The sequence below is a fragment of the Mobula birostris genome, chromosome 17 (genome assembly GCF_030028105.1).
Source record: "Mobula birostris isolate sMobBir1 chromosome 17, sMobBir1.hap1, whole genome shotgun sequence".
NCBI lineage: Eukaryota > Metazoa > Chordata > Chondrichthyes > Myliobatiformes > Myliobatidae > Mobula > Mobula birostris.
Genome location: NC_092386.1, coordinates 40992358 through 41280715, shown reverse-complemented (window position 1 = coordinate 41280715; position 288358 = coordinate 40992358). Strand labels below are relative to the sequence as shown.

Below are 288358 nucleotides of genomic sequence, written 5' to 3'. Positions count from 1 at the left end.
GCAGTACTAGCAGTACGTTTGAGAAATCAAACAACATCAAGTGTTCATCAACATTAAGCAACAGTTTCCCACACTTGAAAAAGCTTCTATTAACAAATTAAAGATGACAATCCTTTGAACTTAACATTCTGTCTGATTTTTTTTCTGTGACTTTCACAGTAATACATTACTTCTGTGGGATTGTTATTAGCCACAAGGTGAATAAGAACAAGTTTTGAAGTGTCCTCTATATATCCTACCAAACTGAATCTCACATACATTACCAAATTCTGAAACCCACAAGTATTGTAATACATAGATGAGACTGCTTAACCATTCAGTCACTATGCAGACTTTGTGTGCAATCGACTATAATAGATACAGTTCAGATCAGTCTATTCTTTAGTTGGATCCACATTTTCAAGATCACTGACTTCAAAGCAAAGTTTTACAAAGAGAACTGGCTGAAGATTTTTATGCTATGAAAATGAATAACTGAGGCATATCAATCGGATCTTGATGAAATGGAAGCATCATCTCTGTTTTAAATACAGATATTTGTGCTCAGAGACTATTCAAAAGATAATTATTTGTTAAATATCATTGATGGGAACAGGGAGCAAATATTCAGCAAAAACATTGCATGACACTCTACAATCTGCCAAATCAAAAATCTAAATAAAACTCTCACTCTGGCCATTCTCTCTCCTCACACTCCCATTTCAGTGATTCCAAACCAGGGCATAAAAGGAAATAGAAGTTCAGGGGGAGTTCAATATTCTTGGGAGGAGGGGAGGGGTGCAGTAAGCAGCACCCTAACTTGAGACGCGAGACCTGACTAACCATGTCGACTCGCTGCCATCATCAACATCCAATAAGCATTCCCAGTTTGAGTTAATTTAAAAAATTTTAATTAGGCACGTGAATGATGGAGAAATACATACAGCGTGATATCTATCTGTCCAAAGACAGTGAAGCCTTGAATTCTAATACTGCTAAAAATCAGAAACTATGGAAAGTGAATCAATACAATGTTACTTATCTGGGGTATGGTGCTATTCCACTTCTGTCAGATCTGCAACAATCTCATGTGTCTTATTTGTAATATTGTACCGTCTAATGAAGCCATGAAACTATCAAAATTGTAGGAACACTGCAAAAGACACCCTGAAAAGGCTACTTATGGTAGATTACAGAGATGAAAGAAGCATTTGAAAAGAAACGCATACTCCAGTCATTTGCCAAGAAAACTAAAAATGACCTTGATAGTTGTCTCATTGTTTCTTCTTCTTACAACATTTCCAAAATGGTGCAGAAAATCTCATACAATTGGTGAAAGATTAATAATGCCTGCTATATGAGAAGTGCTCACCACTGTTCTAAAAATGTATACCAGTATTTTAAAATCAATTCCTCTGAGTAAAAACTCTGTACCTCATCATATTGACAAAATGAGAGAAAACATTGAGTATCAACTATGCACAGAGCTTCAAAAAACAGAATTTGGGATACAATTGAATGAGTCAACTGTGTGAGACAATGGGGCATTGTTAATGGCACATGTACAGCTTATTAGAAATGGAAAAGTTATGAAGAGATTCTCTTTTGCAAAAAGTTAAAAACAAATATCAATAGAGAATCAATCTATGACTAGCTAAAAATGTATATTGAGGATAATAAGGATTTCAATAAGGAACATGATTTCTTGTATAACAGGTGGAACACCACCTATGACAGGTTGCCACATTAGTTTAGTGGCATATTTGGAAAAAGAACTTCTCTTCATTACATTTCCATCCTACTTTGTTGAAAGAGGCTTGAGTGCAGTGAACCACATACTCACAAAAAACAGAAACCACTTGGACATTGTTAAACGTGGGGACTTAAGGCTTTTGCTGTCACAACTTGAATCAGATATTACAACTCTTGCTAAAAACCATCAAGTTCAAGGGTCACATTGATATTGAAGCTGCTGTACAGTGCACAGGTACTGTGTACGCTAGGTTTAAAGACAAATATAAATTTAAAGTGGAATAATTTTTCTCATCTTAGCATATGGTAGACATGTTTTTACACTATGGGGGTGCCGGAAAGTATATTGTACCTAAGAGAGACGTTGGCAAGTATGAAGGTGCTTTAGGGGGGAATTGGGCTAAAGAAGGTTGGGAAACACTGGTGTAGATGATACAAAAACTTGCTAACGTACTCAAACTCAACTGCCAGGCTCAAGGACAGCTTCTAATTGATTGTTATCAGACTTTTTCACAGGAAGAATGAACTCTGGATCTCACAGCCCGATTTGCTCCAGATTTCCAGCATCTACAGAATCTCTTGTGTTTATGATCTCACAACTTACTTTAGCTGTTCCGTTTATTGTCATTTAGAAATGCAAGCATTAAAAAATGATACAACATTCCTCCAGAGTAATATCACAAGAAAACAAGAAAACCAAGACTAAAACTGACAAAACCACATAATTATAACATATAGTTACAACAATGCAAGCAATACCATAATTTGAGAAAGAGCGGCCCATGGGCATGGTAAAAAAAATCTCAAAGTCCCAATAGACTCATCATCCCACGCAGGTGGCTGAAGGGAGGAACCTTCCCCGCCATGAACCTCCAATCGCCGCCGACTCGCCGATGCAGCACCATTGGAAGCACCTGACCACAGCGGACTCTGAGTCTGTCCGAAAACTTAGAGCCTCTGACCGGCCTCACCGACACAGCCTCTCTGAGCACCATCCTCTGCCGAGCGCTTCGACCCCGCCACGGCTGCCGAGCAACAAGCAAAGCCGAGGATGGCCCTTGTATGGCCCTTGCATCTTATTTGTCTGCTTGCACTGCACTTTTTTCTGTAACTGTAACACCATATTCTGCATTCTGCATTTCCTTTCCGATGTGCTTACATACAATCTGATTGGATAAGTGCATACAAAATATTTCCACTGTATACGTGACAAAAACAAACTAACTAAAACAAAAACAGAAAATCCTGGAAATACTCAGTAGGTCAGGCTGCATCTGTGGGACAAGAAAAAGAGACCTACTGTTGGAGCTGAAAAGAAAACTAAAGCTTTGTTGGATCCTGATGCTTTTGTGAATCAAAGGCTCTTCAGAGCGAGACATAAAACTGGTTACCTACACTCATTTTACTAAATGTTACAAGAACAAAGAAGATGAAGGGAGAAGAAACATGTGGATGGGGAACAAAGAAAGAGCAGGGGAAGGGAGCAAACAAAGGTGGGCTGGTCTTCTTTACCAGACCACTGATAATATTAAATTCCATTCATCACATTAACCAATGAGATGGCCAGATTCAAGTAATGTGACACCCGCCTCTGAAACCATAGAGTTCCCAGAAAAATACAGAGGCAGCAACAACCGCTTAAAACTCCCTGAACAATCACATGTATATAGGTGATTAAATAAAAATGCAAGTAAGCATAACAAAGTTAAGCCACAATAAAAATGACGATTCTACTGCTCAATGCAATAGGTTTTTATGTTAGTTCTTGACTTACCCTCACCAAAAGCCAGCCCAGTGGGTAAAAGACATTGATTTCAGTGAAAGTAGCACTTCAGCCCTCATGCTGCTTCATTATTTCAGTCAGCATTAATATCATTTCCAGTGAAAACTATAGTGTTGGTTTGGTTGGCTGTACCCATTAGATGGACAATACCATCCAATAAAGCCATAGAGCTCCAGGAGCTTGCACCTGCGAAAAGGAAGGAGAGATGTGGCTGGAGAAGGTGCCAACAGTTGTGAAGGGACCTGGCTCAGATACAATGAAGAATGGCTAAAGGTTTTGGGGTGTACTACCAGAACCCTTGGTGGGGGAGGACCAAGCATGGGAAATGCCACATCTCTGCCATGATCCAGGAGACCTGCTCAGAACACAGAGGGAGCAGGTAGCCCTGAAGACCAACGTTTAATGACAACTTGTGAGGACATTACCTATTCAGTACTTCATCACAACTGGTCTCAGCAAACGTGTCGTAAGCCACCATATTCCACCAAATGCACTATCAGAAACAAACCATGTTCAATACCTCATCACTTGGTTACTAGTACTCACATTCAGTTCACACAGGATGTCATTAGCAATTGCCCAGCCTTAATTGTTTTTGTCAACCACCTTTTTAAGCCCTTTCAGACGAGATAGTAAAGGGTGACCATGGGCAGCGATTTCCAGGATTTTGACGATGTCTGATGGAGAAGTAGAACACAGGTTTGCATGGCCAGTCGTCAGAGTCTTCAGCCATGCCATCAGTGAAAAGCTGTCATCAAACATTGAGATCTCTATGGTTCATTGTGAAAACTCAAATGCCATTGACATAATGTATTAGCATATAATAAAAATATGCATGGATATCGAAGACTCTGCTGTCCTTGGCAGTATTGCAGATAGATCTTGAAGGAGTACAATCTGATGAAATGATGCTGGAAATCTTGAGTAACACATCTGGAGAAACTCAATACGTCAAGGAACATCTCTGGAGGGGAATAAACAGTTAAAATTTCTGGCCGAGAACTTGCATCAGCACTGGAAAGGACAGAGGCAGAAGCCAGAACAAGAATGTGTGGGGGAAGAGGTGGGGGGGGGGGGAGAGTACAAGCTGGGAGGTAGTAGGTGAGACGAGATGAGGGGGGAGCGGGTGGGAGGTGAGGATGAAGTAAGAAGCTGGATGACGGGTGGAAGAGGTGAAGGGCTGAAGAAGAAGGAAGCAGATAGGGAAGGACAGAGAACCATGGAAGAAAGGGAAGGCAGAGGGGAACCACAAGGAAGTGATGCACAGATGAGAAGAGAAGCAAAGAGATGGTAAACAGAATGGTGAATGGAAAGAGAGGGAGCGATGATGGGGGAGTGATTACCAGAAATAATCCAGCATCTCATTCACCATAAAGTCCACTATCTCCATTAGAATCCTACCCACCTTTCCCACACATTCTCTGATTTCCATAAGGATCATTCTCTATATAAGTCCCTTGTACATTTGTCCCACCACATTGATCTTCCTCCTAGCATGTATCCCTACAAGTAAGACAAATGCTACACCTACCCCTACAGCTCCTCCTTCAGCACTATTTAGGGCCTCATAAAACCCCTCCAGGTGAGGCAACACTTCACCTGCAAATCTGTTGATGTCACCTTTTGTATCCAATGCTCCCAGTGCAGCCTTCTTTTCATCGATGTGACTCGACACAGATTGGGCGACCGCTTTGTCAACAAGCTTTGCTTTGTAAGCTGCAAAAGACAGGATTTCCCTGTGGCCATCAAGTTCAATTTGACTTCCCATTTCCATTTCGACATGTATGTCCATAGACTTCTCTACTGACATGATGAAGCCAAACACAAGTTGGAGGAGCAACACTTTTTATTCTGTCTGGGTCACTTCCAACCTGATATCACGGACATCAATTTCTACTTTGTACATTAATTTCTGTCTCCTTCCTCCTTCTCTTGTTTTCCATCCCCCATTATGATTACCCTCTCATCCTTTCTCCTCCTCACATGCCCATCACTTCCCTCTGGTTTCCCCTCCTCTTCTCCTTTCACTTCCCTCTGGTTTTCCCTCCTCCTCCCCTTTCCCCCATGGTCCACTCTCCTCTTTTGTTTGATACTTTTTAAGCTCTTTACCTCTTCCAGATCCAATCAGCTTAATTCACTCCCCCCCACCCTCCTGCCTTCCCCTCACCTAGTCTCACCTATCACCTGCCAGCATGTATTCCTTCCCCTCGTCCCACCTTTTTATTCCGGCCTCTGCCTCCTTCTGTTCCAGTCCTGATGAAGGGTCTCAGCCTGACACAGTGACTGTATATTCCCCTCCATAGATGCTGCCTGACTTGCTGAATTCCTCCAGCATTTTGTGTACATTGCTGTTTACCAAGTGTGAGACAATATTGCCTTGAAACATGGGAAGTTTATAATCTTAGCCAAGCCATGAACTCCTGCCACGAGTACAACAGTGGATAGCAAACGGTGCGATGCTGCTGTGAGTTGTCTTTGGCTTTACCCTGAATGAGACAGATTAATCATTTCTAATTGCCTGTGAATAGGCTGTAACAAGCCATATTTCTAAACTGCTGCTACCTCCACAGTAAAAACTCTTCTATACTGCTATTAGACAAGAAAATGGAAGATTTTGATCAGTGAATGGTAAAGAAATTTCACGACTTATGCCAATGATATTAAACATAATTTTTCTGATTCTGGTTCTGAAAATTGGTGATATATTTCTGAAGTCATGGTAGTATTTGACTTACAGGAGAAGTGATGGAACTAATAGATTTACTATTGTTGTCCTAAGCAGTAGAGATCACACGTTGGGAAAATGCTTTGAGAGTAACCCGATTTGTTCTATGAATGTCACACACAGCAGCCAGAAGATATTAACAGTTAATACGTGAAATGGATTGTCAAAGAAGCGGCTGTTTTGACCTGGATGGCTTTGAGTGTTGTGGAGCTGTACTATTCCAAGCAAGTAAAGAACCAAAACTACACAAGGATAAGTGTTTCTTATCCAGCGAGTGATCAGAGCCTGTAATACACAGGCAAGGATAGGAATGGAGGGAGGTTTGATTGTAATATTCAGATAAGTATCCTTTTGGAAAGAATTTGCAGGGCACTAGAAAGCCTGCACAGAAGTAGGACTAACTAGATTGTTTTCGCATAGTATTGGCACAGATGCAACTGGCATCCCACTTATTGTAAACATTCTGTGACACCACAGAATCTGTGATGGTGCTAATCCATCATAATGATGGTCCCCACAAACGTGGATGCATGACGTGGACAATTTTGGAGCTCCAAGGTCACTTGAGAATTAAAAATCTTGACTTCCGGAGATACGTTTACTGAAACTATATCCTGGACCATTTTGCTGAATGATTATCATTGCATTCTTACCAAGGAAGAGTTGCCAAAAACCAAGAATATCAGGGTTGTATGAGAAGAGATTGGTGCTGGCTGCCCAGCCTTAATCTGTCATCAAGTCAGTGGCTGGATGTAATGTTGTAATTGCTGATTATGATCTTGTTACTATAGGAAGTAAATAAGAAACTGAATCCCATGGCATAACACAGGCTCTTTCGTCTCTTCAAAATTCAGTGTCTGGATCTGAGCCAATCACCTGAAAGTATGAGTCATTGTGTCATCAGCACTCATCAACTGGAGGAGCTGAAACATTATTCACACCGTGGAAGAGTACTCAGTCCACATTAGGACTACATCTCAACCCTTCATTCTTACATGGTTACATGGTTATGATTGACTGTATCGATAATTTATACTGAAAAGTATGTCAAACTCTGCTATAAAAATAATGACATTAAATACACCAATAGATTTTCATACCTGTTCCCATTTTGTCAATTGCTCCACTTCCCTGGATTTCATGTGTTTTATTATGTTGGAATGCTAAGTACAGAAAAGCTATGAATGAGAAATTCAACATTGCTAGAAAGCTGGCACAGAGCTCATAATTAGCCCATGTCATCGCACCTTTCGGCATTGCATGAGAAATATGTGCTTAGTCTTGTTAAGTGCTTACGGTACCCACACTGCGAGTCTTCCTTTATTTCAGGAGAAATTAGCAGCTTTTAGCTATTGAGTAGGATGAGTGGGCCATGTCAAAGTGACAAAAGCATCTTTCCAGAGGGTGATGGCAAGTAGGACACCTATGACAGGTGGCTCAGGTGAGGATGCAATGGAACTGCTTGGCAGAAGGATGTTAGTGAACATGCAAAGGGAGATCCTCAGGCATTGACCCTCCTGCCTGAAAGCCTGAATGCCATGTGAAGGAACATGAAGGAGTCCAGCTCCAAGCTTGCAACCCAGTCTTTCCATAAAAACAGAAGATTTACCGTATGAGCAGATTTAGGCAATTTGGCCCGTTGAGTTTGTTCCACCATTCAATCCTGGTTGATTTTTTCCAACCCTATTCTCCCATCTTTTCCCCATGGCCCTTAATCCCTTACCAGCGAAGAGCCGATGCACTCAGTGACCTGGCCTTTCACTATCCTCTGTGGCAATGAACTCCTCAGATTCACCACCATCTGGCTCAAGGAACTCGTCCTCATCTCAGTTTGAAAGGGTGTCCCTTTCTCTTGAGAGAGTGCATTCAGATCCCGGACCCCCCTACAAATGGAAACATCCTCTCCACATCCACACTATCCAGTGTGAAATACGTGGCCAACTCATTTTTAAAAATGGCAGATCCCACCATCCTGCAGCATCAGATACTTTCTGATCCCTCTGTTTCTGCAGCAGGTACAACGCTCGTACAATAACAGTGCACCGGCACACTCAGACTGTTGCCATCATGGCTTAGATACCAGAAACCAAAGAGGTTTGTGTGTATCACATTACTCCAAGCAATCTCTCCTCCAGCACATCACCCCTGGACAATAATGACTAAAAGATTAATTTTATTTGTCATGTGTAAATTGAAACATCAAAACATATAGTGAAATCTGTTGTTGGCATCAATGACCAACACAGTCCGGGATTGTGCTGGGGGCAGCCCACAAGTGTCGCCACGCTTTCAGTGCCAACATAGTATGCCCACAACTTACCAACCCTAACCCTTGTGTCTTCTGAAACTGTGGGAGGAAACCCACGCAGTCATTGGGAGAACGTACAAACTCCTTATCAACAGTGGCAGGAATCGAACCCTGATCTTCCGATTGCTTCGCTGCCACGCCTCCTTATAATAACAGTCAAATAGCAGTTTGCTTAAGTCCTTCTGCTCTTTTAGGATAAGTTTCTGGTGCCCTTGCTTGTCGTACTCAAACAGCCAGCCCTGATGCTGCCGCCCATGTTGACTGAATGCATCGTGAAGTAGATCCTGCAAAACTCAGAAGTGGTGTAGAAAGGAAATGAAGGAAACACTGATGGAATCAGAAGATCAGCACAGTGGCAAAACTGGTAAATCTGCTGCTCCCGGTGCCAGAGAGAGAAATTCAGTCCTCACCTCTGGTGCTGTCTGTGTGCAGTTTGCAACTTCTCCCTGTCATAGTTGGTGCTCTGCTTTCCTCCCATTTCTCAACGATGTAGAGGTTGTTAACTTAATTGACCTCTGTAAATATCCGCCGTACGTAAGTGAAAGGTCATGGGGGGGGCGGTTAGCTAATGAGTATATGGGAAGAATAAAAAATAGGATTAATATGGGATTAGTGTAAATGAGTGGTTGACAGTCAGCACAGCCTCAGTGTGTTGAAGTGCCTGAGTCTGTGCTGTGCCTCTTTGTGACTCAACGAGGCTTTTGTGGACAACAAAACACACAAGTTTGTAGTAAGTGGGATACTTAAATGCTGCAATTCATTGTGAAATTAGTGACTCTGAGTTTTGAAATCTGTAGCTGTAGCTGGGGTTTTTGGGTAGCAGATCAAAAAACTGATTCCCTTTGTGATTCCGGTTTGATTTATGAAAGTCTGTTATATTCTGTTGGCTGGAGGAGTGCTGTGTGAACTGAGGATAGTCTGTCTCAAACCAACCATTGATAGACCGAGGGCCACAGTACAATGCCAGCTTGTATCAGTATTAATTAAGCAATCATTCTCAGAAAGGCACTGTGACAGATGGCGAAGTAAATGTTACACTGGTTTGGCATAGTTGGCTTCATTAGCATTGTTAGAAGTCTTCCTACAAGCATTATGATAAGGTCCCTTGTGCAAGCTGGTCAAAAATGTGATGGAACCAGACAAGAATATAACATAGTACAGCACAGGAGCAAACCCTTTAGCTGATGATGCCTACATCAAACATAATGTCAAGTTAATCTAAATACCTTCTGCTTGTACATGATACAAATCTCTCCGTTTTCCGCATGTTCATGAGTCCATCCAAAAGCCTCTTAAATGCCACTATCATATCTTCTTCTGTCACTACTCCTGACAACCTGTTCTAGGCACCTACCATACTCTGTGTAAAAAAAACTTTCTTTGCACATCTTTAAACTTCCCCACTCTCACCTTAAATACGGGTCCCCTAGTGTCTGATATTTCCACCCTGAGTATAAAATTCTGGCTGCCTACTTTTTCTGTGCCTCTCGTAATGTTATAAACTTCTCTCAAGAGTTCCCTCAGCCTCTGGCCCTCCAGAGAAAGCAACCCAAATTAGCTCAACTAGGATTGGAGGCTTACAAGCATGTTGCTAGGCAATGAAGGAAGACAGGAAAAGTTAAGTTTGTTTTCTCTGGAACAGATGAGGATAAGTGAATATTTGTCTGAAGTATATAATGTCATGAGGGATCTAGATAAAGTAAGTAAGAAGGACTCATTCTCCTTAGCAGGGAGGTTAAGACAAGTGGAACTAAGTAATTGTAGGGAGATGATGAAAGGATTCTTCACCCTAAAATATCAAAATAGAAAACTTTATCACATTTAAAAAGTTGTTGAAAGAGCACATGGAGAAGAGCGAACTGTAGGGTTACAGATCTGATACTTGAAGACGGGATCTGATCGAGTTGTCTTCTCTCAAGTGGCTCACATCTGATAAACCAATATCCTTCCTCTGTACAATGAACCTTCTATGATTTCACAATGCTTTTATTCAGTAACTTCATTCAAGATTCAAGATTGCTTAATGTCATTTCCTGTACACAGGTGTAAGGAGAACGAAATAATTGTTACTCCAGATTTGATGCATTGCACAAAAAAAACAAGAGATAAAGAACACAATAGTAATACTAAAAACACACAAAATAAATATAAATATTTAAGATAGCTTATATACATAGATTGATTGTATGTCCATAAAGTAATGTTAGGTGACTGATAGGAAATGATAAAGTAGTGGTGGAGTTAATGGGTGGAGGATTTGATCAGTCCTACTGCTTGAGTCTGGTGGTTATTTTGTGGGATACTACGTAGCCTCCTCCCTGATGGGAGTGGGGCAAAAAGTCCATGTATGGAGTGCGTGGGATCCTTCGTAATGTTACCAAACCTTTTCTGGTACTGTCCTTGATGGTGGGTAGGCTGGTGCTAGTGATATGGTGGGCAGTTTGGACCACCAGTATGTAATTTGACAGCATTTAGTTTCAGCTGCAGTGCCAAAGGTGGAAATGGCTTCCGGTGGTGCAAATACAGTGAGCACTGAGGTCATTTTGACGCTATTCCCGATGTGCAGTAATTGACCCCATTTATAATTATCTCCTCAATGCTCTTTACAAACAATGTGCTCAAAATAGCTATTGTCAGTTGCGGATAATTTCTGCATTTGCTTTTATTTTTAAACAATTAAATCTGATCTTATTTTACAATAAAAATAGTAATTCTGTAGATTGGGGTTCCATGAAGTGTTATCATTCATAAGGAGAACCAGTCTGGGTGCCAGCTGATACCAGGGTAATTCGGGAAATGAAGGTGCCATGGCCAGAGATGGGAACATGCTGCTCATTTGATGCTATGTGTCTGTGATACTGTTGCACCTATGCACACATGTACTTGTGCATTTGACAATAAACTTGACTTTGACTTTGACTTTTATCCTTGAAGAATGAATGGAAAGGCCAAGAAAAGTCCTAAAATCCCCTGCTTTCCTAGCCTCATGAAAGAAAGCAAGTATACAGCTGGAGAGCCTGTTACTTTATTCTTAGATAATTTTAAACTAAAGTGATTTTTGAGGCTATTATCATTATACATACTGTTAGCAAAACAAAATAGCATTGAGATTCCTAAAGGAAAAACCTTGTGACAAAAGTTACATCAGTTTCTTTGCAAAGTTTTCCATGGTGATCATGACAGAAATTCCTTTGTTTCTATTGCAGTACATTACAGATGGTTAACCAAACTGTACTGCAGATCTCTCAGTAGTTGTACACTTTAGAAACATGATAAGCTATTATAAAAATGTATTGCATGTAGGATTTAGACTAATGATAATTATTTCAACTAGACATTGTGGTCTATTGGTTTGTGATTAGCTATCACCATTCTTCATTATGTCAGTCATAAACAATGAATTCCAGAAGTATAACTTTGACAGAAGGTACTTAAAGTACTGGTGAGTAGGAAGACGACGCCAGAGGTTTTTGCATTCCTCCGTGGTTTCTTCCATTCCTCTGTGAAATTGTGTAAATCTTCTGTCTCATGTGACTTTCTTCCTTTTCAAGGTGGCTGGGGTCCGGTCAGAGTCCATGATCTATAGCTGCACTCAAACTACGTTCTTCACAGATAACACACATCAAAGTTGCTGGTGAACACAGCAGGCCAGGCAGCATCTCTAGGAAGAGGTACAGTCGATGTTTCGGGCCGAGACTCTTCATCCTGACGAAGGGTTTCGGCCCGAAACTTCGACTGTACCTCTTCCTAGAGATGCTGCCTGGTCTGCTGCGTTCACCAGCAACTTTGATGTGTGTTGCTTGAATTTCCAGCAACTGCAGAGTTCCTCGTGTTTGCGTTCTTCACAGATAGTGGGTTCTCGCTCTTCAGAACTCATTGAGCAGCCTACGCTTCGGTATCTCCAGGAGTAGCTTGGAAGACCTTCGCTTTCAGGGTGTGGCTCAGTGGTTGACCCAGTTCCTCGCCGGTGTTGCCAACTGAAGTCTCGCAGGAGATTGAAACAGTGAAACAGCAGGGGCAGCTGTCGGAGGCCTCTGCAATTCAGCGATCTCTCTCTTTCAACAGTGAGTGAGAGTCTGTTGGCTCCGATTCGGGGCAACTCGAATAAGCAATACTGCGGACCATAACACTGGAAGAGCAAGCTGTTGGCCTGTCCTCTCGCTGTGAAAGGAGCGATATCTCACTCTGTCTCGTTAGTGAGAGCGAGGGTCGGTAGAGATGCTGAAGTGTTGGGATGGACAGCAGTTATTGATGGATTCTATTGTTGCATGGTGGATGGTGGGTGGCTGGATGTTTTTGCTGAAGCAAGGGGGAGAAGGTTAATGGTTTGGCTGCTGCTTGTGCATGGGAGGGGGAAGGGCGTGCTCAGGGGTTCTCATGCTTTTCATTCATTCTTTGGAGGTTTTTCTGCAAGGAGTAAGGATTTCAGTTTGTATACTGTATACATTCTCTGATATTAAATTGACCTATTGAACAATTGAACCAAGCAATGACTAGTATTGGAAGGTTGGTGATGGACAATATTTTTCCTGATGCATTTAAGCAACTGGTTTTCCAGGCTACCTTAATATCTATATATGCTCGGTTTTGTGCAGAGACCAGCTGAGCAATTTTCACCCTGGCTGCAGCATTTGTGACTGAATACTTGTGGCAAACCTCTAGTACAGTTAATTGAATTGAATTGACTATTACTTACATTCTTTCTATACATGAGGAGTAAAAATCTTTACGTTATGTCTGTCTAAATGTGCAATGTGAAACTTATAGTATTTTATAATAAATAGTATGTACAACAGGACAGTTAATTTAACATAGAAATACAATTGTTTCAGCATGAATTAATCAGTCTGATGGTCGGGTGGACGAAGCTGTCCCGGAGCCTGTTGGTCCTGGCTTTAATGCTGTGGTACCGTTTCCCGGATGGTAGCAGCTGGAACAGTTTGTGGTTGGGGTGACTCGGGTCCCCAATGATCCTTCAGGGCCTTTTTACACATCTGTCTTTGTAAATGTCCTGAATAGTGAGAAGTTCACATCTACAGATGCGCTGGGCTGTCCGCACCACTCTCTGCAGAATCCTGCGACTGAGGGAGGTACAGTTCCTGTACCAGGCAGTGATGCAGCCAGCCAGGATGCTCTCAATTGTGCCCCTGTAGAAAGTTCTTAGGATTTGGGGGCCCATACCAAGCTTCTTCTACCATCTGAGATGAAAGAGGCACTGTTGTGACTTTTTCAACACACAGCCGGTACGTACACACCACGTGAGACTCTCGGTGATGTGTATGCTGAGGAACTTAAAGCTGTTCACCCCTTCATCCCCAGATCCATTGATGTCAATAGGGGTTAGCAGGTCTCTATTCCTCCTGTAGTTCACAACCAGCTCCTTTGTTTTTGTGACATTGAGGGAGAGGTTGTTTTCTTGACACCACTGTGTCAAGGTGATGACATCTTCTCTGCTAAAGATCTGTCAGTGTTTTATCTTCCTTGATCTAGTACTACCTGTGATTTGGTTTGGCATATTGATCCTGGTGAAGCTACTGAGGCTTCAGGAATATTAGGCCAAATGCTTGACTACTTTATGAAATTAATACTTCAGAGTACACACGTTTGATTGTGCTAGCTTGTGGAGGTAAACAGAATAGTCGCAGAAACATTTTATAAGAATATTGTAGTAGGCCCACTGAGTTTGCTCTACCATTTACAAATATCATGACTGATCAAAGAAAAGGATTATAAAGTTAAAAAGGATCTGCAATTCAGGAGATTAGAGGAGAAAAATCTATAATTACTTGATGATCCTAATAAATTACAAAGATACTTCATGTTACTTGATCTTGTTAATTTTTTCCATTGCTCCTCACCTTCATTAGTAGATGACATTGGACTAAAATCTATACAAAATCATGAGAGTCTGTGAAAGGCGGGTAGATTGATGGCTTTGGTTTTGTCTGTAATTCCTTAGATTTTCTCTTTATTACAACATCTCAAATAAAAAGTAAGTAGACAGTTATAAAGTAAAATGTTTCTTTCCTTCCAAAATCATGTTTTATGAGGTATAAGTGAAACATAATACACATAGATGGAAGGGGCTGAGCATGCACTGCTAATATTTAGTCCTCCTCTTGAGCATAAAATCCCCATTCAACAGCTTGCAAAATGAGCCTTGTTTCCTCTCTGCACACACTTTTTTAATCATTGTAATACTCTGCAATCTGAACTCTTTCTCCTTTGAGAAAACGTATTTGAAACCCGCAGATTTTGTTTACCTAGTTTTTTTAACTGCTTTTGTCACAGAAATTTGGTCTCATTCGCCAAAGTAAAGTTTTGTAGTGATTTTTGTAATACACTTTAAATGTACAGACCATTAAACAATAAGAGCTTAACAACTATTATTGATAAATATTATGTTTATCTTCTAATACAATGGTTCCTAACCTGGATTAATCAAAATCTTCTGTAGACTAGAAAACAAATCAGTTACCCTGATAACTAAAAAAAAGCAGATGAATGTTATGCTGTGAAGTGCCTATGTGATCACTATACTTAATAGTACAGACCCTTTGCTTAATCGTATTTGTCCATGGAATAAACCAGGTTAGGAACTCCTGTCTAATGACACAATTGAAAAATTTGTACACATAAAAATAATAGTAATATGCTGGTCAAAATCAGCATCATCTAGAGGGGAGCAATTCTATGCTCCCTTTGTATCCATGAGGAAACTTACCTCAAATTCCTTAACTGGAATTGTATCCCAGAAATTCTTTTCCAATTTAAAGATCCCCATTTGATAGTATGCAACAGGCAAATTTCATCTTCAGTGAGATTTCTAGCCTCACTGGTTTAAAAATTGAGAGCTCTTGTGTATTCAGAGAACAGTTGGTTTATACTAAGTACATTTCTGCAAAACCGTGCTGCTTAAAGGGCTGCATACTTCATTGCTGCTGACATCTGCAGTTTCTGTGACCTCAAGTGGAAACTCTAACCCATAGGAGCAGACATTGGTATGTTTCATGTTTCCCTAAGGGGCTGACAGTCAGAGTTTTCACTCATATCGTCACAGAGACATGCAGTGGAATCTCCTGCTTGGCTGTAGCCTTTTACAAGCACTTTTCTTTAACAACCTCTCCTGTTACCTCTCAAGTCTCGGGAGCATTCTACCGGCCCTTGTCTATCATTGCAGCATCTTTTCATTCAGTAGCAACATTCCTCTGTAACTGGAAGAGTGTTGCTTGTGTTGTTTGTCCATTTCAAAACTAACTGTAAAGTTCACATTGGCTGTGCTACACACTGAAAATTGTGAGAATTTGGTAAGGAACATCACACTGTAACCAACAATATCGGTATCTGTGCAGTATTAGACAGGAAAACATGGCAACACTCTTCTGTGTACCACTTAAATAAGGTCTCTACCGATGAAGATCGAGAAGGTCACAAATTTGACTGGGCATCAGTGAAAGTGATGGCACAAGCAAACATGCAGCATGCAAGAGAATTCTTAAAAGCGTGGTTTTCCGCAAACCATTCTGTAAACAAAGACATAGACCTCGATCCTATTTATGAGCTGACCTCAACGCATGAAGTTCGCCACACAGCCAATCAGCGATGAGATTTCCTCCACACATCTCAATTAAGTTTCCGAAACGGCATCCAATCAGCTGATTGAAAGGTATATAAGGGCCAAGCATTCGGAGGACACACCACAATCAACAGTGCATGGACGATGTCTCCCTGCATGGTGACGAAATGTTGCAAGTAAATTGCCAAGATCGAAGAACAACTCAACCAAACCATCAACCAGCTTCTGAATTGTTCTCATAAAGTCCTCATCTTTTAGAGGCAACCAAACAGTACTAGGAAGCTGTTGTTCTAATATTGAGAAAACAGTGTAGATCAAATTCTAAGCTCATTTTAAATTGCTATTTTCCCACTATAATCTCCACAGTTCCACTTAGTATGAAATTTTAAACAGTAATTGGGCATAGTGCATAGTGATTTGTTTATGTAGAATTCATTTTCAGGATTTGCAACTGATGAAGAATTAGTAGTTCTGATTGTAAACAGTTGATTGAAAACAGAGCAGGACTGGTTTGAATGACTTGAAATCAGTGAAGTATAAAAACATGAAGGGTGTAAGTAAGACATCTGGATTGCCATCTTCAGTAATGTATATCTGGAATTATGATAAAAAGCAAGAATGCTAGAAAAAAGTGAAGCAGTTTATATGGGAAGAGAAACAGCTCAATCAACTGTCATTGCAATTTTGTTGCTGTATTGTGTGGTGCCACTTAATAATTTTCTGACATAAAATAATATTCTGCTCTCACCTAAGAAGCAGAGAGTAATCTTATACAAAATGTGGATATTATTTAGATGTGGACTTTGCAACCTACTTGATAACATGATATTGATCTCTATGAACTTTTGACACTGAAATGCAGATTAGCCAAGAGAATTGAATCCAAAATGACCAGCAGGGTGATTCTCATGATAGAAAGGGGTAGAATTGTGGCCAGGTAGCAAGGAAACAGGAAGCTGGCAGTTCATTGATTCCTGGTTCAGAAAAGTAGACCTTGATGCAGCTAGATTGTAGTAGATTATTACTGGTTGTACTTTTCTAATGCTTTTCTAATAATAGCAAAGCTGCCACATAGAGCTACAATTAATACATGACCGGAAGACACAATTACTTTGCTAAGCTCCATATTTTTTAATTTAGTATATTTTATTAATAAACTTGTTTCTTTATTCCTGCAGCTACATGAGCCAAGGATATACATGAATAAATCTGAAGTTATGCATTTCACAAAATCATCCCTTTGAAACTCCAGTCTATGAATAATCAACTCACCGCTCATGTGAATTAACCCCATCTTCATTATTAACATGCACATAATGCATCACCACATCTTTTGGGTTTATGAATATTACATTCAGGCCACAAATTTAGTGCATTGCATACCTTAATTAATTATCCTGTAATCTAGTAATAATATTTGCATTTACATATAACTCTGGGTCTCCAGCCCCTGGGTGATGCCCTTTCTTTTAAAAAGGATACATTTTGCAGTTGTTTGAAATTGTAGCACAATCAAATTTGCTAATGCATAAGCAGTGGATGTGGTGTATCATCAACCAAATGCCAGGAAGTAGAAAATCTGCCCTCTGTTTCATCATGCACACACAATATCTTCCCATTCCAAATCAATAAATTAAAACTTACTTGCCTCTTCTCCCTGTTGGTAGCCCTGTGGTTCATCCCTAATGATACATGAAGCAATAATCGTGTCACAGGTGAAATATGCAATGAAGTAAGAGTTTGTGTGTGAATGCCTGCAGAATACAGAGGAAGGATTATTGATGAAAATAATGTTAACATAATGAAGTCCAAAAGTGCTCTGCACTTCAGAGGCACAGCCATGTGACTTTTTATATTTGAATTTATTCAGTAAGTGAGTAAAATATGGCAGGATTGATGGTTTACAATAAATTGACACCATTCAATTAATATTAGTTAGTGTTACAAGGGAATTCCTGTTTATTCTGCATCTTTCAGCAATTAAAATGTGTTTTCACACAGAATAATTTTCACTTTTTATGTGATAAGGAAATGTGTTGCTTCATTGCAAACTGTAATTCACGCTTTGCTTTCAGGGAAATGAGGACTGAATCTTAAATACAAATATGATACTGTTCCAGATGTGATTTTTCAATCGTTTTGACAGTATTCATATTCAGTGATGCAGATTATTGCATGTGCTTTGGCAAGAAATACATCCTTACATTATTAATTCAGTTCATGTGGCTTAATTGGACAAGACTAGAGTGAATTTGACAAACATCACAGCAGCAGAAAAGGCAATCATTCTTTCGAGATGGAACTTTGTTTGATGTCTTACTGTGTAGTTCATTTACTCTCCTTAGGAGTCATGTGACCTGAATATTAATGAGCCAGTGATTGGCTTTTCGTCTTGTGGTCACATGACCTGAATATTAATCAGCTGGCACTTTCTTTCACTGATGTTATGCAACCCCATGTTTGACTGTCAAGGTAATATAGGCAGATAAGTGGGTGCTTGATGAGCACTTGACAGAACTTCACAGAAAATTAAAGCCTTAAAATAGCATGAGAAAGTCTTGTCAAATCAAGCATGATTATCACCAAACGCTTAAGGAATTCATCATCTGCATAAAATTAATATACTTCAGAGCAGACGTGGCTGGCAGTCAGTGGGGACTCATCAAATTTTTATTTATATGTGTTCACCAAATCACATTAATTCTGAGAGTTAAAATTCACTGAGGATGAAGGTTATTTTCTGTTCAATCTAATTTATCTGTGACAATAATCATTACTAATAATGTGTCAAATTGAATCGTAGCCAGTTTTGCATGCTTGCTGATTTGGAGAGGAGTGCTAAGCCAGCCCAGAGCAATTAACCATTGGCATATCTGCACAAAGCTGAGAGCAGCAAAGCTGCACAGTTGAAAATTCAAGTGTGCTAGACATATTTAAAGAATTTTTTGATTATATCCACTTGGGTATTGCAGATGGTTTACTGACTGATGTATTTCTACAATAGAACAAAAAAAACATAATTGCCCACATTCACCTGAGGTTAATGAATGTATTGGTCCTGATATTACCTCAAAGAGCTAACAATGTATTCCACCAGTGCTCTGCATCTATTGCACAGTTATTTTCTCTTGTTAAGGTGTTAAGCTTTAATCTTCATTGTAATAACGTTTTCAAGAATAAGAGAAAAAAGGCCACCATCAGAAAGTATATTGTCATTGTGGCACAAAGACAGCCCATTTCTTTCATTGATTCCATATGCATTGTCTGTAGAGTAATCCAGTTCGTTCTTTTCACCTGCACAATCCCCATAGCCTTGCAAAGCTTATTACCCTCAAGTACCTGCTGAGTTCCTCCAGCACTTTGTGTGTGTTACCTTCACCCATCTTCCTCTGGAGAATATTGATCATCTTTAGTTTCACCACCCTCTTAGACAGCAAATTCTAGGTCATTACATCTCGCCACATAACAACCCACCTTCTCACATATTCCCTTTGGTTCTTATCCAAAAACATTAATTCCAGATGTCTGCATCCTTGTATCATTAACTAATGGGAAGAGCTAATGTAAAAAAATCTTCTTTGTCTACCTTATCTTATCTGGAAGAAGATGGCACCATCGAACAACACGGCCAAGGGCAACACCCTCAAGCTGATTCATGAAACTGCTTCTTTCACTTCTTTTTCTTTCAGATGTGGTTCTGCTACTGTTGGAGCCTGTGATCCACATTTTGGTGGTGTGTTATCAGGCCAATTGAGCGATCCAGTGCTTTGCTTTGCTTTCTCCGAGGGTGTTTGGTGAGGCATGCGGCCTCCAGGCCAAGAAGCCTGGAGGTGGGCCATGAGCCCAAGATCGACTCCATTTCTCACTCATCTTGCCGAATAAAGCATTGAGGAAGATTGTAATCATCAAGGCAATAACAGAAGGCGAGCAAGTGTTCAGCGGCATCTTCTCCGCCTGAGGAAGGTCATGTGACGGTCTCTCTATCTCTCTCTCACTCGCTGCTCCCAGAGGAAGGTCCCTGCGTTTGAATGATCTCTCACTCCCTCAATGCTGTTGCAGCATGGTGTCAGAGACCTGGGTTTAGACAATGTTTAATAAACTTGGTTTGCAGATTGGGCTCTGTAGTTCATATTATCATGTGTTTCTGGTTTCTGGTTGCTCTTCTTTTTGTTATTTTGATCGGAGTTGCCTACAGATAACAAACGACACAGCGCTAGATTAAATTAGACTAATCTGAACTGAATATGCCTGGACTCTTTTGATTTTGTGTTTTATATTCTGTGCTTTTCACTCCTTTTTTTGCTGTTTGTGCGATCTGTTTTTTTTTCACGTTGGTGGGGTGTCTAATGTTTTTCTTTGAATGGGTAACAGGCTCTTCCAACTCAACAACCCTATGCTGCCCAATTACACCCATGTGACTAATTAACCAACCAAACCATACAACTTTGGAATGTGAGAGGAAACCAGGTGTCCTAGAGGAAACCCATGCAGAACGTGCAAAATCCTTAGAGCCAACAGTGGAATTGTACCAGGTTGCTGGCATTGTAATAGCATTACCCTAACCAGTACCATGCCACTCAAAATACCTTATATAGAGCTTCATAAAGAAATACTATATATTCCCTGCTTTTGAACCTAGTACTTCTATTAATGAAGCCTGGGATCCCATGTGATTGTTTACCAGGTGTTCTGTCATGTCATTTTTAAAAAGCAATGCACATGGACCCTATGTCCTTCCACTTCTGCACTCTCCTACAACCATGATATTAAGTTGATGTAATCTTTTCCCATTCCTTCTGACTAATTGCATCACCTCACGCATCTCTGTATGAAATTCCATCTGTCTCATTTTTGTTTGACAGTCTGTCTATTATAAGCATGAGAACATTTGCAGATGCTGGAAATCCAAAGCAACACTGGTGAAGAGTCTTGCCCCGAAACATCAACTTTTTACTCTTTTCCATAGATGTTGCCTGGCCTGCTGAATTTCTCCAGCATTCTGTGTGTGTTGCAGTCCATCTATTAATCCATTGTTTTGTGAGAGCAGTACAGTGCTAGACTATAAGTTGTAATAAGAAATGTATGGTTTATAAAAGTAATTAAGTAAGTAGTGCAAGAGGAGAGTAAGATAGTGAGGTAGTGTTCATGGCTTCATTATCTGTTCAGAAATCTGATGGCAGAAGGTAAGAAGCTGTTCCTGAAACATTGAGTGTTGTTCTTCAGGCTCCTGTAATTCCTTTATATTGGTAGTAATGAGAAGAGGGTATATCCTGAGTGACAGGGTCCTTAATGATGGATGCCACCTTTTTGAAGCATTGCCTTATGAAGGTGTCCTTGATGCTGGGGAGACTAGTGCCCCTGATGAAGCTGACTGAGTTTATGACCCTCTGCAGCTTTTTGCGATCTTTTGCGGTTATCCCTCCATACCAGGTGATGCAACTAGTTATAATGTTTTCCATGGTACATCTGTAGAAATATACTCAAGTTGTTGGTGACATACCAAATACCTCAAACTCCTAATGAAATAAAGCCACTGTGTACCCTCTTCATAATTGCATCAGTATGTTGGGCTGAGGATAGGTCTTCAGAGATTTTGACAACCAGGAACTTGGAATTGCTCACCTGGTTGCTTGCTCTTCTTGATTAAACATGTCTCACTAAATACCTATTAATTATCTTTTCTCGTTATTCTTTCTAAGTCCTTGCCCACTGCCAATGTTAAACTTACTGGCCTATAATTATCCTTATACCCTTTCTTCAACAAGGACTTCATATTTGCTACCCTCCAACCTTTTGACACTTCACCCACATATCCAGGAAAGACTGCAAGATTAGGGCAAGCCTTTCTCTAATCCCAACTCTACTTCCCTCAGAAAATTAGATAGACTGTACAAACTTCCAGTCTAGACAATTTATCCAGCTGGACTTTAAGACTATTTTCCAGTACATCCTGCCTGTCATGTTACACCTCATTCAGTACCTCTACCATCTCCACTTCAAAGCCCCAGTGTATTTTTGCCATGTTCATTTTTTCTGAGACACTTTGGTTTAAAATCCTTAGAAATCTAATCTTTGGCATAAAGCTTTCAGAAGAACAATGAGCTGGAAGCATTTTTGATTGTCATCTCTTTAGATCTGATAGCAATGCACGATCTTCTCCATCACATGCTTTTTTGGGAAACCAGAAAATCTTCATCCGCGTTGCCCTCCTCTCCATCCTCCCCTCACCTTAACAGATCAGCTACTTAAATGGCTGATACTAGACAATCCCATTCAGGTGGAATTTGATAAGGGGTGTAAATTAGAATATAGGGGAATAAGCTTAGCTACTACAGGGGGAAAGTTGTGAAGAAAAAAAATAGATTTTGTTGGCATTCCTTTACAAATGGCATTGCTTAAAGACAGTTGATTGACAGGTTTTTGAGGTTTAATTTCCTGTGCCATCTCTCTATTCTTGCAAGGAAATGAAAGAATGTAAATGTGGACTTCAGCCTTGCAAACGCCTACAGCAGAAAAAGTAGAGGGTATTAGGGATGTGACAAGATAGCAAACTGAGCAACAGCTTATATTCTGTCTGGTTAGCCTTCAACCTGATAGCATGAATATCGATTTCTCCTTCCAATTAAAAAAAATCCCTCCCCCTCCCCTCTTCCTCTATTCTCCACTCTGGCTACAGATCACTAAGATCTACAGATCAGCAAGGTCCTACTGAAAACAATCACCCTCAGTAAAGGAAGGAGGACATGAAACAGCAGAATCAATAGCCCCTGCTCAGTGCTAACACTGCACTAATGCTTCTCCAGAATATTAAGTAAGTAAGGGTAATTTTACTACTTAAAACAACCTCTTCTCACGTACCTATCACTTCCCCTGGGTGCTTTCACCCTCCCCTTTCTCCAATGATCCACTCCCCTCTCCTATCAGATTCTTTCATCTCCAGTCCTTTACCTTTCCCACCTACATGGCTTCACCTATCACCTTCTAGCTAGCCTCCCTCCCCTCCCCACTCCTTTTTATTCTGACGCTTTTTCCCTTCCCTTGCAGTCCTAAAGAAGAGTTTCAGCCCAAAGCATCAACTGTATTTTATTTTCATAGATGCTGCCTGACTGCTGAGTTCCACCAGCATTTTGTGTGTGTTACTTTGGTTTTCCAGACTTTCTCGTGTTTATGAAACTGAGATCCTGTTGTTTTAGGTAGTGAAATTACTCTTACTTACTTAATGTTTTGGAGAAGCACTAGTGCAGAGTTAGCACTGACCAACGGCTACTGATTCTGCTGTTTCATGTCCTCCTTTCTTTACTGAGGGTGATTGTTTTCAGTAAGACCTTGTTGATCTGTAGATCTTAATGATTATAAGCCTGCAGCTGGGCTGATACCTTCAGTAATGCATGACTCAAGGGTTACCAACCCAAATTAATTTGTAAGCTTGTTCTTCTCAGATGTAAATTAAAAATCATAATAATGACAAACAACATTCCATATAGAAAATGGAGCCGAACTCAAGAAGTGGCAGAGTCTTGTGTCAATACTGAACTATATCAACCCTGAAAAACGCTAACAAGATCGTTATGCAGGCAAAGAACATCAGCCTTCAGCGTGAGATCTGCCCCAGGGAATTCTTGCGACGCCACTTATTGCCATGATATGGTGTTGGCATTTATTTGAGATGTGTGTAGGTAAGAAATAATTTGGAATGTGGTAGAAGAGTTAAACTCACTCATCTTATTAATCCACTCTAATAAGGTTTCTGGAGGACCTTAGAGAGGTTTGCTTTTTGGAAGTTAAATTAATGTCCAAATTCCATCTGGTGGTATTAATGCAACAGACTTCAGGAATGTATTTCACCTTGTTTATTAACACAAACCCTTCCCAGCAAGTAAGTCAATGGGGCATCCTGAGCCTGATTTTGTTAGCTCTGGCCTTAACTGTGATAAGCTGGTGGGCACCCTGTCACTGTGGGACTTCAGCGGGATGGTGCATTATATCCATAAGAAATCTCTGAGTTCTCTATTAAATCTAAAATCTTAGCTGCTGCAGAGTTTTGGATCTTGATCCCATATGCTGATTGTTAAATCTTTTGAAACCAGTTCTGAGGATGTGCGTTCAAGCATTGAATGCCAAATTTCTCAACAGTCTGTCACACATTTGCTGCATGTTCCGCCTACCTTTCAGCTCGATGACTGTTTCAGTATAAGAAATGTTAAGAGATTTCCTTACTTTATTTTTGCCAGTATGCTTCAAACATTAAATCATAAGCCAAGGAGAAAGCCTTACGTTATATGTTCAAGACTGTACTCTTGATGGAAAGAAGCAAGCTGAAAACATAAGTGAGTTTCAATACTTACAGTTTAACTAATCCAATGATTTTTGCTCCGTATAGAAGAGCAGTTAAAATGCACAGATATAACCAATACCATGCCCACCTGAGATCCATATTCTAACCCTTTGCTTAAAAGTCGATCTCTGTTGCTCTCTCAGTTAAAGAGCTCAGATATATCTTATCTCTGTCCTGGTGGCTGGTATTGTCTTTCTTCCTTATAGCACCTCACGCTGAGCCAATCACATCTTCTCTTCCTCATATGGCACTATCTCTTTGTGGCTTCATGTCCGTGTTGTCCCCCTGTTCTTGTTCATTCAAGTTGTTTCTTTTCCATCCACATCAAACTGCCTTTAACTAAGATTTGCTGAATAAGATATTGGCCAGACACTAGTGTTCGTGTAACTGTCTACTATATCACATGAAAACTTAAGTGGATATGTGCTTCAGTCTGGGTTTGAATGTTTCACAACCTGGAGCAGCCATGCTCTCATTCTCAAGTCTTAAACAGTACCCACATTCAGTCAAGGCCTGTGGATAAGGGAGAGAAAAAATTAGCAAGGTAACTAGAGAGAAATATAGCAAAAAAGGCATCAGAAACAAAACAAAAGTGATCTTGAGTGTTAAAACGTTAATATGTAATTCCTGATTTAAGTTGCATCAGGTATTAGTTGCACATAAATTATTATTTTAAAAGTAATCAGTGTTACTGCATTAAATTAAAACAACTCATTTCAAGATGTGCATATAGTTTGATTGAAGATAATGTTTTCTCTGATTATCTCTGACTGTGAAGCAAATCTTTATTGAGATTGGCTGATACAATAGATTAGACCCTGGACTCTGACCATTGACCGGAGTGAATACAATGTAGTTTAAAAGGACAAAAGTCTCAGAGATTTAGCAAAGTTTAGACAGTTTGTAAGAAATCTGCTGCAAACTGAAGAAGGAATGATGATGAGATAATTGGTGAACTATCAGATTTACATTGTACAAAGTGCTCTTGGCAAAGATGGAGGGAATTTAATTTTGCAACTATCATTACAATTACAATAAGACATTTACTTGCATTTCTATGACAACACCTGCATCTAGTGTAGGCTGTCCATGATGCTAAAGTGATCAGAATGCAGCAACATTTGCTGCCACGTCGACCAAGTACTTGATGCGGGGTTTGAAGTCTTCATCTTCAAACATACTTTTCCACAACTGACCAAGGGCTGAACTAGTTTTCTTTTTGGTTGTGATGTGAGAAAGATTGGAATGGGGGGAGAGAAACAGGGAAGGGGTGGTGATGATAGTCTTGGTCCTGGAGTTGCAGATTCCTTCAAGTTGTCTCCCAGGATATTTTCCACTGCAGAGAAGGGATTAACCAATATATGCCGGTCACCTGACCGTTTCTCTTCCATTACCAAAAGTTATAAGTTTGGGCAATCATTTTGCCAAATCAGAAAGAAGATTGAGTGAGCCTTTGAGTGAAAATTTACTTCAGTCTTTACCTGCCATACTTCTTTTGGCATAGCAACATCTTAATAAGAAATAAAAGATGCTGGAAGAAAAATTATGAGAAAATGAATTTTGCCTTTTAATAATTCTTTATCACTCAAATATAACAAAATCATTTACTTCAAGGAAAATGTATTAAAATATGTTAATAAAGCTGTTTAAAATTAAAATTAATCTCAAAACCAAGAATCTCTTTAAAATGTGTTAGCCGTCTACTTGTGTAAGATAATGAATTGCCTCACGGATGCTGGAGGGTAAAATCCAATCCGAGTTACATTAAGATGAATAATAGAATACAATTTGATTGGAAAATCTTCTGCTTGCTCCTCAGCCCCTGAAGGTATTGACTGTTGCTGGGATCATTTTCATCAGCACAGCTAATTATAAAAGATTGAAGGGTTAATTGTAACTAGAAGGGAGGGTGCAGAGTTAGAGGTAGGTGAGTGAGGCTATGGGTCTGCATTCATAACAGAAAAGAAATCCCGAAGATGACATCAGCATAACCATCATTTTATTTCCCAAGACTAGCTTAATCTTATCCCCCTGGAGATTCTCCCTCTTGAAGCTGTCAGGATAAATGCAAGGACCAGTGGGCAGGGATAAGGGGTGGTGTGGGAATTTAAGGATAAGATCCAAGGGAATGATCCAAGGCATGAAATTAGTGTTGGTGTAAGGTTATGTCAGGCGATATTAGGCTGAAGAGGCTGAATGACTTCATACTGATATGTAAGCTTAAGCTGGGCGAGAGTGACAATGTGATTATTAAAGGAGTGTAGAGAAAGGAAGGGGCAGGGATCTTATTTATGTATGTATGTATGCATGTATTTATTTTTTTTGTTTCTTTCTCTCTCTATTTATTTTTAGAGGTACAGTGCAGTAACTGGCTCTTCTGGCCCAACGAGGCCACACAGCCCAATTACACCCATGTGACCAATTAACCGACTAACCTGCACATGTTTGGAATGTGGGAGAAGACCAGAGCACCCAAAGGAAACCCACATGGTCATGGGAAGAATATACACTCTCCTTACAGACCATGATGGGAATTCAACCTGGGTCACTGGTGCTCTAAAGCATTATGCTAACCAGCATGTTACTGTGGCCACCCTTCAGATGGAGTGATTTTGGATGGGAGCAGTTAGGAGACTGCACTGAAACTGGATGGTGGATGGGGAGGTTGGATGCACAAACGATTAACTGGGGCCAAGCAATCTTGGAGGAGAGAGTGGGGACTTTGGGCAAGATTTCCTCCAGTATCTTCTATGTTACTTCATTTCCTACAATCTACAGTCTCTCCTACAAAAAACTGTAGATTGTGGGAAATGGAGCAAATGGACGGTCAACATTTTGGGTCAAGGCCCTGCAACAGACTCAGTTCCTGAGGGCCTCCGGTATCATGTGGCATGTACACTCCTGCTACTTGGCTTACAAAACCTTACCTTAAATTCCTCTGAGCTGTCAGCATATCTAACTGCTCTTAGGAAGACAAACCTCTGGTTGCCTTTGGAAATTCAACAGCTGAAGGGATCTCAATAATAATTTTAGAAAACTGATAATTATGAAGATAATTAAAAATTAATTCGGTTTGCAAAGTTGCTTGGTCATGAAAAGCCATTATTTACACCACCAAAAGAGAAACATCGAATCTGTTGGAATACCGAAGTCAGGAGAATGGGTGGATAAGATTTAACAGTGCATGTAGGTGACTTGGTTGGCAGCAACTCCTTTACGTTGAAGTAGTGGACACACATCACAACAGGTACATCTTCTTTGTCTTCTAGAAGAAAGGATGGGAAATAGAAGCCAAAGTGAAAGCTTTGGTTAGAGGTGCATCTGCCAGATCTTGTATGAAGCCAAATAGTATGGACAGCAAGAGTGTTGAAGGAAAAAGCATGCTTGATATATCAAAAAATGCACTGAACCTTAGCAACAGAAGATATAAGTCCACAAGATCATAAGTCACAGAAGTAAAATTAGGCTATTTTGCCCATCAAGTCTGCTCTGCCATATCATCATGGCATGACTGATCCATTTCTCTCTCAACCCCATTCTCCTGCCTTCTCCCTGTAACTTTTCATGCTCTGTCTAATCAAGAACCTAACAATCTCCGCCTTAAATTCACTCAGTGACCTGGCTTCTACAGCTGTCTGTGGCGACGAATTCCACAGATTTGTTACTCTCTGCCTAAAGAAATTCCTCCTTATCTCTGTTCTAAATGGGTGCCCCTCTATTTTGAGGCTGTGCTCTATGATCCTATTCTCATTCTCCCATCCCCACCAAAGGAAATATCCTCTTTACATTCACTCTGACTAGGTCTTCCAATATTCAATAGGTTTCAAAGAGATCTTCCTTCATTCTTCAAAATTCCAGCAAGTACAGAGCTAGAGTCTTCAATCACTATTCATATGATAACCCTTTCATTCCCAGAATCATTCTCATGAACCTCCTCTGAATCCCCTCCAATGTCAGCACATCCTTTCTTAAAAAAGGGGCCTAAAACTGCTCACAATACTCTAAGTGAGGCCTCACCAGTGCCCTCCACAGCCTCAGCATTACATCCTTACTTTTATATTCTAGTCCACTTGAAATGAATGCTGAAATTACATTTGCCTTCCTCACCATCGATATGTAAAAATATATGGGTCATCTGTTAATAGATGCAAATTTTCAGAAACAACCAATGAAAGTCAAGTTAAATATCTTTTGCTTAATCCACAGCTCTATTAACTTTTGACTGACAATGTTCCTTGCGAGACTGAGATAGATTTCCTGAATCTTTTGCTGTATTGAACTATTTGCCTGAATCATTTTAAATTATAGATCATTGTCATTGCTTGCCGCAACACATCTCAATGTAAAACAATATTATTTCTATTATTTTTGTGTGTTTCAAATGAAGTTTGTATAACGTCTACAATTTCCAAAACTACAGAAGAGGTGTAAATGAACTAGGTCCCTTTAATCCATTAGATCTCATGCAGCTCTATCATTCCCCATTCTGGATCCTTAACTCTGCCACCGTTTTCCACTGCTTATCACTCTTTACCTAAACATTTCCTGACAATCCTTCTAAAATTGCTCTTCACCAGCTTGAGACTGTGACCTCATATTCTTTCATCCCGTTGTTTCCAGAATACTTCAAGGATGTGTGCTTCGTCCATTGCTCTACTCTCGCTACACTTAGGACTGTCAGGCACAACTCAAATGTCATCTATAAATTTGCTGATGGCACAAGTGTTGTTGGCAGAATATCAGATCTCTTGAGAAGACATACAGGAGTGAAACAGAGTGGATGGCTGAGAGGTGTTGTGGCAGCAATCTTGCGCTCTTCATCAGTAAGAGCAAGGAATTGATTGTGGAGATCAGGAGAATACACACACATCCTCACTGAGGGGTCAGCAGTAGAAAGGGTGAGCAGTTTCAGATTCCTGGGTGTCAACATATGTGAATATTTATCCTTGGTCCAACGTGTTGATGCAACTATAAAGAAGTCATGACAGTGGCTATAATTCATTATGAGCCTGAGGAGATTGGTATGCCACTGAATATTCTAGTACATTTCTACAGATGTACCAGGTAGAGCCTTTGCACTGCTCTCAAACGCATCACCTAGTATGGAGGCACCAATGCACAGGATCTGAAAAAGCTGCAGACGGTTGTAAACTCGGTTAGATCCATCATGGGCGCTAGCCTCCCCCACCATCCATGTCATCTTCAAAAGGTGCTGTCTCAATAAGATGGCATCTATCTTTAAGAACTGTCATCATCCAGAACATGTATTGTACTGTACTGCTACCTCAACGCAACAAACGTCATGGCATATGTCAGGGGTAAATAAACTGTAGGCACAAGGGAGATGCATGCATACTAAGGAACAGTGAGAAATGGGAATTTTCAGCTTTGAAAGTATGTGCAGTAGAACTCCCTGTATCCAGCATCCTTGGAACTTCTGAAATCCCAATATTTTGGCACCTAGATCACTGGAACCCTTTTCTGAAGTTATCTTTAAACTGCTGGAAGTCCACTTCTCACATTCCCTTTCAAGACGCCTGGACTCACGCCACCAGGTTCAAGAACATTTATTACCTCTCAACCATCAGACTCTTGAACCAAAGAGGATAACTTCACTCAACATCACGTGCCCAGTCACTGTTCCCACAACCTGTGAGCTCACTTTCAAGGACTCTTCCTCTCATGTTCTCAATAGTTATCGCTTATTTATTTATTATTATTAGTAGTAGTATTTCTGAGATATGGGCAAAGCCAAGGACACTCATTTGTCAGTTGCTGGGCACTTCAGGACTAATCTAGTGGTATTTAGTATTGTGGCTTTCTGAAAATTTACATAAATATTGCTGTGTGGCCCTAATTGATTGATGCTATTATGTAGTGCCTTTGGGATGACACCAGTTGTAGATATTACTACTGGGACAATATATACCTTGTTCATGCTCCAAAGTCTTTCAATTTCCTCTTTTAATTCAACATATTTCTGGAGTTTTTCACTTACTGATTTCTATATGTTATGTGGGTTTGGAATGACTATATATATTAAGTAAGTTATTCTTGCTTGTTTATCCTGTATTATTATATCCGGATGGTTATTATGGATTGTCCTATCTATAATAATTTATCGGTCATAATATAACTTGTGGTATTCTGACTCTAAAACTGGATCAGGCTTATATTTATGGTAAGCTGTGATTTCATTTGTGAGTTTGTATTTTAAAGCAAGCTTTTGAAGAATGTTTTGCTGCTTGTTTGTGCCTGTGTTATAATTAGATTATGTTAAATTGTTATAGGATCCTGTAATGTGTTGGATTGTTTTTGGTTTCTCTTGGCATTTTCTAGATATATCAACTACAACTTGTTGGTCTTTTGTTACGTATTTTTGATAATTTTTTGTGTTAACCACCTGATCCTGTATTGCCACAAGGAATCCTTCTGTTTCTGGGATGAGGTCTCCAACTCTGAGCCAGGTATTCGATGCTTCCTTGTCAACGTCTAGTCTGCTCAGATCATGGGGATGTCTTCCATGGAGAGTCATGGTCAACTTTTTCTTAAGTAGTGATAATGACTTCATTTTTCTGGGTTGTAGTCTCAGTTTAGTGGTGTATACTTCTTATCAGAACTGTATATGTTTACGTGGAGTGCGGATTTCTGCTTTTGTGATGGAAGTATATCCTTAGAGTTTTATCTGTCTGTTGTATAGATACTTAGTGTCTGTTATTCCTCTTCCCCCTTCTGTTCTAGGTAACATTTAATTTGTCATTTCAGTTCTTATCTTCCTCTACAAATTTTCCAGATCACTTTTTTGAGCAAGATATAATGCAAGAAGAATACATTAATATGGGTGTAGCCCCACTGGCCAGCCTTAGGATCGCTCGGCTCATTGTCGTCTAGGGAAACAACCCTCGGCCCCGCCAAACTGGATAATTAGTTTGTGTGGATGCTGTGTGATGTACCCCACCCCGCCCAAATAACAGACAATACACCAGATACAATTGACTGATTTACAGTTTATAGATATTACTGGAGCTATATAATTAATAGAGAATGAAATATAAAAGGAAAATAAAAGGCGCCACACTTATCAAAGTTCAATCTCTTTGTGCACAAACAGTTGGAGCTCAGGACCCTTCTCCTTCACCCTGCGACCCCTCGGACCACCTCGACCGGCCGCCTGGGACCAACAATGGTGATCGACCAGACGCTCCACACGAGTCCGTCTCCGTCTCCTCTCCTCGCCGAATGCCCCCCTCGGGGTCAGACCCCGTTAGCGGACTCACAGCACCTGGTCCATCCTCTGTCACTCTCTCCTGCCTTCTGCCGCAAAACCCCGCACATACAATATCTTACAGACACACCAAAAGCATAACAACTATCCCAATTGGTTCATTCGTCCTCTTATCAATAGATAATCCAAAACAAACTACTAGCGGGAGGACTTTCTCAGCAGTTAACATAACAAAGAAGCCCTTTCAATTATAACATAACAAAGAAGCCATTTTAATTAGACTACGCAGTGACATAAAAAAAAGAAACCCCCTTACATGGGTATTGGGAAAATGTTTATTGCCTTTATTATATTTTTACTGTTGATCTCTGTTTGGCAGATTTTCTTAAGCCTTGAAGTAAATTTTATCAAAGGTTTTTCCTTTATCACACTATGATCTATTTTCTTTCCTTGTTGATATCCCAGATACTTATATGTTTCATCTTCATCCATTGGTTGTATTGTATCCTGCTGCTCTGTTTTGTATTCTATTAGCTCTATTGCATCTTTCTTTATGCTTAATGTTCTGCATTTAACCAGTCGAAAGTTCATGTTTATCTCTTTCAAAAATAGTTCTACTATTTGAATTAATTGCTTTGGCTTAACTGATGAAGGAGCTTATAATTTCAAATCATCCATGTACAGAAGGTGCATTAAGGCAAGCTCATTTCATTGTTTCTGATTTAATACCCAACTTTTGTCTAATTCAGTAAATTAGAGAGCGGGTTTAATGCTATTATTATTATTATTATCATTGATATTGTTTTTCTTTCTTTTTGTATTTGCTTAGTTTGTTGTCTTTTGCACACTATCTGTCCACCCTGTTGGGTGCGGTCTTTCATTGATTCTATAATGGTTATTGGATTATTGAGTATGCCTGCAAGAAAATAAATTTCCCAGCTGTATATGGTGACAGCTATGATAATAAATTTACTTTGAGGTTTGAACTCACTGGGGACCCATTTCTCGTGTTCCCTTTAAATTTGCCAAATTCACTGAGGAAGGGGTTATGCTGCTGTGTAATCTCTTAAAAAACAGTGAATTCAACATGTTTAGTGGAGTAATGTCCAACAGTCTGCAATCTGATTTAGAATTTTCTTTCTCTAGCCTACCGTTAGACATTAACCTTGCGATACAGTGAAAGTTCGACAATCCATTATTCAATTACAGGCCATCCCTGGATAACAAACAGGTTCCATTTTTACTGATACTCATTAATCAATTTTGTTTCTAAGTCGAAAAATACACAAAGGTTTCTCAACATGGTAACCATAATTCCATCAAAAACAATTAAGAATAATAAAAAAGAACAATTACTGAAAGTGGAGAGACTGAGAGAAAACCAGTTTTGTAAGAAAAACATATATAGGTATGTTAGGCTTTTGAAATTTAATAATATTATAGGAACTCATTTATATAAAGGGATATCCATAAATTAGGTGATATTAACCCAGAGATAAGCTGCATTTTGAAACCCAAATATTTAGGCATCTACATCAATGGAAGCCTGCTCTGCTATTCTCTTTAAACTCATTGGGACTCCATTTCTCGCTTTTCCTTTCAACTCACTGGGGTCCCATTTCTTGTGTTAAATTTGCCAGATTCACTGGAAATTGTATTATGCTACTCTTAAAAAAATAGTGAATTCAAAGTGTGTAGGAATATTAATGGGGTAACATCCAATAGTCTGGAAAATCTACCAGTGATTTCTCACTGTTCCTCAATTTGCATCCTACCATCTAAAACAATTGAGGTGAGTTAATAACTTCCTAATTGTTATTCAGGCAACAAACAATACTTTATTTACATTTGAAGAGAACCAAAGAACGGAAATAGACTTGTGACCATTATATAAATCGGGTGCTTCATTTTGGAATTGAAAGGTTGGTGCACCAGGAAGAGAAGAACAATGAAACAAATTAATCCAGTGTTGCAGTTCTGAACTGACATCTTTACAATTCGCACATCTGATTGGCATGCCTTCCAAATATAACAGAGGCTCTGTGATGAGTATAATTAGTAAGTTTCACTGAAACTGAAACTGCCCTTGTAGGTGAAAAATCTATGCCAGGGTCCTAGGTGTTTTATCAAAGATATTTTTCTTGGTCGCTGTGCATACGTTTTTTTTTTCCTGAGGCTTAGCTGGAGACAAGGATGAATGGCAGTTTTTTTTTAAAAAAGCATATTGGGGTTATATTCTGGGAAAGGTCAAGAATTGCCAGCAGCTGAAATCTCACTAAACCTAACCTAATCATATGCATTAAATTTGCATAAACAAGAGCTGTATTAGCAATTGAAGAATGCCTGGATGCATTGATATGTGAGAAAAGGTAGCATTCAGTCCACCTTGGAGTGAAACAAGAATTTGCAATGTACATAGTACATGATGCAATGTATATGGTATATGATGCAAAGTGTCAAGGTAGATTTTCCAGATTGATTTCACTGTAAATGTTGCAAAACTACATAATGCAATTCTTGCTACTCAACAGCTGGATTTTACACTCCTTTTTGGAGTTAGTTATAACTCTGTTGCACTATTTCTATACTTGCTGAGCATTATATTGGTTATGCTTTAAAACTACACTTCCTTATATATTTATATTGCTCATTGATGCACTTTCTGTCAGGGCTTTTGATTTAGAACTAGGGATGCAGAAGGGTTCCAGTGTTTGAAGGCAAATTTAGCCTATCCTATACTCAATTAAAAGATAAGGCTAAGCAGTAGATAATTGTCTTTACCTTGTCCTTTTTGTTACAGAGTAGGGAGCTCAGTGACTTCATTGTCATCACTGTACCATGCCGGCAGCTTTTTATTTTGTTGCGTTTGCTTCGTGCAATATTTCCCCCATTTATTCAGTCTCCCTGGGAAGGTTACTGTAATCAGGTCTCATTTCAATACTTCATTCTCACCCAAAAGGTATAAATACTGTTGCGGAATATCATGCAGTACCAGCCCACAAACCAAAATGTGTGATGTCCACCATCTGCACTTACTTTTGCATCCTTCAAAAATCCTCTAAAAAGCCAAAAGATTGTTTTAAGTATTGTAAAGATAACTGGATTGGTGGAAATCTTTTCCATTGAGCAATGCAAAGCTTTGCAGTTTTGTGCATCAAATTGGCTAGGAGAACTCTAGGAGTGCATTCTCTTTATATGTAATTTTACCACACAAAGTTGTAGTGTAATCCTGTTTAGATGCTGCTGATTCTTTAATTAAAGGAAAACTAGAAATAACCAGCTCCCTGTCCAGATCTCTTATTTAGCAATGATGTTTAGGGTTAAGTGCAAGGTGTTGAATTTGCTCTTAAGACTTGATTTGCAAATGATAGAATTTCGCATACAGATTTTGTTTAGAGTTGTCCCCATTTTACACTGTGCTCACCAGTCATGGGCCCTGTTGCATTTTCTTACACCCGCCTGATCAAAACCAGATTTGAAGCCTGCTACTGTCTGTGTAGAAAACTTTATTCATGAAATGAACTATGTTTTTGGTCAGATTATAGGATTAGAAGCAATGGATTTTGACATTTAAAATGAAATAGAAAAAAAGCTGTAGGTAAAATGCTATTATCTTGAAATAGCAGCTTTAACCCAATGTAAGCAATCGGGTAGTTTATCTGAGTGCCTTCCCCATTTAGTTCAATGAAATAATTTTTAAAAGAAAATGGAAAGAGAAACAAAATTGTTGAAGCATTACATACAAAGAAGTATATGTTGGCTGCGGGATCAACAGGAAGGAAAACAGGGAAAGAGAAAGAAGCTATAAATGCAACCCGCAATAATAGAGATGTTCTCATGCATTTTCATTTTGTGATCATATTATTTCAAAATAAAACAGACCAAGTGAAATGCACTGTGTTATGTTTTCCCATTTCTCCCAACTGCAGCCCCTCCCCCCTCGCCAAATACACATTTTAAAATTCCTTGCCCTTTATACATGTTTCATGTATTATAATTTGTACTTATTGCTGCTTTACAGGGTTGTGGCCATATAATACCTCTGTGAATTTCCCTACAGAGAAATAAGTTATAAGATCTTAGGGAAGAAGTTTGGATATAGTATGAGGCAGGGAAGAACATGCCATGCCACATATAACCTGTTATGATATGCACCCAACCATGCCAGCTTCTGGAATTCTGGCACTCTAACTCTCTGGAGTATGGCTAGCTGGCACATCCCCTTTAAGGACTCAGGACCATCCCGCTAATTGGCTGCCACGTTTTGGCACCAGGATTTCAGTATTTAATGAGCACCTGGACAGAGGTTCAGTGGTCAATTGTAAAGGTAACCAGGGATATGCTGTGTTGGCTTGTTTGGTGCTCAGTTCGCGTACCAGTTTCGTACCATGCCTCAATCCTTGCCTCGGATACTCCAGCATTTGGGTCCTAACCATCCTTGTCAAGGTCTCTCGTCACAGGACCAGAGCGAGAACTTCCAACTCCTTGCCCAGTTCTGTGCAGTTTCTATGTTGAGAAAATTGGCAATCACTGATCAACATTTCTCATTTGCCTTTATGGCTTCCACTCAGCACCTCACCCATTTATGTCAATTTCAAGTGATCTTGCCAAGCAAGAAATAAAACTCAGACAGCTGGATGCCAATTTACATTAAGCCTAATTACCCATGCAGGTTGTATACTTTGTGTTATATCTACTGTTGTCATCTTTCACCAATCAGTGCAATTAAAATTAATCCTTCTCCTTTTCCTAAAATTAAGAGTTTAGTTAGACAATTACAGACTGAAATCTGTGCCATTTCATTATTCAATAGAGCATATTTCATTGTTGGGTTACATTGTTATTCTTTAGATGGAGGAACAATTTCAAACCTAGAGCTGCATCAAATATCATTACAACACAGGATTATAGACAATTGGTTCTCGAGATTGTTGCTGAATTATCACTGGAATCACAACATGAAACCTATGAACGATTTTGTCCCTAATATTTGGTTCCATTTAAAGATAGTTAAACCCTTCACGGTAATCTTTTATGTCCACTGCAGTTCATGAAAAAAGGTACGTTTTTTTTTAAATTGCATTTTCGGATGTGTGAAATAATTTGAATCAGAATCAGGTTTAATATCACTGTCAAGTGCCGTGGAATTTGTTGTGTGGCTACATTACAATACATAATAATAAAACCTGCAAATTAGAATGAGAAGAGGGCATGTCCTGGGTAAAAGTGGTCCTGAATGATGGATGCCACCTTTTTAAGGCATCACCTTTTGAAGGTGTCCTGGATACTAGGGAGGCTAGTGCCCATGATGGAGCTGGCTAAGTTTGCAACTTCCTGCAGCTTTCCTAACAAAGCAACACACACAAAATGCTGGAGGAACTCAGCAGGCCAGGCAGCATCTATGGAAAAGAATGAACAGCAGTTTTTTCCAATCCTATGCAGTGCCCACCGCCCCCCCCCCGCCAACGTGATGCAACCAGTTTGAAGACTCTCCACAGTACATCTGTAGAAACTTGCAAGTGTCTCTGGTGACATACCAATTCTCCTCCAACTCCTAATGAATTATAACTGCCTTCTTTCTAATTGCATCAATACATTGGACTCTGGATAGATCCTCAGAAATGTTGAAAGCCAGGAGCTTGAAATTGCACAGCCTTTGCTAATCTGATCCCTCAATGAGGATTAGTGTGCATTCCCTCAAATTTCCTTTCCAGGAGTCAGCAAGCAATGCCTTGGCCTTTCTGATGTTGAGTGCAAGATTGTTGCTGCAATGCCACTCAACCTGTTGATCTACCTCACTCCTGTACACCTCCTCCTCATCATCAGAAATTCTGCCAACAATAGTTGTGTTGTTGGCAAATTTATAAGTGATCTTTGAGCTTTACCTAGCCACATAATTGTTTGAGAAGGAGAAATGAGCGCATTTTCATTGTTTTGTATGCCCTATAAGCTTTACGTTGAGAAATAATTCAAGGAAATCTCCTTGAAGAAATGCAACATCCTAATTGGCCTTGTGAAATACCCAGTGCACTGTTCTCTAAGGGACGAGTATTTGAAAAGAAGATCTTGTTCATGGGGAGCATGGAGAGCTGCAGTGTAAATGGTGTAAGATGTGCTCAGGCTCTTAAACCACACACCTGCCCTACCAGTAGGAGAGTTTGCAGTTCTTACAATATCCCAATAAATCAAAAAATCAGAGCAGAATAATCCTCAACTTCACCTCATAAGGGATTGTCTTAGAAGATGAAATTAAGAATTATATTATAGTGAGCAAAGTACTTGAAAATTACAGGTGGCAATTTTAGCATACAAAGAGTTAAAATATTTACCAGAAAGAGAAGGAACTTGTTAAGCAATTTTTGAAGTATGTTTCCTTGTTTAGATAGTTCCAACTAAACTAGCAACAGCTTGCCAATAACTACTAATTCAGAACAGTGTCTGCAATGGTATAAATGTGGGTAAAGTTCGGGTCACTGCAGGTTTGCAATTGATCCTTTCATGGAATAGCTGAATTTCTTATCTCAATTCTGTTACATTTGTGGGCAATTTGATTTTTCCTCTGTATTGCTTTAATTTGTTTACATAGTTGAAGTTCAAAGTCCAAAGTTCAAAATAAATGTATTATCGAAGTACATTTATGTCACTATATACAACCATCGGATTCACTTACTGGTGGGCCTATTCAATAAATCTGATAACCATAATAGAGTTAGTGAGAGACTGCACCCCACCAGAGTGGACAGCCAGTGTGCAAAAGACAACAACTGTGCAAATGCAGTAAGTTAAAAATAATAACAATAAACAAATAAGCAATAAATATCAAGAACATGAGTCATTGAAAATGTGTCCAGAGGATGTGGGAACATTTCAGTGATGCAGCAAGTGAAGTTAAGTGAAGTTATCCTCTTTGATCAAAGAGCCTGATGGATGAGGGGTAATAACTATTCCTGAACCTGGTGGTGTGAGTCCTGAGGCTCCTGTACTTTCTTTCTGATGGCAGCAGCAAGAAGCGAGCATGACCTGGCTAAGGTCATCCCTATGATGGATTCTGCTTTCCTGCAGCAACTCTTCTCTCAATGGTGGGGAGGGCCTTACCTGTGATGGACTAGTTCATATTCACTACTTTTTGTAGGATCTTCTGTTAAAGGCCATTGGCGTATCCATGCCAGGTCGTGAAGCAGCCAGTCAATATACTCTCCACCACACATCTGTAGAAGTTTGGCAAAGTTTTGGATGTCATGCCGAATCTTCGCAGACTCCTAAGGAAGTAGAGACAGTGTCATGTTTTCTTCATAATTGCACTTACATTCAGGGCCCATGACAGCTCCTCCAAAATGATAACACCAAGGAATTTAAAGTTGCTGTCCCTCTCCACCTCTGATCCTCCAATGAGGACTTCTAGTTTCCTCCTCCTGAAGTCTATAATTAGCTGCTTGGTCTGGCAGACCTTGAGTAAGAGGTTGGTGTTACAGCACCACTCAGCCAGATTTTCAATGTCCCTCCTATATGCTGATTCGTTACCACCCTAGATTAAGCCTACAACAATGTGGTCATCGGCAAACTTGAATATGACATTGAAGCTCTGCTTCGCTACACTAAGAACAACGTGAGTAGAGCAGGGGGCTAGGCACACGGCCTTGTGGTGCACCGATGCTGTTGGAGACTGTGGAGGAGATGTCATTGCCAATCCCAACTGATTGAGGTCTACAAGTGAAGAAATCGAGGATCCAATTGCACAAGGAGGTATGGAGGACAGGGACTTGCAACTTATGGACTAATTTTGAAGGGATGGTGGTATTTGGATTCCGAACTGTAGTCTATCAGGTTCTCCTCTGGTTTTCTCTTTATTTAGATTCCATGATCATACTTCGTTGGAAATTGGATCTAAGGTTCAAGATCTGGAAAAAAACATACAAAATGATAATAATAAATAAATAAGCAATAAATATTGAGAATATGAGATGAAGAGGCTTCGTAAGTGAGTCCATAGGTTGTGGGAACAGTTCAGTGTTGTGGTGAGTGAAGCAAGCAGAACTGCTGCCATGCCTTCTTTGTAATGATACTTGCATACTGGACGCAGGGCAGATTCTCTGAAATGATAATGGTGAGGAATTTAAAGTTATTTCTTAATATTTTTAATATTGCAATGGTTACAATAGTTCCAAAGCAGTATAACAAGCAGGGGTATCGTAAATGTGGTGTAAATCCATTTCCGACACCTCCCTCCCCTTTCTTGATCCTTCTGTCTCTGTCTCTGGAGACAGCTTATCCACTGATGTCTACTATAAGCCTACAGCCTCTCACAGCTACCTGGACTATTCCTCTTCCCACCTTGTCTCTTGCAAAAATGCCATCCCTTTCTCGCAATTCCTCCGTCTCTGCCGCATCTGCTCTCAGGATGAGGCTTTTCATTCCAGGACATAGGAGATGTCCTCCTTTTTTAAAGAAAGAGGCTTCCCTTCCTCCACCATCAATTCTGCTCTCAAACGCATCTCTCCCATTTCACACACATCTGCTCTCACCCCATTCTCCTGCCACCCCACTAGGAATAGGGTTCCCCTTGTCCTAAACTACCACCCCACCAGCCTCCAGGTCCAACATGTAATTCTCTGTAACTTTGGCCACCTCCAACGGGATCCCACCACTAAGCACATCTTTCCCTCCTCCCTCCCTGCTTTCTGCAGGGATCGCTCCCTACGCGACTCCGTTGTCCATTCGTCCCCCCCATCCCTCCCCACCGATCTCCCTCCTGGCACTTATCCTTGTAAGCGGGACAGGTGCTACACATGCCCTTACACTTCCTCCCTCACCACCATTCAGGGCCCCAGACAGTCCTTCCAAGTGAGGCGATACTTCACCTGTGAGTCGGCTGGGGTGATATACTGTGTCTGGTGCTCCCGATGCGGCCTTCTATATATTGGCGAGAGCCGACGCAGACTGGGAGACCGTTTTGATGAACATCTACGCTCTGTCCGCCAGAGAAAGCAGGATCTCCCAGTGGCCACACATTTTAATTCCACATCCCATTCCCATTCTGACATGTCTATCCACGGCTTCCTCTACTGTAAAGATGAAGCCACACTCAGGTTGGAGAAATAACACCTTATATTCCATCTGGGTAGCCTCCAACCTGATGGCATGAATACTGACTTCTCTAACTTCCGTTAATGCCCCTCCTCCCCTTCACACCCCATCCCTTATTTATTTATTTTATACATTTTTTTATTTTTTCCCCCTTCTTTCTCTCTCTCTCTTTTTTCTCCCTCTGTCCTTCTCACTATAACTCCTTGCCTGCTCTCCACCCTCTGGGCTCCCCCTACTTCCCCCTTCTCTTTCTTCCCAGGCTTCCCATCCCATGATCCTCTCCCTTCTCCAGCTCTTGGCTCCATCGCTCCCCTCCTGTCTTCTCCTATCACTTCAGATCTCCCCCTCCTCCTCCCACTTTCAAATCTCTTACTATCTCTTCTTTCAGTTAGTCCTGACGAAGGGTCCTGGCCTGAAATGTCGACTGTACCACTTCCTATAGATGCTGCCTGGCCTGCTGCGTTCACCAGCATTTTTATGCGTGTTGCTTGAATTTCCAGCATCTGCAGATTTCCTCGTGTCTGTGTAAATATGTTTGCACCTTTTTATTATCTTTTCTTCCATCAACAACTTTGAACTAGACTAGTCCAAATCTTCAGATTAGAATTTGCTTCTTCTTTCTCCAGACTGTAATTTGATCTGGACATCAATGCTTGATGTGATTAGCATTCATAACAAAATGCAGTTTCTGGCCATCAGACTATCTACTGATATCCTTTAGAAACCTTCTGACCCTCACAGTTATCTTCGCACCCTGTCACTTGTCAAAATGCTGTTCCCTTCTCTCAGTTCCTCCGTCTCCATTGCATCCATTCTGAAGTTGAGGTTTTCCATCCAGAACATCTGAGATGTCCTCCTTCTTCAAAGAACAGTGTTTCCCTTCCTCTGCCATCGATGCTGCCTTCACCAGCATCTCCTCCACTTCCTGGAGATCAGCCATCACCTCATTTCCCCACTGCCCTTGTTCTTACATACAACCCCACGAGCCTCTGCACCAGCACATCATTCTTCATAACTTCTGCCATCTTCAATGGCATCCTCCAACTAAACACTTCAACTACAAGTCCATTGGTGTTGCATATTGTATCCATTGCTCCCACTGTGGCCTCCTCTACATCGATGAGACCCGTCATAGATTGGGGGATCACCTTGACAAGCACCTTCACTCCATCAGCCACAGAAGGCAGTCTTTCCTAGTAGCCACCCAGGTTAATTCAATTTCCCATTCCCATTCCGACATGTCAGCCCATGGACTCCTCTACTTCCGTAGTGAGGCACTTTCAGGTAGGAGCAGCAACACCTCATATTTCATCTGGATAGCCTCCAACCTGAGACCATGAACATCGATTTTTTTCTAACTTCCAGCAGCTTCTCTCCTCTTCCCCTCCTCTCTTTTTTGGCTCCCCTCAACCTTGTTTTTCTTCTCCCCTGACTAATACCTCCCCCTGGTGCCCTTCCTCCTTCTCTTTCTCCCATGGTTCCCTCCCTTCTCCTACCAGATTCCTTCTTCTTCAGCCCTTTACCTCTTCCACCTATCACTCCTCAGCTTCTCACATAATGCTTCCCCTGCCCTCACCTGGTTTTACCTATCACATGCCAGCTTGTATTCCTTCGCCTCCCCCCACCTTCTTATTCTGGCTTCTTCCCCACTTCCTTTCCAGACCTGATGAAGGGTTTCAACCCAAAATATTGACTATTTATTCCTCTTCATGGATGTTGAGTTCCCCCAAAATTCTGTGTTTGTTGCCTAGTTTGTATAGATAATTGATGGCAGGCAACGACACAGTTGATTGAAGGACCAAGTTCTGTGCTGTATGACTCTATTTATGTTGGGCCAGATTGGAATAGTATAGGAGTGTGCAGCTAAATAGGTCGAGGTGACCGTGACATGGAGACTCAGCTGTCTTCAGCCTTCATGACTCAGTATTGAATTCTTTAATTTCAGAATAACTTCATTTTTGGTTAGGACAAGAACTGGCTAGTTCTGCTGCAAGATTATCCAGCAGAGTACAGGATCAAGCCCTTCAGCCTACAATGCTGTGCCAGACCTAATAAATTAGTGATCAAATGGCCAACTAAACTAATCCCTTATGCCTACAAAATGTCCATATCCTTCTATTTTTCTCACATTCATGTGCCTGTCTAAACGTCTCTTAAAAGTTCCTAATATACTTGCCGCTCCCACCACCCCAGCCCCAGGCACCCCCCATTTTCTGTATGAAGATCTCCTTTGAAATTACCCCCTCTCACCTTAAATGCATGCTGTCTGGTATTAAACATTTCAACCCTGGGAGAAAGATACCGTCTGTCTACTCTCTCTATGCCTCTTATAATCTTACAAACCTCTTCCCTCAGCTTCCACCACTCCAGAGAAAACAACCCCAAGTTTGTCCAAACTCTCATCATAGTACAATGCTGTATAATTCAGGGACATCCTGGTAAACCTTTTCTGCGCTCTTTCCAAAGCCTTGACATCCTTCCTATAATGGGGTGACCAGAACTGCGTGCAGTATCCAGATGTGGTCTAATTAGAACTTTATAAAGCTGCGACAAAACATCCTGACTTTTGAACTCAATGCCTCGACTAATAAAGACAAGCGAGCTATATGCCTTCTTAACCATTTTATTAACCTGCGTCGCTAATTTCAGGGAACTATAAACTCGGACCCCAAGATCCCTTTGCTCATCAACACAGTTAAGAGTCTTGCTTTACTTCATATTTGCAACACTTTCCATTTGGCTGGGTTAAACTCTGTCTGCCATTTCTCTGCCCATATCTGCAAATGGTCTACATCCCGCTGTATTCTTTGCCAGTTGTCTATGCTATCCACAACACCACCAATCTTTGTATCATCTACAAACTTACTGACACACCTATCTACATTTTCATCCAGGTTACTTATGCACATCCCAAACAGCGCAAGTACTAGCACAGATCCCTGCAGAACACCACTAATCACAGACTTCCAGCTAGAGTAAGTCCCTTAGACTACAAGCCTCTGTCTTCTCTGGGCAAGTTGGCCAGTTCTGAATCTAAATAGCCAATTCACCTTTGATCCCATGCATCTTAATCTTTATATTTCTGCAATATTAATTTCCTTTCTCTCTATATCCATTGCCCAATCTGCGAGGTATTTCCAGCATATACCTTTTTATTTCTCTTTACAGCAACAACTGTGACCTATGATTCACAGTCTTAATGCATCATTTTGTTTATGCTCCATCTTTGTAAATGCCCTCATTAATCTATCAATCAGATGGCCCCATACAAAGTGCAATCATCTTGGCAACGATGGCCTCACCTTGTCAGAGATATTCTCTTTAAAATGGACACTATTTTTCACACAGATGTTGTATAAATTGCTGAGTGTTCCAGCATTTCTGAATTTACTTAAAACTGTTGCTTATTAATATATTACACCAATGGAACCTCTCACTCATGGTCAGCAAAATTAAAGAGTTGATTATTGACTACTGGGGAGGAAACCAAAGGTTCATGAGCCAGTCACCATCAGGAGATGAGAGGTGGAGAGAGTCAGCAACTTTAAATTTCTCAACGTTATCATTTTAGAGAATCTTTCCTGGGTCCAGCACCAAGAAGTGCCATTACAAAGAAGGCATGATAACACATGTACCCTCTTAGAAGTTTGCAAAGATTTGACATGTCATCTGAAGCTGTGAAGCTGCTGCACTTTGTGTCTGCGAACTTGGTAGCAATTTGCCCCACTAGTATGACGAACTGAATACCAAGGCTTTGGGCCTGCTCCAGGCTGCTCTGGGGACTTGGGTCTAAGGACTCAAAATGCTGTTGCTGTTGCTTGCTTCTGTTTGCATGATTTTTTTTTCTCTTTCTCTGTGGGCACTGGGGGTTGGTCCTTTTTTAAATTGTTCTTGTAGGTTCTTTGCTTTGCGACTGCCTGTAAGCAAACAAATTTCAAGGTTGTATAATTTATACATTCTTTGATAATAAATGCACTTTGAATTTTTGAATCTTTGAACTTTGACAGACTTCTATAGATGCCTGGTGGAGTGTATCCTGACTGCTTGCATTATGGTACTTGATGCCTTGGAATGAAAAGACCTGCAAAAAAGTAATGGATACAGCCCAGACCATCACAGGAAAGGCATTCCCCACCATTGAGCACATCTACACAGATCACTGTTGCAGGAAAGCAGCATCCATCATTAAGGACCTCCTACCATCCAGGCCATGGTCTCTTCTAACTACTGCTATCAGGAAGGAGGTACAGGAGCTTCAGGACCCACACCACCTGGTTCAGGAAGAGTTATTACCCCTCAACCATCAGGTTCTTGAACCAAAGGGGATAACTTCACTCACCTTCTCCTGCCCCATCACAGAACTGTTCCCAGAGCCTATTGACTCACTTTCAATTACTCGTCATTTCATGTTCTCAATATTTATTGCTTATTTATTTATTATTATTATTTTCTTTGGTTTATTTCCTTATTGTATTTGCAGTTTATTCTCTTTCGCACCTTGGTTGTTTGTCCTGTGCAGTTTTTCATTGATTCTATTCTGTTTGTATTTACTGTGAATACCAGCAAGAAAATGAATCTCAGAATAGTATGAATGAATGAATTTTATTTCGGTCAGTACAAACATAACAAAAGGCATCATTTTCAACGATGATTTCATAGGCCAAAATTACAACAAAATAACATAGATATTCTTTAAAACAGACCGAAAGGGTGTAGGCTGAAGCTACAGCTTATTACGCCTACCCCTCTTACTTAAACAACAACATATTTGGCATCAATCATCACATCAAAACAAAAAATTTCATAATCTTTTAACACAAAATCCAATTCCAAGTATCATTTATTTACATTACTCCCACTCATTTTAAGTCATGTATTTTATATTTGTTCATTAAATTATTTTTAAGTAATTATTCAAGCTTTTAAAGTGTGGTGCATGTTTTTAAATTCTCACTACAACTGTTCCACAGATTCACCCCTCTGACTGAAATACAACGATTTTTTACATTTGTTCTTATCCTTTGTTTTTGAAATATACATGTTCCTCTCAAATCATGTTGACTTTCTCTCATTTTAAACAACCTTTAGATACTTTGTGGTAGCTGTCCTTTTTTTTTACTTTATACATAATTTGTATTATTTTAAGATCCACAAAATCTCTGAATTTTAAAGTGTTTAGTTGAATAAATAGTGGGGATTAGTTGGCTCATATTGTCTTATTTACAATTCGTATGACTTTCTATTGGAATAGAAAAATTGAGTTTGTATTTGTTTTGTATGTATTTCCCCACACCTCTACACAGTAAGTCATGTATAGGACTATAAGTGAACAGTATAACATATACAAAGATTCCTGATTTAAGAAATCTTGCACTTTGTACTGTATTGCAATAAATTTTGACATTTTTACTTTGACATAATTTATATGTGGTTTCCAACTTAATTTATTATCCATTACCACTCCTAAAAATTTTGTTTCAAATACCTTATCAATTTCAACAACATTTATTCTAAGTTTACTATATGGGTTTGGTATATGGTTTCCAAATATTATGAATTTAGTTTTACTTAGATTCAGTGATAATTTGTTAGTATCAAACCATTTCTTTATAATTTTTAGTTCTTTCTCCACTATATCCAAAAGTTGTTTCAGATGTTTCCCACTACAAATAATATTGTATCATCAGCAAATAATATACATTTTAACGTCTGAGAGACCATACATATATCGTTTATATACGAAATGAACAGCAATGGACCAAGCACTGAACCTTGTCGAACCCCACAAGTTACCCTCAAAAGTTTTGAATTCGAGTTGTTTATATGTACATACTGATACCTGTCTTCCAAGTAACTACTTAACCAGTCATGTGCCACCCTTCTAAAACCATATCTTTCTAATTTTGTTAATAATAATTTATGGTCAATGGTGTCAAATGCTTTTTTTAGATCAAGGAATATTCCCACTGTGTATTCATTTTTTTCTATAGCATTTGATAGTTCTTCTACAAAATCTATTAATGCTATTGTAGTGATTCTGTTTTTTTCTGAAACCATATTGCTGTTCACAGAGTACATTGTGTTTTGTTATGAAATCATTTAACCTTCTTACAAATATCTTTTCTAATATTTTGGAAAACTGTGAGAGCAAAGAAACTCATCTATAATTTGAAAATACGTGTTTATCTCCAGCTTTGTATATTGGAATGACCTTGGTTATTTTCATTTTATTGGGAAATTTTCCAGCAACCAAACATTGATTACAAATATGGGTCAATGGTTTCACAACACAGTCAATGATGTTTTTAATTAAATACATATCATATCCTTTACAACCTTTTGATTTCTTGCTCTTTGATTTATATAGTATATCAATTATTTCTTTTTCCTCAATTGCTCTAATAAACATAGTGTGTGCGTTATATTGATAATTTTACTATTTACTCCATCTTTATTGCTGGGCTCAATAATTGATTTAGCTAATTTAGTTTCCACATTAACAAAGAAATTACTAAACCTATCTTCAAACAAATTATTTGAATTAAAGTAATATGGATAAATTGTTTTTCTTTTATCCTTTTTAATAATTTCATTTAAAACCTCCAAGTATTTTTAATATTACTTCTATTATTCTCCAATAATTTACTACAATACCTTCTTTTACTAGATCTCATAATACATGTTAAATTATTTTATATATCTTGTACTTAATTTCAGCTTCCATTGTTCTATGTTTTAAGAATTTCTTATATAATGCATTTTTCTTTTTACAAGCATTTTGTATTTCCTTTGTTAACCAAGGCTTATCAATATACTTCTCTTTGTCAACTTTTTTAACTAGTGGGCAATGTTTATCAAACAAATTAGTTATTACAGAAACAAATGCTTCATAGGCTTTATCTACACCATCTACATAGACTGTATTCCAATCTTGTTTAATTAACTCCTCCTTAAGAGATTTAATGATACTTTCTGTTATATGTTGAATTAACCTACTAGTTTTAATTTCATTATTAATCGTGATGCAGCTCTCAAAAGCTACAAAAACAGGCAGGTGATCGCTAACATCACTTATGAGTAAACCTCCTGTTATTTTCACATCAGTAACATTTGTAAGGATGTAATAATAGCACATTTGGAAAGCGGTGAAATCATCGGACAAAGTCAGCGTGGATTTGTGAAAGGAAAATCATGTCTGACGAATCTCATAGAATTTTTTGAGGATGTAACTAGTAGAGTGGATAGGGGAGAACCAGTGGATGTGGTATATTTGGATTTTCTAAAGGCTTTTGACAAGGTCGCACACAGGAGATTAGTGTGCAAACTTAAAGCACACGGTATTGGGGGTAAGATATTGATGTGGATAGAGAATTGGTTAGCAGACAGGAAGCAAAGAGTGGGAATAAACGGGACCTTTTCAGAATGGCAGGCAGTGACTAGTGGGGTACCACAAGGTTCAGTGCTGGGACCCCAGTTGTTTACAATATATATTAATGACTTGGATGAGGGAATTAAATGCAGCATCTCCAAGTTTGCGGATGACACGAAGCTGGCGGCAGTGTTAGCTGTGAGGAGGATGCTAAGAGGATGCAGGGTGACTTGGATAGGTCGGGTGAGTGGGCAAATTCATGGCAGATGCAATTTAATGTGGATAAATGTGAAGTTATCCACTTTGGTGGCAAAAATAGGAAAACAGAGATTATTATCTGAATGGTGGCCGATTAGGAAAAGGGGAGGTGCAACGAGACCTGGGTGTCATTATACACCAGTCATTGAAAGTGGACATGCAGGTACAGCAGGCGGTGAAAAAGGCGAATGGTATGCTGGCATTTATAGCGAGAGGATTCGAGTACAAGAGCAGGGAGGTACTACTGCAGTTGTACAAGGCGTTGGTGAGACCACACCTGGAGTATTGTGTGCAGTTTTGGTCCCCTAATCTGAGGAAAGACATCCTTGCCATAGAGGGAGTACAAAGAAGATTCACCAGATTGATTCCTGGGATGGCAGGACTTTCATATGAAGAAAGACTGGATGAACTGGGCTTGTACTCGTTGGAATTTAGAAGATTGAGGGGGGATCTGATTGAAACGTATAAAATCCTAAAGGAATTGGACAGGCTAGATGCAGGAAGATAGTTCCCGATGTTGGGGAAGTCCAGAACGAGGGGTCACAGTTTGAGGATAAAGGGGAAGCCTTTTAGGACCGAGATTAGGAAAAACTTCTTCACACAGAGAGTGGTGAATCTGTGGAATTCTCTGCCACAGGAAACAATTGAGGCCAGTTCATTGGCTATATTTAAGAGGGAGTTAGATATGGCCCTTGTGGCTACGGGGATCAGGGGGTATGGAGGGAGGGCTGGTGCAGGGTTTTGAGTTGGATGATCAGCCATGATCATAATAAATGGCGGTGCAGGCTCGAAGGGCCAAATGGCCTACTCCTGCACCTATTTTCAATGTTTCTATGTTTCTATGTTATCGATGAGTGTAGCACTATTTTCAGTTATCCTGCTTGGTTGTGTGATTGAAGGATATAAACTCATGCAAAACATTGTATTGATAAAATCTGTTATTTGTGTATGTCCATGAGGATTTAACAAGTCAATATTAAAATCTCCACAGACAAAAACCACCTTCTTATGGTTACTGTTATCACAACCCAGTCAATTTATCTTTAAATGTATCTATGTTGGATCCTGGGGTTCTACATATACAGCTTATAAATATATCTTTTGATCTCCCAACTTTAATTTCTGCAGTCACACATTCCATAATATTGTCTAAAAAAGAAAAAGACATATTTTCAACAATTTCACTTTTGTAAGATGACTTGATATATAGTGCAACCCCCCTCCCCTTTTATTAAGCCTATTTATGAAAAATAAATCATATCCTTCAATCTCAACCATTGCAATTTACTCTTCATTTAGCCAAGTCTCAGAAACAGCTATTACAGTAAAGTTCTTATGATATAAATTCAAACAATCCTGGATTTTTAAAAGATTCATACAGTGGCTTCTACTATTAAAATGTATTATTGATATATATGTGGTGATATATATATGTACTTTGATAATAAATTTATTGGACTTTGAACTTAGAACATCTTTGTAACTTCAGTAAATTGTGATATTTTCAGAAAATAGAAAATACTCCTGGGAAAGGCTCATTTTCCATTCACTTGTATTTTTTAAGATGGTGCCGGTAACTGGCGACTCTGCGTGTGCTCTCCTGAGCAATCTGTCCTCTACACTATCCTATACCTGAGAAACCCTTCTAAACCTTCAATCGGCTACATCTAGCAAGATCAACAACAGCCTGGCAAAGCTACTGACCCAGCAGGAGACCACTGCGCCAGAACTGCTTCTTAAGCTCCGGACTACACCTGGACCCCACCAGCGAGACCTGGTCCGAGGCCCACCACGTTCCTGGAGACCCACAGCCCGCTACCGTGCCAGAGAGCTTGGAGACACGGCCCATTCCAAGAGAATCTCCGGAGCAGACGACCAAACAGAAGTGACGTCGGAGACCTCCAGGTGCCCCAGACACTTCCCCAGAGCGACCACCGTAAAACTCTGTTGGTGGACATCCACAGCTGCCGGAAGTCAGGCCTCCACTGCCCTGGGAAATCGAGCCCGAGGCTCGGCTGGATTGGAGGCCTCCACAACCGTGACTCAGTTTACGGACGTTTCAGCCAGGAGCCCGGACATCCGGGACTAAGTGTTGGCTTCGGGACCCGACCCAATCGACAGCCCGGGCCCCCGGCAGCTGGAAGTGGCAGCGGAGCCTCGCCCATCACTCGGCCGGACCCCGAGCGCCCAACGACGCGACCCGCCGATCGATCCCTGCGGGACGCGTCCACCAACCTCAAAGAGCTGACAACAACACACTGCATCGATGGAAACCTGGAAATATGCACGAGTTACCGAGGAAGCGTGGGAAAAGAGCTGGGCTGCTGGTCAGATTGAAGCTGAGGGGCTTCAGGGTCCCTATGCCCACCATCCTACTAGCTAATGTGCAAGTCATCGAGAACAAGGTGCATGACCTTAAAGGGAGACTCACCTACTGCAGGGAGATGCAGAACTGCTGTGTATTCTGTTTCACTGAGACCTGGCTCTCCCCTGCCACCTCCGACTGTACCATCCGACCGGAGGGATTTTCCATCCATCAGATGGACCGCACAACGTCTTTGGGCAAGACGAGGGGAGGTGGTGTCTGTCTACTGATCAACACTGCGTGGTGCTCGGACACAGTGGCACTGACAAGCTCCTGCAGCCCGGACCTGGAACACCTGTCGGTGAAGTGTCGTCCCTATTATCTGCCACGGGAATTCACCTCAGTCATACCGACAGCAGTCTACATTCCCCCCCAGGCGGACGTGGAGTGTACTCTGAACATACTGTATGCAAACATCAGTGAACTTGAGACCAGGTATCTGGAGGCTTTGCTCATTACAGCCGGGGACTTTAACCAGGCCAACCTCAGAAAGGCGCTGCCAAAGTTATACCAATATGTTCCTGCCCCACTAGAGGACCAAATATACTTGACCACTGCTACACAGCAGTCAAGGATGCCTACCGTTCCGTCCCATGACCTCACTTCGGAAAATCGGACCATCAGGCCATATTCCTCCTCCTTGCTTACAAACAGAAACTAAAGCGGGAGGTCACAGTGTCAAAAGTAGTGTCACGTTGGACGGAGGAAACAGATGAGGTCCTCCGTGACTGCTTTGAATCGGTGGACTGGTTAGTATTCAAGGACTCGGCAGCTAACCTCGATGAGTATGGCTCAGCTGTCACGGACTGTATTTGGAAATACAGGGAGGGCGTGTGGCTCACAAGATGATCCGGGTATTCCTTAACCGGAAACCTTGGATGAATTATGAGGTCAAGTCCCTTTTGTAGGCTAGGGCCTTAAGTCCGGGGATACCAGTCGCTACACGGAATCCAGGCGTGAACTCTGGAAAGCCATTAAGGGCACCAAGAGGCAATATCGAGCTAAGTTGGAAGCCCAGGCTAACCAGAGGGATGCCAGTAGACTATGGCAGGGTCTAAATGAGATCACTGGGCGCAAAGAAAAGGCTGGGAATATTAATAACTGTAGCGCTTCTCTTCCTGATGAATTTAACGTATTCTACGCAAGATTCGAACAGAAGAGGAGCACCCCGCTCCCTTCAGATGAACTGGACCTGGTGGCATCGAGATTCATCGTCACCAAGGAGGACGTTAGAAGGGCCTTCCTGAAGATAAATCCAAGGAAGGCGACGGGCCCAGATGGCGTCCCAGGACGGGTTCTCCGGGCCTGTGCAAGCAAGCTAGCTGGAGCGTTTGCTGACATCTTCAACTGCTCCTTGCTTCAGTCTAAGATTCTCTCGTGTCTTAAGAAGCCAACGATTATCCCAGTGCCGAAGAAGAGCAAGGTGGCATGCCTGAATGACTATCAACCTGTGGCTTTGACATCAATTGCTATGAAGTGCTTCGAGAGATTGGTTATGGTACACATCAACCACAGCCTACCGGTCAACCTTGACGCTTTGCAATTCGCCTACCGGAGCAACAGGTCAATGGCAGATGCCATCTCTCTGGCCCTACATTCCTCCTTAGAACACCTGGAGAATAAAGACGCATACATAAGGCTCCTTTTCATTGACTACAGTTCTGCCTTTAATACCATCATTCCAAATAAACTGATTCCTAAGCTCCGAAACCTGGGCCTCAGATCTGCAGCTGGATCTTCAACTTCTCACAGACAGGACCCAGGCTGTAAAAATAGGGGATAAGCTCTCCTCTACAATCACTCTGAGCACTGGTGCCCCACAAGGCTCTGTACTCAGCCCCCTGCTGTACTCCCTGTACACCCACAATTGTGTAGCCAAGTTTCCATCGAACTCAATATATAAGTTTGCTGATGACACAACAGTTTTAGGCTGTATCTCGGGTAATGATGAGTTTGAGTACAGAGAGGAAATTAAGAACCTGGTGGCATGGTGTGAAGACAATAACCTATCCCTCAACGTCAGCAAGACGAAGGAAATGGTTGTTGACTTCAGAAGGAGTAGCGGACTGCACGACCCAATTTACATCGGTGGTGCGCAAGTGGAACAGGTCAAAAGCTTTAAGTTCCTCAGGGTCAATATCACAAATGAGCTGACTTGGTCCAACCAAGCAGAGTCCACTGCCAAGAAGGCCCACCAGTGCCTTTACTTCCTGAGAAAACCAAAGAAATTTGGCCTGTCCCCTAAAACCCTCACTAATTTTTATAGATACACTGTAGAAAGCATTCTTCTCAGCTGCATCACAACCTGGTATGGAAGTTGTCCTGTCCAAGACCGGAAGAAGCTGCAGAAGATTGTGAACACGATGCAGCACATCACACAAACCAATCTTCCGTCCTTGGACTCACTTTACACCACACAGTGTCGGAGCAGTGCTGCCAGGATAATCAAGGACATGACCCACCCAGCCAACACACTACTCGCCCCTCTTCCCTCCGGGAGAAGGCTCAGGAGCTTGAAGACTCGTACGGCCAGGTTTGGGAACAGCTCCTTTCCATCTGTGATAAGACTGCTGAACGGATCCTGACCCGGATCTGGGCCGTACCCTCCAAATATCCGGACCTGCACCTCGGTTTTTCTGCACTACCTTACTTTCCATTTTTCCTGTTTTCTATTTATGATTTATAATTTAAATTTTTAATATTTACTATCGATTTGTAATCCAGGGAGCAGAAAGCGCAGAATCAAATATCGCTATGATGATTGTATGTTCTAGTATCAATCGTTTGGCGACAATGAAGTATAAAGTATAAAGTTTATTTATTAATTATTGTTATTTTTGTACTGGCATTTTGTCTTCTTATGCACTAGTTGTTTGATAGCCTGTGTTCTTCATTGATTCTTTTGTGGTTTTGTCCTCCTGTTAATGCCTGCAAGAAAATGAATCTCAAAGTTGTTTATTTATTTAGAAATGCAGTGCAGAATAGGCCCATCGGCTGCTCGAGCAGCACCACCCAGCAACCCCTAATCACAGGGCAATTTACAGTGACCAATTAACCTACTCACTTTGGACTGTGGGAGGAAATGGGAGCACCTGAGGAAGACCCATGTATTCCATGGGATGACGTATAGACTTCTTACATGTGATATCTGAATTGAACTCCACATTCTGATGCCCTGAGCTGTACTAGTATTATACTAACTGCTACAATACCATGATGCTCATTATATGGTGACATATTCCATACGTACTTTGATAATAAATTTAATTTCAACTTTGAAGTATTTGAACTTTGAGTTGAAGGTGTACTTAGAAGCTAAAGGCATGATAGGTTTGAATGTGATGCTTCAAAATGTCTAATTAGTTCACTGACTAAACTTACACATTAAGAAAGGGCTGTGAGGGCTGTCACAGGATTTGAAATAATTTCCCACAACAACTTCACGTTTTTGTAACCACGCAAGGGAAAATGGGAGGCATGTACAAAGACTGGCCAGATGTTATACCAAACAGAAAAATTTATAAGCAGATACACACTTTGGCAAAGTTTCTTTATTTTACGGACTAATGCTTTGAAAGCAATTTTCTCAAGCTTTTAAAAATTATTTATATTGATGATTTTTTTACATTAGCACAATAAAAAAAACTAAATGTAAAACAAATGCTTTGCTTGACGGGTAGCAATGAAAATACAGCACTTAAAAGGTTACTTACTGGTGTATTAATAGGCTTTGCCATGCTTAATGTACTTGATTCACCTACATTGCTCATCTGATTGTGGTCTCATATTTTCTGTTTTAATCTCCTGTGATCCTGGTACTGCTCTCTCCTCAGGAGTCTCTTTTTACTGATTAAATGAATCTGCTCAAAGCCCCAGTTCCCAGGCTCTTTGATCTAATCTGATCTGATTTGATCTGATCAGTTCAGCGGGACATTGGGGAATTAAGAATAAGCAGCTTTAGCACAAGTGTTTAATAACTCAACACAATCTCCTTAGAGCAGAGCTGCTCATGTTCTCATGCAGTCAACAGTTTGTGGTGTAACAGATTGGACATCCCTCTGAACGCAAGGAATTTCAAGAACTGTGAAACTAATCACTGCGAGTTCCTTAATAAATCACACTGAGTGAATTTTATTATCTAACGATTGGAAGGAAAACATCTTTCATCCACCAAGACAAAAAGACCTTGTAAAATTATAATCTAAAATTTATTAACTAACTTATGAATCCCCTTGTCTCCTTAACTTACTGTGAGCATGAAATAAATTAAGTAGGACTGGTCTTAATGAACCCACCGGACATACACAGATCCTGTTTGAAAATCTGTTGAAAACAAGGTCTGGGTTAGGCAACCGTTGTTGGCTTCGGTTCAACACGATGCGAAGGAAATGACAGTAAGCGGAAGTGCTGCAGAACGTATTACAAACTAACATAGAGTTAATTAGAATCAAAATCAGAATCAGGTTTAACATCACTGGCATACATCATGAAATTTGTTGTTTTGCAGCAGCAGTACATTGCAATTCATAATAAAAAACCATAAATTGCATTGTATATATATAAAATTATATCAAATAACTAGTGCAAAAAGAGAGCAAAAAAGGGGGAAAATTTGTGAGGTAGTTTACATGGGTTCATTGTCCATTCATAAATCTGACAGCAAAGGGGAAGAAGCTATTCTGAAGCATTGAGTTTGTGCCTTTAGGCTCCTGTGCCTCCCCCTTCATGGTAACAATGAAAAGAGGGTATGTCCTGTGTAACGGGGGCCCTTAATGGCAGATGCAGCCTTTTCAAGGCATTGCCTTTTGAAGATGTCCTCGATGCTGGGGAAGCTAGTTCCCATGATGGAAAAGTGCAACTTCCTGCAGTTTTTTTTCCAATCTTGTGCAGTGGCTCTTCCATGCCAGAGAGTGATACAGCCAGTGAGGATGTCCTCACGGTACATCTGTAGAAATTTGCGAGGGCCTTTGATAACATACCAAATCCCCTCAAACTCCTAATGAAACATAGCTGCTGTCATGTCTTCCATGTAATTGCATCAATATGTTAGGCCCAGAAGAGATCTTCAGAGATGTTGACACCCAGAAACTTGAAACTGTTCACCACTGCTGATCACTCAACGTGTGTTCCCTTGACTTCTCCTTCCTGAAGTCCACAATCAATTTCTTGGTCGTACTGATGTTGAATACAAGGTTGTTGTTGCAACACCACTCAGCCAGCTGATCTATCTTACTCCTGTACGTCTGCTCATCACAATCTGAAATTCTGCCAGCAATAGTTATGTCATCAGCAAATTTAGAGTATTTAGAGACTTTTTAGAGTGTGTCACCATTTATACTCTTCATCTATCTGTTCTTTTACAAAGGAACATTTACAAGTAGAATTGCATAGCTTCATATTTTCTTCAAATGCTTCTGTCGGTCTTTATTGTGGCTAAATACATTGTATCTGTGCTGAAAATAAACTGCAGTTCTTGTAATTCAATGTCTTCACTCCAAATAAAAGTTGGTTAAAACACTCTTACAAAAACCGGTCTTTAAAGTATTCTCTTTGCCAAATTATCATTGCCACTTATTTATGTGCTTTTCCATGCATGCATGAAATTGGTAAAATTGTTTTGAGAGGTTTGTTTTATATAAGCAAGGCAATAACTGTAAAAGCACTCTGTGTGACACATTTATTGCTACCGGAGTTTTCTTTAATTGGTGCTGAAAAACAGATTAAAATCTCATTAAGTTATGATGAGTGATATGTTTTATAAAATTATTTTTAAACATAAGAGCATTTGTTGAGCATGAGAAATAATGATGATTTATTTTGCTCATTAATCTTCAGACAGATAGGTATCTGACTTCAGGCTCTGAAATATCGCCAATCACTGAGATGCCTGAAGTTTCTCAGTCTTACTTCAATCAAAGTATTACATATGGTGCAATAAGGGAATGCTTTCTAAAATTAGATGAACTTCTGGAGCATCATTATTCTACAAGTAGCCTGCAGTGTGGTACATTGTGCTTCATATTTATTACCCATATTGAACCACCTTGTTTCTCATCAAGGCTTTTCAGCCATTCCTTGTGGGCTTTTCCGTCCACTGAAGATAGACATGATGCTGTCATCAATCAAGAAACTGTTCACCCTGACGTATTTCAAATCATAGTTGGGGGATTTCAATCAGGCTTGTTTGAAGAAATCCCTGCCCAAACACCATCAGCATATAACCTGTAGCACCAAGGGTCCCAACACACTTGACCACTGCTATACTATGATAAGGAATGCCTACTGTTTCATACCCTGACCACATTTTGGGAAATCTGATCACTTGGCTGTCCTCCTACTTGCACACAGGCAAAGGCTGAAGAGTAAGTTTCCAGAGATTAGGACAACAAAGAGATATTTGCAGGAGGCAGAAGAGCGGCTACAGGATTGCTTCGAGTTGGTGGACTGGGCCATGTTCAAGGACTCATCTGTGGATCTGAATAAATACACGTTCATTGTCATGGACTTAATAAAAACAGTCTTAGACCAATTGTTCCCACAAAATCACTTACAGTCTTTCCCCACCATAAGCCTGGGGTGGACCATGAGATCCTCAATCTGCAGAAGGCCAGATCGGAGGCATTCAAGTCTGGTGACCAAGAAAGTTACAAGAGGCCTAGGTACGATCTCCAGAAGAACAATCTCATGGGCAAAGTGGCAACTCCAGACTAAACTTGAATCAATGAAGGATGTCTGCCAGCTGTGGCAGGACTTGAATGCTATCACCTCCTACAAAGTGAAATCAAGCAAATAAGTGACAACAGGGCTTCACTTGCATTTGAGCTCAATGCCTTCTGTGCTTGCTTTGACCATCAAAGCATGGAAGAAACATCACAAACTACTGATGATCCTGTGATTTCAGTCTCTGAGGCCAACATGAGAGCAACCTTCCAGGAGGGTGAACCCACATAAAGCATCCAGCCCAGATTGGGTACATGACCGAGTACTAAAGACCTGTGTTGTTCAACTGGCTGGAGTGTTCACTGAGATCTCTAACCTCTCGCTTCAGCAGTATGAGGTAGCCATCTAATTCAAGCAGGTTTCAATTACACAGGTGCTTAAAAGGAATGTGTAACCTGCCTCAATGACTATTGTCTAGTAGCACTTACATCCACTGTGATGAAGTGTTTTGAGAGGTAGGTGATGAAACATATCAACTCCTGCCTGAGAAGCAATTTGGATCCGCTCCAATTTGCCTACCAGCACAACATGCCTTTAGCAGATGCTATTTAATTCGCTCTTCACTCAACTTCAGAACATCTGCTCAGCAAAGATGCATACATCAGGATGCACTTTATCAACTACAGCTCAGCATTCAATGCTTTCATCCCCTCAAAACTAATCAATAAGCTTCAAGACCTTGGTTTCAATATGACCATATGCAATTGGATCCCTGATTTCCTCATTTACAGACTCCAGTCAGTTCAGATTGGCAACAACATCTCCCCCACAACTTCCATCAGTACAGGTGCACTACAAGGCTATGTGCTTAGTCCTCTGCTCTACTTACTTTACACTTATGACTGTGTGATGAAGCACAGTTCCAATGCCATGTTCAAGTTTGTTGACAACACCACTGTCATTGGCCAAATCAAAAGTGGCGACAAATCAGCATAAGAGGGAGATTGAAAATCTGATTGAATGGTGCCACAACAACGTCTTACTCAACCTGTCCTCCGCCCAGTATGTAAGTGCAATTATGAAGAAAGCACAGCTGTGCCTCCACTGTTATTTTAGAAATGTGTAAAGATTTGGCATGATATCTAACACTTTTGACAAACCTCTACAGATGTGTGGTGGAGATTAACTGGCTGCATTACAGCCTGGTATGGAAACACCAATTCACTTGAATGGAAAATCCTGCAAAGAATAATGGATATGGTCTAGTCCAACACAGGTAAAGCCCTACCCACAATTCAGGAAATATACACAGATTGTTGTTGCAAGAAAGCAGCATCCATCATCAGGGACCCTCCACCTCCCACCCCTCACCACCCACATCATGCTTTCTTCTTACTGCTGCCATCAGTAAGAAAGCACAGACAGGAACCTCAGGACTCACACCACTAGCCTGAAGAATAATTATTATCCCTCAACTATCAGGCTCGAACGTCACCCAGCTTCAGTTGCCCCATCACTGAATTGTTCCCACAACCTATTGACTCACTTTCAAGGACTTTTCGTCTCATGTTCTTGATATTTATTGCTTTTTTTTATTAATATTATTATTATTTCTTTTTTTGTTGTCTTTTACACTGGTTATCTGCTCTGTTGGGTGTAGTCTTTCACTAACTCTATTATGGCTATTGGATTTATTGAGTATGCTGGCAAGAAAATGAATTTCAGAGTTGTATATTGTGATATATATATAGTTTGATAATAAATTTGCTTTGAACTTTGACTGGGAGCCAGGAGTGACAGTGGTGTTTAATTGTGAATATTATATGATAGTAAACATTTTATGCTGTATTCCAGTCACTTGGTATATCTGGCTACATAAAGAGATTTCAGGACCAGCTGAATAACAATTCTCAATTTTTTTCAAATTTATGTGCCATCTATATTTCCTTCACTTTTTTCTCTGCAATATTATTACATGTTGGGTGTGTATGCCAGGATCTTAGGTTAACGATCCAGAACTTTTTGCCCACTGAATTGAATTCCTCTGTTTTCACTTTCACATTTCATTTCTTCCCGTGTGCCTTTCACCCTTACTTCCTCATTTATCTGAGGACATTCCCTGTTATGTTGCTACTTTGGTTGAATGGCCTACAGCTGTTGCTTTTTCCTGCATGGGGTCCCATATAAACACGAGCCCTCCCAGAGAGAAACACGAACAACTGCACACTGAGGATGTCACCTCGACTGGGGATGAAATGTCTGCAAGCTAATTGCCAAGCTCGGAGAACACCACATTTCAAATTCCTCAACCCGAGCTACCAATATTCACCACCATCCTATTCACTTCCTGCTTTACAAGTCTATATGCACTCAGAGGCCACCTTCTTCGGTATCTTTTAGGCCACCGGGCGTATCTTTGCAGTCTTCTGCAGCTGTAGCCCACCCACTTCAACGTTCAATGTGTTCTGCGTTCAGGGATACTTTTCTGCACAGCAATATTGCCATGTGTGGTTACTTGAATTACCATTGCCTTCCTATAACCATATAACCATATAACAATTACAGTACGGAAACAGGCCATCTCGGCCCTTCTAGTCTGTGCTGAACGCTTACTCTCACCTAGTCCCATCTACCTGCACTCAGCCCATAACCCTCCATTCCTTTCCTGTCCATATACCTATCCAATTTTTTTTTTAAATGACAAAATCGAACCTGCCTCTACTACTTCTACTGGAAGCTCGTTCCACACAGCTACCACTCTCTGAGTAAAGAAGTTCCCCCTAGTGTTACCCCTGAACTTTTGCCCCTTAACTCTCAACTCATGTCCTCTTGTTTGAATCGCCCCTATTCTCAATGGAAAAAGCCTATCCACGTCAACTCTATCTATCTATCCCCCTCATAATTTTAAGTACCTCTATCAAGTCCCCCCTCAAAATTCTATGCTCCAAAGAATAAAGAACCAACTTGTTCAACCTTTCTCTGTTACTTAGGTGCTAAAACCCAGGTAACATTCTAGTAAATCTCCTCTGTACTCTCTCTATTTGATTTCATCTTTTCTATAATTTCCAGTCAAACTTGTTCCAGTCTGGCCATTCTCCTCTGACCTCTTTCATTCTCAAGGCATTTTCACCCACAGAACTGTCATTCACTGGACTTCTTTGTTTTTGCACCGTAACTCTAGGGATTGTTGTGTGTGAGAATCCCATGAAATCAGTAGTTTCTGAAACACTCAAACCACCCCATCTGGCGACAACAATCATTGCATGGCCAAGGTCACCTAGGTCACATTTCTTCCCCATTCTGATGGTTGGTCTGCAACAACTGATCCTCTTGACCATGTCTGCATCCTTTTATGCAATGAGCTGCTGCCACATGAATGGCTGATTAGATATTTGCATTAGCAAGCAGGTGTACTGAATAAAATAACAGCTATGTGTAGAACCATAGCTGAGGAAGTCTCTAGTCTTAATTTCAGCTTTAGATCCTTCTCAGTCTTCATGTACCAAGATCAGTGACTGTGGATCGTGTCTCCGTATCGCCAGTTTGTGTTCCCGTAAATGAGTTGGGAGTTTACGTCCTGTCTGACTGACGTAGTTCTTGCTGCAGTCTCTATGGGTGATGCTGTACACCACATTGCTTTTGTCATTTGTCTTTACTTGCTGGTACTTTGGTTCTTGAGATAAGCTTCCTTAAAGTTGTCGTTGGCTTGTGAGTGATTATGATGCCGCGAGGTTTGAGCAGTCAAGCTGTCACTTCTGAGATATTCTTAATGTAGGGCAAGATTGCGCATTTCGATGCACATTGAGTAAGTTCTGCTCAGCTTTCCCTCCTCAGTAAGCATCTCCTGATTAAATTTTGTGGGTAATCATTGTTCTGTTGACTAAGTGCTTTTCTTCTCCGGCCTGAAGTTTGGTGGTTTTGCAGTGTGTTTGTGCTCTTAAGCAAGGTGCAAATGCAGTTCTTCTTGTGACAGGCTGGGTGGTTGCTGTGCTAGTTCAATACTTGATTGATGTGTGTACCCTAATGTACCATCTGACACCGCAGAGGTTCCAACACAGGCAAACACAAAGTAGGCACAAGAATTTTTAGAAGCAAGGTTCTCTTCTGATAATTCTGTAAACAAACATATCAAAATTGACGCAATCTACAAACCCCTAAGAGCCAAAGAAATGTAAGCCAATAGGATTCAAAGGTCACCTGAAGGGGTGGCCAATCAGGACTGAGGCAAGCAAATAGCGGTCTATATAAACGCAAGTACTCCCAGAGAGGAACAGCAACACTAAGGTTGTCACCTCGGCTGGTGATGAAATGTCTGCAAGCTAATTGCCAATCTCAGTGAACGCTGCAACATCAAACAAGAAGTGAAGGAATGGGCCCAAAAGAAGTAAAGGAATATGGAAGATAGTTGGTGGGGAAGCTATATCCAGCTCTATAATAATGAGGACAGAGGACATTGTCTGAAATCATATGCCATTGATTTGCTGAGCAGCTTCTTTTTGCATTAGGATTGAAGTGACCTGAGCAATATTCAATCTCCAGGAGATTGTTTTATAGAGATGAAGAAAGCATTTGAAATGAAGGCTGTTCCTGTAAATTAATGGAGAAACCAGTCCAATTATATTGTTTTTTGTGAATCATTACTGGATTATGTTAGATGTTTAATTTTGGTTCTCCTTGTGATTGACGAAACTCTGCTGGTAAGCAACATTTACATGACTGCATAAAAAAGGACATTTACTGAAATATAATTTTGTATGGACAACTGCGGTAGCACTGACATCATTTGGTACCTGTGCCCCTGAACATAGCCAGGATTAGGCTCACTGTATTTCAAATGTTTTTACTGTGGTTGGAAAGGGAAACTATTAGAGGGTTGTGTTTTTGTCCCACCAATTAGATTATCTAATGGGACTTCTCAACATTCAGTGATGAAGAAAGATGAAGATGGGTAATCAGTGCCCTTCCAGTGGGCATTAACTTCCTCTATATGTCCTTGATAAGTTCACCTCAGTTCTTATCTCTGATTGGGCAGCATCTTGATTATCTAGGCTGTAAATAGCAACTGCAGTGCTGAAATAAACCTACACATCATGGCTGTCAATGGGTTACTCAGCCTTCAGTTCTTTCCATCACCATCTGTGGCATTTGAGAATATGGGCCTTCCAATAAACATCTGGAAGGCAGAGGCCCTTTATCAACCTGAGTCACGGTCCAGCATTACCTTCTAACAGTAAGGTCTGTAGTAGATCCCTAGAACATAGAGTCAAAGAGCACTACAGCAGAGAAACAGGCCCTTTGGCCCATCTAGCACATTCCAAAGCAATATTTTGCCTAGTCAACCCACACCTAGGCCATAGCCCTCCGTACCATTTACTTCTCCAAATTTCTGTTAAGTGTTGAAATCGACAAGCATCCATCATTTCCGCCGGCAGCTCGTTCCACACTCACCACTCTCTGTGTGAAGGAGATCCCATTCATGTTCCCCTAAAATATTTCACCTTTTACACTTAATATATGACCTCGAGCTCCAGTCTCAGATTCCAGTCTCAGTGGAAAAAGCCTGCCTGCATTTACCCTACCCCTCATAATTTTGCATATCTCTATCAACTCTCCCCTCACTCTCCTACGCTCCAGGAAATAACGTCCTAAACTGTGGTCTACATCGCATTTCTGGAAATACATTGGGAGCCAACTCTCTGCAAATGTAGATATTTATGATGCGTTTCATCATATTGAGAAGGAACTCCTGACAATTCAGTTGCATGATGAAACATTTGAATAGATTATATGATTGAATGTTATCATAACAAATTACAGGATTTGATAGTACACTTCTGGACAATTGTTCCAGATTCTCCATGCATATGGTGCACATACACACAGAACCCATCCTATGCACAGCAGTTTTGAATGCCACAGAATGTATGAATTGATGGCATTTGTTTGAAATACTTCACTACCTATGAGGCCCATGAATAGTGAAGACTCACACAATGAAGCAACCTTCTCGAAAGGTTTGGAATCAGCTTTGGCATTGACTAAAGGCATCCCAGCTTCCCTCTCACTAGCTGCCAGGAAATCTGAGATATACATCAGCTTCAACTTTGTGCATTCCTTACTTTCAGTAACATAAACACACAAAAACACACACACACACACACACACACACACACACACACACACACACACACACACACACACACACACACACACACACACACCCCTCAATCCCTCATCCCAGTGGTTGTCTTCAAGGCTCCAGCTAATTCCTGATCCTCTCCCTCATCTATCCACAATCCTCCCCAATCAACTCATGAACCTTTCCATCTTATACCCTGATCCTTTCCCTAAATGACTCCAGCCTGAATCTCTCACTGGCATCTCTGCCAATGACCAATCTTTCACTGGCTGATTCTGCTCAACCTAACTCCTGTCCGATTCTTCCTACCCCTCCTGATCTTATCTCTCATCCCCAATCCTCTCTAATACCCCATCATCACCTCAATATAGACCCCACTCTCCACAACCCACAGCATAATGGACTTCCTTTGCCAGCTCCACACTAAAGAACAGAACTAAAGTGTACAAGGCCTGTTCTGCTTTTACAATTCATTGGGCCTTAATTACAACAGCATTGTTGCTAAAGTTTGCTCTCAAGCAAGACTGCCCTGAGCAGAGCACCCATTTAAAGAGCCTTTTGGGGACCTTTCTGCCCTAATCCTGACTTTCAAAAAATATAACCAATTCATTCAATGCATAAATCTGCAGATGCTGGAAATCCAAGCAACACACACACAAAATGCTGGAGGAACTCAGCCGGCCAGGCAGCATCTATGGAAAAGAGTATAGTTGAGGTTTCAGGCTGAGACCCTTCACCAGGACTGGGGGGAAAAAAGGTGAGGAGCAGATTTAAAAGGCTGGAAGGAGGAGAGGAAGAAAGTCGAGGTGATGTGTGAAACTGGGATGGGGAAGGGGTGAAGTAAAGAGCTGGGAAGTTGATTGGTAAAAGAGATACAGTGTTGAAGAAGGGGGATTCTGATAGCAGAGATCAGTAGGCCATAGAAGAAGGAATAGAGAGAAGGGGGAGGAGGTGATGGGCAAGTAAGAAGATAAGGTGAGAGAGGGAAATGGGAATGGGGATTGATGAAGGAGGATGGGGGCATTACTGGAAGTTTAAAAAATTGATGTTCATGCCTTCAGGCTAGAGGCCCCCCAGACGGAATATAAGGTGTTGCTCCTCCAACCTGAATGTGGCTCATCACGACAGTAGAGGAGGCCATTGACTGACATGTCAAAATGGGAATGGGAAGTGGAATTAAAATGGGTGGCCAAAGCATAGGTGTTCGACGAAGTGGTCTCCAATTCTGCGTCGGGTCTCACCACTATACAGGAGGCCACACTGGGAGCACCAGATACAGTAGATAACCCCAACAGATTTACAGGTGAAGTGTTGCCTCACCTGGAAGGACTGTTTAGGGCCCTAAATGGTAGTGAGGGAGGAGGTGTAGGGGCAGATGTAGCACTTGTCCTTTCTTCTGTGTGCAAGGATAAGTGCCAGGAGGGAGATCAATGGGGAGGAACGAATGGACAAGGGAATTGCATAGGTTTCCATCCCTGCAGAAAGCACAAAGTTGTGGGGGGAGGGGAGATGTGCTAGGTGGTGGGACCCTGTTGGAGATGGCAGAAGTTATGAAGAATTAGGTGCTGGATGTGGAAACTGGTGGACAAGAGGACCCCTATCCCTGATAGCGTGGCGGGAGGATGAGGTGAGGGCAGATGTGCACGAAATGGAAGAGATGCAGGTGAGGGCAACGTTGACAGTGGAGGAAGGGAAGCCCCTTTCTTTGAAGAAAGAGGACATCCTCTTAATCCTGGAATGAAAAGCCTCATCCTGAGAGCAGATGCGGTGAAAATGGACAAATTGAGAGAAGAGGATGACATTTTTACAAGTAACAGTGTGGGAAGAGGTATAGTCCAGGTAGCTGTGAGAATCCGTGGGCTTATGATAGAAATTCAATGCATCTTGTGTGGGAGTGACAGAATTTCACAAGAATTCTAATTTCAGATGCACAAGGTATTTTTGTGGACACAGTGTGCGTATTTTTCTTAAGCTCTTTCAAATGTAACTAGGATATAATTAATTTGACCTACTTACTGAGAGTCGGCACAATAATATTTAAAAGGATTGGCTGAAGCAACTGTTAATAGAAAGCTGTGTTTAACTTAATCCTCTTGAGTAAGCTCATCTGCTCCAGATTTATCAATGCTTGATTGTCAGTCGAAGATTTTACTGGTCCCTGATACACTGAGGTAACATGCAACATTCTCTCAGGCCACTCTACGTACTAGCTAGACCATCTTAAAATGGATATGGGCTGCACATCCATTAATAGTTCAATTGATGGTCTTCTGGAATCTGTACATGGATAGTATGGAGCAGATTTCAGGGTGCTGGCAGTAATGTAGAAACACCTGTGCATGATCAAGTCCCTATTTCCCCAGCTGTTCAAAGCTCCATTTTCTATTCTAATTTTCCAATAAGGGATATCTCTGGTTCTGATGCTTAAAGTGGAATTTTACGGAAGTGTTCCCTTACTTGTGTTCCTCAGGCTTCTACAATCTGGCAAAATTCTTTGACATCTTTGTCATCATAATGAAAAAGAGGTCCATCATTAAATATTCTCAAAACCTAGGACACGCCCTCTTCTCATTGCTACCATCAGAATTGAGGTACAGGAGCCAGAAGACACAAAATCAGTACTTTAGAAACAGATTCTTCCCCTCTGCTATCAGATTTCTGAATGGACGATGAATTCATGAACACTACCTCATTTTATTTTTGCTTTCTTTTTGCACTACTTACTTAATTTTTAAAATATATGTAATGCTTATTATTTATAGTATATTTTACTTATTTCACTGTACTTCTGCCACAAAACACCAAATTTCACAACATATGTCAGTGTTAATAAACGTGATTCTGATTTTGATTCAAAAATATACGTTCTGACATGTTCTAGCAGGCAGTTACTCTCCTTAGAATAGATGACTAAATTAAAATGAGAGAGCAATGCCATAGGAATGAATGAGAATGGAAGTATGAAGGAAGGGGCAAACAACTTAAGCTAAAATATATATGCAGTCAAAATCAGAAATGGAACAAGTATTAACAAGAAAAATTCAATCTGAAAAGCACAACATTGATAAATAAGATAAATGAGTTGATGGGTACATATAGAAAAAATAAGGTTGATTTAATACTGTAACTATTACAGGAACATGGCTGCAGGGCAACTAGGACTTAGAAATCAATATTCCAGATTATTTGCTGTTCCAAAAGAATAGAAAATAAAGGAAAAGGAGATGGGCTATCACTGTTAATCAAAGAGGTGTAGTAGTGAGTAATGCTTTGGATTGTGGTGTGGATTGGCAGTAGTGATAGGGGACTCTGTAGTTAGGGGGTCAGATAAGCGATTCTGTGGATGCAGGACGGAAGCACAGATGGCTAGTTTGTCTCCCAGGTGCCAAAGTCTGGATGCTTCTGATCACATCCACGATATCTTGAAGTGGGAAGGAGAACAGCCAGGGGTCGTGGTACATATTGGTACCAGCAACATAGGTAGGAAAAGGGAGGAGGTCCTGAAAACAGACTACAGGGAATTAGGAAAGAAGTTGAGAAGCAGGACCTCAAAGGTAGTAATCTTGGGATTACTGCCTGTGCCACGTGACAGTGAGTATAGGAATAGAATGAGGTGGAGGATATATGCATGGCTGAGGGATTGAAGTAGGGGGCAGGGATTCAGATTTCTGGATCACTGGGACCTCTTCTGGAGCAGGTCTGACCTGTACAAAAAGGATGGGTTGCACTTCAGTCTGAGGGGGACCAATATCCTGGCGGGAAGGTTTGCTAAGGCTATTGGGGAGAGTTTAAACTAGAATTGCTGGGGGTGGGAAGCAAACTGAAGTGACAGAGGAAAGGGAGGTTGTCTCACAAATAGAGAAAACTTGGAGACAGTGCGAAAGGGAGGGTAGGCAGGTGATAGAGAAGGGACACGTTCAGTCCAATGGTTTGAGATATGTCTATTTTAATGTGAGGAGTATCATGAATAAAGTAGATGAGCTTAGAGCGTGGATCAGCACTTGGAGCTATGATGTTGTGGCCATTACAGGGACTTGGATGGTGCAGGGGCAGGAATGGCTACTTCAAGTGTCAGGCTCTAGATATTTCAGAAAGGATAGGGAGGGAGGCAAAAGAGGTGGGGGCATGGCACTGTTGATCAGAGATAGTGTCATGGCTGCAGAAAAGGAGGAAGTCATGGAGGGGTTGTCTCCGGAGTCTCTGTGGGTGGAAGTTAGGAATAGGAAGGGGTCAATAACCCTATTGGGTGTTTTTTATAGACCACCCAATAGTAACAGGGACATTGAGGAGCAGATAGGGAGACAGATTCTGGAAAGGAGTAATAATAACAGGGTTGTTGTGGTGGGAGATTTTAATTTCTCAAATATTGATTGGCATCTCCCTAGAGTGAGGAGTTTAGATGGGGTAGAGTTTGCTAGGTGTGTTCAGGAAGGTTTCTTGACACAATATGTAGATAGGCCTACAAGAGGAGAGGCTGTACTTGATCTGGTATTGGGAAATGAACCTGGTCAGGTGTCAGGTCTCTCAGTGGGAGAGCATTTTGGAGATAGTGATCACAATCCTATCTCCTTTACCATAGCATTGGAGAGGGATCGGAACAGACAAGCTAGGGAAATGTTTAATTGGAGTAAGGGGAAATACGAGGCTATCAGGCAGGAACTTGGAAGCATAAATTGGAAACAGATGTTTTCAGGGAAACGTACAGGAGAAATGTGGCAAACGTTCAGGGGATATTTGTGTGGAGTTCTGAGTAGGTATGTTACAATGAGACATGGAATAGATGGTAGGGTACAAGATCTGTGGTGTACAAAGGCTGATGTAAATCTAGTCAAGAAGAAAAGAAGAGCTTATGAAAAGCTCAAAAAACTAGGTAATGATATGAATCTAGAAGATTATAAGGCTAGCAGGAAGGAGCTTAAGAATGAAATTAGGAGAGCCAGAAGGGGCCATGAGAAGGCCTTGGCGGACAGGATTAAGGAAAACCCCAAGGCATTCTATAAGTATGTAATGAGGAAGAGGATAAGACCTGAGAGAATAGGACCAATCAAGTGTGACAATGGAAAAGTGTGCATAGAACCAGAGGAATTAGTGGAGGTGCTTAATGAATACTCTGCATCAGTATTCACTATGGAAAAGGACCTTGCCAATTGTAGGGATGACTTGCAGCAGACTGAAAAGCTTGAGCATGTAGGTATTAAGAAAGGGGGTGTGCTGGAGCTTTTGGAAAGCATCAAGTTGGATAAGTCACTAGGACAGGACGGGATGTACCCCAGGTCACTGTGGGAAGCGAGGGAGGATATTGCTGAGCCTCTGGCAATGATCTTTGCATCATCAATGAGGATGGGAGAGGTTCCAGAGGACTGGAGGGTTGTCGATGTTGTTCCCTTATTCAAGAAAGGGAGTAGAGATAGCCCAGGAAATTATAGGCCTGAGAGTCTTACTTCAGTGGTTGGGAAGTTGATGGAGAAGATCTTGAGAGGCAGGATTTATGAACATTTGGAGAGGCATAATAGTCAGCATAGCTTTGTCAAAGGCAGGTTGTGCCTGACGAGCCTGATTGAATTTTTTGAGGATGTGACTAAACACATTGATGAAGGGAGAGCCGTAGATGTAGTGTATATGGATTTTAGCAAGGCATTTGATAAGGTACCCCGTGCAAGGCTTATTGAGAAAGTACAAGGCATGGGAGCCAAGGGGACATTGCTTTGTGGATCCAGAACTGGCTTGCCCACAGAAGGCAAAGAGTGGTTGTAGATGGGTCATATTCTGCATGGAGGCCGGTGACCAGTGGTGTGCCTCAGGGATCTGTTCTGGGACCCCTACTCTTTGTGATTTTTATAAATGACCCGGATGAGGAAGTGGACGGATGGGTTAGTAAATTTGCTGATGACACAAAGGTGTTGTGGATAGTGTGGAGGGCTGTCAGAGGTTACAATGGGACATTGATCGGATGCAAAACTTGGCTGAAAAGTTGCAGATGGAGTTCAACCCAGATAAGTGTGAGGTGGTTCATTTTGGTAGGTCAAATATGATAGCAGAATATAGCATTAATGGTAAGACTCTTGATAGTGTGGAGGATCAGAGGGATCTTGGGGTCCGAGTCCATAGGACACCGAAAACTGCTGCGCAGGTTGACTCTGTGGTTAAGAAGGCATACGGTGCATTGGCCTTCATCAATCTTGGGATTGAACTTAAGAGCCGAGTGGTAATGTTGCAGCTATATGGGACCCTGGTCAGACCCCACTTGGTGTACTGTGCTCAGGTCTGGTCACCTCACTACAGGAAGGATGTGGAAGCCATAGAAAGGCTGCAGAGGAGATTTCCAAGGATGTTGCCTGGATTTAGGGAGCATGCCTTATGAGAATAGGTTGAGTGAACTTGTCCTTTTTTCCTTAGAGCGAAGGAGGATGAGAGGTGACCTGATGGAGGTGTACAAGATAATGAGAGGCATTGATCGTGTGGATAGTCAGAGGCTTTTCCCCAGGGCTGAAATCACAATCACGAGAGGGCATAGGTTTAAGGTACTTGGAAGTAGGTACAGAGGAGATGTCAAGGGTAAGTTTTTTATGCAGAGAGTGGTGAGTGTGTGGAATAGGCTACCGGCAGTGGTGGTGGAGGCAGAAATGACAGGGACTTTTAGGAGACTCCTGGATGGCTACGTGGAACCTAAAAAAATAGATGGCTATGGGTAAAGCCTAGGAAGTTCTAAATTAGGGACATGTTCTGCACAGCTTTGTGGGCTGAAGGTCCTGTATTGTGCTGTATGTTTTCTATGTTTCTATGAATTTTTTTAGGTGGGAATAGGAAACATCGAAGGGAAGAAGGCATGGGTTGGAATGACATAAAGCCCCCAAAGTGATGTCTTAATCTTGGTGTGATCATAAATGGAGAAATATTAAAGGAATCTATAAAGGTCACTGCAATTATCAGGTAACAATCTGCACATTGATTAGATCAATCAAATTTGAAGGGAAACCATGGAAAAGGAATGAAGGAATGCGTCAGGGATTGTTTCTTAATTCAAAGTGCAGTAGAACCTTTCTAGGAACAGCTTATTTTGGGTTTAGTCATAAGTAATGAGATCAGATTAATAAGCGACCTTATCACAACATGGTAGAAATCCAGATATAGTGTGAGGATGAATACTTTAGATCCAACCCAATCTGTTCAAGTTAAATAAGTGAAGAAATGTGAAGGAAATGTTGTCCACAGTGGATTAGTGTACTGTGTAAAAAGGCTGAAGGACATGTTGGTGGATGAGCAGTGCCTAACTTTTATGTAGCAATTCTGTAACATTCAACAGAAATTTATCTCCAGTTAAAGGACCCAGTGAGAATCAGAATAAAAATTAAAATCAGGTTTATTCTCACTGACTTAGATGGTGTGAACTTTATTGTCTTGCAGCAGCAGTACAGTGCAAAGAGATAAAATTGCTATAAATTACAAAAATAAAGTAATTGCCAAGGAGTGGCAGATGGATTTTTAATTCAGATAAGAGTGAGGTGACGAATTTTGAAAAGTCAAAGCAATATAGGACTTATACAATGAATGGTAAGGCACCAAAGAGTGCTGGGGAAGAGAGGGACTACATACAAGACCATAGTTCATTGAAAACAGTGTCACAGGTAGACAGGGTGGTGAAAAAAGACACTTACCATGCTAAGGAGGAGAAGATGGCGGCGCGACGGCAGCCCGTGTGGCCTCTCTGGTGATGAATATCTGTTATGTGTCAAGTAGGGGACCGTGCACAATTCTGATTTGACGGAGACAGACGTGAGAGTACGGATGAACATCTGGAAAACTTCTGAAATGCCCGCTTCGCTGCCACTGCTCCTGTGTGGTAACCGGAATCTCCGGAGCAGAAGCCCCCGAAATCCTCGGCTTTGCTTGATTCAGCGGCCGGGGCAAGGTCGAAGGGGCTTGGCAGAGGATGGCGCTCGGGAGGCTGTATCGGAGGGGCTGGTCGGAGGCTCGAAGTTTTCGGACAGATGGACTCAGTGTCGGCTGTGGTCGGCTGCTTCCAAGGCATTGGCAAGTTGATGATGCCTGGAGGTTTATGGCAGGGAGTTTCTCCCTTTTGCCGTTGCTATCGGGGACTCGGGAGTCGATCGACTCGGGGACTTTGAGACTTTTTTTACCGTGCCCATGGTTTGTTCTTCATCAAATTATGGTATTGCTTTGCACTGCTGTAACTATATGTTATAATTATGTGGTTCTGTCAGTGTTAGTCTTTGGTTTGTCCTGTTTTCTGTGATATCACTCCAGAGAAACATTGTATCACTTCTTAATGCATGTATGCATTTCTAAATGACAATAAAAGAGGACTGAGTGTTCTCATAACCTAATCTTCATCAGTCAGGACACTGAGTATAGGAGTTGGGACATTATGTTGTAGTTTTATAAGTCGTTGGTGAGGCTGCACTTGGAGTACTATGTACGGGTTTGGGCACCCTGGTGTAGGAAGGACATGGTTAAAATGGGAAAAATGCAGGTAAGATTTACCGCATGTTGTCAGGACTAGAGAGGATGAGTTACAGAAAGAGGTTGGCCAGGCTAAGTCTTTATTCCCTGGAATGTAGACAAATGAAGAGTGATGTTATCAAAGTGTTTAAAATTATGAGAAGCATAGATGAGTAACAGTCTTTTTCCCAAGGTAGGCAAGTCCATACTTGGGGAGCAAAGGCTCAGGTGATAGAGAGAAGAGATTAAAGGGACCTGAGAAGCAACTTTTTCATACAGCAGGTAGTGAGTATATGGAATGAGCTATCAGAGGAAAGTGCTCCTGTAGGTATAGAAGTACCATTTACGGAGCGTTGGATAGGTACAGGAATGGGGGAGTGGGGAGGTGGGAAGAGGCTTAGAGGGAGTTGAGCCCAACACAGAAAACTGTGAGCTGTTTGGGTACTGTGGTTGGCATACACTGGTTGACTCAAAGGGTTTGTAGCCATATCTCTGACTCTGTAAATAAACTGTGCGTAAAATAACAAAGTTGGCGCATGGCCAAGTGGTTAAGGCATTCGTCTAGTGATCTGAAGGTCGCTAGTTCGAGCCTTGGCTGAGGCAGCGTGTTGTGTCCTTGAGCAAGGCACTTAACCACACATTGCTCTGCAACGACACCGATGCCAAGCTGTATGGGTCCTAATGCCCTTCCTTTGGACAACATCGATGGCGTAGAGAGGGCAGACTTGTAGCATGGGCAACTGCTGGTCTTCCATACAACCTTGCCCAGGCCTGCGCCCTGGAAACCTTCCAAGGTGCAAATCCATGGTGTCACGAGACTAACGGATGCCTATAGTTCCCTATAAAATAACAAAGTAGCGTTAATGGGTTAATAGATAGTTCTGAAATGTGATGGCAGAGGGAAATTTATCTCCATTCACAGGACTCAGTGAGAATCAAAATAAAAATTAAAATTAGGTTTATTCTCACTGAATTGGATAATATGAAATTTATTGTTTTGCAGCACTAATACAATGCAAAGAGATAAAATTGCTATAAATTACAAAAATAAAGTAATTGCAAAGGAGTGACAAATGGATTTTAATTCAGATTAGTGTGAGGTAATGCATTTTGAAAAGTCAAAGCAGTTTGGGACTTGTACAATGAATGGTAAGGCACTAAAGAGAGCTGGGGAACAGAGGGACTACATACAAGACCATAGTCCATTGAAAATAGTGTCACAGGTAGGGTGATGAAAAAGGAACTTGGCATGCCGATCTTCATGCTGACTAGAGAGAAAGCTTTGTGAATCATTGACTGTAGGTACTCAGATTCTTCTACCTCCTCCTTGGTGATAGAAATGAGAAGAGGGCATGTTCCAGATAGTGAGGGCCCCTTAGTGATGGATGCTGCCTCCCTGATGCACCGCCTCTTGAAAATATCCTGGATGGTGGGGAACATTGTGCCCATGATGGAGATGAGATGAGTCTACAAGGCTCTGTAGCCTTTTGTGATGCTACAAATTAGAATCTTCATACAGTCTGTGATGAAACCAGTCAGAATGCTCTTCCCTATACTTCTCCAGAAATTTATCAGCATTTTGCTGACATACCAAATCTCCTCAAATTCATAATAAAGCAGAGCCAGCGGCCTGCCTTCTTTGTGATGCATTAATGTGTACAACCAAGGATAAATTCTCTGAGATGTTGAAGTCCAGGAGCCTGATGCTGTCGAAGTTCTGCTTGCTGACCCTTCAGTGAAGACAAGTTATGTTCTTCTGACTTCCCCTTATTGAGTCCACAATCAATTCAATGGTTAACAAAGGCGGTCAAGAAAAGTATTAAATCATAAACTAAAGCTGATATAATGGTAGAGAAAGAGAAAAGAACAGAATTTTTCACAAACCGTCAGTGGCACACTCAAAAAACAAGAGTGGGAGAAAATTGTTTATCAGGCTAACTTGTAAGTGACATCAAAACTAGTAACAGGAGTTTCAATGGATATACAAAAAGGAAGAGGACAGCTAGTACAAGTGTACAACTTATAACAAGCATTATCATGAAAAACTAATGGGATGGGGTTCCGGTGACGTCATCGTCCAGAATGGCAGCTTAAATCAATAGCTCCTCTGGAAAAACGCATATTTTGCCCTGTTAATCCATCAAATATAAGATCTATCAAACATACCTGAATTGATAAGGGGGGCAAGAATAGGGAGAAAGAATGGAGATTAAAAAAAGCGTCACTGCGAAGCCTATGGAAGAGAGGTTCAACAAGCAGCCCTCCTGCATGTGCGCGTGGTGGCGAAGCTGACACTGGGCCTTGTTCAGGCAAAGTGGCAAACATGATAAGGATTTTGGAAGAGATAAGGGAAGTCCAAAAAGATATAAAACAGCAACTAAATGATATAAAGTCAGAACTTGCCAACGTCAATCAGAAAATAGCAATGGCAGAGATACGAATTGAGAAGGTGGAAGATTGCGTGCAAAACGTGGAACAGATACTAAGTAAGATAATAAAAATACTAAATCAACAGGAAAGTAAATTGCTTGACCAGGAAGGAAGATCTCGACGGAAAAATATCAGGATTTATAATGTTCCCGAAGGAGCGGAGGGTTTGTCGATGATGAAAATGTAGGAAAGTTGCTGCGGGGCACGCTGGAGATTCCCACGACTATGGAGATTAAAATTGAGAGGGCGCTTATCCCGAGGCTTCCAGAAGACAGAGAAAGTAAGCCGCGCTCAATAGTACTTAGATTCCTTCGATTCAAGATCAAGGCGGAGATTCTATGAAGGGCCTGGAGTAAGAAGAGGGTGTTTTGGAAAAGGGAAGTTAATATACTTCGATCAAGGTTACCCCCCCCCCCACCCCCCACCCCAGCAGTCCTACAGAAACGGAAGGAATATTCCAAAGCGAAGCAAGAAAAGATTAAATTCCAAACTCAGTACCCTGCTAAACTGAGGGTGTTTTACGAAGGAGGGATACAGCTATATCAGACGGTGGAAGAGGCGACTACAGATATGAGGAACAGAGGGCTGCCTGATAGAGTGGTCAGACCGAGGGGAAAGCATGGCTGAGCAATTATTCCGATCTGCTTGGGAAATAGAAAGAGAACTGAGAAAGCAGGGGATGGGAGGAGAACGAGAGAATGATGTTAGGAAGAGACTGTGAGTTCTCCAAAGACAGCTCTCACCTCCTCCAAAAGAGCCATAAGGTTTGGCTAACTTCAAAAGTGCTGATAAACTAAACGGAAGCAAAAATAGATGGTGATATACCTATCTCGAGAAATACGTATTATAATGTGGATTTTATATTACTCAATTTTTTTTGATTCATTCACTCCTTTTTCCCCACCTAAATGAGAATATATGCATGGGAGGAATACACAGGGAAATCATTTCTGTGTAATGGACATAGATTTGAGGGTGGGGGCCCTCAATCCACAGGTAGGAGGGACTATCCCCCACAGCTAGACATTTCTTCTAGCTCAACCCAGGGTCATCTAGAGACATCAGCCTTGGAATCACACCTTTGTTGCCTTTTCTTATTATTCGTATTTCTTTGCTCTTATTTGTTCAGGGAGTAGATCGATTAAGTTATATTCAGCAAATTTTAATGATATACTAACAGATAAATGCACATGGCTAAGGACAAAGTAAAATTCATTTCTTTTAATGTCAATGGGCTGTTGAATCCAGTCAACCGCAGTAAAATTCTATCAAAAATGAAAAAAGAACAAGCCCATGTTGTATATTTACAGGAAACTCACTTTAAGTGATAATGAGCATGGAAAATTAAAGAGAATGGGCTTCACTAATTTGTTTTTCTCCTCCTATAAATCAGGACATAGAAGAGGAGTTGCTATTCTCATCTCAAGCAAGCTAAACTTTGAAAAAGTATTCAAAATGGGAGATACGGAGGGCAGATATATTCTGGGAAGGGGGAATATAGACGGAAATCCAGTTACTTTATTGAATATATATGCACCCCCAGGAAGTGATATTAGTTTCTTCCAGAAAATTACTAATATTATGGTAACAGAAACAGAAGGTCTCTTGATATGTGGCGGAGACTTAAATTTTTTATTACAACCAAAGTTAGACTCTTCCAATAGAAACTCTTAAGAAACAAAGTCCTTACATAAGAAAGTTAACGCTCTTTTTGAGGATGTTGGTCTAATTGATATATGGAGGGACCTTTTCCCCGACGGAAGGGATTACACATTATTCTGCCCCCCCCCCATTCAGTATATACAAGAATAGCCTATTTCATAACATCTGGAAAAGATAAAGACAAAATAATCATCTGTGGAATTGGGACAATAGGTGTAAGTGACCATGCACCTATATATTTATCTGTTGATTTTGACCTACAACCAAAGAATACAATTTGGAAACTAAATTTTAAAATTTCCCCATTTTAAGCAATAAATTAAAAAAGAAATTGGTCTTTACTTAGAATTCAATGATAATGGATACGTTTCACCTCCCATTCTATGGGATACTCTGAAGGCCGTCTTAAGAGGGAAAATTATAGCGATATCTTCATATAAGAAAAAAAAAGGAATAAAACATTAGTGGATTTACAGAATAAGCTGAAGGAACTTGAAAAAACACAAATTGAGTTTGGCACAGGATACACTAGAGGAAATTAAAAAAATTAGGAAGGACATTAATAGTTTGGCTACACAAGAAATTAGAAACAAAATCATGTTTCTGAAACAGGCACCATGAAAGTGGATCTAAAGCAATGAAAATACTGGTGTGGAAACTGAAAAAAAAGATAGCAGAAAATACAATTCATAGAATTAGGGATCCAAGAACAAAAGTGATAAAAAATAAGCTAAGTGAAATTCAAGAAGCTTTTGAAATGTTTTACAAAACTCTATATTCTAAAGTTCTTGGGGGAAGCATAATCCAAACTGACATCTTCCTGAATTCTTTAGAGTTACTCACTTTAAGCAAAGAACAAAATAGAACAAAATGACTGCTGACATAACTGAAACTGAACTAAAAACTACAATCAGTAGGCTTAAATTAAGCAAGTCACCCGGATCAGAAGGATATACGCCAGAGTGGTATAAAGAATTTAGAAGTGAGTTAATTTCTGTTTTACTCCCACACTGAACTAGGCTCTAAGAAAGGTGCAAATGCCACCCAGCTGGAAGGAGGCGATAATCTCAGCTATACCGAAAGAAGGCAAGGATAAAATGGAATGTGGGTCATTTAGACCAATATCTGTTAATGTGGATTATAGAATATTTACCTCCATCGTGGCCAAATGATTAGAAGAGTTTCTACCCACACTGATACATAATGATCAGACAGGTTTTACACAACAATGCCAAACACAAGACAATATATGAAGGACACTTCACATTATGGATCATATTAAAAAAATGAAATTGAAGCAATAGTGATAAGCGTGAGGCCTGAAAAGGCATTTGATTCAGTTAATTGGAATTTTCCTTACAGAGTTTTACATAGATTTGGTCAACATGACACAATTATTAAAACTATACAGGCACTATACGACAATCCTACTGCTAGGATTAAAATCAATGGATATTTAACTAATAGTTTTACCCTAGAAAGGGGCACGAGACAGGGTTGTGCATGGTCACCGCTACTCCTCGCATTATATCTGGAACCATTAGTTCAATACATCAGACAAAATGAAGGTATCAGGGGAATTACTATTAAAGGGACAGCATAAATTGGCCTGTTAAGTGGATGCCATTTTGATCTATCTCGGGCAACCAACATACTCTTTACCTAAATTGATGCAATCCTATGGCCAATTATCAGGATACAAGATCAAAAGAGATCTGTTGGGCATGGCAAACAGAGTCTGTCAAATATTCAGGCATCATTATGCCAAAAGATTTGGCAAAATTATCAGAATGCAATTATCAGCCTATATATAAAAAAATTAAGGAAGTTATAACAAGATGGAACCTAATTCCTTTTCTTGGTCTCAGTTCAAGGAATGAATCTATTAAAATGAATATAAAATATATATACTGCACAGACTACTATATTTCTTTCAGACCCTACCAATAGAGATTAACCAAAATCAATTCAATGAATGGAACAAGATGCTATCAAGATATATATGGCAAGGTAAAAGGTCCAGGATTCATCTCAAAACTTTGCAATTAACCAAGGAAAAGGGGGATGGGGCCTACCTTCACTTAGAGGTTATTACTTTGCAGCACAGTTGAGATCTGTAATATGCTGGTGCAACCCATCATATGATGCTTAATGGAAAAACATTGAAGAGAGGATACTTTCCATCCCCATACAGGCAATTTTGGCTGATAACAACCTACAAAGTTACATAAATACTTTTGATAACCTGTGGGTGAAATGGACTCTTAAAATATGGAAAACTATTATAAAAGAATATAAACTAGAGAGAGACATTGCAATTCTTAAATGATGTGCATATGATATGGATTTTATGCCGAATAAACTGGATTTAAGATCGTAAACAACAGGAATTCTGCAGATGCTGGAAATTCAAGCAACACACATCAAAGTTGCTGGTGAACGCAGCAGGTCAGGCAGCATCTCGAGGAAGAGGTACAGTCCGCATTTCAGGCTGAGACCCTTCATCAGGACTAACTGAAGGAAGAGTTAGTAAGAGATTTGAAAGTGGGAGGGGGAGGGGGAGATCCAAAATGATAGGAGGAGGGGGAGGGATGGAGCCAAGAGCTGGACAGGTGATTGGCAAAAGAGATATGAGAGGATCATGGGACAGGAGGCCCAGGGAGAAAGACAAGGCGGGGGAGGGTGAACCCAGAGGATGGGCAAGGGGTATAGTCAGAGGGACAGAGGGAGAAAAAGGAGAGTGAGAGAAAGAATGTGTGTATAAAAATAAATAACAGATGGGGTACGAGGGGGAGGTGGGGCATTAGCGGAAGTTAGAGAAGTCGATGATCATGCCATCAGGTTGGAGGCTACCCAGACGGAATATAAGGTGTTGTTCCTCCAACCTGAGTGTGGCTTCACCTTTACAGTAGAAGAGGCCGTGGATAGACATGTCAGAATGGGAATGGGATATGGAATTAAAATGTGTGGCCACTGGGAGATCCTGCTTTCTCTGGCAGACAGAGCGTAGGTGTTCAGCAAAACGATTTCCCAGTCTGCGTCGGGTCTCGTCAATATATAGAAGGCCACATCAGGAGCACCAGACGCAGTATATCACCCCAGCCGACTCACAGGTGAAGTGTCGCCTCACCTGGAAGGACTGTCTGGGGCCCTGAATGGTGGTAAGGGAGGAAGTGTAAGGGGATATGTAGCACTTGTTCCGCTTACAAGGATAAGTGCCAGGAGGGAGATCAGTGGGGAGGGATGGGGGGGACGAATGGACAAGGGAATCGCGTAGGGAGCGATCCCTGCGGAAAGCCGGTGGGGGGGGTGGGGAGGAGATGTGCTTATTGGTGGGATCCCGTTGGAGGTGGCCGAAGTTACGGAGAATAATATGTTGGACCCGGAGGCTGGTGGGGTGGTAGGTGAGGACTAGGGGAACCCTATTCCTAGTGGGGTGGCGGGAGGATGGAGTGAGAGCAGATGTGCGTGAAATGGGGGAGATGCGTTTGAGAGCAGAGTTGATGGTGGAGAAAGGGAAGCCCCTTTCTTTAAAAAAGGAGGACATCTCCCTCGTCCTGGAATGAAAAGCCTCATCCTTAGAGCAGATGCAGCGGAGACAGAGGAATTGCGAGAGGGGGATGGCATTTTTGCAAGAGACAGGGTGAGAAGATGAATAGTCCAGATAGCTGTGAGAGTCAGTAGGCTTATATTAGACATCAGTGGATTTAAGATTTAAGGCTGGAAAGCTAAAGGAATAACAGCTATTTGCAATATAATGAAAGAAGGAACACTGTTCTGTTTTGAAATGCTCAAAGAGGATCACCTATTAGAAAAACAAGACTCTTACCGGTATTTACAGATGCGACAATAATGTTAATAGGACGGTTAAAAATGTAACCAAGGCAAGTGCATGTCTGATAGAGCTATTTCGAAAAGCATATAATTCAGACAACGGTAGTAGAATCATTTCAAGTGTGTATAAGGGTTTGTCAAATCTTTAAACATATTCGACTTCATACATTAAAACAAAATGGGAGAAGGAAAGAGGGATAATAATATCTGAGGAAGACTGGACAATAATATGGAGGTATCAATGGAAGTGTACCAGTTCACAGAAATGGAGGGAGTTCGGGTAGAAAACTTGAAAAGATATTTTATTACACCCTCTCAGAAATCCCATTATGTTAGTAACCTCCCTGTTTCCTGGAGAAATTGTGGAAATCAAAATGCAAACCATTATCATATTTTCTGGGAATGCCTTGTTATCAAAGACTATTGAAGAGGGATACATAATGCCCTACAAGACATCTTTAAATGTGAAATACCCTTAGAGAGTAAGACCATATATTTTGGGTATCTACCTCAAGAATGGTTGAAAAGACATAAATATTTAATGAATATGCTGCTGGTTGCTGGCAAAAAGACCCTTACCAGGAAAAGGTTATCACAGGAGAGCACAACTTTAAATGTATGGATGGAAATTAGATTAGATTATGAGGACACGCAATCCTCTTTTATCGTCATTTAGCAATGCGTGTATTAAGAAATGATACAATACAATTACAATGGACATTTACAAAATGGAGAAGATAACAGCATCTATTATTCATAAGTTGGAACAATTTGATTCATACTGGGAAAAAATGGTTTAACTACATAACACCTCATAGGCCTGATTTTATTCTCACAAGTCAATGAATATGTTGTAAAAAAAAAATCACCCCCTACTCTGTACATAGCTCCCTCCTTTCAATTGTTCATTCTTTCCTCTCCTTTCTATAAGTGTATACCTCAGATAAATATGTGGAGATTTGTGACAAATATGATTATATGATATATATGTACAGTATCTGAAATACATCTTATGAAAATGTTTGTTTGATGATGAACTTCAATAAAAAATAAATTACAAAAAAAAAGAAAAACTAATGGGACTAAAACCAGACACGTCAATGGGATCCAAAGGATGACATCCAAGCATTTTAAAGGAAGTGGGTGAAGAGGGAGTTAAGTTATTTTTTGAAGTTTTTCACACTCTGAGAATTCTAAGAGACTGCCAGCAGATTGGAAAATTGAAAATGGGACTCACTTGTTCAAGAGAGTAGGAAATAAAATGCAGGAGTCGTAGGCCAGTTAATTTAACATCTGATAATTCAGTAATAATTTAGAAACAATTAATGCAAACCAACCTGGTCAACATGATTTCGGGAAATTAGGTACAACAAATTTTCTGTAGATGTAGAAAGCATATTCAATAGAGTGGAACGTGTGAATAGTTGGATTTTCAGAAAGTTTTTTTAAGGTGCAGCATAAAAGACTACTTTACAAAGCTCAAAATTCAAAGTAAAATTTATTATCAGAGTACATACATGTCTCCATGTACAACCTTGAGATTATTTTTCTGTGGGCATACTCAGCAAATCTATAGAATAGTAACTGTAATCAAACAATTCCTAACAGGTCAGGAATTGGAGGAAGATTATTAACATGGTATTCTCATCAAAGAGAATAAAATATCATTTAGATGTGCTCCAAGGTTGGCTTGGAGGAGAACCAAGATGCAAGGTATGCAAGTATGTGAATAACAGGAAAATAACTAGGAACCATACTGGGAGGAGGATATTTGGACTTTGAAAAACAAGATATATAAAAGTTGAATGAGTGAGCCAAATCATGGTCACTTAAATGTAATGTAAGAACGTGTGAGATCATTCATTTAGGTAGAAGGAATAAAAGGGAAACTATTCTCTGAATTGAAAGGCTGCTAAGAAGTAGAAAATGGAAGGATCTCTGTGTTCTAATGCATGAACCATACAAAGAATGAATCTCCACACTAAGCTTAATGATAAATAATAAAATGGACAAACAAATGAGGTGCACCTGACAGTCGGAATCTCTCTGAATTCTGCTTTTAAATGTTTGGGCAAAATTCATCAGATGACACAATTTCCCCCTGCAAGTACAAGAGGTTGAGGTTGAGATAAAAATATTTTATCTATTTCAACTCATAATAGTATGTTTTGGACTGTGTAATAATCTATTGGGTGGACTGCAGTATAACCACTCATGAACTTATCAATAGGTCAGGGTAATGTAAGGGGTGGAAACATACTCATAATTCACAACCAGTGACATTGAGTTGGAGTTCACTTTCAGTTCTGGTCTGACGTGAGGATGTAATGAAGTGAAGTTTTTTTTTACCGCACGTTATGCTCTGCGTTGTGGTTTCCCTTAAACTTAAAACACCTCTGCCAATTCCAGAGTTATTCAGCATGTCAGCCAATGCATTCGCTTTGAAACTGCTGGAGCTTTGGGAGCAAAATGCCATCACTTAGTTTGTACAAGCCGAGGTCCAATTTGCACTGTGAGAAGTCTCTGCAGATGACACCAGACATTACTACATAGTAACATCACTCAGTAGTCCCACAGCAGTGAGAGTGGCTACTCTGAGTGAACACCCACCTGAACGTGAAAAATATCGCATGATGAAAACTCACCTATTACAGACTTTTGGACTATTGGAGTCTGAGCATGCCAAGCAGTTTCTCTCCTTGCCTGGTCTTGGTGATGCTAGGCCCTCAGAATTAATGGATCACATGTTGCTTCTCCTAGGAGATCACCATCCTTGAACTATTTATGCAACAAATGCCTGAGTAAATTTGCACAGCCCTTGCTTATACACTCATGAAGGACTATAGGGAGCTTGCTAAAATGGCTGATACTCTACCAGGCAGAGGTGCATCATTTCGCCTCCTTCCCCTGCCTCAATTAACTTGGTCAGCAGGGCCTCCAATAAATGCACACCTGTGGCTGCAAAACAGACCCTACTGGATCTGTGTTTTTACCATATTCACTTTGGTATGAATGTTCAGAAGTGCTGACTACCTTGCAGCTTCGACAGTGCCAGCACACCAGGACATCAGAAGTGTGTAAATACTGCGATGGCTGCTTGCCAAAATGGAAAGACCTGGCATTATACATAGGTCAAATAGCCCCTGGGCTTCACCCCTCCACATGGTCTCTGAGCCCGATAGTGGTTGCTGCCCATGTGGGGATTACTGACGCCTTAATGAGGTCACCACCCCCAATCATTACCCGGTCCCACACATCCAAAACTTTTCAGCACATCTAGCTGTAAAGTTAATTTTTCTAGAGTTGACTTAGTTAGGGGCTACCATCAAGTGCCTGTGTGCTCGGAGGACATTCCCAGAACAGCTGTGACATCCCTGTTTGGCTTCTTTGAGCTTCTGTGGATGCCATTTGGGCTGAAAAATGCAGCACAGACTTTCCAATGTCTGATAGACTCTGTATTAAAAGTCTTCGATTTTCTTTTTCTTTTCCTGGATGACATATTTGTTGCCAGGGCATTCAAATCCGAATACGTACAACATCTCTGCACACTTTTCAAGCACTTAAGCCAATGCAGGTTGATTATTAACCCCGCTAAATGCCAGTTTGGGTTTCTTGGCCTCCACATCTCCACAGACGTTGCGCTACATCTCCCATCAAAAATGCCCGCTATTATGGATTTCCTCTGCAGGAGTTTTCAGGTATGGTGAATTGCTCTCACTGTAAGCTGCTGAACTTATGCTCCCCTTGTATAGTGCCTTTAAAAGCAATGCTCCAGTCCCATGCTTGACTGGTCAGCAGACATGACTAGAACATTTGATGACATATTTGATGGCTCTTTTCAACATGACCCTAATGGCACACCCTCTCCCCAATGCACCCAAAGCCATCACTACTGACGCTACAGACTATGCTGTGTGCGCTGTGCACGAACAATTGGTCAGAGGTGTGTGGTAGCCCGTTCACCATCTTCAGCCGGCATCTCCGTACCCCTGAAAGGAAATGAAGCATGTTTGTCTGACAGCTTCTCGGACCCCTATCTGACTGCCCGCCATTTCCAGTTTCTACTAGAGGTTCATTTCACAACACTTGTTGACCACAAACTCCTCGTGCAACACAGGGCAGCAATGGCATCTGGCCTCCATGACCTGACATACAACACACCAAAGAGAAAAATACCGCCATGGTTGATTGTCCCTCACGGTCAGCCATTGAGGCTATATACATTGGGGTTGACTACAGGATAGCAGTCATGGGCCTGTGGTTGGCTGATGTCAAGTTCAGGGATGCGGGAGTTTCTCTCCTGTGCAATGTCTCAACCAGTTGCCTTCCCCCCATCGTGCCCGCAAACTGGAGGCAGACTATTTTTAACTATTCACTGCCTCTTGCTTCCGGTCCGCAAGGCCTCACAGAAACTGGTTGCACCAAAAGTGTGCAGCAGACCCTTAGAAAGGATGTTTGTGATTGGAGTGCAACCCGTGTTGAGTGCCAGTGGGAGAAAATTAGCTGTCATTTTGGGCAACATTGCCACCTTTTGAGATTATGTTAATGTGCACTTGGTAGGTCCTCTTCCCCACCCCCTCCCACGGTTTCACGCACCTCCTTACCATGGTGGACCATACCCCCAGGTGGCCAGAGTTCATCCCTCTAGCATCAACGATGACCTCAGATGTGGCTTGGGCATTCATCAGCATTTGGATTGCTCAGTTTGGCACACCATCTGCTATTTCCTCTGACCGCGGTCTCCATTCCACATCAGACCTCTGGGCTGCAATGGCCCAGAAGCTTGGCATTAGGATGCATCACATTGCGGTGTATCACCCACAGTCCAATGGTCCGTGTGAATGGTTTCATCGTTCCTTAAAAGCTGCTCTGAGGAGTTCCCTGTTGAATGAGTGTTGGTATGATCGTCTCCCATGGGTCCTTCTGGGGTTCAGAATGGCTCCAAAGAAGGATCTGTAGTTGTCTGTAGCTGAGTTGGTATACTGGTAGCCATTATTTGTGCCAGGTGATTTTAGTCCTGATGCCACAGTCGCCTGGTCAGTTTCCCTAAAGCATTCTACCCTCCTCAGTAAATTCATTTCCTACCTCCCATCATGGGTTCCTGTTGACCTACAGTCCACCTCATTTGTTTTCGTCCACCATGATGCACACCAGCATCCCCTTAGGCCCCCTTACAATGGCCTGTTCTGCATTTTGGAATGGAGAGAAAAGACTTTTATCATTTATAGGAGGGGTAAACCTGAATGTATTTCAGTAGATCACCTTAAACTGGTCCATCAGGAGATGGAGGTTTCTGCTACTATGCCCCTGGCATTATGACGTGACCATGAGCATGTCAACACACTGCTGGACAAGCCAGAGGCACCTGCTGTTCCTCCACCCATAGAACATGGACCCTGAGCCAGGCAGCTCGTCTGAGCTCCAGACAGGCTCACAATGCCAGTTTGGTGAATCCTGGGGTTGGGGGGCAGGGGGCATGTGCAGGGTAATGTAGGGGTGGAAACGTATACATGATTCACAACCGCGAACATTGGGCTAGCATTCACTTTAAGAGGCTGGTCTGACATGATGATGTAATCAGACCATGAGACGTAGGAACAGAATTAGGCCATTCAGCCAATCGAGTCTGCTCCACCATTCCATCATGGCTAATCCCGGATCCCGCTCAACCACATATACCTGCCTCCTCACCATATCCTTTGATGCCCTGACTGATCAGGAAACTATCAACTTCCACCTTAACTATACCCACGGACTTGACCTCCACTAGTCTGTGGTAATGACGTGATTTTTTTTTACCATGTTTTTTTGTTCTGTATTTGGTTGTCAATAAAGGAGTTGCCACAGTTTCCCTTAAACTTAAGATACCTTTGCTATTTTATTTATGAAAACCTACACTAGCATAGTGAAGAATATAATAGCAATTGCAAATTTAGTGCTTCTAGAAACAACCTATAGTCTTAAGATTAGCATTAAGAAAATTTATATGGATTTTTTTCAAATGGTGCCCCAATTACCAAAGGACACAGGAAATAACTTGTGTATGACCGTCCAGCATGCAGTTCACAAAATGCACTTTCTATTGTTTACTAGAACTAGGTTGGCTGAGTGTAGTGAATGGAATGTAATTTGTTCAAAGAATGATGGGACGGATGGCCACATAATTAGATGGATTAATTGTCGACATCAGAGATTACAACAAGGAAAATAAACAAGAAACGCAATAGATAATAACCTTCAGCTTTGGGCAAAGAAAAATTACTGGACACTAGGACAAACAGTTGATGGTCCTGGAGCCACATTGCTACAGGATGGAGAGAGAGACAGCATGTTGATATGAAAAATGTACCTTTGACTTTCCTAGAGATCTGCTTAAGGAGTGGGAAAATAGGAGGACAAATCAGTATTGGGTTTAATATTACTGACATACCTGTATGTGTGTGTGTATATTGTTACATACCCTGTAACCGGGTTGCCAAACCAGCAGAAATGGAACGCTCGTTGGAGTCTGGATTACTAGGAGCTAATAAAGTTTTATTATAGACATAGGTAATACAGTACTCTAACCGTAAGGATATCAATGTAACAGGTTAGCAATGATAATACACACATATACACAGAAATAGGGTAATAGGAATCAACCAAGCTCTATCACAGTCTAAGGGTAAAATGATCAGTCTTAAATGAAGCAGAGTTCAGTTCAGTTTAGTGCAGTTCACAGTAATCGCTGTTGTTGTACCGTTGGAGAGAGAGAGAGAGAGAGATGCAATTTGGTTCAGGCAGACCTTCGATGTCTTCGCAGTTGGTTTTGGGCAGACCTTTTTATGTCTTCTAATCCCCACTGTGGTCACCAACTGTGACCCCTCCGTTCCAGGTACAATTGTTCTTCCGCGGAGAACCCAGCACTCTGGCAAGGGCGGACACACACCCCAGGTTCCCACCGATCATACCTTTACACCCTGTGAGCCTCTGGTCGGTTCCCGCGAACCGGACCTCCAAACTCCCACCACTTGTGGGGGTACACTGCTCTTTCCAGGATCTCGTGGTCTCGTGGTGTGTTGCGTGCCTTAGCAAACCTGATCTTTTTATCCCCCAGCTGGGGTATCACCTGTCCATCAAACTTCAAACAGTTCAGGTTCAAAGCAACCGGTCTGTCAATATTCTGAATTGTGCTTCTTTTCCGTTAATCCTTCTCTTCTCTCTTATTAGCATTTTGAATGTTTCTCCATTGTCTTTCTTATATCTCTCATTAGCATCAATTGTCCGATAGTTTTGCTTGGCGTCACAATATATATAATAGTTAAATTAAATAAGTAGTGCAAAAAATAAGAAATAAAGTAAAAGTAGTGAGGTACTGGTCATGGGTTCAATGTCCATTCAGAAATCTGATAGAGGGGAAGAAGTTGTTCCTGAATCACTGAGCATTTGCCTTCTGGCTTCTGTACCTCCTTCTTGACGGTAGCCATGAGAAGAGGGCAGGGGCATGTCCTGTGTGGTGCAGGTACTTAATGATAGACATTGCCTTTCTGAGGCACTGCTCCTTGAAGATGACCTGGATCCTATGGAGGCCAGTGCCCACAGTGGGGCTGGCTAATTTTACAACTCTCTGTAGCTTAATTTGATCCTGTGCACCAGAACCCAAGGGAAGCTCTTGGAATTATGGAAGAATAGTTCAAAATACTAGAGCAACATTAGTATAACTGATCTTCTTTTCCCACTGCAATTAATTTTCCCATGAAAATGATTCACATCAAAAATAACCCATTTGAGAACAGATTATCCAGTGAAACCCTCGAGTTCAACATCTGCAGTGCTTATGCACTTTGGTATCAGTCTGTTATCTAAGGAGCAATGTAAGATTGTAGCCAGGATCCACACTAACATTCCTTGGCAAAATCAGAAATACCTCAGTCTGACTTTCCCTGCCTTGTGCATAGTCTATACTATGTGATACCTGCCTATTTACTCCGCAATCATTGGAGGATAGGGAAACCTAGACAGTAGTATGTTTATCTGTTATCATTAATTCTACATCTGGTATATGTGACCTACTACTATGTTAGCAGATTATTACTCATTGATCTCCACTGCCATCCTCTATCCTAGGAATAGCAGTTAAAGACTGCACTTACTGCACTTACTGCACTTACTGTTCCGTAGTATCCGAGACACCTTCAAGGAGCGGTGCCTCAGAAAGGCGGCATCCATTTTTAAGGATTCCCCCAGCACCCAGGGCATGCCCTTTTCTCTCTGTTACCATCAGGTAGGAGGTACAGAAGCCTGAAGGCACACACTCAACAATTCAGGAACAGCTTCTTCCTCTCTGTCATACAATTACTAAATGGACATTGAACTCATGAACACTACCTCACTTTTGTTAAAGCAATACACATAAAAATTGCTGGTGAACGCAGCAGGCCAGGCAGCATCTATAGCAAGAGGTACAGTCAACGTTTCAGGCCGAGGCCCTTTGTCAGGACTAACTGAAAGAAGAGCTAGTAAGAGATTTGAAAGTGGAAGGGGGAGGGGGAGGGAGAGATCCAAAATGATAGGAGAAGACAGGAGGGGGAGGGATGGAGCCAAGAGCTGGACAGGTGATTGGCAAAAGGGATATGAGAGGATCATGGGACAGGAAGCCAAGGGAGAAAGAAAAGGGGGAGGGGGGAAGCTCAGAGGACGGGCAAGGAGTACAGTGGGAGGGACAGAGGGAGAAAAAGGAGAGAGAGAAAAAGAATACATATACATATATATATAAAATAATAATAATAAATAAATAAATAATGGATGGGGTACGAGGGGCATTAACGGAAGTTAGAAAAGTCAATATTCATGCCATCAGGTTGGAGGCTACCCAGACGGAATATAAGGTGTTGTTCCTCCAACCTGTGTGTAGCTTCATCTTGACAGTAGAGGAGGCCGTGGATAGACATATCAGAATGGGAATGGGACGTGGAATTAAAATGTGTTGCCACTGGGAAATCATGTTTTCTCTGGCGGACAGAGCATAGGTGTTCAGCGAAATGGTCTCCCAGTCTGCGTTGGGTCTCGCCAATATATAGAAGATATCGGGAGCACCGGACTCAGTATATCACCCCAGCCGACTCACAGGTGTCTCCCTCCGTCCCTCTCACTATATGGTAGCATCCGACAGAAAATTTGTGGACAAGAACTGAAAAAGCGTGTGTGAGCAAGGAGGCCTACAAACCTGACTCAGTTACACCAGTTCTGTCTGGAGGAGTGGAACAAAATTCCAGCAATTTACTGTGAGAAGCTTGTGGAAGGATTACCCAAAACGTTTGACCCAAGTTAAACAATTTAAAGGCAATGCTACCAAATACTAACAAAGTGTATGTAAACTTCTGACCCACTGGGAAAGTGATGAAAGAAATAAAAGCTGAAATAAATCATTCTCTCTACTATTATTCTGGCATTTCACATTCTTAAAATAAAGTAGTGATCCTAACTGACCTAAGACAGGGAATGTTTTCCAGGATAAAATGTCAGGAATTGTGAAAAACTGAGTTTAAATGTATTTGGCTAAGGTGTATGTAAACTTCTGACTTCAACTGTATATATAACTTACTGTAATTGATATACTTTTTATTTATTTTTTGATATTATCATATATTGCATTGTACTGCTGTTGCCAAGTTAATATATTTCATGTTACATGCCGGTGATAATAAATCTGATTCCGAATTTGATTCTACTTTACTCTTTGTTGCTAGCATTATCAAATAATCTTGATGACCTAACAGCACAATCATATCTCACTGATGATGATAACTTAATAATGCATATGCATGATTTGCATACTTATAGTTGTGCATATGACAATAAACTGAACTTTGACTTTGATTTTGACAAGGCTGCTCACAAATTTGTTAAAGGTGTGCCATTCAGTATGAGATATGTGGTAATAGGTTTGGTTGAGGACTTTAAGTTTTGAAACTGACTTGTTAGTCTCCTCTCCCATACTCCCTTAGGGAAAAATTTGATGTGTATGCCATCTAATCAGAATCAGGTTTAATATGTTGTGAAATTTATAAACTCAGATGCAGCGGTACAAAGCAATACATACGTGTCCCTTTTCCCAAGCAGAGTTTCTAACTGAGGGCTACAAACCCAAAGGTTAACTCAGCTTCTCTTTCTGTTGAAACTGTAGAGTGCTTCTGGCAATCACTCTTACATTCCTAATTCATATAGAAAGATTGCAACAGGCAAGAAGGCTTTTCAAACTGATTAAGACCTCATTGAAGGTTATTATAATCAATAATGAAGTTGTGCAACATTCCTTTGCTACAGTGGCACATGAAAAGTTAATTACTTTTATTCTTGATTAACTTGAATAGGGAGATTCCAAAGATTCAACCTATCATTAATAATATGGTTGAGGTTCCCCCTCAAAAAAATGGATGTGACAGTTATTAATTGCAGTTATGTGATTACAAGGCAGGAATGGGAGGGTGAGGTTTGAAAGAGTATCAATGATATTGGGTTCAATTTATCAGTCAATGTAGCTTAAGATGGCCCACGCAACCTATGGCTAAGGTGATTTATTAAAGACCTATAAAGAGATAAGCAGGTAGTGTCACTAGAATAACAACTACTATGCTGGTGACTACTTTCCTACAACTTGAATCTGCCTGGCACACCAGAGAATTCATATATGTTTTCTTTTATTTATTGATTGGTAATTAATTGATTGATATAGACAGGAGGAAGAGCTCAAACCTGCATTTTACAGAAATAGCCTGAAGCACGTGTTTGAATTTCAATTTGCTCATGAACAGGACCTGACTATTATCTATTCCAAACACAGATAAACATTTACAGAAGATTCCTGACTGATTATGAAGTGCAGGGATAAAGGCTGAATATTTTCCATCAACGCTGTATCATTTTTCCATCCCAACAAGAATAAAATGTTGCCGTGATAATGTACGCTTGGTTGACCTTGATCTTCTGTTACGGATCCATGAGGTGAGATTGAGGCAAACATAGGATGGAGCTAGTTTTCTGTGAGAAGAATGTACCACAATGACTCTTGCTTAATGGAGTCCAGGGTTTAAATGATGTTGAAAGGGGTATGTCAGAAAGGGCATGATGCTTGCTGCTGCAACTATTGAAGTTATTATGTGGGAAATATCATACCCTTTTGACATTACAGAATTCACCCTATGATTTGGGGAGCAGCCCTTTAGCCACTGGGAGGTTGCTTGGCATTGACTTTTCCAGGGGAAGACAGTAGGGAAACCCCCTCTTTCTGTACTACAGTAGGATTTGTCTCTGATTTTGTAAGTGTTATGATAATGATATCACTGATGTCTCCTTTTATGCTCCCTTCTTCCAAAATATGGGAGATGAAGCTTGTGGATTTATTACTGAAGTTAATCGTACACTTGAATGATATATTGGCCATTTAAGGTTTTTCCAGGAACAAGGAGAAATTTATTATCCTTTGATCTCAGGACAGAGTTATTCTTACACACAAAATTCCATTCATCTGGAACTTTTTTAGGAATTTGCAGAAAATATGCCAAACATGGTCAAGTCAGAGAAGCATTGACATAAGAAAGTATGACACCACCAGGTTCAGAACAGTTACAACGCTTCGATCACTCTGTGCTTGAACAAACCAGGAAAGCCTAATTACTATGGTTTAGCAATACTATGACCACTTTGATCACTTTGCACTACAATGAACTTTAGGCTTCTTTTGTTTTAGTTATATTCTTCCTTGTAAAGTTACCTATAATTTATGTTGAATTGATACTTTTCTTGTGAATGCAGCTTATCTGATACTAGGTGTCTGCGAACTTGCTTCATATAAGTTTTTCATTGCACCTGTGAATATACATATTTGCACAAATGACAATAATCTCAACCTCTGACTTAATTTCAGTCTATTCCCTGTGGCTGTAGAGTTTCTGATAATGGGCCTGAGATGTTAACTCTGTTTCTCTTTTTAGGGATGCCTACAATCCTGCTGAGAGTTGTTCTATTACAGATTTTCAGTATATACGTACATTTTCTTTATTTTAAAAACTCAGGCTTTCTTTGTTTACGGTCTCGGTACTAATCAATAAGCTGCTCCGATAGTAATGAAGACATTTGTGAAGTTGGTAATTGTGTCCTTTTTGTATACATTTCTCTGACATTAAATGTACATATTGAACCTTCTGAACCATCTTCACTGGTTGCACAGTCTGCAATGTCACCTGTGCTCTTTCCTCGCTTGCTGTGTCCTGTCCCTAGAGCACCCCACAATATGACTGCCTCCACTTTGCTGACAATGACTAATTCCAGAATGGATCAAGCTGCCTCTTTGGAATGGTAATGGCATTAATTTTGAACTGATCCGGATGTCATGTCCTCAGATCTTATTCTAATTTGTGGCTCTTCCAACATGCTCCAAAAGATAGGTGCAAACTTAATTTTAGATAAAGAGTTGTTGATACAATTACTGACTCAAACAGTGAAATGAGTCCTGATGAAGGGTCTTGGCCCGAAATGTCAACTGCTTAATTCCTCATCATAGACGCTGCCTGTCCTGCTGAGTTTCTCCAGCACTTTCTGTTTGTTGCTCAAGATTTCCAGCAGCTGCAGAATCTCTAGTGTTTATAGTGAAATAGTTGATTCACAGTGTTGGGGGATGTATTCCAAACACTGAGAGTACAGAAATGCTAATTCAATATGGTTTAATTAAGGCCGGTGGGCCAGCTGGCAACAGCACTGGACTTTGAGTTGGATGGTCCTGAGTTCAAATTTGACTGGGTCCCAACCTGAGCAGCAGCAGTCGCTATGCAGGAGAACGGCCTGGCTGGCAATCTACTTCTGTATCTTGCAGAAAAACCCCACGGACAACTACACTATCCATAGGGTTGCCATGAGTCTTCGATGACTCAATGGCACTCAACAACAACAACAAAAAGTAAAACTAAATAAAACCCTAATTTATAATATTATTCTTACAAATTTATAATATTTATCTTGCAAATTTATAATAAAACAGGAAAGACACAATTCACAGCAAGTTGTTCAAAACCCGATAAGTGAAATAAGGTATGTGTTCTATTTGTCAGTTTTTATTAGTACTGCCATGATCTACACAAACCTTTACTGGGTAAACTCAAGAAAACAAGAAAATAGGAGAAACTGTACAGCTCTCCACAGTCCTTAGTGTAATGTATTTAATATTTCAGTAACATTTGAGTAATATTGTAAATACGTTGTTTGATTAAGCATTCTTTATTTGTTTACATAATTCATTATGTGTTATATGTAAGAATAATGTAAATAGCATACATCATTATGCCTCAAAGTTGCTGGTGAACACAGCAGGCCAGGCAGCATCTGTAGGAAGAGGTACAGTCAACGTTTCAGGCCGAGACCCTTCGTCAGGACTAACTGAAAGAAGAGTGAGTAAGAGATTTGAAAGTTGGAGGGGGAGGGGGAGATCCAAAATGATAGGAGAAGACAGGAGGGGGAGGGATGGAGCCAAGAGCTGGACAGGTGATAGGCAAAAGGGGATACGAGAGGATCATGGGACAGGAGGTCCGGGAAGAAAGACGGGGGGGGGGGGACCCAGAGGATGGGCAAGAGGTATATTCAGAGGGACAGAGGGAGAAAAAGGAGAGTGAGAGAAAGAATGTGTGCATAAAAATAAGTAACAGATGGGGTACGAGGGGGAGGTGGGGCCTTAGCGGAAGTTAGAGAAGTCGATGTTCATGCCATCAGGTTGGAGGCTATCCAGACAGAATATAAGGTGTTGTTCCTCCAACCTGAGTGTGGCTTCATCTTTACAGTAGAGGAGGCTGTGGATAGACATGTCAGAATGGGAATGGAATGTGGAATTAAAATGTGTGGCCACTGGGAGATCCTGCTTTTTCTGGCGGACAGAGCGTAGATGTTCAGCAAAGCGGTCTCCCAGTCTGCGTCGGGTCTCGCCAATATATAAAAGGCCACATTGGGAGTACCGGACGCGGTATATCACCCCAGTCGACTCACAGGTGAAGTGTTGCCTCACCTGGAAGGACTGTTTGGGGCCCTTAATGGTGGTAAGGGAGGAAGTGTAAGGGCATGTGTAGCACTTGTTCCGCTTACACGGATAAGTGCCAGGAGGGAGATCAGTGGGGAGGGATGGGGGGGACGAATGGACAAGGGAGTTGCATAGGGAGCGATCCCTGCGGAATGCAGGGGGGGGGGAGGGAAAGATGTGCTTAGTGGTGGGATTCCGTTGGAGGTGGCCGAAGTTACGGAGAATAATATGTTGGACCCGGAGGCTGGTGGGGTGGTAGGTGAGGACCAGGGGAACCCTATTCCTAGTGGGGTGGCGGGAGGATGGAGTGAGAGCAGATGTACGTGAAATGGGGGAGATGCGTTTAAGAGCAGAGTTGATAGTGGAGGAAGGGAAGCCCCTTTCTTTAAAAAAGGAGGACATCTCCCTCGTCCTAGAATGAAAAGCCTCATCCTGAGAGCAGATGCGGCGGAGACGGAGGAATTGCGAGAAGGGGATAGCGTTTTTGCAAGAGACAGGGTGAGAAGAGGAATAGTCCAGATAGCTGTGAGAGTCAGTAGGCTTATAGTAGACATCAGTGGATAAGCTGTCTCCAGAGACAGAGACAGAAAGATCTAGAAAGGGGAGGGAGGTGTCGGAAATGGACCAGGTAAACTTGAGGGTAGGGTGAAAGTTGGAGGCAAAGTTAATAAAGTCAACGAGTTCTGCATGCGTGCAGGAAGCAGCGCCAATGCAGTCGTCGATGTAGCGAAGGTAAAGTGGGGGACAGATACCAGAATAGGCACGGAACATAGATTGTTCCACAAAGCCAACAAAAAGGCAGGCATAGCTAGGACCCATACGGGTGCCCATAGCTACACCTTTAGTTTGGAGGAAGTGGGAGGAGCCAAAGGAGAAATTATTAAGAGTAAGGACTAATTCCGCGGACGGAGCAGAGTGGTGGTAGAGGGGAACTGGTTAGGTCTGGAATCCAAAAAGAAGCGAGAGCTTTGAGACCTTCCTGATGGGGGATGGAAGTATATAAGGACTGGACATCCATGGTGAAAATAAAGCGGTGGGGACCAGGGAACACATTTTAATTCCACATCCCATTCCCATTCTGACATGTCTATCCACGGCCTCCTCTACTGTAAAGATGAAGCCACACTGAAGTTGGAGGAACAACACCTTATATTCCGTCTGGGTAGCCTCCAACCTGATGGCATGAACATCGATTTCTCTAACTTCCGCTAAGGCCCCACCTCCCCCTTGTACCCCATCTGTTACTTATTTTTATGCACACATTCTTTCTCTCACTCTCCATTTTCTCCCTCTGTCCCTCTGAATATACCTCTTGCCCACCCTCTGGGTCCCCCCCCACCTTGTCTTTCTTCCCGGACCTCCTGTCCCATGATCCTCTCGTATCCCCTTTTGCCTATCACCTGTCCAGCTCTTGGCTGTATCCCTGCCCCTCCTGTCTTCTCCTATCATTTTGGATCTCCCCCTCCCCCTCCAACTTTCAAATCCCTTACTCACTCTTCCTTCAGTTAGTCCTGACGACGGGTCTTGGCCTGAAACGTCGACTGCACCTCTTCCTACAGATGCTGCCTGGCCTGCTGCGTTCACCAGCAACTTTGATGTGTGTTGCTTGAATTTCCAGCATCTGCAGAATTCCTGTTGTTTACATCATTATGCCACCATGTCATATGTGAGTTCCTCATGAAAAAAAACCGAAGTAGGCAAGTAACCCAGCTCCTGTGTTTTTCTTTCGATTATTTTCTGGGGTTACAAAACATATCACTTAGAAATTAAAGTGAGAATTTACTCAACAAATTTATCCTATTTAATTCAGAATGAGTAATCTGACATTCTATTTGCTAACTGTAAATATGTAGACTGTTAACTGCCTGCCAATTTTATTTACATTCCTTGCAGATTTTCCTTAGAAATTCTTCCCTCCGCCTTCTTTAGATAGTGCTGTTTGCTTGCTTGGGTACGGTTTGTCCAAGGCCCCAGTAATCACCTTGAACCTTGACAGTACCAACAAAGTATCCATGCCTCAAAGACATTACATGCAAGTTAATTGCCTTGTAACATAAATCTAAATGCAAATTTGACATTGATAAACAGTGACTAGGAAATATATCCTGGCTAGGTTTTGTTGCTCAATGCATGAATATTATGGTTTATTGTAGCAGGTCTGCCAGCAGAGACCCTGAACTAAACCTGAACCTTTTGTGATCTACTCAACCTAACTGGAAAAATCACTGATTTTTTCGGGGGGAAATTTTAAATTCTCTCTTTTGATGATATTTTGCTCTTGAGTCTTACCATCTCAGATGCAGATAGAGACAGTACAGAAAAGATACTTCATAGAACCAATCCTTCTGGTGCTAAAAGAGCATTTATATCAGATTAGCTTAGATGTATTCTACTTATCTACAGTGATCTGCCTGCTCCTACAAGTGCATGTACCTCAGCAACACATACAAAATGCTGGAGGAGCTCAGCAGGTGAGGCAGCAGCTATGGACAAGAGTAGAGAGTCAATGAGTTGGGCCGAGACCCTTCTTCAGGACTTAGAAAGAGGAGGGAGATGCCTGAATAAAAAGGTTGGGCGGGGGGAAAGAGGCTAGCTGGAAGGTGATAGGTGAAGCTGGGGGGTGGGGGGTTGGGAAGAGGGTGGAGAGAATGGTTAAGAGGTGGAGAAGGAGGAATCTGATAGGAGAGGAGGATGGACAATAGGAGAAAGGGAAGGAGGAAGGGACCCAGGGGGAAGTAATAGGCAGTTGAGAAGAAGTGAGTGAGGAATAGAGGAATGGGGTGTGGGGGAACCGCTCACTGGAAGGAGAAATCAATATTCATACCACCAGGCTAGAGGTTAGCCAGACAGAACATAAGTGTTGCTCCTCCTCCGTGAGGGTGGCCTCATCTTGGCACGTCATGGATCAACATGACAGAATGGGAATGGGTATCAGAATTAAGATGTTTGGCCACTGGGAAGTCCTGCTTGAGGTGTATAGTGTGGAGGTGCTTGATGAAGCGGTCCCCCAAATTACAACAGGTCTCACCATTGTAGAGGAGGCCGCATAGGAAGCACTGGACGCAATACGCAACCCAAGCAGATTTGTAGGTGAAGTGTTGGCTCACCGGGAAGAACTGTTTGGGGCCCTGAGTGGAGGTGAAGGTGGAGGTGAATGGGCAGGTGTAGTACATAGTCCACGTTCCGGGATAAGTGCCTGGAGGGAGATTAGTGGGAAGGGACGAATGGACAAGGGAATCACGGAGGGAATGATCCTTATGGAAATGGAGAGGGAGAGGGAGGTAAAGATGGTTGATGGTGGGCCCCTTTTGAGATAGTGGATAACATGCAGAGGATAATGTGCCGGATGCAGAAGGATGGGGTGGTAGATAAGGACAAGAGGGACTCTATCACTATTATGGTGAATGTATGAGAAATGGAGATGAGGCAGCTGAGAGCAATAGTAGTCTGAGGGAAACCCCATTCTTTAAAGAAGGAGGACATCTCTGATATCCTGGAATGGAGAGCCACATCCTGGGAACAGATGCAGCAGAGGCAAAGAGACTGAGAAAAGGGAATAGCGTTTTTAGAGGAGATAAAGTGGGAAGAGGTATAGTTGAGATAGCCATGGGAATCAGTAGGTGCTTTATGAAAGATATTGGTTGACAGTTTTTCTCCAAAGATGGAGACAGAGAGATCAAGAATGGGGATGCAGGTGACAGAGGTGGCCAAAATAAACCTAAGGGCAGGGTGGAAGCTAGAGGCAAAATTGAAAAAATTTGACAAACATGTACATAAGACACCCCATTATCAAGTACTTTCAGTATAGTTAATTATTTCAATGCACCTTTAATATTGTTCTTCAATCCAGCAACAACCTTCGCATTATGCACACCATCCTACTCCCACAGTGCACACATTACATACACCATCCTACTCCCACAGTGCACACGTTATACACACCATCCTACTCCCACAGTGCACACATTACAGACACCATCATACTCCCACAGTGCACACATTACACACACCATCCTACTCCCAGAATGCACAGGTTATACACACCATCCTACTCCCACAGTGCACACGTTATACACACCATCTTACTCCCACAGTGCACACATTACACACTCCATCCTACTCCCACAGTGCGCACGTTATGCACACCATCCTACTACCACGGTACACACATTATGAACACCATCCTACTCCCACAGTGCACACATTACACACACCATCCTACTCCCACAGTGCACACATTACACACTCAATCCTACTCCCACAGTGCACAGGTTATGCACTCCATCCTATTCCCATAGTGCACACATTACGCACACCATCCTACTCCCATAGTGCACACGTTATGAACACCATCCTACTCCCACAGTGCACACGTTATGCGCACCATCCTACTCCCACAGTGCACAGGTTATGCACTCCATCCTACTCCCACAGTGCACACATTACACACACCATCCTACTCCCACAGTGCACACATTACACACATCATCCTACTCCCACAGTGTACACATTACACACACCACCCTACTCCCACAGTGCGCAGGTTATGCACACCAACCTACTCCCACAGTGCACACATTATGAACACCATCCTACTCCCACAGTGCACACATTACACACACAATCCTACTCCGACAGTGTACACATTATGAACACCATCCTACACCCACAGTGCACAGATTACACACACCATCCTACTCCCACAGTGCACACGTTATGCGCACCATCCTACTCCCACAGTGCACACATTACACACACCATCCTACTCCCACAGTGCGCACATTACACACACCATCCTACTCCCACAGTGCACACGTTATGCACACCATCCTACTCCCACAGTGCACACAGTACACACACCATCCTACTCCCACAGTGCACACATTACACACACCATCCTACTCCCACAGTGTACACATTACACACACCATCCTACTCCCACAGTGCGCAGGTTATGCACACCATCCTACTCCCACAGTGCACACATTATGCACACCATCCTACTCCAACAGTGCGCACGTTACACACACCATCCTACTCCCACAGTGCGCACGTTATGCACACCATCCTAATCCCACAGTGCGCACGATATGCACACCATCCTACTCCCACAGTGCACAGGTTAGGCACTCCATCCTACTCCCATAGTGCACACATTACGCACACCATCCTACTCCCACAGTGCACACATTACACACGCCATCCTACTCCCACAGTGCACACATTACACACACTATCGTACAACCACAGTGTACACATTATGAACACCATCCTACTCCCACAGTGCACACATTACACACACCATCCTACTCCCACAGTGCACACATTACACACACCATCCTACTCCCACAGTGTACACATTATGAACACCGTTCTACTCCCACAGTCCACACATTACACACACCATCCTACTCCCACAGTGTACACATTATGAACACCACCCTACTTCCACAGTGCACACATTACACACACCATCATACTCCCACAGTGCACACATTACACAGACCATCCTACTCCCACAGTGCACACATTACACACACCATCTTACTCCCACAGTGCACACATTACACACACCATCCTACTCCCACAGTGCACACGTTATGCACACCATCCTACTCCCACAGTGCACACAGTACACACACCATCCTACTCCCACAGTGCGCACGTTATGCACACCATCCTACTCCCACAGTGCACACGTTATGCACACCATCCTACTCCCACAGTGCACACATTACACACACCATCCTACTCCCACAGTGCGCAAGTTATGCACACCATCCTACTTCCACAGTGCGCAGGTTATGAACACCATCCTACTCCCACAGTGCACACATTACACACACCATCCTACTCCCAAAGTGTACACATTATGAACACCATCCTACTCCCACAGTGCACACATTACACACACCATCCTACTCCCACAGTGCACACATTACACACACCATCCTACTCCCACAGTGTACACATTATGAACACCATCCTACTCCCACAGTGTACACGTTATGCACACCATCCTACTCCCACAGTGCACACAGTACAGACACCATCCTACTCCCACAGAGCGCACGTTATGCACACCAGCCTTCTCCCACAGTCCACAGGTTATGCACTCGATCCGACTCCCATAGTGCACACATTACGCACACCATTCTACTCCCACAGTGCACACAATACACACACCATTCTACTCCCACAGTGCACACATTACGCACACCATCCTACTCCGACTGTGCACACATTACACACACCATCCTACTCCCACAGTGTACACATTACACACACCATTCTACTCCCACAATGCACACATTACACACACCATCCTACTCCCACAGTGTACACATTATGAACACCACCCTACTTCCACAGTGCACACATTACACACACCATCATACTCCCACAGTGCACACATTCCACAGACCATCCTACTCCCACAGTGCACACATTACACACACCATCTTACTCCCACAGTGCACACATTACACACACCATCCTACTCCCACAGTGCACACGTTATGCACACCATCCTACTCCCACAGTGCACACAATACACACACCATCCTACTCCCACAGTGCGCACGTTATGCACACCATCCTACTCCCACAGTGCACAGTTTATGCACTCCATCCTACTCCCACAGTCCACACATTACACACACCATCCTACTCCCACAGTGTACACATTATGAACACCATCCTACTCCCACAGTGCACACATTACACACACCATCCTACTCCCACAGTGCGCAAGTTATGCACACCATCCTACTCCCACAGAGCACACGTTAGGCACACCATCCTACTCCCACAGTGCACACATTACACATACCATCGTTCTCCCACAGTGCACACATTACACACACCATCATACTCCCACAGTGCACACATTACACACACCATCCTACTCCCACAGTGCACAGATTACACACACCATCCTACTCCCACAGTGTGCACATTACACACACCAAAATACTCCCACAGTGCACACATTACACACACCATCCTACTCCCACAATGCACACATTACACACACCATCCTACTCCCACAGTGCACACAGTACACACACCATCCTACTCCCACAGTGCGCACGCTATCCACACCATCCTACTCCCACAGTGCACAGGTTATGCACTCCATCCAACTCCCATAGTGCATACATTACGCACACCATCCTACTCCCACAGTGCACACATTACACACACCATCCTTCTCCCACAGTGCACACATTACACACACCATCATACTGCCACAGTGCGCATGTTATGCACACCATCCTACTCCCACAGTGCAGACATTACACACACCATCCTACTCCCACAGTGTGCAAGTTATGCACACCATCGTTCTCCCACAGTGCACACATTACACACACCATCATACTCCCACAGTGCACACATTACACACACCATCCTACTCCCACAGTGCACAGATTACACACACCATCCTACTCCCACAGTGTGCACATTACACACACCAAAATACTCCCACAGTGCACACATTACACACACCATCCTACTCCCACAATGCACACATTACACACACCATCCTACTCCCACAGTGCACACAGTACACACACCATCCTACTCCCACAGTGCGCACGCTATCCACACCATCCTACTCCCACAGTGCACAGGTTATGCACTCCATCCAACTCCCATAGTGCATACATTACGCACACCATCCTACTCCCACAGTGCACACATTACACACACCATCCTTCTCCCACAGTGCACACATTACACACACCATCATACTGCCACAGTGCGCATGTTATGCACACCATCCTACTCCCACAGTGCAGACATTACACACACCATCCTACTCCCACAGTGTGCAAGTTATGCACACCATCCTACTTCCACAGTGCACACATTACACACACCATCATACCCCCACAGTGTACACATTATGAACACCATCCTACTCCCACAGTGCACAGATTACACACACCATCCTACTCCCACAGTGTACACATTACACACACCATCATACTCCCACAGTGCACCCATTACACACAGCATCCTACTCCCAGAATGCACAGGTTATACACACCATCCTACTCCCACAGTGCACACGTTATACACACCATCTTACTCCCACAGTGCACACATTACACACTCCATCCTACTCCCACAGTGCACACATTACACACTCAATCCTACTCCCACAGTGCACAGGTTATGCACTCCATCCTATTCCCATAGTGCACACATTACGCACACCATCCTACTCCCATAGTGCACACGTTATGAACACCATCCTACTCCCACAGTGCACACGTTATGCGCACCATCCTACTCCCACAGTGCACACATTACACACACCATCCTACTCCCACAGTGCACACGTTATGCACACCATCCTACTACCACAGTACACACATTATGAACACCATCCTACTCCCACAGTGCACACATTACACACACCATCCTACTCCCACAGTGCACACATTACACACTCAATCCTACTCCCACAGTGCACAGGTTATGCACTCCATCCTATTCCCATAGTGCACACATTACGCACACCATCCTACTCCCATAGTGCACACGTTATGAACACCATCCTACTCCCACAGTGCACACGTTATGCGCACCATCCTACTCCCACAGTGCACACATTACACACACCATCCTACTCCCACAGTGCACACGTTATGCATACCATCCTACTCCCACAATGCACACAGTACACACACCATCCTACTCCCACAGTGCACAGATTACACACACCATCCTGCTCCCACAGTGCACACGTTATGCACACCATCTTACTCCCACAGTGCACACAGTACACACACCATCCTACTCCCACAGTGCACACGTTATGCACACCATCCTACTCCCACAGTGCACACATTACACACACCATCCTACTCCCACAGTGTATACATTACACACACCATCCTACTCCCACAGTGCACACGTTATGCACACCATCCTACTCCCACAGTGCACACATTACACACACCATTCTACTGCCACAGTGCGCACGCTATGCACACCATCCTACTCCCACAGTGCACAGGTTATGCACTCCATCCTACTCCCACAGTGCACACATTACACACACCATCCTACTCCCACAGTGTACACATTACACACACCATCCTACTCCCACAATGCACAGGTTATGCACTCCATCCTACTCCCACAGTGCACACATTACACACGCCATCCTACTCCCACAGTGCACACATTACACACACTATCGTACAACCACAGTGTACACATTATGAACACCATCCTACTCCCACAGTGCACACATTACACACACCATCCTACTCCCACAGTGTACACATTATGAACACCGTTCTACTCCCACAGTCCACACATTACACACACCATCCTACTCCCACAGTGTACACATTATGAACACCACCCTACTTCCACAGTGCACACATTACACACACCATCATACTCCCACAGTGCACACATTACACAGATCATCCTACTCCCACAGTGCACACATTACACACACCATCTTACTCCCACAGTGCACACATTACACACACCATCCTACTCCCACAGTGCACACGTTATGCACACCATCCTACTCCCACAGTGCACACAGTACACACACCATCCTATTCCCACAGTGCGCACGTTATGCACACCATCCTACTCCCACAGTGCACAGTTTATGCACTCCATCCTACTCCCACAGTCCACACATTACACACACCATCCTACTCCCACAGTGTACACATTATGAACACCATCCTACTCCCACAGTGCACACATTACACACACCATCCTACTCCCACAGTGCGCAAGTTATGCACACCATCCTACTCCCACAGAGCACACGTTATGCACAACATCCTACTCCCACAGTGCACACATTACACATACCATCGTTCTCCCACAGTGCACACATTACACACACCATCATACTCCCACAGTGCACACATTACACACACCATCCTACTCCCACAGTGCACACATTACACACACCATCCTACATCCACAGTGCACACATTACACACACCATCATACCCCCACAGTGTACACATTATGAACACCATCCTACTCCCACAGTGCACAGATTACACACACCATCCTACTCCCACAGTGTACACATTACACACACCATCATACTCCCACAGTGCATCCATTACACACAGCATCCTACTCCCAGAATGCACACATTACACACACCATCCTACACCCACAGTGCACAGGTTAGACACACCATCCTACTCCCACAGTGCACACGTTATGCACACCATCATACTCCCACAGTGCACACAGTACAGACACCATCCTACTCCCACAGTGCACACGTTATGCACACCAGCCTTCTCCCACAGTCCACAGGTTATGCACTCGATCCGACTCCCATAGTGCACACATTACGCACACCATCCTACTCCCACAGTGCGCAAGTTATGCACACCATCCTACTTCCACAGTGCACACATTACACACACCATCATACCCCCACAGTGTACACATTATGAACACCATCCTACTCCCACAGTGCACAGATTACACACACCATCCTACTCCCACAGTGTACACATTACACACACCATCATACTCCCACAGTGCACCCATTACACACAGCATCCTACTCCCAGAATGCACACATTACACACACCATCCTACACCCCCAGTGCACAGGTTAGACACACCATCCTACTCCCACAGTGCAGACATTACACACACCATCCTACTCCCAAAGTGTACACATTATGAACACCATCCTACTCCCACAGTGCACACATTACACACACCATCCTACTCCCACAGTGTACACATTATGAACACCATCCTACTCCCACAGTGCACACGTTATGCACACCATCCTACTCCCACAGTGCACACAGTACACACACCATCCTACTCCCACAGTGCGCACATTATGCACACCAGCCTTCTCCCACAGTCCACAGGTTATGCACTCGATCCGACTCCCATAGTGCACACATTACGCACACCATTCTACTCCCACAGTGCACACAATACACACACCATCCTACTCCCACAGTGCGCACATTATGCACACCATTCTACTCCCACAGTGCACACATTACACACACCATCCTACTCCCACAGTGTACACATTATGAACACCATCCTACTCCGACTGTGCACACATTACACACACCATCCTACTCCCACAGTGCACACATTACACACACCATCCTACTCCCACAGTGCACACGTCATGCATACCATCCTACTCCCACAGTGCACACTTTACATACACCTTCCTACTCCCACAGTGCTCACTTTATGCACACCATCCTACTGTCACAGTGCACACGTCATGCATACCATCCTACTCCCACAGTGCACACTTTACACACACCATCCTACTCCCACAGTGCACACATTACACACACCATCCTACTCCCACAGTGCACACATTACACACACCAAACTACTCCCACAGTACGCATGCTATGCACACCATCCTACTCCCACAGTGCACACATTACACACACCATCCTACTCCCAAAGTGGACACATTATGAACACCATCCTACTCCCACAGTGTACACATTACACACACCATCCTACTCCCACAGTGCACACATTACACACACCATTCTACTCCCACAGTGCACACAATACACACACCATCCTACTCCCACAGTGCGCACATTATGCACACCATTCTACTCCCACAGTGCACACATTACGCACACCATCCTACTCCCACAGTGTACACATTATGAACACCATCCTACTCCGACTGTGCACACATTACACACACCATCCTACTCCCACAGTGTACACATTACACACACCATTCTACTCCCACAATGCACACATTACACACACCATCCTACTCCCACAGTGCACACATTACACACACCATCCTACTCCCACAGTGCACACGTCATGCATACCATCCTACTCCCACAGTGCACACTTTACATACACCTTCCTACTCCCACAGTGCTCACTTTATGCACACCATCCTACTGTCACAGTGCACACGTCATGCATACCACCCTACTCCCACAGTGCACACTTTACATACACCATCCTACTCCAACAGTGCGCACTTTATGCACACCATCCTACTCCCACAGTGCACACATTACACACACCATCCTACTCCCACAGTGCACACATTACACACACCAAACTACTCCCACAGTACGCATGCTATGCACACCATCCTACTCCCACAGTGCACACATTACACACACCATCCTACTCCCAAAGTGGACACATTATGAACACCGTCCTACTCCCACAGTGTACACATTACACACACCATCCTACTCCCACAGTGTACACATTATGAACACCATCCGACTCCCACAGTGCACACGTTATACACACCATCCTACTCCCACAGTGCACACATTACACACACCATCCTACTCCCACAGTGCACACAATACACACACCATCCTACTCCCACAGTGCACACATTACACACACCAAACTACTCCCACAGTACGCATGCTATGCACACCATCCTACTCCCACAGTGCACACATTACACACACCATCCTACTCCCAAAGTGGACACATTATGAACACCATCCTACTCCCACAGTGTACACATTACACACACCATCCTACTCCCACAGTGCACACATTACACACACCATTCTACTCCCACAGTGCACACAATACACACACCATCCTACTCCCACAGTGCGCACATTATGCACACCATTCTACTCCCACAGTGCACACATTACGCACACCATCCTACTCCCACAGTGTACACATTATGAACACCATCCTACTCCGACTGTGCACACATTACACACACCATCCTACTCCCACAGTGTACACATTACACACACCATTCTACTCCCACAATGCACACATTACACACACCATCCTACTCCCACAGTGCACACATTACACACACCATCCTACTCCCACAGTGCACACGTCATGCATACCATCCTACTCCCACAGTGCACACTTTACATACACCTTCCTACTCCCACAGTGCTCACTTTATGCACACCATCCTACTGTCACAGTGCACACGTCATGCATACCATCCTACTCCCACAGTGCACACTTTACATACACCATCCTACTCCAACAGTGCGCACTTTATGCACACCATCCTACTCCCACAGTGCACACATTACACACACCATCCTACTCCCACAGTGCACACATTACACACACCAAACTACTCCCACAGTACGCATGCTATGCACACCATCCTACTCCCACAGTGCACACATTACACACACCATCCTACTCCCAAAGTGGACACATTATGAACACCATCCTACTCCCACAGTGTACACATTACACACACCATCCTACTCCCACAGTGTACACATTATGAACACCATCCGACTCCCACAGTGCACACGTTATACACACCATCCTACTCCCACAGTGCACACATTACACACACCATCCTACTCCCACAGTGCACACAATACACACACCATCCTACTCCCACAGTGCACACATTACACACACCAAACTACTCCCACAGTACGCATGCTATGCACACCATCCTACTCCCACAGTGCACACATTACACACACCATCCTACTCCCAAAGTGGACACATTATGAACACCATCCTACTCCTAGTGTACACATTACACACACCATCCTACTCCCACAGTGTACACATTATGAACACCATCCGACTCCCACAGTGCACACGTTATACACACCATCCTACTCCCACAGTGCACACATTACACACACCATCCTACTCCCACAGTGCACACATTACACACACCATCCTACTCCCACAGTGTACACATTACACACACCATCCTACTCCCACAGTGCACACATTACACACACCATCATACTCCCACAGTGCACACATTACACACACCATCCTAGTCCCACAGTGCACACATTACACACACCATCCTACTCCCACAGTGCACAGGTTATGTACTCTATCCTACTCCCATAGTGCACACATTACACACACCATCCTAGTCCCACAGTGCACACATTACACACACCATCATACTCCCACAGTGCACACGTTACACACACCATCCTAGTCCCATAGTGCACACACTATGCACACCATCATACTCTCACAGTGTACACATTATGAACACCATCCTGCTCCCACAGTGCACACATTACACACACCATCCTACTCCCACAGTGCACACATTACACACACCATCATGCTCCCACAGTGTACACATTAATTCTATATTTCAATTGTCCGAGCTACACCCATCTCAATCTAGCACTGCTATGCCAGACAGTTCCATGTAATGAGAAAGGCAAGTCTCTCTATTTATCTCCAACCTACATCCTGGATATTTGCCCATCCTTTCCAATATTTTGACATTGCATACTTATCTAATATAATTATTTTACCATTATGCTATATTTTCTATGCATAATTGGAGGGAGTTGAGCCGAAATTAATCTCTCACATAAATATTTTACTTAGTCATTGAAATTTACTAAAACTGATGCAATTTTTATATGAGATGAACTCCATTAATTCATGAATGGTAACATGCTGATCTGCCAATTTGCCAATTAAATCTTGTATTCACAAGATTAAGTCAATTAATTGTTGAATTTCCTTTCAGTGGTCTCTTGAACTTTTGTAGCAATTTTCTTATTACTGTTGAGTCTAGGGCATAGTTGTAATGATCAATGGGCTTTGGTAGCGACCTGAATGGAACACAGACAGAAAACAAATGGCCTGGCTATTTCATTAGATATCGATGTTGGAGTTCACATTAACATGCATTGACTGCAGTCCAGTGAACACTGTTGGAAAAACAAAGCTACGTTCTATGAGAAAGATTCCCAAACAATAGATGAACTGAGCGCTAAGCCTGGTAGTGCCATGGTGGCACACACTCCAACTGGTAGTGCCATGAAGTGGCACACATTCATCTGGTAGTGCCATGAAGTGGCACACACTGTCTGGTAGTGCCATGAAGCGACACACATTCATCTGGTAGTGCCATGAAGTGGCACACTCAGTCTGGTAGTGCCATGGAGTGACACACACTCAGTCTGGTAGTGCCATGAAGTGGCACACTCAGTCTGGCAGTGCCATGGAGTGACACACACTCAGTCTGGTAGTGCCATGGAGCGACACACATTCAGTCTGGCAGTGCTATGGTGGCACACACTGTGACTGGTAGTGCCATGAAGTGGCACACACGGTCTGGTAGTGCCATGGGGTGACACACACTCAGTCTGGTCGTGCCATGAAGTAACACACACTCAGTCTGGTAGCGCCATGAAGTGGCACACACTCAGTCTGGTAGTGCCATGGGGTGACACACACTCAGTCTGGTAGTGCGATTGAGTGACACACACTCAGTCTGGTAGTGCGATTGAGTGACACACACTCAGTCTGGTAGTGCCATGAGGTGACACACACTCAGTCTGGTAGTGCCATGGAGTGACACACACTCAGTCTGGTAGTGCGATTGAGTGACACACACTCAGTCTGGTAGTGCCATGAGGTGACACACACTCAGTCTGGTCGTGCCATGAAGTAACACACACTCAGTCTGGTAGCGCCATGAAGTGGCACACACTCAGTCTGGTAGTGCCATGGGGTGACACACACTCAGTCTGGTAGTGCGATTGAGTGACACACACTCAGTCTGGTAGTGCGATTGAGTGACACACACTCAGTCTGGTAGTGCCATGAGGTGACACACACTCAGTCTGGTAGTGCCATGGAGTGACACACACTCAGTCTGGTAGTGCGATTGAGTGACACACACTCAGTCTGGTAGTGCCATGAGGTGACACACACTCAGTCTGGCCGTGCCATGAAGTAACACACACTCAGTCTGGTAGTGCCATGAAGTGGCACACACTCAGTCTGGTAGTGCGATTGAGTGACACACACTCAGTCTGGTAGTGCCATGGGGTGACACACACTCAGTCTGGTAGTGCCATGGAGTGACACACACTCAGTCTGGTAGTGCGATTGAGTGACACACACTCAGTCTGGTTGTGCCATGGAGTGACACACACTCAATCTGGTAGTGCGATTGAGTGACACACACTCAGTCTGGTAGTGCCATGAAGTGACACACACTCAGTCTGGTCGTGCGATTGAGTGACACACACTCAGTCTGGTCGTGCCATGAAGTGACACACACTCAGTCTGGTCGTGCGATTGAGTGACACACACTCAGTCTGGTAGTGCCATGAAGTGACACACACTCAGTCTGGTCGTGCGATTGAGTGACACACACTCAGTCTGGTAGTGCCATGAAGTGCTCCACAATCTCTGAGGCCTTGCACAGAAAGGACTGATGGGAAGATGAATCCTGCTAAATACAGCAGCATTCATCTTCCTGGATAAAATCCTACTAGCCTCTGCCAGAAATCTTAAACTGGGGAGGAAGTTCATTTTTCAGCAAGACAATGACCTGCAGCACGCTGCCAGAGCAAACATGTAAGTGGCTTCAAATAAAGAGAATTGATGTCCCTGAGTGGCCCAGTCAGAGTCCTGACCTTAATCCAATTGAACATCTCTGGCAAGACCTGAAGATTACTGTCCACCACCACTCCCCAACTAACCTGGCATGGCTTGAACAATATTGCAAGAAGGAATGGGCAGATTTTGTTCCATCACATTGTGCAAAGCTAATAGATACTTAATAGCTGTAAGAGCTGTCGAAAGTGGTTGCACTAAATACTGAGCAAAGATGGATGAATACTTTTGAACTGCTGAAATTTTAGTTTTCATGCTTACAATTTTCCCTGTTTTGTGGCTCTACTGTGAAAAGAAAGAGCATATGATTCACAAACAAAAATCCTCAGTTAAATTGAGCTAAATCCATGGGGGTAACAATTATTTATGTGAACAACGGGTTGGGAGCTGAATACTTTTTCAAAGCACTGTATGATCTACATTACTCTCAAGTGTAATACTTTGATGTATGAATCCTTGTATCACACTGTTTTAATATGAAATCAAAGTTATCAGATGCAAAAAGCAGCTTGTTCCCAAATATCATCCTTTACTGATCTTCCAGTCACTAATTTGTTTGGAAGTTTTCTGTTTAAGAGTAGATGGATACAATTTCAAGCATTTTAAAAGCTTTGCATTATTTTAGACATTATAAATGAAAAAATACACTAGAGAAATAACCTGAGTTCTTTTTATATGTATGAGATAATCTTAACCCCATTGTATATAGAAACAAATCAGCTGCGAATTATGCAACCATAACTTGTTTCCATTCTTCAAAGAGTTAATAATAATGTAAACCTTCCACTTAAATGAGTAAGTAAAGGCATTCATGACAGAAAAACCCTTAGGAAAAATAGTTGTGGTTTGAAATCAGTAAGCATCCACAGAAAAATGAATTTGCTAATAACATTCAAAAGTGTTATGCAATACGTGTCAATTGGAAAATTGCTGATAATTTAAATTGGATTCCTTAAAGAATGGTAATTTTTAGATTATGGTGCAATGATTTTGTTTCCCTGGATAATAAAACTGTTAATTTCACAAATAGATCAAGAAACAAAAAAAAGTTCACATAAAAATGTAATTTCTTGTGTTGGAAAAAATACCTATTTTCCTTTGTTTCTTTTGACTTTCCAATAAAACCACAGAAACAATGGCTTCTGAAATATTTATCTCCCACCAGAATAGGTCTACAATAGACACAATCTCACTGGCTCTCCACTTGGCCTTGGGCCACCTAAACAACAGCAATACCTATGTTAGGCTGTTGTTTATTGATTTCAGGTCAGCATTTAACATCATCGTCCCCTTATTACTAATAACCAAACTTCAAAACCTGGGCTTCTGTACTTCCTTTTGGTCGGCTGGTGGTGCAGTGAGATCAGTGCCGGGCTCGAAAACGAAGGTTCCCGAGTTCGATCCAGTGACCGACCACTCCCGTACGCTCTCTCCATCTGCGCCGGGCTGATGTCGAGCTCGCAACTCGGCCTCCTAAAATAATACTGCAAAATGTCTGTGTGAGGAGTGGCGCCCCACACAGCCTTTCGAGCTGTGCCTTGTAAGGCATGAAAATTCCCGACGCTGGCCTCTCAGGTCTGAGAAAACATCATCATCATCATCACCATATTTTGTCCTGAGTCCTTGACTTCCTCATTGGAAGACCACAATCATTTCATGTCAGAAATAACATCTCCTTGTTGCTCACCATCAATACCGGTGCCTTTGCAGAATGTACGCTTAGCTTACTGCTCTAGTCTCTCTAGACCCATGACAATATGGCCAGGCACACCTCAAATGTCATCTATAAATTCATTGATGATGTCACTGTTGTTGGCAGAGTCAAAGATTCAAAAGATTCAAGCACATTTATTATCAAAGAATGTATAAATGATACACCTTGAGATTTGTCTGCTTATAGGCAGCCACAAAGCAAGAAACTCAAATGACCCAATTAAAAAAACCAAAAACCACTGCGCAGAGGAAGAGAGAGAAAAAAACTTACATCGTGCAAACAATAAAAGCAAGCCAACAGCGTCCCAAACCAGGCCGAGTCCCAGGTCCGTCCCCAGAGCAGCCAGAGTAGACTGAAGCCAAGCCTTGGTCCCCAGTTTTCACACCAGCTGGACCGAAATGCACAGCAGCTCCATCAGGTCACCACCGCAGAGGAAGGAATAAACAAGAGCGAGCAAAATCAAACCAACTCTTGCCTTTGTATCTGACCCTTGGGTTTGAAGTCTATCTGGGACAAAGTTTAACTTGTCCAAGCACGTGAGTAGTGCCGTGTTCTAGGAACTGGATCCCGGCACCCCAATATGCCTGGGCCGCCCCACCCAAACTCATTCTCGATCTCACCAAATCGGCTCGGCGCTTGGAGGGATCCAACCTCACTCCCAGGTTAGGTGAATGGGCATCGTAACTCTTCCGCATCGACACTTCTCCATTTCTGGCAGCGATACGAACTCTGTCTGTGAACCCAGCGGCTCGAACACGTAGCACCTCACAGTGCCCCAGCACGGTCCGTCCCCAGAGCCCGCCCTGCCTCCGCCTGCGTCCTCACTGTCTGCGGAGATAGTTCACCACAATTTGTTTCATGAGAGCTGCTTTAAGTAATGTTTTCATTTGAATCTCTTGCCTTATGATTTACCAGTAAGCTGTTGAACATCTTCGTTAGCACCATCTTAAATAAAGATAGTGACAATGAGGCATACAGGAGTGAGACAGTTGAGTTACAACAACCTTGTACTCAATGTCAGCAAGACCAAGAATTTGATTATGACCTTCAAGAAGGGGAAGTCAGGATCAGACACATCAACCCTCATCTGAAAGGTCAGCAGTGAAGGGTGAGCAACATCAAGCTCCCAGGAATCAGCATCTCAAAGGAACGATCTTGGCCCCAATATTTTAATGCAATTACAAAGAAGGCATTGCGGTTGCTATACTTTGGTAGGGGTTTGAGGAAATTTCTACAGATGTACAGTGGAAAGCATTTAGACTAGTTTTGCATCATCTCCTGGTATGGATAGAATCAAAGGAGGTCACAGAAGTTTGTAGACTCAGCCAGCTATATCATGGGTGCAAGCCTCCCCACCATCGAAGACATCTTCAAAAGGTGGTGTCTTAAGAAGGCACCATCTGTCTCCAAGGATCCTCACCATCTGGGACGTACCCTCTTCTCATTCCTACCATCAGGGAGGAGGCTCAGGAGCCTGAAGATACACACTCAATGTTTTAGGAACAGCTTCTTCCCCTCTGTCATCAGATTTCAGAGCAGTCTATGAACTCATGAACAATGCCTTCTGCATTATTTATTTCCTATTGTAACTTATAGTAATTTCTTTTATCTTTTGTACTGTACTATTGTCAGAAAACAACACATTACACAGCATATGTCAGTGTTAATAAGCCCGATTCTGATTCTGAATTCCAATTTTGTTGTTTGGAGTAAAGAAAAAAGACATGCACGTCTCAGAGAAATCCAAACAGTTAGTGATGCACTCAGTGGGTACATTTGTGCCAAGTACTCAGTGAAGAATCAGTCTACCTACACCATGCTTTATGGCACAGGAGGAAAATAACAAAGAAAGAAGATTTTCCATGGATTGTGTAAATAAACTACATTGTTTTGATGAGATATTGTTGAACATAAACTGTTACAGAGAATAAATTTCTTTCTAACTGTTAAACGTGCAAATCATTTATCTAAGAGCAGTCAGTAAAATAGACATATTGCTCCTGAGCACATCCATTTTACTATTTTATTTACTGTATTGCTAAATTTATTATGGACTTAATTTACTCTGCACACCTCTCTCTTTCTTCATGCACTGATGTTCACGTTTTCTTTAAGCATCCTTGTTTATTAAAAGCTTAACTGGTGTGAAATCTCAAAACTCGAACTATCACGAAGGTAATGCCTAATTTGATTTTAAAGAGCGTCCCTGCTCCGCTGTTTATCAAGTCTATAGTTTAAGTAAATTATTGTTCAAAGCAAATTAATTTCTAATTATAGACCAAGCTCACATATCTGTTCATCATAAAATATTTATTTCAAAATCTTTACTTTATAGCTATTTTCCAACTTATAATGAGTCACAGTCATGAACTCTTGCTTCACAATGAGATTCAATTGTACCATACAAAATGTATCTATTCAGATCCTCACACCTGTGACAGCTAAAAAAAGGTGCAGAGATTGCCAGACTTTCTGGCAGCTTCTTTCTAAACACTAAGAAGACCTGCATTAGTAATGAGCAGATTTCACCTTGAATGTCTTCTCTGATTACAGAGTAAACATGTAAATTTACTCTGCCTTGCATGCAATGTCACTGAAGGGTTGAAACAGAAGCTTGCTTCATTATACAATTGAAATGTTTATGTTGGATGTTTGATCGATAAATAACATAGTTACAGGGTCATGTAAATACCTGATTCCATCCAGCTAATGCCTCAATTGCATGCTTATCAGATTTAAATTATTTTCTATGGTAATGTAAATTAAAATTCAAGATAAGCTTTATGATAAATGCCTGAAACTATTACTGTCAAGTCCGAAGTGGCTGTGTGATTTAATTCAAATGTACCACCACCTACCCCAGTGGATTATACAAACTAGAAGACACCCCATTCCAGCGTCCACACTTTGCCTTACGTGAAATCAATAAGAAACTGAAGACCGTGGTCTCAGCCCAGTCTCTCACGTGTTACAAAAGTTCAGTAATATAATGAAGCAACAGTCTTGGTTATCTTTTCTTTAATTAACCTTTGCTCCCTGTTTCTTGAAGAATTAATTACAATGCATATAAATTACTGGTGGATTAATAAACTACTTTTAGATGATAAGTAGCTCTTTATTGGGCTCAGATTCTCCTCAGCAAAATTTGTTGATTTTAACCTTGTGATCCACCCTTTCTAAGTGATAAATCAGCACTTTTCCAAGCACTCCCACAAGAAAGCAGCATCCACTATCAAGGGCCCCCACTTATCCAAGGGTCTCGGCCTGAAACGTCGCCTGTACCTCTTTCTAAAGATGCTGCCTGGCCTGCTGCGTTCCACCAGCATTTTGTGCTTGTTGCTTGAATTTCCAGCATCTGCAGATTTCCTCGTGTTTGCGTTCTTTTCTCACTGCTGCCATCATGAAGGAGGCATAGGAGACTTAGGTCAAACACCCTCAGGTTCAGAAACATCAGACTCCTGAACCAGTGTGGATAATTCACTCACCTCAACACTGAACTGATTCTGCAACCTATAGACTCAATTTCAAGGACTCTACAACTCATTTTCCCAATACTATTTATTTAATTGTTATTATTTGTTTTGTTTTGCATCTGCACAGTTTGTCTTCTTTGCACATTTGTTGTTTGTCCATCTTTGTGTATAGTTTTTCATTGATTCTATTGTGTTTCTTTGAATCTACTCTGAATGCCCACAAGAAAATGAATCTCTAAGCAGCGTGTGATGACATATATGCACTTTGGTAATAATTTTACTTTGAAGATGCATTAATGGAAGCCAAGGCACGGGATTTATTCTAGTTATTTCCCCTCTGTGCCTGAACCGGCGGGATACAGTGAAATGCACCATTTACATCAATGACCAATGTAGTCTGAGGGTGTGCTGGGAACAGCCCGGCAGCTGGGTGCAGAATAGAGGGAGAAGAAGTCTCTTCCCTCAGCTTGTGCTGGTTGGAACCCCTGCAGCTGACTGTTCTCCCGCTGCAAAATGCAGAATAACAGAGGCAGTCTGGATGCAAGTGAACTCAAAGCTGGACCCTGCTGCTAACACGAGGAATTCTGCAGATGCTGGAAATTCAAGCAACACGCATCAAAGTTGCTGGTGAACGCAGCAGGCCAGGCAGCATCTCTAGGAAGAGGTACAGTCGACGTTTCGGGCCGAGACCCTTTGTCAGGCCTCTTCCTAGTGATGCTGCCTGGCCTACTGCATTCACCAGCAACTTTGATGTGTGTTCCCTGCTGCTAATGCTTCAATTCAGAGCAAATGATCAATGGATCAAAATCAGAATCTGATATAATATCACTGGTGCAAATAGTGACATTTGGTGTTTTGCAACAACAGTACATTGTAATATATAATAAAAAAGCTATGAATTACAAAAAGAAAATAAAATGTTTTTTAAAAAGTTAGATAAGTAGTGAAAACAGAGAGCAAAAAATAAAATATATAGTGAGGTAGTGTACATGGTACATCTGTTGAAATTTGTGAGGGTCTTCAGTGACATACCAAGTTTCCTCAAACCCCTAATGAAATACAGTCGCTGTCTTCTTGTAATTGCATCAATATTTTGGGCCCAGGAAAGATCTTCAGAGATGTTGACACCCAGGAACTTGAAAGAGCTCACCCTTTCCATTCCTGATCTCTTGATGAGGCATGGTGTGTGTTCCATCAGCTTCCATTTCCTGAAGTCCTCCGTCTAATCCTTATGCTTACTGGTGTTGAGAGCAAAGTTATTGTTGCCACACCACTCAGCCAGCTGATCTACCTCACTCTTGTACATCTCCCCATCACCATCTGAAATTCTGCCAACAATAGAAATGTCATCAGCAGATTCTGGAGAATACAACTAGACCTGAATTATGTGGCATTTGAACCAATAAAAGGAACAACCATTTATTCCTACCTATCTTCATGATAGCACTGGTCAAAGTGATTTCTGTATAGAGCTTGTCAAAAAAAAGTTACATTTATCTTGAACATACGTTTTCTTAATATTGTTTGGTTTTACTATTACATTGAATGGTATAAAGGTAATATGGATCAATAGTAATAACTAGGCACCCTTGGTAAACAACTGGTCATCACTGGTAACAGATTGTACAGCTCATAGCCCTACACATTTCCCATACTTTTATTACTATTATATCCAAAAATCAATAGAACTTTATTGAAGACTATAGAGGCCATGCCAAGAGAATGTTAAGTATAACAAAGCAGGAAGTAGAAACCTACCTGAAGCTACAATATGAAACTATACATGTACATGCAAATAGAAAGAGAAAGAGAAAATAGATAAAACTAGAAGTTGCACAACCATTTAATCAGAGCAAAGATCCGTGTTCCTCAGCACAATTAGACAATGAAGATGGTTCTCGAAGAAGAAATAGAAGCTCAGCAGGTAAAGTCATGAAATAAACCTGAAATATTATCAGTAACAGGACATATTGATGATTACCTGGTGACTCCCAAGAGCCCAGCAGTTGAGATGCAATGATCTAATTAACTGAATTCACCCTGTAATAAATGATTATGTTCATTGGATACAGCAAATACTTTGGGCTTGATAGTGCATTACTGCAGACCTATTTACTAGAGATGATTGGTCTCCAATGTAAAGCTTTTCTGATGAAATCATGATAATTCTGTTATTCCACCAAAGACTTGCAAATTTCTACAGATGTACTGAGGAGAGCATTCTGACTGATTACATCACAGCCTGGCACAGAGCCTCCAATGCACAAGATTGAAAGGAGCTGCTGAGGGTTGAAGATTCTACCAGTTCCATCATGGGCTGCCTCCACTTTTTATGTAAGTATTTTGTTTGGAAAACATCTAAACTTTGCAAAAAATATTAATGTCTTATGGAAATGCTATTATCCAGATGAGTTTTTAAATGAGACAAATTCTTTGTCAAGATGTAGTTAAAAAAACACTACGCTGTGTATAGGTTGCGGAGGATTAAGGAGAGTTAGCACTATAACAGATGATGCTTGGAATGTGCCATATTGAAATTTGCTCATTTATTTGCCATAAATAATTGAACAAAGCAATAATCATTGTGCACTTCTTTATGCACAGGCATATATAAATAGTTCATAACTTAAAGAGTAATTGACCAGTCTGCAATGCACCTATTTATGTTATAGGTTGCATGTGACATTATATAACACCCCAATGTTAGTAAGCCATCAGTTTTATATTGATCAGATAGACAATAGACAATAGGTGCAGGAGTAGGCCATTCAGCCCTTCAAGCCAGCACTGCCATTCACTGTGATCATGGCTGATCATCCACTATCAGTATCCAGTTCCTGCCTTACCCCCATAACCTTTGATTCTGCTATCTTTAAGAGCTCTATCCATCTCTTTTTTGAAAGCATACAGAGACTTGGCCTCCACAGCCTTCTGGGGCAGAGCATTCCATATACCCACCACTCTCTGGGTAAAAAAGTTTTTCCTCAAGATAAAATCAGCTAACTTGTTGTATACAGGCCTACAAATAGCAGCTGGGATGTGGATTACAAATTACAGCAGGAGATGGAAAAGGCATGTCAGAAGGGCAATGTCACGATATTCGTTGGGGATTTTAACATGAAAGTGGATTGGGAAAACCAGGCCAGTTCTAGAACTCAAGAGAGAGAATTTGTAGAATATCTAAGGGATGGCTTTTTAGAACAGCTTGTTGTTGAGCCCACTAGGGGATCAGCTATGCTGAATTGAGTGTTGTGCAATGATCTGGAGGTGATAAGAGAGCTTAAGGTCAAGGAACCCTTAGGGAACAGCTGATCACCATATGAAGGAGTTCACTTTGAAATCTGAGAAGCAGAAACTAAATTCCAGTGTGTCAGTATTTCAGTGGAATAAAATAAATTACAATGGCATGAGAGGGGATCTGGCCAAGGTTGACTGGAAAGGGACACTAGCAGAAGGACAGCAGAGCAGCAATGGCTGGAGTTTCTGTGAAAAATGAGGGAAGTGCAAGACAGATATATTCAAGATAAGAAGAAATTTTCGAACAGAAGGAGGACGTTACCGTGGCTGACAAGTGAAGTCAGGGCCAAAGTAAAAGCAAAAGAGAGGGCATACAAGGAAGCCAAAGCTAGTGGGAAGAAAGAGGATTGGGAAGCTTTTAAAAACTTGCAGAAGAAAACTAAGGAGGTCATTAGGAAAGAAAAGATGAATTATGAAAGGAAGCTGGTGACTAATATCAAAGAAGATACTAAAAGCTTTTTTCAGTATATAAAGGGTAAAAAAGAGTTGAGGGTAGATACAGGACCAATAGAAAATGATGCTGGAGATATTGTAGTGGGAGACGCAGAGATGGCAGAGGAACCGAATGCAAATTTTGCATCAGTCTTCACAGTGGAAGACATCTTCAGTATACCAGACATTCAAGAGTGTCAGGGAAGTGTAGTATGTGCAGTGAAAATTACGACTGAGAAGGTGCTCAGGAAGCTTAATGGTCTGAGGGTGAATAAATCTCCTGGACCTGAAGGAATGCACCCTCAAGTTCTGAAGGAAGTAGCTGGAGAGATTGTGGAGGCATTAACAATGATCTTTCAAGAATCGATAGGTTCTGGCGTTGTACCGGATGACTGGAAAATTGCAAATGTTACTCCGTTATTTAAGAAGGGTGGGAGGCAGCAGAAAGGAAATTATAGACCTGTTAGCCTGACGTCAGTGGTTGGGAAATTGTTGGAATAGATTGTTAGGGATGAGATTATGGAATACCTGGAGGCACATGACAAGATAGGTTAAAGCTAGCATGGCTTCCTGAAAGGAAAATCCTGCCTGACTAACCTACTGCAATTTTTTGAGGAAATTACAAGCAGGGTAGGCAAAGGAGATGCAGTAGATGTGGTGTATTTGGATTTTCAGAAGGTCTTTGACAAGGTGGTGCACATGAGGCAGCTTAGCAAGATAAGAGCCCATGGAATTACAGGGAAGTTACTAGCATGGGTGGAGCGTTGGCTCATTGGCTGATTGGCAGAAAACAGAGAGTGGGAATAAAGCAACACACATCAAAGTTGATGGTGAACACAGTAGGCCAGGCAGCATCTCTAGGAAGAGGTACAGTGACGTTTCAGGCTGAGACCCTTCGTCAGGAATAAAGGGATCCTATTCCAGCTGGCTGCCGGTTACGAGTGGAGTTCCACAGGGGCTGGTGTTGGGACCGTTGCTTTTTACGATGTATGTCAATGATTTTTAGACTATGGGATTAGTGGATTTGTGGCTAAATTTGCTGATGATACAAAGATAGGTGGAAGAGTGGGTAGTGTTGAGGGAACAGGAAGCCTGCAGAGAGACTTAGATAGTTTAGGGGAATGGGCAAAGAAGTGGCAAATGAAATACAATGTTGGAAAGTGTATGGTCATGCACTTTGGTGGAAGAAATAAATGGGCAGACTATTATTTAGATGAGGAGAGAATTCAAAATGCAGAGATGCAAAGTGACTTGGGTGTTCTTGTGCAGGATACCCTAAAGGTTAACTTCCAGGATCGGTGATGGTGAAGGTGAATGTAATGTCACCATTCATTTCTAGAGGTATAGAATATAAGAGCAGGGATGTGATGTTGAGGCTCTATAAGGCATTCGCGAGACCATATTTGGAGTATTGTGTGCAGTTTTGGGCTCCTTAGTTTAGAAAGGATATACTGACATTGAAGAGGGTTCAGAGAAGATTGACGAGAATGATTCCAGGAATGAAAGGGTTACCGTATGAGGAACATCTGGCAGCTCTTGGACTGTATTCCCTGGAGTTCAGGAGAATGAGGGGGGATCTTATAGAAACATTCTGAATATTAAAAGGCCTGAACAGATTAGATATGGCAAAGTTATTTCCCATGGTAGGGGAGTCAAGGACAGGAGGGCACAACTTCAGGATTGAAGGACGTCCATTTAGAACAGAGATGCAGAGAAATTACTTTAGTCAGAAGGTGGTAAATCTGTGGAATTTGTAGCCATGAGCAGCCGTGGAGGCCAAGTCATTGGGTGTATTTAAAGCAGAGATAGATAGGTTCTTGATTAGCCAGGGGTATGGGGGGAAGGCAGGGGAGTGGGAATGACTGGAAGAATTGGATCAGCCCATGATTGAATGGTGGAGCAGACTCGATGAGTCGAATGGCCTACTTCTGCTCCGATATCTTATGATCTTATGGTCTAACTTATTTTATAATAAAATCTTGTCCACATAACCTGAACAAATGATGATTCATTTTATACAGGTTGGATCAAATTTACAAAGTATAATGGAGCTTCAGATTGATTCAATATATTTTCAAAATCTATGATTTTTTTGAATTTAAACTTTTTAAAACAATGTCAGTAAAATTTATTAGTTGATCACATTGCAGCATCATCTTAGCATTATATTTTCATTAAATAGTCATCCCTACTAGTTACACTGAACAGTGGAAAACTGATGCTGACCTCAGTTGTTATCTGCAGAGCTTTAACATTCTCATGGTAAATACTTGAGTTTGCTCCATGTGCTCAGACTTTCCCCCACATCCCAAAAACATGCTAGTGGATCAATTGGCTGCTGTAAATTAGCCTTAGAGTGAGTTAATAGGAAAAAGAACCAAGGGAATGTTGATTGGTACTGGCACTGAGGTGTAAAGAACTATGCAGAATTTAACACAATTGTCTCTCGCAGTTTGCATGGATCCAACAGACTTCCTTCTGTGTCATTATATGAGTAAGATAAGAATAATTAACAGTAATGAGGACAACTTGCTTCCATTCTAGTGTTGTGGGTTCTGAAGTAGAAAATAAGGTAAAGTTGGAATGCAAGCTAAACTTTGAAGAACTCTAAAATGTCGAACAGAGCAGAAGATGTTTCTGATGTTGCAAATGGAGCTTCAGACTTCATTCGTGCTCAGATTGCACAGCAGACAAGGGAAGCAGATTGGTTACAACTAAATCTACCCACACTGATTGCTTCTCATTTGTATCAGACAGTTTCAAGTCATTGGGTATATTTGGATTTGCTCAAAAATCTTGAAAAAATGAAATAAAATCCACCGGTTCAAGCGAATCTCCGGCCCATGCCTTCCTAAACTAGAGAAGGACCATTTGGAGTGCCACTGAGACCCTAAAGTCCAGCAGTAGAAGAACTCAGAGATCCTGCATAAGCAACAGCAGCACTACCTAAAAGAGTATGCACCTCCCTGCCTCATTAGCCACATCCTACCCCACTTGTGTAACGACCTCATTTCCACCTCAGGACCTACAAAAGACTTTCTTAATCTCACAGCACGCTGAAGGAACTCAGCAGGTCGGGCAGCATCCATGGAGACGATCAGTCAATGTTTCGGCCCAAAACGTTGACTGATCATTTCCACGGAGTCCTGACGAAGGGTTTCACTCGAAACGTTGACTGATCGTTTCCACAGATGCTGCCAGACCTGCTGAGTTCCTCCAGCATGTTGTGAGTGTTGCTTTGACCCTAGCATCTGCAGAGTATTTTGTGTTTACTTTCTTAATCTCAAGGGAAGTACCTGATTCACTCAGAACAACTCCTCACCCATTTACATGTCCATGAAAAATTGTCGTCCGATTGCCCATAGTTGTTGGGACTGATTTAAATGAGTGAGACTTCACTGCCATAATCCCATCCCACCCGCTGATTTTCAATTGGTGATTACTTTTCATGTGGCTCGCAGTGGAATATCACCCCATATGAGAGTCATTTAAAGTGTCGTCCCAAGGTGAAGTAAGATTACTGTGCATGGATTAATTGGATAAGACCATTCAATGAAATATAATTTCTTATTAAAGTAATTTGTTCTGCTTTTATTTATGTATTATATTTTGATTCTATTTCAGAGGTGAATAGCATTTTGGGAACCAAAGAATGGGGATGGATTTCTCATTGGCCCCGGTGAGAAACACAAAGTGTAAAAGGGAGGTTGTGCATTATATCACAACCGTCCAGTAAACAGATCTAATTACAGCATGATTGCAACATTGGTTGCTTCCATTATAAATATGTGTATTGAAACTAATAACGAAAAATCACACAAAAGTACTTAAAAATAAGGAAAGCACTGTAATATTGCTGGAAAAAAACAACAAATTTCATACCATATAAATCAGTGATAATAAATCTGACACTGATTCTGAAGTTTATCATGCAAGAAAAACAGGCAGACAGCAAAAAAGCAGGCAGCTAGTTCAAAAGACCCCTGAGAGAACCTTGTTGATGAACCAATATTTGGTTCTGAATTCTGATGGGAGAAGGGTTCTCCTGGTGAGTGAAACCAGACACTAGAACACAACACCACAGGTAGTTCAGCTGTGCAAAGAAGAAGGAGAAAGATCAGGAAAAATTGTTGTAAAAGGTACAATGGTAAGGGGACCATTGTTCGGGCACATGGGCTTGTGTGATCCCGTGACTCTGGACAGTATACCCCTTTGGTGGGGCGGGGGGGGGATGGGGTTGATCTATCAGGTCACACAGCAGCTTTGAAGCTGAGCAGGGAAGGGTGAAGTCAGGTAGAGCAATGGTGACAGGAGACTTGATAGTTAGGGGGATGGAGAGGAGATTCTGTGGCTGAGAAAGAGACGCCAGGATGGTGTGTTGCCTCCCTGGTGCCAGGGTCAAGGATGTTACAGGGTGGCTGCAGAATATTCTCAAGAGGGGTGGTGAGCAGCCAGAGGTCATGGTGCACATTGGCACCAATGACATAGGTAGAAAGAGGGAAGAGATCTTGCGCAGTGAGTATAGAGATGTAAGGAAAGGCTGAAGAGCAGGGCCTCTCTATGTCATTCCCAGTGCCACCTGCTAGACAGGGAAGGAATAGGATGATAATACAGATGAATAAGCGGCTAATGGAAGGATGCATGGGGCAGGATTTCAGGTTCGTGGATAAATGGAACATTCTCTGGGGCAGAGAAGACCCGTACAAGAGGGACCGGTTGCACTGAAACTGGAGGGGAAGCAATATACAGGCCAAGTGTCTTGCTAGTGCTACTTGGGAGGGTTTAAACTAGTTTGGCAGGGGCAATAGGGACTAGAGCGCTGCCAGAAAGTAGAGAGACAGAGAGGAGGGCAAATAGCAGGGCCAGTAAACATAGCCTGGATCAAAGTAATGGATTCGATGGGACCGATAGTTTGAAGTGTGTGTATTTTAATGCTATGTGTATGATGGGTAAAGTTGATGAACGTAGAGCATGGATCGGTACATGGAACTATGATGTTGTGGCCATTACAGAAACTTGGTTGACAGAGGGACAAGAATGCATGCTTAATATTCCAGGGTTTTGATGGTTTAGAAAAGATAGAGAGGGAGATAAAAATGGTGGGAGGGGAGTTGCCCTACTAGTCAGAGACAAAATCACAGCTGCACTCAGAGGGGACATAATGGAGCGCTCATCTACTTAATCCATATGGGTGGAACTGAAAAGTTGGAAGGATGCAAACACTCTTATAGGATTACAGTATAGATTTCCCAATAACACTGAAACATTGAGGAACGGATGTGCAGGCAGATTAAAGAAACAACAGGGTCCTGGCACTTTCTGTGTGCAAGAGGTTTAGTCAGAGCAGTATTTGTTAGGTGCACACAGGAGAAGGGTTTTTTAAATCAGTATGTAGATAGTCCAACAAGAGGAGGGGTTGAACTGAACCTGGTATTGAATAATGAGCCTGGACAGGTGACTGACCTTTCAGTATGTGAATAGTTAGGGAACAATGACCAAAACTCCGTAAGTTTTAAGATAGCGAAATATAAGGATAAGTATGGACCTTGCTGGAGAGCATTAAATTGGAGCAGGACAAATTAGGAGAGCATTCGGTACGAACTAGGGAGACCCAGCTCAGCTTTTTTTTGGGCAGGTTCACATCTGAAATGCGGAGGATTTTTAAATAGCAACTGCACTAAGTACAGGACACATATGTTCTAGTCAGAAAGGAGGACAAGGATGGCAAGGTAAGACACCTTGGATGTCAAAGGAAGAGATTAACTTAGTCAAGAAAAGGGAAAAGTATGTAAAGTTTAGGAAGTTAGAATCAAACAATTCCCTTGAGGATTATGAAGAAGCCACAAAAGAACTCAAAAAGAAGGCCAGAAAGTTCTTGACAAGTAGGGTTAAAGAGAATCTACTGTTACATACCTCAAGGAGATCTTGTGAGAATGATGTAATGGTCTTTTGGAGGTCACCTGATGTAGTTTTCCCGCCGATGTGAGGTCATGTGATGACATGTTCACCATGGGTATATAACGGAAGACCTCAGATGATGCAGTTAGTTTTTACTTTTTAGTTTTCCAGCTAGACCGTGCGTCTGTGTCTCCGTTTCTGTTGCGTATTTATTTTATGATGCAGTTTCATTCTTAAAACGGAGTGCTATGTTCTGTTGCAAGGTACAATAGTGCTGGACTGGCAATTTTTGCTAGATGTGTTGATGTACCTATTTCCAGCAGTATTGGAGAGTGAAGACTTTATCGAAGTACAGGATATGAAGGATTAAGAGAAGTCAGGAATGTTTGGCAGTTTAATAAAGGATCAACCTTATTGAGTCTTCGTTGAAGAAATAGCCACCTGCATGGCAGATAACTCCCGCTGAAAGAGCAAGGAAGTTCATGTGGAATTTGCTGTCTAGAAACTAAGATCAGTTGTTTTAAGCCATTTATTTCCTGCATCGTGAATCCTTTGGACAGAACCAGCAGGAAAGTCGCGTCTATGAAGAAATCCTCCTCCAGAGAAGTCTCTCCCAATTGAATGTATAAATCTGTTGGACTTTCAAATTTACCATTTTAAGAACTGTATCTGACTCGCATTTAACTCTTTAAGAACCAGTGCGGAGTGACGATTCATTGAACGGCCGCATAGTGGTTATCTTCCGCTTAAGGTTTTTGTTTGTTTTTTATTGTTTATCCGTGTTTAATAAATGTTTGGTTGTTTTTACATAACCTGTCTTGATTTATATTCATTGTTGCTGATTACATAACACTACATACATGAAGAGCAAGAGGATGACTATGGAGAGTAGGACCACACATGGATGAAGGGGATAACATTTGTTTGGAGGCAGGGGATGTGGCTGAGGTCCTTAATGAGTACTTTACATCAGTATTTACCAAGCAGAAGGACATGGAGGATAGGGAGATCAGTGCTGAGAGTATTAAGAGCATTTCAAAATAAAGGAGGAGGTAGTGTTGGGTCTGTAAAAGAACATTAAGGTGGATAAGTCTCTGGGACCCGATGAGATACACCCCAGTTTATTGAGAGAGGCAAGAGAAGAGACTGCTGGGGCTTTGACCAATACATTTGTGTCCTCTCTTGTCACAGGTGATATCCTGGAGGACTGGCAAGTGTCCCATTATTCAAGAAGGGAGCAAGGGATAATCCTAGACGTTATAGACTGAAGAATCTCAAGTCAGTGGTAGGAAAATTACTGGAGAGAATTCTTAGGGATAGGATTCATGAGCATTTGTAAAACCATAGCCTAATTAGGAAGAGCCATCATGACTTAGCATGGGGCAAGTCGTGTTTTATTAACTTGTTTGAGTTTTTTGACATGTGACGAGAGTGATTGATGAAGGTAAGGGTGTGGTTGCTGTCTGCATGGATTTTAGTAAGGAATTGAAAAGGTTCCTCATGGAAGGCTTATTCAGAAGATTAAGGTACATGGGATTCATAGTGAAATGGTAGTTTTAATTAAGAACTGACTTGCCCATAGAAGATAGAGGGTAGTGGGATTGGGGGGGGAGGGGTTGAAGAAATTTATTTTAGCTGGAGTTCTATGATTAGTGGTCTTCCACAGGGATCTGTACTGAGACCTGCTGTTTGTGATGTATATAAATGACTTGGATGAAAGCGTAGATGGGTGGATTAGTAAGTTTGCAGATGATACAAATATTGGTGTTGTTGTAGATAGCATAGAAAACTGGCAAAGAAAATAACAGAATATAGATCAGTTGCAGATGTGGGCGGAGGAATGACAGATGGAGCTTAACCCAGGCGACTGTGAAGCTTGCACCTTGGTAGGTCAAATGCAAAGAGACAGTGCACCGTTAGTGGTAAGATCCTTAACGGTGTTGATGAGCAGAGGGATCCTAGGGTCCAAGTTCATAACTCCCTGAGAGGGGCTACACAGGCTCATAGGGTCATTACGAAGGCATATGGGATGCTTGCGTTTATTAGTCGAGGCATGAGTTCAAAAGTCATGAAGTTAAGTTACATCTTTATAAAACTCTAGTTAGATTGAATGTGGAGTATTACATACAGTTCTGGTCACCCATTATAGGAAGGATGCCAAGGCTTTGTACAGGGTGCTGAAGAAATTTCCCAGGATGTTGCCTGGATTAGAGGGCATGTGCTATAATGAAAGACTGGGTAAGCGTGGGTTGTTTTCTCTGGAGCAGAGGAGAGATCTGATAGAGGTTCATAAGATGATGCAAGACATAGATGGAGTAGACAGAGAGTATCTTTTTCCCATGGTTGAAGTGTCTAATACCAGAGAGCATACATTTAAGATGAGAGGGTGTAATTTGAAAGGAGATGTGAGCAGCAAAGTTTTCACACTGATAGCGGTGTATGCCTAGGATGCACTACCTGGGCTGGTGGTAGACTCAGAAACACTAGGGGCTTTATAGAGAAAGTTCGATCGGCACATGAATGTGAGGAAAATGGAGGGATATGGACATTGTGTAGGCTGAAGAGATTAGTTTAGTTGATTACTAATCCAATTGGTTTGGGATAACATTGTGGGCTGAAGGGCCTGTTTCAGTGCTGTACTGTTATACATTCTATGTTCCATGTTGATGTCTGGGTTCAGGATCAAGGATGCCACTGAATAGCTGGGGGTTGCGGGGGGGGAGAAGGTGGTGGGTGAACAGCAGAGGTTGTAGTCTAGAGAACAACGCGGATGACTATGTGGTTGGAGAGAAGGATTTAGATTCCCAGAGCATGGCGCTGGCGGAAACAGGCCTCAGGAAAGATGAGACCTGTTTCCATCTTAAGAGAATTAGGATAAAGGTCCTTAAGGGTTGATTCGCTGATGCTGTTGATGGTGGGAGGGGAGGCAGGGGGGCTTGACGGGTGGATAGGAAGACAAATGCAGCAACATCAGCAAGACCAAAGAGCTGAATGTGGGCCTTGGAAAGGGGAAGGCAAGGGAACGCAAACAAATCCTCATAGAGGGATCAGACATGGAGAGAGTGAGCAATTCCAAATTCCTGGGTGTCAACATTTCTGTGGTACTAACCTGGTCCCAACATATTGATGCAGCTATAAAGGAGACAAGACAGTAGCTATATTTCATTAGGAGTTTGAGAAGATTTGGTTTGGCAACTAAGACACTCGAAAACTTCTACAAATGTACTGTGGAGAGCATTCTGACTGACTGCATCACCATCTGCTATGGGGGGGGGAGCTGTTCTGCACAAAATTGGAAAAAGCTACAGAATATTGTAAAATTAGTCAGCGCCATCATGGGATACTAGCCTCTATAGTATCCAAGACGTCTTCAAGGAGCAGTGCCTTAGGAAGGTGGCATCCACCATTAAGGATCTCCACCAGCCAGGACATGCCCTCTTCTCACTGTTACCATCAGGTAGGAGATACAGAAGCCTGAAGGCACACACTCGGTGATTCAGGGATAGCTTCTTCCCCTCTACCATCTGATTCCTAAATGGATATTGGACTCATAAACACTATCTAACTATTTTTTTATGTCTGTTTTTTATACTAATTATTTTAACTATTATATATATATATATAATAGTTAAATATATATAGATAGTTAAATGGTTTTATATATATATATATATATATATACACATACACACACACACACACACACACACACAGATATATATAATCCATAATGTAACTCAAGTTTTTTTCTCCGTTCTTATTTATCAAGTATTTCATGTACTCCTGCCATAAAGTTAACAAATTTCACAACATATGCTGGTGAAATTAAATCTGATTCTGAAATTCAGATGGAAGAAAAGAGAACTTGGAAAGGAAGATGGAGTAAACAAAAATTAGAAAAGAGACCAGGAGTTTGTCAATAGTTAAATGCAAGGGGAATTGTAGATAAGGGAGACGAATTGATAATGGAATAAATGCTTGTAAGTATAATGTTGTAGCCTTTATAGAACTGTGGCATTAAGATGGGCAGGTGCAGAAGTTTAACTTTCTTGGTTACAGGACTTGCAGATGGAATTGAGAGGGGGATTAAAAGTGATGGGGTGACATTGTGAGTTAAATAAACAATCACAGATCGAAGAAGAAATAATTTAGTTCAGGCTCTGTGGCCTGAACTAAAGAACAAAAGGGGGTAATAACATTAATAAAACAACAATATGTTCTCAGGGGCCTGCTGGACAATTTATCTGTCTCAACTCTGCTGAGTGAGATAGAAGAGGGAATTTGTAAGCATAGTTCAGACAAATGTGCATGGAAGTAAGAGCGGGAGATTAGAATTCTCCCGAAAGACCAAAAGAAGTGACAGAGAGTTGTAAAGTTAGTCAGCTCCATCTTGGGTACTTGCCTCCAAGACATCCAAGACATCTTCATGGATCGGTGCCTCAGAAAGACAGCTTCCATTATTAAGGAACCCCATCAACCAGGTCATTCCCTCTTCTTATTGTTAACATACACACACACACACACTTACTGTAAATGATTTACTTATTTATTTTTTCTCTTTCTATATCATCATGTATTGCATTGTACTAGTGAAGTTAACAACATGCCATGCCAGTGATAATAAAACTGATTCTGATTCCGATCTGAATTGTCCTATTATTACCTGGGACACATTTAGCAGAAATGATCAGAGGCCTCGGAATTCCTAAGTGACCTTTTGGAGAATGGTTTAACCAGTATAAAACAAGGTCACCAAATGCCCAGCTTCAGAGGGATAATCCTGGATTTAGATTTGGGAAATGGATCTAGGTAAGTGGAAGGAGTATCGCTGGGACAGTAGTATTGCAATAGTGATCATAATTCAAGATAATAGGCATGGCATGGTAGCCTAGTGGTTAGCACAATGCTTACAGTACCAATGACCCCAGTTCAATTCCCGCTGGTGCCTGTAAGGTGTTTGTACCCTCTCCCCATGACCGTGTGGGTTTCTTCTAGATGGTCAGGTTTTGATCCACAGTCCAAAGACATACAGATTGGTAGGTAAATTGTCATTGCAAATTCTGTAAGGATAAATTTACTGTGCCGAGCTGAATACCAAGCTATTCTGCAAAATATGAGTGGAAAGACACTTTAAGGTAAATTGGTATTGGAGCGTGAGAGGCATTTATGAAGATTGAAGAAATTCATAAAGTAAAAGGGTGAGTCTTGCCAAATCTAGAGCCCTTTGGATAGAATATAGTAATAAAGTGTGGTCTTGTCACGCACTGAGAGCTTTATACAGCGGAAAGCCTGGAAGAGCATAAAAAGTGAAAATAAGAAAGCAAAGAGATGGTATGAAAGAAATTGGCAAGTAACATCAAAGAAATCCCTGAAGTAGATTTATAAATACATAAATAGCAAGAGAATAATGAAGAAAAGAGAAGGGCTTGTTAGGGATTAAAGTGGTAACATGCATGCGAAAGAGGATGTTGAGGATGTTGCAATGAGCGAATGAAGTGAACCTAAGTGCAGGACACAGGCACGGAGATTGAGTTAGGATGCTTACGCGGACGTGAACGTTAAACAGCAAACAGAAAGGATCTTGACACAGAGAGATGGAGTTTCACAGGTAAATCTTGAAACTGGAGCAAAACTTAGAACACATGGTCCTAAACAGCCGGGAAACTTTAATTACCACACAGGCAAAATCAACGATCTGGTGACTAGTGGTTGTAACGCCGGGGTTCTTATGCTGCAGGTCTTGATGGAAACCAGGTGTGTCATCATCAAAGAGAATTAGAAGCAACTGGGAAATTAACAATTGGAACCGTGGCACAATCAAAGGAAATTAGGAGAAAGATAGGGCATTAACGATCGGTACCATAACAGTATCTTCCCCTCATCGGTAGCCTCCAGGTGAACCACCAGGCTTGTTCGGATTGTCTCGATGGAAGTCACCAATAAGGGAAGGGTCCAGGATGAAGGAGCAGGGAATCCAGGAGCATTCCTCCAGGCCATATCCCTCCCAATCGACCAAGTACTGGAGGCCTCTGCCTCGGTGGCACACATCCAGTATTCGCTGGATGGTGTACACTGGGTGGTCGTCAATGATCCGGGTGGGTGGAGGGGGTTCGGCAGGAGGGCTCAAAGGGCTGACAGATACAGGTTTCAATTGGCAGACGTGGAATGTGGGATGAACGTACATGGATCCAGGCAGTTTGAGTCTGACCACCGAGGGGATGATGACACTCTCAATCTCGAATGGTCCCAGGTAGCGAGGGGTGAGTTTCTTGGGTTCGTTCTTGAGGGGGATGTCTTTTTATGAGAGCCAAACCTTCTGACCAGGCCGATAGTTGGGTGCAGGAATTCAATGGCGATCGGCAATCCTCCGGTTGCGGTTGGCTGAGCGGAGCGGGGCCCCACATGCATCCTTCCAGACCTTGCGGCACCAGCGGAGATGGGCCTGAATAGAAGGCACAGCAATGTCATCGTCATGGGCAGGAAACAGCGGGGTTTGATAACCGAGGGAGCATTCGAAGGGAGACATTCCAGTGGCAGTACTGACCAGGGAGTTGTGGGCGTACTCGACCCAAATGAGATGGGTGCTCCAGGATGACGGGTTGTTGGCGGTTATGCAGCGCAGTGCTGCTTCTAAATTCTGGTTAGCTTGTTCTGTTTGACCATTAGTCTGCGGATAGTAGCTGGAAGACAGGTTTGCTGAGGCTTCAAGGGCTTGACAAAAGGATCTCCAGACTTGAGAGATGAATTGGGGGCCCCGGTCAGAAATAATGTCAGAGGGAATTCCATGAGGGTGTAAGACGTGGTGAACAAGGAGATCGGCTGGCTCATGGGCTGTAGGGAGTTTGGGAAGGGCTACGAAGAGCACAGCTTTGGAGAAGCGGTCCACCACAGTGAGTACGGCAGTGGTCCCATCTGGAGGGGGTAGTCCAGTAATGAAATCCAGAGCAATGTGAGGCCAAGGGCAGCTAGGGACAGGTAGGGGACGAAGCAACCCAGCAGGTGGTCGATGGGAGGCTTTTCCGTGCGCGCACACGGTACAGCAGAGACGGAGGAGCAAGTGTCAGCATCCATGGTGGGCCACCAGAAATGTCACTTCAGAAGGAACAGATTTCGATCAATTCCGGGATGGCAGGTGAAATGAGAAGTGTGCCCCCACTGAAGAACCTGAGACCGAACCGAGTCAGGCACAAAGAGGCGATCGGAGGGTCCATTAGGCCTCTTTGACTATGGATTCGATCTCCCAGGTGAGGGCAGCCACTACATAGGATGGCGGAAGGATGGTCTTGGGGTTGGGAAGGCCCTCCTCAGAGATGTATTGATGGGAGAGAGCATCGGGCTTCCCGTTCTTGGACCCCACACGATAGGTGAGTGTGAATCTGAAACGGCCAAAAATAATGCCCAACGGGCTTGGCGGGAATTCAGGCGTTTGGCGGTTTGGATGTATGTGAGATTCTTGCGATCAGTCCAGACGATGAATGGATATTCTGCTCCCTCCAGCCAGTGCCTCAAAGTGAGTTTGACGGGCAGTAATTCCCGGTTCCCTACGTCGTAGTTCCGTTTGGCGGGGGATAGCCAGCAAGAAAAGAAGGCGCAGGGCTGGAGTTTTTGGTCTGGGCCGGAGCGTTGGGAGAGGACCGCCCCCAACCCAGCGTTGGAGGCGTCGACTTCCACAATGAATTGGCGAGAGGGGTCTGGTTGGACCAAGATGGGAGCGGAAGTGAGACGCCTCTTCAGCTCCGAGAAGGCTGAGTTCACTTCGGGGTCCCAGGGAAAAGTGGTCACAGGAGAGGTGAGACGTGTAAGGGGTGCTGCCACCCGGCTGTAATCCCTGATGAAGCTGACTATCTTCCTGGTGGACCAGTCAATGTGGGGATTATGGCGGCTTAACCACGGGTACCCAAGAACTACAGGAGCTTGAGGAGAGGAAATTAGGTTAAATTGTACCTGTTCCCAATGGTTCCCAGAGAGAATAAGAGACGGGGTGGTGTGTAGTGTGTGACCCGGGCCAGAAGTCTACAGTCCAGTGCCTGGGCTTCCAGAGGGGTGCTCAATGGCTCCCGAGGAATTCCGGCCCAGGAAGCTATGTTTTCATCCAAAAAGTTTCCCTCAGCAACGGAGTTCACTGGAACTGACAGAGGCAGGGACTGTTGGTTGTAACTAGAAGTAGCTCGGATCTGCATCCGGGTTCGGGGGATGGAAGGAGATGTTGTCTGCCTCACCAGGGTCCCCCTCTCTACTGGTGAGCCTTCCCTTTTGGCCAAAGGAATGGGTAGCATGGAAGAGGCCGGACTGGCCACAATAGGGACACTCCCCCGCTCTCAATCTCCGGAGTCGTTCTGTGGGAGAAAGACAGTTCCATCCCAACTGCATGGGTTCCTCTCGCGGGGCGGTGGAAACGGCTGGGTTGGGAGCTATTCTAGGAGCAGGAGGAGAAGAGAGGCTTGTGCTGATGAGAGGCGTGGAGTGGCCAAAGGTAGTGGTCGACCAGTTCTTTCCCTACGGCGTTCTCGAAGATGATTGTCCAACCTGGTGGCTAGGGAGATCAGGGAATCCAGGCTGTCGGTGTCATCTCTTGCCATCAACTCGTCTTTCACCATGTCACTGAGACCAGTCCGAAATACCCCTTGGCGTGCCTCATCGTTCCACTCCGAGTCGGCCGCTAACGTCTGGAACTCCACAGAATATTCGGCAACACTGCGTGAGCCCTGACAGAAAGTGAGTAGACGCTCAGCAGCATCTTTACCACGGATGGGGTGGTCAAAGATCTTTCTCATTTCCGTGATAAGGGTGGCGAAGGAAGAGCAGATAGCTGGTTGATTATCCCAAACAGCTGTAGCCCACGCTAAGGCACTTCCCCACAACAACCCCATAACATAAGCAATCTTTGACTTATCCATGGAGTATGTGGATGACTGCTGTTCGAACACCAAGGAGCATTGCAGAAGGAAGGCCCAGCACTTCCCTAAATTCGCAGCGTAGTGCTCTGGTTCAGGTACATGCGGCTCTCTTGGTGAGGTTGTTGCTGACACGTAGGGGGCTGCCACTACATGCTGTCTGGGCTGGTTGGACAGAGTTCCAGGAGTGAATGGGGTAAAATGCATGGATACACGGTCCACCTGGTCCCCGATCTTCATTACGTCAGCAGACAGGGAACGGAAGTTCTCCATGACATTCCGGAGAAGTTGATCGTGCAGACCCAGTAGGAAGCCCTGGCTGGCGAGGGCTTGTTGCAGGGTACTCATGTCCGCTGGGTCCATTGTGGCCAGCTCGTTCTGTTGCAATGAGCGAATGAAGCAAACCCGAGTGCAGGACACAGGCATGGAGATTGAGTTAGGATGCTTACGTGGACGTGAACTTTGAACAGCAAACAGGAGGGATCTTGTTACAGAGAGATGGAGTTTCATAGGTAAATCTTGAAACAGGAGCAAAACTTAAAACACACAGTCCTAAGCGGCTGGGAAATGTTAATCACCACACAGGCAAAACCAACGATCTGGCAACTAGTGGTTGTAACGCCGGGGTTCTTATGCTGCAGGTCTTGATGGAAACCAGGTGTGCCATCATCAAAGAGAATTAGAAGCAACTGGGAAATTAATGGTTGGAACTGTGACACAATCAAAGGAAATTAGGAGAAAGATAGGGCATTAACAATCAGGACCGTGACAGAGGGTAATGTTCTAAATGATTTCTTTGTGTGACTGTATACACAAAACAGAAGGAAGCCGCTAATGTTGTCAGTAAGGTGAATAAGTGTTTCATACTTGGTGGGATAAAGGTAGCATAAGCGGAAAGCATTAAGGAATTTAGTTCTTCTGAAAATAGCTGTATCATTAGGCCCAGATGAAATAAGTCTCGGGCTGCTAAAGGAAACAAGAGAATATGTTGATCAGGCCAGTTGAATAGAAACATGGGAAATGTAATGTAACTGACATGAGAAGTGTGGTAATGCAAGGGAATAGAAAACAAATGGGCAGAGAGTGGGTGCTGTGCAGGAACACATGGATGGAGTGAGCAAATCCTAAAGATAATATGAGATCAATACGACAATTGAAAAGACACACGGGATGCTTTTCTTTAATAGCCAAGGTATGGACATAAGCAGGAAAGGTATGCTAGAACTGATTGATAAACATCACTGGTTAGGCTACAGCTTGAATATGAATACCATAATGGCCACCACAATACAGGAAAGATGTAATTGGAGAGCATGCAGGGAAGATTTACATAGATGTTTCCGGGACTGAAAATTGTGGCTAGAGGAAAGATTGGATGAATTAGAATTGTTTTGTTTGGAACAGAGGTTGTGGTGAGACTTAATGAGGTGTATAAAATTATAAGAAGCTGAATAGATTAAATAGGAAGAACGTATTTCCCTTAGCTGAAGGGTCATATATTTTACATGATAGGTCAAAGTATTTGAGGACAGATGAGGAAAAAACATTTCACAGGGAACATGGTAGGGGGTCTAAAACTTGCTGTGGTAATAGGGTGGTAGATACAGAAATTGAACAGTACTTCGATGTGTAAAAGCAGCGATGTACAGATCTATGGACCAAGTGCAGAAATATGTCATTAGAGAAGAGAGTTACTTTACAAACATTACATAATGGGCCAAAGGGACTCCTTACTCTATCATAAACATGTGACTTAATGAAACCTAACATAAAGCCGTTTCATTAAAAAATATGATTTTAAAATGGAGACGAAATTACATCCACTTGTCCTGATTCACCCCCTCCAACAATTCCACCGTCTGAACTCTGGCCATCTGAAGACACGTTGGGTCTAATGTGTAAAACAGAACAATATATACTGTACATCCTTAATCCGACGAATTCTGACTTGTTAATTTTTAATTGCTCACTGAACGTTGCTTTTTTTGGAGGGGTACGTCGGGAGTTGACTCTTTACACTCATCCTCGGCAAAGGACGATCTGTGTTCGTTTTGATCTCAAATACTCAAATACTCTATACTTAACAGAGGAACGGAAAATTAGAATGTTGTGCTGGCCTAAAAGTTCCAATTAAAATGTTGAAACAAATAAAGGCGTCCGCAAGGTATCGCGCGTGTGGTCCGCCGTCCCTCCACATCCCAGAATTTCAGTTCACTGGTGTCCTGTCTGCAAAGAAGGCTTTATCTATACCCGATGGTTACCCATAGCGAAAATATTACCGAGATCTGGAGACGATTGTATCCAGGCGAGTGGGGGTGACCTGTTCCTCAGACCGAATTATTTTGAAATGATGAATTGGAAATTCGACGCGAATTTTTCTGGTTGTGTTCGCTAACAAGCTTCGAAAGTTGTAAACAAACAGAATAAACTGATCTAATCAAGATCGGAAAACCCAGCATAATAATCTGTTAAACATCTGGATGCAATTTTCCGGAGTACGAAATGAAAACAGACGCTGACCGCTTTGATTCTGGTTTTAGCGCAGACGCTGCCGATGTGTTCGCGCTTTCAGCAACCTCAGGTCCGAAAGTGAAGTTGATCTTGGTGGATTGCAATGGGCTGGGTGGGGAGCACAAGCAAAGCTAATTCCAATTTATTTAATTTTACACGTCAGATATATTACATTACGTTTTGGCATAAAATCTATCTAGCTATGAAATACATTCGTTCAAGGGATTTTCATCTGTTGTCCTTCCGATGTTATAAATTTATTTTGACAATTACAAACCGACATCTACAGTAACAGCCCAAACAAGATGCAAACCCGAAGCTTTGCCACGGAGTTATAATTAGTTAACATTCTTACTCTGGTTCTCCTACTTGTGGGTGGGACAAAGACTTATCTGTTTTTTTCGCTCAGTTGGAGCTTTGAACCCACGTTACTTTGAGTGACAGCTGAGATCGCCGCTCCATTGTCACTCTCCAACTGACTGACGTTCCCCTTTTCTCTCGTTCGAGTCCTTCTGCTCAGACCGAGAAGAGCAGTAGTAGGCGGGTGGGATGGGGAATGGAGGAGAAATTAGACCAGCCAAAGACAGCCAAACAAATACAGACAGGGGATTTCAAAATCTATTGGCCTGATTCCCAATCCATCATCATGATTGACGTCCCTCGGTTACCACTGGGAACTCTGGAAACAAGACAAAAACACCAGGCAAGCTCGCAATTGCTCTGTTCTGTCACCGCTGTGTGTGATTGACAGCGGGCGTAGGCAGTCTCTGTTCTCGATTGGACGGAATCTTTCGATGACAACATGATCCCACGTGCGCCAGATGCACATCGTCGGATTCCGATTGGTGCAAAATGGGCCGGAGGAAGACTCCGACTGCGCGTGTCTAAATTTGGTTAGTTATCAGTGTGAGGAGGGGATGGAAACCGCGTGTTAATGTAACCAGTGTGTGCGGAAAGCTGGTACATTGTTTTCTATTGTATCAATTATATCCATTTAAACTTCGCATGGTGTATATTGTATGTTTATTCTGGTGGATATTCTACAAGCGAGATAAAGAGAATCCAAGAAGATTTCCTGGGGCGCCGTAGGAATTTGGTCTCCTTACAAAAGTGGCAACTGATTTTTTTAAAAAGAGGTTTTCTCTTAAACATCGAGAGGAGTTAAGCCGGGGCAGCCGAATCTCGCAGTCTGTCGCAGAGTGAGGGGTTTAAATATAAATCACCTTATTTTTGGGACCAGAATCCAGGATGAGCATCCAGTAAACATTGTGTTTATTTTTTTCTGTTTTCGGACCGGGCTCTTACTTAATGTGCGTTTCTTAAAGGAAATCGAGTGACTATTGGAGCAACGGAGCTGAGTGTTGTCGGGTCGAGCAATGTTTCCTCAGAGCAGGCATCCTGTAAGTAAGGAGCGCGTTGCCGCCGTGCCGGACCGGGCTGGGCCTTTGTTGATTCATTGTATGATCTGTATTCTAAGAAAGTAAAGAACCTATTTTCCGAGTGTTGTACTCCGCACCACCTGCCAAGGGTCAAACGCTATTTTTAAAAAAATTAAAAATGTCTGCAATTCAGCTGAAAGTCAGATCACATTGCCCCGATTAGAGTGCGGATGTTCAGTTCGCTTTCAACATGTCATCCTTTTAAAGATCGTCCTGCTGAAAGTTGGGATAAAGGCTCGCAGTTTTGCGAAGCTTACGCAGACCAACAAAAGCTCAAGTGTTTGGTTCCGTGAGTTGGCCTTGCCTTCTTTCAGCACCGGGTGTTTGCTTCAAAAAGTCTGCAGGAAAGTTTCTAGTATAGATATGTCTAAGATGCGAGTTGAATCGTACGCGGTCTGTTGTTTGTGTGTATGTGTGTGTGTGTGTGTGTAATACTTGTTTCTTTACTCAGACGCCGCACCAGGCTGCAGCCCAGCCTTTCAAATTCACCATCCCCGAATCGCTGGACCGTATCAAGGAAGAGTTCCAGTTTTTGCAGGCTCAGTATCACAGGTGAAATAAACCCCCTATTCTCCGCTTGGGAAAGTATGTTTATTTTCTGCCGGTCAGCCCCGTCGCCAGTGTTATTGGTTTGTCTGCGGTAGGTAGGTAGACACTGGTTACTTTCCCTCAGCCACAGAGCGGCGCTCTGGCTGCGGGTAGATTTGGGGTTGTTTCAAAAGGCTCCAAAGAAACCACAAATGTTAAGAAAAACAACAGCTATTCAGGTCTGGGCCCGACCAGTTGCAGCTTTTTGCACCTACCTTTTCAAAAATAATTGATAAAACACAGCAATTGGCCCCAATTATAAAACTCGGTTTAAGAAAAGGACTAAAGAATCGGAGCAATAGCATTTCTATTCAATGGCTTGTGGATTCTGATCTTTACATTGCAATCTAATATCAAGGGTATAATTGTTGACTGTTTAGTTCTTTTAATGTCGTCGTTTCTGCAACCTCTCACCATTGTTCTCTCGATTCTGGTTGCATTGTACAGTGTTTTATATTAAAGCATTATTATTCATTTATTCTACTCCTTAAGATGAAAGAAATCTTGTGTATTTTACAGTCTCAAGTTAGAATGTGAAAAGCTGGCAAGTGAAAAGACAGAAATGCAGCGACACTATGTCATGGTGAGTTTACCAAGCACCTTGTGATATTGGAAACACAGCCGGGTGAATTTTAGCTAGTGATATTTCCCAAAATGAACTGGGAATATGAGTTGTATATGTTTGATTTTATGTGATAACTACCCAGAATTATAGGTTAGTTTGCGAGTTTTAATATTCTTTCTTTTACAGTATTATGAAATGTCCTATGGATTGAATATTGAAATGCACAAACAGGTAAGATATTGATATTTCCTCCCAAAGCATTCTTGAGGTCATAAAGAAAGAAAACGTTGGTATATGAAAGAAGTAATGTGGTGATATGTTGAGTCAGACCTCTGGCTTTACCAAGAATGGGTTCTTTCTGATACAGATATCCAGCAAGTATTTAATCTTCAATATTTAATCACTTTATTGAAGTTGAGCAGATTACAAGATACAAATTTGCAAATGTTGTATAATTTTATTAAACTATCTTCCAAAATTTTGCATAATGTTCTTGTAGGAGCTTGATTGTAGAAGATCTCACGTTAATGTGCAGAGGAAATAGTGTATTGTAAAAGTTGGTGCTATAAGTACAAAGGACTGATGGCCATATTCTTCTGATTCTCCCTGTGTATGTCTATTGGATGTGAGGAGAAAACGGCTTATTGTGGAACGAGTTGATAGGTAGATATATAGGTACTTTATTTGCAAAGGAAATTACAATGTCACAGTAGCGTTACAAATACACTGATATACAAGTATTAGATGAGAAGTAAGAAAGAATAACAAATAAGTTACATCAAACAGTCCAACCAGTGGGGGCCATCACTTCCTGAAGTTCATAAACTGGTATATTTTCAAATTATACTTACTTGAATCATTAGAAATACAACATAAACTCAAGTAGAGCCTCTTTTGTAAATAATATCATTGAGAAAAGATAGGCTGACCATGACAATGCATAGGAAGCCAGAGACCAATAGATAAAAGTGACTTTGATGTTCATTGTTGTTGTTGTTTTCTTAAAAAGTTTTATTTGCAAGATGTATGAAATCAAGGGAAGTGTTATTGACTTGTAGTGTTTAATCCTTGAGGTGCGGTAAATTTTTACAACAGAGATTTACTTCTTTTGCAAAGATTATCTTTAAGTTAACCTACTGATAGCACATCTCAGCCTAACAGAATACAAACAGGTTTTAATTTGAGGTGTTCCTTTGTTGGTTATGTTCTTGACATTTCAACAGAAGTGAAAAATTGTGGTTTGATGCAGTAATTGTCTGTCAGTACACTGTGCACTTTGCTTTAGTACTCCTGTGATTTTTTTTTTGAAAATATAAAGGAGTTCCTGTGTAATTTCTTGGCTGTCAAATGCTGCAGTGATATTTATGTGCATAAATGAAGCTTTCTTCGTACAACACTTTCTTCAGCATGCAGATGATTGTCTAACTGCTGAATTGCATCTCACTGGAGAATTGAATTTGTAGGTTACATTAAGTTGCATTTATAATGCATGCTGACTTTTTATAGCTGCAGATTTCAGCCATCGTTGTTACCATATAGATTGACAGTGCTATTTGATCATAATCTTAAAGAAAACTGATGACGTCTAGGCCCTTGGGTGTAACTTGGCTGAAACTGATGCATTTTGCTGACTGATCACCAGTGCAGCCTAAGTGCTCATTATGTTGTAGAGAGGGCCTATGCAGTCTCATTACATTTGACAAGAAATCTCTCTGGGGGGAAAGCTGGGCATTAGCTAGGCTCCTAGCAGGCTCAAATTATTCTCCTTTTTCATAGCTCATGCTCATAGATGGCAAGTGAGTATTGTATTAAAAGTGGGAGGTGAGGGAATTGTCATTTTATCATGGCTTTGTTAGTTGAAATGCATAAGTTGACGTATCTCCAGGGCAAAGCATCCATCCTTCTCATGGCTTGTCTTCTGAGAAGACATTCTGCTTGCTTTTTGTGAACACCACCTGCAGGGTTATAGAGTTGTGAGCAAATGCTTTTTATTCAGGCTTCAGTGCTTTTCATTCATGGTGTGATACCCAAGTCATGAGAAAAGAGAGGTTGCTTTTCCATTGTTTCTTTTATAAGGCAGGCCTTTTAGCATATGCAGAGACAAGTGTCATAAGGAAATAGATGGCTATTGATTGTAGTTAGTAGGTTTTCTTTAATTTGTGTAGAGTGCTTTACTTCTTAAGAAACTGGTATTCTCAGTTATGATTAATGCCCTCCTTGAATTAACTTAATGATTAATTCATTGTAACAATACAGCTCAAGTTTTTAGATACTGCAGATCCTGGTTAATTGGGACACATTGGGTCCAGTACATTTTGGTCCAATTAAGCAGCTGCGCCATTGGCTGAAGTTTCACGGAACTATGAATAAGCTCTTCTTGGGCTTCCAGCCGGGTACAGGTATCGATTATAACTGTTGTTTCGATGACCAACTTCGCTATCTTCTTCAGGGATGCCCAGGCATCCACTGCATGCCTTTGTTACTATGATGAGTTACGGTTTGTTACTCAAAAGCAGTGCACTGAAAAATAGAGAACAACTTAATTAAGAGTGTAGTTTTTAATTTACTTTGGCTCTTCACCTTATAATGTTTCGGAGCTTAATAATTTCTTCATAGAAGCGGGGCCAATAATTAAATGATCGAGGGTGGCATGTTGGTTACAATCATACAATTTATCTGGATTTGAATTTGTTTTGCTGTGCTGAAAAAAAATTACTTTGTCCCATTCAACAATTGAAATGCCTGATTTGCACCTACTGTTGTGTAATGCCTTGAATGATGGGGCCTTGACTTGTCAAGCTGAATATCACTTTTTCATTATTGAGATTGCCCCATATGTTGTCTTGGTGGACTTAACATTTGTCCTAATATGTTGGTTTTAGTGTTGAGCTTTAAATTGTACACTTGACATGCTCAGTGGCATTTTGGGCAGGGAATATCTGTGCCGGAGATGGGCCGGGAAAGAGGGTAATTTGAGGTATATACCTCCTACAATTATTTTCTGAATATTACTGTACATACCATTTTGAAAAATGTAATTGAAAGTTAGATGAGTGTGGTATCTGTGCTTGAACTATGGAATCAGTGGTCATGCTTGCTAATTATTATTGTGCCTTTACTTGTCTATAATGCCCGATTTAAAAACAAATCGGACAATTGACTCTCAATGGCAAATGCTCAAGATGTTGCTATTGTTGAATTTATTATCAAAATGGATTTTGTAATTTAGTAATTGCAAATTCTCATACCTGCAGGCAGATTGGCTAATCTGGTTTATCTTCTTGTGCTTGATGATTTGGGATAGCTAGTGGAGTTCTTGGCTCCTTCATTTAATAGTTCTGATGACACATGTTAATGCAAAGAGCAATCACTGTTTCACATGAAAGATTTCCAGTGATTTTAGTATATAATTAAAGACTCAAACATTATACAGTGTTCTATGTTGGTAAGTTGATTTATTATTGCCACTTATACTGAGATATAATGAAACATTTTGTTTTGCATGCCAACCATGCTGATCACTTCACATTAGTGCATTCAGGTCGTGCTATATTGTATATACTCTGGTTCAGTTGCAAAGAACAAATTCTATGGAGTCCTGACGAAGGGACTCGGCCCGAAACGTCGACAGTACCTCTTCCTATAGATGCTGCCTGGCCTGCTGTGTCCACCAGCATTTTTTATGTGTGTTGCTTGAATTCTATGTACAGATTCCTTTTTCTACCATTGCAGTGCACGTGTTAGGATATCATCTAAAATTGTCAAATATAGATAAAATGACTTGTGTCAGAGGAATAACTTCAAATATCTTCAAGATTGTTTAATGTCATTTCCAATACAAAAGTGTAAAGCAGAATGAAATAATTGTTGCCCTCGATCCGATACAGCACAAATGAGACACAAAAGATAAAGATCTCTAATAACAAAAAAATAATAAATAGCTTGTATACATTTGTGTGTCCATAAACTGATACTAGGCACAGAAGTGTCTTTAGGTAAGGTGACTGACAGGAAATAAGTAGTGGTGGTGGGGGGGTGTGAAGGGGTGGGTTACTGGGTGGGGGTGTTAGGGAAAGTAACTGTTTTTCAGCTTGCTGGTCCTGGCGTGGATGCTATGTAGCCACCTCTCTGATACGAGTGGGCAAACAGTCCATGAGCAGGGTGGGTGGGATCCTTCATGATGCTGCTCCCCGTTTCTGGCACCCTTGGGCATATACGTCCTTGATGACGGATAGGCTGGTGCCAGTGATGTGTTGGTAATTTTGACTACCTGTTTGTAGAGCCTTCCTGACCGCCCCAGTGCAGTTTCTGTACCATTCAGAGACGCAGCATTTTATGATGCTCTCTGCTGCACATCTGTAGAAGGACATGAGGATTGATGGTGAATAGTTCAGCTCCTTTCAGCCTTCTCAGAAAGTAGAGGCGTTGGTGAGCTTTCCTGATTGTGTAGGATGTGCTCAGGGACCGTGAGATTGTGTGTGATGTGCTCTCCCAGGAGTCCGAAACTGCTTGCAGTTTCCACTGCTGTGCCACCGATGTATAGAGGGATGTGAGTGATGTGAGTTCTCCTGAATTCGATAACCACCTTATCTGTCTTGTTGACATTAAGGAAGAGGTTATTTGCCTGGCACCAGGCCTTGAGCTCTTCCCCCTTCTCTCTGTAGGCTGTTTATTGTTGTTGGTGATGAGCCCCACCACTGTCGTATCATCAGCAAAATTGTCAGAGGAATAGTTTCAAATTGCTTCACTGTATTGATCCATCTGATCTTGCAAATAATCTCAGATTTGAGACATATGTCAATTCTCATTTAATCAAACATTTCCTGTACCTTTATTCATCAAAATTCATACTTTAAGGAAAATGCAAACTAATTCTAGCTGCCATTTGAGACCTAATGCATTTATTGACATAATAGTTGACGCAATAAAGTCTTGACACTCCCTTAATTCGTCTAGTCTCATGATGATATCTCAATTTGTCTGCAGAAACCTGTAAGGCCCATTTAATTACAGAGTAGGTCATATCTCTTGTATCTTTGGGTCTGTTCACTTTATTGATGGAAATCCCTTGGGTTCTCCAAAGTGGCCAAATAATTGCTAGTGCTGATACTCGAGATTTTAATCTCCCTTTTCTCATTAGGTTCATTTGAATTGCTTGAGGGTGCTGTAGGTGACTTGCGTATTTAATTTTTCTGACGTAATTCCCAAGCTGGATCTTGCATTTGGTGAGTCATTAACAGTGCAGCAGCCTAAAAGCTTCAGTAATGAGGTGGATGACATAATTGTGAATTGTTGTTCAAAGACATAGCCCCTGTGTACATACGTGGAAAGCTGGCCGGTGGTGGAGCGGCATCCACACTGGGCTTCAAGGCAAGAGGTCCTGGGCAGCTCCTTGCACGCTTTCCATCTGTGCTGGGTTGAGTGTTGAGCCAGCAACTCAGCTGCATTTTTAAAAAATAAGCAACTGCAAGGTTGCCGCCTGATGGGCCATAAAGCATGAAAAGGGACAATAACCAAACATGGAAACCTTGCTGTTGAAGGGTGTCTTTTTTTTAAGGTGTCTTTCAGGTACAGTGTGGGCATGTAGCCAAGTGTTTAAGGCATTGGACTAGTGACCTGAAGGTCGTGAGTTCGAGCACCAGCCGAGGGAACATGTTGTGTCCTTGAGCAAGGCACTTAATCACACATTGCTCTGCGACGACACTGGTGCAAAGCTGTATGGGTCCTAATGTCTTTCCCTTGGACAACATTGGTGTCGTGGAGAGGGGAGACTTGCAGCATGGGCAACTGCTGGTCTTCCATACAACCTTGCCCAGGCCTGCGCCCTGGAGAGTGAAGACTTTCCAGGCACAGATCCATGGTCTCGCAAGACTAACGGATGCCTTTCAGGTACATCTTATTCAGCTTCTTTCATCTAGATCCTCATTGTTGCTTAGTTTGAAGACTTTTGAATGTGGCACACAATTAGAGAGTGGAACACTGTTATTGGATTTTTTGAAGTTGAAATTTGTATGTATTGATAATCTCTGCTGTATTGATGTAGCTGTATCAATGTGTTTGAAAAGTGCTTTTAAGGAGTTTAAATGCAATGATTTTTTTTGGTGACAACTGTATAGATCAGAATCAAAGTTGTTATCACTGACATGCAGCAAACAAATTCCATGACATTATGTTAGTGAGCATGAATCTGTTTCTGACCCTGATATTGCATTGAAGTTGGTTCATCTGAACAAAGGAAAGTTTCATTTGCATATTTTCTGATATAATTTACAATGATAATTGACTGGACCGCCAGACACTGCCTAGCTGCATTCCTTTTGGAAGATACTACTGATAAGCATAAAGTCGCTAAAGTGAAGTGTTAATTAAAGGGTATTGACAAGAGCCAGGGTTTCTTGACAGTTAAAGCTTGCAGTGCTTATGTATCCTATCAGTGTCTTGGGTAAACAGTTGCACTTGGCAGATTATCTGGATAGTGACCAGTCACTGTATTGACAAGTGCAGACACAATAAAAACTGTATTAGGAGACCTGCCATAGGGATTTGCAGTAAATATATTACAGCACTCAAGTGAATTGCCAATACTGTTTGTTTAGCATTTTGCAAGGGCAGTGGTAGTATGGATTTTTGTGTTAGAGGGGAAAGGCTGTTGGAAAGAATTGGTAATGGCTGAGGAGAAATCGAATTCATGATCCTGTTGCCGTCTTTGTATGAATCTTGAAAAATTATCTATGAACTGTGTTAAGTGTTAGTTCTTTGTGCATGAGCACAGTGCTATTGTTGAGGTGGGAGGACAGGATGAGTGTTTGCTCATTGGATTACGGTTTCCTGTCCTGTAATCAACCTGTATACTCCAGCAAGCAAAAAATCACAGAAATAGGGATGGCAGCAAGGAGCAAAAATATATATGGATGCATTTCAAGCAAATACTGTAGTAATTGACATTACTCATGTGCCTTGATCATTTGGACTATCAACCTACTGCTTTTGTTTGATGTAGAACAGTGAAAATTGAAGGTAGGCTTGAACTATATCAGCACAAAATCTCTACCTCCAAAAAGAGTAAACAGGTCCCTATATTTTTTTTTACAATGGAACCACTGGAGAGTTTGCTATCCAATATGAAACGCAAGGTTCTAAAACCATGATTTTAATTTGGATGGAGCACCAAGTCGTTAGTTTCCATGTGATTCCTAATTCAGTACTCAATGTGCTGAACAGTTTCAAATGTATTGGGATGTGCTGAAATGAAGTTAGAACTGCTGATAACAGAGTTAATGTGTTCAAGCCAAGGAGTGTCATGACATGCTAAAGATGTGAGAAAGCAACTCTCAGCTTCTTGACGACAGCTTAGTTTCTGTCTGTTGGCTGTGGTTCAGAGATATTCCCGGCTGCAGCTGTGTAATAATCTTATTTACATTGCAGTGTGAGTGGCTACCAGAGGCTCCCTTCCATAATAAGAGTAGTGGTATTAGGGGAATGTGGGGAATAAGAAAATCTGTTTGCAGTTTTTTTTTGTTTGATTTTTGAAATTCCTTTTTCCTCGTAAACTGGTCCCGTTTGTAGATGGAGCAATGAGGAATTTTCCGATGCATTTTGCTCCAGATTATGTATCTAATTGCAGCCACTTCAGATTTGCTTAACATTCCAGTGAGATGTGGACTAAACCTCATGTTTAACATATAAAATGTTTAGGCTGCAGTGAAATTTTTTTTCACTGCAGAATCCCAACTCCTCGTTGTAACTAATGACTTTCTCTATCGCGAGTCACGATGCTTGTTTGTGGCACGGATAGAGATGGGGGTTTACGGCCACGATGGCAACATGGTATCATTTGCTTTGTCAGGCCGTAACAATTCAGATCTATGTACTCATTTGGTGTACTACAGTCGTGCACAGGGACATGCTCTAGAAACAGGCATTGAAGCCAAATCAGGGGAGAGTGAGTGCAAGTTATATAAAAGCTTGGTCAAACAAGAAGGTTTTGAACATTTGAAAAGAATGCGGGTGGGATACCGCTGCTTAGAAGCTCTCATTTTTGGTTGAATGTTCATGACCTCCAGGATTTCCCAAAGCGCTTTGTGTCCTGTTGGACTCTTCTGAATTGTAGTTTCCGATGTAATGCCGATCACTCCAGACCACCGAAGGCACAGCTGTCAGTGCTGGAGCAAAGCAAGAGGAGAGTGCTGAAGAGGGTGGAGAGTTACAAGGCCAGTTCTGATTACACTGAAAGAGAAGAACCAGGCCAAGGAGGGGCTTGGACACCAGGATGAGCGTTTGAAAACAGAAGCGTTGCCAGTCCACAGGTGATGGATGAACAGCACAGATGCAATTCAAGTGCAGCAGAACTTTGTCTGGACTTCAAAATAAGTTGAAAGAATGATGGTTAGTGAAGCATAGGAATAGCTAAACCTGGAGGTAACAAAAGCATGAATGCATCAATTGTCCACCTATCGCTTTAAATACACAATTTTGATTCTGTCCTTGTTAATGGTTCTGCAAAGTGGAAGTGAATAAGGATTCTTAAAGGAATATTACATTAGAGACTTGTAAATTTGATTGTGGCAGTGCCGTTGAAACAAATCACTGCATTTGAGAGTGATAGAAAGACAAGATCTCCAATTACTGAATGATTTGGGGATTAGCTTGTGTTGCTATGGAGACTGCGGCTAGAACAAATTAAATTTTAAGGAATGAAATGATCTTTAAGTGCTTCTGGGAGCACAAATTTTGGCAGTAGCACTTACATGGATTAAATTTGGGTTGACGAGCTATTGTGTAACATTTGTGTCCCAGAGATCATCTTTGTAACAAGAACTGACATAGACCACAGTTTGTTTCCTTTTAACAATCTGACCTAAAAAGCATGGCAAAGTGCTGAATGTGAAGGTTTAAATTCTCTTTGCTTTCTCCAATGATACTCTGCCATATTCAGAATAATTTTATTTCGGGCTGCTTATTTATAAACCAATCAACTAATGGAGTATTAGAATATATTAGTGTACTAATTGTTTAATTGAGCATCATGGATTTTGTTTTAAAAGTTAAAAAACCCAGATGGAATGACCTCCAGTTACATGATTGCTAATAGATAAATTTGCTTGAGGTCAATAAGACCAGTTTTGAGGTGGCTTGATAACCCTTGTATTCCCCCACCCCACTTGCTTGGCACAACTCATTTCAAATGGTTCAATAATTGGCAGAATTGCCGTATTGCGCTCCCCCTTCTGTATTATTGTGTTACCATATACAAATGGAAGGATCCGTCATGATCATGCTTGGAATTTTAATGGTATACTTATGAAAACATTGCTCTACACAAAGACAATTGATTAAGAGTTGAAAAAGATGATTGAATTTGACTTGCCATTGCAGTGTGAGAGATAAGTGCTCAGTGGCCACTTCATTAGTACACCTTGTTAATGCAAATATCTAGTCAGCCAATCATGTGGCAGCAACTCAATGCATAAAAGCATGCAGACATGAGCAAGGGATTTAGCTATTTAGCCCAAACATCAGAATAGGGGAAAAATGTGATCTAAATGGTTTTGACCATGGATTGATTGTTGATGCCAGATGGGGTGGTTTGAATATTTCAGAAATAGCTGATCTCTTGGGATTTTCATGCACAACAGTCTCTTGACTTTGCAAGGAATGGTGTGGAAAAAACAAAAAAAAAACATGCAGTGAGCAGCAGTTCTGTGAGTGAAACACCTTTTAATGAGAGAGATTAGAGGAGAATGGCCAGACTGGATCAAGTTTACAGGAAGGTGACCACAGTTTAAATAACCATGTTACAACAGTGCTGTGCTGTAGAGCATCTCTGAATTCACAACACATGGAATCTTTAAGTGGATGGGCTACAACAGCAGAAAATGTACATTCAGTGGCCACTATATTAGGTTTAGGAGGTAGCTAATAAATTGGCACTGAGTGTATATAGTTATCATGTTTATATGCTTTATATAGGGAGATACTGCTCCCTACCAACTTCATGTTATTTCCTATGAACATTAAAAGGCTTTTTGAAAGATGTAATATTTCAATAATGGTACTTATAGGAGTAGCAAATATCTGAAGATTTTCAGCTTTCAGGCGATGTAAAAATTCTGTAATTTTCCCCGTTGAAGAAGTGCAAGTGAGACCAAAGGGTCTTTGACCTGAGACATTAGCTCTGTTTCTCTTCTCACCAGTCAAGCCTGACCTGTGGAGTATTCCAAGCATTTTCTGTTTTTAGTTTAGATTTCAGTATCTGCACTTGATTTTTTTTTTCACAAACATGAAGGCAATTGCTTTTTATTAGGTTATCTCTCAAATGTCATGCTGAAATGTTGGGCAGCCGAGTGTAAATTCTAAAGGCAGCAAATATTTACCAAAATCTACATTAAGTACTAAATAATTTCAGAACTAAATCAGGAAAAATTCACTTCAAAGTCAACATGGAATTGTTTTTACTGTAAGAAATAGCTAGTACTGTTTTAGCCTCATGCTGCCAGTAGCCAATATCTAAACAATTGTGACAGTGTGACCAAAATTGTATACTAATGTATTTTATAAATGATTTGTGTTGTGTTTGTTCAGAGTTGCAAAGGCAATCAATATTATTTAACCTTGCTTACCCAACACTATTTTGTTTTTAGCAGTGAACTGTGCTGTGTTCATAAGCTAGAATACTCTGTCTTCTGAGTACACAGCTTTTTGGATTTGATCTCAACAGGTATCATGCAGCGTGTTTAATAAGTGCTCTAGAATCAGTCAGAAACATATTTAATTATTGTTTTTCCCGCTAGTACAGAAATCAAAAACTGACTTCCAGTATTATGCTGGAAATGAACGGCACATTTACTTTGTGGCATATTTGAAATTGCCATTTAACATAGCAAGAGTATTGGAAAGAAACATCTATTTATACGTCTACTCTCAATTTCAGAAGAGACACGCTGTTCACAGGGTTAGGATAGACCTAACAGCTAGACTTGGATGTATTAGCATTTTCTTGGAAGGAGATGTTATTGATCACTTAAAAATTGCATTAATGTTTAATACATTTGGAATGATACTTATATTGCTGAGAATAGACAGTAGTTTATGGAGGAAAATATAAACTTAACCTGCTGTTTATTGACATGTGATGCATCAGTTAGCAGTGGAATCTTATATATTGTTCTTTGAAGCAATTGGCTTAATATTTTTAATAGCAATAATTTTTCATCTATATACTTGTATTGTTTCTTAACTAAACCCATTCTCAGTCATATTTATGAATAATATGGGTCATTGTTGGTTGTGTCAGCCATTGGCCCACTGCGAAAACCTAATTTCTGCTGCTTTCTTAAAGATACAGTCCCCCTAAGTTCCATCAGTTTGAAGCAATGATAGACTGTTTAATTGCATTAAAACATCAATGGATGATTTGTACAATCAATGTAATTTGGTGCAAGTTGTATGTATGAAATTCTGGTTCTGGGCAACCTTGGGGTGCTGCTGTGATACTTGTGCATAATTATGATTCTTGAAAGAAACAGAAAGATAAGCAAGGTCTTTGAGTTAATACCTGTGATTGAGTATTGTGCTACATCAATGCTCCATTGCAGGGTTAATGTCAGAATCATGTTTATTATCATTGACATGTTTTGTCAAATTTGTTGTTTTGCCTATTATCTGAATAAGGAAGATCCTTTTTGGGTTGTTCTGGTTAATTAAGCAGTATAGCCTATTAATGAAGTATGTGGTGTGAATTCCAAAGGAGATTGGAATCCAATCAATGCCAGATCACTGCTTGGCAGTTTTCGAACAGGTGAGGCATCTCTGGCTGGAGAAAGAATGACGAGACAGCCAGAGCTTTGTGCGTCTGGAATTAAATCATAAATCTCTGGAATATTCCAGCAGTTAAGCCTTCTACAAGGCACAAAATGCTGAAGGAACTCAGCAGGTCAGGCAGCATCCATGGAATGGAATTGAATGAACCAACAGCCGATGTTTCAGGCCAAGACCCTTCATCAGAACTGGAAAGGAAAGGGGAAGATGCCAGAATAAGAAGGTGGGGAGAGGAGAAGGAGGATTGCTAGAAGGTGATAGGTAAAGTCAGGTGGGTGTGAAATGTAAAGGACTGGAGAGAAAGGAATCTGATAGGAGAGGAGAGTGGCCCATCGGAAGAAGGGAAGGGGGGGCGGGGTCACAGGCAGAGGTGAGTAGAAGTAAGAGGCCAGAGTGGGGAATAGAAGAAGAAAATGAAGGTGGGGGGAAGGAAGTTTTTTAACCTGAAGAAGAAATCGTTATTCATGCCGTCAGATCGAAGGCCTCCCAGCTGGAATATAAGGTGTTGCTCTTCCTTCCTGAGGGAGGCCTCATCTTGGCATAAGGGGAGGCCATGAACTGGCGTATCAGAACAGGAATGGGAATTGAAATTAAAATGTTGGCCCACCGGGAAGTTCCACTTTTGGCAGATAGAACAGAAGTACTCGACTAAGTTTACAGCAGGTCTCACCATTGTAGAGGAGGCTGCCTCAGGAGCAGCAGATACAATGGTTGGCCCCAGAAGATTTTCAGGTGAAATTTTGCTCACCTGGGAGGAATGTCTGGGGCCCTGAATGGAGCTGAGGGAGGTGGCGAATGGGCAGGTGTAGTATTTTGGCCACTTGCAGGGATAAGTGCCTGGAGGGAGATCATTTGGGAGGGACAAATGGACAAGGGAATCATGGAAGGAGTGATCCCTGCAGAAAGTGAGGAGAAGAAGGAATATTCTAAAAGATGAAAGCAATAAACGATGTTAAAACACCTTTGGCAACTTGAAGAATGTAATTTATTTTTTAAGTATGGTTAGCAGGGAAGTATGTTGCAATAGTTAATACTTCCAAAAATAGCAAGTTTGCTGTTAATTGTTGATTTTGTAAGGTGGCATATGATTGTAGTGAAATATTCCTATATCCCATTAAAATACTGGATAGTTGAGCCTGTTGCTGTTACCTCTTCCTAGAGATGCAACTTTGATGCGCGTTGCTGTTTATAGCTGCCTTTCTTTATTGTTGCAATCACACGTTGTATAAGCGAAGTAAATAACTTAAGCTTAGTTGAAACTCCAAATCAGTGCTCTAAGCTGTTAATTAGTGAAAATCAAAGCAAGAATGTAAAATATCATAAACTAGCTAATCATGTAAAATGCAAGAATTTCTTTATGTTAATTCCAGTGATTGTGAAAAGGAGGAAAATATTTTAGTATTGGGCTTGCTAAGCTGGTCATTTGTGATTAAATCAAAAGGCCATCATCTATTTGAAAGAATTGATGAATGGATTTGCTTTTTTCGTTCTTTTGATAGACCTTGCTCTTAAGATTGCTTTTAAAAATGAATGCAAACATTCTGGGCTGTTTCAAGAGCTCTGCATTAGGAACGTAAACAATGAAGGGCACTTGAGATGCTGGGCTGAGAGCTGCTGCCGACAGATACAAGAGCTTCCTCTTGTTGATGGGCTCAGTCTGCCGTGAGAACGAAGGAGGGCAATGCATATATTGTTGCCAAAACTGGTTGTCCTGCTTTCAAGATCAAGTTTATATATGTAAAAGAAAAAGTAAGTGAACATATATACTTGACATTGTAATTTAAAATCTGGATGTACAATATTTAGGTATTTTTCATCTGTTGTTTTAATATCATTGATGAAACTCTTCCCTCCTTTTTGCTGAAAGAGTGGCATAAAATGCTTATCTTAATTTTTTGGTGATGCAGACATGACACTCACGACTTTACCACTGGTCCAGCTTTATGCTTCTAACTAGCCATCAAGTGGATGATTACATTTTATTCAGTTATCTTTGCAACAAGAAGTAGTCTGTATATTTTGGCAAAAGTCTAAATTAAATAATGTATAACTAGTCATTTTTGTTTGATTTCAAAGGTTTGTTTTTGTTTGGAGATAAAAGATAAATATTGTTGAAAGTCCTGAAACATGATATGTATCTCAGACCGAGCTATGGTTGGTGCCACAACTGAATCTAGATCCAATCTTGCAATTTTTTAAATAATGGAATGCATTAAGTTATGAGAATAAACAAAAAAAACTTGGATTTGTAATGTGCTATTCATTCACAAACTTAGGTGTCCTGAAGCACTATTCAGTCAGTTCAGTTATTTATCAGACATCTCACCTCTCCCGGAAGTTCCGGGAGTCTCCTGCATATTGATAGTGGCTCCCTGATGCCCGCAAATGATATACAATATCCCGGAAATCAATTTTTTAAATTTAATTTTTTTTTGAGAGAGAGAGAGAGAAAACACACGAACGAACATGTGCGCCATGGCAGTGTGTTCCAAAAAAAGAAAATATAGGGGTAAAAAATAATGACAGTGTTGCTCACTACACTGTTTGCAACAGTGACTTTTCCATTGCCTGTGGTGGGTTAAGACTGTGTAAAAGTCATGTTGAGGTGAGTTTGACAGGTGTTATTTGTTCATTAGCATAGCCAACGTTCTTTAAACTAGCTGGCTAGTTGCTAAGGAGCTACTCTATTGTAGACATCCCACCTCTCTCGAAAGTTCCGGCAGTCTCCGGCAAATTGATGGTGCTACCTCCCTGAAATGAGTTTTTGCAGGGTGGGATGTCTGATTTATGAAGTGTGGTCATAGAATAATATAGGAAATGTGGCAGTGCATCGTCTTTCAGATACCAATGTGATAATAACCAGAAATGATGTGTTAAATGATGAACATCTGGCAAGGTCACCAGAAGAAACTGCCTGCTTCTCGCCAACTAGTGCCATTGGATTCTTTTAGTCCATTCATAAGATTGCACTTCCTCAGTGTTTCAGTGAAATGTCAGCTTGACTAATGCTCTCCAGTAATGGCAGGTAGTGTGATAGTGGAAGTGAGTCATTACTAAAGGCCAATTTATACTTGTGCGTCAAATTGACGCCGTAGGTATGGCATTGCCGTGCACCCTACACCGTACCCTACCCCGTAGCCTGACGCGCACCTCCCCAAAAATGTAACTACGCATTGCAGCGACGCAGACCGCAACAACTGTGATTGGTCCGCTTGGTAGCATCACGTTTCCTACTACACTGCAATAGCTTCCCATTGGGCGACTGAAGGGCAGGGAAGGAACTCTGGCTGCAATGCTTTCCATAAAGCTTTACAGACCTCCGAAATTATGGAGGACCCTGTGCTTGAGGCCAGTTTGTAGCTGGCTGCTACAGCCTGTTGACTTCCACCTGAAGCTAAAACTTGAATGGTGATTGCCAGTCTCTGGGTACACTAATGCAAAATAAATGGCTGGAGAAGATGAACCAAATCGTCAAATTTACCTGCCGACATCCGAAAATATTTGAAATGCATTTTCTCGTCCATGTCTCTCACTGGCCAGACAAGCACAGAAAATTCACCCTCCTTCAGTTTCAGTCGCCATTGTTTGAAGTTTGAGTTTCTTTGTGTTGACTTTCAACACGAAGAAACTCAACACAGTGTCATAGAAACCCCACTGGCAACTAACGTTTTGGCGATGAATTGCAGAGCAATGCAGACACACCAACCCGCAAGGATAAATGCTCACAACGGCGTAGCCCACTTGCGTAGGCTACGGTGTAAGCTAGTACGCACAAGTATAAATCAGCCTTAACCCTTGGTTTAGGATAATGTGGAGTTAGCTGCACAACTGGCAAACTTGTACACCTTAGAAAGTTCCGAAGTTATAGTATCTGTCATCAGTCTCAAGGACTACAATTTCTACACAATGATCTTAATATTTGGCTCCTACATTGTTTGATCACTCAGCTATTTTGTGATATGAAAAAGGATCTGGTGTTTTCCTGACGTATTTGATGCATAAGCATCATATAAGAAATTATATCATTTCATAATGCATGCATTACTAAGCGACAATAAAAGAGGACCGCGTGTCCTCATAATCTAATCTAATCTAATCTAAGCTCTTCATCTGGGTGCCGCTTTCGATTTTAATTGACGTTTCGATGCCAAACTCCGTCATCTGCGTCAGGGGTGAAGCCTATGTATGTCTAATTTGGTGGTATAATTACTCAACTCATGTCATCCATCCCACCTTGTTTAAAATCTTATTCCAGTTCTCACTTAGAGTGAGACCTTCGTCTTTGTTAAAATTCTTATTCTCAAGTCTTGCTTCAATGGCTTCCTTCACCAGGCAGTCCTAAAAGTCATTGGCACAGTGCAGCAGTTTCGTGCCATTGGATGTGATCATTGCGCATATGAAGTTCTGTTATGGTCAATTTCTCTGGATAACCCAAACGAATACACCTCCTATTCTCCTTGATGCGGATTTCCACCATGCTGATGCATGCTGCTCTGTATTCACAGGGTATCCCACAACCACCAGCCATCTTGTGTCCCCAGTTCATCTTTGACAGGGAATCCCATAAATGCCAGCCATCCTGAGCCCTGTCCATCTTTGACTCTCATAAGCCGAGATTTGAACTTCCTTGCAGGTTTGTGGATGGCATTAATGCTGTATTTCTTCAGGATCCTGGCAATTCTTCTAGAAACAGTGAAAATATAGGGAAGACAGGCAGTAGCGACAAGCCCCTCCTGGTTGTTTGGTTTCCTGGTTTTTCCCGTTGAATTAATGTTCAATGTTGCATTGAAAATACTTAGGATGAAGTAGAATGTTTTATTTTGAAAAATAAGATATTCTTTCACTTGACTTTTTCTTTCTGTGAAATTCCTAAATTATTTCAAGGTAACAAAGGTACTCTTACAGAAGTCGGGCCGTTACCTTGCAAAGGATCGCCGTGCTCAGTATGCAGTTTTTAAACTTAATTTTGGTTTCAACTGATTTTCTTTCCAAGAGATTCTGTAAGCATATCAGGAACGGGGGGTATCCAGGGAAACTGGGTTCCCTGGCAAACAATGGGGTAATGTATGTATGATGTGGATAAGGTCCTAAATGAAATTTCTCAACTTTCTGTGGATTTTCAGCGATATCAACAATTTGGATAAAAATGGTTAGTATGTTTGGAGATGACATTAAAATAGTGGATCGTTAAGGAGGTTATCAGAAATTAAAGGGGGATCTTGATCAGCTGGGGAAGTAGGCTGAGCCATGGTAAACACTGAATGGATAAGTATGAAGTGTGCAGTTTGGAAAATCAGTGCAAGATAGGGCTAAGTGAATGGTAGGTTCTAGGGAATGCTGTGAATAAAAAAGACCTTCAGCTCAAGTACCTTTTAGAATTCCCTGAAAGTGGAGTTACAGATAGACAAGATGGTGAAGGTGTCTGTTGGCACACTGGCCTTCATCAGTCAGGTCATTGAGTGTAACAAGTTGGGAGGTCATGATTATGAACAAGACATTGGTGACACTGCACTTGGAGTATTGTGTTTGGATTTGGTCACAATACCATAGGAAAGATGTCATTAATCTAGAAAGAGTGCAGGAAAGGTTTGAAAGGATGGCATCAGGACTTGAGGGGTTGAGTTAAAGGGAGAGGTCAGACAGGGTAGAACTTTATTCCTTGGAATATAAGGGACTGGGAAATGATCACATAAAGCTGTATAAGCTTGTGAGGAGCAAAGACAGAGTGATTGCACTCAGTCTTTTTCCCTGAATTGGGGTATCAAAAACTAAAACACATGTTAAATGTGAGAGGGGGAAGATTTGAGGAACTTGAGGAGCAACATTTTATTACATCAAAGGTGGTATGTATGTGGAATAGGCTTTCAGCGGAAGTGGTTGAGGCAAGTATAATAACTGCTGCAGTTTGTCTTTTGCACGTATGTATTTGTCAGTCATTGTTTATATATAGTTTTTATTTATAAAATTGTATTTCAGATTTTCCTGTAAGTACCTTTTAGAAAATGAATCTCAAGATAGTATATGGCAACATAGGTGTACTTTGAAAGTAAAGTTACTTGAAGAAAGACAGCAGGGATAAGCCAGACAACAACTAGCCTTTACCAAGGGTTAAAAAGGCTCATTTATTGTTGAAGCATGTATCCATATGTATCCCTGACATTTGTCTTCTCTAGATAGCCATGAAACAAAGAAAGAACATGAAAGTCGTTCAGAGAACATCAAACCCACCCACTAAAAAGAACACTATCCCAATCATCAGCTCCAAAACCCCTTCCCTCCCTGTATAAAAACGGAACAAGAACATCGACCCCCCCACCCCCAAAAACAAGCCCTCCCCCCTCAAAATAACCTACAGAACATCCCCTCGCACAACAAAACAGAGAAGGAACAGGTGATTTAAAAAAACATGGAATATAAAAACCTTAAGTCCATAAATGCAATAGTCCAATCTGTAAATGTAGAACTACGACAGCAACCTCTGTATCACTGAGACTGGCACCACACGAGACAGAGAGGCCTACCCACCTGCCACAGTGAGCTACACAGCAACAGGCTGCTCACAGACTCCGTGGCAGCAATCAAAAGGAAAGCAATGGATGCTGAACTCCCGCTCCATCTGCATTTACCTCGACGTCTCAGTCTTCCATGATGCAATTAACTGGCAATTAATGGATATTTTAACTGGCAAAATGTGGTTGAACATCTCGAAGTTTCTTTTGCATCGAGGCCGTCCGAGTACGTGCTCGCTTCATGGAATCTCTTTCTCAGAGAGCAGCAAAGCATTGGGTCACTCAAACTATCTCCAAACTGTAAATCACAGGCTCTAACGGTCCCAGAAACATATTTAAGATGAAAAACAGACATAAGAGAAGTTTAAAAAAAACATGAGCTTACTGGAAAATGTTGACCAAGGAAGCATTGTATGCTGGCACCATCTTGACTGGAAGTCACTTTGCAAGGCATTGTAGGTTGGTCCAAAAGTTTGAGTACATGGGATGCAGGATAAACTGGCCTGTGGAATAGGAGCAGAGTGTAGTGATGGAAAGGTGCCTAGCTGATTGGAAGTCTGTGATCAGTTGTGTACAAATAGGGATTGGTGCTAGAGGCCACGTTGTTTGTCATGCATATTAATGGAATACTTTATACTTTATTGTCGCCAAACAATTGGTACTAGAACGTACAATCATCACAGCGATATTTGATTCTGCGCTTCCCACTCCCTGGATTACAAATATTAAATATTAAAAATAGTTAAAATTAGTAAATATTAAAAATTTAAATTATAAGTCATAAATAGAAAATAGAAAAATGGGAAGTAAGGTAGTGCAAAAAAACCAAGAGGCAGATCCAGATATTTGGAGGGTACGGCCCAGATCCAGGTCAGGATCCGTTCAGCAGTCTTATCACAGTTGGGAAGAAGCTGTTCTCAAATCTGGCCGTACGCGTCTTCAAGCTCCTGAGCCTTCTCCCGGAGGGAAGAGGGACGAAAAGTGTGTTGGCTGGGTGGGTTGTGTCCTTGATTATCCTGGCAGCACAGCTCCGGCAGCACAGCTCCGACAGCGTGTGGTGTAAAGTGAGTCCAAGGACGGAACATTCGTTTGTGTGATGTGCTGCGCCGTGTTCACGATCTTCTGCAGCTTCTTTCGGTCTTGGACAGGACAACTTCTATACCAGGTTGTGATGCACCCTAGAAGAATGCTTTCTACGGTGCATCTATAAAAATTAGTGAGGGTTTTAGGGGACAGGCCAAATTTCTTCAGCTTTCTCAGGAAGTAAAGGCGCTGGTGGGCCTTCTTGGCAGTGGACTCTGCTTGGTTGGACCAAGTCAGGTCATTTGTGATATTGACCCCGAGGAACTTAAAGCTTTTGACCTGTTCTTCTTGCGCACCACTGATATAAATTGGGTCGTGCAGTCCGCTACTCCTTCTGAAGTCAACAACCAATTCCTTCGTCTTGCTGACATTGAGTAAGTGTGAATACAGGGGGTGCGACTAATAAGTTTGCAGATAACCCCAGTTCGTGTTAGTTGATAGTAAGAATGTTGTCTAAGTTGGCAGCAGGGTACAGAAAGTTGGGCAGACTGTTGGAGATGGCAGTCCCAACAGTTGCAAAGTGGTGAGTTTTGGGAACTAAAGTGGTTGTAGGATATTTCCAGTAAATGACAGTGAGCTAAGGAATGGCAATGAATAGGGAACCTTGGATTTGAAGTACATATTGTCACTTTCAATGAAACCTGCTGGAACAGGTGGTGTACAGGTCATATTGCATGCTGTAACTGCTGCCACAATGCAACACATGTTAGTGAAAATAAACCTGAATCTGCAATCTTTTACAATTGGAAAAGAAAGGGAAAATAAATAATCAAGAATTATATGGGAATGAGGTGATTGATTCCATGATAGATGTATGCAACTAATTAGAAGTTTGAAGTGTCATGCAATTCTCTTTTATTTCAAGTTGCAACACAAAATTTGGATTACTGTTTAAATTTGTCAGTTTGTCAATATGTGGACTTTCATTGTGTGCATTTGCTTCCTTCAGTGGTTTATGATGCAAATGCCTTGTAGTATTCTCTACAAAAGTCCCACAATAACTTGTTTTTTTATCCCTTGCCACTCAACTAAGACTTCACCGGAATTTAATGTCAATCTCTCTTTGACAGGATGAAAGAGCACACCTAATGCTATAAAATTAAAGAAGCCCTGATCTGCTGGAATATTTGCTTCACTATTTTGCTGAAGGATTGATGTTACTTATTGCCTTTTTTTCAGTGATGTGATGAAGTTATTTTTGCTCATGCAAAATAGTAGTGAGGTTTTGGGAGGTGGGTTGGTGGATGTAAAGGGAATTGGGTGACAATCACAAAGTAGGATGGGATGGGGTTAACTTAGGGGTTCCCAACCTGTGTAAAGCCATGGACCAATACCATGAAGCAAGGGGTCCTTGGACCCCAGGTTGGGAATCTCTGGGTTAACTGGTATGTAAAGTAAAAGTAATTCTACCTGCATTGGGCTCCCAGTGTCAGCCAGGGAACTGCACTTGAAGGTCTCCTTTAAATCAAGTACAAAAAAATCAAGTACATAAAGGCTTCACGGATGCTGGAAAACCTGCTACTGCATGTCTAGCCTGTGGGTTGGCAGGGCATGCATGCTTCATTGAAAATAATGCAAGTGCAACCAGATGTGTATTGCATGGTCCTGCATGCGTCAGGGGTCTCCGTATGTTACTGCTTCAGACAGATGAAGGACCTGCAACAAAGATTACACACTGTGAGTGCCCTTTTACAATTGTATTTCCCTATTCAAAGATATTGAACAGGGCATTGCACAAAAATGTAGTAGTGTCTGGGGAGTTTCATTTAAATTGAGTACTTTAAGCTTAATATTTCATACATATCCTTTTATATGGTCAGGAGTGAGGAACTAGTACCACAGACCTCTTCCATGAATTAATAAGATCATGACTTACAGTACAGAACTGACAGAATTACTTATTTGCCTTTTTGCCCATACTCCTTACTATCATTTTACTTGACAAATATATAATTCCCAAATTAAAAATTTACAAATAAGTTGTCATCAGTTTTAGAAGAGAGTTCGACAGTACATGGTACTATATTCAACATTGCATTAGAAGTGTTCCCCAGCTTTGTTCTTGATAGCTGTCGTAATTTTGACTCTATTGAGCAGAAGTGCTTTCTTTTGATTTGCCTTGTCAATTTCCCATGATGCCTAGAACATGGTGGAAATCAGTGTTTAACTTTTTCCTCCTGGGGAATGCAAACATGGTTTGTACATTTTTTTTTGTGCTATTTATTTCTTGATAGGGTATCCTTGCTGTAAGTCTATACGTCCTGCTAGGATAATATATCCTTTTGGATGTATTGATCTGATGTGACTGGTTCTGATTGAATGAGGCCTGTGTATTAACTGGCACTGCTTTTGGTCCTCTGTATTATTATCCCCTTGATATAAAGGCTAGTAATCTGCTTGTGATCCTGATATCTTCTGTAGAAGTTTAACATTTTAATTTGTACACACAGATCTACAATCTCAGTTTTAGCGTTTTCTAGACTTTTCACCATTTAAACACTCCAATTTTGGTTGTCATGCCTGTTTTCATTTCAATTTATTTACTATTACTTTCCCATGCATTTAATCTTATTTGTGATTTTATGTTTCAATTTGCACTGCCTACAGTGTCACATTTTTGTTTTTCAGCTTTCTGCCCTATCATCTAAGAGGAAAATTAGTGAAAGAAGTGCCAACTCTGATCCCTTTGGGGTTCTTTGGTCACGTACTGTCAGTTAGAATATCTTATCATTACCTTCACTCTGTCTCCTGCCACTTAGCTAGTTTCCTAAATGGTTCAATGGGTCGCCTTCAGTTAATTCCATGAGCTATACAACACTAGCTAATTGCTTATGAAAGAAACTTTCATCCCTTTTGGTTCTTGCTCTCTTCTTTCCTGACACCCAGGGTGAAGTATTGCACAGATGATTTTTTTTTTTTTTGAAATTGCTTTGCCCTGAAATATTTTTAAATTTACACTGAGGTTTAGTTAAGCAGGTAAATTTCATTGCAAAAATCATTACTGAAAGCTGAACTGTTTCTTTAAATAGGCTTTTTCTGGAATCTGAGTGAATTGAATTAAAACAGAGTCCTTAAACTTGCATCTAATGTGTATTAATAGAGGTTGAGTGGATTTAAAGCTTTTCGTCTTTCTACATAATGTTATGGTTATGGCATAGCTTGCATGGATTTTAGGACTAATATGTTTATGTAATTTTTATAGGCCTCTTTTTAATTTGAGATTAATAAATGATCTAAAACTCCCTTGGTGTTGACAAATTTTGCATGTAACTTCTCATTATAACTGCATTTAAAAACTGCCTCCAGGTTTTCTATGAAGAAAGTTTCATATGGCACATCTTTATCTACAGAGTGTAGCATATTGCGCAGCACGTTAGCGTAAAACTATTGCAGTGCCAGGTTTAAAATCAGGGTTAAATCCTGCTGCTGTCTGTAAGGAATTTTTATGTTCTCCCCTGACTGTGCAGGGTTCCTCCAGATGAAAGGATGGCAAAATATCATCAGATTGACTTGCTATTTAGTCTGGAAGGGAACCTAGAGGTATTTCTCGACCTGGTTAGAAGAAACCATGGATTTGTGATATTCTCATGAAGAAACCTTGGTTAATTGATGCAATGGTTGGTAAAATCCAACATATAATACGCATTACAGGTGTGAGGTGCTGATAGTGGAGGGTGTGAGAGTTTTGAGTTAACGATAAAGTGTAATTTAACCTGGTCTGTGCTGATCTCCTTGACTGTTTTCAAAGCAGTACCCTTCAGCAACTTGAAAGTGATCCATCACATTTCTGATATACTTAGTCATGGTTGAAAGGTTTTGGGAGGTTGAAGTGAATTATTAGATATAGTGTCCAGCCCCAGATCAGCAGGCAATTGGTTGATCAGGTGGTTAAAAGGTATTAATCCTATTAACTGTTGGAGTAGTTAGATTCTTTTTTTGGAGTCGGTTATTGCCTGGTATGTTATTTGTGCAGTATTGGTCTCTCTGTCGTCAGATATGAGCTGTTTCAATGCCTGAAGAATTGTGAATGAGGATAAATATTGCGTTCATCACTAAACATCCTGTACTTTCAGGTGAAAGTCCACGTCAGAAACAATGCTGTTCATTACGTGGATTTTTGCAGCCAATGAAATACTTTTAATATGAAATTAGTGATCTTATGATGTAGGAAGCTAGACAGTTGACTTGCAAACAGCAAACTCCCAATGACAGCAATATGATCATAATTTTGTTTTTAGTAATTGGATGAATGAGAAGTTTCTTGGTTGGGGTATGTCAGAATCTGGTTTATTATCACCAGCATGTGATGTGAAATTTGTTAACTTAGCAGCAGCACCACTAGTAAAGAGAAAAAAATAATAAATTAAATAAAAATAATGAACAAGTAAGTCAATTACATATATTGAATAGATTTTTTTAAAAATGTGCAAAAGCAGAAATACTGTGTGTGTGTGTGTGTATGTATATATATATATATATATATATATATATATATATATATATATTATTTTTTTTTTTTTTTCTCAAAAGTGAGGTAGATTCAATGTCCATTTAGGAATCTTTAGCTATCTTTCCTGGTCTTCAGTGCAGTGCTTTAGAATCTCTTGATTTCACAATTATGGAAGATGAAGGTGTTGGAAGTTTGGACACTGCTGTGAATAACTCCTGCAGTCGTGTCCTGGGGTAGTGATGATTGACTTCCACCTTCCTTCGTGCTTGACGTGTCTCCAGTCACTAAAGACATTTTCTGGGAATGCTAGTATTTCTTGATTGAAGGTGATTTTAAAAATAGGATTGCATTAGATAAATGATGCTGAAACTAATCTTTCAACCCATCCAGCTGATTTTGGTGTCTTTGTACCTCTTAAAACTCTCTTAGTTTTTCCTCATCTAAATCTAATATTGTAATACTTTATTTTCATCTGTCATTTGAATGTCTTACATTCAATATACTATCATTTGCTTTAACCACTCCGTGGCAGTGAGTTCCACATTGTGGTAAAATAAATTTCTTCTCAATTCCCAATTGGATTTAATGCTATATGGGTGGCTTCTCACCGTATTTCTTCACACAAATATTGTCCCTGAATCAAATCAGTTAAAAACTTTTATAATTATGTGAAGTCACCTTCTCAGTCTTCATTAATGGAAAAAGACATCTGGTCTGTCCATCCTTCTATTTCTCCAAACAGCCATCTTGACTATCAATGTCTTTTTTTAATATAATCTGATGTTCAACTTGCGCATAGTACTTGAAATGCGGTTTCATAAAGTTAAAACCTGCAACAAACAACTCCCTTACTGTTCATTTCTTTCCTAACAGTAATAAACATTTTTTCAATACCCTTGCTAACAGGGGCACAATTTTTAATGATCTGTGTATTTATAGCCCATGTTTATGTTGTCCTTTATCCCATTTTAGACGTGCATCTTTTCAAGTAATAAATGTCCTTCCTATTCCTCATACCAAAGTGTTTCTGTTTGTATTTGGAAAAATAATATTACATTCTGTAATTACAAGCACTAATTATCCATGTGTTAAATATTCATTGCATTTTTTCATAGATTTAGTAATATTTTGTATACCAAATAGATTCATGTTCTGTATCTTCCACTGCTGTTGCCAACTAATGTTAATTGTAAGGGAAACGGACACCTTGATTTATACCTGTCCATCCTGCTAATGAACAAATATTTTCTTTGTGTATTGAAATCTGAATTCAAGTGCTTCAAGTAGAAATGAAACTGAGTATCAGGAAAAAAGTTATTGATGAGCAAATACTACTCAGTAGATATGTTGCTCTGCCCATCCATGTTGCTAATGATTGATTGAGAGCAGGATAGTTGGGTCATACTTCAGTGGTTTCATTTATTCTGATCTTTCTGGAATGACCGACTTTCTATATTATTTACTAGATATTTGTCTGCTCAAACCTGTGGGCAGCCACTGGTAAAGGGTTATCAAAGGTGCTGGATGACTGATTCACCGAAGTCCCACAGGGAATAGATATCTGATCCTTATTTGATCTGCATGACATTCCAGACCCTGGCTGCACGCTTTTGAAGTCCTTAAGGGCAGTTTCGAGATGTTTTGACAAGATGGTCTGTTCTTTATTTAATGTACATTATGGGACATTACTTTGACAGTGCAAATTGCTAACTTTCTGTTTTGAGGGCTGGTGTAAGGGGAAAGTGATACAGAGCTCTGATTGTTCAGACAAAATTTATCTGTGTATTTTCGAGAAGAAATAAACCCGTAGTTTATAGGAGCAATTCATGAAGTTGTTTTATTGACCAGCATGAAAAAGGTGGTGTTGTTTGAGTGCATCAAAAATTATTACTTCAGTGATGATGATCCATACCAAATGTTTTAAAATTCTCCTTCAATGTTGAATGCTGCTGAATTCTGGGCAGAGCTTATCCCTGATCCAAACTGAATCTTCACATCTATGATGGAGAACTGGAGGATTGTTGGATGATTCCATTATGCTCAGTTGGATAGACATAGACTTAGATGTATTTTATTGATCCCGAGGGAAATTGAGTTCTGCTACGGCTGCACCAACCAAGAATAGAACATAAATATAGAAATACAAAAACCACAAACAATCAAACAACAATATGCAAACTATGCCAGATGGAAATAAGTCCAGGACCAGCCTATTGGCTCAAGGTGTCTGACCCTCCATGGGAGGATGCAAAGTTCGATGGCCACAGGTAGGAGCAACCTCCCATGACGCCCAATGTTGTATCTCGGTGGAATATGGCTGGAGTCCAACAGCAATAAGTTCAATATCCGGGCTACAAACACATTCCTCAATCATAATATGACCAGGATTGCACCATCCATTGTTAACCAGAACAGCAAGCCCCCAACTCCTTTATGCTTACCACTCTCAGTGTACTTCCGGTCAGCCCGAACGGTCTGGAAGCCCTCCATGGAAAAGTTTTGGTCAGGTATGTCCACGTGCGGTCCAAGTGGAGAACTCCTGTTCTGCATAAGTCCCTGTTGTCTCGACCTGGTCCTCTTTCCTTACCTCTTTGATCCCCCTTTGCATCCTCTGTGTTTTCCTCCAGATTTCAGCTGGGGTGTCCACCGCTCTGTTCGCTAAACCGGCCAGCATAAGCGTAATCAGCTGGTCCCTGGAATAAACAATGCGACCATATTGCTGCCCCACTAATGAGACGTGTCCGAATGTAACTATTTCCAGTGCTAAAAACCCAAATAAAACTCTCTCCACCAGCATGTTAGAGAGGGTGCATCTTCAACGTGTTACCATGAAAAAAATACAACAAATAACATAAGTTAAAAAAGTAAGAAGAAAAAGGTAAGAAAACTAGTCGGAACAGCTGTAACAGGCTGTATGCACGACCGGCGTATGCACACTAAAAATATACAGCTATTACAGCTATTATTTTCACCTTTTTTTTTTGGACTGATCACTTGTCAATCTCATCTATTCCCTCTATTCTCCACTCTGACCTTTTACCTCTTATGAACTGCCTATTACTTTCCCTGGGTCCCTTCCTTCTTCCCTTTTCTCCTATGGTCCACTCTCCTTTTCTATCAGATTCCTTCATTTCCAGCCCTTGACCTTTACCACTCACTTGGCTTCACATTCCAGCCAGCCTTCTTCCCCTCCTCCCACATTTTTATTCTGGCATCTTCCCCCTTCCTCCTCAGTCCTGAAGAAGGGACTCGGCCCAGAACATCGACTGTTTATTCATTTCCATAGATGCCGTCTGACCTGCTGAGTTCCTCCAGCGTTTTGTGTGTGTTGCTCTAGATTTCCAGCATCAGCAGTCTTTCTCATGTTTGAAATGAAGTATTGTCTTTTTCCAATGCATCATCACTATTAGAGTTTTTAGGTCTGAGGGGCAATGGTTTATGTAGAATGAAAATGCAGTTTGAAGTGACATAAATGTATGGCATTTTAGATTTGTTTATGTGGTGATTTTTCTTTTGGCTTTTGGTTCACATTCTGTTGTGTTTTTGGATGAACAGTGATTTGGCCCATAGCTTTCACAAAATTCACTTTCCTTTTTAAAACCTGGAATCTGAGGCTGAGCCAGAGGCCCTAGTATAGCTGATGTTTCACTCAGCTAGAAGCACCCTGTCATCCAGCATTCTTAATGCTTTGAAACACCTTGGTGGGGCTGGATCACTGAATGATAGGTGTCAGGAGTAAGCAGTGACCTCAACAGCTAGAGTTGGTCAATGGTGGTAGTTCAGCAATCAGTAAACCACACCCCACTAACTCAGCCACCTACCAGCCCATGGTGTATTGTGATTAATATTAGCTATCTTGTAGCAAGTTCCTCTGGAAACCATATGTGTATCATCTTCCAGACCAATAAACCCAGCACTGGGGATTAAGTTAACACTGGGCAAGTTAACTTGTTTGCATGACGAAAAAGCAGGGTCCCAAAATAAACCCTCTATTCCAACCTCTGTCTTGGAAGAGATTACCAGGCAAACAGAGGAGAAGTTCAAAGAAGCTCAAAACTTTCTTGAAATGCAACATCCCTGCTGACCCCTGGGAACCTCCTGGACCATGCCCACTTGAAGCTGGAAAGGACCTTTTTGGAGTCATATTAAGACCTCTTTTATATATTGGGAGAGGTCAGGAGTCCTGCAGAAGGAGTTCATCATTTTGCACACTGCTTACCCATTCTTCCCTTTGGGCGCCTACTGTCCCATCTGTGGAAGATTCTGCTCACTCGTCAGCTCTGAAACCATAACGTCAGAGTGGAATTCCGAAAGACTCACTTGGAAGAGGAGGAGGAGGAGGATGAAAAATGGAGAGTAGAGCAGCGCTCAATCTTGTTATCAGCTCTGCGTAAGCAAGAGTTTTTGCACATGCTGGAAATCCAGAGCAGCACACACAAAATGTTGGAGGAACTCATCAGATCTGACAGCATTTATGGAAATGAATAATCAGTCAACGTTTCAGGATGCGATTCTTCTTCATGCAAGGTGTTTATGTAGTGAGATTATATGTTCAAAATCTAATCCAGGTCACCGGCATTTCTTAGAGATCGATACTTGCATTGCTTCAGGACTGTTACATTATTCAAAAGTATTTGCTGAGCTCTTTTGTTGCTATTCAAAAAAAAAAGCTGGAGTTTTCTCTGTGTTTTCAAAATTCAAGCTTCAAGTAATATCTAAAATAGATGAGTTAGTCACTCATTTTAAACTTTATGATCTATGGACTTTGCAGTTTGAAAAATACAACTAAAATGTGGCACTTCAGTTCCAATTCTTTGACTCTAAAGGCCTTTGGGACATCTTGAGAATATGGAACTATATTGTATTCCTGTTTTTATTACATTGGATTGATAGCAACTTAAAATTGTTCTAAAGGTAATTGGCAACCAAAATATTGGCAGACTTATTTCCTGTGAGTTTCTAGTTAGTCCATGACCCTTCCACCAACATGAACAGCTCCCATACTAAGAATCACAGATGTAAGGGGAAAGAAATCTCCAAATGACATGAGGATTTTTTGCTTTATGGTGTATAGATGGCTTCTGTAGTCTTGGAGGGATTTGATGAATTATATGGTGAGGAAAAATCTGCACAGCTGTGGAAAAGGAATGGGTATAAATAAAGAATTGGCTTAGATATGATGGATGGACATAAGGAGATAATGCTGCACCTTTATAAGATACTAATCGGGCCGCACTTAGAGCATTTTCAACAGTTTTGGGCCCCATATCTCAGAAAAGATGTGTTGACATTGCAGAGAGTCCAGAGGAGGTTCATGTGGATGATTCTGGGAACGAAGGGGTTAACATAAGGAGCATTTGGCAGCTTTAGACCTGTACTCACTGAAGTTCAGAAGAATGCAGGGGGATCTCATTGAAACCTACTAAATGTTGAAAGGACTAGATAGGGTGGATGAGGAGAGGATGTTTCCTATGGTGGGGGTATCCATAACTAGGGGACACAGCCTCAAAATTAAAGGGCAATCCTTTAGAATAGATGTAAGGAGGAATTTTTTTTATAACCAGAGAGTAGTAAATCTGTGGACTGCTCTGCCGCACTGTGATGGAGACCAAGTCCATGGGTATTATTTAGGATTGTTTCCTGGTCAGTCAGGGTTTCAAAGGGTATAGCAAGAAGGCAGGTGTACGGGGTTGAGTGGGATCCGCTATGAGCCATGATGGAATGGCAGAGGAGACTCAATGGGCTGAATGGCCAAATTCTGCTCTTGGGTCTTGTGGTCTTATGATCTAATGGCCTCCACCTGTGCTGTCACCTTGCCATGATACAATGAGCTATTTTTAACAGCCACTGTCTTGCTGCGTATACCATTAAGCAGGTATTGCACTATTACTGCGATTAAACTAATATATTTGTACCCATATTAAGAGTAAGTCTTTAATAGGCAAAACAGTAGTCCACTTACAAAAAGCAAGCTCCTACAAATAGTTGTATGATGAACCCGAAGTTTTAGAATGAAGCTGAATGAGGAATTATTCCCTCCTCTGCCCGTAAACCCTTGTTCATTTTCAAACTAGTGCTCTGGGCTTCTTTATGTCGTCCTAGGAGTGCAGATATGGCTGTGGATCAACACCTCACCTGAAACGTAGCAATTCCTACTACTTCCACTAATATGCATCAGAATGTCAGCAGACATCCCACCTCTCCCGGAAGATCCAGGAGTCTCCCGCATATCGATAGTGGCCCTCTGACGCCCGGAAATTATATACAATATCCTGGAAATAGATTTTTTTGAGAGGGAGAGCGAACATCCTGATTGGTCCCTCTTCGTGCTAAGAGTGGTCCCCAACCACCAGACCCTGAGGAAACAATATGATTTGGCGATATGTAAGGATATGAGTCATTTGCACCTTTCTTCATTCCCTGTCACGCACTGTTAAACTTGAACGCACGCAAGATCATTACGCGCGCATCATCCATGTCAGCGCGGGAAGAAGATCAACTCCTCGAGCTTGTAAATGACGACGGGCTGAAAAGTTTGTTTGACATAACATCTCTGCTGGCATTCTGGATCAAAGTCAAGGCTAAATATCCTGAGGTGGCCACGAAAGCACTGAAAACGTTGCTTCCATTTCCAACATCATATCGCTGCAAAGCGGAGTTTTCTGCAATGAATGCAATGAAAACTAAATTGCGGAATAGACTGGACATAAGGAACCCCGTTCGAGTATCGCTGTCTCCCCTCACCCCTCGATGGGACCATCTTGTTGCAGGAAAACAAGCCCAGGGCTCGCACTGGTTCAGCGATATTGGTGTGTTGCGATGATTTTATGTGTTCATACGGGGAAAATATGTGCTGTGTGTTTAATATCCAAACGTTACTTAAAATGTTATGATGCTATTGACTTATCACCTATATTCCGGTCGTGATTAACACCCCCCCCCCCCACCCCCCCGCAGTCGGCTGGTGCGCAAGAATATTGTCATTATTAAACCGGTCTGTGGTGCAAAAGATATTGGGGACCCCTGCTAAGTAGACCTATCAGTTTTCTCTGTGGGCGGGCTTTACAGTTGACCTCAAAAATAATGACAGTGTTGCTCGCTGCACTGTTTGCAACAGTGACTTTTCTATTGCCCATGGTGGGTTAAAATGTAAAAGACATATTGAGGTGAGTTTAACAGGTGTCATTACAGCATAGCTAACGTTATTTAAACTAGCTGGCCAGCTGCTAAGGAGCTACGCTATTGATGTCCTACGTGATGAGGCCAAACTCCCTGTAGACTTGCTTAAGGTTGTAATAGAATAAACATGATAATATAATATAAGCACATATTTTAATGTCACGTTTGCTGCATAAACCCAATTTGGTTTACAGATTAGACAAAATCACTAGACAAAGTATTACATACACCCTTGGAGGTCGGCGGGCGGGGGAGGGGGCGGGTGCTAACCTCCCTGAAATGGTGGTGATACCTCCCTGAAATGAGATTTTGCAGGGTGGGATGTCTGTGTCAGTCTAACGGTATTTTGTAATCGTGTCTCTAGTGGAACTTTTCCAACAACTTTCTGAGTGAAAGACAAGAAAGCCATCAACGGCATTGCATATTTTGCATATTTTAAATAGTTTGATGTTTGAAAACCATTGTGAACCTTAAGACATAAGCAGCATTGTTTAACACTGTAACAGGTTTTTGGTTATAGATAATCGGATAACGCATCATGTGTAGGCATGACTTTATGCAAAATATAAAGCAAGAATCGTACTTAATTTGCAGTTCTCCTTTGGTTTTGAAACTACCATTCAACAGTCTACTAGCACAATTTATCAGGACAGGAATTTATCTGTGGCCTACAAAATAGTGTCCACATTTAAAAGCAATCCTTTGGGTGTCTTGATGCAAAAGGTGTTGTCAGTTGTGGTTATTTAAAGCAAATAAAATGTCTGGTTTATTAATGTGGGTTCCTCTGTTTCCTTTCCCCTTCTGTTGATACCAACTCCAGTTGAGTGAAGTTTTGCTTGTATTACTGCTTGTTTGTGGAGGTTAGTTTATCAGTGCTTAAATAATGAGTGGTTGCACTTGTCTGGCATCGAGAAATTTGTGCTTTCCATCAACATTTAACAGCTAATAATCACGAGCAAAGACTTTGCCTAATCCAGGACCTCGGAGCCCAATTTCACTTACTTCCTCAAAAGATCTGAATCCAAATCTTCACCCTTTTATATAAGAAGGCTGAAAATACTCAATGTGGAGAGGGAAACAATTAATGCCCCATATTTCTGATTTATGGGCTAACCACTCACCACTTTCTCTCTCACCACAGACGCTGCCTGGTCTGCAGAGTACTTTCAGTATTTCTGTTTTTATTTCCGCGTACTAGCATCAACAATGTTTTGGTTTGTAACCTTCAAATTCTGTCAAATCAGAATTTAGCATTTTATTAGTCATCATTATGCAAATCCCCTTCATTTTTTTTCAAAAATGGTGTAAACTAGCATATTGTGAAATAACAGCATAATCAAAGACCCTCCCCTCCCCTGAGCATTCTCCCTTTTCCCCTCTCTCATCAGGCAGAAGATGCAAAAGCCAGAAACCACAGAGCATCAGGATCAAGGACAGCTTCTACCTTGCTGCTATATTTTGGTCCACTGAATAGGTCTCTAATCTGATAGACCACAATTTATCTCATTAGGTTCTTGCACCTTATTGTCTTCTTTCGGCACCCTTACTGTGTAGCTGTTACAATTTTATTCTGCATTATTACTGTTTTACCTTGTACTACTTCAGTACACTGTGTAATAATTTGGTCTTTATGTACAGTATGCAAGACAAGCTTTTCATTCAGCTTGGTACATGTGACAATAAGAAGCCAATTCCAAATATAATGGGTCAAATTTTGAATTGTTCTTTGTTTGTTAGAGCTCAGTGGAGTCATAAAACTTGGCAATTCTTGAACAATCAATGTTTGTTCCAGCTTTGCTAAATATCTGATAACGTGGACAAGCGTTGAATATTTTTTTTCCCTGTATTCATAACATTTACTCAAATGAGCTATTATTGAAAAAAATCAGGCAGTATTTGAAAACAAATATACCAGTTAATCAAGTTCCATGAAAAGGAAAGAATCCTTGGTATGTTGGGTATAATAATTTAATGAAACTAGATTCTGCTAGGGAAGTTTATCTGGAAAATGGATTAAGTTCTGAGAATTGTGTTGGTTTGATTGCAAACTGCTTTTCTTGCATGATGATTTTAAGATGTGAGCTGGTCAATTATAAATGGTAATGGCTCAGCCACTAGCTGTTGTGGGTTAAGGTCTTGCTGTAGAAATCTGAGCAGAAATTCTTTGCTGATACTTCAGTACAACATGGCTATTGACGAGGTTGCACTGACAGACGTTCATGCTCAGAACCTAATTTACCCTCTCAATGACTTGAAATCCACTGTATTTTGCTTTTATTTTAATTGTGCACTGTTGTTCTTGGAATTGAAAGAGCTATGTTGGGAGTGGCTTTGAGTGGGGTGTCCTATTGTTATTGGTGCTGCTCTGGATTCAGAAACTCAATAAGAATTAATTCATTTTCATGAATTATAACATTTATTTTTTTATTAGTTTGACCTATGATCATTGAGCTTTTGTTCCCCCCCTCTAATCAATTGTCATCTTCTTTTCCAGACTGAAATAGCAAAAAGGCTGAATACGATTTGTGCGCAAGTGATTCCCTTTCTGTCTCAGGAAGTAAGTGAACTCATTGAACTGTTCAGCTGTTAAAGTGCAATTATGTTCTGTATTTGTAAATTAGGTAGTTATCAGCACTGATGAATGTTGTGAACATCTGTTACTGTTTGAAGGGAGCCTGTTTTCAAACAGTTCCTGTGTATTGAGATGTTTGTACTGCAATGTGCATCCTCAGTACAATAAAAAAACTCGCAAATTTTAATACAAAGTGCTTCGGTTGGTCTTACTCAGTTTATAAATTTATTCTCCAAACTTTGTAAAAGTGCACAATACCAGGATCTGGCCATGGGTGAGGGATATTTGCTATGAGCTGAAATTGGGGAGGGGTCAGTTTACTCCAGAAAATGATTGAAGAGCTTTCAAGAGTTGATGCATTTTGGTAGGTAGATAAATTTCTCCCTTTTGAATTGGGTCACTTAGGGTGGTAGCTTAGAGTGAATGCTAGATTGTTTTACACTTTGTAGCTTGGATTTTAAGTGATTGTACTGGAAAAGGTGGTAGAAGATGAATATGGGAATAATTGCAGAGAGAAGTTGTACAGGAGCCTGTGGGTAAGGAACATATTGTGTTATGGATGAAAAGCAAAAATATTGGCCCGAGCTTGAAGAGCACCAATGTGGATTGCTGGATGAACAAGTTTCTATAATTGCAGTTCATGGTTTTTTTTTATTATAGTTTATGACGTTTTCAAGGAATTTACAACTATTGATCTTCATTTTATTGATCCTCATCCCCAAAATGGAGCTATTGTCAAGAACAGATTTTTTTGTCCATAAATATGCAATAAATTATAAATTTCCCTCTTTTTTTTCCTTTTCATTCTCTACTCCTCAAGTGGTGACTTTGTTTATAGTTCTGTCTTCCTGACGTGACATTTAAAAGGCAGACCAGAAAGAGATCACGGCTTTGATTCCTGATCAGTTTTGAATTAGCAGATTTCAACTGGGTTAGAGTTTCAATGCCCTAAAATGTTGGATTTTGGTATAGTTGAGGAAATAGTGTGATTTTAACCTGTTGATCCCTATACAGTGATTGTTACAGGAAGTTTGAGAATGTATGTACTCATTAAGTGAGGACGCAATCAAGTTCAGATATATTCACACATTGTGAATTTTTAAATACAGGGTAGTCGTCTTGGTTTAATTCTTTAAATTGCGGCACAACATTGAATTAGGTTTCTTAGAAATATTTTGGTCTACAGTTTGAATTTGGTCCACCTGCGGCATTTTGTATATTCTTTTTTAAATGTAGAAGGATTTAGTTGTGAAGATTAGTGATTTAACACAATAATCTTCTTTCTGTGAACGAGCATCAACAACAGGTGGCACAGGCTGTGGAACGTGCAAAGCAAGTGACCATGGCAGAGCTGAACGGCATCATCGGGGTACGTGGGCTTCCCACTCTGCCTCTTACAGTGTGTATACCTATCTTATTCACTTACTTTAATCTATATAACTTCCGTATTTTAGGGTAATGTGCTCTATGTATTAAGAGTAGTTACAAATCTTTAATTCTTGCAGAGGTTCTATATTTATAAAAGCTTTACTCTCTCATGCTGACTAAAATGTTTACAAGGTGCATGGACGTCTATGGCAGAATGTTGTGTGTATTTTCAAATGGCCTGTCAAGTGCAGCCAGACATTGTGGTTGGCCTCTTTGTTTTTGACTGAAGAATTGTATCCAGATTGTTAATCACCCGCAATTTTTGTTAAATGAGCCATGTATGCTATTCTGATCCATGACACTGCTGGTACATCTGCTTTCTGCTTCACTCCCTCCTTTATAATGCATTAGCAATCAAAATGAATGAATTAAATTTAGATGTTTCTGTCTTGTTGGAAAAAAAAATGCTCTCATAGAGGGCGTCCTCTCTTGATTTTATTCATATGTGAGAGAATCTGGCAAATTCAGATTACTTGTTTATCAATTTATGTTAATTGCTCATGTGAAGATGCCCTGCTGATTTTTATGGTTCTCATAGACACTTTGTAATGATAATTAAACATGCCGCTGTAAAGATTAGCATTTGCAAGGACCGATGACGTGTTTGGACAAAGAGACCAGTTAATCCATCTGTGTACAAAATTACATCCCAATTGGAGATTGAAAATTAAAAGCCCTGGATTATTGCTGATAAAGAATTGGACACAGCTTGAAAACGTTCTTTTATTCTTCAGTTTTCAATGCAGATATACTGTCAGTTTGCCTCTAGTAAAGCTGTTGGTAGTCAATTTTGGTGAACTACACAAGCATGGTGACTTTCGTTTTCATTTTCATGGATTTTGTCCTGAAACAACTACATGTGGAGAAAAACATTTTTCATGCTGCTTTACGTATACATGATTATTGAGTCTTGCACAGCGTTCCAACCTCAAATGATTGTATAGAATCATTTCTCTTCACTGATGCCCTTTAGCCTTCCTCCTTCAGCGCTTTCTTCCTTTCTTCTCTGTTGTTATCTTCCCCCGTTAACTAATTTGTCTATTTCATTGATTAATAAAGCTTTATTATTCCACAATTGCTGACTTTCTGAAAATGCACATCCTGATATTCTTCTGCGTTCTTTAGCACTACAAATACAAACATTAGTGTTTCTCAGAATACATAGCTGGTTTCCGGTCAAATCGGAACATTTTGAAATATCCAACTGAGCATTTTCTATTAAAATATGCTTGCAGGCATGAGCTATTACCACAATATTACAACATTTCTGAGTGCACTTCTCAACTAGGTAATTGACAGAGGAAAAATAAATCGTATTGAGAGAGCTTCCCTTAAAAGTTCCCAGTCCAGTAGTTGGAACCTGACTTGGGAAGGTCCTCTTTACTTAAAAAACTCTTCTTTTGAACCAACTCACAAAATCTGAGTTACTGCGGGCCCTTTAGAAGTTCTTTCTGCTAGTTCTTGGGATTTTGCTGGAGTCCAGTGAGGTTTTGTAGCTCTCAGGATGGGACTACCTAGCTGGTTAAACTTGCGTAAATAGTGAGGCCGTTAAAATCAATGGGGAAACATTAATTGTTTGGAGAAAGGCAAATGAAGACTATTTGACTTGAGTGAGATTATTTAGATGATATTAAGTTTGCTTAGCATTAGACTGATTTTTTAAAAAATGTACATTTTTGTCATTTCCTGAGTGATTTTGAATGTTTGAGTTGAATTCATTTCTAATCATTCAGGTTATATAGTGGGGTTGGCAAGCATTGAACTGGCCTCACAGCAGCTAAAACGCCTCATATCAATGCAGTGGGTAGCTTGCATTGGCAAAGACCCTCCAGTGCTGAAACACAATTGCAGGTTGTGTTCTGCAGTATGCTAGAACAACTGGTGTCCATGCTACAGGTAACTGGTGATCTCGACACTGTGGGAGATAAAACATAGAAACATAGAAAACCTACAGCACAATACAGGCCCTTTCGGCCCACAAAGTTGTGCTGAACATGTCCCTACCTTTAGAAATTACTGGGCTTACCCATAGCCCTCTAGTTTCCTAAGCTCCGTGTACCTATCCAAAAGTCTCTTAAAAGACCCTATCGTATCCACCACGGTTGCCAGCAGCCCATTCCAAGCACTCACCACTCACTAAGTAAAAAAAAAAAACTTACCCCTGACATCTCCTCTGTATCTACTCCCCAGCACCTTAAACCTGTGTCCTCTTGTGGCAACCATTTCAGCCCTGGGAAAAAGCCTCTGACTATCCATGCGATCAATGCCTCTCATCATCTTATACACCTCTATCAGGTCACCTCTCATCCTCCATCGCTCCAAGGAGAAAAGGCTGAGTTCACTTACATAAGGCATGCTCGCCAATCCAGGCAACATCCATGTAAATCTCCTCTGCTCCCTTTCTATGGCTTCCACGTCCTTCCTATAGTGAGGCGACCAGAAGTGAGCACAGTACTCCAAGTGGGGTCTGACCAGGGTCCTATATAGCTGCAACATTACCTTTTGGCTCCTAAATTCAATTCCACGACTAATGAAGGCCAATACACCGTACGCCTTCTTAACCACAGAGTCAACCTGCGCAGCTGCTTTGAGTGTCCTATGGACTCGGATCCCAAGATCCCTCTGATCCTCCAAAGATTTTCAGAGATCTGGCCTGATGTTTGAAAATCAATCTAACATCAATGTATGCCCTGCCTGTTCTGTTTTTATTGTCCAAATATATGGGCAAAGGTTAGGAAAAATCTATATCCTGATGCTTTGAACATCCCACAGACACTGAAATGTAAATTCTGTAAATCTACTGTAGCATAGCAGTTGTTCACTAGCCTCCCCAGCATCAAGGACACCTTCAAAAGGCGATGCCTCAAGAAGGCGCGTGCGTCATTAAGGACAGCCATCACCCAGGACATGCCCTCTTCTCATTGCTGCCATCAAGGAGGAGGTACAGAAGCCTAAAGAAAAATACTTAACTTTTCAGGAACCGCATCTTCCCTTCTGCCAGTAGGTTTCTGAATGGACCATGAACATGACCTCACTTTTTTTGCTCTCTTTTGGCGTTTTAATTTTTTTTATATATACTTGTAATAATTTAAAATATGTAAATTACAATGTATTGCAATGTATTGCTGCCGCAAAGCAACAAATTTCAGGACATACTTTATTCCAGTGATTTAAACCAGATTTGGAACTTTGAAATGATCTGCAGATTTTAATTTTGCTCCCTATGTATAAGTCTTTAATGTGTATACAGTGTACTTAAAATATAAAGGATCAAGTACAGAACCATTTGGAACACAACTTGTAAAGACTTTCCATTCACGAAAACATGCCTCCACCATTGTACTTTGTCTCCTCCCTCTGAGATGTCTTTGGGTCTAATTTTGTATTCTTTCATGGATCCAAAATACTTTGTTATTTAACTAGTCTATCTTGGGATGTAGTCAGAAACCTTGCTTAAAAAATCTACTGTGTTTATTGACTTCTGTCCTTAATCTCCTTAAAAAGAACTCAATGAAGATAGACAACACCTTCCTTTTAGTTCTTAATTAATCTGTTTTTGTAAACATTTATTCTGTCCCTCAATGATGTCCCATAATATATCCATATGAATTATCCAATATAAATTCCCTTTATATTAAAAAAAAATACAAACTGCTTTTCCAGTCCTTCTGTTCTCTGGGGTCAGCCTTGTGCCCAGGAGAGGATTGAAAAGGTGATGGTAAGAGTCTCGATGTCCTATTTTAATAGCCTGGGAAATAGGTCATCTTGGCCTGGCAATTGTTCCAGTTTTAAAGGTGCTCAAGCAAAATGCAAACTGCAGGAAAAACTTTGAATCAGGTGTCAGAATCAGCCTGAGACCTCATCTGCCTCTTTGCTAGGTTTCTCCAGCAGTTTGATTTCTTTTTGTTTTTGCTCCAGATTGCAGTTTCTGCAGTGTCTTGTGTTTCTATTTAAAGATGGTGAATCCTTTTTAAAATTTTTTTTCTTCCCTTGCCACATTTGTCCCATCCATTTTCCATTCTTCCTCCTTAATCATGCTGTCACCATTCTACTACTACATAATACTTCTGCCTCAAAACAACATGTTTGCTGTTACTCACATCAGTGATAACAAATCTGAATCTGATTCATTCTTCTCTTGTTATGGCAGCTGAAAACTGTTCGTTCAGAATACATAACATTCTCCATCTACACCCATGGATTACTTTTTAGGACTGATTCCTTAAGAGGTCTTTCTCTTTCATTAGTTATTTAATTTGTTCTTATTATTGTGCCTAAAATCCAACTGCACCCGCATATTTGCTCTTAATTTTTGAAGAGGCTTTAATGCTTGTATGTCATTGACCTTAATTCATAAAACTATGGACCATCTATTAAACTGTAAACTACTTATTAATGTGATTTCCAAAAGCAACAACATTGTCCCCAAATAAGCTGTGAATAACATAAACCCTATTCTATCATTTCTGTTCTAGTCATCTCCTGTCACTCTGCCTGTCGTTTCTTTCACACATCCAATGGCCATTTTCATAATGATCATGTGTAGGACAATTGGTTTTGTGCTTTGACACATGCATCATTTTGCATGAAAGACACTGGTGAGTCTTGACAAACTGGAGCGGCATAAAATTGGGCTGACAATTCTTGAGACCTTTGCTCCATCATTAAACGTGCAGTGTGTCAACCTGTCTCCCATGGGGAAGCAAACAACAGAAGTCTATCTATTTGTACAACAGCTGCACTAGGAATAAATGCTGACCCATTTTATGGCAGCTGCCTGCGTCGTGAAAGGACATGTAAAGGACAATGGGGGTCATGCACTAAACTCAGAAAAGATGAAGCCTAAGTTCCAGATAAGATTTTTGGAGGACCAAAAACCTGAATAGATTATCTGACGTGGATAGAAAGTTTAAACTGCACTTCCTTATGGAGTACTTATTTCTGTTATCAGTTTGTGGCTGTATGCCAGTTACTGCTATTGATGTGCCTGATAAAGTGCTAATTTTTAGGAATGTATGATATGAAATTTTTAAACTTGATAAAATTAAATTATTAATGTGCAATGTGAAATTAGACGATTTGGCATAGAACTTGGTTGGTACTTGTCCGAGGTGCAATAGACATTTGCTCTGCACATCGTGTTTTTGTTTAATTGTGTGCTGTTTGAAAATTCAGTTAGTGCGAGAGACTTGCCCTGAATGGGGTAGGAGTGGGGGGAGGAAACCTTTCTTCCACAATCTCTGCTGTTCGGCTAGGAGGTGGTAGCAGTTGCGTCAGGATGGATTGTTTTATTAATGTTCGCGGCTGTGCCTGGTGGTGGGACAGTAGGGGGAAGGGTGGTTAAATGATTACAGGCAAGGGGAAAAGATTAATTGCGAGGCTGTGGACTGGCGCAAGTGCTGGCTAAGTAAATCACTTAAAAGGGGCCCACCTACATCAAGTTCCCTGCATAGTTTATCTCATGGAAAGGTTGGGCAATTCATAGTGGAGTAAGCTTCCATTCATATTGTACAAGTGACAAATTTGTGCAATGGAGTACCCTGGCATGTGTTGTATGTCATTGGATACCCTTGTCCCTGTTTGGAACTTCATAGGGCAATGCAACAGGCATATGTTCAGAAGTAAATATTGTGGACATGATTTGTGCATTAAATACCCAATCTTCATTTCTATTTTACTTTTGCACATTGGGTTGTGTAATACACAAAACTATGGCACTATATGATGCATTTTCTCATCTAAATAAAATGTGTACAAATTTAGGTATCACTGCGGTCTGAAAAGATGAGGTTATTAGGGTGTGCTGTCAAAATAATTTAATTAGATTTGATAGAGGACTAACATATTAGTAGGTCTTCTGTCCCAACTATCTTTACTAACTTCAGCTGTGTTTGCATGCAGTTTTCTATCTCCCCTTTCAGAGGCTTTGCAGGAGGGAATTGACTTTCAGAGAAATTTTTTTAAAGAGTAATTGGCCAATTCGATAATATATTTGTAAACAGTTTGATTGAAAATGTATGATGGGAAAGACAAAGCCAAGTGGTTGTGATAATCACTGTAGTTCTGCTTGACATACTATATTTGTTTTAAATAAAAAGCTTATAGGTTTATAAGTGCCCTCTTGAGAATCTGTACATGTTTTTGAGAGGTGGAGAAGTGTGTAACAAAATGAGGGAGAAAGAGAATTTGTATAAGCATTATTGTAGATTCACTTTTGTAATTCATTCTTGGCAAGACCGGTGTTTATTATCTATCTGCAGTTGAGATATTGTTGCATTGTCATGTGCCTTTGTCCACAGAATTCTACTGGTCAGGAATTTCAGAATTCTGACTCTAGATTACAATTAAGCAACAATATTATATTCTCAAGTTAGGATAATGTGAGAAATTAATAGATGATGACCATCTTACTATGAGCTCGCTCCCCTTGATCTTTCGGATCAAAGCGGCCTCGGCTTTGAGCAATGTCAAAGAGATTAAACTGATTTACCACATTGCATCCAATGGATGGTACACAATCCAGCACAGTGTGATAGTAGAAGGGGTGAAAATTCAAAGATTCAAAGGTCAGGTTTAATGTCAGAGAAATGTATACAAGATACGTCCTGAAAATGCTTTTTCTTTGCAAAACATCCACAAAAACAGAAGTGCCCCAAAAAATGAACGACATTTAAACGTGAGAACCCCAAAGTCCCCCCCAGCTCCCCTCTGCTGCGTGAAAGTGGCAACTAGCAACAATCCCCCCTCCCCCCACCAGCAAAAATAAACACACATCAATACTATCACCGAGCCCAAGTCTGTGCTAAGCAATTGCAAAGACACAGACCAAAGTTAACCCAAAGGCTTTGCATTTCATCCGAATCCGACAACCCATAGGTTCTCTCTCTCCCTGGCAAGGGAGATGGAGGTGTCCCCCATTTTCACAGCAAGTCGGAGACCTAACAACAACCCGCTGATTTACAATCTTCAGCTTGTTTTGTCGATTTTTTTTTTGAGCTCTGTGTCCAAAGATCGCAAAGACCTTGGGTCTTCAGGTCCACAGCGAAAGATTTTCCGGGCTTCCCAACGACACACGAGTCTCCGGCTGCAACACCGACCCTTGATCCGCCCATCTCCAGAGCCCAGAGATCTTAAGCTTCCGAATGCGATTGAGATTCTCAGGCCAAACCCTTGTCATGTCGAATAGCAGCCAGTCGTGGAACCCTGTGAACGGGTTCCATTCCCGCAAGGAACTGAAGCCTGCATGTAACTCCAGGCCAGGGTCTTCAAAAGAACCCTGAAAGGAGAAAATAAAGATATTAAAAGTAGAAATAGAACTGTTTCTGAAGATGCAAGAAAAGGAGTCACCATTAGGCACCATCGTTCTCCTAAGCTCCATCTGGACTGGACTTGATGACACTTGCTATTAGAACATGCTTTGATTTTTTAATAGATTAGACATGCTGTACCTGCAGTAAAGTTCTTCACTTGTGAGTTATTATAAATACTCAAAAGAAAAGGAATATGAGATGGGGGCGGATATTAACCATTCAGCCTACTGCAGCATTTAATAAGAACATAACTGCTCTGATATTAGTCTGAGAAATCAACATGCTGCTACTTGGCTCCCTACTCTCCTATCGTCCAGAAATGATCTAACCCACCTTGAGTATATTCAATAACTTAATGTTGCAGCTCTTGGGATAGAGAATTCCAATGGATCATGAAATTCAAAATAAATTTCCCTTTTTCATCTTTTAAAGGTGAAATTATTCTGAAATTATCCTGCCAAGTATTCTTAAGATCTACTGTGTTTCTTTTAGATTACGTCTCAGTGTTGTAAACTCCAATCAGTATAGAACCAAATTGCTTAATAGTCCCAAATGAAATATAAAAATAACAATTTATGGGCCGTGAAAAAGGATCGTGGAGTTGTATAGCATGCTAGTAGGCTCTTTGACCCATTAAGTCCATGCTGACCATAAATTCTATTTTATTCTCTCACTTTCCCCTCAATTCACCAACACCCAATCAATCCATATATCAACATTTTACAGTGTAGAATGATAATTCCACAATGGTCCCCAAACTTTTTTGGGTTACCGCACCCGTGGATTCCAGACCACATCTCCAGGTCTCCCCTCTCCCTTTCCGGCCATTACTTGAAAACTATAAAGAATTTTGATTTGCAATGCATATTGAAAGAAAATAGAAATTGTAAATAATTGGAAAATATATTCAAATCTATTTAAAGCTACAAATAAAATTACTTCCTTGTTCAATTGCATTTAAAAAATCCACAATTTTAAAGAGTATATTAGTAGTCCAACTATTCACTATGTCATTGCTTTTTCACTTTTCAGTGAGATGGTTGGGCTTGGTGCAGTGATATCAGCTCTCAACTGAATGTCACTCAGAAGGAGTCTCAGATTCCCACATTCACTAATTTGCAGTCTGTTTTGTTGCTTTGAAAGAAGTTGGGCAACTTCACTGATGCTGGAAAGGCAATAAAGAACATAGAGATTTTGTGCAGGATAGTGTTTAGAGATTTCTTCCTACAACCTAAAGTCTAGATATGATTTTTTTGAACCTTGGCTTCAGCTCAGTCATTTAAGGTGAGATTAGTTCTTCCTCCATTTTTTTTCCCGAATAATTCCTCATTGCATGTGTTCAGGGATGGATTTATTACCCATTCTGGAATTTGGATCAAGAGAAGACCCTGAAATCTCTCTGACGTGTTTTTATGTAGCTCACCCAAGTGGGCACAGTATACTTGAAGATCATCATCTGGTATTCTTTCTTTCTCTTCCAATTTAGAGAGGCTTGGAAATTGGAAAAGGCCACGATGACCAATGTTGCACTTAAATAGGGTTAACTTGGACAGTAATGTGGAGATGACTGAAACACGAGGAATTCTGCAGATGCTGGAAATTCAAGTTGACTTTAATAAGATTCACATTGTTTCCTTGCAATTGAAGATCGATTTCATTAAACTTTTTGTACGATTATGACAAATACGCAATGTCATGCCTACTATTGAGTTGATTACTGAATGGAGGATTCGATTCTTCAAAGTATTTTATTACAGTTTCAAAAAAAAGTGTTAAAGCATCTTGGGCAGTTTCCTTATGAGAGCCATCTGACTTCAGTGTGCAACAGCAAGCATTCAAACTATTCGCCATTCTTAATACAAAGCTCTCAAAATATTCGAGAATTGAAAGCATGGGACTTTTATTTAATCTTTAATATTAGAGCATGCTTTGACTTTTTCATAGATTAGACATACTGTACCTGCAGTGAAGTTCTTCACTTGTGAGTTATTGTAAATACTCAAACTAAAAGGAATATGAGATGGGGGCAGATATTGACCATTCAGCCTGCTGCAGCATTTAGTAAGAACATAACTGCTGCTACTTTGTTTTAATCCTGCTTCAAATTGTTTTTGATATGTTAGTAATCACTGTGGTCATGCAGAATGCTTGCTCCATGAAGAATTTTTTGAAAACACCAGACAGTATGATTGGAAAGGGAAATACAGATAATGTCTCGGGTCTTTACTGCTATCTAATAAGCTCCAATATGAGACCAAGTGAAAGGTACAGTGTAATAGATGATAAGAGCAAATCTTGCATTTTTGATTTTGGAGTTTTTATTTTGGTAGAAGCTTCAGAGGAAATTTTGTGATGTATTTTATAGTCTTGGCTATGGTTTACCCGTGCATTGTAGCACCATATTCTTTTCTTCATCTGTCTATTTTCCTTGATAATGAGTGTGGACAGACTTAATTTCTTTAGCATTCAAATAACTAGGTTCTGCATCCTTACTGATTTGGATTCTGCTGGCCACCACCATCTGCTGGTGCTTTGTTTATCAGATTCCTTGCCCACCCCCTTTTCTATATGCTAACTCAATAGTGCTAGCCGTATTGTATTATAATTTAAATTTAATCCATTTGAATTGGATGAGGAGATTCAGCTGGGTTACATATGCTCATTTACTCCTGACCCTGGGCTTCAGAAAGGTTAGTATGGATATAGAAACGTGGGCGATTCTGTTCTGTGTGTTGGGTTAGTCTTTTAACTAGAATTTCTGTTATTGGTTTTCACGTGTGTCTGACACTGGAAAGTCTGGTTGGTATAGGGAAATCCAGTTCCCGTAGGCTATTCATTGGTTGAGCACTGGAACATTTAGAAAATAATTTGCATGCTTCATGGTCATTTTCTGGTACTAACATGCAATTTATCTGCTATACTTCATAATTTGCATCAATTTGAATTTACAAGATTTGAGTTGCAAATCCTGGGCTTTGCTATCAGACTGCCATAACTGTAATGCTTCTATTGATTAGCAATGCAGAAAACCTGGAATGTAGAGCTTTGATGTGTTTATGTTTATTTAAAAAAAACACATTTTTCCCTGTGGCTGTCTTTTAAGAAAAAGAACTTCCAGAAACTTATTTTGAGGCTGCTGTCAGCTTTATAAAGCCCGTATCCTGTTATCCGTTAAGCCTTTTGCGTTATAAAGCACGATGTAAAGGTAATATGAGTTGGTATTGCAAGACTTTATACAAAAGTTGATTCTGCAATATTAGCAGAATAAATATTTGGAGTTTTGTATTCTAAAAAAAATCCTGATCAATCAGTTGCCTTCAGCAACTATTGTTATGAAAGACAAGTGGTCTTATTTTAGCTCTTTTTGAATGATTAGTTACTTCCACACAGAGAAATATAAATGCTGGTTTGTAGAATTAATCCTATTATGATCTAGAGTTCATCTGGGGAGACAAATTTGCTCAGTGTTGAACGAATTGGTGAATATTCTTTTGCTTGAGTTCTGGTGATGAAGGTTTAATATTCAAATTTTGGATGCTTTTACAAAGTGTTGTTAGTTACCGTCCCATTTTTTTTTTGTTGGAATATACATCACTGCTTCTTTCAAAGAAATTGGATGCAACAGTTTAAAGAGTGAGCAGTGGCAATTATTGAGAAAAAGAAACTTGTTAGTTGTGTTGCAATGAACACACTTCTGAAGGCAAGTGTTCAGATTTTAATTAAGTGTTAATAAGCCTGCTTGGTGTAGATATCAGGATGAGTTTAGATTTTTGTTATTTCCTAGTTTCCTAGTGTATCATTAAAATCACAATCAAACAGAGAATAAGTGAAGTGTACTAACATTTGTTCGAAAACTTCTACTGTAAAATATCATTGGCATAGTTCATACTATTTGTTTTAAGGAACTATACTAATATTTAATATACTTCATCAAAATGCACTTAAAATGAATAGTATTTTGTTTTCGAAGTGAAGACTTTTGGAAAGAAATTTGTAGTGTTCTTAGTGGTCTGTTAAAATACATTTGGAATAAACAGCTGTATTTTGTGGTTGCACTGCATAAGACAACTGAATTTGTAACCATTCTGCATGTGTATTGCATGCTATAATAATAGGACAGTTTCCTTTGGGATACATTTGCTAGTTTGAAAGAAAATTATGCCTATTTTGTTAAGTAATCCAGCATCTCTACCCTTCCCAAATTTGATTGCTTCATATAGTAATTATCTCACAGAGACTTGCATGGCTGGGTGTTAACTTGAAATATAACTTTACAAAAATTTGTTGATACTTTTAGAATATTAAGTGTTTTAATAACTGTTTTAGTAACTGAGTTTATCAACAAAAAAATAAATTTACATGTTTGAGTAACCTAATTTTTTGAAAACCTTTTAAGAAATATGCAATGCTTTTTTAATTTAATTTGGGGTACAGCAAGTTCTTGAATAAATAAAAAAAAAGTGCTTTTTAAAATCTTTTAAGACTAGCTAGATTTTCAAAATCTCTTCTAAAATATGAAAATGTGCATAATTCAGTGTTGATTAATTTCTCCTAAGGGCATAGCAGTTTAGGTTTTAAAATATTAGGCACTATCTCATGAAAATTGTAATGCATCAGGTTGTGCTAAAGTTAACTTGCATTGAACTGGTGCGAAACTTAACATCATTTTTATTACAGAACATAGAACCGTACAACACAGTGCGGGCACTTTGGCTCATGATGTTGTGCTGACCTTTTAACGTACTCCAAGATCAACTTAACCCTTCCCACATAGCCCTCCATTTTCTTTCTTTCATCCATGTGTCTATCTAAGAGTCTCTGAAATGTTGCTGCTAAGTTTGGCTGTACCACTGCACCCCCCCCCCCCCACAGTGTGTTCCATGTACTTCCCACTGTCTATGTACCTGACATCTCTTCTCCCCCCACCCCCCATAAATTCCTCCAATCACCTTTAAAAGCATGTTATCGGGGACATAGTACTAGTAAAATACAGCACAATTCCCAGAAAATCTTCTTGCTTGCTTAGACTAATAATTTTTCTTACCCTTTCACTATACTTCATTTCATTACCTTTGCTTCTCATTTCCATTACCTTCTCAAGTTTTTACACAGGTAACAATATGGAATGTAGTACAGGTCGACCTTCACCAATCCAACTACCTGTAATCCGGTTCCTTCAATAATCCGGCACTGATTATGCTTAATGTGATCCTTCTGTAATTCGGCGTTTTCACTAATCCGGCACTCCTCAGGTCCCAGTGGTGCCGGGTTAGTGAAGGTCGAACTGTACATATGTTTACATCAATACTGGAAGCAACTCGGTGTGTAACTCATTTGGATGTAATTAAACACTGACTATTGAAGTGTTGAAACCAAAAACGTGCCTTTTACAAACTGAAATGAATTGTGTTTTTAGCCTAACCTTTGCTTTATTTTCAATTTACTAATCTGTTCCATTTAGAAACATAGAAAACTTACAGCACAATACAGGCCCTTCAGCCCACAAAGCTGTGCCAATCTTGTGCTTAACTTAGAGCTACCTAGGCTTATCCATAGCCCTCTATTTTTCTAAGCCCCATGTACCTATCCAGGAGTCTCTTAAAAGACCTTATCGTTTCCGCCTCCACCAACACCGCTGGCAGCCCAATTCCACTCACTCACCACTCTCTGCATTTTTTAAAATAACAACTTACCCCTAACATCTTCTCTGTACCTACTTTCAAGCACCTTAAAACTATGCCCTCTCGCGCTAGCCATTTCAGCCCTGGATAAAAGCCTGACTATCCACAAGGTCGATGCCTCTCATTATCTTGTACACCTGTATCAGGTCACCTCTTATCCTCCATCGCTCCAAGGAGAAAAGGCCGAGTTTGCTCAATCTGTTCTCATAAGGCATGCTCCCCAATCCAGGCAACATCCTTGTAAATCTCCTCTGTACCCTTTCTATGGTTTCCACATCCTTCCTGTAGTGAGGCAACCAGGATTGAGCACAGTACTCCAAGTGGGGACTGACCAGGGTCCTATATAGCTGCAACATCACCTCTCGGCTCTTAAACTCAATCCCACAGTTGATGAAAGCCAATACACCGTATGCCGCCACAACCACAGAATCAACCTGCATAGCAGCTTTGAGTGTCCTATGGACTCGGACATTTATTGAGGGGAAAAGCGTGGAAATTATTTGTTCTTGCATTTCTTGTCTCAGATACTACTGAATAAGAAGTCCATGATTCCCCTTTGCTATTGTTATCATTTGAAATTGTTGGCTGAATAAGGCATCTTTACTCAATTATCTCCTAAAACACTAGTCTCCTGTACCCAATTGCAATTTCTAGTTAAATATCTGACATTCAGAATAGCAAGAAGTATAGTTGAACAGTTAATAACATCGGAAGGTGAAGGTTGACCTGGAATGTTTGTTTCATTATATATTCTTGCCTGGGACAAAATCAGGGGTCATGGAAGCAAATATGTGGGTTTCTAATTTGCTAACCTAATACTACCACTGTGCAATAATTAGGAGACTGTTTATGAGCCTATATCTTTTCCTATTCTCTCTGACACTAATCAAGCAAGATGTTAGGAATGACAAACTTAGAAGTACTTTTTACTTTTACTTTTTACTTTATACTTTATTGTCACCAAACAATTAGTACTAGAACGTACAATCATCACAGCGATATTTGAATCTGCGCTTCACACTCCTGGATTACAAATATTAAATATTAAAAATAGTTAAAATTAGTAAATATTAAAAATTTAAATTATAAATCATAAATAGAAAAATGGGAAGTAAGGTAGTGCAAAAAAAACCGAGAGGCAGGTCCAGATACTTGGAGGGTACGGCCCAGATGCGGGTCAGGATCCGTTCAGCAGTCTTATCACAGTTGGAAAGAAGCTGTTCCCAAATCTGGCCATACGAGTCTTCAAGCTCCTGAACCTTCTCCCGGAGGGAAGAGGGACAAAAAGTCTGTTAGCTGGGTGGGTTGTGTCCTTGATTATCCAGGCAACATTGCTCCGACAGCGTGCTGTGTAAAGTGAGTCCACGGACGGAAGATTGGTTTGTGTGATGTGCTGCGCCGTGTTCACGATCTTCTGCAGCTTCTTCCGGTCTTGGACTGGACAACTTCCATACCAGGTTGTGATGCACCCTAGAAGAATGCTTTCTACGGTGCATCTATAAAAATTAGTGAGGGTTTTAGGGGACAGGCCAAATTTCTTTAGTTTTCTCAGGAAGTAAAGGCGCTGGTGGGCCTTCTTGGCAATGGACTCTGCTTGGTTGGACCAAGTCAGATCATTTGTGATATTGACCCGGAGGAACTTAAAGCTTTTGACCTGTTCCACTTGCGCACCACCGATGTAAATTGTTTCGTGTGGTCCGCTACTCCTTCTGAAGTCAACAACCAATTCCTTCGTCTTGCTGACGTTGAGGGATAGGTTATTGTCTTCGCACCATGCCACCAGGTTCTTAATTTCCTCTCTGTACTCAAACTCATCATTACTCAAGATATGGCCTACAATTGTTGTGTCATCAGCAAACTTATATATTGAGTTCAGTGGAAACTTGGCTACACAATCATGGGTGTACAGTGAGTACAGCAGGGGGCTGAGTACACAGCCTTGTGGGGCACCGGTGCTCAGAGTGATTGTAGAGGAGAGCTTTTCCCCTATTTTTACAGCCTGGGTCCTGTCTGTGAGGAAGTTGAAGATCCAGCTGCAGATCTGAGTGCTAAGGCCCAGGTTCCAGAGCTTAAGAATCAGTTTATTTGGAATGATGGTATTAAGGACAGAGGTTTTAGGAGGTTAAGTGGAAAAACTGAGTTTGATTCTCAAGTTCAGTTTCAATAAGGTAACTTTATATGTATACTTGATGAATGAAGCCATAATGTCTTTGTTAAATCTTGTATGCAAAATTCAATTAAATATCTTCATCCACTTAAAAATATCAGCAAGGCCTTGCAGCCAGAAGTCATAAGTAACTAAGTTTCTTGTATCATATCTGAATTCAGCTGGTCTATTAACTTCTATAGTCAATAGCTGTCCACTGTATAGATATAGCTATTAGTCCTCCCATTTTAAAGCTGTATAACACAGGCATGCCCTTTCAAATTTGGAACCAAGTTGGATATTATCAGTAAATCGCTGTGCCCCGCAAGAAGATTTTAATAAACAAATTATGTTTTTTAATGACTAAAAAAATGGATCTGTTGGATCATTTGTATTTAGTGTAGCATAATTGTTATATTATGGGCTATGCTTTCATAGTTTATATGTGAGCTGAGCTGTATTTACTGACCAATCCTATAAACTAACACAGTGATTTAGTGGTCTTAAGTCAGTAAATGGGATCTAAACATTTGTTCCTAAGTTTGATTCAATCATTTTGATTTAAATTTGTCCCCACAAAAATAGGAAAAATGTTTAAGTTGACACATTTTCAGAATAAGTAAGTGGAGTACATGGAATTTAAAATAAATGAATATGATAGTGATGTCTATCAGTTTTATGATCACAGCTTATTTTGGTTCAATTGTGATCGGGCCTGAGTAGGAGAGCTGGCTGTAGGTATTAATGGACTTTTGCAACTTGTTTCTTTTCACCCTATTCAAACTCTGCTGGCAATGACGTTTGCAGTGGTAACATGACTGTGAGTACTCTTGTTGGCAGCTTCTCGTTACTGGTAATGTGTGGACCTCCAGCTTGTACAGTAGGGACATTTCAATCAGCGATGGTCGCACCAACTGACTGGCGCGATACTGCAGCACTTAAAGCAGACCAAACTTGTGCCTGTATTGCTTAGGTTAAATAAAGCAGGGCAATTAATGGTTTCCGTGGCCTCTGCTTTCTCTGCTACTGCCTCGACTCCCACACTGCAATGCCAGCTGTCACTTCCCACTATTGATCAGGACATTACCCAAATCAGAATATTACCCATTATTTCCCAATCTCATCTGCATATCATTCAAGACCATTAAAGGTCAGCCTGGTAAGCCATTCATTTTGTGAGATAATTCAGGAAAGACGATGACCATATATCCCAAGAATGAAATAAATAGAAATCCAGTCCTTCCCACCCTTTGAATATCCAGCCCTATCTAATTCCATCTCCTGTTCTGTCTACACCACACTTCATACTTACTGTGCTGTATCTCTAATTAAAAGTAGTAACAGGCACTTCCAGCCCAATGAGCCGGTTCCACCCAATTACACCACGTGGCCAGTTACCTACAGACACATACATCTTTCAATATAGAGTGGAACCGGAGTACCTGCGGTCAAAGGGAGAACCTAAGAACTCCTTGCGGGCAGCAGTGTAATTGAACCTGGGTCATTGGTGGTGTAATAACATTACACTAACTGCGATACTGCCGTGCTGCCCTGACACTTACTCTAGTCTCATTGTTCCACCACACTACTCCTACTGTTGTTGAAACCCTTTTCCCATCCACCAGTTTTACCAGGACCCCCCCCCCCCCCCTACAAACCCCACTTCCTTTGGTTGGAATTCTGTTCTGGAAAATCACTGAAAGGAAGAGTCTATTGGAGTTTGTAAGCAGAGCAAGATGACTGAAATTAGTTTAGCCTTCTGACTCTAGAAGTGAAAAGAATTGAACTTTATTTAAAAGGTTGCAATTACTAAATCATGTGCAATTTCATTTCATACTAAGGAGACTTTTAAAGACTTTGCAAGCAATATGCAATAGCTTCAAAGAGGCTGCCAGTCAATTCTATCACAATTGCTTTCCATTGATCTGCATATACAGTGAAGTGAAGGAGATAAAATTTCTACTTTCTGTCACCCTTTTTCCACTCCACATTTGTTGATAAACTTTGCATAGGAATTTCTTTCTGAAATAACAACATTTTGTTTTCTTTTTATCTTATTGGCGAACTCATGGCGACGTTAATATGGACAGCAACAGCAACTTCAGGCTCAGCATCTCTCTCATGGTCATGGACCTCCAGTGCCTCTCACCCCTCATCCTTCAGGACTTCAGCCTCCATCGATCCCCTCACTTGGTAGCAGTGCAGGCCTGCTGGCTTTATCAAGTGCTTTGGGTGGACAATCCCACCTTTCAATGAAAGATGATAAGAAGCATCATGAATCGGACCACCATAGAGGTGAGAAGCAAGGCAGGCCTGATTAAAGATGTTTTGTAGATATCAGTTCTGTCACGGTTTGTACAGTTTTCAAACTCAATACGAAATGATGCAAAAAAAAATGTAATGAAGCAATTGCCCAAACAATCACTTTCAACGTTGGCTTAGTAAAACTATGAGCCTATTATTTTCTGAAAAGTTTTTATATAGTTTTCTGTGATATATTATGACCATGCATCTACTCTGTTAACTGCCTATTAAAATAGGCAGCGTAACTTTTAAATAGGTGTATTGTACCCATTAAAAGCATTGGGTGTAAAATCCATAACTAAGTGGGAATTTGAAGTTAAAGATGTACTGTTGGGCCATGCTCTAAACTTGGCTTTTAATATAATGAGTGCCATCCCACTTTAATGCAGCTAATGTTGTAATTACATGGGCCAAGAGGATTGCATTCCACAGCATTCATGGGAATTAATTTGTAATGTTTACAGTCTGTAGACTGATCTCAAGTTTCTTGGTTGCTGGTTGCTACTGAGCACTTCTAAATGTGTCTGAAGTGCTGAATGGCTAGACAAAGACCCAAATCCACTTGCAAATTTGATACTATAGCAAATGAAGTGATATAGAATGGACGTGCGCCAATCCCCTCAGCACATTATTACATAGGACAACTTCGTTTAAAAACTGTTTTACCTGGGGAGAGCATGTTTTGACAAATAATGTAGCAACAATTAATTGTGTATGATCTTTATAGAAATAACACGAGTTTGCTTGCTTTTATGCCATCCTTGAGTCAAATTAATATATATCAATGAAATTAATAAATTTTAAACCAGTTGATTTTTTAAAAATCCTGTTTACTTCCTGCATCATTTGCTATTTGTTCAGCAGACCTACTCCAGTGAGAACTTTTTCATTTCTAATTGGGTTCAGGAGTCAATTGCACTGATGTCTGCATAAGCAGCCAGATTTTTTTCTTCCCCTTTATGTGTCCAATTTGCTTACACACTGTTAAAGTTACAAATTTAAAACGGGTCTTAAACAATCTTTAAACATTTTTTTGAAGTGATTTCAGCTGTCTTAATCCAAATATCTTGTTAGCTTATATGTAGAACCTTTGCCTTAAGTGAAAGGCTTTTGATTGGAGCTGTGGATTGCAGATGACTATTGATCCTCATTTGTAACCTATGGTCCTGCCCTGCCCCGTTGGTCACAGGTCCTGGTGATGGGAAGTATAAACACAAGGGATTCTGTAGATGCTGGACATCCAGAGTGACACACATACAATGCTCGAGGAACTCAGCAGGGCTTCTGAGTTCTACCCCTTTATTTTCCAGTCCCAATGAAGACCCAAAACATTGACTGTTTTTTCCTCTCCATACATGCTGCCTGACCTGTTGAATTCCTCCAGCATTTTATGTGTGTTATGATGGGAAGTATAATCCTTGCTAACAGCATCAAAATAATGTGACATAATTCCTGTTCATTTGTTTAATAAATGTCTGTGCACATTCTAAATGCAGATGGTGGGTTATGATTCTGATCTTTTTCTCTAAATTTTGTATGAGAATTATTCCTCAAAAATAATACAGAATTAATTAGCCCCTTTCTCACTTGTCCTAAGTAGTCTTTTGCTACCAGACTGCCTTGCTTCTCTTGAGGTATAAGGTTCAAATATTACAACTTAAATCAACATGATGCATAAATGTATCCTCCTGAGAATATGGCAAGTTATAGTGCATCTTTTTCACTACGTATCTATGCAAACTTTCCAGAACCTATTAACTATATTTTGAAAAGTGAACTTGGCAAGTTGAAGTGCAATATACTTTTGTTTCTTTGTTTTTAAGGAAGCTTTAACAGTTACATAACCAATGAGATATTTTAAAAATTGGATTAAAGAATTAACTAAAATAATGCACAGTGGCTTCAAAAATTATAATCAAATTTGGTTTAGCATTTTGTCAACAGTTTTGTTTTATTAATTGGCTACAATCTTAATAGTTGAAAGTTACTAGGTAATCATTAATATTTGATTTAATGGATAATATGATCAACAGGCACAATTATTTTTTTTTTTGTTTTCTTTTGTCTTCAATGCTAGATACAAGTTTTCTTTAATCAAAATATTTTGAACAAATCTCAGATATGCGAATTAGGTCACAGTTTTCTTTACCACCTAGATCCAAAATAATTAAGAGACAAACTTAAGTAGGCTGCATGTGTTATTTGGTGTGTGTACAATCCATGTGTCTGATTTTAAAAATAGCCAAAAGTTTTGGTCCATGTATACAACACACCATTCCTGCAGAAGGTTTGGCACTTGATTGTAAACAGTATTTTCAGCACAGCCAAATACCTAAAACCCTGCATCCTCGTAACCCTATTCCTTCTCTTTTGTCTCATGGATAGCCCCAATTTTAAAACAAAATACCAAAATTTTTGAGAATTTTCAGTTATGCTTTCAACTTTTATACAATCATTGCAGATGGAGTAATGGTACCAGAGCAATTTGTATCATAAGAATATCATTGCTTTAATGTTAATTAAAGATGAAGGGATGCTGAAATGGTAGAGGGAAAGCACGATTTGCGCCATGGACCAAATGAAATAATTGCTCTCTCCATTAACCTAAAGTGAAACAAGTACCAACTTCAACTTTATTTCACTCCATTTCTTAGTCCTCTTCTTTTATAATGCAGATTTAAAAAAAATAATAATTTCCAGAAACATTAAAAGCACTAATCACATAGTGATATTAAGTTGGACAGGTCCTATATATCTATAACTGTGGATATTTTTAATGTTAAAAGAAAAACTGTTTTGAGCCTAAATAGAATTGGTTTGAGCTTTAATGGGCCCTACTGTTTAATTTTCTTCAGTTCAGCTAACCTTGTTTAGTGGATTGTTGCACAGGCAAGAAGTAGATGGGAGCTTTTAATTTTCTTACTGAAGTTTATTCATCTTCCTATTGCTCACTGCATTTTTACTACTACTGATAACCAAAATGATTTTGATGGGCAATGAAAACCATTCATACTACTTATCTTTTTGAAATATGTATGGAGCAAGGGAAAAAGTACTTGATGTTGCTGGGTTTCCAGTTTGTAATCATGTCACATAATTTTGCTCTGTTAAATTCAACAGTTTTTTCTTTATATATTAAAAAGATCTTGTATTAAGAATCAATGTGCTGTGAATCCATATAATTTAATGAATAAGAATTGCACTTGTCAAATAATTCTCTTGTTGCCATTTTAATTTAATAACCCAGCAGTAATTTATTCTGTCAGTGGTTCTGAGGCCAGGGGTTGTATGCAAAGAACTGTTATACCTAATTATGTTAAAAGTACAAGTGGAACTTTTAAAAGAAAATGTATTAGTAATGTGCAATGAAATGAAAGAATAAAAACTGTTGTGAAAGCATCTGTCTGCTTGCGTTCTAATTTCTTTTTTCTTTGTTTCTTTTTTTGCCTTTGTATCTGAACCACCATATCTATGCATTTTGTGATTACTGTGGAAACAGAGAGGGACCCAGGCACAGTAAGTACTAACAAACATCCCACTTCCACTATCTTTTCATATTTAAACTGAGGAGTTAGTTAGACAAAATATTTATTTTCAAATGAAGGTTTAAAAACATTATATTCAGTGAAATTAGTAAATCTTAAATTAGTTGAAATTTTTAAACCCTACTTACTTCCTACAACACTTGCTACTTTTTCAGCAGACCTATTCCAGTGAGAATTTTTTTCATTTCTAACAGCATGGTTGGATTCAGAAGTCAATTGCACTGATATTTACCTGTATTCTCCCTGGCCACGAAATAATTAATACTATTTCTATAATTATATATTTTACTCTGGAGCTAAGTAGATAACTGAGGGATACAGGTGGCCCCCGTTTTTCGAACGCTCGCTTTATGACACCTCGCTGTTACGAAAGACCTACATTAGTTGCCTGTTTTCACGAACAGAAGGTGTTTTCACTGTTAATAAAAAAGGCAGCGCGTGCCCGAACAGCCAAGCTCCTCCCCCGGAACTGCATTCTAGCCGGCATTGCTTAAACACGTGCTTTATCTCGATTTATTTTGTGCATCCGTTAGCAAGATGAGTTCTAAGGTATTGGAAAAGCTTAAAAGAGCTCATAAGGGTGTTACACTTAGCGTAAAACTAGACATAATTAAGCGTTTCAATCGTGGTGAATGATTATGGACATTGTCCGCGCGTTGAACTTGCCTGCGTCCACCATTCGCACTATTTATACGCAGAGAGAAAAAATTTTGAAAGCTGCCGATGTTACTGTTGGTTCTGCTCATAGCAAAGTGGTCTCTCTTAGTCGGCATCCAATAATGGATAAAATGGAAAGTCTATTGCCTGAGTGGATTGATGGGTGTATAAAGCGTGGTGTTCCATTAAGCTTTCTTATACTTAAGGAGAAATTAGTCAGTCCTTTTAATAAGCTGCAACAGAAAGCACTGGACGATAGTGATGAAAGTGTTGCGAAAGCGGAACTTGAAGGTAGTCATGGGTGGTTTGATCGGTTTCTGAGGCGAGGGCAGCTTCGTAGTTTAAGCAGTGGTCTCCAACCTCCGGGCCGTGGACCAATACATTGCCGCGAAGCATGCAGTGGTGCAGCGGTAGTTGGAACGCACCCAGCACAAGAAAAAAGCTGAAATAAACAAGCTAATTAAATGTTGGCCCAGATCAGAGGCGATTGCCGATTGCGTCAGGTGGTTATTCGTATAAGCAAGTGTTTAACTGTGACGAAACTGCAATTTATTGGAGTCTTCCCGATTCCGGTAAGTGAAACTACACTGTACATACATTATTTCTACTTTATATAGGCTGTGTATTTTTATGTGTTATTTGGTATGATTTGGCAGCTTCATAGCTTAAAGGTTACTGGAGAGAGTGCTTCTGCTGAGAGCGCTTCCGTGAGATTTTTGCTGCGCTAGACAGTGCTGCAGAAAAGTATTTTTACTTTATATAGGCTGTGTACTTATCATATCATTCCTGCTTTTACTATATGTTACTGTTATTTTAGGTTTTATGTGTTAATTGGCATGATTTTGTAGGTTATTATTTGGGTCTGGGAACGCTCAAAAATTTTTCCCATATAAATAAATGGTAATTGCTTATTCACTTTACGACATTCTGGCTTACAAACCGTTTCATAGGAACGCTCTACCTTCGGATAGCGGGGGAAACCTGTATTTGTTCATTTTCTGTACTTTGTATCTCTGATTTCTGAACTATATTAGATTTTACTACCTCAAGTTATCTGGTCATCGCATGATCATTTGTTCTCCTAATCAGCAAGGAAGTTACTGGGAGGAAATAATCACTTCATACTGCTTATACTGGTGGTTGTTCTTCCTGTAATTGGTATAATTTCAATTGATATTTGGCAAGATGTGTAAACTCATGACTAGGTTGTAACAATTTCGATGAGCATTGGTTCCCACGTAACAATTCTATTTAAATTTAGCAACTAATTACATTCTTGTAAAATGTACAAGAACCAAATTGGCTGTTCTCAATGGCTATTACTCTGAAACGGCTTTTTTGTAAGTTTGTATAATTAGTGTTACTTCACTACTTTAGCACTTTGAGCAATACTTTTGTAAATATTTAACCAAAAACATTTTAGTTTATTAGGGGTCAGTTCCTAGAGGTTTAATCTGCTGGCAAAATAGGATAGCAGTTCTGACTTTTCCCCATATGTGCGTAATTGCAAATTCAAGTACCTTGTCACTAGTTAACCTGTATTTTGGTTGTGGTAGGCGTATATTTTGCTGATTAGTGAAACTTGAACTATGGGATTATAAAAAAAACAGGCATGTTTTGGCGTCTTGAAGACTCTTGCAGCAAATATTGATTTGAAGACAAAAATGGAAAGCTATTCCACAGTTGTATTAAAATAGTTTTTGAAGTTGTCTGTACGTTGTGTTGTGCGGAATAATTTCCTTACGCTTTTTGTCACCATATAGCCACTTGAAAAAGAATTAGCACTGTTTGAGACTGCTGATTCATTTTATAATGTGTATAAGCTTCAACAACTGAACGCAACTAACCAACCTAGAAATTCATTAACCTTTTTTGTTTAAAAACATTAACATGCATAGTGCATCTTGATGGCCTCCATTGATCAGGGTCAACTGTGGATGCTGCACACTAGCTGTTAAGTTGATAGGCAAGTCAGGGCAGCATGGTGCATTACGTTAAACCATTTTGCCATATTATTTAAACCTAGTCCATCAATGTAAGCACTTTTAGTTTCTGCTATATAATGGAAATTGCACAGGTTCTGACACTACTTGGTTAAATTCTATGCAACTTCCACCCTAAGCTCTACTACAATTATTTGCAGCATCCATTGCTAAAGAGACATTCTTAATATTATCCAACTAATTCTGCCAAACTTAATGGCTACTATAACTAACATAAAGGCACAAGACAAGACAGAGCATACTCATTGCCTTACTGCCTTGTGTGTCCCAAGTAAATGTTGTCCATAGTGTATACCAGACACCCCCCAAGGATCAAGGAGATGTTGGAGGCAATAAAAATAATTTAAATATTACTGTCTTACATGATGGAAATTCATTATTCTGCAGTAACAGTACAGTGCAAGACATAAAAGTTTGTAAATTACAAAAAAATTGTGCAAAAAAGAATAATGAGATAGTGTCCATGGACTATTCAGAAATGTTATGACAGAGGGCAAAAGGTTGTATCTGGATCACTCAATGTAGGTCTTCAGACTTCTATACCTCCTCCTTGACAGGAGGAATGAGAAGAAGGCGTATCACAGATGATGAGGGTCTTTAGTGATGGATGTTGCCTTTTAGAGGCACCACTTCCTGAAGATGCCCTTGATGGCGGGGAAGGTTGTTCCATGATGGAACTGCAACCCTCGGTGGCCTCTAGTCATCCTGTGCATTTGGGGCTTCATACCAGACTGTGATGCAACCAGACAGAATGTTCTTCATGATACACGAATGGAAATTTGCTTTGATACACCAAATCTCCCAAAAGTGACAGCTGAGCTCTCCACTTACAACAATTTCCAAAGTAATATGGAGCGACGCAATAAATAGTATCACGACTTCACACAACATATCATGGTAAGAGCTCTGCTATGTTAACAATAGTAGCTTCTTGAAGCTGCAAGGAACAACCAGCTGGTGTATCAGGCAGGAGGTGGGTGTCCTTTTGGGCTCAAATGCCTCTTTCAGATTAGAGGAGAGGGTTCTCTGCATGGTTATTGAGACAACTTGGGCTGATGTTTTCTGGACATGCACTATCTCTTTTGTCCATTCCTTACCAGTAGTCTTGTCTGTACTATCTACATGGTGAATGTATCTCTGCAGTGACTCTGCCTCAGAAGATCTTAGAAATGTATTGGCAATTCTCAACCCCAGATCAACTGCCAGGAACGGAAGAGCAGGAGACGGATGAACAAGATGCTTCCATCTGGTTAGCACTGATACCATGAGGGTAGAAAACCTAGATGCCAAGACTCATTGCACAAGAGAGGTACTTGGCACAAATGAGCTGGACAAAAGGAAATGTACCCTTGATACCCTGGAGGTGTGGCCACATGAGCTCTGATGAAAACCATGATAAGGGACCATTTCTTGAGAAGGCTGTAATTGTGTGCATCGAGGCAATTTTCCTGATTTGCTGACGCTATTTGGAAGAGCCCATTTCCAAATTCTCTCATGGTTGTGAGGAGCTGGGAGGCATCACTTTTGCAGGTGACATGACGACTTTATCAAAGTCCAGCTACACTTCTATTCAAGAGCATCTAAAGTGCTGTGCTTTAGCTTCCTGCATGGTATGGAGGTTATCTAAAGTTTTCATGCTTCGGCGAGTTGTGAGACTGAGCTCCACTAATTTCATTTCAAGAGCAGAGATGAGACCTGGAGGCTGCAAATGTTAAGTGCCCCACAGTACCTTTATATTACACTGGCTGAGGATCTGCCTTTGGCCTAACACGCTGAGGCAGTCATGAAGAAGGCACATCAGTGGTTACACTTCATTAGGATTTTTAGATTTGTTACGCCACCAAACACTCTTGCAAATTTCTACAGATGTATAACAGAGAGCAACCTGACTGGTTCCAACATCACTTGGTATGGAAGCTCGAATGTATTAGATGAAAAGAGGCACAGAGGTTTATAGACTTGGTCAGCATCTATCAGGAGCAAACTCTTCAGATCTTTGAGAACATCTTCAAGAGGTGGCACCTCAAGAAGGCTGTTTCTCAATTACCTCAATGCACACAGTTACAGCCTTCTCAGGGAAGGTCCCTTATCATGGTTTTCATCAGAGCTCATGTGGCCACACCTCCAGTGTGTCAAGGGTACATTTCCTTTTGTCCAGCTCATTAGTGCCAAGTATCCCTCTTGGGCAATGAGTCTTGACATCTAGGTTTTAATGACCCTTCTGGGACATGTTTTCTACTCATTACTACCATTGTGAATGAGGTACAGGAGCTCGAAGAACCGCACTTAACATCTTAAGAACAGCTTTCTCCCTCTCTACCATTTATTGTCAAAGTACATATATGCCACCATATACATCCCTGGCATTCATTTTCTTGTGGGCATACTAATAATCCATAATAGAATAATAACCATAATTGAATCAATGAAAGACCGCACCAACCTGGGCATTCAACCAATGTACAAAAGACGCAAACTATGCAAATATGAAAAGAAATAAATAAGCTATAAATATTGAGAACATGAGATGAAGAGTCCTTGAAAATTATGCATGCAAGTTAAAATTGTGAAGGTATCCTGGACATCATGGATTTCCAATGTTCTTGCTGCTTTATCTTAAGTATTGCATGTCCTAGGTTTGAGAGTTACTGCCAAGAAGTGCTGGGTGTGTCTTTTAGCTGGCATGCACTTTTGCTGTTTACTGATAGTGAAGGGAGCAGATGACATGCCAAACAAAGTGTGATATTTTGCTTTGAGTACAATCAAGCTCCTTGGTGTTGCTCTCAGCAAACTGAGCTTGTGTCACTTGATTTTACCTGGTGTGTGTTGGTGAGGACTTTTCGGAGTCTAGAAGTGAGCCAGTCAGTACAGAATACACGGCCTGTGAGCTACATAATGAGCTTCAGCACTTGTGTGACAGGTCCAATTGCACTAATTTCAGTGACTGAATAGTGATTGTGGAAAATTAATTGAATATTAAAGAGAAGTACTTCGACAGTCTCATGCTGCTCATGGTCATTATCTGCCACATGACCGCATTACCTCACCAGATCTTGGTATTTGCACTGTGGACTTCTTCACTTTTAGATGTGGTGGGGATTTAGGTAAGCTGAATAGATGAAAGAGGAAATGCAGAAAATATAATGTGGAAAAAATGAAAGGTAATCCACTTGGCACATCAAACAGAAAAGCAGAGCATTTTTAAACGGTGAGAGATTCATTAGATTCATTAGCCAACATATATAGGCAGTAAATGATTAGGAAGGCAAAGGTTATGTTCATAGGAGAATTAAGTATAAAAGACCATTTTTTTTTTTAAGGCTTTACTGAGGGAACACCTGGAGTGCTACGTGCTGTTTTGGATGTACAGTTGAAGTCAGAAGTTTACATACACCTTAACCAAATACATGTAAACTCAGTTTTTCAGAATTCCTGACATTTAATCCTAGAAAACATTCCCTGTATTACGTCAGTTAGGATCACTATTTTATTTTAAGAATGTGAAATGTTAGAATAATAGTAGAGAGAATTGTTTCTTTCATCACTTTCCTAGTGGGTCAGCAGTTTACATACACTTTGTTAGTATTTGGTAGCATTGCCTTTAATTTGTTTAACTTGGGTCAAACGTCTTGGGTATTCGTCCACAAGCTTCTCACAGTAAGTTGCTGGAATTTTGTTCCATTCCTCCAGACAGAACTGTTGCAACTGAGTCATGTTTGTCGGCCTCCTTGCTCGCACATGCTTTTTCAGTTCTGCCCACAAATTTTCTATCAAATTGAGGTCAGAAAATGATGTCAAGTCTGGTTCATCCTTGGAAGCAATTTCCAAACGCCTGAAGTTACCACGTTCATCTGTACAAACAATCGTACTCAAGTATAAACAACATGGGACCACGCAGCTGTCATACCGCTCAGGAAGGAGACTTATTTTGTCTCCTAGAGATGAACGTAATTTGGCGCGAAAAGTGCAAACCAATCCCAGAACAACAGCAAAGGACCTTGTAAAGATGCTGGAGGAAACAGGTAGACAAGTATCTATATCCACAGTAAAACGAGTCCTATACCGACATAACCTGAAAGGCTGCTCAGCAAGGAAGGAGCCACTGCTCCAAAACCGCCATAAAAATGCCAGACTACAGTTTGCAAGTGCATGTGGGGACAAAGATCTTACTTTTTGGAGAAATGTCCTCTGGTCTGATGAAACAAAGATTGAACTGTTTGGCCATAATGATCATCGTTACGTTTGGAGGAAAAAGGGTGAGGCTTGCAAGCCGAAGAACACCATCCCAACCATGAAACATGGGGGTGGCAGCATCATGTTGTGGGGGTGCTTTGCTGCAGGCCGGTCTGGTGCACTTAACAAAATAGATGGCATCATGAGGAAGGAAAATGATGTGGATATATTGAAGCAACATCTCAAGGCATCAGCCAGGAAGTTAAAGCTCGGTCGCAAGTGGGTCTTCAAAATGAACAATGACCCCAAGCATACCTCCAAAGTTGTGGCAAAATTGCTTAAGGACAACAAAGTCAAGGTATTGGAGTGGCCATCACAAAGCCCTGACCTCAATCCGTTAGAAAATTCGTGGGCAGAACTGAAAAAGCGTGTGCGAACAAGGAGTCCTACAAACCTGACTCAGTTACACCAGTTCTGTCTGGAGGAATGGAACAAAATTCCAGCAACTTACTGTGAGAACCTTGTGGAAGGCTACCCAAAATGTTTGACCCAAGTTAAACAATTTAAAGGCAATGCTACCAAATACTAACAAAGTGTATGTAAACTTCTGACCCACTGGGAAAGTGATGAAAAAAATAATTCTCTCTACTATTATTCTAACATTTCACATTCTTAAAATAAAATAGTGATCCTAACTGATCTAAGACAGGGAATGCTTTCTAGGATTAAATGTCAAGAATTGTGAAAAACAGAGCTTAAATGTATTTTGTTAAGGCGTATGTAAACTTCTGACTTCAACTGTACGTACCATAATGTCATAAGATATAGGAGCAGAAGTAGGCCATTTGGCCCATCGAGTCTGCTCCGCCATTCAATCATGGGCTGGTCCAATTCTTCCAGTCATCCCCACTCCCCTGCCTTCTCTCCATACCCTTTGATGCCCTGCCTAATCAAGAACCTGTCTATCTCTGCCTTAAATATACCCAATGACTTGGCCTCCACAGCCGCATGTGGCAACAAAAACCACAGATTTACCACCCTCTGACTAAAATAATTTCTCCGCATCTCTGTTCTAAATGGATGTCCTTCAATCCTGAAGTCATGCCCTCTTGTCCTAGAATCCCCTACCATGGGAAATAACTTTGCCATATCTAATCTGTTCAGGCTTTTTAACATTCAGAGTGTTTCTATGAGAACCCCCCTCATTCTCCTGAACTCCAGGGAATACAGACCAAGAGCTGCCAGACGTTCCTCATTCATTCCTGGAATCATTCTCGCGAATCTTCTCTGAATCCTCTCCAATGTCAGTATATCCTTTCTAAAATAAGGAACCCAAAGCTGCACACAATACTCCATGGTCTCACGAGTGCCTTATAGAGCCTCAACATTGCATCCCTGCTTTTATAGTCTATATTCTGTACTTCTAGAAATGAATGGCTACATTGCATTTGTCTTCTTCACAACCCACTCAACCTGGAGGTTAACCTTTAGGGTATTTTGCACAAGGGCTCCCAAGTCCCTTTGCATCTCTGCGTTTTGAATTCTCTCCCCATCTAAATAATAGTCTTCCCTTTTATTTCTTCCACTAAAGTGCATGACCATACACTTTCCAACATTGTATTTCATTTGCCATTTCTTTGCCCATTCCCCTAAACTATCTAAGTCTCCCTGCAGGCTCTCTGTGTCCTCAACATTACCTGCTCCTCCTCCTATCTTTGTATCATTGACAAATTTAGCCACAAATCCATTAATACCATAGTCCAAATCATTGATATACATCGTAAAAATCAGCGGTCCCAACTCCGACCCCTGTGGAACTCCACTGGTAACTGGCAGCCAGCCAGAATAGGATCCCTTTCTTCCCATTCTCCGTTTTTGCCGATCAGCCAATGCTCCACCCATGCTAGTAACTCCCCTGTAATTCCATGGGCTCTTATCTTGCTAATGAGTCTCATGTGCGGCACCTTGTCAAAGACTTTCTGAAAATCCAAGTACACCATGTTTACTGCATCTCCGTTGTCTACCCTGCTTTCAATTTCCTCAAAGAATTGCAGTAGGTTAGTCAGGCATGGTTTTCCTTTCAGGAAACCATGCTGGCTTTGGCCTATCTTGTCATCTGCTTCCAGGTACTCCGTAATCTCATCCCAAACAATCGATTCCAACAATTTCCCAATCATTAATGTCAGCCTAACAGGTCTATAGTTGCCTTTCTGCTGCCTTCCACCCTTCTTAAATAGCGGAGTAACATTTGCAATTCTTCAGTCATCCAGTACGATGCCAGAATTTATCGATTCTTGAAAGATCATTGTTAATGCCTCCACACACTCTCCAGCTACTTCCTTCAGAACCTGAGGGAGCATTCCATCAGGTCCAAGAGATTTATCCACCCTCAGACCATTAAGCTTCCTGAGCACCTTCTCAGTCGTAATTTTCACTGCACATACTACACTTCCCTGACACTCTTGAATGTCTGGTATACGGCAGACGCCTTCCCCTGTGAAGACTGATGCAAAATTCACATTCGGTTCCTCTGCTATCTCTGCATCTCTCATTACAATATCTCCAGTGTCATTTTGTATTGGTCCTATATCTACCCTCGACTCTCTTTTACCCTTTATATACTTAAAAAAGCTTTTAATATCTTCTTTGATATCAATTGCCAGCTTCCTCTCATAATTCATCTTTTCCTTCTGAATGACCTTCTTAGTTTCCTTCTGCAAGTTTTTTAAAGCTCCCCAACCCACTATCTTCCCACCAGCTCTGGCTTCCTTGTATGCCCTCTCTTTTGCTTTTACCATAAAAGACGTCCAACGGTTTCAATAGACGTGGTTCCAGAGATGGTCTATCTGTTGTGTGAGAAGGCATTGAATATTCTCTCAAGTTTAGAACAGCGGATGTGGCAATTTAAGTCACTTTGAATACTTTTGATAATATCTCTCATATGAGGTTAGTGTATAAAATTACAGCACATGGGATTGAGAATGAGCATGGATTTAGAATCCATTCACAGGCAGGAAGCAGTTTCAGTAAATGGATCATTTTTTTAAGGTGGCAGGCAGTGATGTTGGGTTCCATTGGGATCAGTGTTAGAACCCCAACTATTTTCAAAGACCTGGATAAATTGCGGATGATACAAAATTGGATGCTGGGTAGTGCTGTGAGCTGTAAAGAGTTGCAAAAATGCTGCATTGGGGTTTAGATAAGTTGGGTAACTGGGAAAATGCATGGTAGATGCAACTGAAAAAGGATAAATGTAGGGCCATTCACTCTAGTTCTAGAAAGGCATTGATATATGAATGATAATAGGTAAGGAAGAGGGTGCTTGGAGAATGGAAACCCTTGTACACTTGTGGGTGAAAGCTAATGTTATGGTGCAGCAAGTAGTTAGGAAGGTAAACAACATGCTGTCCTTCATTTTACAGTACAGTGGCAGGGATATCTTATCATCATTGCACAAGGTCTTGTTGAGCCCATGTTGTGCAGCCTTGGTTACATTCATAGAGGTCTCAGGTATAAAGTAGATGAAAATAAAATTAGTAGCATGAGGGAAAACATTCCTGCTGTATATGGTTAGAATCTGGAATGCGGTGCCCAAAGATTGCTAAAGACTGGTTCTATTGTGACCCTCAAAAGGGAAGTGAATAAAATACAATGTGGAAAATTTGAAAGGCTCTGGAGAAGAGGCTGGGGATCCTTGAATTACTGTGTTGCCCCAATAGAGATCTTGCACAAACACAAAGGGCTGAATGGTCTTCTGCAGTATAATTCACCTAAGATTATCTGAGGAAGAATGTTCTGGATATGGAGGAAGTACAAAGAAGATTCATTGGACTGATTGCTGGGATGAAGAGAATGAAGAACAAGGAGAGACTGAGTCAGGAATGTTTCGATTTACTGATGTTTAGAGTAGGAGGGACTTGTTGAAATTTTAAAATAGATTTGATGCAGATAGAACCTTTTCATTGGCTGGAGAGTCCAGAACCAGAATCATGGTGTCAGGTTATAGAGCACACATACTTAGAACACATACTCTATTAGAAGAAATTTCTTCACCCAGAGGGTGGTGGCCCTGTAGAATTTTCTACAATAGAAGGCAGTTCAAGTACAGAGGGTGGGAAGTTGAAGACTGAATTGACACTTACTACTTCAGTCAGAGGAAAGTGAATCTTGAAATTCTCTATCCCGAAGGACCGTGGAGTTTGTTGTAAAGTTCATTTAAAGTCAAAGTCATATGCACAAGTACCTGTATGCCCAGGTGCAACGAGAACCTTCCTTGCATCACACATGCAGCACTCCCATGAACAACATAAATTAAGCATATAAATTATACACAACTTATACAAGAAATAACAAAGAACAAAAAAAGTACAAAATCCATTTTGGTGCAAAGTGTTGATAAATTGTGATTTGGATTTTGCCAATTGATTCAAAAATCAAATTGTTGAAGGGATGTATCTGCTGAACCTGATGGTGTGAGACTTCAAGATTCAAAACGGATACAGTTGTCCCTCGGTATCCATGGGGGATTGGTTCCAGGGCCCACCGCGGATACCAAAATCCGCGGATGCTCAAGTCCCTTCTATAAAGTGGTGTAGTATTTGTATATAACCTACGCACATCCTTCCGTATACTTTAAATCATCTCTAGATTACTTATAATACCTAATACAATATAAATGCTATGTAAATAGTTATACTGTATTGTTTAGGGAATAATGACAAGAAAAAAAAGTCTGTACATGTTCAGTACAGACGCAACCATCGTAGCTCTTCTGGGAGCGCTGATGCTGCCTCGCATCAGCCGATCCCGACTCTCCCGTGATCTTTAAGTTCTTGAGGCTGTAGCACTTTACATAGCTAGCCAGCCATCCCTTTCTAGCCTTAAACTCCTTCCTCTTGCTCACAACACAAGTAGCGAACGAACGAGACGCGAGGCGAACAACGCTCAAACAACGAGTGCTGGAGAGAGGCTGAGGATCTGTGAAATGGCGGGAGGCTACAGCAGGGAATGCCTACATATCACTTCATTCGCATGGATTCAGCGTAGTGCTCGGTGCGCGGCAAATTCAAGTTTTGCTTTTTGGAACTTCCTGGAATTTTCTTTGAATACTTTCGATCTGTGGTTGGTTGAATCTGCGGATACGGAGGGCCGACTGTATTAACATTTTTCTAGATATATAGGAACCTGCAGGATGTGGGAATAGTTCAGGAAAATGGCACTGACACCGAGGATCAGTCATAATCTTGATGAATAGGATACCAGGTTGAAAGGACTGGACACTCTGTGCTATTATGTCTTAGGTTGCGTTTTGTCTAAGTTTGCCAGCAACTCGATGTCTGACCTTGTAATAAAGGACAGGTATTGATGCCTTAGAACTTAGTTGGAATTTAAACTTTGAGGGGCTGTTGCTGCACTGGATAGAGTCCTCTCCCCCTGCTCTCAATCTCCTCGATTTGTGCTTTGGAGTGATACTTGAAAACGTTAATGAAGGTGAGGAGATGGGAGTTGAGCAGGTGGTGGAGCAGGGCAGCCTACTACTGCCAACCATCTCCATTATCATCTATTTTAAGCATTCCTTGTTTCTTTAATTACATCTATTTATTTTCCATCTTCCTCCATTCCACTAATTATATCAGCTACTGCTCAACACCAGAGAGTGCTGGTAACATTCAAGCAAGGCATGGGACCTGTGTGCATCCTGCCTGGAGCTCATATTCTGCTAGATTGGCACACCTGAAATGTGCATTTTGTGTCTAGAAAACAGGTAGCTTTAGATGTGATATAAATCATTTTTATGTCCAAAATGGATAGCTTATTGCCTTTTCAGAAAGTAATAGAAATTAACATATTTCTACTTTTATTGAGGAAGCACCTTAATTTGCAGTTGTTTGAGCTCTTTAGTTTTGTGCCTTTATAACAAATTGTCCATGACATTTTACAATTGCCACTCTTAAATTCTGTTCATCATACCGTAATGTGGCCTTGATGAGGCAGTAGAAATCCTTAGCTTGTTTCGTACCCTGCTAATTACTCTCCTCATGTGTACAGAGGTCATCTATGAAAATTACATCTTTTTTTAACGCTTGAACATACTTTGTTCTTTCCCCTATTATGTTTCTTTCATTAAGATGCAGTTAGCCACACATGCATAAAGTGTATCATAATGAGTGTGTAGGTGAATTAAAATGTCATAATTTGCACCAGGTGTAGCATGGAATTATCATATAATATTATTTGGTGCTTAATGACTATCTAATTGTTTAAATGCACAGCACACCGAGTTATTTATCAACACTGTGAGGTTATTCGTGCATTAACCACATTATGCTTGAGTTTAGGCTGGTGAGGATAAATGAGTTGTCATGGGCTTCAGGTCTGTTTTTCAGACATGCTTCCTTTATTTCTTACAGCCTGCAAATTATTGGTCCCATGGGGATTGGTTTGGCAGCTGAGGAAACATAGCTGAATAATAGGCATTATTTTCACATTAGGGAGCCTGCCATCTTGCTTGTGATGCACGATTGGGTTTTTCTTTCAAAAGATGATTTGCATTTGCCTCTTGAGGTTTTCCTTTTGAATTTTGTTGGCAAGAGAGTCATCTTGAGGGCCCAGATTAGCCATTATGCAGACTTCAAACCACATAGTTCATAATGACAGGAAGCAATGCTATGATAAGCATTAAAATGGTTTTTAAGTAATAGTTGGAAAAACTGTATTTGGTCTCCTTGGCTAATTTAGTAACAGAAACATTGAGGTGCTTTAAGTAAATGTAAAATCTGCACTAACAGATTAAAAATAAAGAACAGCATGCATCAATGTTTGGGAAAAATCACCTATGTGTGTTACACAGCAAATCACCTTGACACGTTACAAAATAACAGAGGGAAAGCAATAATTTTCATTTTGTGTGTGTGTAAGTGAACTTAGTGATTCATTACAACCAGATGTTACTTATTCACTGGATTGTCATTTTCTTTTTACCCAGAGAAGGTAAAAGATTATTTTCCACATTTTACTTTCTGCTGGTCAGCAGAATGGTCCAAGTCCAGGTCATAGATGACCACTTTAATCAGTAGTTTTTTTTTGCACCAGATAAGCCCTGTCCCACTTTTTCTTTTTCCTTTCACCTCAAGCTCCTGGCAGAATATCATGTAAAATGTGCTTTTTATATCTCCCCACAATAATTTAGGAAGATCTGTATTTTATATCCCCTGCGTATTAGAGAGAGATTTTTTTCCAGCTTTAAATTTACTTCCTGGGCTGCAAAAGTACTCATGTCTATTTGCTCCAGAGTTGCAAAATGGAACTTAGGATAAAATACCAAGAAACAAAGGTTGGGGGTGTTGTGGATAGTGTGGAAGGCTGTCAGAGGTTACAACAGGACATCAATAGGATGCAAAACTGGGCTGAGAAGAGGCAGATGGAGTTCAACCCAGATAAGTGTGAGGTGGTTCATTTTGGTAGGCCAAATATGATGGCAGAATATAGTATTAATGGTAAGACTGTTGGCAGTGTGGAGGATCAGAGGGATCTTGGGGTCCAAGTCCATAGGACGCTCAAAGCTGCTGCATAGGTTGACTCTGTGGTTAAGAAGGCATACGGTGCATTGGCTTTCATCAATTGTGAGACTGAGTTTAAGAGCCGAGAGGTAATGTTACAGCTTTATAGGACCCTGGTCAAACCCCACTTGGAGTACTGTGCTCAGTTCTGGTCACCTCACTACAGGAAGGATGTGGAAACCATAGAAAGGGTGCAGAGAAGATTTACAAAGATGTTGCCTGGATTGGGGAGCATGCCCTATGAGATAGGTTGAATGAACGTTTCCTTTTCTCGTTGGAGCGACGGAGGATGAGAGGTGACCTGATAGAAATGTGTAAGATGATGAGAGGCATTGATGGTGCAGATAGTCAGAGGCTTTTTCCCAGGGCTGAAATGGCTAGCATGAGAGGGCACAGTTTTAAGGTGTTTGGAAGTAGGTACAGAAGAGATGTCCGGGGTAAGTATTTTACGCAGAGGGTGGTGAGTGCGTGGAATGGGCTGCCAGTGACGGTGGTGGAGGCGGATATGATAGGGTCCTTTGAGAGACTCCTGGATAGGTACATGGAGCTTAGAAAAATAGAGGGCTGTGGGTAACCCTAGGCAATTTCTAAAATAAGCACATGTTCCACATAGCATCGTGGGCTGAAGGGCCTGTATTGTGCTGTAGGTTTTATTTTGTTTCTATGTTTCTAAACAGCCAGAGCAAAACTATAGGCCCAGAGTGAATTTCTGAATTGGGAGGCAGCTGGCAAAGCTCATCCCTCAGACAATGCCATTACTGTGAGATGACAATTATTTCAAGTAAAATGGAATATTAAACATTGCATCAGGATTGGAACCTTGAGTTCCTGAATTGGTATGTAATGTCACTCGAGGATCACATGCCTAAGGATATAACCAAGGAACTCTGCTAGAGAATATCTAGTCACTTGAATGGAAAATCTGTGGAAAAAATGATCCCTTGGGGCTTCTATCATGCATTTCATGTGTATTTCAATCATGAGGAAGAGTATTGAAGCAGCTTGCCCTGGTATAGAAACATTAAGATATCTAGTTAGAACTGGTTAGTCAAAGGAGAGGAGACCTAACACGTAAGTGTTGAACATGAGTATCTCGTCTCCATCTGTGGATAGCAAGGCCCAGCAGGTCGCTGTGTGTTGAAGGCAAGGATGAAGCATTTACTAGGTGCAGCCAGTATTGCATGGTGGATGATCCCTTTCTGCTTCCTCCTGAGATCTCCACCATAACAGAACCCAAGTTGATTCATCTCATGAGACATCTCCAGATAAAGCAGAGTGTGTGGCCTCAAGGACTATCTGAGCTTGTAGTACTTAAGACTGTACTCCAAAACCAGCAGGAGCACTAGCCAAGAATCCGGTATAGTTCCAACCCTGGCACCTACCTGAAATATGGAAAATTGCCCAGTTATTCTGTTCACAGAAGTAGGACAACTCCAATCCAGTTAACTATTGGCCAGTCTAGTCTTAGCCATCAACAATGTAATGGAAGGTGTGGTTGACAAGCCTATGAAATAGACACTTTATTAGGTACACGTGTGTGCCTGCTCATTAATACAAATATCTAATCAGCCAATCATATGGGAGAAGGCAGGTGTGGTCAAGAGGTCCAGTTGTTGTACAGACCAAACACCAGAATGGGGAAGAAATGTGATACAAGTGACTTTGACCATGATCTGGTTGATGGTGCCAGATGGGGTGGCTTGAGTATCTCAGAAAATGATAGTCTCCTGGGATTTTCATGCACAACTGTCTCTAAAGTTTACAAAGAATCATACAGGAAACAAAAATCTCAAAACAGCATCAGGTGAGCAGTAGTTCTGTGGGTGAAAATGCCGTGTTAATGAGAGAGGTCAGAGGAGAATGGCCAGACTGGTTCAAGCTGACAGGAAGGTGACAGTAGCTCAAATAACCACGTGTCACAACAGTGCTGTGCAGAAGAGATCACTGAGTGTACAACACTGTGAACCTTGAAGTGGATGGACTACAGTAGCAGAAGGCTACGAACATACACTCAGTCGCCACTTTATTAAGTACAGGAGATGGCTAATAAAGTGGCTACTAGAATATATTCACCAACGATGGTTTCACCAGGACCATTCAATTCCACACATTATCACAGTCCTGATCACTGGCCAAAAGTGATTTTGATGTTCCCCAGTAAAAGTGAAGATAATGTGCACCTGGAGGAAAACACTTCAATGGCTAGAGTTAAGCCTTGCACATGGAAAAATGGCTGCACTTGAGTTCAAGCATCCCAAGCCCTGCTGGAATTCCTTAATGTGCTAGGTCCTGCCATCTTCAGCAGCTTCATCAATAGCCATCCCATCTTCAGATCAAATGTGGGGATATTTGCTGCTGCTTTCAGAATATTTGTTACAGCCGCCAATGCCCACATGTGTGAAGAGTGAGACCAGATTCAGGCACAGGTTGTTAAAGTGGCACCAGAGTGGCAGGCCGTGGTGGTCTGTAATAACGAAGTCTAGTCATCTACCCCTAGCATTCAATAACTATCATCGTTATCACATAATGTCAGATATCATATGGGGTGTCACAGTAGCATAGTGGCTTGTGCAGTGCTGTTACAGCTTGGGGGGTTCCAGAGTTTGGAGTTAAATTATGGCATGTCTGTAAGGAGTTTGTATGTTCTCCCTGTGAACCACATGTTTTTCCTCCCACTGCCCACATATTGGTCACTATAAATTGTCCTGAGATTTATCATCGTCATTAGGCTAGAGTTAAATAGGTGGGTTGTTGGGTTGTGTGGCTAGTTGGCTAATGGAATGGCCTGTTCTGCACTGTATCTCTAAATAAATAAAAATGAAAGTAATAAAAATATGTTGTCATATTGCCAGATAGATTATTAACACAAGATATTGTGCAGATACTAGAAATCTTGAGCAAAACACACAAAGCTGGTGGAACTTTGCAGCATCTATGTAAGGGAATAAATAGTTGCGATCTTCTGGGGGATTCAGTGAACTAGATTCTCGAGGGTGCAGGTATGGCCACGGTGGTCATCACTGGGGCTGCATGCTGCGTCGAGGCCTGATGGTGGAAAATGAATCTGTGGTCAGCTCTATTACTGTGCGCCGATGAAAGAATCAAGCAAGATTAAAATTGTTGAGGGGGAGAGTGGAAAACGAGCAGGTGTTCAGTGCCATCTACCTGTGTTTGACTGGTCTCCTTCTCTTCTCACTACTACCATCGGGCGGGAGGTGCAGGAGTCCTGCACCCCACACTGGCAGGTTCGGGAGCAGTTGTTGGCCTGCAAGCATAGTGCTCTTCGATGGGCTTCCCTTGCTGCAGTGCTGAAAGGACTCTGCAGCTGGGGACTCACTTTCAGGATTCTGCAGTTCATGTTCCATATGCTTTTATTTACTTCTTCTAAACCATTCGCATGATTTGTCCTCTTTTTCCAAAATAGGGATGGGTGTGTGTGTGTGTGTGTGTGCGCGCGCACATTTAATGAGTTGTACTGTGTTTCATGGTTTTGAGGATGCTTGCAAGAAGATGACTCTCAATGTTGTGTATAATATACATACATTGATAATAATGTTGAACTTTGAACTTTTGACAGCTCAATGCTGGCCTTGCTGACCACGTCCAGATTCTGAAAAAGAATGAAAAGAGTACTGTCAACTTGATTACTTAAGGCATTCTTGCATTTGGATTTACCAAAGTTATGCTGCTATCCCTGCACTGACACTTCACACACATTTTCAGGTGTCACAGCTATATCGTTGAGATTAAGGAATGTGTTTTGAAAGGGTAATCTTTGGGAACCAGAATTTGGATTTTGAGATGCTGTGGCTGTAACCATAGGACAGTTTTTGTAATCAGCCATGTACTTACTTCCTAGGTTTTGAAAACATTCAAGTCTAGTTGTTAAGGTTTCCCATTGTGGAATTGCTGATTGAAATACTGCCATTTCACTAATTACCAACACTATGAAGGTGAATTTCAGACGACAGCTGGTACTTGTGGAACTGTAGACCAAATTATGAATGTGCACCTTCAGAATAAAGTGGGAGAGCATTGTGGATTGTGCAGGAAGAGTTTGCATTCAAACTGTGTGAAGTAACAAAATTGTTTTGTTTGTATAATAGCTTATAGTGCACAGTTAGATGTGTGAGTGAGACATGATAGCTCGTGAGCAGAATTTGAATATGGGTGGTGTCAGGTTTTGTGTTAAGCTAATTAGTTTTGCTGTTCCTATCTGTTTGTTTTGGCATAATCTCCTGAGTTGTTTCTTCGCAATTAGTGCCAGGCTAACAAGTTGATCAGAAATGAAAAAACAACCACAGGCTGAGAGAGAAGAAAAATTTAGTTTATACTTTAATGAACCCACTACGTAGTAAATTAATAACAACTTCCTCAATAAAACATGTTTTACTTGATGACACTATTCCAAGCAGTTTTCAGGGTGTTAGCAGACTAAATTGGACTATGCACTGCATACAGAAACAGGTCACCAAAAGCTCAGTCTGATTTTGAGGAATTATCTTGATGAGGAAAGAGTGTTTTGGGGAAGAAATTCCAGAGCTTGAGACCAAGGTAACCGAGTGCATGGCTATTAACTGCGACGAAAATTGGTCAAGATGGCACAGAGCTGTGATGACTGTCAAAGTTGTGACTCTGATTTAATTGTTTTTTTTTAGGTTTGTTGGGCTGGTTTTGGGGACAGTGTGGTGGTCAGGTTAGAGCTTAGGGACAGGCTAGAGTTGAGGCCAAAGTCCAGGTCAGAGCCCTCTGCGGCTGAAGGCCAGCAATCCCCATGGACTGAGATGGGTTGGAAAGCACTGCAGATGATATCCATGGTCGATGCCCGGGGTTGGCAGGTCCTGAGGATGAGCCTTTCAGGTTGGTGTAACCCGAGATTGGAGATCTGTGTGGGCAGGCGGAGCGACAGTCCAGGGTGGCGAATCCTGGGACTGGAGATCAAGACAAGTCCAGAACTCTAGTACTGGAGTTCAGTTCCTGTGGTTGGTGCAGTCCAGGATTGATGGTCAAAGGCCTAAGATGGCTCGTCCGGAAGTTGAGGTCAAAGTCCGAGGGTCAAAACCACGGGTCGTTGTGACTACAAGTTGGAGGCCTGATGTCTGTGAGTCCACTGGAGAAGTCTGAAACCCTATGTCTGCTAGTCCAAGAGTCTACTGGAGGCCCAGATGCTGGGTTTGGAGGCCTGACTGCGTGGATGGGTTTGAAAGAGATTTGTTTTACTGTTGTTGCTGCTACGTTGCTCTGCTGAACATTACAGGCATGTTATGTTGGTGACACTTGCTGGCTGACCCCCCCACCCCCCCACACATCCTCTGATTGTGTTCTTGTTTATGCAAACAACGTATTTCACCCTGTGTTTTGATGTACATGTATTAAATGAACCTGAATTGGAAAATTGGAGAAATCGTGGACCACTGATACCGGGTTTGTTGGAAATCTGGAAAAGGTTACAGAGATAGGGAGGTAAGAGTGAGATGGGATGATTGAAATGTAAGATCCTGATGGATTTTGACAGGATGAATGTGGAGAGAATATTTCTTCTTGAAATAAAATGTAGAACTGGGGATCACTGTTTAAAAAACAAGGGAACGCCCACATAAGGCTGAGATGAGGCAATTTCTTTTCTACTCAGAGGATCATCAGCTTTTGGAATTCTCTTCCACAAGGGTGGAGGAAACAGAATCTTTAAGGCAAGGTTGGATATATTCTTCATCATGAACAAAGAAAGAAAAGGTCAGAATGGGTAAACAGTAACGTAGAACTGAGATTAGGATCAGGTAAACCATGATTTAGTGGAATGGTGATGCAGGCTTGAATGACTGAATGCCCTTCTACTTGAGATTCACACGTTTGGAGGCCATGGGCGAATTTGAATATAAGAATGAAAGCTTTAAAACTGAATTGTTACCAGCGAAATCATGTGGATGAATCATGACTTGAACTTAGTGCAAGTCAGGATATGGGCAGCATAGTTTTGGATTAATGATGACAGAAAATGGGAAAACATCCAGGAGTACCATGTAATCCTAGAATCTAGAGATGATGAAGACTGACATGAGTGTCTTGTTGAAGAGATGAGTTAAAACATGTTTGTGAATGGATATCATTATGGAGATGAAATGCAAAACTTGGGAGAGAACACAGAATCAGAAACTCAGCTCAGGATAAAAGAAAGTGATAGTTTTACAAATGGCTTCAGCTTCAAACATTGGCTGGGGAGAAGATGGAATCAAATCGATGTCACGGTGCTGAATACAACCGCTTGATTTTGGAAGAAAATTTCTGCTTATTTAATATTGGTCAAGCAGTAAGTCCAACCAGAAGCAGAAAGTTAATCAGGAATAATCGTCGTGTCACGCAATATGGTGTCCTCAATCCACAGTTGAGATACTTAAAAGAGAGAGGATTCCAGCTATTTGGTCAGATTGTACTTAACCCATCCTGGCTTCCAAGTCTCATTAACTTTTGTTCCAGCAGTGTGGCTTGTGTTCTGGAGCCCTTGTTGTATGGCGGCCATTTTGAGGTGCTGCCACAGCGATCTTCTGGCAAGGTGTTGTCAAAGTAGCTTTGAACTGTAACTGTATATCTCTGATTGGCAATATGTGGAATCAGCTGAAAAAAAGTAACTAAAGAAAAGGATTAAAAGATAAATATAAACTGTTGTGCTTTACCTACGCTCTTAATAAAAGATGGTGCCCCCATGAATTGGGTTGTGTTAAGTACTGAGGGGCCAAGTATGGAGTGTTCTCAGCTGAGTACATTATAGAACTGCCATTGGACTGAGTCCAGGGGAGGAGTGGGAGGTCAGATTTGCCACTATCTGACCTCCAACTTGTTCCATACTTCCACACTACGGGGAACTGCGACTGAAAACCAGTACAATCTGGCCCTTGTCAATTAGAACAGCCACTCCAGGATTTTTAGGACAATGCAAGTTGAATAATTTGGTTAGATTTTTTTTAAAACTCTAGTCAGGCTGTTAACACTACAATAGAAGAGCCTAGTTTTAATGAAGTGCTCTACACAATAACTCTGAGCTATGTGATTTTGAAGTTATGCCTATCTGACATTGCAAATGGAATTAATGCCATCGGATCATTGCCTGGCCTATTCCAAAATACTCTGACCTAGCATGAAATGAGAAGATGTCTGGTCTTGAAGATTAAGTGTAGTTACTGCCAAAGCCTGCCACAGCTGCATGATTTTGAATGACTGCAGGGAATTTTATAAGCTGGGCTCTAAATCTTGTTAATCCTAAGGTCAAAGTTGTTACATTAACAAAATAGGCCTAAAGCAGCCTTCTCAAAGTACTCAGCTGTAATATGCTATAAAATACCAGAGCACTTAATAAACTTTTTATAACTAAAAATGGTTCAGAGGTGAAACTGTGAGCTGCATCAAAAACTCAGTCCAATTTTTGTGCCAGGCTAATTATTTTGCTGCTATTTGAAGTTCAAAATCTGTATTACCTTGGGAATGGAGGGGGCAGATGATTTGATGGGATAAAGATAATTGTCATATACACTCAGCCCACAGCGCTTCCTCTTGCATTGCCCCTTGAGATGGTCTTTAGAATTTATGCCATTGACGCTTCTTACTGAGGGTGTTTCAGTTCCAGTCAGTAAATTATAGATACTGACTTTAGAATCTGCCGGTTATCAACAGCAAATTGTTCTGCAATATACTTGCAATAATGCCATTGTTGTTAATCTTTCAATAAATGTCAAACAGCTTTGGTAAGGGTCTACGTACTGGCTATTAACATATACTAATGTGGCATCAACATGAAAAGTAAATAAACCCCTTATACCAGTAAAATTAAAGCCTTGGAATGATTTCAAGCCATAAATCTAATCATTGGATTCAGATGACAATTCTGAACTTCTGAAGCTTCAATCTTGCGGTTTAAATCTCTTGATTAGATTAATACCACTTAATAGTTTCCAGGCATCATTATCCTCTGTGTTTTGTAAAAAAAAATAAGAACTTGCATTTGTTTCATGTGACTTCAGACGAGCTGTCCTGTTGTTTGTGCATCTGTGGAGTGGGTGGTGGGGGGTTGGGCTTTAGCAGCATTGAAGTTCATGAGCAATATCATACTGGTTAGAGAGTTAAATCCACAACTGACTGCCACTGGAAATGGAGTCTTGTCAGGATTCCAGAAGACTGTGCCTTTTGGCTGCAAACCAGTGTTAAAGGTTACACAGGAGGTTGCACTGGATTAAATTTCATTGGAGTCTTGTATAATTTACTTGAGACCTCTGGCTGTTCTTTAGCTTGACTGACCGTGAATAGAAGACAGCTTAGTATTAGCCTTGGAGGAGCACTCACTCAAGTAAGCAGAAGTTGACAAAATGGGACTTGAAGTGTTCTGCACCCTTGTTGTTTTTTGTGCTTGTAACCCTATATCATTTTGGTTGTACTGGAAAACTGCAGTGGCGTTTTATACATTAAACAAAGGCTTTAATTTTCATGAGTAGGTAGCTCTGTGCTATCTGTTCTTTAGCTAAAGAGTGAAATATCTACTACATTTTCTGTCTCAGTATTATGTAGAGAGGAATCTACACTTACAGTAGTGACAGTGTGTGATTGTCACTTAGCTGCAAATCGTGTTTTAATTTCTCATGAACTACTTTAGTATTTAAAAAGCTTCTTTCGCTCAACTTAGTTTGCATTGTTCATGTTCTTTAATGCATCACTGAACAAATTGCCCCCATGGATATCCAGTTAGTTAAATGGCTCATTGTTAACATCGAGGTAGATGAGAACAGTGAGTCTATTAATTTGTACCATGTGACCCTGAAACATTGAAATTGCTTAGCATATGGGTCAGCAATTAGGTGTAAATTGCCTCAGAAGGTATGTGTGTACTAATAAATGCTTATTAAAACTGGGCATCAGTCCATTTTATCATTGTTCTGCACTTAAGGAATAATATTTTTGGACCATTTTTGTATTCATTTTCCTTTAAATTCCGATGAATAAACTTAATCCTGTTCTTGTTGCTTGGTTCGCTTTCCAGAGCAGCAGCAAATGTGAAGCTGTTCCTGGTAGTTATAGGAATAAACCGGGGTATCCTGTTCATTTTGTACTTGAGGGTCTGTAAGTTAGTCAGTTTCAAGGAGCTAGATTAACTACTAAACATGAGAAACTCTGCAGATGCTGGAAATCCATTGCAGTACACACTAAATGCTGGAGGAACTCAGCAGGTCAGGCAGCATCCGTGGAAATGAACAAAGAGTCGATGTTTTGCGCGGAGACACTTCTTCAAGTCTAGAAAGGACGGGAGAAGATGGCAGAACAAAAAGCTGGGCGGAGAGGAAGAAGGATAGCTACAAGGTGATAGCTGAAACGAGGAGAGTAGGAAAGGTAAAGAGCTGAGAGGAAGGCTTCTGTTTAACTACTGTAAACACACTAGTAAGGCTTCAAAACTGAATTAATATGCTTTTAAAAAAGAAAATAAAGTAGCTATTAAGTCATTTTTATTACTGTAGGAAATTAATGTCCAATTTGAGAAAAGTCAGCCTTTTGTGTGATTGGTGGTCGTACAAGCTGGTGTGATTTTAGGCTGGGTACTTGTCACTATTAGACTGAGACACTACTCATCTACTGCAGATGTCATTGCATTAAGGTATGTTATGGTAATCAATCTTCTTGTTCTTTAAATTGGAAAGCTGATTTGAAATCCTCACTGCAGAGACTATGATGCCTTCTCTAATTAGACATCTGATTCTGGACGTATCTTTTCATCATTATGAAGCATTGAAATGGCCATGTAACTGCAGATTTAAATGGGAAATGTTGGCTCCTATTCCTTGAATAGTTGGTGTTTGGCAAAAAGGCAATGTAAGCATGTTGTCAGACTTTATGGGCTAGGTACAAGTAAAATCCTAATTATATGTTAAATGCCCGTTGCCCTTGGGCATTTGTTGGGAACGTAGCCTGCAGGTTACACTTTTAAAAATAAAGTGGTGAAAGTTTGATATGTATGGAGTAATGCATCTATTTTTAAACACCTGTTTTCTTTAATACACGAAGAAAATCAATAATTTCTAAGGACACTGCATATATTAAGTTCATAATTACTTTGATTTCAGTATCATAATCAGTCATGGCCAGCATTGGGGAATAAAAAATAATTTTCTTTTGAAAGCCACTGTTTTGTCTTCACAGAGTAATTCCCTGCTGGTACCTGATGGTCTGCGGGGTACAGATAAGCGCAGGAATGGACCTGATTATTCCAATGATGTGAAGAAGAGGAAGGTTGATGACAAGGACTCCATGAGCCACTATGTAAGAATATATGGGTTAGGGTTTATAAGTGTAAGGACTCACCACCAAGTGCAATCATTCAGAAGCTTGCTTTACTTTCTTTTGAGTACATTTACAAGGATAGAAGTAATTGTTTAGATAAACACATTCTTGCAATTTTAACAAAATGAAACCATTGAACTTAAATGTTAAATTTAATGAAACATTTAGTTAACTTCATGTGGTAATTTCCTAGAATTGGAAGCCTGAAAATTCAATTGCCCAGCACTGATTTATTTTCAGTACTAAGTGATTGAAACTTAATTTAACTCAGTGTAATCTGAGCTCTGAATTATTTCCAGGAAACTTGGATCACGTTGTGCATTTGGTGTCTGTTGTTGGGCACTCCTGGGACAACATGATCTTAGTCCTATAATAATAAACCGGATCTTAATCTTAGAGCACCAACCTGTGAGACCTGTAGACAAGTGAAATTCTTAGCTCAATCCTGAGACTAACCTTACCTATCTCCTGGCTCCTACTGCAATGAATAGTTGCCTCTAAGCCCCGATCTTCCAACAACAGCTTGCCCTCACTTCTGGTGTGTGACCTCTAATCCTTCACTTCTCTTCACTCTCCCATTTTATTGCCAGTGCTAAACTCCAAATCTCAGCTTGACGTGGACCCTCATCCTCAATCTCCTCTACCATCACCTTAGCAAAGCTGGTATAATTACTGACTCTTCACAGGAAAAGTAGGGTTACCTTCCATTCACCAAAACCCCCTCCACTTCCTCAGTCCCCCCAGATACTGCATGCTCAGAATGAGAAAGATGCATTGTAATTGTTGGTAAGAAGATCCGAGAATCTTCAGTGTACATAAAATGTCTTTTGAAAGTTACTGTCAACTTTATCCCAATTTCAAGATGTATGAATATTGTGTCAAGTATGGATTTAATAAATTTGAAGCAATGAGAAAAGTATAATCAATTCTAAGGGCTTTTAAGCATGAACAAAGTAATCCTTATTTTCCACTGAGTTCCAGGGGAAAGGAAGGGATAGGTGCTAGAATAATTTCCTAATCTTATGGACCTAGTGCCTGCCTAGAGTTTTGAATTAAGCAGTTCTTTTCATATGTAAAAAGTTACATATTATTCTACAATATGCAGGCTGCTGAAGTTATTTTCCTAAGAAAAGCAAAATACTGTAGATGCTGGAATTTTGAAGTAAAGACAGAATACACTTGAAATACTCAGCAAGCTTGGCAACATCTGTGGGGAAAGAAACCAGGTTGATGCTTCAGGTATGATGAATGGTCCTCATGTGGGAGCATGAACTCTGTTTCTCTCTTCATGGATGCTGTGAGACTTGCTGAGAATTCTGTGCACTTCTAGTTTCTATTTCATTGTTCCAAACATCTTGAAAAGTAACTGGCCCACTTTTCTTGTAAGTTTATCTGAAAATATTTATCTTGTTTTAAAGGACAGTGATGGGGATAAGAGTGACGACAATTTAGTAGTGGATGTTTCTAATGAGGTTTGTATTTCTTGTTGTGTGTTGCGTGATGTCTGATATTTTCAAATTAATGACCTGGATGCAATGTTCAAATATTTAACATTGTAAGGAGATTAGATATAAAATTCAAATGATTTGGCATCATCTTTGAAATAATGGCACTAAAATGTAATGAGTACAGTAAACATTATTGTTTGTTACTTCCACAAAGCATCATATAAAGGCTTTCAGGGCCAATTCACCCCACCCTCACCACCATCCGGAGACCTAAATAGGCCGCCTAGGTGAGGCAAAGGTTCACGTGTACCCACTCCAACCTCATCTAGTGCATTTGCGTTCCTGATGTGGCCTCCTCTACTTTGGTGAGAACAAGCTCAGACCTTTCACAGGATGATTGTCTTGCGGAGCACCCACGCACAGTACACAATGGTCATTCTGAACACCCACTTCAATTCCCCTTCCCATTCTCATACTGAAATAGCCATCTTTGGCCTTTCTACTGCCACATTGAGGCCCAATTCCCAAGTCGAGGGACCATACCTCGTACTCCACCTGGATAGTCTACAACCCAATGGCATGAACATTGAGTTTTCCAATTTCAGGTAACCCTCCCCTCAGGTGAGTTGTTTCTCCCCTTCACACCCTTTTGATCCTTTACCAGTCCTCCCATTTTTGTCTTCTTTTCTTTATCTCCCACCCCTCCTGGTTCCATCTACTTTCTATGTTTATAGTTCACCCACAGTTTCTGACCCATCTTGTTGTAGTCCTGGCTGTCATACATCTCTTCCTCAATGGTTCCCATTCTCATCTCCTTTACTCATTCCAGTCCATGGTGTTTCTGCCCATCTCCCACCAGCATCTGACTCCAATCTTCGCACTGCTTCTTAATATTCACTCTGTCTCTGTATATCTATCTGCAACTGTCTTCCCAACTTTCCCTTGCTCTCCTACATCCTAAACCTTCCTTTTACCTTACATCTCCACCCCCTCACTCCACCTCAGGCTCTTGTCTCACCACTCCCCTTCCCCCCTTAATAATGGCAATATCTCTGACTTGATGTAGGGTTTTGACAAAACATTGACTGTTCCTTTCCTGCTGCAGATGTTGCTTGACCTGCTGAGTTGCTTTAGCAGATCATTTGTTGCTACATTTTGCCTCTTCCCCCTTACACCTCCTTTGAAGAGTTATAGCTCTTTTCAAACTGTAGCGTGAAGTTATAGTTTCATGTAGATTAGATTAGATTATGAGGACACGCAGTCCTGTTATTGTCATTTAGTAATGCATGCATTAAGAAATGATACAATTTGTTCCTCCAGAATGATATCACAGAAACGCATGACAACCCAAGACTACAAAATACTGACAAAAACCACATAATTATAACATATAGTTACAACAGTGCAAAGCAAGTGTAGTTTGACCAATAAGAGCACAGCAATTGAGGTTGATTCTGTTCTCAATTGTTGCTTAACATTTAAACATCATTCAATAGCTACGTACATGAGCAGGGTCTCTAAATGTGATATGCTCCAAGTTTGGCACTTTGTGAGATTAGCAAGCAACTCAGAATTGTACAGCAGCTAACTATTGAAACTCCTGGTGCATGCCTTCATTTACTTACCAACCTACCAGCGATAGACGTAAATCAGAAATAGAAGACAAACCTGCCTGCTCACGCTTGCTCCCTTTTTAATATGATCATGTTTGATCTTTTGCCTAAGTATCACTTTAGTGCACTAACTTCATAGCCCTTAGTTCACTTCATGTTCAAAATTAGCTTGATCTTAGTCATAATTACACTGAGCTTCCACAGGCCCCAGGAGTCTTGAATTCCTCAGATTCCCTTTCCTCCCTCACCTTAGTCCTGAAAGGCTGATCCCTTATTTTGAGACTTTTGACCCAAGTCCCTAACACCCAGGGGATGCATCTACCTTGCCGAATCGTATAAGAATTTTGTATGCTTTTTTAAAAAATTACCTTTTATTCTTTTAAACTCAGGTCAGCACAATCTGAATTTGTTTAATCTCTTGTCAAAGAGCAAACTCACCCCATTCTAGGAATCAATTTGATGAACTTTCTATGCATTTCTCTATTGCTAGTATATCCTTACAATTTTAAGAAGACCAAGCCTGTACTCACTTTTCCAGGTGCATTCTTACCTTGGCTTTGCATTATCACAATGAGGTGCGATAATGGAAGGCCCAGGTGAGATCGCACCTGCAAAAGTGTGTTCAGGCTTGGTCATGAGCTGTTTTTACTCAAATCCTATTATAAGAAAGGCCAAAATACAATTTTTCTGATTTTTTTTTTTACTCTCCCTGCAAATAAACTTATTTGAGTACAAGGTCTCTCTGCATCCTCTCATAGCCTACAATGCATTCTCCTAGCTCTCTTTAATTATCATTAGAGCTTGGAAGTCTTACTGCTTTTACCATATGTAACTGGGAACTGTGTGGTTTTCATTGTATGTACATATGTAGCACTTCACAAATTTTCAAAGAAACTATTTTCTGTTACTCATTTCAGTAGATCAGTTAATACGCTACATTGTGGTGGGGGATTTTTCTTATTATTGCACAGAAGGAAATCATTCAGATATCAAGCCAGTGTCAGTTCCCAACAGAGTAATTTCATCAGTCCTTTACCCCTTCCCAAAAACTTGAGTTTATTCATTCCCACATGCTCATCAGCTTTTCTTTGGTACTAATGGACAGTGGCCAATTAACTTATTAACATATCTTTAGGATGTGGAGGAAACAGAGCACCCAGCAGAAAGCCACAGGTTTATTGGATCAACATACAAACTCCACACAGACAACATGCGAGATCAGGAAAGAACTTCGATCTCTTGTGTTGTGAGGCAGCAGAACATTCTGAATTTTTTAAAGACTAGAATGAAAAATGATTCAGATTGAATAATCTCCCTGAATTATATTTGTTTCACAAGTTGAATCTTTATTTTAATGAAAGTTAGCAAGAGATGTATTGTGATGCTCTATTTGCACTATATGTTGTTATTGAAAAAAATTTCCAACAGATATTTTCACAAAATTTATCTTTTTTTCTTCTGGTTTCCCTTAACCTTAATACAATAAAAATACTATCCTAAAATTATATCAATGTAAATTATTAAATTTCTCTTTACCATTTTAATTATCCTTAAATTCATAGAATTGGATTCATAATATACCTTATTACAGATAATTATTCCTCGTAATAGTGTGTAATTAATAAAAATGTATTATAACTTTATGTAGGACCCATCATCCCCCCGAGGCAGTCCTGCTCATTCCCCACGTGAGAATGGTCTAGATAAATCTCGCTTGCTCAAGAAGGATGCATCCAGTAGTCCAGCTTCAACGGCATCTTCTGGAAGCTCCTCATCTCTCAAATCCAAAGAGCTTAGCCATGTGAGTATTGCAGATTTTTTTTTTATTTAATTGTGTCTAAACGCTATTGTGTTTCACCAGTATGTTTTGCACATTTAAACATAGTCTCAAAATGTTTGTCTCAAAATAGTTATGCATAGTGAAGCAGGGAACTGGATTAACATATCAAGTCAGAAACCTATTGATCAGAAATGGAGTAGAATAGATTTTAAGACTGCGCTGAGATAAAGTGGACTGGCAGAGGGAACTAATAAAGTCTGTGGAGGGGAGGAAAGTTTAAGCAATGAACAGAGTAGTGTTAGTGCAAGATCACAGGAGGTGAAAGTATAAAATGATTAACTGAAACTTCCAAAGGCCTTTGGAAGGAATACCAAGCACTTGAAAATATTGAACTTGTTGTTGAACTGAAGGAGCACTGAAGTGACAAACCATTGGAAGTGTGGGGTTAAGCAACATGGACCAAATGGTAACTCTGCATTTCTACTTCCACAGGTGCTGGGTACGTACCAGCATTTTTTGTTTTTATATCAATTTTCCAGCAATAGGAGTATTCAGTTTTTAATGAGATCTGCGTTTTTACAGTTCTAATATTCTAGAAGATGTTTAAATTAGGGAATTAAAAAAAATTTGAATTGTTATTGATAATGATTTGGGAAATTGTTGAAATAAATTGCACTAGCATAAGCATTTATATACTGTCACGCAGAGGACAGCATGAATTAATACAAACTAAAAATGTGTAGTTTTGTTTGAATATCTGTTTACATCATTAGAAATGTTTATTTCATTTTAAAATAGGATGTCATTTATTACATATGAATAATTATTATAGAACTTTTAGTAGCTTAGATAGGTTTGACTGTTTCAGATGGCTTCAGATCCTAATTTAGTGCTGTGCTTATATCACTCATTAGTTTAAGTAGTTATGCTTGGCTTTGTAATGGACTTTTTGGTAACTAGGATGTGTTACTATTGATCTCTGGGCTGTTCTGCTTACAGCATGTACTTTAAAACATGGTTCATAAGCTGTATTTTATGAATTATGTATGGAATTGAGAATAGGCCACTATGTGCCAAGGGGTGTGCACGTTGTGGGCATGTTATGTTGGAGCTGGAATGTGTGGGGACACTTGTGGGTTGCCCCCAGCACTTCCTTTGGTTGATGTTACAGCAAATGACACATTTCACTGCCTGTTTTGATATATGGGTGATAAGTAAATAAGTCTGAGTCTGAATGTTGTTTGCCTTGCCCAAATTGAACAAGAGCATCTTCAAGAGCGAGCCAACAAAGCAAAATTCTGAACAAATGAAATTATTTTATTTGATAACTACAAATTTTACCAAATTTTCAGAATAAACCAGCCTTGCAGATTCCTTTCTTAAGCTACCACTCAGTTGTGCACATTGGTGAGCTAAGAAATAATAGGCCAGAAGTGTTAATTCATGTGTTCCCAACTTCTTATTATTTGTCCTTATTCTCTGAAGTTCGACAAGGAAATATTTGCTGGAATTCTATGTGGTCAAATCTGACTCTTAAAAAGTAGCTTTCCTGGTTCCTATATCTTGGGCATCCATATTTGTTGCTCCTCCAATCCTTTCTCTTGATTCCAATTGACACTGATTTATTGATAGGCCCTGATCAGGAGTTGCACGAGCCATTTACTTACATTACTCTGGCACTCACCTGATGCCACTGTTGACAATTGAAGGCTGCTGCATCATTCCATCCCTAAAACACCAGCAGCTTTACTTAAGTATCTTTTGTCCAGTGTAGCTCGAATTTTGCAATGGGAATGACTGAATGTAATGTAGCTAGTATGACAATGAGCATGGATACTCTAATAGAGTTCAAGTGTATTGGGAACCAAGGCTGATTTTTTTTCTTCTCTAGCTAAGAATGCAGAGAACAATAACAAGCTATTGATAAACCTATTGAGAATTCTTGTCTTTCAAAACAAAAGCGTTTTTTTGATGTCCTTGTTCAATGCTGGCCTTGTAACTGAAATAAGTTATTATGCTCTTATTATTGTAATAAATGCTGATGTTTATTATAAATACATCTGAATGCAGCATGAAAAGGCAAGCACTCCTGTGATGAAGTCCAGTACGCCAACTCCCCGAGCTGAGGTGCCAACTCCAGGAACAAGTGCTGCTTCGGGATTGCGCTCCAGTCTTTGCAAGCCGCCAGTTATGGACCCACTAGGTAACCAATTTAAAATCGTATATTTTGTTAATGAAGGATAAAGCATGGTAAAAATATGTGAATCAATAGGAGTAATGTTGGCTTACGAAGATCAGTTTGAAAAGGGAACACTGAAGATTTATTTATTTCTCATGCTAATTCAAATTGTCAATACCTTAAGCATATTTGGTTCATGTCACAAATGATTAATTAAAAACTCTAATCGAAATATAAATAAGTAATAGATCTTTGTGTGATTTTGCCTTTAAGTATGAAGTTTAACTCAAACTGAAATGAAAGTAACATTTTCCTGCCATTCCTTTACAGCACCAGGATTAAGAGCACCCTTGGCAGTACCAGGACCTTATCCTTCACCCTTTGGGATAATGCCTAGCATCAATGGAGACATGAACAGCCCAGGAAGTTATCCAAACCTCCATAATATTCCACCTCAAATGAGTGCTGCCACAGCAGCAGCAGTTGTTGCCTATGCAAGACCCCCTATGGTAAGCAACGTGCCACCCACATTCCAACAGTTCATTACTCTATTAAAATTAAAGGCCAATAATAAATAAAATAGCAACAATTAAGGAATATAGCAATAGATTATATTCGCACAATGTAAAAATGTATATTAGATTCAATTTGAAATATGGTACACAGTTTGGAACTATGAGCAGGAACGTTTGTAGTCAGTAGCAGGGATACACAGTTTGTAACAGGGATTAAGGATGATGACTTCAATCTCCTGAGTACGTCTCCTGCACCTCTGAGGTTTGAAATATGACAAGCTGAAATATGACAATATACAACAACCATTACACCTGGTCCACAGTTGGTTCTTGATGTCAGGCAAGAACCAACTGTGGACCAGGTGCAATGGTTGTTGTAAGGCAACCTAGTTAATTTTGGACAGAGAAACAAGAGTGGTTAAGTTTAATTTATCTTGAAATCAGTTTTTTCTCTTCTATTCCTTTTGTATTTGATTTTACCAAAACATAACCAAACCCAGAGGTAAATGCCTAGATGATTCTGGAAAGGTACAAAGAGAAGCAGTGTTTTGTGAGGGGAATCCTGGAAACACTGCCAAATGACAGGACCTCGTTGATTTCCTTAATTTGTTCTCCAGCCAGTAGCTGGCCAACTTGAAATTCTGCTTAGTGGAGAAGTCCAAGATAGAGCCAATTGTGGGCTAGAGCTGGGTTGGGGGAAGATGCAGACACATCTCAGAGCAGTATTGATGGAGAGTAGGGGGAGGTCAGAGTTTGGTTGAGGTCTGGGTTTTCATAGAAGTATGGAGTTGAATAAGATGAAGATGCTGGAGGATGAAGAGAGGCAACAAATAGTCTGAATGGGGTGCAGAGCTCTAAAAGGAGAAAAATGAAAGGCTGGTGCAGTGAATACTTGATCACATGACAATCAGAGACTGTAGTTGGTAGCTTTGTTTGCTGGAACAGCAAGAAGACCTTCTCCATCTCTTCCTCCTTCTGGACCATAGGCTGAGTTTTCAAAAGGCATTTATAATAGGCAGATCCTACTTTGTTGAAGAGTTGGGTTTCCTAAACCTTGGCATTACCATTGAACTTAAACCTTGCTTCCATAAGCATACTGAAGTCTGACTTATATTTGAGGAGTCTTTCCACATGCACACAAACAAAAATGCTCTGCAATCCACTGGAGAAAAATCACTGAAGCCTTGCGTATATACCAGTGTGGGATGTGCCTTGATATTTCGGTTTTTGAATCCCTGCTAGAATGTTGCATACTCACATTCTGGATGGCAGTTTTGAGAGCAGAGAAAGCAAGATATTTTTATACCATTGTTATCTTCAGAATCAGTGCAAGTTATTTGTTATGGTTCCATGAATAATTTTTCCTTTATCAGGCAACTGATAATGGAGTATTACTAGCCATAATATACAATATACAGTTAATAAAGGTTCTTAATAAGCTGAACCACATGTGTTTCAAATCTCAATACTTTTATCGTGTCCAACCATTTACGTTGTGTTCTGTTGAGCCCTCTGACACTTAACAAGTCAGTGATAGTGTTTTAGTTGACCCCTGTGCTTTGGGTTAGGAGAGATAAATCAGTTATAATTTCAGTTCCTGATCCCTGCCTGACATGCACGCTAGATGCTTGGAGCTGTGGGTTGAGATGAACAGTAGTGTATTCTAGGGGTCATTGGACTGCAAGGGCCTGTTACTCTGCTATATCTTTAAACAAATAAATATCCTTGGTTTTTCCCTGTTAGGAGAAGGTAATTTACTTGTACTTTTATCAGCATGAGGCATCGTATGGCAATTGCTCTATAAGTTTACCACCGTGTATGAAAGAGTGCCAAGGGAGTGTCCTGGAAGATTGTGATAGTGTTTGGATGCGCAAGGTGTGGCATTACACTGATATCAGAAAGTAACTGGATGTAGTTTAATTTTTTTTAATTTAGAGATAAAGGTCAGTAACAGGCCCTTCCAGTCCAACAAGCCTGTGTCGCTCATTTACACCCATGTGACTAAATAACTTGCGAACCCATACGTCGTTGGGATGTGGGAGGAAATGAGCACTCAGAGGAAGCCCATGTGGTCATGTGGGGAATGCACAAACTCCTTATAGACAGTAATGGAATCGAACCCAGTCAGCTGGTGCTGTAATAGTGTTATGCTAACCTTCTTGCGAGCGTGCTGCTCTCAAATAATTTTTATAAGCCAATTTATAATTTTAGAATAAGATTGTTGCTTATGCTTGAATAATTGAATTCTTAATCTGTGGGGTGAAGAGCTGTATGTTCATGTGTTCAAAGAGGTCAGCTGTTACGAACATTGCTGTCCCAGCCTGTGAATGTGAAAAAGCTGAAGATGCTAAAGAAATATAAAATTTGAGACAAACGAGAAACATACAGTCGTAGGAGGAAATGGAATTTGGATTATTTTTCAACATGTAGTATTGCTTAATATTGTTCAAGATTTAATTTTTGAAGTTTTGAAATTGTTAGTTCCATTGAACAGATTGTATACCTGGCAGGTGTAATGTTCATCTGAAGATTATTTTTTGGCTAGGCATTTTAATAGTAATAATAAACAGGAGCATTTGTCTGTGAAGCACTGCTAGTTAGAGAAATTCCAGGCATACTGGGGAACAAAAGTAAAGAAATAAAACTTGGCAATTGTACAGCAGAGTATTAAAAAAAAACTGTAGCACCTTGTTCTGGCTTTTATAGTACCGATAATCATGAAGTGAATTATACAGCAATTTAAAAGCAATAAATGAATTCACATGAATATGGGCTTTTCCAAATGACAAATATTACGAGTAAAGATGAAAGCTGCACCAGATAAAGTGTGAGCAATGAGTTTCCTTGTTTTTGATCCCCCTGATCCATTGTGATTTTGTTCGGTATAAGATTTCCATTATGACTGTCATTGGGTCAAGAGAATCTCTGAAAATAGTTGTTCAGCAGCAGCAGCATGATTACTAGGCTGCAATAAAGATGTTCCCAGTGTTAAAATTTTGAAACATAAGTATGTCAATCTATGGAGGAAGAATCTGAGATGATCCTTCTCCAGGTCTCCATACCATCCTAATTCCACCTGCACATCATCTTTATCTACTGCCCATTCCCCTGCAGTTTACTTCTACTATAATGTTATAATGGTGGATGGAAACTTGGGTTAGAGTGGACCCTGTTACTACCATGCTTAGGTTAAAACTCATTTGCCTAGTTTTCCTTCCTTGGGTTTGATCTACAGAGCAATGGTAATATGTCAAGGAATACTTTGAATAAAAGTCACCTTTTCCTTTATGAACTTAAAGCTTAAGTTGATTTTATCACATCAATTGAAGAGAAATCCTGCTCCTTAGACATTTTGAGAGTATTATTTCCTCAGATGCTAGACTCATTCCTCAAGTGATCTGTCTCTCAAGGCAGTGGAGAATTCATTTCTTCATATTGTTCTTGATACTATCAGAAGTAGCTGTCATGTTTCCCGTAAAACCATATTTAAGGCCAATTGAATCCAGGCCACTTTCCACTAACTGTAAAATCAGCTCTAGAATGTCATATCCCACTTCAGTTCAAACCATCCCTGATAGCTTCAAACTTAAATCTATGCTTTGGAGTAGATTTTCAGCCTTAATCCTGTTGAATATCAGAGCAGACATTAAAACATACCCCTGCTGTATTGGAGTTAAATAATTAACTAGACTTGTATTCAGTTAGCTCTGCTGTTCCTGGTCTTTCCTATCTGCTTGCTCACTCCACCATCAACTGGTCTGCACCCACTCTCTAGAGGTGTATCAAATACCAGCTACCCCCGATCATCTCCTCTCTCAAATTTCACCCTTTAAAAGCAGCTATAAAAACCATCGTTCTGATCATACCTTTATCCTTTTCATCATTTTGCTCAGCATCATTCATTCTCTTTGAAGCTTTTTCTATATGAAATGAATTATGCAAACGTATGTTATTATCATGAAAGAAAGAAAAATCCTTGTACCCTACTGTTATAAGACTTGAATAGACCTCTTCAATGATAAAGATGAACTCTTGATCTTTCAGCCTACCTCATCTTGTGCCATGTACTATACTTACTCTGTAAAACTATATTCTGCATTTTTCCCCTTTCTTACTCCTTCAATGTATTTACGTATAAATTGATCTGTCTGCAGGGCATGCAAACAAAAGCTTTTCACTGTATCTTGTCATATGTGACAATAATAAATTAATTACAAAACAGCACCCGGCACAATCTCAGAATGGCATCATGATCAATGGCCGATAAAAATGCATTTAATGTAAAGTCTTTACTTTTCTTGTGGTGTGTTTTTTATTAAAGGAGGCATTACTTAGAAAGTCAGTAACACTGGGTATAAGTCCTGATGCAGGCTGCAATTTTATTCTCTTCACCCACCATACTACACTTTTTATTTGGCCACAGGTTGGATTTGACCCTCATCCCCATATGCGTGTATCTGCAATGCCTCCGAATTTGACTGGCATCCCCGGTGGAAAACCGTAAGTAACAGATTAAAATCATTCTTTCAGATAGAAATAATTTGATGTATATTGAGACTGGTACATTTTGGTCCAATTAAGCAGCTGCCCCAATTATCCAAAGCTTCATGGAAATAGTTGAAAAGGTGTAAAAATGACAAACTACTGTTTAACTGAGTAACAAATTATGTATTTAAATGAAATACAGAACAAATGGAATCACTACAATATTATAAAACAGTATTAGTTCCTAATAGTTATCGATGAAAAAATTCTTCCTATGTACGCTGCTGTGTTCTTTTAATTTATCATAAATGAACACAAACAGCACAAACACCTAAGTAACTTTTTCAGATAGTGTCAAATCTTTTCATAGCAAATTGGCAAGGGTTTGAATATTTTCAAAGTCAACAACAAAATTATCAAAAATCGCTGCTTTTTGAATTGGTGTCCGTTGGCCCAAATGGATAACATAACACAAGCACATGCAAGTGACGCTATTTTAAAAACTGTTTGCTCTAAGTACAATGTAGTATCCAATAGCCACACAACTAATACTAGTTAGAAGTTATTCGGCAGCAGCTTCCTGTATCAGTTAAGTGGCATAGTGTCCTGTAAAGGAAATAAACAAAGGGAATCCTGGCTATTTTCTCAATTAGATTTTGTTCTTTAAGAGTTGGCCTAAATAAGTAGCTGCCCTGATTAAATGATGGTCCAATTAACTGGAAACAACTGTATTTGTATTACTGTGCTAATATATTTTTTTTAAAAATTCTGTTTACCGAAGCTTTGTTGTTTTCCCTTTTTGGCAGCTGTAGGATCATCATAGTTCAGTTTTCTGAATAGTTATAATAATTTTAATTTAGATGTATAATGGAAAGTATGTGTTTTTAACTTTAGAATTGCTGATGTGGTGTTTACATTGGATCTAAATGGCTTACAGCCAATTGATAATTCAATTTATTTTAAATGCTACTTATATAATTGGATTCTCATGCCATTGTGTTACAAGTGCATTGGGTAATTAGAGGTGACCTAATATCACAAAGTCATCCCCTATACACTTCAAGGCATATGTCACCAATTAATGTCAAGGCAGAAATTAAAAAGAATTCTCAGGAACAGACAATAGAATTCTATGTGCAAGAATTCAATTAGTTAGCACAATAGCACAATTCTATTGTACTAATTCTATTTTACTGTACTAGTGACCCGGGTTCAATTCCCGCCACTGTCTGTAAGGAGCTTGTACATTCTCCCCGTGACCATGTGGGTTTCCTCTGGGAACTCCAGTTTCCTGCCACAGTCTAAAGATGTACCAGTTGGTAGGTTAATTGGTCATTGTAAATTGTCCTGTGATTAGGGTAAGAATAAATTGGATTGCTGGGCAGCATAGCTCAAAGGGCCAATTTCACGCTGTATGTCAATAAATAAATAAATAAATAGAAAAGTGATGGTGTGATAGTCTCTTCCACTCTGGGTGTAATTATCTGGATTCAACACCTAGTATAAAATTATAGAGATTGCTCTATAGTTGAAATGCATAGCCATACAAAATAAAAGATTAAAATCATTTAAGAGGTTTAGTAGAAATGTAGAGTTGAGTTCTGAGGAATAATCATGTGAAAGAAATTGGCAAGATTTAGCATTCTGAATCCCCAGTAGCTTCTACTGATTTGTACATATTGAGCTCACTGTTTAAAATAGAAAAGTAGCAACAGAGTTTTATGTAACATAAGTGTCTTGTGTGCTGTGAACATGTAGCATATGACGGGGGGAAAAAAGAGAAGAATAAATCTTCAGCCTTGCCGGGGGTGGTGGTCGAGGGAGGTACGTTAGAGGCATTTAAGAAAGCTTTAGTTAGGCACATAATGATAGAAAATTGGAGGACTATGAGAGAGGGAAGGGTTCCATTGATCTTACAGTAGGTTTAAAGGTTGGCACAACATTGTGGGCCAAAGGGCCTGTACTGTGCTGTACTGTTCTATGTTCTACATAGTTTTCAGCAAATGTCAGTCCAAATACTTCAGTTTGTTTTCTTTCAAAATGTTCCTTGTCTGAATAGAGCTTATTCATTCCACGTTACTGCGGATGGACAAATGCAGCCTGTGCCTTTTCCTCCCGATGCCCTCATTGGACCAGGGATCCCGCGACATGCCCGGCAAATCAACACACTGAGCCATGGCGAAGTTGTGTGTGCTGTTACCATCAGCAACCCCACAAGACATGTGTACACTGGTGGGAAGGGTTGTGTGAAGGTCTGGGATATCAGCCAGCCTGGCAGTAAGAGCCCAGTGTCCCAGCTGGACTGCTTGGTAAGTGAATGTAAACTACTGTTGAAATTCCAGTTCCCTCTTAAGAGATTTAATCAGGAAACTGTGAAACAATTCTAGGTAGCTATTCATCAGTACAAAAATAAATAACAAGTTCTGTTTCCAAATGTACATATTTAACACCGACTTTGGATTGTTCCCATTTCCCACATCAACCATGGGTGAACCAGATTCAGCTGGGAAATTAAAGCTGAACATTTGTGAAAAGTTTTGTTGTACATACTTAAAAATTTACTGACCTGAAATAAATGAAAAGTCTAATTTACAACTTATTGATTAAAAAATATATGTTTAAAGTCATTGAGATTGAGAAATTTGTAGGTGGTTCATGCACCTTAAGAACTCATGAAGATTTGGATGAGGTGGCTCTGGACCAGGATCTTAATATTGATTCCGAGGTCTTCTGCTGGTGCAGTCTTCCGGAAAATTGTACACTGAATAATCAGTGAAGTAGCAGGCAATCCTCTAGATCAATAGTTCCACTCATGGCTGCAGAATGTTTTATTTCGATGTTCATCGTGAGCCATTATTTCACTGTTGCTGCTTTACTACAGAATATAAGACGTTCAAACGTTTCTCTATTTCTAATTTTGAGATCTTGTATGGTTGCAAATAATGGAATAGAAAATTAATTGTATGTTTATTTAAATTCAACACATCTTTGACTATAAGGTCTGTGTGTGTGTGAGAGAGAGAGAGCACGTTGGGAGGTCAGTGAAAGAAATGTTTACAAGTTTTAAAGCAAATAGTGTGTGTGGTTTTTTATGGCAGATTACAATCAACACATCTGAAATTTTAAATATAACTTTAGGATTATGGAGGAGGATTCAGTTCAATATATTCTACAGTTGACAGATAAATTTTAAGGTCTTCTCTATTACAGAATTGCCTCATATTACTGATACACATGTGATAGAATGCGAGAAGCCTCAGACTGTAATGGCACTTCCAAAACACTATTTGTTTGGTTCTTTATTAACCATCATTGGCACCATTTGTACAGATGAGGAATTTATCACCCACCCCGCAAAACACACATATATATATACACACACACAGACATATGTGCATGCACATATGCATAAACACTTTAACTCTTCCCCTGAGAGAAAGGAAACCAAGCAAAATTTTAAACCTGATTTATTGTTACCAGTTAAATACGGAGAGCTGGGTTGGTATTACATTTTTTATGGATCTATTAGAACCAAGGAAAACTTGTGGGTAAATCATTGGATAAAGAAGACATGGTTTAAGACACAGTAGAACTCTATATTTAACTGTAGCTGTCTCATGGTCAACTTGTGGAGACGGTGCAAATCCATATTAATCTTACATAAGCACTGAAGTACCACTCTTGCTCAAACCACAAGTATGGCTGCAGTGCAAAGTATACTGATACATATGGGACCAGTGTCTGAGTTTTTTTTTGGTATATCCTGAATCAAACCCATCAAATGATGGACAGACATCACCATTGAGTCTGTTTGGAATGTGTCCACATTAGAAAATCCCTGTCTGTGCCATTAATCTTGAGACATTTGCAGATTTTATATGTTATTTTTAGCCAAATCAAAAGCAGAATCAGATTTTATATCACTGGCATATGTTGTGAAATTTGTTGTTTTGCGGCAGCAGTACATTGATATATATATATATATATATATATACGTAAAAACTTTAAACTACAATAAGAAATATACATGTAAGTAAACTAAATTAAATAAGTAGTGCAAAAATATAAATAGCATGAAGATAATAATAATTCTAGAAAATGGCATCTTGTATTTCCTCCACCAGAATCGAGACAATTACATCCGATCGTGCAAGTTGCTTCCAGATGGATGTACCTTGATTGTTGGTGGTGAAGCGAGCACATTATCCATTTGGGATTTGGCAGCCCCAACTCCACGTATAAAGGCGGAGTTGACATCCTCTGCTCCTGCCTGCTATGCTTTAGCTATCAGCCCTGACTCCAAGGTCTGTTTCTCCTGCTGTAGTGATGGAAATATCGCTGTCTGGGATCTGCACAACCAGACACTCGTCAGGTAAGAGTTTAACCATGAAATTGGATTCCTGTTGATGTGCACAGAGTAATTTTTCAGGATCATTCATGTATTGTTTGTAGCTGTCACTATTTTAAAATAAAACTTTAAATGACTAGCTATCAACTTGGAGGGAGCATTGGCAGTTTTATTGTGTTGGTTATGTAACTCTTTCATCTCTGAAGGCAAACAACTTAGTGGTGAATGACAGCTATTTTTGTCTCTAGTAGCTACTGAAATCAGATGTTGGATCCTACTTTTGTATTATGAGAATCAAAAGTATCTCGTCCTGACTAGAAACAATGGTAATGAAGATGACACATAAAGGACCATATGAACATATTTTAATGTGGTTGAACCTCCCATAAACAAAAATCTTTCACATTTTAATGCAATAATGCCCATTTTGTATTTAAATCCTGAAATCAGTCAACTCAATTTACCTTCATGCACTTGACGTATTTCTGCCATCAACTATGCATGTAGTGATATCATCAGTTTGGCTAAAGTTGCTTTACTAATAGAAAATGCAACAATAATGTGCAGCCCATGACATGTATTTGTAACTCCTTGTAAAATAGGGAGCAACCCTGCAGCAGGCTGGCAAGGGGAGTTGGTTTAATTGGTCCCCATTGAATCATAAATGTGTGGTTGCCCATATCAGCAGGCTTGAGTTGTTAATGGTCTGTATGTTTCCCAGATTGTTGCTGGAAGTCAGTACTTACTGCAGCTTATATCTCAGCAGTACATGCTGCGATGTCTGCAGAGTTAAGAGCATGCGACTTAATGTATCTTGGGTTCACTCACTGCATGGCACTTGATCTGAGCCTCACATCCTGGTGAAGGGAGTGTAGCCATGCAGACTGAAGTTACATGGTTCCCTCTCTACCTGCATTTTCCTTTGTCTCTAAGGTAGCCTTTTCATTGTAATACTGGCCACCGTGGTGTAAGTTCTGTTAGAGTGAGACTTGCTTCCCACGAGATGTAGTAACCATGACCTTTACAGGTCATTCCCTTTGGGAACAGTCCAGGTCTTGTTTAAATGATAAATAGGGATGTAAAACACACAAACTATTTTAAGGTACATTTTTCCAGGGTAACACCTACAAAATGTTGGAGGAATTCTGTAGGTCAGATAGCATCTATGGAGAGGAATAAGAGTCAACATTTCGGGCCGAGCCCCTTCATCGTCGTGGCTATCCCTCGAGGTCGAGGATGATGGTCTTTGTTCTGTTGATCTACTTATGGGCTCTCAAGTGGCTTATGAGTCCAATCTTGGCTTTGAAAGTTCTTCCGCATTCAGGACAGGTAGTTCCAGATGGCAGATCGGGCTTTAGTTGTTGCCGCCTCTCTTTCCATTTTCTTCTCTTTTCTTCTAATTCTGCACATCTGTTGGCTTCGAAGGTTGCTATTCCTTCTCGGATGATGGCTTGCCAGAGTTTCCTATTCTTGGCATTGGTTTCCCAATTGTTGATGTCGATGTTTCATTTCTTCATGTTGGCTTTTAAGACGTCTTTGAATCTCTTCTGTTGTCCATCTCTTTTACGTTTGCCTTCTTTAAACTGGGAGTAGAAGATTTGTTTCGGCAAACGTTCGTCTTTCATCCAAACAACAAGACCGCTCCATCTTAGCTGGTTCTTGATGACGTAGGCTTCAATGCTTGTTGTTTTTGCTTCATTTAGCACACTGACGTTGGTTCTTCTATCTTCCCAGCTGATATTTAAGATGTTTCGAAGACAGCGTTGATGGAGCTTTTCAAGTGCCTTCAGATGTTGTCGGTATGTTGTCCAGGTTTCTGGTGCATACAGGAGTGTTGGGATTACCACGGCTTTGTACACTAACGTTTTGGTGTCTGTTCTGATGTCACGATCATGAAAGACTCTTGTTCGGAGATGTCCAAAAGCTGTTTCAGCGCATTTAAGATGATGTTGGATCTCGTCGATAAGGTCAACATTGGAGGAGAGGTGACTTCCAAGATACGGAAAGTGGTTCACGTTTTCCAGGGTTGTTTTGCCAAGTTGAATTGATGGTTCTATCCGATTTGTCTCAATTGGTGACGGTTGATAGATGATCTGAGTCTTCTTGGAATTGATGGTAAGTCCAAGTTTCGTGTATGCACGGTTGAAGGCAGTCAGAATCTGTTGTAGGTGGTTCTCTGAAAGAGCTGCAACACTGTTGTCATCTGCGTTTGGAACTCGATGAGGGAACTCGTGGATGTCTTCGTCTTGAATTTGAGATGGGCAAGATTGAAAAGTCTGCCATCTGTTCTGTAGACAATTTCGATTCCTGGGGGTAGGTCGTCCATGATAATGTGGATGATTGTCGCAATGAAGATGGTAAACAAAGTTGGGGCAATCACGCATCCCTGTTTTACTCCTGATCTAACTTGAAAAGGCTCACAGTTACTGTTGCTGACCATGACTGTGGCAAGCATGCCATCGTGGAGAAGTCTCAGGATTCGAATGTACTTTTCAGGGCATCCATAGGTGGATAGGACATCCCATAGGAGTATAGGAGTTCCCTTGATACCGAGTCAAAGGCTTTGGTGAGGTCAATGAATGCCATATACAAAGGTTGAAGTTGTTCACGACATTTTTCTTGTAGTTGTCGCATTGTGAAGATCATGTCAATTGCTCCACGTCATGGTCTAAAACCAGCTTTTGTCTCTGGAAGGATCTTCTCAGCTAAAGGCTAGAGCCGGTTGTTCATGATGGGGATGAGGATCTTTCCTGCTGTTGCTAACAGGGAAATTCCACGATAATTTCCACATTCAGATCGATTGCCTTTCCTTTTGTAGATGGTAACGATTGCTGAGTCTCTAAAGTCTGCTGGTATGTCTTCATTTTATCCAGATCTTGATGAGAAGTTGATGCAGTTGATAATGAAGTGGGTTACCTCCAATTTTGTAGACCTCAGCTGGTATTCTATCGAGTCCAGCAGTCTTGTTGTTTTTCTAGGTTTTGATCGCTTCCTTGACTTCTTCAAATGTTGGTATTTTGCTTAGGGAGTCATCAATGGGCTGTTTTGGAATGTTGTTAATCACATTCCTGTCAAATGAGACAGTTTGATTTAGAAGATCTTCAAAGTGCTCCCTCCATCTAGAATTGATGTCAGCATTGCTCTTCAGGATGGTTGAACCATCTTTGCTTTTGAGAGGGGTTTGACCGTGAGTGGATGGGCCAAAAGTAGCTTTAGTTGCGTTGAAAAAGCCTGGACTGTCATTGGCCTCTGCTAGTTGTTGGATTTCCTGATTTTTCTTCCTCCACCATTGGTTTTTCAGGTTTCGGGTGCTCTTCTGGACTGCAGCCTTGCATTCCTGATAGTGTTTCCTTTTGGTAGCCGATTGTTGGTCATTTTGTAAGGTAATGAAAGCTTTTCTCTTTTCGACGATGAGTTGTTGGAGTAGTTTGTCATTATCATCGAACCAATCCTGATGTTTTTTCATCTTGAACCCAATTGTTTCTTTGCAGGATGTGATGATTGCGTTCTTCAATTGATTCCAGTATTCTTCTACAGATGGTGGGATTTGTTGAGACAGTTGTTCTTGAAGATTTTGTTGGAACTTCTGTACATGGCTGATGGTCTTGAAGGATGTCAACATTAAATTTCTTAATAGTGTTCTGATTTTGATGTTTCCTTTTGGGCCGAATCTTCATTCTCATGGTGGATGAGATGAGTCAATGGTTTGTCCAGCACTCGTCAGCACCAGTAACAGCTCTTGTCATCAGTACATCTTGTTGGTCCCAAGATCGTACAATGATGTAGTCGATGAGGTGCCACTGTTTGGAGTGTGGATGCTGCCAGGAGACTTTGTGCCTGTTTTTCTGGCGAAATAGGGTGTTTATAATCACCAGGTTGTGTTCAGCACATTTGGTGAGGAGGAGTGTTCCATTGGCGTTGACCTTGCCAACTCCTTCCTTGCTTATTATTCCAGTCCAGAGCCTATGATCTTTCCCGACTCTGGCATTGAAGTCTCCCAAGAGAATGATCTTGTCATTGTTGGGAACAGAGGAAAGGATGTGGTCAAGTTAGGCGTAGAAGTTCATCTTTACTTCGTCTTCAGCGTCCAGAGTTGGAGCATAGGCGCCGATGATGGTAGCGTGTTGGTTCTTGACACGTTGGATTCGCAGAGTCATGAGACGTTCGTTGATTCCCAGTGGTTGCTCTGTCAGCTTCTGAAGTAGGCTGTTTCGAACGGCAAAACCTACTCCATGGATCCTTGGTTGTTCAGGATCAAGCCCTTTCCAGAAAAAGGTGTATTGACCTTGCTCTTCCTTTAGTTGCCCTTCTCCAGCTCTGCGGGTCTCACTCAGAGCAACAACGTCAAAGTTGAATTTTTGAAGTTCCTGGTCAACAAAGGCAGTTCTCCTCTCTGCTCGGCCTGTGTTTGGGTTATCCATCAGAGTTCGTATATTCCAGGTTCCAAATTTCATAGTTTTACTTCTCGATGTTTTTCGACCGCATGATGGTGATCCTGCTGGACGCGGCTTTCCAGACAGGATGGGGTGAAGCAGACTATTTTTAGGGCACCTTTTCTAGCCCCTTCCCAGTTCAGGGTGAGCAGAGTGGATCCTAAATAGGGCTGTTCAGATGTGAATACTGCTGCCGAACAACTTTCCTGCTTCTGTCCAAAAGCTGAACGACTGAATCAAGTATTCATCACTTTCGTGCCGGTTCTTGACTAGGAGCTTCCAGCCATCACATTGCCTGCTTCCGTCACCTTCCCCCTCCCCCGATTGCTGAAAGACTTGAAAAAGTGGCCCACAGAGCGAAGATGCCTGTGCGTGTATTTGTTTCACGTGTACTTGATGCTGCACTCCAAGAAGCACACGATACTTCACAAATCAACCAACTGATTCCAGTGGCATGGAAACCACGATGATTGGAGCTGATGGATTTGTTGCAGCCTTCATCCGCCTTCACAGCCGTTGAGTTCAATGTAACTTCATCCGCCTGTTTCGCCATTGAGGTCTTGGTTGGATTGTCATTTGTCAGGGAGCTCACCCTCAACCTTACCGCCATGGGTGACCCTACCAGGAGCATAGCTCCAGATGGCATTGCTCTCGGGATCTCAGGACCACACAAGCTTCTCCACCGCGACAAGGTGACAAACCACGGAGAAGCCCCTTCATCAGAACTGTGGATTCCCAGCATCTGCAGAATCTCTTGTGTTTACATTTTTCCAGTGCTGTCTTTATTGATGCAGGAGATCCCCATTAGTAACAACTCTATACCTCTTTAGCATACTAAATAGGCAAACATCAATTTCTGGTCCATCGTATCTGAGCTGCATTCTCTGGGGCCATGTTCAAATTATGGACCTTAGAATTCACTTCAGACTTTTGAACTCATTCTTGAAAAGCCTTGAGGATGCAAAACAGGAGTACAGCAATAATCTGACTGGTTTTGTGTGTTGCTCAGCAATAATCTGTATGTCAATAACTTTGGTAAGGGTGTTGAAAGGCAACAATATGTTTGCTAAAGGTGAGCTTTGACTGATGTAATTTTACAGTTATTTTCATGGACTCGTTGCACCTGGGTAATATTTGCACATGAAGCTCATGTCCAACCATAGATAGTTTAGCCAAATTCAGTATCAGATATAGAAGGAACATATTGATGTGGAGTCCAAAACTAACAATATAATTGTATTTATTTGAGACTTATGCAGGAAACGTTTATTCTCTTCTATTTATTTAATCAGGCAATTCCAAGGTCACACAGATGGAGCCAGCTGTATTGACATTTCAAATGACGGCACCAAACTTTGGACGGGAGGTTTAGACAACACTGTAAGGTCCTGGGACCTCAGAGAAGGAAGGCAACTGCAGCAACATGACTTCACATCTCAGGTATTTTGAGATCTTAAGCTATTTTTAACGTATTTGCATGTCTTGAGATAAATTATATACAGTGTATGTATAATATATACGTGTAAGTGAAAAGTAATCTCTTGCAAGAAAGTAGTTGCAATTTTTCAGCAATTACAAAGCATAGATCACTACCTGAAAGAACCATTGCTTACATAAAGCGTGCACAGCATAAGTTAATGTTTCCAATGTTAATATTAGTTTCAATCTCATAATAAACACAAGGGCAAAAAAACTGCAATCAATAAAACAGTGCATGAGTGTAAACATACAGCTAATGCTTTTCATTCTGCCATCAGTCTTTTTGTGAAAGATATGAAAATAGATGGATTTATTATGATTGTATTACTTGGACTTTCTTTTCAGGATTTATGATTTTTCAGTTGATCAAATGCATTAGAGATAATTTGTGAATTAATAAATAATTGTGAAGTTATGGCCAATATATTGAAGCCATTGGGCCTAGGCTGCTCATCCAGAAGAGCCGTGTGATCTGTTTGTCATGTGCCAGGGGTTATTGCACTAGGTGAAAGTCTGTGAAACCAATAAAGGTAGTATCTATATGGCTCAGTCATGACAGAACTAGTTTATGGCACCATCCTTCTGGAGTGCAGTAGATATAATGGAGCTAGACAATCAGGAGATGGAAATGTGATTGCTGATTGATATCTATTGCCATTTCATTTAACGAGACTTTGTTAACTAAGACCATGACGTCATTCTGTGGTAGGTCAGTCAGTTGAAGGCCAGGATGTGTATCTAAAATATTGCACCTTTTCCCATTAAAGTGGAGGAAAACAGTTGACAAATGTGCAGAGATCCTCTGAATTCCAACAGTTGTATCATTGCAAATGTGGAAACAATATATTGATCCATTTGTCTGTCATAGCTATGGACTATGTGGATGTGCACTAGTGATCGTGAGAATATGCTGGATTGAGGAATTCAGGTCCAATCATAATCATAGCTTTGGGGAGTGAGGAGATCTTGGAAGTTACTCAGAGTGCAGGGTACATTGATCCCACCTGAGCATGCTACTCTGCAGATGGATTTGGGAAGCACCAAGGAGTTTTCACATCACTGGCAGCCCTGGGCTATGGACTGCAGCTCAAAAGATACAGGAAACGGTATTTTGGTGATCACCGTGTAACTACTGGGAACAGTGTGAGACTGTGCAATCCAGAGTAAGATGCAGAGAATACAGGCAGTCCTTTCCTTTGTGACAGTGTTGCTCGCAATGACATGTCACGCTGCCGCAGGTAGAACTCGATGACTCCATCTGGCGAGCTGACGCTGAAAAACCAAGCTGCTACCATAAAAAGACTGTGGTTTAGCCGATACGTACAAGCGTTGGACACTCAGTATCGGGGAGCTAAGCAGCAGAGCAACAAATGAGAATCTGATAACTCCAGATTTGGGTTTGCAAATGAAAGTAGATAAACGGTCAACCAAAGAGCACAAAGGCAGTCTTGAGAGTCATTGATTTACACCGACAGTTCCAGAGGCAGATAGCGTGTCAACAAATGGATCAGAAATTGCATCCTGATGACTGTAAAATAGCAAGAAAGGAGAAATGTTTACTGAAGAGTCAGTAGAGCCCACTGTGTGGAAGAGAGATATACCTATAGAGTAATAAATTGGGTACAGAAGTAGGCCAGGGTTGGGTGTCCAAGAGGAAATATCCCAACACTGGGGCCAGTCTACTGTGTATAGGTCATGCTGAGAGTGTCGATTGACATTGGTTCAATGCCTTCCATGCTCACTTAGACCACCGGACAGAGAGTTACCATGACACACCCACATGTCTCCCACATATTTTGGACATAAGGACTGCCTTCAAGGGAGTGAATCCAAGGAAAGCAGCTGGTGCAGATGGAGTAACTGGCCGAGAACTGAAGACCTGTGCTGACCAACTGGCTGATGTGTTCACAGATATCTTCAACCTCTCACTCTAGCAGTGTGTGGTACCCACCCACTTCAAGCACACTTCAATCGTACCAGTGCCCAAGAAGAACGTGGTAACCTGTCTCTATGACTATCACCCAGCGGCACTTTCATCCATAATGATGAAATGTTTTGAGAGGCTGGTGTTGAAGAATTTCAGCTCCTGTCTGAGTTTTCGACTTGGATCCGCTCCAATTCACCTACTGAAGTAACAAGTCTACAGCAGATGCCTTCTCATTGGCTCTTAATACAACACTGGAACATCTGGACAAAGTTTCATAGATCAAAATGCTCCTTATTGATTACAGTTCAGCATTTAATACCATCATCCACTCAAAACTGATCAGTAAACTTGAAGACCTTGGCCTCAATTCCCACTTGTGCAATTGGATCCTTGGTTTCCTTACCTGTAGACTCCTGTCAGTTTGGATTGGGAAAAACATCTCCTCCACAATCTTTATCAGCACAGGAGCACCACGGGGACATGTGCTTAGCCCCCTGCTCTACTCACTTTACACCTATGACTGTGTAGTTAAGTACAGCTCCAGCACCATATACAAGTTTGCTGATGACACCACTGTTGTGGGCTTTATCAAAGGTGGTGATGAATCAGCATACAGGAGGGAAATTGTAATGACAGCAGCCTCTCACTCAATGTCAATAAGACCAAGAAACTGTTTGCAGACTTCAGGAAAGGGGAACCAAAGAGGTCCATGAGCCAGTAATCATCAGAGGATCGGAGGTGGAGAGAGCCAGTAACTTTAACTTTCTGGGTGTTATTATCTCAGAGGACCTGTCCTGGACCAATCACATAAAAGTAATTGCAAAGAAACCACAACAGCGCCTATACTTTCTCAGGAGTCCGCGGGGATTTGGCATGTTATCAAAAACCTTGGCAAACTTCTTTAGATGTGTGGTGGAAAGTGGGCTGGCTGGCTGCATTATGGCCTGGTATGGGAACACCAATGCTGTTGAGTGGAAAATCCTACAAAAGGTAGTAGATCACGGCCCAGTACATCGCGGGTAAAACCATCCCAACCATTGAGCACATCTATATGAAACATTGCCATAGAAAAACAGAATCCATCACCAAAGATCCTCATCACCCAGGCAATGCTCTTTTCTTGCTGCTGCCATCAGGTAGAAGGTACAAATGCCTCAGGATGAGCACCATTAGGTTCAAGAACAATTACTACCCCTCAACCATCAGGCTCTTGTTTTTTAAAAGAAAAGGGATAACTACAATTATTCTACTTCTGGTGTTCCCACATCCAATGGTCTGACTTTAAGGGCTCTTCATCTTGTTATTTCATGCTCGTTATTTATTGCTACTTATTTATGTCTGAACTTGCATAGTTTGTTGTCCATTGATCCTGTTGTCCATTGATCCTGTTTACAGTTACTGTTCTATAGATTTGCTAAGTATGCCTGCAAGAAAAAGAATCTCAGGATTGTACGTGGTGACATGTATGTACTCCGATAATAAATTTTATCTTCAACTTTGAAAATTTCAAAATAATGCAACTATTCATTAAGCTAAATTTGAATAGTGTGCGAACTAGTATATCGAAGTTTTAGGAAAACCATTGTCACTATGGAAACCCACATGCAAGGTGGGAAGAAACAGGTTCATCTCAAGAAGCTGCAGTGAAGTGAGAATGATTAGACCGAAAGCTACTGATCCTCCTCTGACTGAACCAGCGTTAACTTTGAAAGCTATATTGGATCTGATTCAAACGGAAATTTCAACTACCATAACGGATCTGATTCGTGTGGAGATTTCATTTAAACTGGAGAAAATTCTTGATGTAATCGATAAAATGCAAACATCTATCACGGAACATCAGTCTGCTATATCTAATCTTCAAAAATCCATGCAACAAGGTGAACTCAAGATAGGGAAAATTGAAGAGACAATTACTGGAATGAAGAAAAAACTTGACTTTCTGACTTTTAAAAACTCGGACTTGGAATACAGAATGTGACGACAGAATATTTGAATTATTGGTATTCGTGAAGCTGCTGAATCTGATGTCCCCCTTCCTTTCCAGTCCTAAAGAGGGACATCCCACCCTGTAAAAACTCATTTCAGAGAGGTAGCACCATCAATTTGTGGGAGACTTCTGGGAGAGGTGGGATGTCTGCAATAGAGTAGCTCCTTAGCAGCTAGCCAGCTAGTTTAAATAACGTTAGCTATGCTAATGAACAAATGACACCTGTTAAACTCACCTCAACATGTCTTTTACAGTCTAAACCCACCATGGGCAATAGAAAAGTCATTGTTGCAAACAGTGCAGCGAGCAACACTGTCATTATTTTGACCCCAATTAGGCAGGGGTACACTTTAGTGTAGTCTGGGGTGACGTACGTTTTATATTTTCTTTTTTTTTGGAACACTCTGCCATGGCACGCTCTCGCTCTCTCGTGCTCTCGCTTGCTTTCACTCTCGCTTGCTTGCTCTCGTGCTCTCTCTCACTCGTTTGCTTGCTCTTGTGCTCTCTCTCGCTTGCTTTGCTCACGCGCTCTCTCGCTTGCTCTCGCACGCTCGCTCTCTTGTTTGCTTGCTCTCGCTCTCTCTCTCTCTCACTTGCTTTGCTCTCGCTCACTCGCTCTTAAAAAAAATTGATTTCCGTGATATTGTATATAATTTGCGGGCATCAGGGAGCCACTATTCATATGCGGGAGACTCCCGGAACTTCCGGGAGAGGTGGGATGTCTGTAAAGAAGGACTAAAAAGGACTTCCTCTCCAGTCCTAAACTGTCTAAACATCCATAGACTGTTTATTCATTTCCATGGATGCTGCCTGACCCGCTGAGTTCCTCCAGCGTTTTGTGTGTGTTGCTATTGAAGAAAAGGATGCAAGGCTAGATGAGCAAGAGGCCCACTTGCAGAAATGATCCACTGAAATTACTGTTGCCTGGAGTGGATACTTCAGAGATGTCAAGTGCAGCTTGTAATTAAAATTTAGTGAATGAAAAGAACAAGAGATTGAGCAACTTCAAAATAGCTTGAATTTGCAACTGTATTTTGATGTAAATATTTAACATATTACATGTGTTCATAAATTTTCACAGTTCCCATAAGACCATAAGATAGAAAAGCAGAATTAGGCCATTTGGCCCATCAGATCTCTCTGCATTTGATCATGGCTGATTTATTATTCCTCTCAACTTCATTCTCCTGCCTTTTCCCTGTAACTATTAATGCTCTTATTAATCAGGAAACTGCCAACCTCTACTTTAAACATAAACAATTACTTGGCATAAAGAGCCATCTGTGGCAATGAATTCCACAGATTTGCCTACCCCTGGCTGAATAAATTCCTCCTAATCTCTGTCCTAAGGGACATCCTTTTATTATGAGGCCGTGTCCTCTGGTCCTAAATTTTCCCGCTACTGAGGACATCTACTCTGACTAGGCCTTTAGATATTCAATATGCTTCAGTGAGATTCCCTATAATTGTATTCTAAACTCCAGCAAGTACAGGCCCAGAGCCATCGAACACTCTTCATACGTTAATCTTTTTCATTCCCAGAATCATTCTTGTAAACCTACTTTGAACCCTGTCCAATTGCAGCATATCCTATCTTAGATATGCGACCCAAGCTGGCTCACAATACTCCAAATGTGGTCTGACCAATTGCTTCTAAACCCTCAGCATTACACTCTTGCTTTTATGTTCTGGTCTTCTGGAAATGAATGCGAACCCATTTGCCTTTCTTACTATCTACAAGTTCACTTTTAGGAAATCCTGCAGCAGGACACCCAAGTCCCTTTGTAACTCCGAATTTTGAATTCACTCCCCATTTACAAAATAGTCTATGCCTTTATTCCTTCTGCCAAAGCGCATAACCGTACTCTTCCCCGCACTGTATTCCACCTGCAGCTTCTTTGCCTATTCTCCTAATCTGTCCAAGTCCTTCTGCAAACTCAATGCTTCCTCAGCTACCTTGCCTCTCCATCAAGCTTTGTACCATTTACAAACTTGGGCACAAAACCATCAATTCCATCATCCGGATCTTGAACATGTACTGTGAAAAGTAGCGGACCCAACACTGACTCCTGTGGATACCACTAATCACTGGCAGCCAACCAGAAAAGGTCCTCTTTATCTCACTCTTTGCCTTCTGCCAGTCAGTCCATGATAGTATTTTTCCTGAAATATCATGACTCTTATTTTGTTTACTAACAATAATAAAATACTTCTTATTGCAGAACGAACATTACAGTCCACATTACAGCTGGCAAATTATTGCAGTGGCCCATCTAGAGGTGGCAGTGTTTCTACTAAATCTAATTTATGCAGATTATAGTTTCATTTTGCATGTGGGAGGTTGAACCGAAACTATTGAAGATTGTTGTAAATACAACTTTGATATTATAACCGCTAATATATATGTATCTCTATTTTTGTGATATTGTTTCATAGTATTCCAAAGCATAATCCCAATTTCATTTCCATTTCTTTCCCTAAAGATATTTTCTCTTGGTTACTGTCCTACTGGTGAATGGTTAGCTGTGGGGATGGAGAGCAGCAATGTAGAAGTGCTTCATGTAACGAAACCAGATAAATATCAATTGCACCTCCATGAAAGCTGTGTGCTCTCCCTTAAATTTGCTTACTGTGGTAAGTCATCAGCAACAATTAAATTATCCCGTTTATGGTTTGATGTCTCTAATATTGCCAGTTTTTATTCATCTGTCAGTAGGCCTCAATTCCATGACGCAGGGCAATGCTTTTCCTACATTAAATTGAATCTGTCAGAAAGCTAGCTGCTAAACATGGTCGGTGGCTTACTGCACACAAGCTGCGCATCTGAAAATATGTCCTCTGTTCTCTATATGACACACATATGCAGATTCCTGCTGGTTGAAACAATGACTTTGTCTGGTGTGCAATGCTGAAACATAACCACCTTAATCAGGTTCCACCACATCCTCCCTCTCCTTCCTATCAAACCCAACACCAGATCTCTAATGTCCCATCAATGATTCCTGGGTTCGTGGTGGTGGAGGAGCCAGAGGAAAGACCTTCATAGACATGTTAAAGGCATGTTTTACCAAACTGCATATCTTGGTCTTTTTGTGTAAAGGAATTAAATTCTTTGAGCAAATTATTTCTTCCAACTGAAAGTTTCTGTGACAATATTGTATGGGGGTAGCACATTTTCTCTGTGACCTTAAAGATTTCTGATTTAATCCTCGACTGGTCTCTTTAATTGAACTCCAATCACGTTGACATTGGAAATGATCTCTATTTTTTGGGATCAGGAAGAAGTCTGACTTTTTTCATTGTTCTTATTTAAAAATGTTGATTTCATTATGCAGCTTAATGGGTTAGTGACAGAAGCTAGTACTGAGCTGTGACTGCACCCCTCCGCCCCACACACAACCAAACATCATCTTATTATGAAAAAAATTAAATTTTAGGAAAAGAAAGGAATTTATTGGGGAAAGAGTGGGAAGTGTTGAAATTCAAAATGAAAGTGGCCTTGATAATTCTAGACCTGACCAAATGCTGATTTTAAGCTGTAAGCTCTACTAAGAGTTTGGACCAGCAAGAAGAGCGCATGCTTACTGGTTTGATGTGCGTAACCAAGCCCTAAAAGCCTGACAGCTTTTCTTGTTATGTAATGAGATACTCACTTATGCATTGCTCAAATCATATGAAAGAAATATTGTAATTTATAGTTCCTAATTAAGTGAATGGATGTAAAGTTCAGTGAACAAAAACTGCTTTTTGTCTCATTTTGAGAGTAGTACATATGCAGATTAGTACAAATTGATAATTGTTTTAAGGTACCTTTATATTACTGTTGTCCTGCAGCTGACAAATCTTTGTATTACGTTAATAATAGGAAATGTACATGGAGTGTCAGGTAAGACTGGTGCTTATGTTGACTCCCTGTAGGTTCACGGTGTTCCAGTGAATAGTGTGACCAGGGTGGAACCACCTCCCCCCACCCCACCACCCCACCGCCCCTGACCAATAGTCCAACCATGCAGATTAGTAGCAGGAGTTCTCCACTCGGCGCATCAATCCATCTCCACCATTTCCAGTAAAACTGCAACATACCAGCATCCAACTGCTTGGAAATGCTGTAGGTCTGGCAGGGGGCTCACCCAGAGGTTTTGCGTGTGAGTTTGGCTACAGAGTGCAAGCTGTATGTGCAGTCCAAACTCCAGCTGTGCAGCTGAAACCAGGTTCCGAATTGGGAGTATGGGTGGATTTCTGGCTGGACCCAGCATCTGGAGTGCACATTTCCTATTTTTTTTTGTTAAATACACCAAGGGTAGTCGAGAAAATCTGCTACTCTGAAACCACCAGAATCTCTTGGGTATCAGATCATCAGAGCTACGCTGATCTGATTGGACTGATGATGCCACCTCTTTCTGACAGGCCTGATGTTAGAGAGTAAAACCCCAGAAATTTTAAGGGGAATTCTCAACTTGGAAATTAAATGGATAAGGGAAAGTTCAGTTATTTACTTCTTAAAAAGTTATTTTTATTTTAATAATTTTGTTTTTGTTTTGATTTACTAATTATTTAAAGCAATCCTAATAGTTAAATATCTCAAACTGCCAAACCTTTAAAAATGTGTTTCAAAGCCTTGATAGGTTTGACAAAAGGTGTGGCTCACCTATACTAACACCCCTCCTTCCTTCCCACTACTGCCCCCATCCCGTCACCCTTCCCCTCTCGTCAAGGCATTCCAAGGACAGGTCTTTCCACCCATGGGTGAATTCTCACAATGCATTGCTGAGCTTGACTAGGTGTCCCCTGGGTGATTGGAATGGAGTTAGACCTACTTCACCCCTGCCTGCTCCACATTTTGCACAGGGTAAAACACGAGTTTTGAGCTGTGAATCTGGGTGGCGTTGGATGGAATCTCTCTCAGTTTGACCTATGAATGAAGGCAACCCTATTTTCTTAAGTTTAGAGTATTATTGTGTATATACATTGGATTCCACTTAATTGGGCCATTGGTTAATCAGGGCAGCCACTTATTTGGGACAACTCTTAAAGAACAAAAACAAATTGAGAAAACTGCCGGGATTCTTTTCTTTTATTTGGGACATTATGCCACTTAATTGGGACAGGAGACTGCTGCCAAGCAGCTTCTAAACAGCATCAGCCGTGTGCATTTGTGTTCCCATTAGACGTTACATCATGCTTGGAGCGAGCAGTTTTTAAATAGCATCAGTGCATGTGTTTCTGTTTATAAAGTAGTAATTTTTGTTACTGATAATTGGTGAGAAATAAGCAGTAAGACAACTCAGAACTGTTTTGCTCACTGTGGTTTAAAGCATTGAAGCATGGAGATGGCAGGGAGTGATAATGAAATAAGATCTCTACTTCAACAAATTAGGAACTATGAAGCATTTGAACATAATGACAGTCATCTTGAATGTTACAATGAAAGTGAAGATTTGGAGGATGCAATCATCTATAGCATTGTATGAAGGCAGTCTATTATCTGCACAAGGTGTCTGTGCTAATTTTGTTCATTTATAGTCAATCAAAAGAACTCGGTAGCGTACATTGGATGAATTTCTCCACCGATGACAATTAGTGCTATAGTACTGTAGTATAATTGGTAGTGTTCTAATTTGTTCCTATTTCATTTTAATACACAGTTTGTTACTTTATTAAACAATAGTTTGTCTTCTTTATACCTTTTTAAACTATTCCCATGAAATTTAGGTTAATTGGAGGAGCTGCTTAATCTGACCAAAATGTACTGGTTCCAATGTGTCCCAATTAACTGGAATCCATTGTATTTTACTTTCAGGAAGAACTTTTAGAAATTCTGATCATGAGCATTTAATGATTGAAATAAACAGGGCAAGCAATTCAATATGAACTCATTGACAAGTTGAGATCATTTGTATAAAATATAGAATGCAACTATTTAAAACTCGTGATTTGATTGAAGAGGAAGTGTTGGAAGAAGGATAAAACCATGGGTGACAGATTAATGTTTAACATTTGAATTAGGCTAGATATTGCATTGTAAATTTAATGATTTTATTATATTTCTACAGGTAAATGGTTTGTAAGCACTGGAAAAGATAATCTTCTTAATGCATGGAGAACACCTTATGGAGCAAGCATATTCCAGGTATTCTGAGAAAAAATTTACGTTCAAAATTGCTGAACAATGATGTTAAAGAAAATTCAGTAGAATCAGAAAAATATGGACTTACGATAAGTTTATACCATTATCAGTGTGATCACTGTTGTGTGAACTTAAAGTCTCATCAGGTCCAGGGCTATTCTTTATGATGGGCAACGCGCACAGATCAAAGTACAAGGATATCCTTTTAGAACAGAGATGAGGAGGAGTTTCTTTAGCCAAAATCTGTGAAATTCATTGCCACAGACAGCTGTGGAGGCCAAGTCATTGGGTATATAGTATTTAAACCGGTGGTTGATAGGTTCTTGATTAGAAAGGGCATCAAAGGTTATAGGGAGAAGGCAGTAGAATGTCGTGATGGAATGGCAGAGCAAATTCGATGGGCTGAGTGGTCTATTTCTGCTCCTGTGTCTTGTGGTGTTATTCTATTGCAACATTGGCAATATTTTCTCTTAAAAAAAAGCCTTTCAGAAGAACTTAAGGGATTGAACTGGATGTATGTCGGAGAGGATTGTGCTGATCATTAGAAATATACTTATGTAGTGTTATGAAGAATGGTTTTGGCCTGAAGCATCGGCTGTTAATTCGTTTCCATAGGTGCTGCCTGACTTGCTGAGTTTTGTGTATTTTGCTTTGGATTTCAGCATCTGCAGAACTTCTTGTGCTTATGTAGTAAGTTGTTCTGATCAGGAATCTGAGAAGATGGTGGAAGCTAAGTCATTTCTTCACTTTCCAAGGAAATCTACTTAAAAGGAATTGTATGGTCATGGGAAAGAAGGGAACAGATAGATAGCTCTTGAAGAAAATGTATATTTTGAATGGCTGAAATATTGTGTTCTGATTCTTAGGAACAGAAAATAGAACCAATTGCTTTTGAAATTTCAATGGCACTATATCAAGATTTATTGCAATTAGATGTACAGAGCACATAGAGACTAGTGCCTTAGTGTCGATCGAAGAGGCTTCTGAGTATCTACTCATATTGTCATGCATGTTCAGCTGGTTGCTCTGGAATTAAGAAAGGTGAATCAAGAGAATAAGTAGGGAAAGCATAGATTTAGCAAAATCTACAGTTCGTGCAATGAGAAAGGTCCTGTAAACTTTGAACAACACATTATAGAAGCTGAAACCCAAATGAATCATAAAAACAGTCAAGAAGCGTGACAGGAAGTTCATCTTGTCGGTGCTACCTAAAAGAGGGTTTACCTGCAACTTCCCAACTTCCAGCAGCAGATCTGTAGACCTCTAGGTCGTAAGTCTCTTCCTCTTACACCCTTTCAAATAGCAAATTCCCATAATACACTCTGGGCCCAGACAGTTTAATTCACTCTTATCCTTCTTTCAAATACTTTATGCCTCTTAGATTGTTTACCCTTCTGATAAGAGAAATAACTCTTTCCCATTTACTCCTATCTTGACAGCTTAATGGTGTACAACCTGAATAATTCAAGAGCCTTCGTTCCAAAGAAAAGAACCCCACATTATTCAATTATCCAGAAAGAGACATACGACACTACTGCAGATGCTGAAATCTGAAGGAAAAAAATACACAAACTGCCAGAGGAACTCAACAGGTCAAACAGCATCTGAGGAAGGAAATGAATTGTAGATGTTTTAGTTTGAGACCCTGCATCGTGAAACAGTCTCAACCTGAATTATCAATAATTCTTTCCTCTCCATAGCTGCTGGAAATCATGAGCAGCACACACAAAATACTGGAGGAACTCAGCGGATCAGGCAACATCTGTGGAGAGGAATGAAAAAATGATGTTTCACCCAAGGCACAAGGGCCTGCTAAGTTCCTCCAGCAGTTTGGGGAGTGTTCCCCCAGCCGTTTGGGGAGTGTTCCCCCAGCCGTTTGGGGAGTGCTCCCCCAGCCGTTTGGGGAGTGCTCCCCCAGCCGTTTGGGGAGTGCTCCCCCAGCCGTTTGGGGAGTGCTCCCCCAGCCGTTTGGGGAGTGCTCCCCCAGCCGTTTGGGGAGTGCTCCCCCAGCCGTTTGGGGAGTGTTCCCCCAGCCGTTTGGGGAGTGCTCCCCCAGCCGTTTGGGGAATGCTCCCCCAGCCGTTTGGGGAGTGTTCCCCCAACCGTTTGGGGAGTGTACCCCCAGCCGTTTGTGTTTTTTTTTCCTGGCTTGTTCAATGTTTCCTCATCACTATAGTTTTCTAATCTGGTGACTCTGATTGAACCTCTGTAGTGTAATCCTGTCTTCCCTGTAATGTGATGACATGAACTGTACTTGGTACTAAGGCAGTGGTCCAACTATCATTCTATACAATTCTATATTATCTCTGTGCTCTTATTTTCCCCCTTAACTGGAACTTTCCTATTTAAAAATTCTATTGGACTATTCTGCTACCTTTAAGACATAATCCAAAATCACTTGATTCTTCCACACCTTTTAACATCCTGTGTTTTTGTATTCCCATGTCTCCTGATTTCTCCACTGCAGCATTATCTTATACTCCTCTACATGACCAGAGTAAAGCTTTCCTCCTTACTGTCAACAACACAGCCAACCTTCATAAGATTTGCATGCATGCTTTTTTATTAATGCATCCTACATTTCAGTGTGAATCATTAACATGTACTGCAGATTACAAAGGACTGACACAAAACCCAGTGGAAGCAGCTGTCCAATTGCAATAAATAATTGTCAACCACTACATTTTACCTCCTGTATCTTGTGAGACTTGTCAGTAGCTGTGCTTAAATTCAAATAGACTCTTAAGTGCACTGCTCTCATTGGCTGTTTGGTACTTCCTCAAAGAATATAATTAAGTTGGTCAGACAGGTCCCGTTAACAAATCTGCGCTAAATGTCCTTGATTAAGCTGCCTTTCTCTACACTCCTTTAGACCTCCAATAATTTGGCCCCATTGAAGTTAAACTACGTTGTTTTTAAACCAATTTACTTCTTACTCCTTTTTACCTCTGGCACCACTACTGTAGCCAGGGAGTCATGAAAAATTATAGTCGTAGCCTTAGCAATTTCTTCCCTTGTTTCTTTTTACTCCCTAGGACATATTTCATGAAGTCCAGAGAAGTTATCCACATACATAACATTTTAATGCCTCCTCTCTTCCAATGTTTATCTCTTCCAATATTTCACACTCATTCATCTTAACCTCAACATTGGCATTGGTCTGCACTTCTGTGGGGGCAGTCCTAATGAACCTTACCCATATCTGCACTCTTGCATACACAATTCCATTTCGGTCCCTGATAAGCTATTTTTCCCTTTTGCTATCTCTTTTGCAATTATAAAATAACCTTGGTAAGTATTAAAGAGGGTCCAGTACTTTTTCATGTCCTCTTCTTGGCTTCCTATCATTGTGAAATCAGTCTCATTGTCTCTCTCTCTCTTTCTTTCTACAGTCTAAGGAATCTTCATCAGTGCTGAGCTGCGATATTTCAGTGGATGATAAATATATAGTCACCGGCTCTGGAGATAAGAAAGCATCAGTCTATGAAGTTATTTACTAAAATCTATTTCTGAGACAGTGTGTTCAGAACTGGTTTTCTTAATATATTAAAAAAAAACAGATGGTATCTTCCTGATCCTTCTGGCCATCAGGTCTTTAAGGTGAATCTTAACATTGATACTTGAGGACTGATGATCACTACACCAATGATCGAGGGATTAAAGTAAAGCATTATTGAACTGAGCGCAAATTAACTGTTTTGGTAGTACCAAGAAAATTCCAGGACACTTTGTGAAACCCTGGATTATTAGAAGAGCATTTGAATCCTCTCTGACCTCACATTGTATTTTTGTTATTGCCTGAATTGCTGCATTTGTGGAGTTGCCTAACCAGATGTTCACTTGTTCTTTGAAAAACATTCTGTCCTTTTGTAGTGCAATGGTGTTCCAGGTAAACCTGGTTCCTGCTTTTGCATCTTGTGAAATGTATTTTGTAACTTGTTGGAGCTCAAACGTTTGTACAAATTGTAAATATTTCGTTTAATACAGTAAAGACAGTATTGAAACAAATCGGGACTTTAACAACTTTCTTTCAACCAGCGGTTATAATTAGTGTTACCTTTGTGTTAAATTAGTGAGTGTCCTTGTTCAATTAAGTATTTGAACTGGAGAGATGAGAAATGAAATTTGTCTCTAAATAGGCAGAGGAAAAAATAAGTCCATTTGATGACATTACATTTGCAAGAGTTATTATAATTTCTATATCCCTAAGTGTGAGCAACTATTGCAGTAATTTTTGTTTTAGGATTTTTGTCCACCCTTTAGAGTTCAGTGTTACTTCACATGTCAGTGATATAAAATGCTTTCTGGATTATCACCAGATTTTGGAATTAACTTACTATCCTCTGCCTGTGGACTCTCTTGGAAGTAGACGTGCTGAGAACCATCTGCAGCTTGGTGAAATGCCCACAAACTCTGCCTCCTTCAGCATTGATTAGTCACCATTTTGTAACTTCCATAACACTCTCTTGGATTTTGACCAGCATCACTCCTTGATTCCATTTGAAAATTGCTTTGCTGAGAACCATCTGTGCACCAGGCACTGCCCATGTTTTCTGGTAGTCAACACACTGACTTGGCTCTTTTGTAACTTTGTTAAAGTTTAACCTTAAACATGTTTTAAGATTGTGAATTGTTCTGAAATGTTGGAGCAGAGATCAGCAGTGTGTCAAAAGACTGATTAATTCTGTGCAAAATACATTGTCCTCCAGCAGTATTTTCCATTTGCTTTGTAATAATTTTATTTAACATGAATACAAGGAATACTGTCCCAATGGAAGATAAAAAACAAAGATTGATATTCTGAGCCAGCTAAACAAGAGGTGTCTAATACTCTGGATTATGAAAGAACAAAGATTTTAAATAGAAGAGTTCATATATTTAAATATGTTTTTAGAAAGTCAGTATGCTTACTTTTGTGACCTTTTTAAAATTATTTTCATGGTTAAGTAATTTCTTCATTTTTTTAATGTTAAAGCATCACTGTTAAGGCCAGCATGAATTGCCTAACACCAATTAGGATGGGAATGAGCCAACTTTCAAGAATCATTGCTACCCTTTGGGTGAATGTATTCTCCACAATAGTAATGAGAAGGAGTTTCTAGAATGTAGGCAACCTGACAATGAAGGAATGCCAATATATTTCCAAATCAGGCTAGTGTGTCACTTGGAGAGGAGCCTGCTGTGGTGGTGTTCCCATGCGCCTGAAGGCCTCGTCCTACCAGCTTGTAGAGGTTGTACAGGTTGTAGTTTTGGGAGATGCTGTCAGAATAGCCCAAGTGAATAATGGCAGTGGGTTTTGTAGATGGTGCACACTACAGCTACAATACACAAATGCAAGATAGAGTCTGTCAGGGGATTGCTGAGGGGAAAGTTTGCAGAAGTCATGCTTGACAACTCACCACCTCTGCAAACAGCATAATGGAAAAGCAAAGCTTAGAATCGGGATTATTATCACTGTCTTATATGAAGTGAAATTTATTGTTTTGCAGCAGCAGTACAGTGCAAAGACAAGATTATTGTAAATTACAAAACTGTGCAAAAAAAGAAACCTGAACGAATAATAAGGTAATGTTCATGGGCCATTCAGAAAACTGAAGGAGAAGGGGAAGAAGCTTTTTCTGAATCGTTGAGTATGGGTCTTCAGGCTCCTGTGCCTCCTCTTTGATGGTAGTAACAAGAAGATCAAATGTACTGGGTGGTGAAGATGCCTCTTGAAGACGACTTTGTTGTAGGAGAGGTTTGCTGTCTGCAACCTTCTGCAGTCCTTAGCACTGAAGCCTCCACACCAGGCTATGATGCAACCAACCGGAATACTCTCCACCATAGGTAGATTTATAGAAATTTAGAAGAGACTTGGGTAACATACCGAATTTCCTCAAACTCCTAACAAAGTAGATTTGTTAGCATGCCTTCTTTGTGATTACATCAATGTGGTGAGCTTACTGGATCCATCATGCCACACATCATACAAAAGCAGTTTGCACTTTGGCTAGATGTCGCAAGCAACCATTTCTGAGTGAAATTGCAACAGTCAAGTAATTAGGTTGCAGGGTTCACCATTCAGTACTTGCCGATTTACCAGGGTCAGTTACATACTGCTGACATCAACAATCATGCAATAGGTGTTTCCTCCTTTGCCACCATAAGTTGATGTTTTTGCAGTGCAACCCATGACCTTGGTTGAACATGCTCAGTCCTGATCTAAGTACATTGTGCCACTTTATTGCAGACATGTCTTTTTAAAGGAACAATCTACAGATGCCAGATCAGACTGTGCAGCTTCAGAACTCATTGCAAACTGCTAAACGCCTTCCAAAGTCCACAGTGTGTGCTTAAATTAACAGGGAATATTTATGTTTCAGCATTTAGCTGCTGACATACTCATTCCACGGGTGTCTCAGTAGTAACACCACTGGCAACACTCTAAGCAACATTCCTGGCTGAGACTGGAGGGGACGGCAGCAATGTTGGTCCCTGCCACAAATCTCTGCAAAGTCAAGGATGTTATTTTCCACAGATTAGGATGTTTTTAACACTGCCACTGTGTTTAGAGCCATTTCTGGCAGGGAAAAAAATACATTCAAATTCTTCAATAAAATCACATAACCAGTTTCTTTTGATGTTTCACACCCAGATTTACAAAAGGAATCTATTCCTGGAAAACATCATAAAAGCTGGATAAAATTCGTTATGGAAATGTTGGTACAATATATAGAGAGAGTGGCTTTTCAGTGAAAAATAGATTCATACAAAGCGTTCATAATGTTAAAACATAACCTTGTAAACTGAATGTTTGTGAAAGGTGTGATGCCTGTGTGTGGGTTTTGAGGCAGTTAGCAGTTAGCACAGCGCTTTTCAAGCACCAGCGACCCAGGTTCAGTTCCACTGCTGTCTGTAAGGAGTTTGTACATTCTCCCGGTGACTGACTGAGCTTCCTCTGGGTACTGTGGTTTTCTCCCGCAGGCTGAAGACATACAGGTTAGTAGTTAATTAATCACACATGGGTGTAATTGAGTGATGTGGGTTCATTGGGCCAGAGGGGCCTTTTACTGTGCTGTATCTCTAAATTTAAAAAAATAAAATACACCTTCATGCTCTGTTCCAGCGACCCATGCCCTGGATGGGCTGGTTACACATACCCAATTTTTGGACCCATCGGGGATGACTGAATACGAGATGCAGTTGAGCAGTCAGCCTGTAAGGCCATGGTGGCCGGTGATATCCTCACGAAAGTGATAACAAAGGCTTGAACCTGCCCACTGGATGGTCCCTCAGGAGCTTTGGTTAACAGTGGACCTAATGTCTGCTTGTACGCTGTCTGTTCCCCTGTTGTTTAAAACCTGCAGTTGCTACAGCTGACAGATCCTGGACTATTTAGGTAAATAATGAAGTGCAAGGCACAACATGGTCTAATACCTATTGTCTACAATCTACCAAGGTCTGGGATTTCCCAACATCCACTTTGGTCATGATAAAGGGAGTGAATGGAGAAAGTGGGGGTGGTTGGAACCATTTCTATAGAAAAGAGGCATTATGCCATATTCTCTGCAGTGGGAGAGGAATCAAATCATTCATGGCATCTCAGTTTCTGTTTACACATCAGATAACCTGCTGATGGGCATCATCACTCTGTGGAATTTAGACAGGTGCTGCTCCAAGAGAAGTGTGATCTGCTTATGAACCCCATCCCTGTATCTACCGAGAGCAACAATCTGCTCACCAATGACGTTCTTCCATGTACTGAGGACATTAAGCTGCTCCCCGGTGGTATTAGAATTTGAATTGGTTTATTGTTGTCACGATACAGTGAAAAACTTGTCTTGCATACTATTCATACAGATTAAGTCTATACACAGTGCACTGAGATAGCACAAGGTGAGCAAAAAAACAATGCAGTTGCAGAGAAAGTACAGTGCAGGTAAGCAATAAGGTGCAAAACAATGAGGTAGATTATGAAGGCAAGAATCCTTTTTATTGTACTAGGGAATGATTTTAATAGTCTTATAACCGTGGGGAAGAACTCTCCTAGTGGTACGTGCTTTCAGGCTTTTGTATCTTCTACACAATGGAAGAAGGGAGAAGTAAAGAATTTCTAGAGTGGGTGGGGTCTTTGATTACAAGCAGGAGGAAATCTATGGAAATCCAAAGCAACACAGACACAAAATGCTGGAGGAACTCAGAAAGCCAGGCAGCTTCTATGGTAAAGAGTGCAGTCGATCTTTCAGGCCGAGACCCTTCATCGGGACTGTTTACTCTTTTGCATAAATGCTACCTGGCCTGAAGAGTTCCTCCAGCATTATTGGATGGGGTATTTTATAATACTGGCTGCTTTACGGAGGCTGTAAGAAACGTAGGCAGAGGCCATAGAGGAGAGGCTGGCTTCTGTGATGTGCTGAGCCGTGTCCACAACTCTCTGTAGTTCCTTGTGGTCCTGTGCGAAGCAGTTGCCATACTGAGCTGTTACATGCCCAGACAGAATGTTTCCTATGGTGCACTGATATATGTTGGGAAGGGGTTGAAGGGACATGCCAAATTCTTTAGCCTTCTGAGGAATTGGAGGTGTTGGTGAGTTTTCTTGATCATAGCATCTACATGGTTGGAGCAGAACAGACTATTGGTGATGTTCACACCTTGGAACTTGAAGACTTCAATCCTTAACCTCAGTGCTGTTGACCTGCACAGAGCATGTGCACCATCTATCCCCTCTGCTTTCCTGAAGTCAATGACCAGCTCTTTTGTTTTGCTGACATTGAGGGAAAGGTTGTAGTCATGTTGCTCTCTATTTCCTTCCTGGTTCATGGAGAATTAAAAGTTGCTGTGGTACAGCAGAGACCAGACCTCAATTGATCAGGGTGAGACAAGGTGGGTAGATTAGAGGGTGCAGGTTCCCAGAAATTGGAGTATTTAATGTTCATACCATCGTGTTGTAGACTATGCAGGTGGTATATGAGGCATTCTTCTTCTAGTTGGTATTTAGAGTCATAGAATACTACAGTAGAGAAATAGGCCATTTGGTCCATCTGGTCAATGCTGAACTATTAATCTGCCTAGTCTCACAGACCTACATCCGTTCCATAGTCATTCATACACCTCCTATCCATATACTTATTAAAATTCCTCCTAAATGTTGAAATTGAATGGGCATATACAACTTCTGCTATCAGCTCACTCCACACTCACAGCACCCTCTGAGTGAAAATATTCACCCTCACGTACTCCTTAAGCTATTCACCTTTAGCCCTTCACCCATGACCCCTAGTCTTAGTTTCACCCAACCTTTGTGGAAAATGCGTGCTTGCATTTACCTTATCTATGCACCTCATAATTTTGTGTACCTCTATCAAATCTCCCTTCATTCTCCTACACTCCAGGGAATGAAGTCCAAACCTTTTCAACTTTTCCCTATAACTCAGGTCCTCACTGTCCACTACAACCCCAACCCTGGTGTCTTCCACAAACTTTCTGATCCAGTTCATCACATTATCATCCAGATCGTGGATGTTGGTGACAAACAACAATAGACCCGGTACTGATCCCTGTGGCACCAGCACTTGTCACAACCTCCACTCAGAGAGGCACTCACTGGCTCCTCCCACAAATCCAATGTCTAATCCAATTGGCTACTCCTACAAATCCAATGTCTAATCCAATTTACTAACTCATTTTGAATGCTAAGCAACTGAACCTTCTTGACCAATCTTTCATATGGCACCTTGACAAAGGCCTTGTTAAAGTCCATGTGAACAACATGCACTGAATTGCCTTTATCAACTTTTCTGATAACTTCCTTGAAAAACTCTATAAGACTGGTGAGACATGAACTACCACTCACAAAGCCATGCTGACTATCCCTAATCCACCCCTGTCTATCCAAACAAGTTTATATCTGGTCCCTTGGAATAATTTCCAACTGCTGTCAGGCTCACGATATCCTAGTTTATTCTTAGATCCAGGAGATTTGGTCTCAGTTACTCTAGGTTTGTGCATCAGTTGAAAGCTCAGTACTTTTCTGGGTCTAGAGCTCACCTGTAAATATTGTAAGATCATAATGCTCTTTCATTGCTAGAATGAGAAGGAGCTCGAACACCATCCGACTCCAATTTACCTGGGCGTGACACTGGATAGGACACTCTCATTTGCCACCCACACCCCAGAACTCTGAGGGAAAGTTGGCTCTCGCAATTCTCTCTTGAAAAAATTAGCAGGCATGAAATGGGGAACTAGTGCTCATACACTTAGATCAACTGCCCTAGCACTCTGCTATGCACCTGCAGAATACTGTGCACCTGCGTGGGGCAGGTCAGCTCATGCAAAGAAAATAGCCCCTTTGCTTAGCAAAGCCTGCTGAATAACCACGGGCCCACTGTACCGCACACCCGCTAACATCACTTACAGACTTGCAGGCATTGTGCCCCCAGAGATCCGAAGACACACTACAACTAAAATTGAAAAAGGTAAACAGAACTCGGATCCACGGCACCCACTACATCATGTACCAGTTTTCAACTGCCTGAAATCGAGGAAAAGCTTTGCTACAGTGGAGGAATTATCACACGGAACATCCCCCCAAACATGCAAGATTGACCTCTGGCAACAAACAGAAGCCAGAGCCCCACCAAACAATATGGTGCAAGACCCTACAGAAATGTTGCCAGACGGGGCACTGCTTGACAGACGGAAGAGGTGCACTCTCAACAGAGCGAGAGTGGGAGTTTGTAGGATGGGAGACAATATGGTGAAGTGGGGTTTAAAGACCAGCGAATCCTGTGAGTGTGGCGAAAGGGTGCAGAACATTGAACACATTCTGCGCAACTGCCCGCTCTCACCTGACTTAGCTGACACTGACCTGCTCAACATGAACCAAACTACACTGGAGTGGCTGTCTGTCTGGTGTGACAAGCTGTGATGATGATTGCTAGAATCAATTGTATGGGTTCTGATTATTGTATGCTTGTGTTCTTTCCTTTGAATGGTGGCCTTGGCAAGTGTCCTGGTTCTTCAGTGCGCTTGTCCCTGCTCTCGATATCAGCAGTGAGAACTCCAAAGTCTCTGATTGAACTGAAGAACTGACTCCCTTCCCCTATAGCCTCCGTCTCTTCTGGGGTAACTGTATATGTGTTGTTGCTATTTGGCTACCATGGGAAGTATGGTCTGAGGGACTGATCCCTTAATGACCTGCTATCCTCACCTCTCTCCCAGGATACTGACGGACTTTTACCACTGTACCATTGAGAGCATACTCACCAACTGCATCTCAGTGTGGTATGGCAATTGTCCCGTATTGGACCGCAAAGCACTCCAGCGTGTGGTGAAAACTGCCCAGCAGATTATCGGCACCCAATTGCCCACCATTGAGAACATCTACCATAAACGCTGCCTGGGCAGGGCGAAAAGCATTATCAGGGATGCATCTCATCCTAACCATGGACTTTTTAACTCTCCTCCCATCCGGTAGGCGCTACAGGAGCCTCCGTTCCTGCACCAGCAGGCACAGGAAGAGCTTCTTCCCTGAGGCTGTGACACTGCTGAACCTCACATCATAGCGCTAAGCACTAATGCACCCATATTGTACTGTCTCAGTACTTTTATATTTGTGTGCTGTAGCACTTTTTTTATTTGCAGTTATTTTGTAAATAACACTATTCTTTGCATTTCTGGTCAGATGCTAAATGCATTTCATTGGCTTTGTATCTGTACTAGGCACAATGACAATAAAGTTGAATCTAATCTAATCTAATCTAATCTAAATTGGGTAAGGTCCCACCTAAGAGAATCTAGGCTCCTTTATCACAATTTCTGCATGCAAGGTACTGTTTTTAAAGAAATTTTGGCCAAATTATTAATTTATGCAGGGTTCTGATTCAGTGTTAGCACTGTGCAGAGCCCAGATTTAAAGGACCATTGAAAGGGTAAAATCCAGTTAAACAAATGTTCATCCCAGTGAGGCAAAACAAAATATTAAAAGATGCCTTGTTTTGTTCCAAAGCACATTACTTGCAAGATTTTTGTCACTATGATTTTCATTCTATTTACTCGTAAACTTGAACTTTTTTCACACTTAACTTTCCTCATTTCTTTATTCCGTTTCCTCATTTCTACATCTGACAGGCTGCTGCTTTCTCTTTGAGAGGGGGCAAGGTAAAACAACCTGCTATTACAGCATCTTTTCTGCGGTTGCAATGCCCCAAGCACTTTACAGCTAGTGAAGTAATTTTGAAGTACAGCTGTTGGTGGACTGCAGGAATGTTGGCAGTCAATTTGCATTCCAACAAGGTCTCACAAGCCACGGTGATATGATAACTAGATAATTGCTTGATAGAAAGCACTGATCAAGTCAGCGTTTTGACCTTTTCCAAAGAGTGCTGTCAGGTCTATCTGGGAGTGTAGCCAGGGTTTCACCTTTGTTTCGTAACTCACTCATAAAACAGGACCTCTAAATGCAGATTTAGGTTGAATTAGCTGTCTGGGTTAAATGCTTAAATCACTGGGGTGGAATACGAAGATGATTTCTTCTGTTTTGAAGAAACAATTGCCGTCCTCAAGTTAAGTTGGTACTGTTTATAAGGCATTTAGCTCTTCAATTTATTGTGTTACTGTATTGCTTCTCTCGCTCCCTCTCTCCTTTCTGTTTCTATTCTTATGGATCAAAGTAATGGGGAGAACGGGATTGAGAGGGATAATAAATCAGCCATGATTGAATGATGGAGCAGACATGGTAGGCTGAATGGCCTATTTCTGCTCTACTGTCTTATGCTCACATATGATTATATTTGGCCTCTTTAAATCTTTCTGGTAAGTTGCAAAGCTCCAAGACATTGAACTAAGGCTAAGGATATAAAGGCCTTGGGCATCTTGTCTAGCCTGCCAAAAGTAATTTAACACTTTTCATTGCACAATTTAGATAATTCCATGGGCAATCCCAAGTCACCAACCTACAGTATATCCAATCCAAAATAGAAAATGTGGTACATTCTCGACTTTAAAGATAACATGGTGCTTGAAAGAGGGGTCAGTTTTGGACACACAGTGAAAGCCCATTTCGACAAAGAATTGGGTGTAAATCAGCATTAGCAGGATGGTAATACCTACTAGATTTTAAGAGTTCACCTACCTCATCAGTAGAAGCCAATCAAGGATTAAACAGAGTGCAAAAAGTTTACAGAATTTTTTTATTGATACTGGGGGACTTGTACTTAATTTGTTGCACTCTGCACAAAGAAGGTGCATATTATGGTTTCTTTGCCCAAATAGATCAGCTCAACTTTGGGCTTTTCTTAAATGAAAGCCTTTGATATCCAGACAACACAACACTGACCCTTGAGAGGATTGTTAATGGAGACAGGAGAACAGTCAGTAGAATGATATTTCAAAAAAAAAGTGGTGAAATGGTAAAAGATTGATTGGTGCCATTAAATTAGTAGGCCGTAACCACTAAATACACTAACACTTAGTGGTGATTTAGTACCTGTTAACAGGCTTACTAGAGAATCAGTACTTATATTTTAAATTTCATATGATTCCAAATGATGTGCTTTTGGGACTCTTTGAGGATATGCTGCTGTTTGAAGATTTTCACCAAGAGAATGCCATGAAGTAGAGACCTCATTCTTCTAACATAACATGGTTCTCTTCCTCTTCCTCTTCCTTTTCCCATCCTCTTCCCCTTCCCCTTCCTCATCCTCATCTTCCTCATCCGTTCAATGGTAGCTGGGAGTCCAACATAAGGTGCATTACCACCAGCTACTAAATTGGAATCTCAGAGAAGTAAACCAAAATTTAAATGGAATGTTAAGAGAAGAGCAAATCATTTTACTTTCTCAAACATAATTAGGGAAATTAATTCTTGCTGTCAAGCCATTTAAAATAATTGAGGACATGTTACTTTTCCTTTCTATTCCCCTTTAATTACCAATTATTGTTATTAAGATGAGGCTGTGATGAAGGTTATAAGACTGGGAATGACTGAGCATTTGGTTAGATTGTAAATTATGAGCCTCTGCTGAGCAATTTGAAGGAATGTCCTTGGCTGAAAGCATATGCAGTCTTTTGTGTGGCTCTGCCCTCCATGGCAGGTGAAAGCTGTCTTGTTTTTTTGGACCACCTTCAGACAAAAGACATCTGTTGAAAGTGAAAGATGCCTGATCTGATGACGATTTAGAGGTTTGTATAACAGGCTCAGTGTAACTCTCTATAAATATCCTCCATGGCTTGTAGCCAGATAGTAAATAGTGCCCCAGTGTACCATGACTAATGCTCTTCTCTATCCTTACACATTTTAAGTACACTGTGGAATTTATCTGTTAGTACGAAGCTTTTTTTAAAAGCAAATACGTTTCCTGTAAAGCACTTGGAAAAACTAAGCTTGGGCGTGTAATTAGTTTTGATTGCTGCAGAAACCTGTTTGTATTGATGATGGCTGCTGTAATTGTAGTATTAGAGCATGTCCAGACAGCTCATTCTTGGCCTTATACTTTGGTTAATGTTGTTGTTTAAGATGTTTGTATGTCTGGCAACTAAGAACATTATTTAAACTCTATACTTTTTTTTTAAGTCACTGGCAATTTGAAATCATTTTCAGTTGGTAAAGCTAACTCTTGAACTTCTTTTGTTTTTCCGATCCTGAGGCAAATTATGAAAAAAAAACAACTTCCAGTCCATTCACCTCCTCCACCTCCTTCATTCAGGGCACCAAATAATGCTTCCAGGTGAGGTAACTTCACCCTTGACTTTGGCGGCATCCTCTATTGTACCTGGTGTTCCCAATGCAGCCTTCTCTACAGTTGTGAGACCTGTTGTAAATTGGGGCTCCGCTTCATTGAGCACCTCCCCTGCACTTGCCAACAGCGGAACTTCCCAATGGCCAAACATTTTATTTCCCATTCCCATTCCCGTTCTGGCATGTCAGTCCATCGCCTCCTCTTGTGCCATGATTATGCCACCCTCAGAGTGAAGGAGCAACACCTTTTATTCCCTATAGGTAGCCTACAACCTGATGGCATGAACATCAATTCTCCTTCCAGTAAAACATTTCCTTCCCCCTCCTCTCTTCTTTTGTTCCCCACTCTGGTCCCTTGCTTCTTCTCACCTCCCCCTGTGTCCCCTGCTACTTCTCTGTTTCCTATGGTCCACTCTCCTTTCCTATCAGATTCCTTCATCTCCAGCCCTTTACTTTAACCGCAAACCTGGCATCACCTATCACCTCCGAGCTATCCTTCTTCACCTTCCCCCTCTTCCTTTTTAGTCTGGATTTCTCCCCTCTCCTTTTCAGTCCTTAAGAAGAATCTCAGCCCCAAACAAAAGGTTGTTTGTCGATCCTGATTTGCTGAGTTCCTCCAGCATTTTGTGTGAGTGTAACTTCCAGTCAATGTTGCAGTATGACAATAGGTATCGTCTTAACCAATGGAGAAGGTAACTAAGTAGGATGGTTATGGAAGAACTATTTAAAAAATTTAATCGCTCCTACAACATAGAGGAATGGCAGCCAAATTGAGCGTGGCAAAGAGTTACAAACAGCAATGAAATTAATGACCAGGTATTAGTCGACGGATGAATAATGGTCAGGATGTTGGGACACGCTCCCTTGCCCTTCTCCAAATAATACCAAAGGAGATTTTATACTCACCCGATTGGGCAGATTTGACTATGAGAGCAAGCACAGTCCTATTTACTGGGGCTGGTGGTCAGTTGGGCCCTTCTGACCTCTTGCTCTGTCTGTGAACTTAAATCCGGTTTAAATATGTTACTGAGCTGAGTGGCAAGATGCATTTAGTATCTGAGCGCCCCTCCCAGTTATACACCAACCATAGCTAGGATATCTTGCTCATGCCCATCCATTTGAGAGAGGTCTGTGGTCCTCATCTAAAAGTTGTTGTTTATTTTACTGTATTTGCTTTAAACATTTTGTTTGTTTATAACTTTCAATTATGTAAGTTATTTTTCAACTGCTTCTGAAAATCCCTGCCTCCAGAGACGTTTGGAAAACGTGAAAAGTTTTCCTGTCAGGAGATCATCTGGCAGCCCTTAGCTAGAGCGATTGTTCCTGCAGCCGAGACACCATCAGTGAAAGGACCGTGGTGGCACTGCATAGGCACAGGCGTTTGGTGTGAACGGTGACTGCGAGAAGTAGACGGGATCAGAAAACTTTGCCCAATGTGTCATCCAAAAGCCAGCAGTTCTAAAGCAACACACACAAAATGCTGGAGGAATTCTGCAGGTCAGGCAGCATCTATGGAAATGACTGTGTTTTGGGACTCGGCCCAAAGCTGTGCAACAGGTCTTGAGCTAGCAGAGGAGTGATCTATCTGGAGCAGTGCTTGTAGGCTTCTGATAAATCAAAATAACCTCTGGCAGATCACATACAGCAAGACATGTTCCATGTAGGACAAGGTTCCCTTCTGTGGTTGGATGTAATTGTGAAAGCTCCTGCCCTACTCCGATCACCTGCTTTATTTTTTTTTGTAATTTATTTTTTATTGAATTTCATCATCAAACAAACATTTCCATAAGATGTATTTCAGATACTGTACATATATATCATATAATCATATTTGTCACAAATCTCCACATGATATTTATCTGAGGTATACACTTACAGAAAGGAGAGGAAAGAAAGAACAATCAGAAGAAGAAAACTACGTACAGAGTAGGGGGTGATTTTTTTTTACAACATATTCATTGACTTGTGAGAATAAAATCAGGCCTAGGAGGTGTTATGTAGTTAAACCATTTTTCCCAGTATGAGTCAAATTGTTCCAACTTATGACTAACAAATGCTGTTATCTTCTCCATTTTGTAAATGTCCATTGTAATTTCCATCCATACATTTAAAGTTGGGCTCTCCTGTGATAACTATTTCCTGGTAAGAGTCTTTTTGCCAGCCACCAGCAGTACATTCATTAAATATTTATCTCTTTTCAGCCATTCTTGAGGTATATACCCAAAGTATATGGTCTTACTCTCTAAGAGTATTTCATATTTAAAGATGTCTTGTAGGGCAACGTGTTGGGCCAAGGCATTGAGCACCTCCCCTGCCTTTACCATCAACAACTATGAGCTGGAGGTAGTTCACGAGTTTACATACCTTGGCTTCACCATCACGGACAGCCTCTCCCTAGACCCCGAGATCAACAGACGGATCGGACGAGCAGCCTCAACATTCGCCAGGCTGACAAAGAGAGTCTGGGAGAACAGAAAGCTGACGACGCACACCAAAGTTACAGTCTACAGGGCCTGCGTCTTCAGCACACTGCTTTACGGCAGCGATACCTGGAGCCTCTACTACAGACAACAGCGGCGTCTCAACGCCTTCCACCTTCGCAGCCTGAGACGCATCCTGGACATTGCATGGACTAACCAAGTCACCAACAATGAGGTCCTGGCCTGTGCCCAGATACCCAGCCTCTTCACCCTGCTCCAACAACGCCGTCTCCGCTGGCTGGGCCACGTACACCGCATGTCAGATGGGAGGATCCCGAAAGACCTGCTGTATGGAGAACTGGCCTCCAGCAAGAGAGCACAAGAGCTTCGTTTCTTCGTTTCAAAGATGTTTGCAAGAGAGACATGAAGTCACTGAAAATGAACGTCGAGAGGTGGGAGGACATCACAAGCGATCACTCTCACTGGAGGCTGGAACTACGCAGAGGTCTAAAAAGGGAAGAGAAGCTGAGGCTTGCTGCTGAAGAAAAGCGCACTCATCGGAAAAACAGCACCAAGACAACACTGGAGGACAGCGCCTTCAAGTGCAGTTGCTGCAGCCGAGACTGTCACTCCCGTGTGGGCCTCTACAGCCACAACAGACGCTGCTCTAACAGAGACTGAAGCAAGACTTTCCAGGCGCAGATCCATGGTCTCGCAAGACTAACGGATGCCACCAGGGCATTATGTATTCCACCCCAATAGTCTTTGATAATGGGGCATTCCCAGAAAATATGATAATAGTTTGCATTTTGATTTCCACAATTTCTCCAGCAAACAGAGGGGTTGTTATTATAATGGGATTTCTGAGAGGGTGTAACAAAATATCTTATCAAGTTTTTCCACCCAAACTCCCTCCATTTCTGTGAACTGGTACACTTCCATTGATACCTCCATATTATTGTCCAGTCTTCCTCAGATATTATTATCCCTCCTTCCTTCTCCCATTTTGTTGTAATGTATGAAGTTGAATGTGTTTTAAGATTTGACAAACCCTTATACACACTTGAAATGATCTTACTACCGTTGTCTGAATTATATGCTTTTCTAAACAGCTCTATCAAACATGCACTTGCCTTGGTTACATTTTTAACCATCTTATTAACATACTGTCGCATCTGTAAATACCTGTAAAAGTCTTGTTTTTCTAACAAGTGTTTCTCTTTGAGCATTTCAAAACTGAACATTGTTCCGTCTTTCATTATATTACAAATAGCTGTTATTCCTTTAGCTGTCCAGTCCTTAAATCTAGCACGATCATCTGCTTTAAACATCCTTTTTCCCACAGCTTCAATGATTTTACAAGACAATGTTCAAAGACAATGGAAAAGGAAGACAACTTCTGTGCTTTTTTTCTGTATTGTCTCTAACAATGCCCAGGAGATTATTCCTGGAGAACTAGGAATCATATATATGGTGCATATTATGCACAAGGAATATGGTAGTACACCGTAGCTAATGAATACTTATGATGAAAGCAGAGGACGGAGAAATGAATGACCTCTTGTGTAATGACATGCCATTAATATGACAGTTTAAGAGAACCGTATTAACACAGCCAGCTAAAAGTTACAGATTGCTTGCACCTTGGGTTCATGACTTTTTCAAACAATATACATTCAACTCGCTCCTGTTGTCAGCTCCTTTATTAATTCAAGCCAGGTTTCAGGGCTGCTTAGTCAACTCAAAATCAGTACCAAGGAATTAACTTAATACAATAATGCGTAATTCCACAATTTACGTTCTGTCATTATTGATCAATGTTTAAGTAGTCTGACAAATTTTACGGGAACCACTTTGCTCTGATAGTAAATTCAATGTGTGGCTGAGCTGTCAAATAATTAATAATGTTAAAAATTAAAGTTAAAAAATTATAGATGAAAAATTAGCTTTATTTGTCACATGCACATCAGAAAATACAATGAGATGCGTCATTTGCTTGAAATCAAACAAGCGAAGTTTGTGCTGAGCAGCCTGTAAATGTCACCACACTTCCAGTGCCAACATAACATGCCCACAACTCACTAGACCTAACTGTCCATCTTTGGAATGTGGGAGGAAACAAGAGCACCAAGAGAAAGTCCACGCGATCATGGGAAGATCATACACACTCCTTATAGACAGCAAAGGGAATGAACATCCTGTAATGTTCTGAAAATTTTTAATTTGTTCTACATTTGAGATTATTATCTTGTTCAGCTTGGAACAAACATTACTGGCTTCCTAGTTTCAGATTCAGGAGTTGCTGCACTTGCCTGAAACCCAAGAGAAAGTTAAGAATCAATGAATAACTCAGTGTATTTTGATAAATAAACTTCAAAATTGCAATAAATTGGCAGGTTAAAATCTAGATGCTGTGCCATAAGTCTGAGTAAGGGGAGTTTATGGAGTGATGAAGTGCATTCAATTTTGTTCTAAGGATTCAAAATCAGAGGTTGAAGACCTTTGCAAAGTATTCTTTGGCACGTATTCAAGACAGAAAACCAGATTCAAGACACTCCCTGATCTCCTGTTCATTTAAATGGATTGTTGGTTAGGAAAGCAGATATTGAACAGTCCAGCAGTAAGACAGCCTCTTATTCATATGTGGGAACTCCCAGATTTGACTCTCGAGTCTCCAATGATTTAGAAAAATTGCAAGGCTAAATTTCTGGCTAAACTCTTGATCCGCAGTCTGGGGTCTCTCATGTCTCCTCTTAATTCTGGGAGGCTTTTCTTCCATCACTGGTAGTAATTGATGAGGGACCACTCAGCAGGGGCAGGAGACATCCCCTTTTGCTGTTCTCAAGTAGTCAGGCAGTATGAACTGAAGTTTTCTTTTAATAGTTTCCACGGTTTATTAAAACCAGGTGAGTTCGGAGTAATAACAAAGTGGTCAAATCAAATCCATGACAGGTGAAAGATAGCAAAGTTACCATAACACTGTAGAAGATCAGCAAGCACAACGTCATCACTTCCCCCAGCTATAGGTTGACTCGTTATAGAGCCTAATGACCGAGGGTAAGAATGACCTCATACTTAACGCTGAATAGATTAGGACTTTATTCCCTGGAGTGTGGGAGAAATCGGGGAGATTTGATAGAAGTACACAAAATTATGAGAGGTATAGATAGGATAAATGAAAGCAGACTTTTTCTGCTGTGGTTGGGTGAGACTAGAAGTGGAGGTCATGAGTTAAGGGTGAAAGGTGAAATATTTAAGGGAAACATGAGGGGGGAACTTCTTCACTCAGAAGGTGGTAGGATTGTGGAATGAGCTGCCAGTGGAAGTGGTGGCTGCGGTTTCAAATTCAACGCTTAAGAAAAATTTGGATAGGGACATGGAAGGGAGGGGTATGGAGGGCAATGGTCTAGATGCAGGTTGATGGGAGTAGGCAGAATAATGGTTCAGCACAAACTTGATGGGCTGAGTGGTTTGTTTCTGTGTTGTAGTGTTCCATGACTCTTATTGTCATAAACTCATAGAGCCTCTGACCTGATATTTTTTCCAAGGTGAATTTACTTTTATTATGTTTGCTTATTTTAACTCATTGCTGTTTACAGAACATTGTTGATGGTTTGTGGCCCACTACTATCGTGTAGTTGGATCAGAAACTGGTTAATATCACTGACGTATGTCATGAAATTTCAAAGTTCAAGGTAAATTTATTATCAAAGCACATATATGCCATCATATACAATCCTCAGATTCATTTTCTTGAAGGCATACTCAGTAAATGCATAATAAGAGAATATAATCAATGAACGGCCACACCTATTTGAGCACTCGACGAGTGTGGAAAAGACACAAACTATTCAAATACAAAAAAAAATAAATATTGAGAACATGAGATGAAGTGTCCTTCAAAGTGAGTCCAGAGGTTGTGGGAACACTTCAATAACGATGTGAAGTTATCCCCTTTGGTTCAAGAGCCTGATCATTGAGGAGTAGTAACCATTCCTGAACCTGGTGGCGTGAGTCCTGAGGCTTCTGTACTTTCCCTCTGACAGCAGCAGCAGGAAGAGAGCAAGTAGTGGGTGGTGGGGGGGTGGGCGAGGGGTTCTCTGATGATGGATGTTGCAATAAGGTTTTGTGTTGATGTGCCCAGCGGTGGAGGAGGGCTTTGCCAGTGATGGACTGGGCCCTATTCACTACTTTTTGTAGGAGATTCTGTTCGAGGGCATTGATGTTTTCATACCAGGCTGTGGCGCAGCTGGTCAATATACTCTCCACCACACATCTATGGAAGTTTGACAAAGTTTTAGATGTCAAGCCAAATCTTTGCACACTCCTAAGGAAGTAGAGGTTCTCCCATGCTCTGTTGGTAATTGCACTTGCTTGCTGGGCCCAGATGAGGAACTCTGAAATGATAACACCGAGGAATTTATAGTTGCTGACCCTCTCCACCTCTGATCCTCCACCGAGGACTGGCTGTTGGACATACAGCTTCCTCTTCGTGAAGTCAATAATCAGCTCCCTGTACCTGCTGATATTGAGCCAGATTTTCACTCTCCCCCTAAATGCTGATTCATCACCACTTTTGGTTCAGTGTATGACATTGGGGTCATCAGCAAAGTTGAAAATGGCTTTGGAGCCGTGCTTCGCCACACAGTCAAAGGTGTGAAGTGAGTAGTGCAGGAGGTTAGGCACACAGCCGTGCGGTGCTCCTGTGCTTTTGGAGATTGTGGAGGAGAAGTTGTTGCCAATCCGAACTAACTGAGGTCTGCAAATGAGGAAATCAGGATCTAATTGCACGAGGAACTATTGAAGCCAAAGTCTTGAAGTTTATTGATTAGTTTTGAGGGGATGATGGTATTGAATGCTGAGCTGTAGTTGATAAAGAGCATCCTGATGCATGCACCTTTGCTGTCTAGATGTACAGGAGTTGAATGAAGAGCCAATGAGATAGGATTTGCTGCGGACTTGTGCCGGAAGGCAATGAGATGGGATTTGCTGTGGACTTGTGCCGGAAGGCAATGAGATGGGATTTGCTGTGGACTTGTGCCGGAAGGCAATGAGATGGGATTTGCTGTGGACTTGTGCCGGAAGGCAATGAGATAGGATTTGCTGCGGACTTGTGCCGGAAGGCAATGAGATGGGATTTGCTGTGGACTTGTGCCGGAAGGCAATGAGATAGGATTTGCTGCGGACTTGTGCCGGAAGGCAATGAGATGGGATTTGCTGTGGACTTGTGCCGGAAGGCAATGAGATGGGATTTGCTGCGGACTTGTGCCGGAAGGCAATGAGATGGGATTTGCTGTGGACTTGTGCCGGAAGGCAATGAGATAGGATTTGCTGCGGACTTGTGCCGGAAGGCAATGAGATGGGATTTGCTGCGGACTTGTGCCGGAAGGCAATGAGATAGGATTTGCTGCGGACTTGTGCCGGAAGGCAATGAGATGGGATTTGCTGCGGACTTGTTGTGCTGGTAGACAAATTTGACCAGATCCAAGTGACTCCTCAGGCAGGAATTGATATGTTTCATCATCAACCTCTCAAAGCACTTGGTCACAGTGGATGTAAGTGGCAGTGGATGATATTCATTGAGGCAGGTCACCATGTTCTTCTTAGGCACCAGTATAATTGAAACCTGCTTGAAGCAGGTGGGTACCTCAGAGTGTTGTGAACAAACACCTCAGTGGTATTGTCAACAAACTTGAATACAGCATTGGAGCTGTGCTTAGTCTCACAGTCATAAATGAGGCTAAGCCCTGTGAGTAGAGCAGGGAGCTAAGCACACAGCCTTGTAGTGCACATGTGCTTATGGAGAATATGGAGGAGACATTGTTGCCAATCTGAACTGACAGGGGTATGAAAGTGAGGAAATTGAGGATCCAATTGCACAAGAAGATATTGAAGCCTACACCTTGAAGCTGACTGATTAGTTTTGAGGGGATGATGGTATTGAATGCTGAGATGTAATTGATAAAGAGCATCCTTTACATGCATTCTTACTGTCCAGATGTTCCAAGGTTGAGTGAAGAGCCAATGAGATGGCAGCTGCTATGGACCTGCTGCACTGGTAGACAAATGGTAGTGCATCCAGGTCAATTCTCAGGCAGGACTGGATATACTTAGACCATAAGACTATAAGATATAGGACCAGAATTACAACATTTGGCCCATTGAGTCTGCTCTGCCATATCATAGCTGATCCGTTTCCCTCTCAGCCCTAATCTCCTACCTTTACCCTATATCCTTTCATGCCTTGACTATTCAAGAATCTTTCAAGCTCTGCCTTAAATATACCCAATGGCTTGGCCTCCACAGTCGCCACTGGCAATGAATTCCTCAGATTCACCACTCTCTGGCTAATGAAATACTGCTTCATCACCGTTCTGAATGGACATCCCTCTTCTCTGAGCCTGCATCCTCTGGTCTTAGATCCCCCACCAAAGGAAACATCCTGGGCCCAGAGCCATCTAACATTCCTCATGTAATAAGCCTTTCAATCCTGGAATAATTTTCATGAAGCTCCTTTGAACCCTCTCCAATATCAGCACATCCTTTCTTAGATAAGGGGCCCAAAACTGCTCACAGTACTCCAAGTGAGGCCTCACAAATGCCTTATAGAGCTTCAACATTACATCCTTGCTTTTGCAAGACTTGACTATTTTCTAAATGGAGAGGAAATACAAAAAACTGAGGCACAAAGCAACTTGGGAGTCCTTGTGCAGGATTCTTTGAAGATTAATTTACAGGTTGAGCCTATGGTGAGGAAGGCAAATGCAATGTTAGCATTCATTTCAAGAGGACGAGAATATAAAAGCAAGGATGTAATGTTGAGACTTTATGAAGCACTGGAGAGGCCTCACTTGGAGTATTGTGAGGAGTTTTGGGCCCCAAAAAGAACGTGCTGAAACTGGAGAGGGTTCAAAGAAGGTTCACAAAAATAATTCCGGGTTTTAACAGGTTGTCATATGAAGAGCGTTGGACGGCTCTCGGCCTGTATTCACTAGAATCCAGAAGAAGCAGGAGTAACCTCATTGAAACCTTTCAAGTGGTGAAAGGCCTTGGTAGAGTGGATGTAGAGATGTTATTTCCTATGGTGAGAGAGTCTAAAATCAAAGGACACAGAGGGGCATCATTTTAGAATGGAGATTTCTTTTGCCAGAGAGTGGAGAATCTGTGGAATTCATTGCCACAGGCAGCTGTGGAGGCAAAGTCTGAATATGTATTTAAGGCAGAGGTTGATAGATCCTTGACTGGTCAGGGCATGAAGGGATACGGGAAGAAGTCAACAGATTGGGGCTGAGAGGAAAAATGGATTGGCCATGATGAAATGGCAGAGCAGACTCGATGAGTGAAATGACCTAATTCTCCTCCTATGCATTTATATTCCAATCCTCTCAAAATGAACGCTAACATCAGATTTGCCATCCTCACTACTGACTCAACTTGCAAATTAACTTTTAGGGAATCCTGTGCGAGGTCTACCAGGTCCCTTTGCAAATCAGATTTTTGAATTTACTGGCCATTTAAAAAAACATCTATGTTTTATTTCTTCTACCAAAGTGCATGGCCATACACCTCTACGCACTGTATTCTATCTCTCACTTCTTTGCCTATTCTCCTAATCTCCTGTAGCCTCTCTGCTTCCTAAAAATTATCTGCCCTTCCACCTATCTTCATATTGTCCACAGAATTGGCCACACAGCCATTAATTATATCATCCAAATCAATCACGTATAACGTTAGAAAAAAGTGGTCCCAACACAGACCCCTGTGGAACAGCACTAGTCACCGGCAGCCAATCAGAAATGACTCTCTTTATTCCAGGTAGTTGTCTCTTGCCAAACAGCCAATGCTCTATCCATGCTAGTATCCTTCTGGTAATACCATGCACTCTTAACTTGTTAAACAGCCTCATGAGTGGTACCTTGTCAAAGATCTTCTGAAAATCCAAGGTCACAACATCCTCTGATTCTCCTTTGTCTCCCTGCTTGTAACTTCCTCAAAGAATTCCAACAGATTAGTGAAGCAAGATTTTCCCTCAAGGAAACCATGCTGACTGCAGCTTATTTTATCAAGTGCCTCCAAGCATCCCAAAACTACATCCTTAACAATTGATCCCAATATCTTCCCAAATACTGAGATCAGACTAACTGGCTTATATTTCCTTTCTTCTGCTGCTCCCTCTTCTTGAAGAGAGGAGTAACGTTTGCAATTTTACAGTCCTCTGGAACCATGCACAAGTCCTTTGATTCTTGAAAGGTTATTACTAATGCCTTCACAATCTCTTCAGCTACCTCTTTCAGAACTCTGGGGTGGAGACCATTCAGCTTCCCAAGCACCTTCTCCCTAGTAGTGGCAGCTTCACACACTTCTGTCCCCTGCCACTCGCTAACTTCTGACAGATTACTAGTGTCTTCCACAGTGAAGACTGATGCAAAATATTTAGCCAGTTCATCTGAGGGCTGCTATTTTGTCACCTGTCTCTCAAAACACTTCATCACTGTGGACATAAGTGCAACAGGATGATAGTCATTGAGGCCCATTCTTCTTAATCATCAATATAAGTGATATCTGCTTGAAGCAAATGTGCGTAACTCAGACTGCCAAAGCGAGAGGATAAAGATCTTAGTGAATGTGCCAGCCAGTTGATCAGCACAGTGCTTTAGTACATCGCTTGATACCTCACCTGGGTTAGGTGCTTTTCATGGGTTTCCGAAGTATAGCTGCCAGCATACCCTCTTCATGATTGCATTAATATGTTGGGCACAGGGTAGATTTTCTGAGATGTTGACATCTAGGAACTTGAGGCTGCTCAACTTTTTCACTACTGACCCATCAATAGGATTTGTCCATGTTCCCTCAACTTCCTCTTCCTGAAAATCACAATCAATTCCTTGGTCTTGCTAACATTGAGTGCAATGTTGTGTTGCAACAACATTCAACCAGCTGATCTATCTCACTCCTGTACGCTGAGTATTGCCTTTAAAAATCTCCAGAAGCCACCTTGAGATTTAGAAGACTAACAAGTACTATTCTGAACCTATGTCACATGAACTCAATTAAATAATCATGTACAACACTATCAAAGAAAGGATCACAGATTTTCAGAATGATAAAGCTGAATAGACTCTATCTGGTCTCACCTGTGCTGCTTTCAATTCCCAGTGAGACTGAATTAAGTGACTTGAACAAGCCCAGTATTCATTTGTGGTCTACACAGTGATTCACACCATCATTGTCTCTCCCTTCAGGGAAAAGCTGAACAAGAATTGGTTGCATGCACACACCTTGTTAAACAGGAAAGTTTAGCAAGTTTGTATAAACTTAAACTTGAAAGAGAGGGAAAAAGCAAGCAGAATGTTGTGAAATCAGATTTGTATTCATCAGAAAGTGTTAACAAATGTTTTGACAAGTAAGCCACAGGATGTTTAACAGAGTCTATAGAACAGTACCTCTGAGGCATAAGATTACCAAATAGTTACTCCTGAAAGATGTTCGTAGTCCCTTACATGTTTATAGCTCTAAAGGACTTGAGGCACATGTAAATCACACATTCACATTACTCATCCTGGTTTAAGTCCAATGACGTTCCCATTAGTAATCCTTGCATTGTCTGTCTTTCATATCATTACAATGAGAGGTGTATTGATGTATTGAATAACACATAGCCCACATAGGCCTGAATGACTTGTATGGTGTGAGTGCTAAAAAAAATCTTTAAGTAAAAACCACAAAATCTGATTGACATTCCCTGGTTCATGTGAAATTGGAAAGACGCATTTGATCATTCTACACAGCCATTGGCATCTCACCTGCAATAGCAGGTGTGGTTATTATCTTGCTATGAGGGAAACACAATGTTCCAGTCAGGTCTTGTAGAAAATGACAGCCACATACAGGTCAATTTACTGGGTTATAGGAAGAAGAAGAATGCACAGTTCCTGAAAGAACCCACTATAACATTTCTCATTTTTTTCCTACATCTTCACCAAGCTAATTTTGAGGGAGGAAAAAAGTTGGGATGAAAGTTGTCTTTCAGTGTCACTTATGCGCTTTTATGCTCTTCCTTGCTGTTGATGACTGAGTAACTGCTTGGTGTCATTCTTGTTACCATGGCAGCTGATCTAAGGTACTCTATACCAGTGGTAATACACATACACATCACTTGCATGCTATTTACTTGGCCCCTTCACTGATGCCGGATATTCCATTTTGGTCTGGATATGAGGAAATACTTCAATTGGCAAAGGAGTGACAAGCCTTTTAATGGGGGTAGAAAGGGAAGCCAGTAATTTGACAAGGGATCAGAAATTTGTATTTTTGAAATTAGTGGGCATTAATAAAAGCACTATAGATGTAAAAATACTTGAGAACCCATATCTTGTGCAGTGATATACATATCAGGGATGATGCTAACCCTGAGGAAATAATTGGATTGTGCATTGTTAAATAATGCCCAATAAAATGTTTAAATGTTAATTTGTAAATCTTGCTGCTAGTCTGAAATAAAAATAAAAAAGTGCTATAAACTCTTTGCAGCTCTGGAAAGAGAAGCGGATTTAATGTTCTGAGCCAAAGACCCTTTGCCTTGTTTCTTGACCGTTTAACTCTGTTTCTCTTTCCTTTAATGCCTAACTTGCCTTCCTGATCTCTTTGATTGTTGGCTTTGGAAACGCTTCCCCCTGCTCAAGTCTGTTACTTTTGCTTATCAAAACCTCGTGATCCAACCCTGTCCCTTTTTTAAAAAAAATTACTGTCACTCTTATGTTCAATTGTTCCATTCCACCTTTATTTGCTTTGAAGGTATTAGCACTCCTCAAATCCTTTTCTCGTTCCCCCACATCAACTTGTTGTGTCACAGAACAAATTAATTAACCCCATTCAATGTTATGGATGATATTCTCTGCAGGTGTTAATTTGGTACATGATTTCTTCCCTTCCTCAATTTTTTTCAGGCTTTTAGATGAACCTGTATATCCTCTTCTGATTATTCAACTCCGTTTGTTCATTTCCCTCCATAGGTGCTGTCTAACCTGCTGCATTCCTCCAGTGTTTCTCCAGATCTCCAGCATCTGCAGTCTTTCTTGTGTCTTCATTCAGCTTGGTCAATTTGCCTTTACCAGTTACTTATGTAACGCATTCTAATGTTTTATGCTAATGTAATGGTTTCTCTGTAGCAGCAGTGTTTGGGTTATGACTAGAAATAACAGAGGCTTCGGAATGTATGCTGGCCAATAAGGGAAGATGCTTTCTTTCTTGTGTGCAGGAGCAAAGGTTTCGAAGGTCTCTTGTTTGGCAGAAAATGGAGAGAGAAGATGCCAGAATGGGGAAACCATAGTCTGCAGGATGGAGTGGACTTGGAATGGGGTCAGGAATCGATGCCCCAGGGGAAAATCAATGGAGAACTAACAGACGGGAATACTGTGAGCTCCAATGTTGTGCATTAGACTGGTTCATGAGAATGGACCCTTTTTCTTTTTTGTTTCTTTACTAGTCTATAATCAAATTAAGAATTATAAAACTGCATATTGTGTACTGTTTGTTAATTCAGGGTACTGATTTGTAACAGGGGAACACATCACGCAGCATCCATCCTAACAAGATTTCTCAAGTTTGGCCGGGCCGGAGTTTGCCTTCTCCTAGATTAAGCCGCTAGCTGAACCTGAGGGTTACACTTACTTATCAGTATACGCTAAAGGCCATCTTTTAAACTTTGCATCTTTACATCTGAAAACCTCAAGGATTTTCATTCTCATCTCCACAGTGCTTTTTGAGAAGATCATTCGCAGATATATGCTTATCTTCTGCATTGTATGCTGATGCCTCGCTATACTGTTCTGCTGTCTGACCAATCCTTCAGCACCCACTGTTTAATGAGATGTTGAGGCCTCCAGCTAAAAATTAGAAAGACTGAGATCAATGATTTTAGGTAGTCCACCCTGATCAAGGATGACTTATTTCCGCTCCAGTTTTGTGGTTCTAAAGAAACCGATGGACCAAAGTAGGAACGGCTCACTCTTCCATAGAAAGGCAAATTGTGTGGGTAGGTGGTTTGGGAGGTGATGTGCTCCTTCCTCCATTTATTCCAGTATCCTATGTGCTTATCTTCCAAGAGGACCACAACCTTCTCACGGGGATTGGAGGCTTGTGTGTCTCAATGATCCAGAGAGCTATGTTGACTGGAGTCAGGGCCTTGTGGTTTGGCTCTTGGTAGGGTCACCCATGCCAAACAGGTCAAACAGTAGAGGCCAGATTAAGAGTGGTGCACTAGTCCTGCACTGGGGTTCAGCTCACAGCTAACAACCCTGACTGGTCAAAAGAAATAGTTAGGGAAACAGCAATGAAGAATCCTTCTACAGAAATAGAGGGCTTTCATTGCTGCCCTAGACACCAGTGGCATAACGGGCAGTAACTATGTTCTTATGTAACTGTGTTCTTATGATTTATGTTGAATGTTCTTAATATTATCCTGAATGTTTCTTCTCAGTTATGAGCTATTAGAGCAGCGGATCTCAGGAAACTGTTGAAACATAATGCAGTGCCTTTCCAAAAATGCCACAAGTATATTTCTCTTTACTTTATTCTCCTGGAATTTTGGTCCCATGACAGAGTTTAGAATAGAGGATCTGTTTTGGGAGTCTGTCAGACACGCAAACAAAATGTCCTGTCCTATGTAACAACTGAATGCAATTAGGACCTCAATCCTAGTAATGCTCTTTACTTATCTGTTTGGTGGAAATTTTCATGGTGATAGCACTGGCATTATCTTTTTAGTGTCCTGAGGTACCCGCTGGAGATAGTTTAAGACTTATAAATATATTGAAGAGCAGGAATTCTGTTGCCCAGTTTTATGCCAGATCTGAGGTCTTGGTCTTCAAATATCCAGTTCTTAATCGATCAAAGGCTGATCTGGTGTAATGGAGGTGATGGTGGATTTGCCTTTGCTGAGATTTGACCTCTGCAATGTGGGAAGTGGTCCAATTTTTACATCGTCTTTATTTATGGAAGATACAGCAGAAGGTAGAAGTTTAGTGCAAGGATTTCCCCTATATACAGTGAATGAGTGAACGATTTGTTAGAACCTCGGCCTCTAAGCAAAACAAATGTTTCCTTCACAGTGCTGCTTCACTGGGACGACATTGCATTTGACATTACATCTTAAAAGTGCCTCCAAATGCATTTGTATTTTCTTATTCATTTGGCCTTCTTTCTGGCCAGTTTCTCTTTGCATTTACACTTCCTCCTGATTTGTGCTTTATCTGATCTAAGTTCCCCATAGTTGCAAATTCTTCATCAGCATTCAGCTACCAGATCTGTCAGTGTTCTGGAAGTTATACCTGGAAACATGGGGAGTAATCAATAACATTGGCAAATACCTGCAAACATTGGGATGTGGTGGTAATTGCAGATTCCTTACTATTAGAGGTGTGCCTGCAATTTAGCTTTTCCCAATTCCAACTTGCATGTTGCTGTTCTTTCACAGACTCTCAAATAGCATTGAGTTTGGGCTCAGTGACAAATGACAAATGGTCTTAGTGGGATTCCTTATATGTGACATCCTTCTACTACAATATAAGCAAGAAAGGATAGGACGTTTTGTCCCGTGATTTATACTTCATTTGCACAAGAGACGTGTGCCGCTGGAGATCCTAGGCATTACAAATAGGATGAACACATAGGAATATTGGTGATGGGGTAGGGTTTGATCCTTATCTTTCGTTATGTTTGTATAGACTTCTCATGTTCTTCTTGTGGGGATGTGTGTTTTTCCTAGGTGCTTGGGCTTCCTCCAACATCACAAAGATGTGCTGCTTACTAAATTCATTGGCTGCTACAAATTAGGTCGGTAGTCAGGGAATTAAGAGGGGAGAGTGCTTTTAAGGGGGGCAAGTGTGATAGTCTAGTTTACAAAGAAACAGGCAATGGAACTGGATGGGTAAAATTGTTCTGAAAAACAGATTAAACTCACAGGGTCAAATAACCTCTTTCTACGCCCCCAAAAGGAGTAATATGTGACTAGGTCTCACTAGGAGTTGTCTGCAAGAACTGAGTGTTTCCTCGATGCAACGAAGAAGAAAAATGATCCAAAGAATATTCTTGTGCAGATATCTTAGTATTCATTGTCTCATTATGATTTGGGGCTTTTGTAAACTGTTTTTTTTCTTCTTGTGTATGCTGAACATACACTTTAGATTCATGAATTTACAAAGCACGGGGGTAATCCATTCAGCCCAGCTTGTCCATGCTGACAAAGATGCACTAATCCTCTAAACATTCCTGTAATATATCTGTATAAATGTCTATTAAGCATTGAAATTGTATCTGTCATTACCACTCCTGGCACCTTGTTCCATATGCCCTTGTATATGGGTGTATTTGTGGAAAAGCTTGCTCCTCAGAGCCCCTTTAAATCTTTTGCCTTAAACATATGCCCTATAGTTTTATACAATATAACCCTGGGAAGAAATTCCATGGCTATTTATCTATCTAGGCCCATCACAATTTTATAAATTCCTTTGTTGTCATCCCTTAGAGAAAAGGTATACCAGTTTTCCAATCTCTCCTTAGATCTCAAGCCCCCCGGGCAACATTCCCGTGAATCTTTTAGAAACATAGAAAATAGGTGCAGGAGTAGGCCATTCGGCCCTTCGAGCCTGCACCGCCATTTATTATGATCATGGCTGATCATCCAACTCAGAACACCGCCCCAGCCTTCCCTCCATACCCACTGACCCCCGTAGCCACAAGGGCCATATCTAACTCCCTCTTAAATATAGCCAATGAACTGGCCTCAACTGTTTCCTGTGGCAGAGAATTCCACAGATTCACCACTCTCTGTGTGAAGAAGTTTTTCCTAATCTCGGTCCTAAAAGGCTTCCCCTCTATCCTCAAACTGTGACCCCTCGTTCTGGACTTCCCCAACATCGGGAACAATCTTCCTGCATCTAGCCTGTCCAATCCCTTTAGGATCTTATACGTTTCAATCAGATCCCCCCTCAATCTTCTAAATTCCAACGAGTACAAGCCCAGTTCATCCAGTCTTTCTTCATATGAAAGTCCTGCCATCCCAGGAATCAATCTGGTGAACTTTCTCTGTACTCCCTCTATGGCAAGGATGTCTTTCCTCAGATTAGGGGACCAAAACTGCACACAATACTCCAGGTGTGGTCTCACCAAGGCCTTCTACAACTGCAGTAGTACCTCCCTGCTCCTGTACTCAAATCCTCTCGCTATAAATGCCAGCATACCATTTGCCTTTTTCACCACCTGCTGTACCTGCATGCCCACTTTCAATGACTGGTGTATAATGACACTCAGGTCTCGTTGCACCTCCCCTTTTCCTAATCGGCCACCATTCAGATAATAATCTCTGTTTTCCTATTTTTGCCACCAAAGTGGATAACTTCACATTTATCCACATTAAATTGCATCTGCCATGAATTTGCCCACTCACCCAACCTATCCAAGTCACCCTGCATCCTCTTAGCATCCTCCTCACAGCTAACACTGCCACCCAGCTTCGTGTCATCCGCAAACTTGGAGATGCTGCATTTAATTCCCTCATCCAAGTCATTAATATATATTGTAAACAACTGGGGTCCCAGCACTGAGCCTTGCGGTACCCCACTAGTCACCGCCTGCCATTCTGAAAAGGTCCCGTTTATTCCCACTCTTTGCTTCCTATCTGCTAACCATCTCTCCACCCACACCAATACCTTACCCCCAATACCGTGTGCTTTAAGTTTGCACACTAATCTCCTGTGTGGGACCTTGTCAAAAGCCTTCTGAAAATCCAAATATACCACATCCACTGGTTCTCCCCTATCCACTCTGCTAGTTACATCCTCAAAAAATTCTATGAGATTCGTCAGACATGATTTTCCTTTCACAAATCCATGCTGACTTTGTCCAATCATTTCACCGCTTTCCAAATGTGCTGTTATCACATCCTTGATAACTGACTCCAGCAGTTTCCCCACCACCGACCTTAGGCTAACTGGTCTATAATTCCCCGGTTTCTCTCTCCCTCCTTTTTTAAAAAGTGGAGTTACATTAGCCACCCTCCAATCCTCAGGATCTAGTCCAGAATCTAACGAGTTTTGAAAAATTATCACTAATGCATCCACTATTTCTTGGGCTACTTCCTTAAGCACCCTGGGATGCAGACCATCTGGCCCTGGGGATTTATCTGCCTTCAATCCCTTCAATTTACCTAACACCACTTCCCTACTAACATGTATTTCGCTCAGTTCCTCCATCTCACTGGACCCTCTGTCCCCTACTATTTCTGGAAGATTATTTATGTCCTCCTTAGTGAAGACAGAACCAAAGTAATTATTCAATTGGTCTGCCATGTCCTTGCTCCCCATAATCAATTCACCTGTTTCTGTCTGTAAGGGACCTACATTTGTCTTTACCAGTCTTTTCCTTTTTACATATCTATAAAAGCTTTTACAGTCCGTTTTTATGTTGCCTGCCAGTTTTCTCTCATAATCTTTTTTCCACTTCCTAATTAAGCCCTTTGTCCTCCTCTGCTGAACTCTGAATTTCTCCCAGTCCTCAGGTGAGCCACTTTCTCTGGCTAATTTGTATGCTTCTTCTTTAGAATTGATACGATCCCTAATTTCTCTTGTCAGCCATGGGTGCACCACCTTCCTTGATTTATTCTTTTGCCAAACTGGGATGAACATTTGTTGCAGTTCATCCATGCAACCTTTAAATGCTTGCCATTGCATATCCACCATCAATCCTTTAAGTGTCATTTGCCAGTCTATCTTAGCTAATTCACGTCTCATACCTTCAAAGTTACCCCTCTTTAAGTTCAGAACCTTTGTTTCTGAATTAACTATGTCACTCTCCATTTTAATGAAGAATTCCACCATATTATGGTCACTCTTACCCAAGGGGCCTCTCACGACAAGATTGCTAATTAACCCTTCCTCATTGCTCAAAACCCAGTCCAGAATAGCCTGCTCTCTAGTTGGTTCCTCGACATGTTGGTTCAAAAAACCATCCCGCATACATTCCAAGAAATCCTCTTCCTCAGCACCTTTACCAATTTGGTTCACCCAATCTACATGTAGATTGAAGTCACCCATTATAACTGCTGTTCCTTTATTGCACACATTTCTAATTTCCTGTTTAATACCACCTCCGACCTCACTACTACTGTTAGGTGGCCTGTACACAACTCCCACCAGCGTCTTCTGCCCCTTAGTGTTACGCAGCTCTACCCATATCAATTCCACATCTTCCCGGCTTATGTCCTTCCTTTCTATTGCGTTAATCTCTTCTTCAACCAGCAACGCCACCCCACCTCCCCTTCCTTCATGTCTATCCCTCCTGAATATTGAATATCCCTGAACGTTGAGCTCCCATCCCTGGTCACCCTGGAGCCATGTCTCTGTGATCCCAACTATATCATAATCACTAATAACAATCTGCACTTTCAATTCATCCACCTTATTACGAATGCTCCTTGCATTGACACACAAAGCCTTCAGGCGCTCTTTTACAACTCTCTTAGCCCTTATACAATTATGCTGAAAAGTGGCCCTTTTTAATGCTTGCCCTGGATTTGTCGGCCTTTTTCTACATCCTCTCTGGCTTCACTACATCCTTCTTATAGCATGGCAAACAAAACTAAACACAATGCTTGAAATGTGGCCTAACCAACATTTTGCCCAACTGTAATAGTATTCCAACCTCTTTATTCAATACCTAAGGTGATGAAAGCAAGCATCTTTTGGATTATTGGGCTCTCTTCCAGGGAAGGTGGGACCTATACAGAAGGGACAGTTGCACCTGAACTGGAGGGGGACTAATATCCTAGCAGGAAAGTTCATTAATGCTGCACGGTGGGGTTTAAACTAGAGTTGTAGGGGAATGGAAACCAGAGTGCCAGAACAGTTAATAGAGAGGTAGTGGAGACAGTTGCTGGTGAGACCTCAGGAATCAAAAGGTGGAGCATGGTGTGGCTAGTGTCCTGAGCTGCATATATCTCAATGTAAGAAGCATTGTAGGAAAGGTAGATGAGCTCAGGGCATAGATCAACATCTGGAATTATGACATTGAGCCGTTATTGAGACTTGGTTGCAGGAGGGGAAGGATGGGCAGCTCAGTATTCCAGGGTTCCGTTGTTTCAGATGTGACACAGTAGGAAGAATTAAAGAAAGAGGGGTGGCATTATTGGTCAAGGATAATGTCATGGTAGTGCTCTGTCTAGACAGACTGGAGAACCCAACTGGTGAGGCATTACTTCTCAGATCCACTCATAAGAAAGTTTTGACCACATTAATGGGGCCATATTATAGACCATCCAACAGTCCTAGGGATTTAGAGGAACAAATTTGTGAAGAGATCAGAAGAAACACAAGGTTGTTATAGTAGGTGATTTTAACTTTCCACATATTGACTGGGACCCCCATACTGAAAGTACTAGATGGAATGGAGCTTATCAAATGTGTACAGGAATGTTTCCTTCATCAGCACATAGAAATCCTAACGAGAGATCGTGCGATATAGGATCTGCGGTTAGGGAATGAGACAGGGCAGGTGCCAGAAATTTGTATAGAGGAACACTTTGCATATCAGTGACCATAATGCCATTAGCTTCAAAGTAAATATGCAGAAAGATAGGTCGTCCACGGGTTGAGATCGTAAATTGGAGAAAGGCCGGTGTTGATGGTATCACAAATGATTGGGCAAGTGTAGATTGGGACAGGCTGTTTTCTGGCAAAGGTGTACTTGGTAAGTGGGAGGCCTTCAAAATGATATTTTTAGAGTACAAAGCTTTTATGTGCCTGTCAGAATAAAAGGTAAAGATATCAAGTGCAGAGAACCTTTTCAAAAGATATTGAGGCCCTGGTTAAGAGAAAAAAGGAGGTGCATAGCAGGTATAGGCAAGTAGGAACAAATGAGGTGCTTATAGAGTGTAAGAAATGTGAGAGAATACTCAAGAAAGAAAT

At 41.0% G+C, this 288358-nt stretch overlaps 1 protein-coding gene across 2 annotated transcripts; it reads left to right on the top strand.

The window, feature by feature from the left end:
• Nucleotides 1-137505: 137505 nt before the first annotated feature.
• Nucleotides 137506-256295, top strand: LOC140211628 (transducin-like enhancer protein 1). 2 transcript variants are annotated; one of them, XM_072281573.1, is made up of 21 exons: nt 137506-137577; nt 137943-138017; nt 138508-138608; nt 139164-139227; nt 139396-139440; nt 172742-172804; nt 174114-174218; nt 191475-191679; nt 195188-195204; nt 219799-219918; nt 221358-221411; nt 224649-224801; nt 226851-226983; nt 227290-227468; nt 231898-231974; nt 234019-234268; nt 236084-236331; nt 242033-242180; nt 248620-248770; nt 252190-252266; nt 255656-256295. In XM_072281573.1, exons 2-21 carry the CDS (start codon nt 137994-137996, stop codon nt 255761-255763), a joined length of 2322 nt encoding a protein of 773 aa, XP_072137674.1. In that variant the 5' UTR covers nt 137506-137577; nt 137943-137993; the 3' UTR covers nt 255764-256295. The 2 variants fall into 2 exon arrangements, with proteins under 2 accessions (XP_072137674.1, XP_072137675.1); XM_072281574.1 differs by having other exon boundaries at nt 137531-138017; nt 174114-174188.
• Nucleotides 256296-288358: the final 32063 nt, after the last annotated feature.

Coding starts and splice junctions, on each gene's coding strand:
- LOC140211628 (XM_072281573.1), top strand. CDS start 137,994: ATGTTTCCTCAGAGCAGGCATCCT. Junction 219,919..221,357: donor AGGACTCCATGAGCCACTAT/GTAAGAATATAT, acceptor CTTGTTTTAAAG/GACAGTGATGGGGATAAGAG. Junction 227,469..231,897: donor CCTATGCAAGACCCCCTATG/GTAAGCAACGTG, acceptor ATTTGGCCACAG/GTTGGATTTGACCCTCATCC.